The sequence below is a fragment of the Pteronotus mesoamericanus genome, unplaced genomic scaffold (genome assembly GCF_021234165.1).
Source record: "Pteronotus mesoamericanus isolate MK-2021 breed Mesoamerican mustached bat unplaced genomic scaffold, CSHL_Meso_final contig_164, whole genome shotgun sequence".
NCBI classification, from domain to species: domain Eukaryota; kingdom Metazoa; phylum Chordata; class Mammalia; order Chiroptera; family Mormoopidae; genus Pteronotus; species Pteronotus mesoamericanus.
The window spans coordinates 4,295,031-4,524,317 of record NW_026555065.1 but is presented as its reverse complement, the minus strand read 5'-3'; the positions used below and the strand labels follow the sequence as shown (position 1 = coordinate 4,524,317).

At 40.4% G+C, this 229,287-nt stretch overlaps 2 protein-coding genes, 1 non-coding gene and 1 pseudogene across 3 annotated transcripts; 1 reads left to right on the top strand and 3 right to left on the bottom strand.

The window, feature by feature from the left end:
* Positions 1 to 2,051: 2,051 nt before the first annotated feature.
* Positions 2,052 to 193,095, top strand: ZNF609 (zinc finger protein 609). Its single transcript, XM_054565293.1, has 10 exons — positions 2,052 to 2,149; positions 26,528 to 27,401; positions 140,584 to 140,809; positions 181,907 to 181,994; positions 182,909 to 185,249; positions 186,107 to 186,473; positions 187,886 to 188,061; positions 188,310 to 188,526; positions 188,995 to 189,073; positions 189,386 to 193,095. The coding sequence occupies exons 2-9, from the start codon at positions 26,655 to 26,657 to the stop codon at positions 189,066 to 189,068; spliced, it is 4,236 nt and encodes a 1,411-aa protein (XP_054421268.1). The 5' UTR covers positions 2,052 to 2,149; positions 26,528 to 26,654; the 3' UTR covers positions 189,069 to 189,073; positions 189,386 to 193,095.
* LOC129064513 (U6 spliceosomal RNA) lies at positions 57,994 to 58,095 on the bottom strand. Its single transcript, XR_008528491.1, has one exon. It is a non-coding gene; the product is annotated as a U6 spliceosomal RNA (small nuclear RNA).
* A 1,896-nt stretch (positions 193,096 to 194,991) lies between the features above and the next one.
* Positions 194,992 to 207,767, bottom strand: OAZ2 (ornithine decarboxylase antizyme 2). Its single transcript, XM_054565291.1, is given in 6 exon segments — positions 194,992 to 196,208; positions 196,459 to 196,544; positions 197,358 to 197,533; positions 198,733 to 198,813; positions 198,815 to 198,890; positions 207,576 to 207,767. Coding segments are annotated over 6 exon segments (570 nt in total). The 5' UTR covers positions 207,596 to 207,767; the 3' UTR covers positions 194,992 to 196,077.
* Positions 207,768 to 218,687: 10,920 nt separating this feature from the next.
* LOC129063403 (proteasome subunit beta type-5-like) lies at positions 218,688 to 219,456 on the bottom strand (annotated as a pseudogene).
* Between the last annotated feature and the right edge of the window lie 9,831 nt (positions 219,457 to 229,287).

Here is a 229,287-nt window from a genome sequence, read left to right as displayed (position 1 = left end):
AAACAAGTGAATAAGCATGGCTATGAGCTAATGAAACTTCATTTATGGACACTGAAATTTGAATTTTATATAAGTTTCATATCACAAAACTTTTTCTTCTGTTTACTTTTCAGCCATTTAAAAATGTAAAAAACGTTCTTAGTTCATAGGACATACCAAAACAGGTGGTGAGCCTGATTTGACCTATGGGCCATAATTTGTCAGCCCCTCTCTAGAAGAATAGGAAGTCAAAGCTTAAGATTCTTTTACTACACAGGACATCAATCACTGGAAAATTTTTAGTGGTTCCTCCAGACTTGAGAACTTTATCTGGCTAAAAATTGGGGTTCCCTGTAGGAGTGTCTTTCCTTTGTTTCCTAATGTTGCAGTCCAGTCTCTAATAGAGTCATGTTCTTCAGTGATGGCTATTCAAGTGTTAACTTTTAATTGTCATATAAGTCTAAAACAGTAAACCCTACTCTTTCTCTACCTGCTAAAGAGATGAATCATCACTGGTAATATCACCTACTACAGATTGGAAGTTTACTGTCACCTGAGATCAGTTCTGTCCTTGTACTGTCCTAAGCAAGCTGAATATTGGTGGACCAAAGGGAGATTACCATCCTAGGCCAGAAGGCCAGACAGCCTTAGTAACCATCTTTAGTCATCACCCCCACCCCCACACACATACAGACGCACCTTTGTGTGTAGAGATGGAGAGTTAAGGGATTTTACAACCTGGCTGTATCCTCAAGTCACACACTATATTGCCTGGCACTGTTGAAAGATGCCTCAGGATAAACAAAGAAAGGAAAGATAAAAACTGCAGTTGAGCCCTGGCAGGGTTGCTCAGTTGGTTAGAGCATTGTCCCCAAATCTCAAGGTTATGAGTTTGATCCCTGGTCAGGGCACATATTAAGAACCAACCAAGAGAAGCATACATAAGTGGAACAACAAATCAATATTTTCGTCTCTAAAATCAACTTTAAAAAAATTTACAATAAAAACCTGCCGAGTTGACTAAGTTGATCAAGGACACAGGAAGGGACATAACAGTCTAAAAGGTGGGGTGCCTAAGAAATTTCTCTTTCCTATGAAAGGAGGTAGAAGTTTTAGGAAAGGAGGTCCTGAAGAGTATGTTTCACAAGTGAGAGGTGGCGGGTAGGAGGGTTAGCTTAAACAAACGTGGACTGAATGCCTACTGTGTTCTAGATAGTGTGTTGTGCAGTTGGAGATGAATGGCAGGTAAAGGTAAAAGTTACAATCGTTAGGATGGTGGGTTGGAAAAGGACAGAGTAAGACTTTTATATAGTAAAAAAGTAGTAAGATTTGATGACGGGATGGTGAGGAGAAAAGTGAGAGAGGATTAGAAATGGTACTTTTAAAAGGAAAACAAATGGTAATCAGAAAAAAGGAAACCGGAGGACAAAGGATAAAAAAGTAGGGGGTTTATATTTTGCTGAACCAAGGGATAAAATGGATGAAACCATCATGAGCTGTGCTTGCTCTTCGCTTTGTGGATGTTAACGTTCAGGCTCTAGCCCTTTCCCCACAGATGAAGGACACAGACAGAATTGGTGTCTCCTGAATTTAAGTTACCATACTTCCCCCCCAGAGACCTCTCTGCGAGGAAGTCTGGTCCAGTGAGAGTTCTTTCCACGAGGAGAGAGCGTTAGGTTCGAGCTTCCAATCCAGGTTTCTTCGAGTTTATCTCTGTTTTAACCGGCTCGCCGGGTTTTCCAGCATTCCCAGAGCAGACTCTAATCCTGGCTCCTTGTGACCGCGCATTCCGAGACCCAGGATTTGGCTCCTCCATCCAGGTTCCGGGTTTCCCCTGCGCTCCCCCGCTCCAGACTCCACACCAGCCTGGAATCCGGATCCGAGGGCCCGGTAGTCCAGTGTCCGGGCCTTCCGGGCGGCCCTGGTTGTCCCGGATCGCGGCAGCGGCGGCGGTGGCGGCGGCTGAGGGACCCGCGGCCCCGGACACAGCGGCACCGGCCGGGCGGGGCGGAGTGTCGCGGGGAGGGGCGGAGAGCCGGAGCGGAGGCGGGGTGGGGTGGGGGGGAGGGGCCGCGGGAACGGATGGCGGCCTGGGCCCGGTAGCAGCGGCGGCTCTACGGCCCGGGGCTCCGGGCCAGCGGAGGTGGCGGCTCCCGGGACCGGCCGCGCGGTGAGTCTGGAGCTTTGTGTGGAGCTGGGGCTGGGGGAGGAGAGAGGCGGCGGCGCTGAGGGGGGCCGGGGGCAGCGGCTCATGACGGAGGAAGTGGGGGTTGGGGGACCGGGGCGGAGCGTGGGGGAAGGTGTGTATGGGGGCTAGGAGGGGGGTCGTTGCGTGGGTGGGGGAGGGGGCGTCTAGGGACACGGGGTGAAGTTCAAAGCATGGCTGGGGCCGATTCAGGGTGAGGGTAGGGGCACCCTGGAGGGAACTAGGGTCTGGCCAGGTTGTAGGGACAGGCCAGAGAGTTTGAGGCCAGTCTGGTTATCTTGAGGGGGCCCATGGAGACTAGGGCTAGTCAGGGAGTTAGGGGGGCTCAGAGCTAAGGATTGGGAGCAGGACGTGTGCGTGGCCCAGGATGGGGGAACAAGGTAGCTGGGAGTGTGCAGTAAGTAGGTTGTGGGTGTGTGCTCCTTCTAATCTTCAGGTCATATTTACCCCTGCCCTTCAAGATGGAGGGATTCTTGGGCCTGGCCCTTAATGCTCTCCTCGTACCCCCGCCCCCCCGGGAGGGTTTGTGACCCTGTCCTGTTTGGAAAAACCATGCTGCCCTCTTTTCCCTTTATGTGTAATTACGGTTGGATCATCTCTGTGCTTTGCTCAGATTCTCCTTCCTCCCTCTGGGGTTGAGGAGGAGGAGACACATCTGACCAATTAATGTGTGTTTGTGAAACAGGCAGCAGCAAACAGTCATTTCAGCTTCTAGGAATTAGGCTCACACAGGGTGGAGAGATCAGAGCCCTTCAGGGAGAATATTTCTGAACAAATCACAGATGATTGAATTCTCCAAGAAACAGCTTCCTACCTAAATGAGAGTAGGGAAGATGGGGGAAAAAGCCTGTCTGTTTCCAGCCATGTGTCCAGAGCCCCAGGGGTTGAGTAGAGTCCCCAGTCCCCCACAGGCCTCTCTCTTTTCTGTATTAGGCTTTGCTCTGCAGCCTTGAGTTAATTTCACCCCTGCTGCTTTGTCTTGGGGGAGGGAGTGCTGGTTTAGGCCGTTGTGAGGAGATGACTGTTCTGCTGCCACACACAATAGTCGTGTCATTTTATCGGGAGTGCTACCCCAGGGCTGAGAACTGCTGCTGCAGAGATAAACCGGTCCCTCTCACCCGCCTATTGTGTACACAGTGAAGGTCATAGGTTCAAGTCTTGTCTGAGAGCTTTGGATATGCTCCATCTCCCAGGCTTCTCAGTGCCATTTTCTTCCTTTTCCAGACTGGAGCTTGCCATTGGAGGAGGCCAGACAGAAAGGCTCTTCTTTTTGAGTGAGGAACAATGCAGAGCTCATTGGCACACATTTTTCAGAAGAATAGGGGATGCCAGCCATGTCGTGCCTGCCTCTTTAGCTAGCCTGTACTAAGTTGTGAAGGAATAGTGTCCGGGAGACTCAACCCTGGTGTTTATGTCAGACCTCCAAGGGAAGGTTTCTGCTCTTGTTTGAACCATCATATTTAATTCTTTTTATAGAGATGGGACATTCATACATGGCTTTTGTGTATTTGTTTAGGAATACCACTAAAAACCTGTGCAGGGTTAATATAGGGAGTCAAGGACCCAGTACCTTTTTAGGGATGACTTCCTGGTCAGTAGTAATTGCACAAGAAAAAAGCCACAGAATTTGCCTATCTGGTCAAGGGCTGTAGAAACAAAACAGCTTTCCTTTTAATCTTTATTTTAATTCTGATGAAAGGAGGTGATTTGCTTATTGTGCAGAAAGTCCATATCTGCCTCTTTATTACGGAGAAATATGCCAAAGAGATGGACATTTTTAAAAAAAATCATTTGAGAGCTTGGAAGTTATTAGTGAGTGAAAGATGAGAACAAGCTAGAAGGAATCCTATCCTTGTATATGTCTCAGAAATTTCCAAAATACTATTAGGTAAAAAAAAATTTGATGCTAGAAACGAGGTTTTAATTTAAGACATTAAAGAAAACTTTTATTAATAAAGAGATAGGAATGTTGTGAGAGCAGTTGTGCACAATGGCCAACCATTTCATATAGGGTATCATTGAATAGAAACTTTACCTTTGGTTTTGGTAAAGGTCTTTCTGAGGTGCTGAATCTGACTATGTTGCCTTCTTCCTTACTTTATTTCAATGAGTCTTTCAAAGTGATGGCTTGCCAATTAGGTGTTGGGCTCTGTTAGGGAGAAGTTGTTCTGACTTTTGTATTTCCTAATGACAGAACTATCTTAAGGTCTTACTAGAGGTGTTGTCTGTCTTTAGGCTACTTCCAACTAGCATATGTGGTGGGTCTCTGAGTGAAGCCTCAGCTAAACTGAGTTCAAAGCTTTTTGCTCTTGGGCAGTTAGCATTTATATCTGAATACTGTTAGGTGACAGGGAAGGCAGAAGCCTCAGATTAATTTGCCCTGATTAGATATAGTGGTTTCAAATTTGGGCCCTTGCCACAAGGAGCCTCATGAGTCTTCTGATTGTGACTATCCTTCAGACAGCAGTTTGGATTCCACCACTCCCCACCCCAGTATCTTGGTAGAAAATGTTTCCTTGTGAGAGGTCTAGATAGCTGGACAGATTTGTGCTTTTTTTGTGTGAGGATATGGAAGCATAATTTTGGCTCCTGGTAGTAATTATGTTGCAATTAGCATATAGCAACTAAATGACTGGAACAGGATAATTTGTTGAGGGGTTTGCTGATTGCTCTGTCAAGTGGAAGTGCCACTCCTTATTTATTTGACTGGGAACTCCACTGCCTGGGCTCAGCCGTGGAGATTTACAAAGGATAGAGGTGATGTGTGGTGTCCAGAAGTTCTTGCCTGCTCCCTCTCTCCTATTACTGCCACTTTCTCCATCTGGAAAGGTGGTAGCTAAAGAATTGTGGAAAACTGGTCATGGGTGGGAATACTGCCAGACAAATGGGGTCACTCTGAGATAAGGCACCCTTATGTTATGTGGCAAGTTTTCTCTTCAGCAGCTCAATTCTCACTTCTACTTGAATTTTTTAGATTTTATTTTTTAAAAAGATTTTATTTATTTTTAGAGAGAGGGGGAGGGAAGGAGAAAGAGAGGGAGAGAAACATCAATGTGTAATTGCCTCTTGCACACCCCCCACTGGAGACCTGGCCCGCAACCCAGGCATGTGCCCCGACTGGGGATCGAACTAGTGACCCTTTGGTTTGCAGGCTGGCGCACAATCCATTGAACCACATAAGCCAGGGCTAAAAAGATTTTATTTATTTACTTTTAGAGTGAGGGTAAGGGAAGGAGAAAGAGAGGGAGAGAAACACCAGTGTACAAGAGATAAATCGATCAGTTGCCTCTCAAATGCCCCCAACTGGGGACCTGGCCCGCAAGCCAAGCATGTGCCCTGAATGGGAATCAAACCAGTGACCTTTCAGTTTGCAGGCCGGCGCTCAATCCACTCAGCCCCACCAGCCACAGCACTTCTACTTGATTTAAAAAATCCAGTTTTCTTTAAAAAACAAAGAAAAGAACAACAACAAAACCCCACAAAATAAAAAAATTACATAGTATGCTAAATATGCCTTCATGTCATCTCGTAAAAGTTGGCTGTTACAGACAAAATGAAGATAGGTGATGGCTGATTGGCAGATTCTGGGCCCCCTAAGTGTCAGTGAAGGACTCTTTTCACTAGGGAACAGGTAATTCACCAAAGCACCTGCCTAGCTGGGCATGTGAAATTGGCAGCAGCTGTGCAGCTGAAGAGGGATTATTGAGCAGGTGGTTAAAGAATCACATGCCACAGTGACAAGAAAATACTTGGTCTTTCGTGGTTTAGGTTCAGTTCATATGTGTGAAATTGCTCTTTGTTTCACATTTCTTAATGCCTGATACTGGTTTGTTAGTGAGATGATAATAGAATAGAGAAAAGAGATTTCTTTTTTTCTTTGTTTCTTTTAGATTACTCAATAGCTTGCCTTAGACGTGGTCCTATATAGCCCTATTGTATTTCTGTGAGTTCTGGCTTTATGCCCTATGAATGGGAAGGAAATAGTGGTAATTCAATGTTTCTAGTACTTGTTTATTAGAGGGAAATGGGAAGGAGAAAATTCTTTGCTTTCAGTGTGGTGAAAAAGATTTAGCACACTGGAAGGATACCCATCAGGTTTTAGGCAAAGGAGGTAATTGACTTTTTGTGCTAGTTCTGTCTGACATGCCTTACTCAAGAAATATGCATGTGTTTTTACTTTATGAATATAATTCTCTACATGAAATTTGCATCTCTTCAGTTTGTTTTATTTCATTTTTAGTTTCTCCCAACACCTTTATAACTCTTTTCTTTGGCATTGTGATTAACATCACTGTTAGAATCGAATCACCAGAGGGCCGAATCACGTTGAGGAAATATCTCCACTAAGTATTTATCTTTAAAACAAGTGTAGAATTTTCTGTAACTTGGAAGACTTTCTATTTTGATGTTTTCTGCAAATTCCCAGGTTTTTCTTAAAGGTTATCATCTTCTGTTAATACGATTTTCTTTCACATGGTCATACCGCTTATAGTAGGCAGTGCCAGAGCCTAAATTTTATAAGCAAGTAACTTGGTGTTTATTTTCTGACTTTTAGTGCCTTCCAGTCATTTTCTGTATTAGGCCGACAGGTTGTGTTTCTGTTGAAGCGTACACCCACACACACGCACACCTATATATACTGAGTTCATGGGGTATTGATTTACCATTGATTGAAGGAAAAAAGTCATATTAACTGTTGTAGAGTTCAGAAGTCCCGTTTCCAAGTGGAGTGAAGGCTCTTACCTGTATGTCAGAGAGACGGAGATATAGATGGGTAGGTAGGTGGGTGGGTAGGTAGGTAGGTAGATGTGGCGGGAAGGGAGGCAAATGATGTGACTCTGAGGCCAGGACCAGGGACCACTGTAGAGACAGGAACATTTGGAAGAATCTGCTTAAACCTAGTTTGTAATCTAGCTTTAAGTGGGAGCCCAGCCATTTTTTGTTTAGTATTTACTTCTGGGAAAAAATACAAACTTATTTATTTCCCCATATGAAGCCATCACAGTTGTTTGTTTTAAGCAGTTCACAAAGCACCATATACTTTCCTAGCATTCTCTGTAGTTTGCTTTCTCATGCTTATTTCCTCCCCCACCTCCCATCCTGGTTCTCTGCTCTGAAGACTTCTCTCTAGCAGCTTGGAAACACTCTAATTACTGTAGCTATTATAGTCACAACCCAGATCTTCCACCTCCTTCCCACTCACCCCTTTCTATCTTCCTTCCCCCTCCCCTTGCTCTAGCAGCAGGAGTTGAACTGCAGTCTCATGAGCACAGTCAGATCTATGAATGAGCTTTATATCTTGTCAGGGCAGAACTCCAGATCCAACAGGGCTGATTTTTCATGGTTTTCTTGCTGTTTGTTCTTGGATCAGAGTCCCAGAAATAAGAGATGGCAAATACCTATTAGGTCATATCTAGTCCATCACTCAGGAGCAAACCTACGATCTTTCTCTTGTCTCTGTGAGAATTTTTCCCTTCTTTCTTTTGTAGGTGAGAGCTCTCTGATGCCAGCCAGGCAAGCTCTGAAACTGCCTTCTTTTTATTGTGCTCTCTGGTCATTAGTGTCTGGCTAACTTTGCTCTCTTGGATTTTTATTCTTATCCCATTTTCGGGATTACTTGCTCCCAGCAACATCTCTACCCCTTCACCTTCACTCCTTTCTTCTTTGTTGGCACCACTTTTGTGGGTCCCTTTTGTATTATCAGTTTTCTTCTATGTCAGAAAGTGTTACTTTTCAAACCTTTGCCATAAGAAGATGTATTTGATGGAAGCACAAGATACATATCCTTGAAGGTGGTAGGTAATGAAATGGCTTAGAAAAATATGTGTGGGGTTGTGCCCTTAAGAAAGCCCTGTACTCTGTGAACAAAATGCTGCTGCTTTCTGTTTAATTTGAGGTGCTTCCTACTCTAACACTTTTGTTTTCTTTATGTGGATGACTTTTATTTTTGTGTGGCTTAATTACAGTTACAGTTAAGTTATTGTCTGATTTAATAGTGTTATATATTTTCTTTGCTTTTGATAGAATTGGGAATCATAAAACCCGGGTTCTCATCACTACTATCCCTCTAACTAGCATAGTTAGCATGTGACCTTGTGCTGGTTACACCTGTTTTCACTGTCCTTATCTGTAAAATGAGGACATTAGACAAGATCATCTCTAAGGTTTCATTTAACTGTAGAATTTTATAATACCAAGGTTGTGATGAAAGCAGGTTTCCCATTGACTGGAGAGTGATAGAAGTGAGCAGTTTATAATTACTGTGTCAAAAATATAGTCAATATGCAGAAGGGCTTATGAGTTCAGCCTTAGTGTTCTGGAGCGTGACTCTCACTCCTCTTTGATATGTTTGTAAAGCTTATGCTGTGCTTTTTTTTTTTAACTAGGCCATTTTCTTTTGAGGGGTCTTGTACCCTCATTCTGTAGGTTCACCAGCTTGTCAAATGTATCTTTTTATAGTCTACCCAAGCCGTAAAGATGGGAATCAGAAATCTGCAGAAAACCAACCTCCGTTTGTAAGAGGAAATCATACCTGGAAGGATTTGCCAGATGTCAATAAGTAATTTTGGGCACTCAGTCAGGGATCTAAGATCTTAAATCTCTTATATCAAATCTTTGAACCAAATGGCACTGATTGTGGAGGTGGGTTGGGCATTTTTCCATTTTTGACCAGTCAGTGGAAAACCTGCATTCAGTAAACTTCTTGGGGTTGAGTATGTGAGTTGCTCACTGTATTTTGTTTAGAAAATAAAACTGTTATTTTTAATGCTGTAAATCCTAATTGGAGGCATTTGGTGAAGTATGACTACCAAGAGGGATTTCTGAAATACCTGGTAAAAGAGACTAAAAGATTGAAAGCTGGTGACTGTAGGAACTCTGAAGTTGACGGTAATGTAGGAAGTCTTTGTTTTCAAGCAGTTTAAAGGAATAAAATACATAAGCAAGTTAATTCCCCAAGTTAGGACCTTTACCAACATTTATCAGTTAATTCTTGGATTTGGGACTTCCAAAGCAGCTGTTTATTGAATGTTAAGAGGAGGATGACAGTCTTTTAGACTTTTTGTTTGTTAATGTACAATTACATGCTTAATCTACTTTTGAACACTAGAAGAAACATTCACTGTTTTTAAATTTGTACTTGAAACATTCATCAATCTGTAATAGGAAAATTCGGTGGGCAGAACTGTTGCTCATTTCGGACTCACATAAAGTCCTGGGAGTATTTTACTTTATTCCCAGCCATTTTACTAATGGTAGCATGTTACTAATTTTCAGGTAATATAAAGGTTATTGGGAAGTACTGAACTTGAATGTGATATTTTAGAAAGATTTATATTAGAAATATAAGTAGCTTTTGTAGACACATTTTTTTTTAAAGGTAGCAACTATAACATAGGGTATTGAATTGGAAAGTGGCCAGAGTAGGTGCCAATGCAACCTTTGGAGATCAAACCATGCCATGAATGAAATCCAGATCCTGGCAGTTAGGCCACGCTGCATGCTGGTAACTGTAGTTTCTTAGGCTGTAGGTTCAGTATTTGTAGAGGAAGGCAGCAGTGTCTGCTCTTTTTTTTTTTTTTTTTTTTCCATTTATTGATTTGGGGAGAGAGAGAGAGAGAAGGAGGTGTAGGAGAGAATCAGAGAGAAACATCGATTGGTTGTTTCACTTATTTATGCATTCATTGATTGCTGCTTGTGTGTGCTCTGACCAGAGATCAAACCTACAACCTTTGTGTATCGGGACGATGCTCTAACCAACTGAGCTACCCAGCTAAGGTTCTCTATTCTATATATAGAGTACAGCCAGTACGCCAGCAATATTCATAGCAACATTCCCAGGTGAAGCACTTTGGGTTTGGTTGGGGTGAACTTTCATCCACATGAGCACAAGTGAATGTTCAAGAATGTACCTTGTATACTTTAGTTACAGATTCTGAGGTTTGATGTGAAACTCAGCACCTATCTTTGTTCTGGGACTGATACTTTTAGAGCATAGTCTTAAAGAATGATATCAGAAATTGAACTATAGGAGGATAAATGGGAATTTTGGAGCTTATGGGATAAATGAACCTGAAAGGTATGCAGGGACGGGGGAAATTTTTTCTACTTGGCATTTGTTTTCAACGGAACCTCCAGTCCATCATTTCTGAAACCCGCCTACCCTTTTCTCCCCTAAGCATTACAGCTTCTTCCAGTTGCTATGGCACAAAACTTTGACTTATATTTGATTCTTTTTTTGTGCCACACCACCTTACCTAATCATTCATTACATTTGAATTATCCTGGATATCTTGCTACTTTTTCATTTGACTCAGTTTAGGCTTTCATCTATATATTACTGTAGTAACCTCATGGTTATTAACCTCTTTCTTTATTCCATACAACAGTCTGCTGCAATATTACTATAATTTTTATTTATTCACTTATCTACTATTTATTGAGCACTTACGTGCCAGGCCAGACATGGTCCCTCTACTTTCAAGAATTAAAAATCTAGTGGGGGAGACCAGCAATCAAGTAATGAATGTACAATTATGAACTGTAGTGCTCTCAAAGGAAATAATTTGGTTCTAGAAGAGTATGTAACAAGGAACCCCATCTCCTTGAAACCTTTTTAATCCTCCTCTTCCCACCATACTATCTCTAGAATTGATTTCATCTTCCCCTGTATCTTTTAACTCTTTGCTAGGGTCTCTGTTATATAGCACTTTATCACATGTTGTCTTTAATTATAATTAAGTAATTGTAATTAATTTGTGAATATATTTTTCCCTCCCTCGTTCAAAACTCCATAGGAGACCTGTGTCGTCTCTGTTCTCATGGCTTCTGCTGAGTGCTTTGAATATAACTTTATCTTTAATTAATGCTTGCTGAATTGAATTGGAATTTAATATTTGAAAACAGAAACTTCTTGTGATCTTTTTTTCGTGCTTTCTTTTATGCTAAGGTAATTTCTGTTCTACACATTTTATCCCAAGCTGAATAACCTAGGAACAAGGCAGACTATGAAAGCCTTCAGAAATCCTTCAGACTCAAGGACAAATATTTGGTGCCTTTACTGCCTGCATCAGTACTGCGGTTTCATATATTCCACCTGATTGAAGTCTTGGGAGAGGGGGAAGGGTAGTGTGTGGCTGGTAGAGGCAATATAGGTCAGTCACAGGAACCAGACTGATTCTGTTAGAGGGATATATAGTCATTGTTGGGCCTCTGGTGTTGTTGACCTGGGAGGTCTCTTAGTTTTTTGTTTTATTTCTTTTATTCCATAAATATTTATTGGATTCCTACTAAGCGTGAGGTCCTGTTCTAGCTACTTAAAAAAAAATCTATCAGTAAACAAAATAGACAAAAAACGTCCCAACCTCATGGATCTTATCTTTTAACAGAAGGAAACAGAAATAAGCATACTAAATGATTTTATGAGGTCTGTCCAGATAAAGTCCAGTCATTGTTAATATAATGAAAACGGTCTGCACGACATCAGTGTAACCTGGCAGCCAAAGAGAGTGGACTGGAATGAACATGTGTGAACAATGATGACTTCACTGTACTAGCCCGTGGGAGCAGTAAATGCCACTGAGTGAGCATGTGTACTGTGTGGCTGTTACTTTCAAAATGATTGAGCAAGTAAAGCAATGGATCTGCATCAAATTTTGCGTGAAGCTTGAACATTCCTTTGTGGAAACTACTTGGGTGATTCAGAAGGCCGCAGCTGTGGGCTACTGGTGATTGGCAGCTTCATCATGACAAGACTCCCGCTCATTATTCATGTCCTGTGCAGAGATTTTTGGTGAAATATCAAATTGTCCAGGTGACTCAGCCCCACGACAGACCAGATTTGGTGCCCTGCGACTTCTGGCTTTTCCCAAAACCAAAATCACCTTTGAAAGGGAAGAGATTTCAGACTCTTAGTGAGATTCAGGAAAATACGATGGGGCAGTTGATGAAGACTGGGAGAACTGTGTGAGGTTCCAAGGTACCTACTTTGAAGGGGACTGAGGCATCATTGTCCAGTGTACAATGTTTCTTGTATGTTCTTCAATAAATGTCTCTTTTTCATACTACATGGCCGGATACCTTCTGGACAGACCTCATATAATATTTAAAGGGTGATAAATTATGAGGGAAAAATAGAGCAGAGTAGGGGGATTAGGAGTGTGGAGGAGGGATAAAAGGGGAAGTAGGGAGTTTACAGCTTTAAATTAGATGGTCAAAGTAGGCCTCTTGGAGAAATATGGCGCTGGCATATTACTGGGTTGTTAGGCACTTCCCTGAGGTTGCTGAATGCTCTTCTGCCCAGCAGAGAGAAAGAGGCAGAGGCTGCATTTGTTCCAAAGAGCCTATCTGACATTGAGGGGGAAATAGCACTCGTTATGTTCTTTTCTCCTGGGTGCTTCTTTGGCTGGCATTCCTGGAAGTTAATCATGGTGAAAATTGCAGTCGGCCTTGTCTGGAAGACACCAGGGGTGGAACTGGAAGCCTTGTAGCCATTTCCCTGAGGGATGGGATTACCCTACTGTTAACTGGACGTTGGTTACCTAGAGTAATGGGTGAGGTGGGCTCTGGGTTTTACCTTTCTCAATGGGAAAAGCCCAGTGTCCTGACCTTACCTTTTTCTTGTGAGGCCTCAGCAACTGTGTTTGGGTAGCTTTTTAAAAATAAGCTTTTAAGGAGCATGCACTCTGCTCTCAGCTTAAAAACTGAGTTTTCAGGTTTGTGGTATTTTTTTTATTTTCTTTCAACACTCAGTACCTAATTCATTAGCTGGAGGATGAAGATGTCTTAATGATGTCTATGTGCTCTCTTATCTGGCTTGTATATTATAAATTTTCTTATAATTTTCTTGCTTGCCCTTTATTCATCCTTCTAATTCTTCATTATTTTTCCTCTTTCTTCTTCCCTTTTTATCTTATGTGAAGCTGATAGGAAACAGAAATTTCTTAGGCCAGACTGCTGTTTTGGTAATTGACTTCAAGCTAAAATTCCTACCTAATATACAAGCGATGGAATGTCTTATTTCTGTCCTGAGTTATGTAGAATGCAGCTTGTGGACATCAAGCTCACAGCCTGTTAATACTGAATGCTGTTTGATGTCACTGAGGTGCAGGGTACCTGTACACACTGTATTTATTTATCTCATGAGCTTGTGCAGTTGTAGTGCAAAAGGAGACCTATTTCCCATTCTGTAAAAATGTGTTCTCTTTCCTATCTAATTTTAGAATAAGATTCTATTATTATTACTATTGATTTTAGAGAGGGAAAGGGAGAGAGAGGACCATTGATTTGTTGTTCCACTTGCTTATGTATTCATTGGTTGATTCTTATATGTGTCCTGACCAGAGATCGAACTAGCAACCGTGGTCTATTGGGATGATGCTCTAACCAACTGAACTACCCAGCCAGGGCTAGAATAAGGTTCTTAATAAACTCTGGTCCATGCTAAAAGAAATCTTTTACTTTTAGGCAGATGTGATTCTTATGTTAGGTGAGCTTTGAGGCAGATTTCACAGGGCTTTTCTCTGGATTTGCTGTATATCAAATGTGAAGTCTAACATTCTCACCACATGTGCTTAAGTGGTACACTAACATATTACTGATATCGTGAACTTTAAAGCCAGCAGCTGTTAATTCAAGTGTATGTTCCCCCCGCCCCACCCCCAGCAGATTAAAAAGACTTCCACGTTAAAGGATGAGTGATGCTTAATGGGTTTTTTCCCCTGATTAGAACATGGATTAATCTTTTTAGAAGTACAGAAAGTACAGACAGATATAAAGAACTCACAGAAATTATCCCAGGAATGTTAACATTTATTTATTATTTCTAACACATTTTTTTTTCCTAGCTGTCTAGGTTTTTCTTTTTAAGATTTTATTTATTTATTTTTAGAGAGAGGGGAAGAGAGGGAGAGAAACATCTGTCAACTGCCTCTTATAGCCCCAACTGAGGACCTGGCCTGCAACCCAGGCATGTGCCCTGACTGGGAATCGAACCAGCAACCTTTCAGTTTGTGGGGTGACACCCAAACCACAGAACTATACCAGTCAGAGCAGCGTAGGCTTTTCTTGATCAAATGAGTAAACTCAGTGAAGTAAAATTTATTCAAGAATTTAGAAAGAATTCAAGAATAAACTGTGGGATTCTTAGTGAAAATACAGGGTGCAGCAGAAATAACACCTGCTTGAGTGTGGTTGATAGGGTAATAATACGGGTATAATAATTTATAGTTTTAATTTGAACATTACACCTAAAACGTCATATGGTGTGCTTGAATATGATGTTGTTATGTTACAGAATTACATGCTTTTATGATTTTGTAATAAAAAGTGGGCGTTATTCATGCCAGACCCTGTATATCACTTCTAGTTGTAAATAGCATGATCACTACACTCAGAGTGGTATAAATTTCAAGTGTTACTCTCTCAAAAAGAAGGGTTTGGAGGTGGGAGGACTAAAAACTATACTGGAAAATTGGTAAAATGTAAATTAAGGATTGAGATGATTTCGTACCATTCATATAACTTATTGGGGCTAAGGCAGTGGGTTAGTTTACATAAGGAGAAGTCTTATGACAAATTAACAATTTTGTGTGGATAGGGTTGTTACCAGTGAACATTGTTTAGTTTGAAAAGACTTAGAAAAGTCAGGCCAAAGGCTATATAAAAACTTTAGTCATGGAATGGCCAAAATATTTTGTTGTGCATTAACAAAGTGATTTTCTCCAATGAACACTTAATAAATAGTTCTACAGCCCTTTCTCTGCAGTTCTAAAATATAAAAGCTCTGAAAACAAAAACTTCTTGTAACGTAGGCACAACCTGACTTCAACTAATAAGAAACTACTTCTATTCTTTTTTTGGTTCTATTTCAAGTAAATCTTCATTTTGCTGTAGGGTTATTAAATGAGTTTGATGTTAATAGTGCTGCTCCATTTTCTACACTGTATTATGGTATATTAATTATATTAGCTTTTTACAGTTGAAATAACTTAGGTTCAAATAATTGCAATGACTTGCCCTAGATGCAGGAGTGTCCAGCCTGTGGCCTGTGGGCCTCATGCAGCCCAGGATGGCTATGAATGCGGCCCAACACAAAATCGTAAATTTTACTTAAAACATCATGAGATTTTTTTTTTTTGAGTGATTTTGTGATTACATGTCACAATGTATTTAATGTATGGCCCAAGACAACTCTTTTTCTTCCAGTGTGGCCCAGAGATGCCAAAAGATTGGACACCCCTGCTAGAGATTGTTACACATCTGTGGGAATAGGGGAGAGTAAAAAGTAGAATTGAGCATTTCTGCTTCCTCCCTTTGTTTGTTTGTTTGTTTTTTCCCTCACTGCCCTGTGCTGGTTCCTTAGGACATTACCTCCAAAAACCATATTGGTAAATTCCCCTAGGTGCAAGAGTTTAAGCAGTGACACCTTATTTCTTATTTGATACTTTAATAAATGTTTTCCTGTTCTGACTGGTGTGGCTGAGTGGGTTGGGTGTCATCCCCCAAACCAAAAGGTCACCAGTTTGATTCCTGGTCAGGGGACATGCCTGGGTTGCTGCCAGGTCCCTGGTTGGGAGTGTGCAAGAGGCAACTGATAGATGTTTCTCTTGCACGTCGATGTTTCTCTCCCTTTTACACTCTAAAAATAAGTAAATACTTTAAAAAGCATTTTCCATAAGTGACATATTTAAGTTTCCCCATAATATTAAGCCCTTTCAGGTAGTTAGGTTATAAATTGTTTATATTATAGTTTAGGATATCTTGGTTGTTGTGGGTGGATGGAAGAAATATTGTGTGTGGGAGATGAAAAATAGATTAGCTTCAGTGTAGATAGTATTACATTTAAAAAGAAGCAAAAAAGTCCAAACTACTTTCTTAGCGTGATTAACTTCTATCTAACAATTGTAGTCCCCAAAGGAGACTAGGAATCTTGGTAAACTATTCCTAGAAAAATTAGCTCAGTGTGCTGCCAGGGAAATGCTTGGCATCATTAGAAAGAGAATCAGAACCAAATAAAGATAAAAATAACTCCCCTCTATATGAAACCAAACTTTGTCTGTGTGTCTGTGACTGTATTCTGTTCATCCCCAAGAAATACGTATCAGAGCTGGTGACCAAAGGATGTGAAGGATTTAATGAAGACATGTAAAAAAAACTTCAGTTTTTAAAGGCAGAGGAAATATTCCCGAGTCCTATCAAGTGAAGAGAAGAACATAAAGGCTTACTTATCAGTTCTTAGGATTCTGTATTGGATAGAGAGTACCTTTTCAAGTTAAAAATGAATTGAGCTTAATTATTGGATTTTATTTATCAGTAGTAAATAAATGTGCAAACCCTAAAGATAGTAGAAATTAAAAATAAGGTCAAGGGTTTTTAATTAAACTTTTTATTTTGAAATAACTAAAGAGTCTCATGCAGTTTTAAAAATAATACAGAGGGTCCCTTGTACCTTTTCCCCAATTTCCTCCAGTGGTAACATCTTGTAAAACTATAGTTAAATATAACCAGATAATGACATTGGTACAATACACCTATCTCATTCAGATTTCCCCAGCTTTACTTGTACCCATTTATGAATGTGTATACTTAGTTTTATGCAATTTTATTACCATGGTCAAGAAGTAGAACCGTCCCCTTAGCACAGAGGTCCCGCGTGTTGCCCCTGTGTAGCCACACCTGCCTCACTTCTGCCGCCCTTCCTCCCATCCCCCAAAGGTCTTAAAAATTATTGAATTGATACATTTTATAATAACCTATTAAAGGAAACAAGGGATATCTTGAAGTATACAGACAATTCCCCCACTTAACAATGGCTCAACCTACGATTTTTTCAAATTTACGATGGTGTGCAAACAGTAACATTCAGTAAAAACTGTACTTTGAATTTTGATCACTTCATGGGCTAGCACCATACCATATACCATTGTCTTGTGATTCTGGGCAGTGGCAGTGAGGTGATTTTGCCCAAATGTAAGTGGTCTGAGCATGTTTAAGGTAGGCTAAGCTAAAACTGTTATGTTTGGTAGGTTAGATATATTAAATGCATTTTTGACTTTTCAGTGTTTGCAATTTACGATGGGTTTATCAGGATGTAACCTCCATCGTAAGTCAAGGAACATCTTTATATCCTTAACTTTTTATAAAATTATTTAAAAATGTTTTATTTATCAAATTAATATATAACTTTTGTTTTTCTCTTCCCATGAAATTTATATTAAAAGTCAAATAGTACTACAGCTCTCAATGAAACTCAGTGGACTACTATTTATTCCTTCTCACCACCAAGTCTAACTCCCAGCAGTCAACTGCTTTCAACTTTTTAGTCTTTTTTTTGTTTTTACTCCCACATTTTTAAATAATAAATGGTCTCCTATTGCCCATCCCTTATCAAATCCTCCTAATACAGTTATATCACAATTTTTAGTTAGATTAATCAGTGTTCATTATTATGTTAAGGATTATTTCTAAATTGAACTACTTAGTATACGGTAATGTTTTCCTCCACTTTTTTTTTCTCTAATCATCCGAGGACATTTTCTCATTGCCTTTAGAGAAGGAGGAAGGGAGAGAAAGCAACGTCGATGCGAGGGAGAAGCATCAATTGGTTGCCTCCCGTAGGCACCAGTACTGGGGATCATATACACCAGACCAGGGATCAGACCACAACCTTAGGTATGTGGCCTGACTGGGAATCAAACCTGCAGCCTTTTCATTACAGATAACACTCTAACCACCTGAACCACACTGGCCAGGGCTACATTTTTTTTTCCCTAGGATTTACTATCACTAATTACCTTTTTGGTTTTTTTTAGTTTGTTGTTATTGTTTTTATCACTAATTAATTCTTTCAGTCTCCCCAACAGATTTGTAAATCTTACAATATAGTTAAACTTGGGGAAATGTGTAAATAAGTAGTTAGGTTCTTTCTTCCTTTTCTTTCTTTTTTTCCTTTTCTTTTCCTTCTTACCATCCCCCTAAATATTCTAACATAAGAAGATTGATGGCATGATTCCCTTTAACATTTTCACATAAAATAACTACTTTAGAACTAGAACCATGATCCAGTAATGCAGTTCTCTTATTCATAGGTAGTTACTATTGTATTTTATTTTTGGAAGTATAATGTAATAATAAATTGCATTAACTATACTAATAGTAAGTTTACAACTCCATTTTCCCATATTTATGACCACTCTGCAGTTCAAGATAGAAACATTTTCTGCACCTCACAAAGTTCCCTCATGCTTGTTCCCAATTAATAACCCTCTCCCAGACATACCACTTTCCTGACATCTGTCACCTTTAATTCATAAGTGTTTAAAATGTGCGGACTGGATCGTTTAAGTCTGATAGTCTGATGTATAATGCATTTAAGTATATATATGAGGGCTCTCAGGAGTTGATTACATCCAGGCTACCTGATTTGTGAACTAACCCTATTTTGGGAAGCAACTATGCATGGATGAGACTGAAGACTAAGAGAATAGTCAGGAGCAGTTAGGCATTTTAAGAAAAGTGGGGACTGTTTTTGTTGAATTTGCATCCTTTTTTTGTTTGTTTTAAACTATTTATTTATTTATTTATTTATTTATTTATTTTAGAGCAAGGGGAAAAGAGGGAGAAAGAGAGGGAGAGAAACATTGGTGTGAGAGAAACATCTATTGGTTGCCTCTTCTAGGCATGCTGACCAGGGACTGAACCTACAACCCAGGCATGTGCCCTGACTCAGAATTGAACCAGCAACCTTTCACTTTGTTGGGCGATGCCCAGCCAACTAAGCCACACCGGTCAGGGCTGAATCTGCATGCTTTATCCTAGAGAGAGGAATCCACACTCTGTTCTAGTAAGTTTGAGGATCGTTAGGTAATTGAGACAATTTATATTTAGTGACAAATCAAGTCAAAGTAAGAATGGAGAGGAGAAGTCGCAGCCTAGGCACTGTTATGATTCTGTGCATTGACAAGAGCATTGTTCATTCACTTATATACTGAGGGCAGACTGTGAACCAAACACTGTTCTTAGGATACAGTTGTAAGCAGGGTGCTTGCAGTCTACTGGTAGAAACAAATAGTAATCAAATCATCACACATTGAGAGGTAGGATGTGCACAGGGAGTGTCAGGTGAAGGCCATGCGGCAGGAAGGTGGGGGGGGGGGGTGCAGAGGACGAGAGTGTGGCCATGAGGCATGGCTGGAGAAGTGGACGTGGCTTAGATATCCTTAAGGGTGTACATATGGATTCCACCATTTTTTATGGCTAGTCTCACAGTGTAGATGTTATCTTTTGATAGACAATTTTCTTTGCTCTTTAGAGTTACTATAGGATATTAGCTCTTGTGTAAGAAATTTAGGGAGGTATGGTTTAGAATATAAAAAGTGAAGGTAAATCCTGTATTTCCTGAAAAATGCTTAGGTTTTTCTTTTTCCTTTATGCCTATGAACTTGACCCATATTATTCCCTGTTTTAGAGATGAGATTGACATACAGAAAAACTTTGACACAAAAATTCTGTATGGAAGGCCAGTTTCTTAGATCTCCTGATTCCATCTATCGCCACTATTCACTTTTTTTCTGAGAAGTTACCACCTCTTTCTCATTAGCACAGAAAGTTTACCTCTGGGAATGAGAACTAAATTATAAAAGGCTGCCTAACCCTCATTATTAGGGGACAAGGAATGGTGGATTTCTCTATTGTTTACTTGAGACGATATTGACCTTCTGCTTCTTGGCTAACTTACCCATAGATCTTGGTAGGGGTTTTCTCTGTGGACTAGTTCCACCAAATGAATCCTTTATAGAGTTGGGGTTGAATTATTTACATATTCAATATGCTGTTTAGCCTATTGTGAGATGCACGCCTTCAGAAAGCAGTATCAAAAAACACCAAAGCGCTAAACCTGAGCCCTGTTGAATAGCTCTGCCCTGGTGGAAGCATCAGTTCTTATGTGAAATGAAATAGGTCAAGCCTCATAATCTTTGAAAATAGCAGCCTGTGAGGGTTGTAAAACTATTCATGAGATGCAGCGTATAAACACTCAGAGACTGAGAGATGCTACACTTTTACTCTATGTCCTTAGGTGACACATGGTCAGATGAGCCCTGTTGAACTGTATCCCTCTTCTCAAATTGGCACTGTTAGTCTGTTCTTTATCTGATCCCCATTGGAGATATAAGCTGAGAGCTATGGTACTTGAGGAGATGACACAGTTCCTTTGTTACAGTAATTAATGTAATAAATTAAGGGAGAGACCCAAAGGAAAGTTGATTGTTTCTTGTTAGAGCCCTGGGTGGAAATTGAGTTGATTAGCGAGAGCCTACGAAGCATGGCAGGTGGAGAGGGAGATGCCTTTTCTTCTAGCGGGGTAAGCTCAGCATCACTGAGGATGGTTTACATGTACTAGCCTCACCTGAGGTTGGCTAAGTATGAAGTGATTCAAGGTAGCAAGTGGAATTCAGGGAAGATGGTATGATATGGTTTTCTTCTAGCAACCTTGCTGTATCCCATTTATTTATTGACAGTTTCCTGGGGTATCAAACCCTGTGAAACTCACATAATTTAGATTTGAAGGCCTGTCCTGTCAGTGGGTTCAGTATCCTAGTGGATTGGAACAGTTGGTGAAGAGGTATTCCAGATGTTGAAACCATGAGCCTTGAGATTAGTATTTTGTCACTGAGGGATTTTGAAGCAAGATGGAGTCTCTGTCAAACACTGTAGTGGAGAGTTTTATGAGCCATACCTCAATGTAGGAATACCATAAAGGGAAAACCCAGAGCCCTGAATTCATTGAAGAAGAAAGGATTGCCATTTTCTTTCAGAGAACTTAAATGGAGATCAGTGCTACCTGTAATTTAATTTGTAAAAAAACACTTTTACACATTTTTTTCTTTACTTTTAAAAATGCCTTAGATACTTTACACAGGTGTAACTATGAAACAGTCCTCACCAGAACATTGTCAGAATATTTGGGTCATTTTATATTTTTGAGTTGTTTTATATTTTTCAGATTTGTATCCTTATGATATGCTTAGAGTCATGGATTCTCCTTCCATTTTATAATGAAAAAGTTAATATTTAATGAAGCAACTTGGCTAGCAGTCTGGTTAGCATCAATGGATATTTGAGTCCAGAAATCACATCTCTTGATTCTAAGTTCTGAGCTCTTTTGCTACACCATACTACGTTCCTAGAATTCAGTAAAGCATGTTTTTCTTCATCCATACAGCTTTTGGAGGGGACTATCTAGCCAGACAGATCACCCTCACATCCAAATGTGTGTGACTTTTGTTGTGCCAAGCAGATTATACACAACAGTCGCTTGGCTCGGGTCAAAGCCTATGAGAAGATTGATTCAAAATGCATAAGAAGAGGGGATGACAGATAAATTTACAGTAGAATAACATCGGGCAATTTGCTACTTAGATCATATTATCTCTGGGTCATTGGCAATTAAAGAGATCCTTTCTCCGAAGCCCTCTAGGATGGATACAGAGCTCTATCTTATTGTGTTTACACTTAAGTAAGGTCAGTTGCTGCTTATGTCCTCTTGCCAGGGGCAGAGACCTTGTATGCGGACTTTTTTATTTGTCTTCCTGAACCTCTTGAAGAAAGGCCTTGTTCATTTTTGCATGGTGTGATCTGTGGCATGTACCCTAAAAAAGCAATTAATGACCTGAAATGTGTGATCGCAAACCAGCTTGTGGATTGGGAGTCTCAGAGATCAAGTACAGTTCCAGAGAAGAAACTGGAATTTGAACTCCTGTTGTGAAGGTGCTGGGTATGGCTGAATGATTGTTATGACCTAGCTGGTCCCACAGAGAGGAGATCAGGTGCAGGAACAAGGCACAAATGGTACTGACAAGGAATTCCTGAGTCTGGTGAATTGTGGTCCTAAACACAGAAGTGGAATACAGGTGGAGAAAAGAGAGAGGAAAATATTTAAGGAAGCTCTTGCAAGTTGAAAGTGCCTTGTGTTTTCTGTAAGCTATTGGTTCTCCTGATCCTGTACTTTCTCTGCCACGGAAGCACGAGGTCAGTGTGTTTCATTTCCAGATAGCATGTTAGTTGCCCTACCTCCTGGGGTTAAACATCTCTGCAATTACCTGTCAGAGAGTTGATTATTAGCTGTGTAAAGCCAAGGATACTGTAGGGAGCAGATGGGAAGTGGCTTGGCTGTTGCAGCCAGGCTGATTAAAGAATCCTTGGCAATTTTACAGTATGTCTTTGGAAATGTACCACCAAAGTTACTATGAAGCCTGCTGTGTTTGGAAAGCTGAATTTCTGAAAAGTCACCTGGTTGAAAAGTACAACTCATAAAAACTCTTAACACCCTCAAAAATAGGACAGTGGTTCTCTAAAGAACATTATTATTACTAAAGATCAGTCTTTGTAATATGTTCTCTTTGCATTCTAGTCATTCAGAAATTCTGCATAGTTTTCTAGTAGGGAAAATACTTTTTCATAGCTATATTAATAGAATTATAGATTTGAAAAAATACCTTTTTCCCTTTGAAAAAGGAATTCTTTATGTAATTTGATTAACAGATGATTATGCATTTTCTGCTCAATACTTTCAGTGATAAGTATGTGGCATCCATAAAGATATGGATAAAGATTAAGCATTGCAGGCCATTGTTGGAAATCTCAGGTTGTTAATTTTTTTTCACGACTTAAATATCTTTCTGTAACTTATACTCACTGGTCTTGTTTCTTCCCTCAGCATCACAGAATAAATTTCTTCTGCATTACAATAATTATATATTTAAAGCTAATTAGCCTGTCTCCCTTCAGTATTCTCCTTTCCAGACTAAAGAATACTAGTTTATAAGACATTTTGTTTTATGAAATGGCTTCTTGGTCTTAGACTATACTCTTCTGACATCCCTCCATTTAATGAATATCTCACTTAAGGTGTGTAACCTGACCCTGTCTGTTGTGGCTTAGTTGGTTGGAGCCATTGTCCCTTATACCAAAAGGTTGTGGGGTTGATTCCTGATCAGGGCACATGCCTAGGTTACAGGTTCGATACCTGGTTGAGGTGCTTACAGGAGGCAATTGATCGATGTTTCTCTCTCAGCACTGATGTTTCTCTTTCTCTCCCTTCCTGTCTGTCTAAAATCAGTGAAAAATATCTTCAGGTGAGGATTAAAAAAAAGATGTGGAACCTGGAAATGAGCACAGACCATCAGATGTTCTTTTCATGTTCTGAGTGAGAAGAAGCACAATTTTTAAAAAATGTAATGGCACTATTTCATGCCTACTAGGAAAAAAAACAAAACAATTACAAGAATTATTCAAATTTATGCTATACTGAACCGATTTTAGTGCTTCAGATAGGCTTTAACAGGATGGATATATATGTGATCTTGCATAACTGAAATTCTATTGCTTTTACACATGACAACCTGATTCAGTGTGAGTCCTCTGACTAACAGCCTTTTCTCTTGAAAATTTTGTGGATTTTTTTCTTTTCTTTTTTTTTTTTAGTGTTTTTTCTTTTTTAAAATATATTTTATTGATTATGCTATTACAGCGGTCCCAATTTTTCCCCCTTTGCCCCCCTCCACCTGGTACCCCCATTCCCTCTGGCAATTCCCCCTCTTAGTTCATGCAGCTTGAGGTTGGCCCGATTTTTGTCTTTTCATAAAGGAAGATAGGACTTCTTCCTGTTTCCATATGACAGATCAGCCAGTACAGCAGAGAGCTGTCAGAATCTCTCAATGTGCACTAACATTTTTATGTACTTTATAGTCTTTCCTTTATATGAACCTTCAGAGTCTCTCTCTTCCATTACCATTCTGCTCCCTAGAGGAAGGGGTTTTTTTTTTGTTTTGTTTTTTAAGGGGAACATCTTTTGAAAGTTTTACTGTTTTTTCCAAGAATAAACAAACATGGGGTTGTTTTAATGGTTAAATTGGTTAAATCACATACTAATGATAGTGCAGCTCTAGAGGAAAATAGGTAAGCCTTAGTTGAATGTGGATTACACTCTAAGCCTAGCCACATTTGCAAAGCTTGAAGAGGTGGTAAATTATGATGTTGGGGAGAAGCATGTTTTAATAATCCTCTATAATGCAGATTCAGTTAGCACTCCTATTTCTAGAAGTGCTCTCTGCCCTTCATAATAGGATAATTTTCAGTACCATGTTCCCCGTCTTTACTTTCTTAACTTGCAGGTATATTCCCTGCACTTAGTTTAGTGCCTGGCACATAGTAGGAAACTTTGAATGAATGAACAAATATATACTACACTACTTCCATATAGGCCAAGTCTTGTGCAGTGTTGAGAATTCCACACATTTTACTAAAAATTTCTTTAGAATTCTAGATCATTATCAGAGGTATTTCTCTGACTGTTCAATAGTTGTTTTCTTTACCATGTAGGTAGCATTTTTTTTCATAGTTCCTACATCATGCTCCCCTCCCACACATAACTTTTTTTTAATATATATTTTAAAAATTTATTTATTTTTATTTTTTTAGAGAGGAAGGGGGAAAAAGAGAGAAACATCAATTTGTTGTTCCACTTATTTATGAATTTATTGATTGATTCTTGTATGTGCCCTGACCAGGGATCGAACTTGCAACCTTGGCATATCAGGATGGCATTTTAACCAAGTGAGCTATCAGGCCAGGGTCACACAAATTTTTTGCTCATCCTTTTATGAAGTAAGATCTGTATAGACTTGATGCCACCAGTCGTTGCTTGCTGCTGGCATTAAGCTTTACTTGGTGGGGTAAAGGATTATTTCCTTCTCAAATCTCCAGCTAAATGGCAGATTGATATGCACACTATTCTCTCTGAAATCCCAGTTGCCAACAGGCATCCCTTGGTAGGACAGCTTTGCCCTCCTAGGATGACATCTTCCCTTGTAACTGCACCGTGATTCTTTGATGCTGTCTTGAGAGAGGAGGTGAAAAAGTACAATTTGTCTGGTCTCTGTCCTATCTGTAGCATTTACCTGTTAGAAATCCACTTTGTAGGATTCATTGTGCCACCATTGGCTTGCTCTCTCTGCTCTGTTATCTTATGAGTTATTTTCTAAACGGATATAGAAAGATGGTAGATAGGACAGTGAGCAAGAGCAGAACTCTTTGGTTTTGTCATAAAGTAATATCAGGATGGTATATGTAGGCTGCTGGGTTTTCTAGATGGTATACTCCTCAGGTTTCATGAGTAAGGAACTGTAGAGATATAAATGGCCCTTTTCACCACACCACCAACCATTTTAGCCTATCTATTTCATGTGGCGAGGCCAATACAGTGCCATCAATCTTGCACAAGAATGTGGAGAGTTATCCCACATTCTGGTGTTAGGTTTTTCAGTAGTTGTTTTTAGTAGTTCAGTTATTGGTGGGGTAAAACTTTTTTCTTTTCCTTTTTTTTTTTTTTTTTTTTGGTGTACATATGTGTGTTTTCATAGACATTTTAGTGGGAAGTGGGAAAGGCCACATTCAATTCCTCTATTTTGATATAATTTGAAACCTGGAGTTTAATAAGGCTGATTTAACAGAATTTAAATTGATTGGTTGAGTCATCTCTGAGGATGGCTCCTAGTTACAGTTTTTGTCCCCTATCCTGATGTATTTTTCCCAGTTGTGCTTGCTTTTATCCTTTATTTGTATTACCCATAGTTAGACACCCCACCCCCTAATAGTAAAAAAACAATCTTTTTACTATTTTTAGTAGGGACAGGCCATGTTAGTAGAGGGCTTCTTTTTTTAAAATTTTCACTTCTTGCTTTTAGGGAAAGAAACATCAATTTGTTGTTCCATCTATTCATGCATTTACTGGTTACTTCTTGCATGTGCTGTGACCAGAGATCGAACCTGCAACTTTGGCGTATCTGGATGACACTAACCAACTGAGCTACCTGCTCAGGGCAGTAGAGGGCTTTCAAAGCCTTTGCTAATCCCGGTTCTGGGTCTCTGGTAATTTAAGAAGGAACAAGGAGAAAAAGGGGGTATGATTAACAAAGTTGTGCTACAACTTGAATCTAAGATATGCCAGGGCTTGTATTTATTGAGGGAAGATTGCCAGCTGGCAGTGGTAGTAGAAATAAGTCTCTTGGGAATGGGAAATAACTCTAGAAAATTTCTAGTTAAGACTTACCACAGAATCTCTGGGCATTTGGAAATATTGTACTCTTCCTTGGGGAGATGGGGTGGGGATTAACTTTTCTCTGGTCCAATGTGACTTGTTTAGAAATACAATTGAACTTGCTTGTTTTGTCCATTATGATGTGATAGCCCCCTAGGAAAGGGTCTGTTTTGTGTGGGAGTTTATTTCAGGCTGTCTCCTTGCCTGTATTGTTTTCTTTAACAGCTTTTCAAATTTTCTTTTTCCAGCAATGATGTTGTCCACTGGGCATGTACTGACCAATGTGGCAGGTCTGAGAACATAGCTGAAGCTGAAAATAGGAAAGCTGGGGGCAAGGAAGAGCCTTGAATCTTGAGGTGGGACGTTGACTCTAAGATGTCCTTGAGCAGTGGAGCCTCCGGAGGGAAAGGAGTGGATGCAAACCCGGTTGAGACATACGACAGTGGGGATGAATGGGACATTGGAGTAGGGAATCTCATCATTGACCTGGACGCCGATCTGGAAAAGGACCAGCAGAAACTGGAAATGTCAGGCTCAAAGGAGGTGGGGATACCGGCTCCCAATGCTGTGGCCACACTACCAGACAACATCAAGTTTGTGACCCCAGTACCAGGTCCTCAAGGGAAGGAAGGCAAATCAAAATCCAAAAGGAATAAGAGTGGCAAAGACACTAGCAAACCCACTCCAGGGACTTCCCTGTTCACTCCAAGTGAGGGGGCAGCTAGCAAGAAAGAGGTGCAGGGACGCTCAGGAGATGGTGCCAATGCAGGAAGCCTGGTTGCTGCTATTGCTCCCAAGGGCTCAGAGAAGGCGACTAAGGCATCCCGTAGTGTAGCCGGCTCCAAAAAGGAGAAGGAGAACAGCTCATCTAAGAGCAAGAAGGAGAGAAGCGAAGGAGTGGGGACTTGTTCAGAAAAGGATCCTGGGGTCCTCCAGCCAGTCCCCTTGGGAGCACGGGGTGGTCAGTATGATGGAAGTGCAGGGGTGGATACAGGAGCTGTGGAGCCACTTGGGAGTATAGCTATTGAGCCTGGGGCAGCGCTCAATCCTTTGGGAGCTAAACCGGAGCCAGAGGAAGGGGAGAATGAGTGTCGCCCGCTAAAGAAAGTCAAGTCTGAAAAGGTAAGAGGTGGCCAGATCTGGCTGCCCAATGCCAGTCAGAACTGCCCTGGACTAACCACCAAATGTTATGTGCGCTTTGTGGGAGGCTCATTAGTTTGTGGGGAATGACCGATGACAAGGTCAGAGCAGTTGGTAATGATAATGTGGTTTTGTTTTAAATCAGGAGATTCCCTACAGAGTCATTAACGGCAGGCCTGGACATCTTGGAGAAGAATATTTGTTGTTGGGGGCAGTTACTTGTAGAATAAATTTTCTGCAAGTCAAATTGAGAACCTCCCACCTTGTTTTTGTCCTACCTCAGACACTTGTTGCCAGAGGCTAGCATCAACCTTCATGTGGTTCCCAGCTTGACTGGCATTTCATCCTGAGTCATTGACAAACTTAATAAGTTGATAAACTTAATAGTCTTTCTGTTGAATGCTGTTCTTAATGGGATAAGTGGTGCTGCTGGGTCCTAAGAGGAGAAAAGAGTTAAATAAGTCCCTTGGCATGATGTCTACCAGGTATTGTATTGGTGGCTACCAAAGGGCAAAGGGGAACAATGCGGGGCAGGTAAACAAGGGAGCAGGAGGTACTGACTATACCATGAGGTACTTAACCGGGCCTTATGAGTTAGTGTGGTGGCTGTGAAAGTTTAGCCTTGAAAGAGATTCTTTGGCCACAAAAGGTATAGTTCTTGGCCTGGTATCTCATTCAGCTATTGGGAATCAAAGTCTCCTGGTGCTTTAATAGCTGCCAAACAGTGTAATGATGATACCATGCCTCCTCTTTGACTTGGAAGGACAGGTGCCTGCCGCCTCAGGGGGAACTCTCCCCTGGGAAGATGATCTTAGTTCATGTCTCAGGAAATGGATGGAGCTTGCAGGGCTGCAGCGGATTAGGTGTGAGGCCAGGGTCAGCTCAGACTGCCTTGAACTTCAGCAGCTTACAATTTCCTGCAGAGCAGTTGGCCTGGGGATGAGCTGTATGTTGGCTCTTGATTTTCCGCTCTGTGTTCTGTTCACCCTGTGCTTTCAGCTGATCCCAGCAGATGCAGTATAAATTGATTTCTCTGTAATTGCATCAGCTGCAACAGGGAATACATATTTCCATACGTAAGTGTTAATAAATAGAGGGTGGATGTGTATGTTTCAGTGGTGCTGCCCTCTCAGTGCCTTGATTCCAGTGGTAGTTTATGCTTTTTTGCTGTAGATATTTTGGTCTTTGGCTGTGGCACATCTGTAGCTCTTAGCAACATCTGGGCTTCCCTGGCAACAGGGCTGTGAATTTTTTCCTACTAATAACACAGTGGTTTATTCCCTTTTAACAATGGCAGCTGCCAGAGAAGCTGCCTGTGTTTAGGTGGCAGATGCTATAGTCCACCTCAGCAGAGTCAAGTTCCAGCTGGTTACTGGCATGGTTCATCCTGCGCTGGCCGCGATTTACCATTTTCTCTGGGGTGCAGATGGATAATACTGTTTTGAAGAGGCCTAGGAGTACCAGGAGTTCTTGTTTCTGTTCCAGGCCCATTAGACTCTTTCCTACATCTGGCTTCAGTAAACTCCTGCCATATATACCCATGTTCATAATCATTGTTCCTCCTGTGCTGAAAGTGTCCACTTCGGAGAGTGGCCTTCATTTTCCTTTCTGCTTAGAACTCTTACCTCAAATGCTGCAGTCTTCTAAGCCCAGTATTAGTCTGTGGGTGAAAGGATTAATGATGCTTAGCTTCATGTAGGATTTAATTCTAAATGTTCATGAAAGTCTCCAACAGAGAAGCAAATGGAACACGTTTTCTCTTATAGGTACAGAGACTGCCTTCAGATTATAGTTGGGCTGAAAGATGCAGTCCATTTGGCTAAGAATACACCTTGGTGCTGGGGGAGTTTGTCCCTTAATAATGTAGCTGTGTCGTAAGCCTTGTCTCCCAAGGAGATTGAGAGTGGGGCAGTAGAATAAGAGAGAAACTGGGCTTTAGTTTTTGGAAGAAAGATAAAATTGCTGGGAATTACTTTTGGAAGTAGAGAATTTATTATGCACTTTGATGTTAACTGTAAACATGAACCTGCTTTCTCAGGTCCTTTCCCTGTTCCCTCCACCCTTTAGAACAGTCTGGTTTTGAGGGTGCTTTAACATAAAGCCTTTGACCATTGAAATAATTATTTAAATAAATGTTTGAGTGTTGCTAGGAGATGAAAACACTTTGTGCAGGGAGACAGTGATTCTGGAATGGGAGGAGGAAAAGACTCAAGTTAAGGAAAAGAAGGCTAACAATTTTGGAGTGGAGCAGCTTTTGAGAAACAGGGACCCTAGGGTTTGGGGCATAATAGGTGTTTAGTCAGTGTTTGATGATTAGTACAATAGCTTATAAACTAAGTCTCTGAAAACTTCTTTTAAGATTTTCTCTCTGAGCCCTGAGTGGTGTGGCTCAGTCAGTTGGGCATCACAAACTGAAAGGTCACCAATTGGATTCCTGGTGAGGGCACAGGCCTGGATAGTGGGCCAGAGTCCCAGTTGGGGGCATGTGGGAGGCAATCAGTCGCTGTTTCTCACACACATGGACACGATATTTCTCTTCCTTTCTCTTTCTCCCTCACTGCCCCCTTTCTATAAATAAATAAAATCTTTAAAAAAAATTTAAAAAATTTTCTCTCTGAGATATGGGCTTGCCTATGACTTTACTGGTTTGGAACGTTTCTTCCATGTGGAACAGCCAACACATGCATGTGGGACAATCAAAACAGCAAAACAGATGTCTTGATATAATTTAGGAATTACATACTCTGAGCTGGGAATTGTCATGAAGAAAGATAACTCATAATATTTAGAAAGTGTCTTGACAGGAGTCCCCTTGCCCGCCCCTCCTTGGAAATAGGACAGAAGACAGTGGAGTTTGTGGTATAGGGTAGAATTGTCACATGTCTACCACTAGCTAATGAGGGAGATTTGAGTACTCAGATTACCTCAGGACCTTCTCTCTCATCCAGGTAGATATCTTACACTATGACTGAGGGAATTTTCTGTCAGCCAGGGATGTGGATTTCCCTTCATGGGATCCCATTTTTGTTCCACCACACCTCTCTCTGGCAGGGCTCACTGTGCTGTTTCTGAGTCCAGAGGTGGCTCTTAGCAACTGCTGCTGCTCTGAATTGTGTTTGAACACTCCTGCCTCATACTTCCTGCCAGCTGAAGAGATGGGGATGGGGGGCAGGATTGTTGAGGAATAAACAAGACTGAGCCTTCTGGCTCCTGCCTGTTCCCTTGCCTGTGGTTTGATTGATAGGTTGTTAAGTTGGGGACACTGCCTGTCTGAATGTTCCAAGCTTAGCGCTTGCACTGCCACTCTGACAGGCAAGAAAAAAAGAATTTACAAACCACAGAAGGCAGTGATCTATCTGTGGCAACTCTTGTCAGGCAGACAGAGTCAAGGCTGAAACCAGGAGTTTAAGTGAGACATCTTTTTTTTTTTCCAAGTCATATAAAGTAACCTGTAGGCTCTAGTGGCTAAAGGATCTAGAGCTTTGCAGCCAGAAGCCCCTCTTGCCTCTTTAGCTGCTGGTTTTGATCTTGCAAGGTAGAAACACTCTGCTTCTGCTGTTCTCAGAGTGCAGCATATATTACCATTTCTCCCATTACTTTAGGATACAAAGAAAATGATCATGTATGTCCTTAGCTATTTTGCCATCTGATCATGCTTGCTATTATATCCTTTGTTCTAAGAGCATCTTACTTTGCCCTTGGTTTTGTTTTCCTGCCCTGGTTTCTGCCTTCCAACTCAATTCTGTTGTGTTGCAATCCCTCATTGCCCAACCAAGGTCAAGTCTCTCTTATTCCTTCTGATACAAGACTCTCTTTTGACACCTTCTTCCTTTTCTAGCTGTTCTTTCTCAGTTAGTGATTGCTTAGCAGTCAGCCTTGCTTCCTGAAGCCAAGTGACCTCAAGCATTTTCCTTCATGGAAAAAATTTGAAAGTTTATATTTATGTGGAACAGAAATGTATTCTTTAACTACAATGGAGCCTGAGCTTAATTTATTTTTTCTTCAGCAGCTCTGTTTTCTACCTGGGTGTTGTAATTCAAGGAGGGCCCAGGGAAAGATTATCTTGTCAAACCTCCTCGTTTTATAGAAGAGGAAACTAAGACCAGGGAGGTCAGGTGACTTGTCTGGAATCTCCCAGGTAGTCAGTGGCAAAGCCAGACACAGAAGCCAGATATTTTGTTACCACATTCTTATATCATGTTTTTACTCCAAGATTCTTAACAAATCTTTAACTCTTCCAAGAGGTTCTTTCTTTTCCCACTTTAAAGAACACCTCAGAAACATTGGATGTAAATGCCTAGATACTCTCAAGACTGCTTTTTTTTTCTTTAATTTTAATTAAATTTATTGAGGTGACATCAGTTAACAAAATTATATAGGTTTCTAGCGTACAGTTCTATAATACAGCATCTGTATTGCATTGTGTGTTTATCACCCAAAGTCAAACCACCTTCCACCCCCACATATTTTAGCCTCATTACCCTTTACTACTTACCTACTCTTTTCTCCCTCTCATAACCACCATACTGTTGTCCGTGTCTATGAGTTCTTGTTTGTCTTTTTGTTCATTTGTTGCTTTCAGTTTTATAACTTGTATGAGTGAAATCATATGATTCTTGACTTTTTCCATTTGACTTATTTCACTTATCACGATATTCTCAAGGTCCATTCATGCTGTCACAAATGGCAGTCTTTCATCTTTTCCTGTGGCTGAGTATTCCATTGTATGTATATATCACATCTTTATCCCAGTCTGAAATCAAAGGACACTTTGGTTGTTTCCATGTCTTGGCCACCATGAACAGTTCTGCAGTGAACATAGGGATACATATATCTTTATGAATAAACATTTTCAAATTTCTTGGGTAGGTACTCAGAAGAGGGGTTGCTGGGTCATATTGTAGCTTAATTCTTAATTTTAAGGGGAGCCTCCAGACTGTTTTCCTTAGTGGCTGTACCAGGTTACATTACCACCAGCAATGAATGAGGACTCCTTTTTCTCTACAACCTCTCCAATACTTGTTACTACTTGTATTGTTGATAATAGCTACTCTAACTAGGGTGAAGTGGTAGCTCATTGTAGTTTTGATTTGCCTTTCCCTAAAAGCTAGTGAAGTTGAGCATCTTTTCATATACAGGGTGGGGAAAAAGTTAGTTTAGAGCCGTGAGTACGCGAAACACAGAGTTTATTCTTGTATTATTATTTATTAATTATTGTATTTTTAATACAAACAACTATAAACCTACTTTTTCCCCATCCTATATCTGTTGGCCATTTCTATGTCCTCTTCAGAGAAATGTCTATTCTGTTCCTTGTGCCCATTTTTTAACTGGACTGTTTTGTTGTTGAGTTGTACGAATTCTTTATGTATTTTGGATATTAACCCCTTATTGGAGGTATTGTTTGCAAATAACGTTTTCCATTTGATTAGTTGCCTTTTTGTCTTGTTGATAGTTTTTTTTTGCTGCGCAGAAGCTTTTTATTTATTTATTTATTTTAATTTATTGATTTTAGACGGAGAGAAAGGGAGAGAGAGAAACATTTATCCACTCCTCCACTCATCATACAATCATTGGTTGACTCCTTTATGTGCCCTGACTGGGAATCGAAACTGCAGCCCTGGTGTATCAGGATGATGTTCTAACCAACGGAGCTACCTAGCCAGGGGTGCAGAAACTTTTTAGTTTGATATAGTCCCCTTAATTTATTTTTACTTGTACTTCCTTTGTCTTTGAGGTCAAATTTATAAAAAACCTTTTCTTAAGATCAAGGTCTATAAGTATAGTACCTATGTTTTCTCCTATGTACAGTAATTGTTTCATGTCATATATTTAGGTATTTGATCCATTTTGAGTTAAGTTTTGTGTTTGGTTCAATACTGCCTTCATTTGTTTTTCATACTGATTTTAACATTGTCGACAGTTAAAAGGATCTTTGAGTTTAGGTTTTTTTGGTAAGACGATCATGTTCACAAAGAACAACCATTTACACCTGACACCAAACCTACTCTCGCATATAAGGAGGGGAAGATTACTTTTAAACTGCTACTTGAAGATTGACTCTTGAATATTGCATTCAGTCAAATTTTCATTGTAATCATTGAGGTATTGCTAGTTCCCTCTTTATTTGGTAGTTGCAGGTAAGAAAAAAAATAACTCTTCCTTGGTGCTTCTTGGACATATCATTAATTGGTAGACCTTAAATGTATTGTAGATGTTGTTTTCTAAAATGATGATAGACTATTGGATACCATTATTACCTTTCATTCATTCAGTACAGTAATTGAGTGCATTTTAGATTCCACATATTGTGTTTGGTGCTGGGTATATGCTGGCAAATAAAACAGAGGTGGTTCCTGCTCTTTGAGGAGCTTACAGTTTACCATCCAGACCAGAGTTCATAAAAGTGTGGCCCATAAAACCGTGTGCATCACATCACCTGCATGTCAAAAATGAAGATTCTCGGACAGTGCCCCATATCTGCTAAACACAGGGAGGGGCCCAGGATCTACTTCCAGAAGACTCTCCAGATAATTGCTGCATACTTTAATATTTGAGAACCATTGTGAATTTTCTTTATACGGTGGGCATTTGGAGCCATTTCTCACTTAAAACACCAGCCTTCTGAGCTTAAATTTCATATCAACTCATATATAACTTAGTAGTTAAAAGTGTAAAGTCTGGAGCCAGATCACCTGGTGTTTGCATTCCAGCTTTACCATTTATTAACTGAGTGATCTTGAGCAAGTTACTTAAAACTGCTCTACTTCAGTTTTCTCATCTGCAAAATGAGGAAAACAGTAGTTCCTATGCAGTGTTGTTTTAAGATTAAAAGAGTTAATCTATATACAATATTTAGAACAGTGGTTGACACTTGGGAAGCATTCAACAAACACCAGAAAAGAAGAAAAACATGATTTGAGTTAAAATGTCTCTTGTCCACCTTAGGCAAGAATGGGCTGAAGTATAAAAAAATTCTACCTATACAGGAAGCCCAGTATGAGTAGATAAACATGTTGGTTAAGACTCTCAGCACTATGCGCAAAAGAAGTTTCAAATTTGGGTTGGAAAATTTACATGTTGGTGATGTGTTCTAAAGCTTGATATTTATGTTAAAGTTGGAGTTGGGTGGGGGTACCAAAATTGGTTTCAAAGGGTATTGAAGTGGCCTGCTGAATTTCAGATTTCATATGAATTAAGTTTCCTTTCTGGCCATATCCCTGGTATGGGGCTGGGTATGCTGGATAGCTGTTGCTGTGGGTTTGCCAGCATGTGCAGTCTCGTGTACACTGGAAGAGCACTAAATGTTTTTGTTTCCGCACAAGAGTGCATGGAGAATCTAAGTCCCAGTCCTTAATCTTCCTCCCCCAGTGTGAACTTGTGTATTTGCCATTTGGGTATAAGAGCTTTTACCTGCAGAGCTCATCCAGGGAGGCAGCAGGGCTTGGGCTTTTAGGCGGGAGGTGGCAGTAACATACACAGCTGAGATCCTGCCACTGCTGGCTGGCTGAGTCTTCCTCTCTGTGGTTTTCACTCTTCAAGCCATGCTTGAGTAACCCGCCTCCAGAGCTGCTGACAAGGCTGCGTTCAGAGGCCTTGGAAATTACACTGTTCATTTCCTTATCATCCCCTGACCTGCAGTGCAGAGCCTTCTGGTGCAGGAACAAGGCTGAAAAAAATCCAGACGGCTCCCAGCCAGCATGTGTCAAGGGCTACAAAGAAGGAAATTGGACTTGCTCACTTAAAAACCATGGGTTTAGGCTTTGATTTTTGGTTCCTGCTGAGAGTTATTTGTGTGGGAGTGTGTGTGTGTGCATGCGCGCGTGTGCGTGCGTGTGTGTGTGTGTGTGTGTGTGTGTACAAAATGAGTCTGTGCATGGCAAAGCTATAGAGGAGGAGCATCTGAAAGTCAAGAGCAGAGGGAAGATTGCTTTTCTCTTCAGTTAATTTCCCAGTTGTGCTATTGGGATGGGCCTGGAAGGATTAGCATCAGGAAGGTGCCAGGCCATATTAATATTTTAAAATATATTTCTCTTGGTACAGTTTAGTCATGGTTGAGAGCACCCATCCAAGAAAGAAGCTTCCCTGGTTGACTGAGGAGACATTTTTAACAAATCCTATTCCCTGAAGTCGTTTATCCTAGATGACATTGACATAATCAATATTTAAGCGACCTAAGAAAGTATAGACTTTGGGTCTGTCTTGGATAAAAGGAATAGCTTCTTTGAGATTCAGGATAATGTGACGAAAAGGTAAAGAGAGATAGCATTTTGAATTTTCTGTGTATAGGGCAAAATTTTATTATATTTTCAAAGCCTGTCCTCATTTTTTTAAGTATTAAAAAACAACCTACTTCCTTTTTCTGTTGGCATTTATCTCTCTTGCCCTAGTAGAGCCAAAGGAAACACTTTTCAGGTTGAAGATGTAAAATGTGGATGTAAGAGGTTGTTGATGGGAGTTTACAATAATTCTGTCCTTAATTTTCCTTTTTCTGGATTTCCACTGCCTTGGTGACATTAAGAGCTTTGTGAAGTGGGGGTGAAAAAAGTTATCTTTTAGCCTTCAGACTCTGGAGGTGTTTTTAAATCCTAAGTGTCTCTCTTGTTGGAAGTACTCTGTGGAGAAGTGTTTTCACATGAGAAAGTGATAGCTAAGGTGAGAGTGGGTTACTTCCTTTTACCTTCTCATAAAGCAGTGGTCCCTGTACCAGCAGCACCATCAGCAGTACCTGGGAACGTGTTAGAAATTTGATTTCCATCCCAGGCTACCAAATCAGAAACTCTAGGGGTGAGGCCTACCAATTTGTGTTTTTCATTAGCTCTCCCATTGATCATGATATGCACTAAAGTTTGAGGTGCACTATTGTAGAGCACTCTTCCCTCTTTTTTATAGAAATTTTATTTATTGATTTGAGAGAGAGAGAGGTTTGTTGTTCCATTTATTTATTATTCATTCATTGGTTGATTCTTGTATGTGCCCTCAATAAATGTTAGCTGTTGCTGATATTATATTGTAATATTATTAGGTAAGAGGTACAAGGTCATTATGAAATTAAGGAGAAGGGATATACTCAGAGACTTTGAAAAGGTAAGCCCATGAAGGTTTTGGAAACTAATGAGTTTATGATAGCTAATATTCTCACTCCTACTGATTTCCAAGAAGGCTTGAGGAGTGATTGATTCAGAGCCTTTGAAGCCATTGAGATTTGGCGTTTGGAAGGGTTTGTTGGACTTATTTTGTACAAGGCTGATCTCAGATTGAAGATTCATGGTTCCATGATTATTTTAGGTTAGAAACTTCTTATTTTCCTCTTTTAATCCTTTACAAGTGCAGACTTCAACTTTTGAAGGGATTAGAATTTCTACAGGTAGTCTGAACAGTCAGGAGAAGAATGAAGATTGAGATACAGTATTTTGCCATGTATATAATGCAAACCCATGGTTGTTGTGTGCACTATACACGGAATTACTATACCCATGGTACGTAATCATTATAGCCATGTATAATGAGCATCCTTATTTTTCCGTCAGTAATTTGGGCAAAAAGTGCACATTGTACATGGTGGTACTTTTTTTGGGAATTCGTCACTAACTGCTGGAAATAAAAAGACAGTTCTTATATTTTTTTAGACATGGTCAGTTTTCAACTTGAAATGTTCATTGAGAGAGTATAATTTAACCAAATGCCTGCAAAAATTCTCTCATTGCTTTTTAAATTTGAGACCACAAGCATTCCAGCCCTGGTGGCAAATACTATTGATAGCTTGTGTTTGGATGAGCTAGACCTGGCCATTAAATCCTTTCTTGGCCTCTTTTAATTAATTTATTTATTTTTAAGATTTTATTTATTTACTTTTAGAGAAGGGGAAGGGAGGGACAAAGGGAGAGCAATGTCAGTGTTTTATCGATTTATCAATTGATGTCTCTCGTATGCCCTGAAGTGGGGAACTGGACCGCAACTCAGGCATGTGCCCTCACTGGGAATCAGACCAGCGACCTTTTGGTTTTTAGACTGACACTCAGTCCACTGAGCCACCACACAAGCCAGGGCAGTAGCCTCTTTTGGGGGAGAAAAAACTGAGGTATAATTGACATAACATTAATTTCTGGTATACAATACAATGGTTTGATATTTGTATGTAATAAAATGATTACCTCAGTAAGTCTAGTTAACATTTGTCACCATACATGATTAAAAAAACTTTCTCTTGTGATGAGAACTTTCAAGATCCACTTTCCTAGCTATTTTCAAATATGCAGTACAATATTATTGACTATAGTTACAATGTTATATGTTATATGCTCATGACTTACTCATTATATAACTGGAAATTTGTACCTTTTACCCCCTTTCACCCAGTTTGCCCATCCTCCACCCCTCACCTCAAGCAACTGTCAGTCTATTCTCTATATCCATGAGCTTTGTTTGTTTTAGATTCCACATACAAGTGAGACATATAGTATTTATCTCTTTCTGTCTGACTTACTTTGCCTACCCTAATGCCTTCAAGGATTATCCATGTTTTTGCAAATGGCAAGATTCCATTCTTTTTTATGGTTCAGTAGTATTCCATTTTATGTTTATACCACATTTTCTTTATCCATTCATCCATCAGTAGACATATAGGTTGTTTCCATATCTTAGTTATTGTGAATAATGCTGTAATTAACAAATGTATTTTTGAATTAATGTTTTTTTCACGTAAATACCCAAAAGTGAAGTTGCTGGATCATTATGTTAGTTCTGTTTTTAATTCTTTGAGAAACCTTCATACTGTTTGCTATAGTGGCTGTACCAATTTACATTCCCACCAGCAGTGCACAAGGGTTTCCTTTTGCTTTTTTATCCTCACCCAAGGATATGTGTATTGATTTGAGAGAGAAAGGAATGGAGGGGAGGGGAAGAGAGAGAAAACCACTGTGAAAGAGAAGCATCAATCAGTTGCCTATTGTACATGCCCCTACGGGAATTGAACCTGCAAACTAGGTATGTGCCCTGACCAGGGATTTAACTCACAGACTTTTGGCATATAGGACATGTTCCAACCACCAAGCAACCCAGTCAGGGCAGGGCTTCCCTTTCCTTTTACATTCTTACCAACAACTGTTATTTCTTGTCTTTTTGAGAATATCCCTTCTAACAGGTGTGAGGGGACATCTCACTGTGGTTTTGATTTGCATTTCTCTAATGATTAGTATGTTGAGCATCTTTTCATGTATGTGTTGGCCATCTATATGTCTTCTCTTGGCCTCTGTTTTTATTTAGTCACAGGTTCTCTTCACTGTGAAAAGTTCTGCCCTGAATCAAACCTTAGTGAAAGGTACAGAAAATATTATAGAAAGGAGATATACCATATCATACTCACACCAACCAAAGCAGCATGAGGTTAGAGAAATCAATGTTCAGGCTGAAGAGTCTCTTGGTGCTAAGGCTTCTCAACTGGAGGTGCATATCAGAATCACTTCTGGAGCTTCTACAAAGTAAAAGTGCCCTACTGAAGTAAAATCTTTAGGGTAGGGGACCCCAAGCATGCACCTGTATTTTTTTTTTTTTAAACTTCAACACATGCTTTTAAATTCCTCTGTTTAAAATCCACTACTGTGGAAGAGACTTTAGCTTCACTATACAGTCTCTGGGAACCCATTACTCCCTTAACCAGGGAACTCTAAAAGTTGTCCTTGCTTTTTGCCATTCCAAATGGAGCAATACACTGCACTTGTATATCATGTGATCCTCAGTATTTTACAGAATGCACAAGATTCTCCTCCACCTCTCCTTTTTCATTGCTCAATCATGTTAGGCTCAGTCATTTAGAAATAGAGCTATAATGAGTCTGACTTCTTAGTATCCTCTTAATTAGAAGAATTAATTATTTAATTTCTGATAGTTATAGCCTTTAAGGTAGAACAGCCATTTTAGTGTTATTGATTAAATTTTTAATTATTGTTCCAGAATTTTTAAGGCAAATTTGAGCAAAATTCTTACAAGTAGACACATTTGCCACATACAGGCAAGTTGTGATATTTTTCTATATAAGTTAGAGGAGAGCAGAAGACAGGTTTAGATAATCTAAACTTACTGCTAATTTCTTTTCTCATTGATTTGTGAATATATTTCTGAATTTATGTTGGACAATATTATTCTGAATTTTCTGGAAATTTGTGATACGCTAAAATAAAATAAGGCAGCTATCCAATGAAGACCTTGTTCCTGAGAATGCATCTGAATACATTCAAATTAAGAAGAAGGAGCCTCGCCTCAGAGAAATAGAAGTCCCCTGTTTTAAGTTCTTTGCTTTTTTTTTTTTTTTTAATAAACACATATATTTCTTTGAAGTCAAGAGGAGAAATAAAGGTTTTTGAATATAAAGTGTTTCCCTGCTGGGATTTTAAGTCTCATACCTAAGGAAGAGTAATTAGAATGCTAGTTATTATCAGAAATGAACACATACTTGAATATACTGCAAACTTATAGTTAAAAAGTGGAATATCAGCCCTGGCCGGGGCAGCACATCTGTCCTGGTTAGAGCATCATCTCAGTGTGTCAAGGTTGCAGATTCCATCCTTGATCAAGGCACATACAAGAGTCAACCAATAAATGCATAAATATATGGAGCCACAAACTGATGTCTCTGTTTCTCTTCCCATTCCTCTCTTTCTAAACTCAATAAATTAAGCAAAAAGTAGAATGTCATATTTTGACCCAAACTGTAATTATATAACCTTAAATTCTCAAAATAAAATTTAAAATATTGTTTTTATTTCTGGTAGTACATAAATCTATACTTTTGATGGATCTTTTTAGGTTTTGGAGTATTTCAGATACCTATTCCACTGAATAAGAGAAAAAATTGGCAAATGTGGGGAAGACTCATACAAAGTAACTGCACATTTATATATACCATATTAGACTAGATCTTAATTCCATCAGTATGCAGATTCCTAAACATCTGGTAGAGTGTCTGTTTTAGATAAAATATGCTGTAAGGCATTTTTCATTTTGATTATACATATGTGCTTCGATTGAGACCGGGGGGACTTGAAATAAAAAAAGCTAACTGCTTTTTATAGTTTCAGAAAGAGGCTGAGAAATTCTTTCATTTTTGTTTGCCTCTGGTATCTCTCCTGTCCTTTCCCATTTCTTAACAAGGATCAGATTCTAAAGTTAAAGTCAGGGTGTATAAAGCACTTGGTCAGAAAGTACCCTTCAAAATTACTTAGGATGATGCCATGTTGAAGATTGACATATTGGCTTCATAAATTCAACACATTTGTTTTCTCCAGCACTGTAACAAACCATTAGTTCTTCAGCTGAGGTCTCATGTAAAAGCTGGCTTGTGTTTAAGGACTGTATTGACACAATATATGAATTTGTAAATACTAGAATTACCTTAACCCTGGCAAAATGCTCATACCATGAGAAGCACATGAGAATGGAAACAGGTTAAGTGAACAAGCCAGTTCAAGTCTCCCATCTGTGGCTCCCTGCATAGCTTATACAAAATGTATAGAATGACTGTGAGGCCTAAATCACTCAAATTGTTCTTTTTTCTTTCCTTCCTTCATTCCTTCCTTTCTTTCTTGCCAGCTGCATATAGTTTATTTGATTGTGTTAAATATATATATCCAGTTATCTGTTTGCTGTGCAAAGGTATTTTATGACAGTAGAGGAAATCTTGGGGTCCAAATTCTCTCTGTAGTGGAAATTTGCAGGTCCATGGATTCAATCCATCTTAATACAATGTTTATTCTTTTGTAACATTGACTTTTCAATTCTTCCACATTCGCTCACAATACCCACAAATTCCTTCTCTTTAGGTTCCCTTGGTCACTAAAGAAATGAGGGTGTTTCTATATGGTAGCCTCAGGTCTTACCCTTGAGTTAAACAAGAACCATCCTAAGAGCAAACTGAAGCACAGAGATGTTCTTGTCTTAAAACATAAATATCCCTGAGCCTAGTCCCTTTCTTAGGTTCAGTGCCTTTGATACCTTTTTATCCTTTTCTCTGACTTTCAGTGAGAATCTAAACCTGGGATTTTCAACCAGTGTGCTGCAAGAATTTTTAAAAACGCAATACCTTGTCCTGGTGGGGCTGCTCATTTGGTTGGTGCATCGTCCCATATACCAAAAGTTTGCGGGTTCAATGCCCTGTCAGAGCACATACCTAGGTTGTGGGTTCCCCCCTTGGTTGAGGTGGTATGGGAGGCAACTTAACTGATTGATGTTTTCTCCTCCCTCCCTCCCTCCTTCCCTTCCTTCCTCGATTTTACTTACTTACTTACTTACTTACTTACTTATTTATTTTTAGAGTGAGGGGAAGGGAGAACAACAAGGAGAGAAACGTCAATGTGAGAGAGAAGCATCAATCAGTTTTCTCCTATGCATCCAACAGGGAATGTGCCCTGACCAGGAATCAAACCAGTGGCCTTTCGGTATTCAGGAAGAAGCCAACCAGATGAGCCACACAGATTAGGGCAATGTTTCTCTTTCACATCAATGTCTCTCTCTCTCTCTCTCTCTCTCTCTCTCTCTCTCTCTCTCTCTCTCTCTCTCTGCAATGTTTTTCTTTCACATTGATCTGTCTCTTTCTCTCCCCCCAATTCCCTCTCTCTCTCCCTTTCTCTCTCTCTAACAAATAAAAATAATAAAAAAGAAACATACAATACCTGACTTTTTAGTCAAGGGCAATGACCTCTTTTTCCTTAGATTCTCAAATAAAAAATGGTAACAACTAACACAAAAATAGCCATCTGATGTGAATGAATCAAAATTATACCTTCTTTTTTCAAACTGGCAAAATATATATATTTTGGTGTGCTGCAGAATTTTAGTAATTAGTTTATGTGTACCATGAGATGAAATGGGTTAAAAATTGCTGATCTGAATTAAATTTTTAAAAAATCCTATTGTTGTTTTAATTTTTTGTTGTTGTTATTTCTGGGACTCACTTCTACATTTGTTATCGGTCTTGTTTTAACCAGATGGGATTATATTTAGTCCTGCAGATTTAGAGAAGACGTTAGTCCTCTTCCCCAGGTGAACATAATTAACCAGGAAAAAGTGGTCCTTTTTATATGCTCTACCATGGGCATTGGTTGCAGTCTGGGCACAGCATAGGTTTTATCAAGAAAATGATGTACTGTTTGACAGTGAGGTTTTACCCATTTTGAAATTGCTGTTAGCTACTCCTTAGAGATGATGCTGCTGTGAATAATATACCGCATTTGAAGACTTGGTGCCAGTGTTATACTTTCAGCTGGGTTCTAGTGGCAGCTCTTGGACAGAACATTGCAATTGCCCGAAAGGACAGGAGAGACAGAAGTTTTCATCTGAAGAGCTAAATAAAAATGATTCTTGGTGTAGGCCGATACAGTGTCACTGAGGAAGGAGAAAAGTTACAGTTTGTCTTTCCCTGGGAAGCAGTTTGGCCAGGGAAAATATCCCAGAAATGGAAATTCTAAGCTTACTGATTTGGGAAGCCCTGGATTTTTACCCATCGGCCTTTGAAATGTAGCTTCTTTTCAGAGTAGGGGAAAAGATGGGATTGGGCAAATTAAAGGCTTAAAATAAGGCCACTTCCCAACCCTCTAATCACCCTGTTAGAATTAAGCAGGTAGGTGACCTCAAGTATCACACATAGGAAAACATTGACTGTTTAGAAGTCAAGTTAGGTAATTGCTGTTCATAACTTCTGTTGGATTAGTGACCTGAAGTGGCATTCAGAGCAAAGTCTGGGAAGATAGTCGGAAAATAATATGTACCCCAATGACATTTTCATATCTGACTAAAATTTTCAGATATTTCAATTTGTTTTTATCCCCTAGTCACATTTCACCCTCCATTTCATATCAAATAACCGAAAGCGGGAGAAAAGAGCCAGGCAAACCCCACTTTATTTCTTCCTTTTACCTTGTCCCCATCGAGCTTGGATACTGGTGAAAGCTTGTCGACATGAACTGGGAGCAGTGGGGAATGAGTCTTAGATATACACTTCGATGATTTATTTTTATTTTTAACAAAAGCACACAAACCTCAGCACTTTCCCTACCTCCTGTTTACTTGCTGTTGGCAAAAAATAGCAAAAGACTGGCTTATCATTTATGTAGGGATTGTTTTAGCCAGAAATTTAAGATTAGAGCAATTATGGAGTTGATAGCAAGAAATGATGTTTTTGGTCTAAGTAACACCTCCCAAAAAACAAACTGTTTTTAAAGGAAATTTAGTTGTCAGTGTGGTATATTCATTTAGTAAAAATTATCTTAAATGTTCTTGTATTGATCTTATCTTACGACTGGTTCCTTTTCATTGCATTTATTCTGCTTATATGTTTCTATATCTTTCAGAACCATTTCCAAAGTTCATCTTGCAGGCTACTGAATAATAAGTCCAATGAGGCATACAGTCTGGTAAGAGAGACAGAATGGAATCAAGTAACATGCATATCAGTGTCGACATAAGAAACGTCCAAACCTGTAGAAAATTTTTATGAGTTTTTTTGAGCCAAATTGGCAATTGCCAGGAAGCAAAATCTCAATGGATTGAGAAAATGCTCCAGAGAATGTCAGTTTTACACCTTCTTTTATATATTACCATCAAAGGAAGATGTGCAAGGAGTGTTATGTGAAATTCACTGGTGATAGATTAGGGAAGCAGGAGAAAGCAAAGTGGAGGACATCTCTGAGATTATATAAAAAATAAGTGAAGAGACAAATACTTCTTTTATATTAGTGGGTACAGGATGATTAACAGTTAACATTAACAGCACATAGAGATGGTATGGAGGAGAACAAGATAACAGGGAGGAGCTCTGTGTTCTGGTGGGAGCCTGTTTATTGAGGGGCCTATAAAAAGGGGATCACTCTGATGTACAGAAAGATAATAATAGACTGGCTCCATTAAGGTAAAGATTGACCTTTGTCAACAATACCGACCTAGCCCTGGCTTGGTGGCTCAGTTTGTTGGAGCGACATCCCATACACCAAAAGGTTGTGGATTCAATTCCTGGTCAGGGGACATACCTAGGTTGCAATTTCAATCCCCAGATATGGGAGGCAACAGATCGATTTCTTTTTCTCTCTCGCTTGCTCGCGAGACACACACACACCACCACCACCACCACCACCCCTTAAACATATCCAAGGGTGAGGATTTAAAAAAGAAAGAAAGAAAGATATCAGCCTAGGACAAGACTACCTGCCATGACTCCTTCGTTTAGGAAGTTTTAATTTCAGACCATCCTATGTGGTTACTTTCAGTCTCTGAGTTTGTGAGGTTGCCATGCAGGCCTTCCCTGAGCTTGTCAGGGGTAGTATGTGGCCCCTTTTTTGTCCACGTTGGGGTGAGGGTCAGAGGAAATATCCATGAAGAAGTGTGAGTAAATATCTGAAAGATGATTAGTAGTTAATTTAAAGGAGAGAGTTAAATGAATTACCAACCAAGTGGAAATGAAATGTCCCTTAAGGTCTGGAGGTCATGAGAGAGAACTGGAAATCTAAAAATGTAGGCGTTACTATGTGAACAAATAAATGGTCATTGATGTCATAGAAGTGAGTGAACTTACCCAGGGAAAATGTGTCTTTTGAATGAGATGAAAAGAAGGGGGCCCAGGATGGATTCCTGAGGAACACCAAGACGGTAGCCGTTTGAGACGGCATATTAGGAAGTTCTTCCCTATGCAGTGGAGAGCATGAAGAACTACAGTTGGGAACACATGTCTACAAAAGAACATGTGACAATTCCCTGAAAGGGGTTAAAGAACTTTCTTGGTTCTGTAGTTAGATTTGGTTTACTGTATTGGGTCATGCTTTAAGGAAAAGGTATTTCCCATGCTCCCAATGAGCAATGAAAGAGTGAACTTTGCTTTTTACTTCAACCATTTCCTATATATTTTTGCCTTTTCACTCTCCCTTCCAAGACATTCTCAACTTCCATAATGGAATTAAAATGAAAGCATAGACTTTGATTAGACTTGTGTTTGAATCCCAGGACTGCAATTTCATTGATGTGGAATCTTGCAAATTACTTACCTTTCTGAAACTCATTTTCCTTAAATTTTGTATGGATATAAAGTACACTGTAAATGCTAGTATATGGTGGTCTAGTAGTTGTAGGGGAGCAACAAATGTTTGTTCTGTTTCTTTTCTCCTCTGCAGCTTCTCTTGTTTTTCAAGGTAGGTGAGTTTTTTCACCTGTGATCAGTGAGGCTTTCTGTGTCCCACCTCCTCATGGCATTGTGTAACAGCAGCTTTCTGCTAGAGCAAAAGAGTTTTGCGTTTTAGTAGTAGAAGTCCCTTCTGAGGAGGAAGTACTACAAGGAGGGTTTCTGGGCTGTCATAATCCAGGGTTTTTCAACAACAGCACCATTGACATTTGGAGCTAGGTAATTCTTTGTGGTGGGGGCAGTCCCTCTGTATTGTAGGATGTTTAGCGTCATCCTTGCCGTTACCCATTAGATGCCAGTAGAATTCCCCCCACGTTAAGACTACCAAAAATGTCTCCACATATTACCCAATGTCCCCAAAAGGGCAAATCTCTGTTTAAGACTGTTTGGTGAAACAAACAAACAAACAAACAGTTTTTTTATATGGGTGGTATTTACACAGCTGTGTGTATTTATGAAAATGCAGTGAGTTGTACATATATGATATATGCAGTTTTCTGTTTTGAATGTTGTTTCCACAAAAAGTTTTTTTTAATCTTCACCCAAGGATATGTTTATTGATTTTAGGGAGAGAGAGAGGAACGTTGATCGTGTTGCCTCCTGTACGTGCCCCAACTGGGCATTGAACCCACAGCCTAGATATGTACTCTGACCAGGAATCAACCCTGCAGCCTTTTGGAATACTGGCTGATGCTCCAAACCAACTGAGCCACTCGGCCAGGGCTCCACAAAAAAATTAAAAAAAAATTTTTTTTTCACCTAATGCAGTAGAGAATCGGGCTCTAACCTGTAACCATGTCTAAGTATGTCTAGGTTTTCATTCTTCTCCCTCAGTCCCTAAAAAGTTAGGTAAAATTAAGGGGAGAAAGGAGACCTAATAGGGTGGAAAAGAAGCAAAAAATAGTTTGAAAATCTGGCTTCCAAATGTCTCTTTTCAACTTTTTAGCCAACAGGGTGTGCAATTCAACCTAGGAGAATTTCTATTAAAAATTTTCAGAAATAAACTCTTGAGCACATGGCAGTTTAATTATCAGCAAAATAGGTATCTTCCTCCCCACTGTCTCCGCTATACTGTGACAGCTCAGGAGAGAATTGTTGGATTTTGACCCATTTCTTGTGACCCCTTTCTTGATAGCCATTGAAGTAACTTCTGAAAGCGTTTCCTTTTACCTTTAACATAAAATCTTACAGTCTTTTCTCTGCTTTGTATGGGTGGGTAGAATGTCTTTTCATGTTGGATGACATTGCCTGCACCCTGAGAATATTGTCCCCAGTACGAAGCAGGAGGCTACCCACATCAGTGTCTTGAGAGGAGTCCAAGAAAAGATCCCATTTCGAAATTTGTAAGATCCTGTAAAGAGAGGGCAGGCCTTGGGCCAAGCAGCCTTTGAGTTGGTAACCAGCTCATAAACAAGAACTGGCATGTGCCAACAGTGCCTCTCATTCTGGCCCACGAGTTGGCTGAGGAGAGAAATGTGTGGAAAGCTCTGTAAGTGGAAGGATTGTTGTTAGCTTTGGCTGTAGTGTGGCTGGAAATGGAGCAGGAAGGGAGCTTGGACCTGGTCTCTAGGGTCTAGGCAGTGCCCTAACAGGAAGGATTTTGCCCCTCATCTGCCCCCCAGCCCCAGTCTTTTACTTGTTTTCTTTTTCTTTTTTGCCTTTTCCCCGCTTCAAGGTATAGGAAATGATTGGCTATGGAGTGTTTTACAGCTCTTGTAGGGCAGCCTATTAATATTCTGATTTGCCAAGACGAAAGCCAAAGGGATTTAACTAGGTAGAATCAAGGCTTGTAACTTTTATGAAAATGCCCTAAGCAAGGTACCCTCAGTTTATTTGGAAGTGTTTAAGTTTTACTACAATCCCATCATCACCATCATAGTTTTTTAAAGCGTGTAGGTAGACAGCCAGGTGGCTAAACCAAGACGACCAGTAAGACCTGAAATTGGCAGCAGAGAAAGCCATCTGAGGACAAAAGGAGAGCGCTGGTATGGGAAAGAGGTGCAACTGTGGCTCTGAACCCCTGTACTCTCATATTCTGTACTGGCCCTGGCAGCTGCCAAAGCTTGCTCAATTGAGTTGTGGGCAGGGGATTATTTCTTAATGCCTGCATGGGAGTACCAAACTTCAGCTGTGTTATCTAGGCCCTGAGCTTCTGGCACTTGCTGAGGCATCTGGTGACTCTAGACAAAAGCCTGTTTTGTCAGAGAGAAGATTGGGGCAAAGTACAACCATTGTTATCTCTGATGCCCTCAGAGCAAACTGTCTACTTGGCAAATGGGAATGTTTTGACCTTGTGAATTACCCAACTGGTTTACTTGGTCTTATGTTTTTTGAGATTATTTTCTACTAGTGAAGTTTCAGCATTCAGGTGTTGAAAGCCACTATTAATGCTCTTTTTAAAATGTTTTACATGACATAAAAGTAATAAGTGCTTTATTATAAAGAATTCGGAAAATGCAGAAAGGGGAACGAAAGAACAGAAAAATCGTATTAATTATACCATATTCGTTTTCTTAACAGAAGAATTTCTTTAATGTTGTGAAACTGGCTAAGATTATTGGTTTAAGGCTGGCTTGGGCATGATCATGAATCTCAACCCTGTTCCCTTAAACATCTTTAATTTTTCAGTTTGAGAACTGACCTGGTCTGGCTTGTCTAGATTTTACTGCATTTGAGGAACTCTCACCCTGGAGTATGAAACTCTCTCTTCTATATTTAAGTTTTTAAAACTTGTCTTAAGCCTAGTTTTTGTCTTTATCTGTGATTGTCTTTAGAAGTCTGGGTGTTTATTTGTATTTTAAATTGGTGGGGATGAATAAATGTGTGTGGGGAGGATGGTTTTATTATTTTTAAAGGCTAAGTGTTGACCTGCTTTCCTCTTTTTGGAAAGAGATAATCTGTGGTGTCAATTAACATAACAATTTGCTTTCTTTGAAAGTCTTAGAAAGTCTTAGAAGATTTCTTGTTGTAGAAGAAGAAAAGGGGCTGTCTTTCATGGAATCCTGAGACAGACTGAGCCACAGGGACTTTTTCTTTTCCCTTAGAGTAACATTTTAGTTAAGGCAACTGCCCAGAAACAAATCTCCTTTCTCAATATAATTTTCTACTGGGTTTATATTGACTAGTCTGGAACTTTGGCTTATTACATGTTTAGATTTTAATTTAACACTTAGAGGTTTGTAATAAAGAAAATAGAAATCTTGGCCTACTGGAGAACTCTACTTTGGACTTATTTATTGTTCCTCCCTGATGTTAAGGATTGGCAGGGACTACAAGAGACTGGTATCTAAAAGCACTCTTTGGCATTGGCAATATCAGGTGTATCTTATTCCCCAAAGAAACCTTCATTAATACCATGTACCCTTATAACCTTTTGATAGGAAAGAAATGGAGAGAGATGCTACCTGGGTATATTTTAATTTATATTCTCTGAGAGTATACATTCCATACTGATAGGTTATTTTGTAGATTATCTTTTCATTTAACATGGACTCTCCATATAATAGGGGAGGGGTAGCTTCCAGTCAAAATAATTATTCTAGCAGTTCTGAGACTAATCTTTAGAACTGTTGTCAACACTATGGTTTGAATAAATCAAATCAAGATTGACTGCTTAATAGTAGGATTTGACTAAGAGGCTGACTTAAGAATTTAAATAAGTCTAGGAAAATCTTTCATGTGATTAACTTAAGTTTCCTATGAATGGAAGGTTGAGAAATGATGTCTGATAGCCTAAGTTGTGGGTAGAATTTCTGCTTTTTGCTTGTTTATAAGATGGCTTTAATGTTCCTACCTTCTTTATGTATTGTCAAAATGTAGAAAATAACCTTTTTCCAGAACTCATTGAGGAGTGATAGATAGTTGAAGAATTTTGGGGGAAGAGGTAAGCTAGATAGGTTACATATGGGGATTTTTCTTTTTTTGCCTCATACAAGTTTTTAACAATTAAGATATTCACATTTCCTTTTTTAAGTGTATAATTCAGTGATTTTATAGTATATTTTCAAAATTGTGTGACCATCACCACTATTTCATTCCAGAATATTGTCATCACTCCAAAAGAAATCTATGGACTCATTAGCATTCTCTCTCTCTCTCTCTCTCTCTCTCTCTCTCTCTCTCTCTCTCTCTCTGTCATACACACACACACACACACACGCGCGCGTGTCCATGCATGCACACCACATCCTGGTCAATGTTATTGTCCACTTTTTTTATAATAGCCATCCTAGTGAATGTAAAAGGTGTATCTCATTGTGATTTTGATTTTCATTTCCTTAATGATTAATGATTCTGAGCATCTTTTCATGTGTTTATTGGACACTTACATATCTTCTTTAGAGACATGTCTATTTAAATTCTTTGCCCATGTTTTAATTGGGTTGTCTTTTTTATTTTTTAAGATTTTATTTGTTTATTTTTAGAGAAAGGGGAAGGGAGGGAGAAAGAGGGAGAGAAACATCAGTGTGTGGTTGCCTCTTGTGTGTCCCCTACCAGGGACCTGGCCCATAACCCAGGCTTGTGCCCTGACTGGGAATCAAACCAGTGACCCTTTGGTTCTCAGGCTGGTGCTCAGTCCACTGAGCCACACCAGCCAGGGCTGGGTTGTCTTTTTTATTGTTGAGTTGTAGTTGTAGGAGTGTATATATTCTGGATACTACTCTCTTAAGAAATATGTAATTGGCAGATATTTTCTCCCATTTGTGTGGATTGCCTTTTCACTTTCTTGCTAGTGTCACTTTGAAGCACAAAAGTTTTAAATTTTGATGAAGCCTAATCTATGTATTTTTCCTTCAGTTGCTGTTCTTTCAGTGTCATATCTAAAAAAAACCATTGCCTAATCCAGGGTCATGAAGATATACATCTATGCTTTCTTCTAAGAGTTTTATGGTTTTAGCTCTTACATTTAGATCTTTGATCAATTTTGAGTAAATTTTTGTACATAGTATGAGTTAGGGATCCATTTATTCTTTTACATGTAGATAACCAGTTTTCCTAGCACCACTTGTTGAAAGACTGTTCTTTCGCCATTGGATTGTTTTGACATCCTTGTAGAAAATCAATTGACTACATATAAATACACAGGTTTTTGTCTGGTCTCTCAGTTATGTTCCACTGATCTACATGTCTGTCCTTATGCCAGTATTATTGTCTTGATTATTATAGCTTTGTATTAAGTGTTGAAATCAGGAATTGTGAGTTTTCCAACATTGTTTTTCTTTTCAAGGTGATACTGTCTATTCTGAGTCCCTTGAATTTCCATGTGAATTTTAGGATCGGCTTGTCAGTTTCTCAAAAAACCCTAGCAAAGATTTTGATAGAGATTGTTAAATCTGTTACACAATTTGGAGAGTATTGCAATCTGAACAGTTGTAAATTTTTCAGTTCATGCACGTACATGGGTTCTCTTTCAATTTATATATGTCTTTAATTTCTTTCAGTGATGTTTTGTAGTTTTCAGAGTACAAGTCTTGTACTTTCGTTAAATTTATTCTTAACTATTTTATTCTTTTAGATGTTATCATAAGTGGAATTGTTTTCTCATTTTCATATTGGGTTAGTTATTGCCATGTATAAACATATAATTGATTTGTATTTATTGATCTTTATCTTGCATCTTTGCTGTACTTGTTTATAAGCTCTATTGGTTTTTTGTTTATTGTTTAGGATTTTCTATATACAAGATCATGTCATCTGCAAACAGAAATACTTCTACTTCCTTTCCAATGTAGATGTCTTTTTTCTTTTTCTTGCCTAATTGTCTTCAGTACAGTGTTGAATAGAAGTAGCAAGAGCAGACATCCTTGGCTTGTTCCTGATTTTAGGGGAAAATGTTTATTCTTTTACTATTAAGCATGATATCCACTGTGGTTGTTTAGTTTTGTTTTGTTTTGTTTTGTTTCCCCCCAGAGATGCCCTTTATTATATGGAGTTTTGAAGGGAATATTTCCACCCTTTTTGAGATTTAAGAGTATTTTAATTATTTTTCATAACAGTATATAGTGTGTGTGTGAGTGTGTGTGTGTGTGTGTATGGATGGATGGACATGTGTCAGGGAGATGGAGATGGAAAAAAACCTGTGGAATGTAAAGCATACAAGATTCAGAGCACCTAGATACTAGTGTTTACCACTTAAACTGTGTAAGTTTGGGTATTCTGCTTTATTCTCTGTGCCTCCTTCCTTCGTGTTTTCTGTTCATTAGCTATTCTGAACATTCAATTTGCTAGATACGTATTTGAAGATAGAAGAGTAAAAACACTGAGGTCTTTGTCCTCAAATATCAGTTTACACTCTGTAGTAACAAACTCAATTGTTTTAATCTGTGAAGATGGAGGCATTGCACATATAGGGTCCAGCACAAATAATGTCCGTTTTTTACTACAAAATCATAAGCATGTAATTCTGTAACATAACAATATCACACTCAAGCATACCATATGACATTTTAGGTAAAAATTTCAAATTAAAACTATAAATTATAATACCCATATACAAACAAACCACACTGAACCACCCTACCAACCACAGTCAAGCAGGCTTTACTTCTGCCAGACCCTGTATTGGCAGAAGTACATTGTAGGCAGTTTGGCCATTGTGTGAGCATCACAGACTATATGTGCTCAAACCTAGATGGGATAGCCTACTATACACCTAGGCTATATGGTATAGCCTATTGCTCCCAGGCTACGAGCCTGTACATATGTTAATGTACAAAACATCAGGAGGTTAAATCAAGCACAAGAGATAATGATGCAATCAAGAGACATGGTAAACACAAGTTCTGAGGCTGCTGCTGGCATAACATGGCACACTTTAAAGTAAATTTTTTTTTTATAAATAGAAAGATACCACTTTAAACTAATGACATAAAGTGCAGTATAGTATGTATAGTATAATATATACATAAACTAGTAACAGTTTGTTATCATTACCAACTATTATACTATACATAATTGTATTGTATGTGCATAGTAGGTTTGTTTACATCAACATCACCACAAACACATAAGTATATGTGTTGCACTACCACTTTATGATGGCTGTGACATAATTAGCAATAGAAAATATTCAGCTCCATTGTAATCTTATGAGACCACTGTTGTATATGCGGTCTGTCATTGACTGAAACATCGTTCTGCAGCGTTTGCATTAATGTTATGGAAGTATTGAATATTGTACAGTTATTAATAGCATAAGTTGTATAATCATACAGACTTGAATTAGAATCCTGGCTGTTAATAGCTGCATGACCTTAAACATGAAGCTAATAACTACTTCATAGAGCAGAAGTGAAGATTAAGTGCAATTATGAAGGTAGTTATTATAGTAATATGGCCATAATATATTGAACATTTATTATTTGTTAAGCACTAAGCTAAGTGTAATACTTGATACATATTATTCATGTAAAACAGCTCGGTACCAAATAGATAGCAGTTTTTCAGTAAAGATAGTTATTTTGTTGCTGTCTTCATCTGGACAGAGGGTCTCAAGGGCAAGAACTGTGTCTTTGTGATTGACAGTATGGTAGTTCATCAATAAACAGCTGCTGAGTTTGAGTTTATTTAGTGTGACTTGAGACATGCTAGGAGTTCTTCAAGATAACATTCCCTGCTAACTTGACTTCAGTTCCTTTGGGATTTGAAGGTTTTGAGTTTTCTATTCAAGCACACATACCCCTGGAGAGAGATAACCACTTGTGCTATTATCAACAACTACCCCATGGGAATTAGTTGTTTACCACGTGCTTTCGAATCTGAAAAAGACCTTGCAAGGTGAGACTGAGCTAGAAAAAGAAGGAAGAGGAAGAGACTAGAGTACACAGTATCATGGGGAACAAAATTGCCATTTTCCATTTGCCTCAGAATTACTTTTTTCTAATTTGTAATGGACATCACACTACCTAATACACATGGTCAACATTTGGTAGTCTTGGCTCTGCTTTTGAGCCATAAGGTTAGAGCATGTATAATTGAGTCATTTCTGTTACTTGAAAGTCTGAATTAGTTAGTACTTTGTGATATTATGGGCATGACTGTAGACTCATGCCTTGTATAGACAGTTAATAGCTATATATTGAGTTTTGAGAGAATATTTTAGACCTAGTCCCTAATTTTAGCCAGCTCTCTTATAAATGAATGTCAGCTACCACTACCCTGTGAACTGCTAAGAGGATTGTTGAACACAAGATTCAGATGCCAAGCCAGAAGGCACTGAAAAGGCTACACAAATGCAAAGTGGATTATTCCAGACTTTAAATACATGACTTTGGAAAACTCACTTAACTCCCTGAACCTCAGTTTCCTTATTTCTGAAAAAATTATTTCTAAGGCCCCCGTCAGTTCTAAAATTCTGCAAGACTTTTATCACTCCTTACTGGTATCTATTGCTTCTACCCAGTCTCAACACACCAGCCATAGTTACTCTTTTAGAACTTGTCAAATCACTATTACTCCTTTCCTCAGAACCCGCCATTGGCCATTTCATTTCATTCAGAGAAAAAGCCAATGATCTGTAAGTTCCTCCTACATGATCTATACTTCTCCCTGCCATACTTTATTTTTCCCCTCTCAATCCTCTGCTGTTCTTTGATCATCTCAGCCATACTCCCCTTGCTTTAGGGATTATAGAGGGAAGATTCCAGCTTCTAACCTTCTCTTTTTACAGACAGCATCATCAACCCTCTCATCTCCAAGTTATTACTCAAATGTCACCCTGTTTTGAATTTGTAGCTGCTTCCCTACTCACTCCCCCACTCAGTTACTCTGTCCCATTATTATTATTGTTGTTGTTGTTGTTGATTTTAGAGAGGAATGGGGGGAGAGAGAGAACCATCAATCCATTGCTCCACTCATCCATGCACTCATTGGCTGACTCCCGCACGTGCCCTGACCAGGGATCGAACCTGTAACCCTTATGCATCAGTACAATGCTCCAATCAACTGAGCTACCTAGCCAGGGCCCCATTATTTTTTTTCAAAGTGCTAATTTGATTTACTGAGTGTGTGCTTAATTATTGTGTTTATCATTTATTGTCTGGCTTTATCTACTAGAATGTAAGGTCTACAAGGGAAAAGGTTTTGTTTTGGCTTGTTCACCCTTATTTCCCAAGCACCTTTAATAGTATCTGGCCCATTAAATATTTGTTAATCATATGGATAGGCAGTTTGGTGAATACTAATCTCATTTTGTTGCTGATATGAGCCATAGTTAAAACTCATTTATGAGGTGCTGATTTGGATCTGTATCTTTTATGTTAGAGAGAGTCCTTGGTTATCTGCTCATGTTTTAAACATCTTTAAGACGGGACACTGAAAGGTTGTTTGGAAGCTCTGAGTGCAGCAGCAGGGTGTATGTATGGTGAACTTTACAGTGAGATGGTTGTCAATTTGGAGAGCCCTACATGTCAGTATCTTTAGGTCTTTTCTCATGGGTTTACCTTATTCCTTAGAAAATCTCTTCTAACTCTCCTGGAAGGTACGGACTGACTGCCATCTTTCTTTGTGCCAAGTTTAAAAAAAAAAAAAGGTGGGGGGACTTCAGGTCTGGGCCTTTAGCATTCAGTGTACTTAAGCCCACATTTAATCCTCTTATTTTAGGTACTGTCCTCATGCCCCTTCCTATGCCTTCCTAGTCCAGAGATTCTCTATGTGACCCTTGCCAGAAAATAAATCTCTAGTCTCTTGAGTTGGCCAGGGGGCACCTGAGTGAGTAAAGCAATTAAGGATATAAGTGCTTCTTAGACATTTTTCAATCAGACTTAATACTAAATCATCAGTCTCTCCACCTTGAGTTTATCTGGTGTTACCAGTTCTTGAGCTCTTGTGGCACGGGGTGGAGGGTGATTCTGTGGTGTTGATTGGTATATATAGTTGAAAGTTTTCCCTATTGCAGGTATAGTATTCAGCATTCTTATGTTTGCTTAGTCTGGTTCCATTCTTTCTTTTTCTTTCTAGATTGTGAAATATTTCTGTTGTCTCTTCTTCTTCCCTTCCTGTGGGTTACGTTTTTCAGAAAATCCTTTTTTGTAGTTTTAGTGTGGTTTTGTCTATTTATCACAGCTATTTTGCTGTCTTTCTCTTGTCTTTTATTTTTGTTTTGTTTTAAATCGACATTTTTATTGAGATAATTATAGAGTCACATGCAGTTGTAAGAAATATAAAGATCCCTTGTATACTTTACCCAGTTTCCCCCAATGGTAAGTAACATTTTGCAAAATACAGTATAACAGCACAACCAGGATAGTAACATTGATACAATCCACTAATCTTATTCAGCTTTGCCCAGTTTTGTATGTGTGCACGCTCTTGCAAGTATATGTATACGTGTGTATGTGCGTAGTTCTCTACAGTCTTATCACATGTGTATTCATTACCACTCTCAAGATTCTGAACTGTTCCATAACCACAGTGGTCCCTGTTATTGTCCTTTTATACTAAAGCCGCCTCCCTCTATACAACACCCCTTCCCCCATGAATCCCAGGCAACCACTAATCTACGGTTTTGCCATATCAGTAATGTTACATATGATAAGTAACCTTTTGGAATTGGCTTTTTTCAGTCAGAAAGTCCATGTGGCTTTTTCCATACAATAAAAGACACATTTTTCATTTTCACCAAAAACTTTATTGATTTGGATATTTTGAGTATGTCAGCTATTTCCTGCTATTGGCATCTAGTGGGTAGAGGCCAGGGGTGCTGCTAAACCTTCCAATGCATGAGACAGCCTCACAACGAAGAATGATTTGGCCAAAACGTCAATAGTACCAAGAAACTTCGCAAACTACTTTTGACGTGTTCGATCAGTCACAGCACCTTCTCCATACACTGCACAAATCTTTTTTTTCATTTCAGTTGGATTTTTACTTTCTCCTTTCTTTAAGTAATAAAGCATAATACACCTAAAATACTGCTTATTTTCTTCCATCTTCAATATTAAAATGGCTGCACAAAAATTCACCAATTCTGATTTTTTTTTTGATGTATGCTGATATGACAGCTGTCACAATACAATCTAACAAAATTGTTTCAAATGAAGTTAAAGATATAAGCACTACTAGAGCCATCATAGAGAAAAAAACTAAATGAACTTTTTGGCCAACCCAATAATTCATTCCTTTTTATTGCTGAGTTTCGATGGCATGGGTGTGTATGTGCCACAGTTTGTTAAACCAATCACCAATCACGTTTGAACTATTTCCAGTTTTGGACTATTATAAAAGTAAATTGCGGTGAACATTCATATACAGGTTTTGTGCAAACATAGGTTTTCATTTCTTTGGGATAAATACCCAAGAGTACAACTGCTGAGTCATATGGTAATTCTGTGTTGAGTGTTTTAAGAAACTGTCGAGTAATTTTCCAGAGTGGCTGTACCACTTTATAAACCAGCAACGTGTGAGAAACCATTTTCTTTGCATCCATGCCAGTATTTAGTCTTGCCACTTTTTATTTTAGCCATTCTGATAGGTGTATAGTGATATCTCATGGTGGCTTTAATTTTATTTCCCTAATGACTAACATTGTCAAAGGTCTTTTTATGTACTTGTTCGTCATCTGTGTACCTTCTTTAGAAAAATGTCTCTGAATGTCTTTTGCACATTTTCTAATTATTTGTTTACTCTTGTTTTTAGAGTTCTTTATATATTCTAGATCCAGTCCCTTGTGAGATATATGGTTGCATGTATATTTTACATGTAAGCCAGTGATTCTTTTCCTCAGAGGCCAGTCAGTTCTGAGTGAAATTTTATAGAAGGTGTGAAGTTTAGGTTGAGGCTCAGTTTTTGCGTGTCTATGGGTGTCCCAATTGCTCCAGCATCATTTGTTGGAAGGGCCATCCTTCCTCCATTGAATGGCTTTGCACTTTTGTCAAAATCACTTGAGCATACGTGTATATATACCTATTTCTGGGTTTTCTGCTCTATTCCATTGATCCATATGTCTATCTCTCTGCCAGTACTACATTGTCTTGATTATTGTAGCTATTTAATAAGATTTAATATAAGGTAGAGTGATTCTTCCCACTTTATTTTTCTTTGTCAAGATTGTTTTAGTTATTCTTAGGGCAGTGCCTTTCTATATACATTTTAGAATTAGCTTATCTATATCTACAAAAAAATCTTGCTAGAATTGTGATCACTATACATGACAGAAAGAATTCACATCTTTTTTTTTTTTAAGGTTACTTATGTGTGTTTTTAGTCTTTTTTATTCATTCTGGACTGTAAAGCAAGCTATTTTTTTAATTAAACTATAGTTGATGTACAGTATTAGTTTCAGGTGTACAATATAGTGACTTGACATTTATATACTTTACAAAGTGATCACCATGAAAAGTCCAGTATCCATCTGTCACCATACAAAGTTATTGTGATATTATTAACTGTATTCCCTATGTTGTACTTTACATTTGCCAGAATATGGAACACTTATGAGTTTACATGTCATCCTCCTACCAGGACCATGCTAGTCTTCTCTGTGTCATTCCAGTTTTAGTATGTGTGCTGCTGAAGCGGGTGCTATCGTTTTAGTCTTACAGAAGCTTGTATTTAATGAACTCTGTCAATTTTTTAAGTCACTCCTGAATTTCATGTCTAATTTAAAAAGAATTTCCTCACCCCAAGGATATAAAAATATTAACCTGTATTTTTTTTTACTCTAAATATTTTGGTTTTAAATTTATTTTTTAAAAAACCATTTGGTATTTATTTTGACGTGGAGTAGAAACCTCATTTTTTAAAAAAATCCAGTTGGAGAGTCATTGTCCTCTCATCATTTGGTAAATAGTCTTCAAAGTTTTTCATTGATCTGAAATGCCATCTTTATCATAATCTAAATTGTTATATATATTTGGATCTGTTGCTGGTCTTGTCAATCCAATTATCTGTTACATCATCATATCATACTTTAAAAAAATATCCTTACCTGAGGATGTGTTCATTGACTTTAGAGAGAGGAGACGCGCTGGGGAGAGAAAGGGAGAAATGACCCTGTGAGAAATACTGATCAGTTGCCTTCCATGTGTGCCCTGACCGGGAACCGCATCTGCAACTTTTTGGTGTATGGAATGATGCTCCAACCAACTGAGCCATCTGGCCAGGGCATCATATCATACTTTTAATGATCCTTTGGGGGCCTATGAAATATTATGATGTCTAGGAGGAGGCACAGGATGATATAACTAAGTTAAGAGCTTTAACTTGGGGGTTAGACTAGATGAATGCTAGCTCTACCATTTACCAGTTAGATCACTTAGTTTAATGTGAATTATTTAAATTCTATAGACCTCAGTGTTGTCTGTAAAATTAGTGTTATGATATTATATACATTATAGGGTTATTGTGAGGATTAAATGCATTAATGTATGTAAAGCTTTTTTGATGCTACATACAATAACATAGTATGTGCCATGTAGAAGTTAGGCTGTTGTAACTGGGCAAAGTTGTCCTCATGTTTCCTCTTTCTAGATTAGCTTTAAAATGTTTCGTTTGGGGCTGGGTAGGTCAGTTGATTGGAGTGTCATCCCGATACACCAAGGTTGTGGGTCAGGGCACAACAAGAATCAACCAATGAATGCGTAAAATAAGTGGAACAACAAATTGATGTCTCTCTCATTCTCTCTCAAATCAATAAATAAATTTTTTTAAAAAACCTTTTGTTATATTCTTCCCAAAATCCAGTTTAGCTATTGGTTGGAATTACATTGACTTATAATGTAATAAGCTATTGCATTACCATTATATAATACTGGCTTACCATCTAAAAACATGGTATATCTATATCTGTTCATTTTCTCAAGTCTTGGGTCTTGTGTCTGTTCTGGACTTAATAGATGGAGATGTTTTCTATTCTTATCCAATCCAAAACACAAAAGGAAATATAGGAATCTATGTAAACTTTACAGGTGTGACATTACTGGCTTTTTTTTCCCCTTAGGAAAGCAGCATTAGAAAAACATGATGTCATACACCACATCATTAGATGTTGTACATATAGGTGTTTAAACCTACATTGGTGGTTTAAGCAGATCTTCTCAGTGCTCTCATGTTTCTTCACCCCAAAGTACATGAGTGTTTGAGTGAATAAAGAAGAAAAATTGAAGTAATGATAACCTTTGGAACAGTAATAGTAAAACTCAGAATATGTATGAGTGTGTGTGTGAGAATATTGAATGAATATACTTAAATGAAATGTGCAAATGTAGTGGTTCTTTGAATTTGGCCATTGGGATTTTCCTAATGGAGCAACTACCTGCCTCCCTACCCCACCCCAACACCAGATTCCTGCTCTAGGACTGAATGCCTATAATCAGTTTTTTCAATCACTATCCTCTTTCCTCTCCTTGGTGTGTCTTACCATCTGCCTGTGAACTCTAGCTAGAATTTTTGTATTTTTAGATTGTTTATTTTTAAGGAGAAACTACTTTTGGTTGTATATAAAAGAGCTGCTGGAAACCCAGTCTCCAACCTGCATACATCAATTAACTGTTTCAAGAAAATAGCAAGGAGGGCGAAAGATACCCGTGAAGGCTATAGGTAGGAGACTCATATACACATGCACTTAAACTATGCTTGTTCCTGTTTTCCTGATTCTTATTTTGACTAATAAGTGTTGAGCTGAACGATCATTAGAGATGCCAGTCAAAATACAGCAACATATTTACACTACTCTTCTGATTTTGGTGTATGTCCAAATTTTGAATAACATTTTGGGAGTACAATAATACATATAAGTAAATAAATAAATAAAAGTAATAATTATCAATTGTGCAGAATAATATGTACTTAAAAAAAAAAATTTCGGCCCTGGCTGGGTAGCGCAGTTTGTTAGAGTGTTGTCCTGATACGCGAAGGTTGTGGGTTTGATCCCGAGTCAGGACACATACAAGCAGCAACCAGTGAATTCATAAATAAATAAAGCAACAAATCAGTGTTTCTCTTTTTCTTTCCCTCTCTCTCTTCCTCTCCCTCACCCTACTTCCCTCTCTGTCTCCCTCTCTCTCTTTAAAATCAATAAATAAAAATAAAAAAACATTTTATTATACATACAAAAGAACACTATAAGCTTATAGCTTGATACATTTTTACAATTTGAATACACCCATGTAACTAGCACCCAGATCCAGAAACATAACATTACTAGCTCCTATACCACTATGCTGACTCCTAACAGCATACCTTAGTTATACTTGTTTTCAATTTTTATATATACATTTGAGCCATATTATGTGAAAGTCATAAACATAATTGCATATAGTCGTAGTTTGCTCACTCTCATTTCTCTACATTGGTCCATTGTGAAAATATACCACAAGTTACTTAACAGTTCTACTGTTGATGAATATTTGAGTATTTACACTTTTAGATTCTCTCTTACCCATTTTTTAAAAAATATTCTTGGAGCTATGGAAATTAAATATAATGCTGAGGAAATCTGAAAATTTTTACTTATCATTCCTCTACTTTAGAAATTTCATAATGGTGATTTTACATCCTTTATTTTAGAAACGTATTTGTCCATGTATTTTCCAAACCCATTACCTAAATTACTCATTACCTCAGTTAGCTTTTGCTGTATAAAAAGCAATCTAAGTTAGCAGCTTAAAACAATTATTTACCTTTTTTTTAAAAAATTCTGAGGGTTGGTAGTTTAGTCTGTTCTGCTACATGGGTCTGGTGATCTGTGCCAGACTTGGCTTACCTTGGGTATGTCAACTGGACCACCTTCCCCATGTGGTGGTTCATTCTCTAGCATGTTCTGTAAGGGAAGTCTCCCTCCCCAGGAGGAAGTGTAGGATGTGTGCCTGGCCTCTGGAAGCTCAGTCAGAGAATTGGCACTACTTTGCTTCCTCCACTTTGTACTGTCCAAAGCAAGTCACAAAGCTAACACGGGTTCAAGTGGTAAAAAAGTAGAATTCCCTCTCTCTCTTTTTAAAGATTTTTATTTTTTATTGCTAGGGGGTAGGGGGTGATATCAGAAGACTTAAATGGTAATGGAAAAAAAATTCAGTAAAGATTAAATTTTAAACAAGATTGTTATTTATTTTTAGAGAGAGGAAAAGGGAGGGAGAAAGAGAGGGAGAGAGATATTAATGCATGAGAGAAGCATTGATCTGTTGCCTCTCTCCACGCACCAGAACCGGGTACAGGGCCCCAGCCCAGGCATAGGCCCTCACCAGGAATCAAACCTGGGACCTTTCCCTTTGTAGGAAAATGCTCAACCAGCTGAGCCATGCCCATCAGCACAGAATTCCATGTCTTGATGAGAGAATTGCAAATGGGTGGATTCAGGGAGGAGAAGAATTTGTGACTTTTTTTTTTTTTTTTTTTTTTGCAATCTACAGTATCCATATTTGCATTTGCTTTTAGGAAAATAAATCCCAGTGATCCAACTTGACTGGCATCTTTTTGTTTTTGATATGCATTCATATAAACTTTTATTTTCACCTGTTTAAAACTGTTTGGAGTCATAAACGAAATTAGGACTATCTCCTATTAGGATGGTATTTTAATTTTATTTGTTCTTCCTCTCCTTGCCTTTTTTCCTGTGCTATTTATTTTATCATTCCAGATGCTTCAGAACACCTCTTCAACAAAGCCTTTCCTGAATTTGTCATTGCACCCCACCCCTACCCTGGCATCTTTACTTTGAATACCTCATGGTAGTGTTTAGCATCCATAATATTTTATTATATCCATTTGTTTTTATATCTGTCTGTTTTCTCTTATTAGACTCTAAGCTTCTGTATGTATCCCCAGTGTCTGACATGCAGATCTTTTAAAATTAGGAATTGTGAGAGGGCTTCTAGAGTTTTTTTTTTTACTAAATCTAGCTATACTATTTTAGTACAGAATTGTTTATCCCAAAAATTGAGACAACTGTAATAGAATAAACATGATTTAAACACTTAAAAAAAGGAAAAAAAGTATCAAATGCAAACTGTAAACAAAAATAAAAAGTAAAAAAGTCTTTCTCAAAAAACAAACAATAAAAATATAAAAACAAAAAAAAATTGTTTATCCCTGTACTTCTACTGCTACTAATTTAACTAGGTGACAGTTACTATTTAGATTTAAGTTACTGAGAAAGGTTAAATATCACCATCCATATATGCAAATAATTGCTATTCTTTTTGTACTACTTGTTATTCTGATCAAATACATTAGGGGGTTTTTTTCCCCCTAAGATACTGTGCTTTTATTTGGAATGTGGTATTTTATATAGATATGCCCTTAGTACTTTGAAAGATGGAATAATTTAGTATATTTGAGGAACTTTCTTTTTTACTAGCAGTTATCGGAGTCTCTGCCCTTTGGGGCAGTTCCTTGCCTTTTAAGTCCAGTGTCTATAAAATCAAAAAACACTAGATTCTTGTTTTACTAGCTCTCCTAGCAATGAGGGTTTGAGGCTTTGACCCAAATTTCACCACCAGATATGTCATCTCTAATATTTTCAGTTAGTTCCTCAATTCAAGGGACAGTGGAGAACTGTTTACAGTGGCGGTGGCAGCAGCACCATACAATATCAGTGGCCTCTGTGTGGTTCAGTGATGAAGGCAGCAGAGTTATCCTACTGATAGTGTGGCATAATTTTGTTAGTGGTTCTGGTTATACCTCTTTCTGTGCCTGCTTGTTCTCTGAGCCTAATTCATGAGAGTTCCTGGGAGTTTTATGAGTTACCCACTAACCTTTCATCTTTTGCTTAAATCAGCCAGAGTTAGTTTCTGTAAGCAGCCATTAACCATGAGTAGTAATTTACTAAGTAGTTGAATTATGAAAATAGAAACCACAGTACATATTAAATGTTGTACCAGTGCTTGCCTTGTAAAGATTTAAGTAATACAAAAGGTTGTCTTTGTTTTTTTCAGTCTACTGACAAGTTGCTCTAGTAATCCAAAGAAGTGAAGGAGAAAGCAGCTGCCTCACTACCCAGATATTGATTTGTTCAGATGTTTAAATAAATGCCTCATGATACAATAAAATCACAAAAACGTTAACAAAAAATAAAAAAAGCATATCTTATTCAGAGACAAAACTCATGAAATATTAGATTTATAGTACACAGAAATATGATAACATATAACACAGATTATACATGATTTAAAGAAAGGAAGAAATCAGTGGAAGAGTATTTGGATACAGGTTTATTGAAGGAGTATATTGGGCATATTGGGAGTCAAATAATGGGTAGAACTTGGATAGAAAGAAGAAATGTTTGGAAAGGTTCGTGTCAGTCAGGAAAATGTAATTGTTCATTATTGTCACTGAGAACTTTTAATAATATTTAGATATCCCTACTTCATACTGGGCAAAAACAGAAAGGAAAAAAGGAAGGGGGATGTTAGGATTCTATATTTAAGTAGGCCAGAAAACTGTGTGCTTTCACTCTTGATAATTCTCCTGATTGGGTATATAACTGGGAAGGTTACAAGTCTGCCTGTGAAAAATATGTAGACATTTATTTATTTTTATTTTCATTTTTTGTAGACATTTATTTTTGCAGAATTTCTTGTTTTCAAGTTCTCTGAAGGCTATCAACATTTTTTTAGGGGCAGGAAAAATTAGCTGTTCTTTTCCTCTTTCTCATTTTTTTTAACTTTAAAAAATAACTTTTTGATCTGTGAATAAATATTTGAAACTCATGCATCCTAAAATCTGTTGATAACCAGTAATTTATTTTTCTGTCAGCTATCCTAAGCCTCACAAAATATATTGGAGTTTTCTCTCACTTCATTTTGTAAATTTCGTAAATTTTTCCTAATAAAAGTAAATCTTTGCTCCCATGATTATTTTGCAGACTTTACTGTAGCACTGATTTGACTCTATTCTAATTTTTGTTTTTACATCTGATTGCCAACTTTCCCCCATCCTATCTATGAGCTGTTTGATAAAGACAGACTTGCGCATCTCTTCAGCTCCAGTATCTGCCATGTAATTGGGCTCAATTTTTAAAACTATATTAAATGAATTCTTTAAGTGTTCTTTGAAAGGAGTTGAGAGAATTAAGATTTTTCTTTAGCTCAGCTTTATCATGGACATGAAGTATTGTGTAGCTGGTCTGGAATGTATATATGTTTTAATTGTGTGAAAAGACTTAAGATACCTTGGTCCAGATGCGATTTGTTTTGGCATCTAGTGATTTCTGACAGTTCACTAGCTTTGGCCTGGAATTGTGCTGTTATTTTGTTTTTTTAATAGACACTATTTTTTAGAACAGTTTTAGATTTACAGAAAAATTGAGACAATAGTAGAGAGTTCTCATATATCCTATTCCCATATTCCCCCATTATTAACATCTTACTAATTAGTATGGTACATTTGTTACTATTACTTAACCAATATTAAGATGTTATTATTAACTAATTTCCATACTTTATTCAGATTTCCTTAGTTTTTGCCAAATATCCTTCTCTGTTCTAGGATCCCATCCAGGAGATCACATTACATTTAGTTACCTTGTTTCCTGAAACTCCTCTTCACTGTGATAGTTTCTCAGATTTTCCTTGGATGTTTGGGTTTGTTTGTTTTTAGGTTTTTATTTATTTATTTTTAGAGAAAGGTTAAGGAAGGGAGAACAGAGGGAGAGAATCATCCATGTATGAGAGATACATCGATCAGCTGCCCCTCACACGTACCCAACCAGGGGCCCTGCCTGGGAATGGGCCCCGCAACCCCCAGATTCTCAGGTCGGCGCTCAGTCCACTGAGCCACACCAGCCAGGGCAGATTTTCCTTGTTTTAGATGATGCTTACAGTTTTGAGGGGTTGTGGTCAGATATTTTGCAGAATGCCCTTGATTGGTATTTGTCTGATGTTTCCCTCAGGATTAGACGGTAGTTAATGGGTTTTGGGAAGAACCACAGATGTAGAATAACATTTTCACCCATTATATCAGAGGTATATACTATTTTACATGATTTATCATGTTGATGTTGAACTTGATCACCTGGGTAAGATAACATTAGTCAGATTTTTACACTTTTGAGTTACTTGTTCCCCATCTTTCGATACTGCACTCTGTGGAATAAAATCACCATGCGTAGCCCACACTTAAGCGGAGAGGAGTCAAGTGCTCTCTCTCCTTGAGAGCAGAGTACCTACATAAATTATTTGGAATTCTTCTGCATGGATGATTTTGTTTTGCTTTTTAATAACTCATTTTATAACTCAGTGAGGAAAGTGGAAAGCTGCAAGGTGTTTGACAGAACTCCCCAGCTCCAAGGGTTTTGTCCCTATGTTCCTGTTTTTGTAGATAAAGTCACACACATCAAGTGTTCTAAGAAAACACTATTGGGTTGTGATTTATTGGTCTAGATTGCTTTTGTTTCACTACCTTTTGCTGCCTAGACTTTCTTGAAAATGATGTTAGTGAGCTTCTGGAAAACACTAAATGCTTTGTCTATGTACCTAAGGCTCTGGAGGTTTATGAATAGTCAGCTTCAGTTTCAAGGAAGGAGAAGAAGGTTTTATGACTACATACAGCCACATTGCACATTGAAAGAAAATAATCTGTTATACTGATACTGCTTTAGGAGCCAAAGATCAAGACCCACTAGAGTAAATAAAAGAAGGTATATCTTCACTTTTCCTTAAATGTTTATATCTGATATATTTGTACAGTGAATATTCTACTCTAGTCTATTAGTTTAGATCTCTAGTTTTGACTATGTTCTCCAGATCAGCAGCATTGCCATCATATGGAAGTCTGTCAGAAATGCAGGTTTCCATCTCTGTCCCATACCTACCATCTCAGAAATTCTGGGGTTAAGGCCCAGCCATCTCTGAACAATTCCCTTCCTTCCCCCATAATGATTCTGATACATTATAAAGTTTGAGTATCTGATTTAGCGAGTGTGCATAGTAGCCTTTATAGCAATTCTTACAGCATATTGCTTTTCCAAAAGAGTGGCATTTGCTTTTCCTAAAGGGCCATGAAAAATACTTACTCTTTTCATCAGAGTTTCTGACTCCTAAGATGTTAGTTCATATTCTCCTCCCTTTGCTGAACTGATATATCTAGACCAAGGTTCTAGATTAGGGTTACCTCCTGTTTTTGTAGAGTCTGTGAGCTAAGAATGATTTTAACCTTTTTTTTAAAAATGGTTTTACTGAGATATAATTTATATACCATAAATTTTACCCATTTAAAGTGTACATTTCAAAAGTTTTTAGTGTATTCACAGATTTGAAAATTCATCAGTGTCTAATTTTAGAACATTTTTATGGCCCCAGAAAGAACCTTGAATACTTGAGCAGTCAGCCTCCACTTCTCCCAAGCACTGCCCCCTCCACCACTCTAGCTCAAAGTAACCACTAATCTACCTTCTGTCTATATTGATTTCCCTCTTCCACTTGTTTCATATAAATGGAGTTATTCAATATATATGTGGTCTTCTGTGACTAACTTCTTCCACTTAGTATAATGTTTTTAATGGTCATTCATATTATAGCATAATTCGATACTTCATCCTTTTTTACTGCCAAATAATATTCCATCATATGGATATATCATATTTTATATATCTATTTGTTAGTTGATGGATGTTTGGGTTGATATTTACATTTTTAAAGGGTTGAAAATGTTAAAAGAAGAATAATGTTTTATGATAAATTATATGAAGATTAAATTTGGTTGTCCATAAAGTTTTATGGAAACACAGCCACACTTGTTCCTGTATCTATTCATCTGTGACTGTTTTCATGTTACAGTGGCAAAATTGAATAGTGACAAACTGCATAGTCTTTCAGAATGTAAAATATTTACTCTTTGGCCCTTTTCAGAAAAGGTTTCTTGACCTCTAATCTTAAACAGTGTTTCTCGGTCTTTTTTTTTTTTTTTATTGTTTCCTGAGAAGGCTTTTAAGACATTTTCTCCCTAATTGCCTTAGTCCCATGAAATTTTAACACCAGATATACACTGTATATCTCTGTATACTCTTTCCCTATGGTGGAACACAGACCATTGTAATATCTTATAGTTAATTTGCACCCCCCTCAGGTGATGATGCCCTCATTGAAAACATGTATTCTACAGTAGGGTTTTGGTTAGGTTTATTTCCTAACTAAAACTTTTCAAATAGATTAAATTTCTCTCAGGAATTTCTAGTGTTGGAATGTTGTTAGGATCCACTTACTGTTAGATCTCTAAGCTCTAAGATGTTTGACTGTCATCATAAGATAACAAGATATTACGATCTTGTCATTTAAAAATCTGGGGAATCAGACTTCTGCTCCAGTTCACACACTGGTTTACTGTAGAGTTTATTAGTAAATTTGTCTATGCGCAGAAGCCAGAGAGTTTAAATTTTTAAAATTTTGTCTGAGAAGTGAGGATTCTTATTCCCAGCTGGTTTAGGTCTGCATTTCTCTTATGCCTTAAAATACATTTTTAAGAAAGATTATTTTTCTGTCCTCTTCCCCTCATCCTCATCTTCCTCGGAGCATCTGTTCTTGGAGAAGAAGGAGTAGGTAGGACTTGTGAGGATAGAAAGGCTGGGGAGAGGAAGGGCTGATGTAAAGGTGAGACTCTCTTTTTGTAAGTTGTTGATAGCTTTGTGTTTAGTAATCCAGAATTGGTCATTAATCTTGATAAAAATAGACCTGTTTTTTAAATGTAGATAAAAACTTCAAGTCTAGCAGCAAATTGAAGTCCATTTTAGTCCCCTTCCTCTTCTCCATCAAATAGGATACATGGAAAAGGGGAAAAGGATTATTTCCTGGAAGGAAAATAACTGGCAGACTGGCGCATTGTAAATGAATTGCCCTGAGACTATAACTGATTTTATAGAAAGGGAATTGTTGTCCAGGCGGAACCTCTTCTCTTTGCCCTTGCCTTCTGGGTCCTACTGTTTACTGAAAGTAGACTTTTAGTCTTTTCAGTGGGTCCTTCTGAGATAGATGAGTCTAGAACTTACTCCCTAGTATATATGTTTTTATGCTGTGTGAGAGTAGGGAAGAAAATGGTTTAAAATCAATTTTTCTCAAACTTTGAATTTGCCTTATGATATATACAGACCTCTTGGGCAAAATTAAAAATATAATTTTGCCTGAATTTAATAGACTTGTTCTGCAAATAGTCATTTTGAGAGAGTGAGGCAGAAATGATAACCTCTTTCAGGTTCAACTATGAGATTTAGACCATTTCTTTCTGAAATTTCTTAAGATTTCTCTGTGCTGTATTCTCCCATCATCAAAAGGAGCTTCAGCCCTACAATACTGAATTAGGACTTAAATATTGTCACCTTTCAAGGTTCTGTGCACTACAGTCCAGTACTCACTATGTTTTAATCAGAATGTCTAAAATAATTCTTACCTTTCTACCTAAACCTGATTGCCTGTTGACATTCCATATCCTGGTATTGCTTAATGGGTCATCCTCTCAATCGCTGAAGCTGAAACAGAATTGTCCCAGATTCTCTCCTTTTCATTTATTCCAGAAACTATGTCATATCAATGATTTCTCTTAAAGATACTCTCTCTCCTCTCCCTCCCCACTTCTCTGCCTTAGCGGGATCTTACCACTTACTTCCTGCTTCATCCCAGCTACCTCCCAGTTGGTCACCCTGATTCTGATTCAGCATCTCTCCAGACCTTTCTCTACTTTGCTGCTGGATTATCTTTCTAAAATGACAGCATAATATCAGACTCCTACTTAAAATATTTTAATTATTTCCCCTAACCCACAGCCTTCAGAATCCCATTCCAGTCTGCTTTTTCTAGCATTATCTTCAACCACTTCTCTTTTATTTCAGCCATACTAAGGTACTTGCAGTTTCCTAGACATGCCATGGGGTTCCATAACTCCTCTTCTTTTATAGCATTGTGCCTTTGTATATATTTTCTTCTCTGCCTAGAACACCTTTCTCTGCTATAGTTTCATCAAATAACTTCTAGTTCTATTTCAAGAATCAGTAGGAATTATACTCTGGGAATCCCTTATTTCCTAAGAGCTCATCTGTATTTTTCTCATAGCATTTATCACATAATTCTCTATGAATTAATTCTCTCTTTTCCACCTAGACTGTAAGTTTGATGGCAAGTGTTATGTCATTTTTATTTTAGGCGCTGTATTACTTAATACAGGACCTGTTCCAAGTAGCTGTTCCATAAATGCTCATTGCCTGAATGAATCTCATTCATAAAAGAAAAAACATGTAAATGGAGTAGAAAGGTTTTCAACTTGAGCTTTGGACCTATTTATTCCAAGTAATATTCATTAGATCCAGAGTCCAGCAAAATCATATAATTTGAAAGGACTGTGTGGCCTGTTGGAATATAATTGGATGTGCTTTATACTTTATACAGTTCACTGGTTTTTGGTATCCAGATTCATGCAAAAGTAATTAAGGTAATTTTTGTCAACTGGACAAATGATGCTAGATTGGAAGTTCTCTTTTCAGGCTGGATTTTCTTCCTTTGTATTGAAAACAGCAGGCAGCATTCTTTTTTTAATGAAGACTTGGTTTTTTCTATAGCCTTATCTGAACCCCTTTCCAAGGTCATGGGTCACTGTTAGACTTAGCCCAGAGTTTTCTCAACAGCAGTGCCAGGACTAATCCCTTCTAAATCCTCTAAGCTGTCAGCAAACAAACCCCTTTTTACTAGTCTAGCGTGAAAGCCAAGAGTGGGGAATACAGGTCGCGTCCATTGTTTGTTAAAAGGCATTTGGTTTTCAGTTTCCAGATTGCCAGTCAGTGCTGTCTCTTCTGCTGTTGGCCCATCAAGTTGTAGGTGTTGTGCTGCATGTATTAAAGTGGCCCCCAGATGGTGAACAATTACAGAAAGCTGCCATTTTCCTGTATATGAAAGAACTATGTATGTATGGTTTTTGCCATTCTGATTAGCAGGTAAAAGAGGTTAAGACTGGCTACTTATCACGATTAAGTTAGACTAGAAACCCACTTCTTTCTTGACACCTTTATGCCTCTGCTGAAGGTGCTTTCAGCCAGATATACTTAATAAAAGAGAGGGGATAAGGGTTAGTATGGTAAGAATCAAGATTTTAAGAAATCAATTTTTTGCAATATAATATCTATACAATAAAAATCATACATTTTAAATGTCAGATTGATGATTTTTGACAAACGAATTCCTCTGTTTAACCAGTACCCAATCCAAAATGTAGAGTATTTTAATTTCCATAGAAAGTACATTTGTGTCTCTTTGTAATCAGCCTTCTCCTCCCATCCCATTGATACCAACCATGAATCGAATTTCTAGCAAGATATAGTAATTTTGCCCAGTCCAGGATTTTATATAAAAGAAATTATACAGTATGTACTTTTTTGTGTTCAGCTTCTTTTTCTCAGTATGTACTTCAAAGTTGTCCATATTGTTGCATGTATTCGCTGTTTCTTTTTATTATTGAGTACTTGAGTTAATTGTATGGATATACCACAATTTGTTTATTCACCAATGAAGGAAATTTGGGTTATTTCTAGTGTTGGGTTTTTATAAATAAAGCTGTGCATATCTATGTATGCATTTTATTTATGGACATAGGATTTCTTTTGGGGGGGTTGGGAGGGGTGTTAAATACCTAAGAGTGGAATTACTAGGTCATATGGTAAGAGTATATTTAACTTTGTAAGAAATCAGTAAACTATTTTCATAAGTGGTTGCATTCTAAGTACTACACTTCCTTGCCAGAACTGATATTATTTGTCTTTTCATTATAATATCCTAGTGGATTTAAAGTAATATCTCATTGTGATTTTAATTTTTCTCTTTTTTTGATACTTTTATAAATGGTATTTAATAAAATTTCATTTATTTGTTGCCAATATATAGAAATGCAGTTAAATTTTATATACGATCTTATGTTGAAGTCATTTAGTTCTTATTTCTAGCAGGTTTTTTGGTTTCTTTTGTTTTAGATTTCTTAGGATATTTTACATAGACCACCATGGTGTCAATATTGCACTTATCTTATTCAACTTGATGCAGTAAGGGTAGGATCCACATAACCTGGATTTTTGTCTTGTTTAGTGTTCTGGCTGAGTATTTGAAAGACTTATCCTTATAAACCTCTGCAGTCATGTTCGGATGACATAATTGAAGTGTGAACATTGAATATGAAGTGGGTGAATACATTTGCAGTAATAATGATATGTAAAGTTGGTATGGCAGATGGTAAACAAGGCTGTTTTGCCCTCTGGGCTTTTGAAAACTTAGAAAGAAGGCCCTGTGCTCTAAAGAACAATAATATTTGGCTCTGGCCCAAAAGGAGCACTTCTAATACCAGGTTATATCTGAGGATAATGGAATTATCTCTGGCCATTTGTAAGGCTGTTTACTAGTTCATAGATTGGACAAATATTTAGTGAGTGCATGTCCACCAGGTAGCAGACACTGTTGTCATACTTGGGATATACCAGTGAAAAACACTAAAAAAAAACCCCAAAATCCCTGTTCTGACTATATTCTAGTGGGGAAAATACACAATAAATACTAAGCATGAAAATCTATTTAGAGCAAATAGAACTTTGAAGAAAAATGAGGTAGAAAAGGGGAATAGTGGTGTATAGACGCTTATATGTTGATAAGACCCTTATAGACTATAGATTAAAGCTGGAAAATCGTCAGACTCACCTCACAAACCAAGAAGCAGGAAAAAAAGATAATTCATAATTATTCAGTCAATGATAATCCTCTGATGCGGATGATCTCAAGTTTAGATATATATTCCCCATTGATTTTCTTTTCCAACTTAATTGTCCTATTTGCAAGGAAGAGTTTTCAGGAGAAATGGTTCCAAGCAAACTACAGTGACCCCTCACCACAAAACATTCCATTTTCACAGGAAAACATTTGAACTTTTTCAACATCTACAGATAAAGTATAGGGAACAAGGGTAATAGCCTTACACAATTACAGAATTGTTTATTTTACCATCCTGCTTAGAAATGGTTAATATTATATTTGAGATTACTGAAGAAAAGGAAGTAAAGAGGTGCCACTTTTGAGTAATTCTACTTATGGACATTGTAAAACATAAGCTGTCATAGAAACAACACTACACCAGATGGCTGTTAAATCTGATGCTTTTCATTACAGATAGATGAATCAATAGACATTAGTTAACGTGCCCAGTTAATGGTACTGGTTAGAATCCCTGAAAAGAAATTTTTATTTTTTTTTAAGATTTTATTTATTTATATTTAGAGAAGGGAAGGGAGGGAGAGAAACATCAATGTGTGGATGCCTCTCATATGCCCCCTAGTGGGGAGCTGGCCTGCAACCCAGGCATGTGCTCTGACTAGGAATAGAACCAGCAACCCTTTGGTTTGCAAGCCGGCACTCAATCCATTGAGCCACACCAGCCAGGGCTGAAAAGAAATTTTTAGAACATCTGCTAAAACTACTTGAAGTGAAATATTCAAAACTGAAAATGAAGTCTGATTCATGGATAGGAAGAATCTGTATCATTAAAATGTCCATACTACCCACAACAATCTATAGATTCAACACAGTTCCTATCAAGATTCCAATGACATATTTCACAGAACTAGAACAAATATTTCAAAAGTTTGTATGGAACCACAAAAGGCCCTGCATAGCAACAGTGATCCTGAGGAAAAAAACAAAGTTGGGGGAGTCATGCTCCCTAATATGAAACTATACTGTAAGGCCATAGTAATCGTAACAGCATGGTACTGGCATAAAAACAGACACATAGATCAATGGAGCAGAATAGAGAGCCCAGAAATAAACCCACATCTTTATAGTCAATATTTGATAGAGGAAACAAGGACATACAATGAGCTAAAGATAGTTCATTCAATAAGTGGTGTTGGAAAAATTGGACAGATACATGCAGAAAAATGAAACTAGACCGCCTTCTTACACCATGCACAGAATAAAATGGATTAAAGACTTAAACGTTAAAACCAAAACCATGAAAATCACAGAAGAAAACAGGCAGCAAAATCTCAGACATGACTCAGATATTTTATCAGAGATATTTCCCTGGCAAGGGAAACAAGAAAAATAAACAAATGGATTGCATTAAATGAAATGTTTTTGCACAACAAAGGTAATCATCAGCAAAATAAAAAGAGACAACCCACAGAATGGGAGCACATATTCGCCAATACATCTGATAAGGGGTTAATATCCAAAAATCTGTAACTTATAAAACTCAACACCAAAAAAAGCCAAATAACCCAGTTAAAAAATAGGCAAAGGATCTCAACAGACACTTCTTGAGAGAGGACATACATGTGGCCAATAGACTTATGAAAAGATGCTCAACGTCACTAATCATCAGAGAAATGCAAACTAAAACTACAATGAGACGTCATCTCACACCTGTCAGTATGGCTATCATCAGTAAATCAACAAACAACAAGTGCTGGCAAGGATGTCTAGAAAGGGGAACCCTTTTGCACTGCCAGTGGGAATGAAGATTGTGCTGTGAAAGGCAGTATGGAGATATCTCAAAAATCTATACATGGATCTGCCTTTTGACCCAGGAGTCTTACTTCTCGGAATATATCTGAAGGAACCCAAAACACTAATTTGAAAGAACATAATAAGCACCCCTATGTTCATTGCAGAATTATTTACAATTGCCAAGATAGGAAGCAGCCTGAGTGTCGATCAGTAGATGAGTGGATAAAACAACTGCGGGACATTTACACAATGGAATACTACTCGGCTGTAAAAAAAAAAAGAAGAAGAAGAAGAAGAAGAAGAAGAAGAAGAAGAAAATTGTACCCTTTGCAACAGTATGGATGGACCTGGGGAACATTATGCTAAGTGAAATAAGCCAGTCAGAGAAAGACAAATACCATATGATTTAACTCATGTGGAATCTAATGAACAAACTGAACTAACAAGAAAACAGACAAATGCATGGGTGGAGAGCAGGGTGACAGCTAGTAGAGGGAGAGGTGAAGGGGTGGCGGTATTGAGCAAAAAAGGAAAAAGGACTCATGGACATGGACAACAATGTGGTGATTGCTGGGGGGAGGGGGGTGTAAGGAGACTAATGGTAATGGAAAAACTACAGTAAAGATTAAGTTGAAAAAAAAGAAATGAAGTCTTTGAAAAAATAAGATATGGAATCTTTCCTCAGTTTGTGTGTTAGTGCTTCTTTATACCGAGTTTACCTGAAAACCCGCACACATTTGAATACAAGCACACAAATTGTTTTATTCAGTTTTGCATGGCAGAAATCCAGTTTTGTCTGCAGGCCTGAATTTCATATTTAATTATGTTTTCAAAATGGTGAATCTAATAACAACAAATGTTTACAATAGGACTTACAATGTTAATACTGTTGTGAGAAGTTTGCACATATGTACTAATTTAATTATCACAAGTTAATAATATAGGTACTTTTTATGTCATCTCATCTATGGCTGAAGAAATGAGGTACAGACTAGTTACATAGCTAGGAGGTAGCAGAGCCAAGATTCAAAGTAGGTAATCTAATTCCAGAGTCATTTAGGGTTGTTGTTGTTGTTGTTTTTAACTTAAAAAAAAAAAAACTGTGGTAAAACATATATAACAAAAAATTTATCATCTTAACCATTTTTAAATGTACAGGTCTACTGATAAATAGAATATGCTAAGTATCAATATATTCACATTGTTGTGCAACCAATCTCCAGAACTCTTTTCATCTTGCAAAACTGAAACCATATCCATTAAACAATTCCCTATTCCCTTCTTCCCTGCCTTTGGCAACTATCATTCTACTTCAAGTCTCTGTGAATATGACTACTTAGGTACCTCATATAAGTAGAATCATACAGTATTTGTCCTTTTGTAACTGGCCTATTATACTTAGCATAATGTCTTCAGGGTTCATCCATGTTGAACCATGTATCAGAATTACTTCCTTTTTAAGGTTGAATAATATTTTATTGTATGTAGATAACACATTTTGTTTATCCATTCATATTTTTATGAACACTGGGTTGCTTCCCCCTTTTGGCTGCAGTGAACAATGTTGCATTGAATATAAGTGTGCAGGAATTAGCTTGAGTCCCAGCTGGCTCATATGGTAATTCTGTTTAATTTTTTGAGAAATCACCATATTGTTTTTCATAGTGGTTACATAATTTTTTATATTCCTATACCAACAGTACAAAAGGGTTCCAGTTTCTCTATATCCTCACCAACATTTATTGTCTGTTTTTTGTTCTGTTTTATTTGATAATATCTATCCTAATGGCATCCCACTAATTGGGTTTGATTGGCATTTCCCTAATGAGTAGTAATGTTGAACATCTTTTCATATGCCTATGGTCCATTTCTATGTCTCTTTTGGAGAATTATCTATTAAAATCTTTTGCCCATTTTTGAATTGGGTTAGGTTATTTTTGGTTGCTGTTGCTGAATTTTAGGAGTTATTTATATTATGGTTATTAATCCTGTATTAGATCTATGATCTACGAATATTGTCTTCCATTCTGTAGGTTGTCTTTCATCTCGTGATGCATGAAAGTTTTTAAATTTTGATAAAGTCCAATTTATCTCTTATCTTTAGTTGCCTGTGCTTTTAGTGTCATAGCCAAGAAATCATTGCCAAATCCAATGCCCCTTATGTTTTCTTCAAAGAGTTTTATAGTTTTATCTCTTATGTTTAGGTTGATCTGCTTTGTGTTACTTATTGTATATGGTGTAAGGTAAAGTTCCAACTTTTATCCAATGGCTTGGTTTCTGGTCTGTTTTTTACCTCCAAGGATATTTAGCCCTCAATTTAAAGAATTGGCATAAAGGATTTAGAAAAAGTAAGTGGTAAGAAAGTGGCAGTAGCAACTATAGACTGTTCACTTAGAAATTTCAGTAGTTTGCCCTGTCTCGTGGTTTAGCTTGTTGGGGCATTGTCTGGTACACCAAAAGGTTGCGGGTTTGAACCTCAGGGAAGGTACATACCTAGGTCACAGGTTCAATTCCTTGACATAACACATATGGGAGGCATCCAGTCAATGTTTTTCTCGTGTGCGCGCTCTCTCTCTCTCTCCCCCCCTCCCCCCTCCCTTCCTTCCTCTCTCTAAAATCAGTAAACATATCCTTGGGTGAGGATTAAAAAATTAAGAAATTTAAGTAGTTAGAAGGGAGAGAAAAAGAAAAGGTTTGTTGTATTTTAAATAGGGAATATATACCATTACCCAAAGATATGTTTCAGTCATCACCCAAGGATATGTTTTTATTGATTTGAGAGAGAAACAGAGATCTGTTGCTTCTCATACACTCCCCAACTGAGAATCAAACCCACAACCTTTTGGTGTAGGAGAGGACCCTCCAACCAAATGAGCCACTAGGCTAGAGCAATAAATATTTTTTATTTTATTTTTTAAGTATATTTTATTGATTATGCTATTACAGTTGCCCCATTCTTTTTTGTCCCATTTATCCCCCTCTGCCTGGTACCACCATTCGCTCCTGCATTCCACTGTCCCTTAGTTCATGTCCGTGGGTTGTACATAGGAGTTCTTCGGCTTCTCCATTTCCTATATTCTTCTTAACCTCCCCCTGTTTACTTTGTACCTACCAATTATGCCTTTTATTTTCTGTACCTTTTCCCCCATTTGCCCTCCTGCCCCGCCCCTCTGATTACCATCCCTGTGATCTCCATTTCTGTGATTCTTTTCCTGTTCTAGTTGTTTCCTTAGTTTGTTTTTGTTTTAGGTTCAGGTGTTGAGAGTTGTGAGTTTGTTGTCATTTTACTGTTCATAGTTTTGATCTTCTTTTTCTTAGGTAAGTCCCTTTAACATTTTATATAATAAGGGCTTGGTGATGATGAACTCCATTAACTTTGCTTTGTCTGAGAAGCATTTTGTCTGCCTTTCCATTCTAAATCATAGCTTTGCTGGATAGAGTCATCTTGCATGTGGTCCTTGCCTTTCATGATTTTGAATACTTCTTTCCAGTCCCTTCTTGCCCACAAAGTTTCTTTTGAGAAATCAGCTTATAGTCTTATGGGCACTCCTTTGTAAGTAGCTATCTCCTTTTCTCCTGTTGCTTTTCACATTTTCTCCTTATCTTTAATCTTGGGTAATTTAATTATGATGTGTCTTGATGTGTTCCTCCTTGGGTCCAATTTCTTTGGGACTCTCTGTGCTTCCTGGACTTACTGGAAGTCTGTTTCCTTTGCCAGATTGTGCAAGTTTTCCTTCATTATTTTTCAAATAAGTTTTCAATTTCTTGCTGTTCCTCTTCTCCTCTGGCACTGCTGTCATTCAGCTGTGGAAACCTTTAAAGTTGTCCCTAAGCCTCTCCTCAAGTTTTTTGAATTCTTGTTTCTTCATTCTGTTCTGGTTGAATGTTTATTTCTTCCTTCTGTTCCAAATCGTTGATTTGAGTCCCAGTTTCCTTCCCTTCACTGTTGGTTCCCTGTATATTTTTCTTTATTTCTCTTCGTATAGCTTTCATGTCTTCCTCTATTTGGCATCCATACTCAGTCATTTCTGTGAGCTTTCTGACGACCAGTGTTTTGAACTTTGCCTCTGATAAGTTGTGTATTTCCTCATGGCTTAGTTCTTTTTCTGGAGTTTTGATCTCTTCTTTCATTTGGACCATATTTCTTTGTCTCAGTGCACCTGTACATTGTCAGGGGCAGAGCCTTAGGTATTCACCAGGGCAGGGCAACCACCTTTGCTGTGTTGTAGTGCTGTTTGCGGGGGAGAGCCAAAGGAGGAACAATGCCACTTGTTCATCTCTCACCCCACTTTGTCACCTCCCCTGCTACCCACAAGCAAGTTGGGCCCTTTTGGTGCTGATTCTCAGGTAGGTGGACTCTAGAAGCCTGTGGGTCTCTACAACAAACTCTCCTGTGAGGTTGGGAGTTTCTCCTGCTGCTGCAACCCCCACAGGTTTTTACAGCCAGAGATTTTGAGATTTTCTTTTCCCTCGCCGGAACCCTGGGTTGCACAGTCTTTCTTACTCCATACTTGTTCCTCCCAGCTCATCCCCACATGAATGGTGTGATTATCTGGTCCGCCAGCCACCCCCTAGCCCACCTCATCCACTGCCTTGCAATGTCTCTTCACCTGACTGCTCATCTCTGCCATTCCTACAAGTCTGGATGAATGTTTCTTATTTAACTCCTTGATTGTTGGACTTCAATACAGTTTGATTTTCTGGCAGTTCTGGTTGTTTTTTGTTTTAAAATTTCTTGTCCCTCTTTTGGTTGTGCAAGGAAGCAAAGCTGTACCTACCTATGCCTCCATCTTGGCCAGAAATCTTTTTTATTGATTTTAGAAAGAAAGAGGAAGAGGGAAAGAGAGAATAAGAGACCCAGAGAGACATTGATTTGTTGTTCCACTTACTTATGCATTTATCGGTTGATATTTATATGTGCCTTGACCAGGGATTAGACCCACAGCCTTCGTGTATCTGGATGATACTCTAACCAACTGAGCTACCTAGTCAGGGCCCAAATATTGTTTTTAACAGTTAAATAAGTGATCAACTTTTCAAACTTAACTAAAAATTTAACATAGAAATTTTTTACCTTCTCTCCTTACCGCTAATACTTAACACTGCTAGTCTTTGGCATAATAGCAGTGTAGATAATTGAGATATTTTTGTAGTGACTAGATTTAGTACGTATTTAAAGTTACTTACCACTTGAGAGAATTTTTAAATTATTATTTACAGCCTATCTGCTTTGAAAAAAGATTTAATACCACTTACAATAAATGAGTCATGCAGTAGAATTTTTATTTTATTTTATTTTATTTTATTTTATTTTATTTTATTTTATTTTATTTTATCCTCACCATTAAATTTAGTTCTTTTTCCTGACATTTTTGGTAAGAATGAAATGGTGGATTTTGGGGATAATCCAGATTCATTCATTTGAAATTTTGACATTTGGTATGTCAGGTGTTATCCTGAAGGCTAAAATATCTGCCACTTAACAAACCTGAAATGGAGTCCTTTACATACTTTTCATTAAATTTTTTAATAGAGGTCAAAAAATTTTTATGCATTCAAAAAGCATTAAGAAATACTAAGGTACTGTTTCTGTTTGCACTAATTCACTCTTCTCCCTCTGTGTGTACCCACTCAAAATTCTGAAACTGTTTAAGAATGTTAAGTTTATTGTTTCTAGGTGAAAGCATTACACAAAGTGTTAAGTTGAAATATTTCTTCTAAATTTAGAAAATATATATTTAAAATTTTTATTTATTGATTTTAGAGAATGAAGGGAAGGGGTTGGGGGGAAGAGTCATCGATTTATTGATCTACTTATTTATGCATTCATTGGTTGACTCATGTCTGTGTCCTGACAAACCCGTAACCTTGGCATATCAGGACGACACTCTGCTGCACTGAGCTAAGTGGCCAGGGGTCTTCTAAATTTTTATTCAGCAGTGACAAGGGCAAAAAAATAATTTTATATGGGGTTGAAATTTGTAGTTGAGATTGGTGGAAATCCAAAAATAAGGTTCGATAAGAGAGATGGAGGTCATTTTGTGAATACTCAACAATTTTGAATGAATCTTGTAGTCAGCAGAGTAGTACTAAAGGCTTTCTGAGCAGGGTAATGATATCATGGAAATAATATTTGAGGAAGTTGAATTCTGGTAGTGGTATACAGAAAGATTGTCTCAAAGGAAGAGACACCAAGAAATCACTTAAAAGACTACTGCTGCAATACACACACTAATGATTCTTGGCAGTCACCTTAATCTAAGGTGCCCCAGCTCAGTCTGGCTTCTCTTAAATCTCCAGTCTTAACCTTTCCTAAGAGCCCACCATATTGAACTTCCTTCAATTCTTGTTGTATCTTTTTTCAAAGTTTTAAAGCATGTATTTCTGTGCCTATCACACTTTCATTTCTTCTTTTCTTACCATCTTTTTCTACCCTCCCCCTATCACCTATCTTGACATAGAGGCAGAGATAGAGTCAGAGCCTCTAGACTACCTGGGTTCTCATCCTCGTTCTGCTTCTTCTTATATGTGTGACTTTGGCAATTTACTTAATCTCTCAAGCCCTCAATTTCTTCATCTATACAAGGTAGGTAACAATAATAATAGTTCCTACTTCCTGGGGTCATTGGGAGAATTAATGGATAAATATACAGAATACTCTTAAAATGATATTTGGCAATTAAACATTATATAAATGTTGTTGTTGTTGTTGTTGTTGTCTGGTTCATGTTCATTTTTCTGATCTCAGTTTAGATTTTGCTTCTGGGAAGTCTCTGCTGACCCAGAGCTGGATTAGATACTCCTTTGCTGTGTTCCCATAGAGTCCTGCCCTTCCCTTGCCTGTATCATCATTGCCCAGCTGTTTGATACAGGTTATTTTTCTGCTGGCATCATATCATCATATCCTCCTTGACTAGCATGTAGTAACTGCTCAATAAATATTTATTGTCTAGCACACACATGCAGTTCAAATAGAAAACTTAAATTGACTGCTATGTGGAAAAATTTTGGTATTTGAATGAAATTACTGAGGCTTATTTCAGAGTTTTATTTTACAGATTCCTTTGTATAGCTCTGAAACGCTAAAACATTTTCATTATTTTATTTTGTGTTTTGTTTTGTTTTCTGTCACCATTCCCTTTTAGTCAACAAGTCTTTATCTGGACCTTGACCCAGAGAGTTAAGGCTTTTCGATTTCATTCTATTTTCATCCCTGAGTCTGAAATCAAGCAGTTGTACTATGTGACCTTTTTAAGGTCAGAAGGAATTCATGCATTTGCAGTTAAATTCACCACTTTTGCTTTAACCGGAAAATGAAGTGCCCAGAGAAGGAGTAATTCCCAGGGTGGGCCCTAACCTTGTGAACTATTTTAATGTGGAGCCTTAAAGATGTAAAATTTTCATTTAAGTCAAAGGAGTGCTTGTTATTCTGCCTTAATTGCAACATCTGTTTGGAAAGAAAAGATAGCTTAGTTTAGAGAAGGAATCAGAAGGAGATGATGATAGTGAGACTCTAGTCCTGGAGATAAGGAGTCAGCTGGTGATGGGGTGGAGGGAAACCTCAGGGATTAAAAGTGGCTGAGTGGCAACAACCAAGTGGAAAGAACGATTATCTGAGGCGCTAGAATCTGTAGCAAAGAGACCACCGGTGGTCAAGTCAGGGCTTTTAAAAAGGGTCCTGCAGCAGGGCACTAGAAGAGCCTTTTTTATGTGAAGTATTCCTAGTACTGACATTTATTTATCACCTGCTGTGTACCAGGTGCCGTGGCCATTGTTGAGGGGAATGAAAAAATGACACGGCCTTCTGGAGAATTTTGGGGATGACTGTAGTTAAATTCTGGGGGAATCAAAAGGTATATGTGATTTCAGCTGTGCAGGGGTCAACACCCCTAACCCCCACGTTGTTCAAGGATCAACTGTACATTAATAACTGCCAACATTCCCCACCACCTCCAAGGATATAAACATTAGGAGAACACAGACCACATGTTTTTTGTCTGGCACATAGTAATTGTTCAATAGATAGTAACCAAATAAGTGAATTTGTTTAAGTTTTCCTAGTTTACTAAGTATCTTCACAGGTATCTCATTTAGCATTCCACCTTTCTCTTTTGTTTGCCTTCTTTGCGATGTAAGTAAGATGGATAATTGTATCTGTAAGAGTAATGGTGTAACATAAGACAATAAATAGAGCTAAATAGAAGTTCAAATGTGAGACTATAAAGGAGAAAAAAGAGAATTCTGGCTTGATGGGATCACAGAAAGCTTCTATAATGACAGTTTTTTAACCAGGCCTTTTAAGGAGAATAAAATTTTGACGGAGTAGAGGAAGAGAAGAGCATGTGTGGTGCTGCTATACCCTACACCTGGATCTAGAGCAGCCACATATTTTCATTCATCCTTCCTCTTGTCTACCTAGTGGTTTGCTTTATTTTTTTTCAACAAAGGATCCTTTGGCTTTCTACACCCCATCAGATGCTATTCCAGAAGTCTGTTTATTCCTTGTTCATATTACTTTCTTACCCAGTAAATCTCTTATTTTCTATTCCTGGAAATGATATACTCTTTCATATTCATTATGGAGATTCTAACATAGAAAACTCAGGGACCTCTACAGGGTAATCTCTTCAGTTTTATGCCCATCTTGTGCATTCATACACATAAGCACGTGTTACAAAGAAAGGAGAAAGAAAAAAACAAGAGATGGAACAGAGTTTAACGTTGGGTGCTTGACAAAAGGAAAAAATAAATGAAAATTAGAAAGGGGAAATTGGCAGGGCTATCTTAACTGATTTGGATTAGGGGACCAAAGAAGAGAAACAAGTCAAAAACAACTGAATTCCATAGTGTGTGTGTGGGGGGGGGGGGGAGGTTGTTTTTAATCCTCACCCAAAAACTATGTTTATTGATTTTAGGGGGGAGAGAAACATCGGTGTGAGAGAGAAATGTTGATCAGTTGCTTCCTTTACATGCACCCACCAGGGATCGAAAGTGCAGCCTTTTGGTGTATAAGATGATGCTCCTGAGCTACTTGGCCAGGGCTCATAGAATGTGTAATTTAATTTAACTTGTAATCTTCCTCCATACATTTTTCAGGAACTTTGAAAGGTTTTCTCTGAGCCTGTGAACTTTTACAAAAAACATCTTTGGATTTTAATTATAGTCTTAATGTCACTAATTTCTCTGCTTAAAATACTCTAATGACTCACCAAATTAAGATAAAATGCAAATTATTTTACCAAAGCCTAACAGTCCTACTTATCTCACCTGCGTATTATAGCTGCCTATTTAACTGATGTTAATGACTGTTCCATGTTCATATACCAGCCATAGAAGCCTTCCTCTGGTCCTGTCTCAGAGTTTGTGCACTTGTTCCCTTCTCAACCTGGTTCCTACTCCCTAGTTCCTTGCTTATTCATCATTCGGCCATCAGTTCTACTAGACCACTTATCTAATGGTACCTTTATTCACAATCTAACCTATGACCTCGTTTTATCTTTGTAATAGCATGTAAGCTGCCTAAAGTGTCTTATTTGTTTTCTTGTTCTTCAGTCTTTCTCTTCTAGAGAAATCTTTGTGAGAGTGTTCCTTGTCTGTTCACTGATTGTTGTAGTCCCATTGCCCAGCCTTCTTATTGAACAGTCTTTTATTATTATTATTACTATTATTATTGATTTCAGAGCGAGAGAGAGGTCATGTTTGTTGTTCCACTTATTTATGCATTCATCCATTGCTTCTTGTATGTGCCCTGACCAGGGAATTGAACCTTCATCCTTGGTGTATCAGCAAGACACTCTAACCAACTGAGCTACCTGGTCAGGGCCTTACTGAACAGTTTTAAAATAGCAAACCAAAACAGGATACATCTTAACTGCAAAAAAATACTACTGCTACTTGTTAAGATTTAAGACCTTAAATTTATGTATTCTTTAATTCCCTTTTCATTGTGCAAAATGGATTCTGTAGTAACCGTTTTCACTTCAGACTCTCAGAACCCATTTCTAGAGAGAAACTTTTACCAACCAAGGTCTTATGGCCAAAAGGTGTTATTGCCTATTGTAGGCAACGATCAGATGTTAACATTGTTTCTTCTTCTCTGAGGAGCAGGAACCAACAAACATTGTTGTGTTTGGGTATTGTGAGAAGGAAAGTGATTTGGTTCTTTTTCAAGAGCAGGCTTAGTGTGCCATTTTGTTAAGTTTCTTTAAAAAAACAAGCAAACTAGAGTTTGTTTTCAAGCTTCAGTGTGGTAAGGGTGTACCTCCTGTTGCCTGTGAATATTTTGATACTATGTTTAATATTGTATCATCTGACATCTGAATTATCTATCCTTTTGAGTTTTATAAATCTCCAAACCTTGCCCTGGCCAGTCCTCTCATACAACAAAAGGTTGGTGTTTCAATTCCAGGTCAGGACACATACCTAAGAGGTCAGTCTGGGCCTTTTTGTGTACGCGCATTCTCTTTCCCTCTGTCTCACGAATAAACATTTTTTTTAAAAAATGTTTAAAACTCAATTTCTTGCAAAGTTCTGATTTTTAAATCTCATACTCTAGCATAATATCTAGGAATTTCAGTTCAATCTTTTCATTCTCCAAGGTCCACTTTTCACTCTTTCAAATGCAGTCTGTTTCTTATTTGAGCATAGTACCTAGAAGATTGATGAATGTTCGTTGCTAAATAAATATAAAAATTCTGTTCACTGCAAGTAATTGTAATTAGTAATAATAGTGTCATTTATTTTGAGTGCCTTCAAAGTAGACTGTGCTAGGCAACAGTTTATCTTGATAATCTCACAACGACTTTGACAAGTAGGTGGTAACTATTTGCATTTTACATTTGAAGAAACATAGGCTTAGAAGCATTTACTTCCCCAAGATCACACAACTGGAAAGGATCAGAAGTTGATTTATCACCTAGGTCTGTGTGTTACTTCAAAGCTGGTCAATTTACCACAATGCTTGGCTGCCTATATCATTTAATTTGATGGAGGCACTAATGTTACACCCACACCAGGCTCAGATGTTACTAATAATCCCTCTATATCACAGCCACACACATTCTTGGAGTTCCTGGCTGAAATAACTACATAATTCTATTAAATTTCTCAAATTTAACTCACGGTGCTAGACAAATAGGAAGGGGGGGGTAACAGTCTTCATTTATTTGCATTGGTCTTATAATTGTCATAATTAGACAATAACCTGAATTTATGGTTCAGAAGCAGAAGACAGCAAAAACTTTAATATTAGCAGCAGCTTTATGTCTTTGGGGGCAGGTATTTGCTTAAAAGGAGAGAGAACGCAGTCAATATGCAAAGAGATGAGGTCACTTCTGAAGTCTAATTGTCGTCTTGTGTGGGGGAGGGGTGACCTATACTTATAAAATGGATTAAGGAGATAACTGCACCAAACAATATACAAACCAGATGAATGATATTTACAATAATTGCCTCTCGGAGAAGAGAGAACTGTTTGTTGTCTGGAAAGTTGCTTGTGAAATTCTCTGTAGACAAGATAATCATAGAAGAGGAGCTGTAATACTGAATACCGAGTGTTGTATCACTGCATCTCTGGTCTTATTTAAGTTGGGAGATGATTTGAAGGAGAAGTTAACATTCAGAGGTTGAAAGCAAACAGTGAAGGTTTATTTTGACTTTATTTTTACTTTTTACAACACCTCTTTTCAGGTATAATGATATCCGTCCCTTAGTTAGACTTGACTCTTCTTCACTGGTATCTTGTCATATTCACAAAGGAAACCAGGGTCTGTATGTTTTGTTGCAGAGCAAATGAAGAGAAGTACATATACCCGTTTCAGTGTGGCTTCAATCTGTGTGGTCTGAGTTTAGACTGGCTTTATGTCAGAGCATGCCAAACTCAGCCACTTCCATTCAATCCACTTAGATCGCAGTGAATGACAGCATTGTCACTGAGCCATTGGTGTACATATTGCTTACAAAACATCCTTTTATCCACCAATAGTTCCTTAATTTTTGTAAGTGCTTGTCTTTTTACTAGGACTAAGTTCTTTATTGATAATATATAGAAGTGCTCCATAGTTACCTTAATGTTTGCTTAGGCTACTAGGAATGCTCACTAAGTTACATAAGCATTTTAGTAAATGAACTTGTCTTTAATTTTAGAATCATTGAGTGCAAAATGGAAAACTGGCAAAATTAGGTTTGACAAGGGCATTTGAAGTCCTTGTTATGGTGATTTTGATAATCTCTTGAGAAAACCTAGGTAGAATAAGCATTCTTAATGTTGATCTAAGTTTCTTTTGTGTATGTGTGTCCCTTGAAATTCACCATGAGTTTTGGCTAAAGTAAGAACGACAGTCAATACCCACTTGAACACTGATCTGTACATTTATTTAGGCACTTCCTTGTTGACATATTCTTAAAAATATTTATTTTATAGCTAGGGGAAGGGAAGGAGAAAGAGAGGGAGACAAACATCGATAGGTTGCCTCTTGCACATGCCCCAACGGGGGACAAAACCCGCAACCCAATCATGTGCCCTGATCGGGAATCAAACCAGTGAACCTTTCGGTTCACATGCCAACACTCAACCAACTGAGCCACACCAGCTAGGGCTCTGTTGACATATTTTAAATGAGTCTCCTGGACTAGCCATGAAGAAAGAAGTAAGCATAACCAATCAAAGGCTGACATTTGAATTCACTAAAAAGTGGACTTTGTTTTTTAGGAACTTCAGACAAGACTATAGGTGGGCACTTCAGAATGTGTATGTATGTAATATATATATCAGAATTGGTGGCCATGGTGTGATTTGAAGAGGCCACTAAGAGCCAGAAATTCTAACCATTTCTTAAAAGTCCAGTTAGCTAAGCATATTTACTTAGGATTAATTTATTTCATTGACTCTCAGCTTAGAATTAAATGTGAGTAAAGGAACAGATGCAAAAGAGATGGGGAAAGGTTTAGAGTTGGAGGGTCCTGAGCTGTCAGTGGAGGGAGGAGTGGTAGAGACAGTGTTGCCTACTTCCCAGTTTTACCTTGGGTGACCCTAAATATATTAGTTCACTATTTCTGAGCTGCTTTGGAGAGCTAGTGGAGAGAGATTGTATTACAGCCTAGTAATGTGTTACTCAGTTCGGCTGGAGGCCGCTATCCTCTTGCAGATCATGGGTGGTATCTCTTAGTGTCATTCTGAGGTTAGGACTGTTTCATGGTAGTCAGCCTGAAGCTGCTGATAGCAGAGAGGACTTTAGTGGTAAGCATTGGGAAATCTGATTCCCAGAGAGCATGAAACATCATAAACTACATAAAGTGTATAATAGGGAAATAAAGGGCTAAAAAGGATCTGGCTAACATAGAATTGAAAGGAAATGTTTATAAACAGACTTAAAATATTTAGAGTATTTTAAAAGCAGGCTCCTTATATTTGTAATTGGGATAGCATGAACTGGTATCTTTAAAAGCTTGGCATTCGAATTTTAAAAATTACCAAGTCAGCTTTTCAAACACAAGGGACTAACTATATTGTGGCAAGATATTTTCTCTTCTCCAGCCTTTTTTTCTGTACAATTTTAAATATACAAAAAAGTTAAGAGAAGCAAAGTGATCACCTACTACCTAGATTTAATTGTTAAACTTTTGCCATACTCTATAATATGTAGTTTATTAGTTTTGTTGAACAATTTGGAAGTTTGAGATACTATGATGTTTCCTAAACACTTCAACATGCATCTCCAAAAACTGAGGGCATTTGCTTATACAACCAAAATGCCATTCTTATACTACATAATAAGTTCCTAATATCACTTGTTGCTGGTGTGTAGCAAGATTTAACCACTTATTTAAGTTTGTTTTTCCTAATCCTTGTTAGTAACCCTACTTCCCCCAGGACCTTACTTTTTCTTATCACTTTGCGAAGCCCTGCAACAATTGATGAAATTGTTTGAATGTTCAGGCTGGTTATAAGGTTCCTATTTGCTTTCACAATGAGTCACCTTGTGAAATAGCATCAACAGTAATTATGCTATCTTAATACTTCTCCCTCTGAACAGGAATTAGTTGATTAACCTTTGGGTGATACTAGAGAAGTAGAATGTACCGATAAGCCATTCTTTCTTTGTGTATCACTGTCAATCAAGAAGAAGACAGCGTTAGTCAGCTAGCTAACTTTCTTTGCTGTCCTTTCCAGTCCAAAAAAAAAAAAAAAGTAAATGTACACAGGATATTCTTTCTTTTGGGTATAATTTTTTAAGCTTTAATTTATTGATCCCTTTACTATGTGCCAGCCACTAATTTGTGAGGTCTGAGAACCTCACAAGTTCTCAGTCTTTGGAATCACATTAGACCATCACCCTCATTTCCCATCCCAGATTGATTTTCACATACTTGCTTTTTATCACAACTGTTGAAAATCGAGTTTTGCAAAAGATAAGATATCATCAAAATGAATATAGAGTGATCTAATGTTGAAACTGTAAACTACCTGTAGTTTTTGTGGTGCCCTAGAGATGTTGAGCATTACTGTGCTTCCTTCAAAAATTTAAAATATTTATCAGTGTCTTTTGGAGTTTGTTGTGCTGCCGCAGGGTACCTCCGTACACAATTGGTAAATGTGGCCCTATGGGGGAAAAAAAGTCCCTATATAACAAATTTTATTTAGTACTGCTCCCCTGCTGAAATTTTCTACTCTAGTCCCTGTCTACTCCCTCCAAAAAATAAATATTTATCTTTGTTTATGCACAACACACTCGATTCTACCTCTGGTATATGCCATTCCTTCCACTTCACACTCATCTCCTTCCACAATCACCTTTCCCCTTCTTTTCTTCCAAATCATATCTCTACCCTCCTGAACTCTACTTTAAGTCGTATCTCTTTAGACTCTGGATACCACTCTGTTGCCATTTTTCATATTCTACTGTGGTAGAGTGGGGAGGAAAATGGTTCCCCCAAGAAAACCCACATTCTAATCCCTGGATCCTGTGAATGTTACCTTATATGGAAAAAGTGCTTTTGCAGTTGTGATTATGGATTTTTTTTTAACTATAAAATAAAATTTATTTAGAAAGTCACAGAGGTAGAAGAAGTGAGCTGTAGAAGAAATGGGCTCAGGAAACAAGTTACAGAGGGAAAAAAAAAAAACGGTCCTTGTCGTTTAGGAGGGAGGAAGGTAAAGGTAATGATGCCTACGGGGAGCAAAAGGGGTAGGGGAAAGGCTCTGCTGTGCTTACCGAGGAAAGCACGTGATTAAGGATTTTAAGAAGAGAGTATCTTTGATTATCTAGGTGGGCTCTAAGTATAATCTCATGTATGTAACCTTAAAAGAGAGAGGCAGAGGGAGATTTGAATATACAGACGAGAAAGTTATGTGAAGATGGAACAGAGGGAGATTTGAAGATGCTGGCCCTAGCCCTAGCTGGTGATGCTTAGTGGATTGAGTGCTGGCCTGTGAACCAAAGGGTCACCAGTTCGATTCCCAGTGTAGGCTACATGTCTGGGTTGCGGGCCAGGTCCCCAGCAGAGGGCACATGAAATGCAACCACACATTAATGTTTCTCTCCCTCTCTTTCTCCCTCTATTCCCCTTTCAAAAAATAAATAAAATCTTTTTTTTAAAAAAAAAAGAAGAAGAAAAAGATGCTGGCCCTGAAGATTAGAGCAACATAGCCACAAGCCAAAGATTGCTGGCAGTTACAAGAAGCTGGAAGAGTCAAGGAACAGATTCTCTCCTACAGCTTCCAGAGGAAGCCTGGCCCTTCTGACACTTATTTCAAACCAGTGAAACTGATTGTGGGCTCTGGCCTCTGTAGCTGTGATAATAAATTTATGTTGTTTAAGCCACTAAAATTTTGGTAATTTGTCACCGCAGCCCCAGGAAACTAATACATGTGCCTTGTAGGTTAGTTAGCACTTTTGTTTACAGTATATCTGACATATTTCTTCTTTATAGAGCCAAACTCTAAGAGGTTCACTTCCATGCTAACAAAATTTCTCTTTGATCAGACTGACCTACCTAAAGAAATATATCTAATTGCCTAATTCATTTATTCATTTACATATTCATTCAAGAAATTTTTGAGAATTTGCTATGTGCCAAGCACTGCACCTGCTATCATTTCATGATTAAATAGTTCCCAAAAAAGACATCCACTCGTAAGTTAATTGTACTTATTTGTTGTAAATCATAATTAAGCTTCTGTAATTAATCATTCAAGCTGTTGCTTTCTCTGTTTTTCCCCTCGTTTTTCAAACTGAGAGCAAACTGCTCTTGCTGGAGCTTATTTAGAAGGAAAAGCATGTTGCTAATCCTAAAATGATATATTGTTCTGTTCTATATTTGGCTTCAAATCCTAGATCATTAATATTGAAAGTCACCTTAGAAATAATTAGCCTAACCCTCTTGTTTTCCATGTACAGGAACTGAGTTCTAAAGAGGAAAAGTGGTTTGCCTGAAGTCATAAAAATAAAGGCAGAATTAGATATCCCAGTTTACTTTTCTTTCCACTGTGTGCAGAATCAAGTTTACTGTATTAGCCTAATTTTTCCTTCTACTAGTGTTAAAAGCCTAAGGTTTTCCAAAATTAAGAATTTGTATTGGACTGTATCTATTTCTCGGTTTCATCCCTATTAAAATAACAGTATTAGAACAGATTGAGGAGAGACCTCTATGATGAACAAGTTCACTTGACTTATTTTGAAAGTGGCTGCTTTGAACTGGTGTTTCTATGGGGTAATGGGAAAATTGCTGGATTGGGATTTAGCCGATTTAGATTCTGGTTCCAGGTCTATAATGAACTAACTATAAGTAACTGGGCAAGTCGGCAAATAATTTCCTTTCTCTAAACTTCATTTTATTTATATGTAAAATGAGAGATTAATCTGGATAACCTCTAATATTGTGTGAATCAGCGAATCCAGGGATTTTGACCTCCAGTTCCACACTAACTTACTACTTGCTCTCCAGGGACTTCTAAAAGCTTGTGATCCATAAAGACAGTCTTGTGTCTTTTTCTTTTTTAAAGTCCATGCCACTGCCAGGAAAAAGATCACTTTGCAGAGAGAGTGCTGCGATTGATACATACGTTGCTTCTATAGACTGTTAATCTTAGAAGGGAAATAAAGAACTTTTGGACACTTGTCCTTCAGTGGAGCAGAAACTTAGGCAGAGTGCTCAGATACTTCAGTAGTACAGCTCATAATGCTGCCACGGTTGATGATGATAATAAGAATGGCAGTGAACATTTATTTACTGTGTGCTAAATACAGTACTAAGTGCTTTAAATGTATTAAGTGAATGGATTAAATGGGTTAATAAATGTAACACATGGAATAATGCATGGTGTGTCGTGAGAACTATATAAGTAATAGCTGCTATTACCATTTTTATTGTTCTATCATTGTGGTCATGGTTGTAGTTAATCTTCACAGCAACTCTATAAGGTAGGTACTATTTTTATCCATTTTGCTTGTGGGGAAGCTGAATGCCAGAAGTTATGCCAAGAAATAGAATTCCAATCTGTAGTCTATGCACTTAAGACTTCATTTGGTTAGGACTGTGTAGGGAGATTGGGTAGCTATTTCCCTTAAAGTAGCCAGGGAGGGCCCCTTTGAGGAGGTGATATTTAGGGTGAGATTGAAAGATTAAAAATTAGCCGTATAAAAATTGGGGTGGGAGTGTTAGGAGTTCTAGGCAAGAAAGCAAGGCAGGTGCAAAGGCCTGAAGGGGAGAATGGGTTTGGTGAGGTTCTCAACATAAAAATGTCACCTTCTCAGTGAGTCAGTCCTTCCATGAATTCTCTAAAATTACATACTTATACAAACTCACTTTTCCCTCTTTCCTATTTTATTTTCTCCTTAACAGTTATCACATAACTGTCTAATTTATTTTGGTTTTGTCTATCTTCCCCACAATGGAATATAAGCTCCATAAGGACGGGGATTTTTGTCTGATTTGTTTGTCACTGTATCTAGGGCCTCTCTTAAGCCATGGGGCTTCTTATTGCAAATTAGGAAAAAATTCTCCTTTCCAGGAGGTTGCAGCCCTACACAAGGACATGCAGCTTAGCTAACAAAGCATGATCTGGATTTCAGTTCATCCTCCTTCTCAGTCAGGAGCCTCATACAAGACATAATTGAACAACTGTTACATGACAGTCCTGTATGCATCCACAGTGCCTACAACAGAGCTAGCATGTAGCAGTCACTGAACAAATATTTGTAGAATGACAGAATAGTTTAGAGTGAAGGAGGGAGTGGTTATGAGATGAGAAGGTAGCCAAGAATCTAGATCTGGTAGGGACTTCTAAGGAGTTTGATTTTCCCTCCCTAATAGTGGTCAACTGAAAAGTCCGTTGGAATACTTTCCATTGAATAATAATCTTCTATATTTTTAATAAACAGTGTAAGTAGTTCTGTAGTAGGGAAAGGCATGGGCCAAGTTAGTTGAAGTCCAGCTTGCAGTGCTTTTGGACTGTGGCCTCAGGGATCTGTCTCCTGCCTTCTTTACCCTTGCCTATATGTCATTGCATTTGATGAGAGTATGTTGGTTTACCATCTTCTATCAAGCTCTGTGAGGGGCTTTGGAATAAGCTTTATATAAAATAACCTTTTTTTTTTTTTTTTCTTGCAACCTCAGTCCAGCCACGGTGGGGTAGAATTTCTAAATCAGAGTGGCTACAGAAAACCCAGGACCTCTGGTCCTTGTGAGTGAATAGTGACAGTGGGGAATGAGGGCACCCGAACATTATTCTAGTTAGGAACTTCCTGTGTGAATAGTCAAAAACCATCTCATTCATCATCAGTTCCCACCCTCACCCCCCAAAAACCACCAGCCTTCACTGATGTAATTTAGGGTTCTCTGTTCACTGAGGAGATGACAGCTGGGATCTTGGCATTAAGTGACTGAGCTTTTGTTTCCCTTTCATGCTGATGTTTTCTTGGCACCCATGGCCATATTTGAAAGTTCACTTTCTCTGTGAGAGTTTTTGTTGGCAGTTTTTATCTTACTGCCTTTCTCTTCTGTGATAGGATAAGGATACAGCTTGAAAAAGAAGGAAACTGCAGAAGTTTATTGATGGAGTTCCTGCCCCATGGTGCCCTAGGCCTAGTATGTGCAGGCTTCTGATGAATCACTGCTGTTAGTATTTAGTATTTACTGATCCTTATATCCCAGTATTGTGCAAAGCATAGAATCTGCCCAAGGGACTTCATAGCTAAATCACCCACTTGATCTGTTGGCTTTCTCCCTCCCTCATCTTTGTTGGTGGCCACAGAGAGGAAAATGGAAGATATAAAACTGTAAGCAAGAGGAAACCTAGACTATGTCATTTTATTGCTGCCTGGGAAGTAGCCTGGGAGTTCAGATGCAAGGATTTGATGCTGTGTGCAGCTGCCATAAATCACCTGCTCTCATTGGGGTGGGGATGAGGTATTTCCACATGGTTGCTCAAGTCTGTCTTCTCTTTGCCCTGGTGCTCCCTCTCTTTTTCATTAATTGCTTAGCAGTTGCTGAGGCAATTAAAACGAGATGTGTCTGCAGCCTCGGTGGTTTGCTGTCAGGGCCCTCTCTCTAAGGTCTTCATCTTGCTGCTAGGGATGGGTGAACATCTGATTTTGAAGCAGGAGGAGGGAGGGACCTGTGGCAGCCGTTAAATGCATTTTTTTTAAAGCAGCAGCTTGCAGAGCTAGATTTCTCCTGACACTCTAATCATTTTACCAAGCCAAGTCCTAGTCCCTTGTGCTGTTCATTAATGGGGCTTATATCTGGCAGTACAGTATATAGAAGTGAATCCTGCTGAATTGCTCTTGTTGGTGATAAAGAAAGTGCTTTTTACTTTTTAAACAGGCAAGAATAAGACACAGCAGGCTCAAAGTGCAGAAGAGTCAAAACCAAATCTGCATGTTCCCATGGAAAACAAGAACCTGGAGATGTTAAAAGGAATAGATTGCAGCATTTAGTCTCTTTCAGGTCACTGTATAGAATATACACTATACCTGTTATTATGTATGTCTCCCTCCTGGCCAGCATGCTTCTGACTTCTGTTCCTTTTTGCTTGTTTATGGATTTTGAAATTACCACAGAAAGCTCAGAGGATCTAACCATTGTGTTTCTATTCAGCTTCCAATAGAGGAGGGTTGACTGCTTGATCAGTAGTGCTTGGTAATCATGTGGCAGGTGGGTTACTGTGGGACATACATCCTTCATCTGCTTACTTGCACCCCAGACTGCTATATGTGTTTGCCATGTCCACAAAGGGATTTACTGCCCCCAACAGTGATACTCAAACTTTAGCATGCATGACAGTCACCTGGAGAATATGTTAAAACACATAAGCTGAACCCCCATGGATTCTGATTCAGTAAATCTAGGCTAAGGTCCATATGCATTTTTAATAAGTCCCCAGTAAGTGATGATGCTCCCAATCTGGAGACCACACTTTAGTACAGGTCCAGGGATAATCTGTTACAAATAGCTAAGACTCAATATTTGTTGATTTGATTTGATTTTTCTGGTAGGTAGGTCTCTCTTAGGATGTGATAGATTCCAAAGATTTTTATCTGCTTTTACTTTTAAGCAAAGCTAATTATTAAAATTATTATCTGAATTTTTAACTTTCAGCCATTCTCTGCCCCCTGCTCCCCGAGATCTCTTGTCAACATCCATGTTTGTTGCTAGCTCTGTTACTGTTAAGAGTGCTTGATTCTGATAGGCAAAAGTATGCTTCCAAGCTTAAATGTTTTATATTTATAATTAGACAACTGATCTGATATTATGTACCTGGATGACAGGTTTCATTCCCCCCCGCCAAGGTGTATGGGAGGTATTTCTTTATGAACTCTATAATTTACTAAATTCCTTCACCCACCCTGGTTTGGTCAGATCACATTCTGACCTGGCAGTGGGGATAGGCAGTGCTGCTTCTTTTTTAATAGACTTGTTTTTTAGAATAGTTTTAGATTTACAGAGAAGTTGAGAAAATAGTATAGAGAATTCCCTTTTCCCTATTATTAACACCCCCCTATTATTAATTTGGTACATTCATTACAATTAATGGACCAATATTGGTATTATTATTATTAACCAAAGTCTGCATCTTATTTAGTTAATTTAATTACTTTTTTTGTCTTGTTTCAGAATCATATCTAGGATACCACATTCCATTTAGTTGTTGTGTTTCTTTAGACTCCTCTTGTCTGTGGCACTTTCTCAGAATTTCCCTGTTTTCTTGACCTTCACAGTTGTGAGTACTAGTCAGGTACTTTGTAGGCTGCTTCCACTATGGGATCTGGTCTTACGTTTTTCTCATAATAAGACTAGCATAATAGGTTATTGGGAAGATAACCTCAGAGGTAAAGTGCCATTTTCGTCACATCATATTAAACCTACATGCTATTAACGTGATTAACAACTGTTGATGTTGACCTTGATCACCTGGCTGAGCTAGTTTTTGTCAGGTTCCTTACTAAATGTAAAGTTACTCTTTTTTTCCCCTCCCTTTTCCATATTGTACTCTCTGGAGAGAAGTCACCATGCACAGTCCACAGCCTAAGGAGTAGGCAGTTAGCTATGCTACTCCTTCTTAGGGGCAGAGTATCTACAAAAGTTACTTGGAATTCTACCTGGAAGATTTGTCTCTTCTCTTCCATTTATTCATTTATCCATCATTTATATCAGTATGGACTCTATGGATATTTGTTTTACATTTTGTGTTATAATTCAATACTACTTTATTACAATTCAAATTGTTCCAGCTTTGGTCATGGGGAGCCCTTTCAGTCAGTTTTCACATTCCTTTAACATATTATTAAGTGAGTGTATGCACATGCACATTCCCCCATGCATTCGTGCCTGTGTGCTTTGTTGTTGTTTGAGTACTTCCTCGCACTGCAAAATGCAGTAGACTCATCTTGTATACATATTTCCTGCCCTGGTCCAGGAATCAGCCATTTCTCTAAGGAGCCCTGATTTCTTTTATTAGAGAATGCAATTAAAACACAAGAACTGACATCAAACTTATAGCTAAAATATAGAACAGCCATCACTCAGGACCATCAAAATTCCAGTTGAATGGAAGTCTCACCACTACAGAATTAAAGAAACCACATCCATCCAGGCTGGTAGGAGGGGCAGAGACACTGAACCATCTGGTCCTGCAACCACGTGTGGTGGATGAGAATTGGGGAGGGATATCTTGGGAGCAAAGAGTCTCAGTACTACACCAGGCCCCCTAGTTCACAGTTCCAGAGCCGGAAGATAAGTCCCTGTTAAGTTCTAGCTGCAAAAACCAGCAAGGACTGAGTCAGTGGAAGAAACTTCTGGAATCCCAAGCAATTCCCTTTAAAGAACCCACACACAGACTTATTCAGACTCACTCCCTCTGAGTTCTAGTACCAGGGTAGCAGCTTGAATGGCACCGGTGGCTTACAGGGAGGAACTGCAGTGTCTGGCATCAAGGAGGGAGCTGGGGTCAGCCTTCTCTCAGACAGAAAGGAGAGTAGAGGCCATTGTCCCTTTTTTGAGCCCTCACCCCACAGAGCCTCAGAGCAGGCAGGCAGGTACCATATCTGAGATTCCATCAACCTGGCTAACACAGTTTGTCCCATCCTAGAGATCCCCTGAGACTGTTAACCATGATTTTTCCATATGAATGGCTGGAAAAGTTGTAAATCTTCTCACATGAGCAACAGCCAGCCTCAGTAAGTCCCTAACATCCATACATCTTCCTAAGTGGCTCTAGGCCCAGCACTAGCAGCGGCCAGCTTTGAAACACAGCTCAGCTTCACCTGGGAATCTCTAAGCCCAGCACAAGTAGCAGCCATTTCATATTGCTTTATAGCTCAGGCAGAGTGGCCCCAGGCAAAACACAGGTGGGAGCTGACTTTGGCCTGCACCACCCAGGAAACCCCAGAGCCTGCGCACCCAATGGACAGCTGCAGACCATTCAGAGTACCTCCACCCTGTCCCTGCACAACTGATCCTCCATGGAGGGCAGAGGTTGGTGGTCAGTGGTCACAGCCAGTCCTTGCAGCTGACTGGCCTGGGTAAATCCCTCCCATTGATCTGCCAATAGCAACCAAGGCTCAACTACAAGAGGAGGGTATACTCAGCCTACACAAAGAGCACATCTCGAGAACCCAGCTTGGGTGAGAGGGGAGGCTTTGCCACTGTAGCCTACCAGACACCTACTTACAGTAGGCCACAGTACCAAGACAGGGAGTCATAGCAGCTCTACTTAATACATAAAGACAAACACATAGACTGCCAAAATGAGGAGACAAAGAACATGGCCCAAGTGAAAGGACAGATCAAAACTCCAGAGAAAGCCAAACAAAATGGAGATAAGCATTCTATCGGATGCAAAGTTCAAAACACTGGTTATAAGGATACTCAAGGAACTCAGTGAGGACCTCAGAAGAATAAAAAAGACTCAGAAATGAAGCATACACTAATTGAAATAAAGAATAAGTCACAGGGAAACAACAGAGTGGATGAAGCCAAGAATCAAATCAATGATTATAAACATAAGGAAGCAAAAAAACAAAAAACAACCAATCAGAACAACAAGAAGAAAAAAGAATTTTAAAAAAATGAGGATAGGGTAAGGAGACTCTAGAACAACTTCAATAGGTCCAACATTCGCATCATAGTGATGCCAGAAGAAGAAGAGAATGAGCACAAAATTGGAAATCTATTTGAAAAACTAATGAAAGAAGACTTCCCTAATTTGGTGAAGGAAATAGACATGCAAATCCAGGAAGCACAGAGAGTCCCAAACAAGATGGATGCAAGAGGCCAACTTCAAGACACATCATAATTTATATGCCAAAGGTTAAAGAGAAAGAGAGAATCTTAAAAGCAGCAAGAGAAAACCAGTTAGTTACCTACAGGGGAGTTCCCATAAGACTGTTAGCTGATTTCTCTAAAGATGCTTTGCAGGCTAGAAGGGATTGGCAAGAAATATTCAAAGTCATGAAAAGCAGAGACCTACCGCCAAGATTGCTCTATCCTGCAAAGCTATCATTTAGAATGGAAGGACAGATGGTTTTCCAGACAAGAAAACAACTAAATGATTTCATTATCACCGACCCATTATTATATGAAATGTTAAAGGGACTTATTTAAGAAAAAGAAGATCAAAACTGTGAACAATAAAATGGCAATAAATACATATCCATCAACAATTGAATCTAAAAAACAAACTAAGCAAACAAGAACAGAGTCTGAATCATGGATACAGAGAGCATTTTGATGGTTGCCAGATGGGAGGATTGTGTAGAGGAATGGGTGAAGAAGCAAGGGGATTAAGAAATACAAGTAGGTATTTTCAGAATAGCCACAGGGACATAAAGTACAGTATAGGAAATGGAGTAGCCAAAGAACTTAAACACATGACCCATGGACATGAACAATGGAGTGATAATTGCCTGAGGGAGTAGGAGGTGCTGCGGCTGGGTAGAGTGGGTCAAAGAGGGAAAATTGGGACAACCATAATAGCATAATCAATAAAATATAATTTAGGATACTTGTGAAGTTCTGGCCAAGATGAAGATGTAGGTAAATATGTTTCGCTTCTTCACACAACCAAAAGAAAGGTAACAACCAATTTAAAAATAAGAAACAACCAGAACTGCCAGAAAATCAAACTATATGGAAGTCCGACAACCAAGGAGTTAAAGAACAAAATTCATCCAGACTGGTAGGAGGGGTGGAAATGGGAAGCCTGGGCAGAGAGGATGCTCGACAAGGCAGCTGCTGGTGACTGGGTTGGGATGGCAGATGGGGCGGTCCCACACTTGCATGCGGATAAGCTGGGCGGAACAACTGGAAAGCAAGAGAAAACCTTGCACCCCAGGACTGCAGCATGGGCAAAATAAAGCCTCAAAGCCCCTGGATGTAAAGTCCTATGGGGGTTGTGGCAGCTGGAGAAACTCCCAGCCTCACAGGAGAGTCTGTTGGAGAGGCTCACAGGCTCCTAGAATGTACACAAACCCACCCACCTGAGAATCAGCACCTGAAAGGACACAATCCTCTTGTGGGAAGCAGAGAAAATGCCATAACTGCCAATATTTGGAGTTTAATCTACATTTCAATCAAGTAAGCTGGCTTTACCCAATTGAGAAAATATAAATACGGAAGGGTTACTTAATATATTTGAGAAATTAATAAAATTGGAGACTAATCAGGATTAGGCACCTCAAGAAGCCAAAATCCCTAGTTTGGCTCCTTTTAGGTCTATTTTATCTATTTTCTTTATATCAGAACTTGCATATGTAAGTATGGTTTTTGTTATTAATAACTACTGTTTATTCAATGCCTGCTTGATGCCAGTTTCCTGAGGCTTTCTTTAAACACTAACGCTGGCTGCAGGCTAGCTCAAATGTTTTATAAGTTATCATGCAGATCTTTATAGTGACATGCTTCTCAGTTTCTGTGTCAATTAAAAAATCCATCATTAAATTTTTGTTCTAAAAGTTAAAAAGAAAATTAGTACACATCATTGTCAGAATTACATTCAACAACAGGACCTACATTTTTTTTTTCAGCCAAACTATCCATCTAGCCTGAAAAGCTAGAATAAACTTACAATGGCTCAAAAAATTTACTTCCCCTACACCATCTAGAAAGCTATTGGAAAATGTTCTCCACAAAATAAGGGTGAATAAGGAAAAAGCTAAACATGTAATAGAGGAAACAGGAACACCAGTAAACAAGAAAGGCTAGGGGATTCCGTAGAATAGTGGAGATTTCAGGTAACAGTTTGCCAGAAATATTCATGAATACATAGAAAATCTGAGCAAATGAATAACAAATAACATTTATAGGAAAAGAAAAAAGATGTGCAGGTAAGGAAAAAACATCATTTACTGTGTGTGTGGTTTACTGTATGACTCAAGTGTGAATCGGCTTACTAGTCATTGTAATGTATACTGAATATTGAACTAAGCAAAATTATATAGGGTATATAATATAGTGTCATTATATAGGGTAGTGAGGGAGATAGAAAGGATGTATCTGTATGATGGGTACTGAAGGAGAAAACAGATCTAAATCATTGCCTTCCAAAGTGGGAAATTGATAGGTAATTCCCAAAAGTGAAAAATCAAGAAGTAGCAATATAGCAAATCATTTAGAAATATGAAGATCAGTTCCAAGTAGAAGTGGTACAGCAATAGGGCTAGTCCTACTGTTTTTCTTAAAAAACTCAGTAGAACTCTAACTCTTCAAACTCACTTTGATCTTTAAAAAAATAGCTTTGTACCTAGGAGGAAAATGTAAAAGAAAAAAAACACAATTACTTTCTGAACAAATTTTACTTTGGTAAGAATCCTAGTTCAGTGCATATGTCTTTGTCCAAATTTCTGATATCATTTAATGTGCTTTAGCTGCCAGTAACAGAAACACTATTTGTTTTTAAAGGTTTTATTTGGTTATTTTTTTTAGAGAGAGGGAAAGGTAGGGAGAAGGAGAGGGAGAGAAACGTCAATGTGTGCTTGCCTCTCGCGCGCCCCCAACTGGGGACCTGGCCCACAACCCAGGCATGTGCCCTGACTGGGAATCGAACCAGTGACCCTTTTGTTTGCAGGACAGCACTCAGTCCACTGAGCCATGCCACACAGGGCCAGAAACCCTATTTTTAAATGGCTTAATTAAGGAATTAACAATTTCATAACAATTTCAGAGGTAGGTCAGGTTTGGGGGTGTTTGTCTTGGATAATGTGATGACCACAGCTTTATGAGCATTTCATCCAAATCCCATGACATGAGACTAGGAAGGGAAATCTGCTTTATCTCCTAGGTGCAAAAAGCCTTTCCCAGAAGCCCCCAGCAGACTCTGATCCTCACATCTCTTTTACCATAATTGGGTCATAAACCTTCTTTTTAAACTAGTTACTGACAGGGGGGATGGGATTTCTGTGATACCGTAGATTGATTGTCTCAGGTGAAATAGTTGTTCGGTGTCAACCATAATATCTGCTACCCCAATTATTACCTATTAAATACTTACTGGGAACCCACTCATCTTTGAAGAAGCTTTTACTGTTTAGCCCTGGCAGAGTGTCTCGGTTGGAGTGTCCTCCCGGACACCAAAACATTTTGGATTCAATTCCTGGTTGGGACACATACCTAGATTGTGGGTTTGATTCCCTGTCAGGGTGCATATAGGAGACTACCAGTCACTGTTTCTCTCTCATATTAATGTTTCTCTCTCCCTCTCCCCAACTCCTTTTCCCTTTCCCTTTCTTTCTCTGTAAAATCAATAAACATATCCTCGGGTGAGGATTAAAAAAAAAAGAAGCTGTACTGTTTAAAGGAGAAAAGAAAATGAGTGGATAAAACAAATGGTCCTCAATAATATGGACAGTACTGCAGGTACTCAGTAAATATTTATTGAATGAATTAGGTGAATGTAAGTACCGTACTTTGCTGTGTATAGCATACACCCATGTTCCTGTGCACATTATACACAGTATTATGATGCCTTGTGCCCACGATATGTAATCATTATACCCACGTATAATGCACGTCCTTATTTTTCCCTAAAAAATTGAGGCAAAAAGTGTGCATTATACTTGGCAAAATATGGTAAAACTTTTTGACATAGACATACGTGCTTTAGGAGTTCTAAACAGGGTAAAATACGTGAAGTTTAGAGGAGACCAGGAAGCTTCTTGAAGAAGACAATTTAAATTACTGTTTACTCATCAGCTAGTCACAGTGCTGTCCTGCTAGAATAAATACAATTTTTTCCATGGTGTGCTGGTAAATGTTTAACCAGCTTGGAGGAGGGGACAGAGCTTATGCGTAATGTCTGCCAGTTTCCATGGCTTAAATAATCTTACCCTGGCCACTTCAATCTATCAACATGGAGTCAACTAACTGCCTTGCACACCACTGCTTCTCTATAACAACAGCGTTTTTAATATTTCGAATTAACCTACTAAAACTACATATTGATAAAAGCAACATTTAGCTTTTTTAGCCTTGTAAATGATCAATAATAAAACCTAGATTACCAGTATAAGGTAGGTAGTTTTGGTGTTTTAGACAGGGTAAGCTGCAGAATTGTAATTTTAAGTTAATATTACAAAGTACTGGTCTTTGTAGACTTTGAGAAATGAAAAAAAAAATCTTGCTGTTCTAGGTGCTAGACAAGATTTTACTAATTCAGTTTTTATGGAGCACCAACTATGTGCTAAGTGCTATAAAAATAAAAATAAATAAGACTAGTATCTCAAGGGCCTCTCTCAGTCTGTTAGGAAGGCAATTATCAACATATAACTTTCAGTGGAAGAAGAGTGTTAAGAGCTCCTGCATTTTAAAGTGCTATGAGAACACAAAGGAGAGGACAACTGGGGGAATGAATTGGGGGACATCATGGAAGGGCATATTTGAATTAAATTTTGAAAGGAAATGATGACATTTGCCTTGACAAGATAAAAGAAAAGGATCATTCCAGGCAGTAGGAATAACATTCCCTAATTGCTGAGAGATGAAAAATCTGACATGTTCCATGTGTTTTCTTTGTGATTTGCAGGTAAAACTCAGGGCGGGTAGAGTATAGAGAAGAAAAAGGAAAGCATAAGCCAAGGTCAGATGGTGAAAGGCCTTAAGTTATATTAAGAAGCTTGGATTTTGATCTTTCCTTGTGGTCGTGGCGCAAGAGCAGAGTACGAACTGCTGTTGGATCAGGCTCCAAAGGAAAGGGTGGAGAGAGTCAACCAGTTAGCATGAAAGTTGGAAATAAAGTTCTTCTTCCAGAACATGGAGGCACTAAAGTAGGTCTAGACAACAAAGATTATTTCTATAGAGTTGGTGACATTCTTGGAAAGCGTGTAGACTGAAATAAATCACTATTGAAATGGCATCACGTGACACAGCCCATTTTGTTGAAGTACTGAAATCTTTCATCATGTAATTTCCATGTCTCTTTTATAATAAACTAATGACATCCAGTGTCTTTTAAAATTTAGTTTCACTGTACTGATAAACATTTCCAAATAAAAATATATAAATAAATGGTCAAAAAAAGAAGTTTGGGTTTCATTATTATTAAGTGTGAAACTCCTTAATATAAACAAGATTTTAATTTGCAAGTTTCTGTTTCTCCCTATCTTTACCTAAACTGGGTATTTATCATTTTTTACAATTTTGCTAATCTGGTGGGAGAGTTGCTTTGTCATGTTAATTTTTGCCTTTCTAACTATTAGTATGGTTGAATGTAATTTAAAAATATATTAGTCATTTGTATTTTTCAGTATACTGCTTATTCATATTAGTTAACTCATTTTTATATGGGACTGTTTGTTTTTCCGAATGATTTATAGAAACTATAGACATGAATCCTTCATTTTAATGGTTTCTTGTAAGACTATAATTGTAGCGTTTGTGGTGGATGGATTGGAAAAAGGAGAGACTATTGGCAATTTGGCCAGTTGGGAGATATTGCAATAACCAATAGCTGTACACCATAGGTGATGTGGAGTTGAATGTGGCAGTGGGAGAGAAAGAGGCAGATTAGAGATCAAGCTGCCACCCAGTGGCTTTGAAATGGATCTTAGATTAAATGTCAGTACTACTGCCTTTTAATTTAATGCTCTTTCTAGAATACATGTGTCTCCTTGACTCTCATTTCCTTTTGATTATATGAAAGAAAAATGAGAGGTGTTCTTTTTTTAACCCTAACCTGAGGATATGCTTATTGATTTTTGCAGAGAGGAAAGGGGAGAGAGAGAGAAAGAGAGAAACATTGATGTGAGAAACATCACTTGGTTGCCCCAACTAGGGATAGAACCCCAGTCAAACCCACAACATTTCGGTGTATGGGATGATGCTCCAACCAACTGAGCCACACAGCCAATGTGAAAGAAAAATGAGAGTTTTATGTAATAAGCTCAAATAGACTAAGGGCCTAACTTAAGAATTTTGCATATAAAAAGAATGTAGATGAATATTTTTTTATGTGTTCTCAGGATATGAAAAACTTTCTAAGCAAAGCATGAATGCAAAGGAAAGAAACATAAAGTAAAAAAGAGATAGTTTCTACTAAATAAAAATTTAAAATTCCTTTATATCTAAAAAAAGCATAAACATCTCCAAAGGATTCTGCTTCACTGCAGTCCTCTCAAGCAGTATCTGTCCTCTGTGTCACGTTCTTTATACCACTGAACCTAAAAGTAGGGTGTCCTTCATTATTTTTCTTGCCACTTGCAGATCACTTTCTCTCTTTTTTCTCTAAAAGCTCCCAGGATTATAAATCATCATTTGTCTATTTTAGTCACTTTATAGACTCTGGGGTTACTTTCTCCCATTCTTTAATTGGAATGTTTAATTTATTTACATTTAATGTAATTACTGATGGGATTTATGTATAACATTTTCTATTTTTTTATTCAAAAATGCAGAATGTATTTTTTACAATAAATATTGTACAGTTGGGTTTACTCATAGCCAAAAAGCAAATAAAGTAAATTAACATTGTGAACAATAATGTAGCATGTGTCTTCCTTCTTAGCCTGACACAATGTTAGTGGTTAATGTTTGGTGGGTGACTGAAAAAACCATTTACAAATTTATGTTCCACTTTTCCATTACTAAAGTTAGTGTGGACTGGTGTGTTCACGCTGCAGGTTTTAATTTATCCTCAGAGCAGAGCTCACCTGCCATTTTCCTCCCATTTCCAGCCTGGATTTCTTGCCCCAGGCTCTCTATCCTGCTGCCTCTGTAAAATATGACATTAATTGAATTCCAGGTGCATCTCTGCATTATTTTCTATATGTCATGTCATTTTTGTTACTCTGCTCCTCTACAACAGTCTTTTTTGCTAAATAGGTATGTTCTAAAAAAATTAGATATGTTCTAGTGTACCCTTTAATTAATTCCCTTGTTGTTACAATATTTTGAGTTATTTTCTTAGTGGTAGTCCCAGGGATTATAATTAATATCTTAATCTATAATAATCTAGGGTGGATTAATGCCAGTTTAATTTCAGTAGTATGCAAACCCTTTGTTCTTTGTTCCCTCCTCCTTTTTGCTGTTATCATCATATGTATTTAAACATCATGTGCCCATCAACACAGGTTATAATTTTTGCCTTACGCAGCTATCTTTTAAATTAAATAAGGGAAACAAAAAGTTACAGAAAACACATTTACACTGTGTTTTGTATTTACCTACTATAGTAGGCAGAATAATGACCCCCCTAGGCAATCCATGTCTCAATACCTGGAACCTGTGAAGGTTTCCTTAAATAGTAAAAGAGCTTTGATAGATGTGATTAAGTTATGGATTTTGAGATAGAGAAGTTAGCCTGATTTATCCAAGTGGGCCCAATGTAATCACATGGGCCCTTTTTTTTTTTTAAGATTTTATTTATTTATTTTTAGAGAGGGGAAGGGAGGTAGAAAGAGAGGGAGAGAAACACCAATATGTGGTTGCCTCTCACGCGCCCCCTACAGGGGGCCTAGCCTGCAACCCAGGCATGCACCCTGATCAGGAATCGAACCAGCGACCCTTTGGTTCACAGGCCAGCACTCAATCCACTGAGCCACACCAGCCAGGGCAATCACAAGGGTCTTTATAAGGGAAAGAAGTAGAAAGGAATAAAGTTTTAAAGATGCTATACTGCTGGTTTTGAAGATTGGAGGAAGGGGCTATGAGCCAAGGAATGCAGGCTGCCTCTAAAAGCTGGAAAAAGGCAAGAAAACAGATTTTTTCCTAAAGCTTCTACAAAGAAATGAAGCCATGTCAACATCTTCATTTTAGCCCAGTGAGAACCATTTCAGCCTTCCAACCTCCAGAACTGTAATAAATTGTGTTGTTTTAAGCCTCTAAATTTGTGGTGATGTTTCAACAGTGATAGAAAACCAGCACAACTATGGAGTTAGCTTTACTGGTGTTCATTATTTCTTCCTGTATATTCAAGTTACTACCTGCTGTCCTTTCATCTTGAAGGATTCCGTTTAGTATATGTAGAGGGTAGGTCTGCTAGTGTTGAATTTTCTCAGTTTTTGTTCATCTGGAAATATCTTAATTTCTTCTGGTTTTTGAAGAATAGTTTTGCTGGGTGTAGAATTTTAACACTCAGCCAGGCAATTGCCAGTTCTGTTTTAGCCTTTACTTCCTGCTTGTGCAGAACCTCAAGGTCAACAAGAGTTGAGAACTCTAGAGCTTTCTCAGGCCTTTCCTGAATGTGTCCTCAGCCCTGGGCATGCACACAGCCTTGTGTATACTGAGATTCCCAGGAACATATCAGAGCTTTTCAAAGCCCCTATTGACATCTCCTTCCCTAGCTTTCCTTTTTAAGCTTTTGGTTAATCTATTATTTGCCCCCACCATTACCCATTGCCATAGACAGCCACTGAGTTAAATAAACACTTGCGTGCATCTTCAACCAGTGCTCCCACCCCCAGGGAAAAGGCTTTTCACACTGGGCAAGCTCTGGTCGGACAGACAACCTTGTGAGTTTGGTCTTCCAGGAAACCATCAAAAAGGTCAAATAATGACACTTTCTTGGGGAATGAAGCTTTGAAGTCACCCCAAGCCGCCTCTGCCTCCTCTGGTGGTTGTCAGGCTGCTGCTTTTCACTGTGATTGTAAACTGTTGATTTTCAGAACAGGGGAGGGGATTCAGTGCTTCTTGAATAAATGCACCCCAGATTATGCAAGCCTTTGGTTAATTTCCAGAATTCTGAAAAACTTGATTCTGACAATTTTTGCCAGAAAAATTGCTTTTTGCTTTTATGGAGAAATTTTCAGAGATTTCTGCCATTTTTGTTCACATCCCTGTCATTCTTTTAAGGCTTTAGTTTCTGGCTCAGTCACTCTCTCTAACACTACTCCTGGCTTAATTCTCGATAAATTCAATGTCCATATTAATGATCTTACAGTGATTTTGACCCCCATCCTGTCTCAGCTACTACTTTAATAGTTATACCCTAGACTAGTGCCTCTGGGCCAAACTATCCACTTTTGTAAGTAAAATTTATTTAAATACATCCTTGCTCCTTTGTTTATGTATTGTCTACAGCTTTTCCCCCCACAATACCACAGCAAAGATCAGTATTGCAGCAGAGACCAAAAAGCCTAAAACATTTGTTATCTAGCCCTTGACTGCTGACTCCTGCCCTAGACCTAGTCAGTTAGAGCTGCATCTCTATGAATTATCGGTCAGGCATCCTGTTCTTAATTAAAGAACAGGATGCTTGTTCCCTCCTTTTCTTTTTTTTTTTCTTTTCCCCCCCTCAGTATCCTTCCTCTGCAGGGGTGTTCAGTGTAAAGATGCAGCTCAGGATGGCTGTGAGTATGGCCCAACACAAAGTTGTAAATTTACTTAAAACATTATGAGATTTTTTTTGTGATTACGTGTCATAATATATTTAATGTGTGGCCCAAGACAACTCTTCTTCCAGTGAGGCCCAGAGATGCCAAAATGTTAGACACCCCCGCTACAGTCTCAGTCCTTTGACCTCACCAACTTTTGCACTGTGCATCTCCCTTTTTTTCCCCCAAATCTTTACTTCCCTCCTTACCCCTACCTCCTTACCTTATAATTACTTGCGTCTATACTTTCTTAAATTGCTCATTGACAAAACCCCAACCATAGCTAAATCCAACTTTTGGCTTACTCTAAGCCTACACCTATACACTTAATGTTGCTAGGCAACACCATACAATTAATCTGCCACTCCTCACTTTAAGTTCATGATCATAAGCCATAAGTGGGCTTTTAATACTTCACAGCAATCCTGCTGTACATTTCCCTATCTATTTACTCTTTGTACCTTCTTAACTCTTCAAACTTTCTGTACCCCTCTCCCATCTTCATTCTCACTTTGCTTACTGTTTCACTAAAAAAAAATAGAAGAGTTTTGACCCATTCTACACACATCTTCCCGTTTATTTTTATTCATATGTACGCATTTATCTATGTCTTTGCCAATGAGCTGTTTGTATACCTATGTAGAGCTAACATCTCCTTATACATAAGATCTCTTCCTCATGCCCACTCAAGGACTTCACTCCAGCATTTTTCCATTCTCTCTATTGCCGAATTCTTTTCCCTCTATATAGGATCATTCCCATTGGCAGCAAAAATGCACGAAATATCTTTAATCTTTTAAAAACAACCCTGGCTGGTGTAGCTTAGTGGATTGAGTGCCAGCCGGCGAACCAAAGGGTCACTGGTTCGCTTCCCAGTTAGGGCATACGCTTGGGTTGCGGGCCAGGTCCCCAGCTGCGCAGGCGGGGGCATGTGGGAGGCAACCACATATTAATGTTTCTCTCCCTCTCTTTCTCCCTCCCTTCCCTTCTCTCTAAAAAAATAAATAAAATCTTTCTTTTTTTAGAAGTTAAAAAATAAAAACAACCTCCCCTGACCCCACATTATCATTCAGAAAGTACCCTATTTCTCTGCTCCCTTTACAAAACTTCTCAAAAAGCAGTTTGTACTCCAATTATAATGTAGACCCAATCATAGTCTACACAACGATCTCCATTTCTCTCCTCCCCTTCTCTCCTAAACCAGCTCTAATCTGGCTTTTCCCTCCAGCATTCTACAGAAACTGCCCTCGTCAAGAGTCACCAGTGACCTCTTCATGGGTAAATCCAGTGGTCAATTCTCAGTATTTTTTTTTCAAGTAGTAGCTTCCTTGAGGTATAAAAATTCGTCTTTTGAAAGTATAAAATTCAGGAGATTTTAGTATATTCAGAGCCATGAGTCACTACTGTCTAACTTTAGAACATTGTTACCACTCCAAAAGGAAACCCTGTGCCCATCAGTAGTCACTCCCCATTTCTGTCTTCCCTTAGCCCTTAGAAACCATGCTACTTTCTGACTGAATTTGCCTGTTCTAGACATTTCATATAAATGGAACCATACAAAATATAGTCTTGTGCCTGGCTTCTTTCACTTTGCATGATGTTTGTATGGATCATCCACATTATACTTTGTTCCATTTTATGGCCAAATATTTCAGTGTAAGGATATACACTACATCTTGATTATTCATTCATCAGTTGAAGGATGCATTTGAGTTGTTTCCACTTTTTGGCTACTATGAATAATGCTGCTGTGAACATTCATGTATAAGTTTGATGTGGACATACGTATTCAGGTCGCTTGGATATAGACCTAAGAGAATAGCTGAGTCATTTGGTAAATGTTTCATGTTTTGAGGAACTCAAAAACTTTTTCCAAAGGGGCTGCACCAGTTTATAATTCCACTAATAACTTTAAAAGGTTCCAATTTCTCCATATCCTCACTGGCACTTGTTACTTTTTTATCTTAGCCATCATAGTTGCCGTAAGGTAGTATCACATTGTGATTTTATTGTGCATTTTCCTAATGACTAATGATTCTGAGCATCTTTTCATGTGCTCATTGGCTATTTGTATATTTTCTTTGGAAATTTTTAATTGGGTTGATTGTCTTCTCAGTGTTGAGTTGCAAGAATTTCATTTTTGTTCTTTTTTTTTTTAACATTCTGGATACATACTCTCTCAACAGATACGTGATTTGCAAATATTTTGCCCCATTTTCTAATGGGTTGTCTTTTTACTTTCTTGATAGTCCTCAGTTCTCCGTCTTTATCTTGACTTTTCAGAAGATTTGAAAGTATCTAAAAAAGATACTCTCTTCACTTGATTTCTATAATCACAGTCAGCTGACTTTTTTCCTCACCTTATTGTATGCTTCACCTTACTCTCCTTTGCTGCTTATTTATAATTTCTCCCACTTCTAAACATTGAACTGCCCCCTAGCTCGGGCCTCAGACTGCTTATTCTGTCACACCACTCTTTTTGTTATGTCCTCTTCTGTCATTTATATGGTGACAACTTTAAATTTACTATTGGTGTCGTATATTTATATGCCCACTTGACATTTTGACTTAGATACTTGTTAGGCATTTTAAACTTAGTATGTCCAAAACTAGACTCGATTTTTTTTTTTTTCTATCCAAACCCTGATCCTCAGTCTTCCTACTCTCAATGAATAGCAATTCCATTTTTCTCATTGCTTGGGCCAAGGAGTCTTTTTTTTTTTTTTTTTTTTTTTAAGATTTTTTGTATTTAGTTTTAGAGAGGGGGAAGGAAGGGAGAAAGAGAAAGAGAAAAACATCGATGTGCGAGAGAAACATCCATCTGTTTCCTCATATGCACCCCAACCAGGGACCACACCTGCAACTCAGGCATGTGCCCTTGACCAGATATCAAACTGGTGAATTTCACTTTGTGAGTCAACACCCAAACAAGCCATGCCAGTCATTGCTAAGCTGTCATTCTTGACTGCTCGTTCTCTCTCTTCACATATACAATCCACCCACAAATCCTAATGGCTTTATCTTTAATATATTTAAAATTCAACCTCTTCTCACCACCTCCACTTCTGCCACACCTGGATTATTTTAACAGGACTCAACTAGACTCCATGACTTTAATGCCCTATAATCTTTCTCCACATAGCAGTCAGAATGATTCTTTTAAAGCATGTCAGCCCCAGACAGGTAGCTCAGTTGGTTAGAGCATCGTTCTAATACACCAAGGTTTCAGGTTTGATCCCCAGTCAGGGCACATACAAGAATCAACAAACCAATGAATGCATAAATAAGTGGAACAATCTCTCTCTCTCTCTCTCTCTCTCTCTCTGTCTCTGTCTCTATCTCTCTTACAGACACACTGTCAAATCAATTAAAAAAAAAATAAGGCATGTCAGATTATTTCACTCCTCTACTTAAAACCATGTAGTAATGGCTTCCTATATCATTCAAAAAAACTCAGTTTTGACAGTCACTTACATAATCTAGCCCCTATTTTCATTCTGACCGAACTCTTTGTCATACTAACTTGGCTAATGGTTAATGTCTCTCAGATGTTCCAGGCACATCCCTACCGTACAGCCTCAGCGGGTGCTGCGCCCGCTCTGCCTGCAGTGCCCACCTTTCTGCTATCCTCAGGGCTTCAATCGCAGCACCATACATAGCCATGCTGGAGCCAAAGGGAAAAGTAAAAACCAATAATACCGATCCACTTTTTATTTAAATTTTGATATCTGCTACAGGTTCATTCATTATTTAGTTTAGACTCAGAGGATTTTTTGAAAATCAAATATCTTATCATTCTTGATTATCCACTTGTGTTTAAATATGAAACACTGTAGTCCTTTTTTAGAAGCTCCTTTTTCATGGGTGGGGCTTGTCATGTGGTAGGTTTTACTGTAGAGGTGATTGACCGCTTGGGTGGGATCACCCAATGGCCAGCATCTGTCGGTCTTTTGTCTTAGGCAAGTCATTTTTCCCACAAAAGAATCACCCAATCTTTTGCCTGTTTTCACAGAACCCAGTGGAGGGAAAAGGGTTTTATGTTTCACTGTTGCTCTTAGTATTCCACTTTTATCTCTGTTTTCAGTTGAGCTTGATGTGGTTGAGTAGAGCCTGTCTGTTTAACATATCCAGAGAGTAAACCTTCAGACTTTAGCTTGAGCTGTGAGGGGGCAGGCAGTCGGGAGATAGGGAGTGTGCGCTGGGTGGTGGAGATGGTTGAGGGGCGTCCAAACTTTTGTCGTCTCTGGGACACACTGAAGAAGAGTTGTCTTAGGCCACACATGAAATACATTGTGACACGTAATCAAAAAAAAATCTTAATGTTTCAAGTAAACTTACGGTTTTGTGTTCGACTGTATTCATAGCCATCCTGAGCCATCTGCAGCCCAGGGGTCGCAGATTGGATACCCCTGGTAGAGGTCTGATTGTATCTTTTATTTTTATTTATTTTTTATTTTTAATTATACTTTATTGATTATGCTATTACAGCTGTCTTGATTTTTCCCTCTTTTCCCCCTCCACCCAGCACCCCCCACTCCCTCAGGCAGTCCCCTCACCATTGTTCATGTCCATGGATCAGGCATGCATATAATAAGTTCTTTGGCTCCTCCATTTCCTATCCTGTACTTTACATCCCCATGGCTATGCCGTTACTACCTATTTGTCCTTCTTAATCCCCTCACCTCTTCACCCGTTCCCCCTCATCCACTTCCCATCTGGCAACTGTCAAAAACTCTCTGTATCCATGATTCTGACTCTGTTCTTCTTGTTTGCTTAGTTTGTTTTTCAGATTCAATTGTTGATAGATACGTATTTTTGCCATTTTATTGTTCATAGGCTTGATCTTTTTTTTCTTAGATGAGTCCCTTTAACATTCCATATAATAATGGTTTGGTAAGGATGAACTCCTCTCTTCTCTGGGAAGCTCTTTATCTACCCTTCCATTCTAATTGATAGCTTTGCTGAGGTAGAGCAGTCTTGGCTGTAGGTCCATGCTTTGCATGACTGAATATTTCTTGCCAGTTCCTTCTAGCCTGCAAAGTTTCTTTAGAGAAATCAGCTGACAGTCTTGTGGGAACTCCCCTGTAGGTAACTAACTGGTTTTCTCTTGCTGCTTTTAAGATTCTCTCTTTCTCTTTAACCCTTGGCATTTTAATTATGATGTGTCTTAGAGTGGGCCTTGTTGCATCCATCTTGTTTGGGACTCTCTGTACTTCCTGGACTTGCATTTCTATTTCCTTCATCAAATTAGGAAAGTTTTCTTTCATTAGCTTTTCGAACAGATTTCCAATTTCTTGCTCTTTCTCTTCTTCTGGCATCCCTATAATTCAAATGTTGGTACATTTGAAGTTGTCCCAGAGGCTGCTTATAGTATCCTCATTTTTTTTCCTTGTTGTTCTGATTGGTTGCATTTTGATTCCTTATGTTCATAATCATTGATTTGATTCTCGGCTCCATCCACTTTACTGTTGTTTCCCTGTGAATTGTTCTTTATTTCAATGAGTGTGTCCTTCATTTCTGACTGGATCTTTTCTATGCTGCTGAGGTCCTCACTAAATTTCTTGAGCATCCTTATAACCAGTGATTTGAACTCTGTATCTAATAGATTGCTTATCTCCATTTCATTTAGCTCTTTCTCTGGAGTTTTGGTCTGTTCTTTCATTTGGGCCATGTGTTTTTGTCTCCTCATGTTGGCATCCTCCCTGTGTTTGTTTCTATGTATTAGGTAGAGCTGCTGCATCTACCAGGTTTGGTAGAGTGGCCTAATATAGTAGATGTCCAGTAGGGTCCAGTGGCACAGCCTCTACTCTCACCCCATCTGGGTACTTGTGCCCTTCTTGTGGGCTGAAGTACACCCTCCTCTTGTAGTTGAGCCTTAGTTGCTGTTGGCAGATCAATGGGAGGGATTTACCTAGGCCAGTCAGCTGCAAGGATTTTATGTAACCACTGACTGCCAACCTCTTCCCTCCATGGAGAATCAGCTGTGCAGAGGCAGGGTGGTGGTGCTTCAACGTGGTCTGGAGCTAACCCTGGGGTTTCCTGGGGGGTGCAGGCCAAGGTCAGCCCCCACCTGTATTTTACCATGGGCCACCCTGCCTGAACTATAAAGTAATCTGAGATGGCTGCTACTTGTGCTGGGATAGAAAATCCCAGGTGAAACCAAGCTGTGAATCCTGGCTGGCTGCTGCTAGTGCTGGGCCTGGGACTCACTGAGGCCAGCTGTTGGGTTTTTTTTTGAGAGGATTTAAGAAGCTGTAAAGCATGCCCCAAGACCAGTCATTCATATGGAAAAGCACCTTGGGTGGGCCTATAAGTTGGGTGGGGCAGAGTCTCTGGGGATCTCCAAGGCAGGTCAAACTGTGTTAGCCAGGTTGATGGAGTCTCAGATATGGCACCAGCTTGCTGGCCCTGTGGCTCTGTGTGGGGGAGGGTTTAGAAAGGGACAATGGCTTCTGCCCCCGTTGATGCCAGACACTTCAGTTTCTCCTAGTATGCCACTGGTACCTTTAAAGCTGCTACCGCAGTCCTGGAGCTCAAAGGCAGTGAGTCTTAGTAGGTGAGTCCATGTGTGGGTTCTTCAGGAGGGACTGCTTGAGCTCCAGAAGTTTCTTTCACCTCAATCCCTGCTGGTTTTTGCAGCCAGATGTGGGGGCTTATATTCCTGGCACTGGAACCCTAGGCTGGGGGGCCTGGCATGGGGCTGGGACTCCTCGCTCCTGGGATACCCCTCCTGAATTTTTATCCACCACATGTGGGTATAGGACCAGCCCATTCCGTGTTTCTGCCCCTCCTACCAGTCTGGAGGGATATGGTTTCTTTAATTCCATAGTTGTCAGACTTCCATTGAGCTCAATTTGCTGATAGTTCCAAGTGCTGGTGGTTCTATATTTTAGTTCTAATTTTGATGTGTTGAGTGAAGAGTTGAGCCATGTCCGCATATGCTGCCATCTTGACTGGAAGCTGATTGTTTCTTTTAAACACTCTGCGCTGATCTTCCTATTTTGAGCCCTACCCTCTTTTCAGAAGTACCTGATGCCACTAAGCTTTTCCTTGGTTTTCAATGTTTCCTAGCATACATAGTTCCTTCATTTTTATTTCACAGGCTTAAGATCTCCTACAGGCTTGGGTGTCAGCTTCTTTTGATCTATTAATGTTAGTATTTGTCCATCTGCATTCTAGTTTCCAAAATGTTTTTGTCATGTCTGCTGTAATCTCTCTTGTTGTCTTTGTCCTCAAGAATTTGTCTCTTTGTTTACCTGTTTTCACTTTAATGAGGTTTTGGAATAGAGAAGAGAGAAAGAAACAAGTATGTAGGGGAAGTTACTCTCAGTTATACAGGGCAGACCCTTCAGGGGGTTCACCTCCTGAGCAGTTGTTGAATAAAAGGTTGAAATCCAGCCCAGGGTTGGCTCCCAGTACCTTTAACTTGGTCAGCCTTGAGGAAGGCAGCTTCTCTCTTAATTCATAAAGGCCTTATGCTGGTGGTAGATCCTGTGTGTCTGTTTGTTGCCATAATCTTTCAGTAATAACTTGAATCTGACATAGAGTTCTACTTTATTTTTTTAGTTCTGTAACAAATTATGAACACTTTTTACTTGGGTAAGTTACCCAGTTGGGTTGTTTTTTGGGGGTTTTTTCCCCAATTTTTTAAAAGATTTTATTTGTTTATTTGTTTGTTTATTTATTTTTAGTGAGGGGGGAGAGAGGAAGAAAAACATCAGTGTGTGGTTGCCTCTCACGTGCACCCCCCACTGGGGATCTGGCCCGCAACCCAGGCATGTGCCCTGACTGGGAATCAAACTGGTGACCCTTCGATTTGCAGGCTGGCATTCAATCCACTGAGCCACACCAGCCAAGGCTAAGCTACCCAGTTTTTTTGCTAAGTATTCCTAACAGTCCCTTTGAGTATAGGAATAAGTAAGTTTTATTTCTTAATCTTCTCAATAGTTTACAGTGTAACTACCTAACGATTAATTGGGTACTCAGTATCCTTAGTTAAGGCTCATTTGCCTTTGGCTTCAGTGACCCTTGTGTGAACCATACTCAGTGAATTCAGGCATGACTGAATTATTTCAACATTCTGCATGTTAAATTCTTGCGGTATAAACAGTGATTCACAGAAAAGGAGGCTTAATCTAAGAAATTTTGAAGTGCTTATTTTTAATTGAGATAATGTACAAAAGGAAATATGCCTTGTGAAGTAAAATTACTGAAGACCTTGTTAAATTTTTAGGAAGCAGTTAATTTCCCAAGAAGACAATAGGAGCAAAGTTTATTTTGAGGAGCACTGGTTGTCCCCTTCATGTCCTACCTAATTACACTACTCACCATCTTTGATTTCTTAACTTTCAGGCCGGCGTAAGGAAAAGGGAGGAGGGAGAAGGGAGTCAGGAATAACTTGAGCTGATAGTAAGTGTCAGCAGCATTTTCTAGGGCGCTCTTAAAGGAATGCTGGGTAGGTAGAATGATGACTATTAAAACAGAATGAAAGGCAGCCAAAGGCTTAAGTTTAGTGATATGAAATAGTTTTCAGGTTTATTACAACCACCATTTAATGTTTTTTTATTAGTTGTCTCTAATTTTAACCTTTCCCACAAAGTGTAGGCAGAGAGGCAGCTGTAATGTGGCCACCTATGGCTCTTCTCTTTTATCCCCAGAATAGAGGATATTTGTCTTCAAGGTAATTTTTTCTTTCCTTGTAGCTTTTCCTCCTAGGAATGATTGTTTCTGCCTGCTGCTTTCTAGAAGAGGCTCTGGAAGGACTGTGCTTTGCTGTTCAAAATTTTAGGAGAGGTTACTCTGTAGAACAAAGATTTCACTCACAAGAATGGCAAAGACTAAAGGAATTAGTTCAATGTTTAGAGCAGCTGAAGGAAATAACAGCCCATTGTTTTCCAAAGTGAATCTTGCCATCCACCAGTTGTTGAAAGCTCAGCTTGTCTTTATACACATTTCAATGTCCTAAGCAGTCAGTGGGAAAATCCTGTCTTACCATCATCTTTTATACATGGAGTGACTATTTTGTAGATAAATGAGACTTACCCTATCAGTGCCATATTTATAGCCAGTGATTAAGGACATTGTGAGTACCTATCAGTATGTTGTGTACTGAAGCCTGTCTTTTCGTTCTCTCACCTTCTTTCTTTAAAAGAAACAAACCTAAAAAGAATGGAGGAATGGAAGTTTAAAAGTTCTCCAGGCTAACACCAAGATTTATGAGATACAAAGTATCACCTCCTCAGAGTACTATGAAAGGAGGACAGTACACTAAGATAACATCCTTCTAAATATATGTGAATATAGACTTTCCCTCTGAATGGAATGTCTGGTCTTATTAGGATGGTAAGGAAATAACTTGTTACTTTTGCACATGGCTTGAAATACTGTATATGAAATGAGAGCTTCTTAGAATGTGACTTCATTTTTTTTTTTCTTTCTGCAGGAGATTAGAGAAGAAATTCTTTGTTTTACTATAAGCAGAATCTTAGCTTTGAGGGAAAACAGAAACACCTACTTTGGGTTTGTTGTTTTCATAATGTGGCACAGAATGGTGCACACAGTGAAGTTTTACTAGGAGTTTCTCTATAAACTGGTGGAATAATTGAATGTTGACTGAAGACATGAGATAAACAATGAAGTTGAAAAGCATGTACTTTGGGCACATGTACTTGTTAGCAATATAAAAGTAACATTCCTCTTCTGTACAGGTGTCTTCCTTATGCCAGTTGTGACTTAATTTATTTAGTTTCTTGCTAGTTCTTGAATGTGTGTGTCTGCTCTTTTAGTCTAATCTTTTACTTAATCAGATCAGTCCAGCTTTGAGTTTAGAAATTCTTAGAATCTCTTCTAGCAACCTGAGCAAAACCTATAAAGGAAAAAAAAAAAAAGAGTATCTTTAGAACTGGAGTGTGGAACACTGGAGATGTGAAAATCATACCAAAAGAGGCTATTTTAATATTTCATAGATTGAAAGAAAACATCTCTTTGCCCAAGAGATGAATGTATCGAACTATTTCACCACTTATTACACTTGAAATACACATGTGTCTATGGAGCTCAAAAAATTGTGATTCTTCCAACACCTGTCATGCTTGGACCCTACTAAGCCTGTTGTCATTCCAGAGCCACTGTGGTTTAGGCACTACCTTTATCTCATTCGTATCATTTTGAAGAGGTTCCTGGTTGGCAGTGTTTTATTTGTGTACTGAAAATGCTGTCTGAATGTAGAGGTTTTCATTTTGATGGATACCCTTGTAATAAAGCTCCAGTTAACAGCAGTGCTATTAAGGATAGCTGCCCCCTGACAGTCATACCAGTTTGGATTTAGGCAAGATTAGAATTTAGAAGAGAGACTAAAATCCTACCATTTTATTAATCTCATAAGGAAACTGAAGCCAAGAGAACCTAAGTGACTGCAGCTAATGTCTGGAAATGTGTTTAGGGCAATAGAAACTGAGGAATAGGAGGCAGGAAAACTTCCTTTGCAGACAATGCCTGCTTGTTACAGAGGGCAGGGGAGGAGCAGACTGAGGAGGCCTCTCCAGTCACTTTAAAGACCCCTCAAGTATTTGTGCTGTGGGGTTTTTTTTGTTTTTGTTTTTTATTTTGGTGTTTTCCCCTTATTAGAAGCTCTCCCACCCAGTTGTTTTTCCAAAGGTTTCTTCTCAAGCTGGTGATTAGCCACATGTCTCATTGAAGTGGAGATTAAGTGCTTGCTCTCTAACTCCTTAGAGAATTATTGGATTATTACCAATTTGTCACCCGCTGACCAGTTTTATCTGCTTGGGGAGACTGGGTTATGCAGTCTGTTCTGCAAGAAGATCGTACAGACTACTGATGTTACTGGCGATCTATTTCCTGGTCTTAATTTTGCAACAAGGACAATGTGACAGCTACCCAAATAGGGCAAGCAGTTTAACTACACATCAGAATGTTATTTAGGGACTTTATCCCCTGGGTTTGTTCCTGGCTTGCTCAGAAGAACACTAGCAAGTTCCATTTCAACTAGAATTATGGAAGGTGTACTCACCTTATGTGCACATGTTCCAACCTGAAATAAGGATGGGCTTGCAAAGCTACACAGGATACTCCTTTGATATTTTAAATTGATGATTTAGTATCCCACTCCTGACCTGCTGTTAGCCTGTGAAGAGTTGCTGATATCTGGCTTGTGAACCTTCTAACCTTTGTTCTGAAGGGAAAGGTCAGTGGATGAAGTCCCTTTGGAGAGTCCCTAGGGCACATTTAATAATAACAGAAACTGCAGCAGGAGCATTTGTAACATTTATTGGGGTATGTGCCAGGCAACAATGCTAACTGCTTTTTGTCTATTTCATTTAATTCTCACAATAGTTCTGTGAGATACATACTAACATGATTTCCACTTTACTAATTGGATGACTGTCTTAAAGAAGTTAAATGACTTGCCTGAAACTGCCAGCCAGTAGTGGTGGATCTAATCTGAACCCAAGTTGTCTATCTTTAACATCCATTTCTCTTAATTATCTCCTCCTACTTATCTTTACCCTTTACTTCCATTTGAAGAAGTCTCTCCCCTTATCTTATCCATTCTTAAACCGAAACCTTCCTCTGCTAGTTCTTAAAATAGTCCACATCTATGAAATTTTTCAGGGATTTTTTTTCGTAATGTGAGATTTTATTTTCTACAAGGTTAAAATCATAAATAAAATGGTAAAGAATTTTTATGTATTGGAAACAGATCCAGAAACATAAGAGGTCTGTTCGTTATAGAGGTTTGGCAGGAAAACTCTGTCCTTTTGAAAAGCTCTTGGTGGTATTCACAGATAAGTGACTGAAAACTGAGACTAATCGATACTGGTAAATAATTAGATGTAAATAATTAGATGGTATGGTTGACTATACTGCTTCTGGTAAAAGCTAAAACATTCTAGTTTACTAGAAGGTCGAAGAGCTGCCAGGAAAAGTTGGAGAGGAGAAGAAAAAACACATACTGTCCGTGGCCCCCATTTACTTTACAAACATAAATACTTCCTGTCTGCTTACTACTTGCTGATTAGAAATCTCAACCCCTAACCTGTACTCTGAAAAATCTAGGCTTTTACTGTCCTCATTTAAGAGGGATGCAGACTCTTCCCAGAATTCAAGATCTTGGACCTGAACCAATTAACTGTTATCTATGGATAAATACAAGGTCATGCATATTGGGGGATGGAGCATGAGATAAGCCAAACTCCACACATGTATATATAGTGCATATTGTAATGTTGCATGTTAAATATCGTATATATACAAGTTAACTCTAAAAAGCCTGAAAATTGAAGTAGCATATATCAAAGTCTTAAAATATATATACATACCCTTTCACAGAGTGTTAGCCTGTGAAAATAGTGAAACAGGTGCAAGAAATTTAGCCCTTAAGATATTCCTCTCATCTTGTTTATGTAAGTGAATATTGGGACATCCTAAATATATACTTGCAGGACATTGGTCAAATAAATTATGGTTTATTTCTTCAAAAGAATACTGTTCAAACATTTAAAGTTGTGTTTTAAAGTAATAGCTAATTGACACAGAAATGTTTATGATGCAGTGAAATTCTGATAATTTGGCTTTTTGCAATCTGAGAATTCCAGTTGGTCTTCAAGAAAGTTCCCATATTCAAGAATAATCCAGAATGTTTTGATGATCTAACCGTAACTCATTTCTGTAGTAGAACTGAGTGGATAAGAATAGAATTGTAGGTTCAATTAGAGCAGAATTGAATTAGATAAGAAGAATTGGTGTCTCCTCGTTGCCATATCTATACTTTTGCGGTAGAACTCCTTGGCTGTCGTTCAAGTATTTTGTTTAAAGAAGATGCAAAAATGTAATACTTTAAAGAGCAGGAGAAGTTCAAAGCATTTTATATCATGAACAGGCATATTAATAATGATGAAACATGGCTTCACCTCCAAAAATAACAAAATTAATATTTTTTTATCAGTAGCTTATTTGAGGAGAAATAAATAGATTGAGGCTGAACCCACTCCAGAGCCAGGTGCCTGGAGGGGCACTGTGATTACCCATCTTACTAGGAACACAGGACTAAAGGGGCAGTTTTCCTTCAGGAAAGAGGCAGATAAAAATTATATGTACACTGCTTAAAAAACAACAACAACAACAACAAAAACCCAAAACAACAGCCTGAAAAGGGAAAAGGCTTGGAGGGAACATGTTCGAATATTTATAAAACATATAATTTTTAAGCATTTTAAGGATTAGTGACTCTTAAACTCCAGAAGCTGGGTCAGTCAGAATGACTTTCAGGAATTTTGTTAGAATGGTCAGAAAAGAATTTGTTTTTCCACTGGGCTGGAGTTTGTTACAAGCTTGTAAGCCTGAACTGGTACAGCTACCTTGGTACCCAGGGAGAGAGCCTGTCTAAAAGTGAAGCTGGACCAGGGAAAACAGCACCAAGAGAGGGCGGGTTAGAAACTGGGCCTCCATGACATTGGATGAGCCCCTGAATCAGTCCATGCCTGACGTGGACTTCTTTCACTGTATGAGAGCCACTAAATTCCATTTTTGTCTAAAGCAGTTTGGCTGTGGTTTTCTGTCACTTGTAATTGAAAAAGGCCTAATGCAATCTTCTTAAAGATCGTAAGGTCCAACCACTTCATTTCATAAGGTTGAAGTTTTCAGAAGGTAAGTGACTTACCTAAGGTTGTACAGCTAAGTAGTAGAAAACTGGGACTAAAACCTGGCCCTGCTACCTCCTATGCAAGCTCATTACTCCAACATAAATCAGCTTACGTAGGTTTGGGGTAAAGTCTGTGATAGGTATGAGGATGCCATTTAAAATAAACTAATGGACATTAGTTTAGTGGGGTACTAAATAATTCTTTGTTAAATGATTGAATTTTATATATTAAGGGCTTAAAGAAAAACTATAAAAAGCACTAAGTATTTGGGTCTTTCTCCTAGCCTGTCCCAAGTATTTTAATTGCCCTCTAACCTCTACTGATGAAACATATGGCACAAATCATGAAAAGAGGAAACTAAAAACTGTACTTTACTGTACTGATCATTGTCTCAGGCGTTTTTGAGTTAATATTTTATTACCTCTGTTCTTCAGCTTGTCATGCCTTGCTTTTTCTCTCCTCGGTGACTTCTCACCTACCCACTTGACTCTGACTGAGATTCCTCACACTAAAAGGGTGTGTCAGAGAAGTGGGGTTGCCCTGAGAGCAGCGGGGGGAAGGATGGAATGACAAGGGCCACCGGAAACCTCTTTCAGGACTCTAATTGCTCTAAGGTCACCATTTAGAGTCTAGAATGAGAGAGACTTTGAGTGCCTTTTTTCCTGCTCAGTGCCCTCTACTTGAGTGCTTAGCTGGCAGGAAGGCACCTTTTCCTCCTCAGTTACTGTCAGAGCAACGTGAAGGTCAGACAGAGAGAGACAAATGAGAGCAGCTCAGGGAAGGGAGGTTACCACGGTAACAAGCAGACAGGACTGCTATTTGGAAACCAGCCTAATCTTTCTCCTCCTCCCTCCTTCTCAGAGCAAGAAGATGGGTATTGTTTAGCTGACCTGCATCCTTGGGGTGGGAACCATAATCCCTTTCTGACAGTTCCCAGTGACACTGGAGTGAGCTGCTTTGCATTTTAATTTGATAAGCAGCAGCAGCGGTTTTCTCACAAGTGCTGGAAACAGGGCTTTTTCTGGCCCTCTTCCAGGTAGGATTCTGGTTACCTCAGATGGGGTTTGGGATTGCTGTTTATTTCTCAACAAAGGTTTTGCGTATTTGCACATGCGTGGAAGATGCCACATAGTTTTCAGTGAGAATCAAATGAATACAGGCAGTCCCTAGGTTATAATTATCTGCCTCATGAAGGTCATAGAAATGTTCATGTAGTACTGCCTCTATCCCCAGCTCTTAGGAACCACCCAGCTATCTGGGGCCACTCCTATTGCCAGTAACCTGTGCCATGGATATACTGACTCAATGGCCTTACTCTTCTCCCCCTCCCCCACCCCCGCCCCACACTTACATGCCCCACTCTTCCTACTTTCATCACCTACCTGCTCATTTTCTCATCAGCCTAGGTCCCTTTTCTTATAGTATACCTAAACCTTCACGTATGTAAACATCTTTCCCCTTTCCTTTAAAATAAAAATAACTTTTTAAAAACTAGAACAATACATTCTCAATAATCATACTTATATAGAGAACGATTTAACATTAGTGGCGTAATCTAGTACCTGCTCTAGAGTGACCTTTTTATTCACTCAAAAATATGCTGTGGATATTTGTCCTTGATCGTAGATAGAGATTTATGCTATTATGGTCATTTAGATTGTTTCTGGGTTTTTTCGTTTGTTTGGCTATTAAAAACAACACTGAATAGCCCTGACTGGTTTGGCTCAGTGGTTTTGGGCGTCACCCCACAAACCGGAAAGGACACCAGTTTGATTCCCAGTCAGGGTACCTGCCTGCGTTGTAGGCCAGGTCCCCAGCTGGGGGGTGTGCAAGAAGCACCCGACAGATGTTTCTCTCCTTTTCTTTCTCCCTCCCTTTGCCTCTTTCTAAAAATAAATAAAATCTTTTTAAAAAATAAAATAAAAGCAGCTCCAAATCAGATAGCACATCATACATCTTTGTGCACTTGTCTTGTTAACTTCGTAATATAAATTCTAGAAATGGAATTTGAACAAAAGAGGACGTGCATTTTACATATTGATACATAGTGCCAAATTGCCGCCTCCAGAGTTCCTACCACTTTATATTGCCACCAGCTAATACTGCATAAGGGTGCCAGTTTTTTCCATACCCTTGCCAACTTGGATATTGTTCAACTCTTTCATCTTTGCCAGTCAGATAGGTGGAAAGTTATATTATGTATTCATTTGTATTCATATATTATTCTGAAGTCCTAATTGTGCTTTTGAAGACCTACCTACCTACTTTTAGTCTTCTTATCCTTGAGTACTGGCAAGTAAGCAAAGTATTGGGTTGGCCAAGAAGTCTGTATGGTTTTTTTTCCATAAAAATAAGAGACACATTTTTCATTTTCACCAATAACTTTATTGATTTGATAATTTTGAGTATATCAGCTGTCTCCCAGTGGTATTACGTTGATTGTTCTCAATTAATGTCTCGATTTGATCACTATCAACCTCAACTGGTCTACCCAACCATGAACCATTGTCCAGCAAGAAATCTCCAGCACAAAACTTTGCAAACCTCTTTTGACACATTTGATCAGTCACAGCACCTTCTCCATACGCTGCACAAGTCTTTTTTGTGTTTCAGTTGCATTTTTACCTTTCTCAAAATAATAAAGCATAATATGCTAAAAACGTTGCTTATTTTCTTCTACTTCAATATTAAAATGGCTACACAAAAATTCACCAATTTAATTTTTTTATAATGCACTTTGATATGACAGCTGTCACAATAAAATTAACAAAATTGTTTTGTATGAAGTTAAAGATAGCTAAGCACTACTACGGTAATCTTATGGGAAAAAACCAAACGAACTTTTTTGGCTTGCCCAATCAAAACAAAACAAAACACAAAAACTAATCAAGTCCTCTTACTTTAGCCCCTCTCCAAATCAAAATTAAAACCTCTTTCCCCTTCTTTCTTTTTCTGTCAGTAATGAAATATCACTTGAATTTTAGCTCCGGAGACTGGGATTTTGGTCTGTTTTGTTCACAGTATATCCTTATCACCTAGAATAGTGCCTGGCATGTCTTAGGTGCTCAGTAAATATCTGTGGAATGAAATCATCTCCCAGCCATCTGAATCAGACATTATATTCATACCTCACTCCTTTTTTTATTACATATATTTCTGATATCTCATGAAGTCAAATTGCCTATATATCCTGAATATCTCTTGAGTCCTATTATTCCCCTACTTCTGACTTACTGATTTTATGACAACAGGCATTCTTTCAATCTCTTAGTCTACTGCCTTCTATTAATTTCATCTTTAAATATACAAATCTGAGGCCCTGGACAGGTAGTTCAGTTGGTTAGAGAGTCGTCCTAATACACCAAGGTTGTGGGTTCAACCCCCCAGTCAGGGCACATATAGGAGTCAACCCATGAATACATAGATCAGTGGAACGAGAAATTGATGTTTCTCTCTCTCTCTCTCCCTTTCTCCCTCTCCCCCTGCCACACACATACTCCCTCTTTCCCACCCCCTCTTTCTCATCCTTTCTTTCTCTAAAATCAAATTAAAAAATAATAAATATACAAATCTGATAATATCACTTTTTTATTTTAATTCCTCAGTAGTTTCTTAATACTTGCAAAGTTAAGTTCAAATTCAACTCTCCTGTACTCTTTACTCCAGCCAAACCAAACGTCTTGCAGTTTTGAATATATTGTTTGTTCTTGCCTGAGTACCTTTGAACAGACTGTTGCTTTCTTCCTTCTTCTCTTGAGAGACTCTTACCTTTTCAGTTAGATCCACTCCAGTATGAAGTCTTCCTTATTCTCTCAAGCAGTTACTCCCTCACCGAAAATGTCATATGGTTTGCTTGAGTGTGATATTGTTGTTACAAAATTACACCCTTATGGTTTTGTAATAAAAAAGGGACGTTATTTGTGCCAGACCCTGTGTTACCTACTGCCCTGACCTTTCTCCTGAGTTCCAGTTCTCTAGCTCCAGCTACATATTTAGAATTCATGTCCAAAGTTTTCTGCTTTAGTTTTAGCTGTTTTCTGACTCTGCCCACCAACAATTTGTTATTGTTGCTGGTTGTTGTTGGCTTTTATCTCCTGTCTGAGATAATGGCCCAGAAACCTTGAATTCAACCCAGATATTTCTTACCTCTTTAATATTGAGTCAACCACCAAGTCCTATTGATTTTACCTCTAACTCATTCCTTTCCATTAAAACTACCAGTGCCTTGGTTCAAGCCATTATTACATACTATTAGGACTGTTATAGTGGGCTTCTAACTGGTGTTTTTGCCTTCTGATTAATCTCTTTCAGAGCCAAAGTGAAAATTTAAAAGGATATTGAATCATATCACTTTCCTGCTAAAAACTCCATAGTTACTCTCTTTAAAATGACATGTAATCTCCTACCACACCCTTCTCCTTCTCCATGCCAAACTGGGTGGTTCCCTCTCAGGCCTGTATTTGGTCTTGCAGCTGACGAAAATAACCTAATTTTCCTTATCTTTCTGTTGAACTTACATTCCTCAGGACTCAGGCAAAGTGTCACTTGCCTTTCTCCCAGGTACACACAAGTTATTTTGTCCCCTTTGTACTTACCTCATTTGCATGCTTTATTACATTGCTTTCATTATCTGTTCACTTTTGTTTATCCCACCAGACCTAGGAGCAGGCTATTTAAAAAACACTAGCTATAAACAAGGTATAGGCTTTCAGCTGATATTTTTAAGTTTCTGTATATATACCATAAAAAGAGATAATTTAATTTTATGTGCATAACTATTTATCTTGTGTTTATTTTCATATTAGGATTCACCACATAGTATAATGCTTAGGCCATGGTAAGTATTTAATGTTTATGAATGAAGAAAGGATACAGAAAAAGAATGCTTATTAGAAATCAAATTAAGTTATAAAGCTAGACATTCTAAACTTTCTTTCTCTTTCTTCCCAATAGAGTTGTTGGGTAGGTAAAATAGAATGCTTTGATTTCTTCAAGGTGTTTGAAAAAGCCTTATATGATATTCCTGATGACGTATCAATGAGATGTGGACTGGACGGTGATACAGTTGGGTGACTTTACAGCTGACTGAGAGCTATATTTAAAGAATATTGATTACTAGATGTTTGTCAGCTAGGTGGTGTACCACAGGACTCTGCCTTTGGTCCAGTCTTGTTCAACATTTTTATTATAACTTTTATGATTAAATAGAAAGTAAGCCTACAAATTTGTGGGTGATGAATAGTGGTCCGGGATTTTTCAGTTGTAATGGAAACCTGGCTCAAGCTAGTTTAAGCAAACGAGGAACCTGTAGGTCCCCACAAATGGAGTTTATTGGTTTCATACAGAGGCTTAAATAATTTCATCCAGATTCTGTGTTTAATCATCTCCCTATTCTGCTTTCCTTGAATTGGCTTTATTCTTAGACAAGCCTTCTTCATGTGTAAGGAGAAATGAGCACTGGGCAGCTCCAGATTTAATTAGTCCTTTTATCATAAGGGACCAGAAAAAGAAGGAGTCTCCATAGCCTGATTCCATACAGTTTGGGTAGAGTTGGGCTACTCCTGTAGTGGAAAGAGGTTGAGGGAGTGGATTTCCCACATGAAAGAAAAAATTCCTCTACCAGAAGAAGAAGGAAGGGAAAGCATGAGGAAAAGTCAAAACTGACTGTCATGAGCAACTACAGACAGACAGCTCAAGCACTGAATGTCTGAATAGAGAGTAACAGTGGCATAAGAAAGTGAAAGATGAAATAAAATTATTATGGTATTATTACTGTCATCATTATTATTACTAGCTAATATGTATTGAACTTTTACTATGTCTTGGGCACTGTACACAAGCACTTTACATGCAGTTAATTGCTAGACAGCGACTGTATGAAATATTGATGCCTTCCATGTTTCTATTTTACAGAGGAGAAAACTGAGGCTCAGAAAGATTGTATAATGTGTCTGTGATCACCCAGCTATTAAATTATTAGAGTTGAGATTTCACCCTATCTGGTTGAAATGAACCCTTAAAGTTTAAAACAGTTACCTACATTTTTATTACATGAATAAGTAAGGTACAGCACAGCATATTGAGTGCACTTTGTGAAAAAAATAAAGGAAAGGTACATATAAACAAGCAAATACATATGAATTGCATTGGTTGCTTCTGGGAAAGAAAACTGGGGGTCAAGGATGGAAGAGAATCTTTTCAAAATTTGATTAGGGAGTTTTAATGGTTATGAAATTCAATACGAGCTTTCAAAAGTGGCTTGACTCTCAGAATGGTTGGTAATGGCTGTCATTTGAGATTGCCCGAATATTGTAGGCACACTGCTAGGCACTTGATAGATGTGAAGGAATTTAATCTTTTTTTATTAATTATGATTTTCATTGAATTTATTGGGACAACAAAATTAAACAGGTTTTAGATGCATAATTCTACAACACATCATATGTACACTGTATTGTGTGTTTACCACTCCAAGTGAAGCCGCTGTCCATCACCATTTATCCCCCCATACCTTCCTTCCCCTCTCCTCGCAGCCCTCCCTCCGGCAATCACAGCACTTCTGTGCACGTCCATGAGTTTTTTTCTTTTTTTTCTTTTTTTTCTTTTATTGCTCAATCCCTCCAGCACCCCCGACTCCACAATCAGTGCCTCCCCTTCCCTGACAGCTGTCAGCCTGCTCTCTGTAAGTGTGTTTCTATTTGGCCTGTTAGTTCATTTTGTTCATTAGATTCCATATATGAGTGAAATCATATGGTACTTGTGTTTCCCTGACTGGCTTATTTTACTTAGCATAATGCTCACCAGATCCATCCATGCTGTCATAAAGGGTAAGATTTCCTTCTTTACAGCCAAGCAGTATTCCATTGTGTTAATGCACCACAGCTTTTTTTTTATCTACTCATCTACTGATGGATATTGAGGCTGCTTCCAAATCTTGGCTATTGTAAATACTGCAGTGAACATAGGGGTGCTTATGTTCTTTCGAATTAGTGTTTTGGGTTCCTTTGTATATATTCCCAAAAGTGGGATCACTGGGTCAAAAGGCAGGTCTATTTTTAATTTTTTGAGGTATCCATACTGTTTTCCACAGTGGCTATACCAATCTGCATTCCTACCAATAATGCAAAAGCATCCCCCTTTCTCTACAACCTCGCCAGCACTTGTTGTTTTTTCTAAAAATACAGTTTATTGATTATGCTATTACAGTTGTCCCAATTTTCCCCCTTTGTCCCCTCTACCCACTACCCCCCATTCTCACCAGCAATCCCACCCATTAGTTCATGTCCATGGGTCATGCATACAAGTTCTTTGGCTACTCCACTTCCTCTACTGTTCTTAACATCCTCCCGCCTATTCTGTGCCTTCGAATTTGTACCTATTAATCCTTGCACTTTTTCCTCCATTCTCCCGCTTCCCCCACCAAACTGGTAACCATCCAAATGAGCTCCATATTTGATTCTGTTTCTGTTCTGCTTCTTTGCTTAGTTTATTTTCTGGATTTAATTGTTGATAATTGTGAATTTATTGCTATTTTAATGTTCATGGTTTTGATTTTCTTTTTCTTAAGTAAGTCCCTTTAACATTTCATGTAATAATGGCTTGGTGATGATTAACTCCTTTAGCTTTATCTTGTCTGGAGAGCACTTTATCTGCCCTTTGATTCTAAATGATAGCTTTGCCGGCTAGAGTAATTTAGGTTGTAGGTCCCTTCTTTTCATTACTTTGCATACTTCTTGCCAGTCCCCTCTAGCCTGCAAAGTTTCTTTTGAGAAATCAATTGATAGTCTTACAGGAACTCCTTTGTAGGTAACTCTCTCCTTTTCTCTTGCTGCTTTTAAGATTCTCTCTTTCTCTTTAACCTTTGGCATATTAATTATGATGCATCTTGGAGTTGGCCTCTCGCATCCATCTTGACCCCCCTACCTATCTGAATGAATGTGACTTCTTTAATTCCTTGGTTGTAACACTTCCATACAGCTTGATTTTCTGACGATTCTGAGTGATAGTATTTTGTAGTTGTAATTTTTGCTGTGGTGTGCAAGTAGGCAAGATGTGTTTACCTACGCTTCCGTCTTAACTATAAGTCTGTTGTTTGTTGATTTATTGATGACAGCCATTCTGACAGGTGTGAGATGATATCTCATAGTGGTTTTAATTTGCATTTCTCTGATGATTAGTGATGTTGAGCATCTTTTCATATATCTATTGGCCATCTGTATGTTCTCTTTGGAGAAGTTTCTGTTCAGTTGTCAGTTGTTTTCCTTGGGGTAACAAGTTCACTTCATTTCATTCACTTTCAAGAAAATGCCTGCCAAATACCCAGTCTGAATAGCTGATTTTTCAGTTGTTCTTTCAAGTAAAGAATATTCCAACATAGAAGTCCTAGCCACAGCAATTTGACAAGAAGAAGAAATAAAAGGAATCCAAACTGGAATGGAAGAAGTAAAAATGTCTTTGCCCATTTTTTAATTGGGTTGTTTGTTTTTTTGGTCTTGAGTTTTGTAAGTTCTTTATGAACTTTGGATATTAACACATTATCAGTTGTATCAGCAAATATGTTATTCCATTCTGTGGGTTGTCTTTTTATTTTATTGATGTTTTCCTTCACTGTGTAAAAATTTTTTAGTTTGATGTAGTCTTATTTGTTTATTTTTTCTTTTGTTTCCCTTGTCTGGGGAGATATAACAGGAAAAAATATTGCTACGACCAATATCCAAGATTTTGCTGCCTATGTTTTCTCTATGATTTTTATGATTTTGGATCTAACATTTAAATCTTTAATCCATTTTTAATTTATTCTTGTGTGTGGTGTAAGGAGATGGTCTAGTTTCATTTTTCTTCATGTATCTGTCCAATTTTTCCAACACCATTTATTCAATAAACTATCTTTAGCCCATTGTATGTGCTTGCTTCCCCTGTCAAATATTAATTGATTATGAAGGTATGGTTTTATTTCTGGACTCTCTATTCTGTTCATTGATATATGTGTCTGTTTTTATGCTAGTACCAAGCTGTTTTGATTACTAAGGCCTTATAACATAGTTCAATATTAGGTAGCATGATTCCTCCAACTTTGTTCTTCTTTCTCAGGAACACTGTAGCTTTGTGGGGCTTTTTATAGTTCCATATAAATTTTTGAAATATTTGTTCTAGTTCTGTGAAATATGTCATTGGAATCTTGGTAGTAATTGAGTTGAATCTGTAGATTTATTTGGGTAACATGGACATTTTAACGATGTTAATTCTTCCTACCCATAAACATGGTATGTGCTTCCATTTATTTGTATCTTCTTCAGTTTCTTTCTTCAGTGTCTTATAATTTTCCAAGCATGTGTCTTTTACATCCTTGGTTAGGTTTATTGCTGGGTATTTTATTCTTTTTGAAGCAATCATGAATAGGATTGTTTTCTTAATTTCCCTTTCTGTTAGTTCATTATTGATATATAAAAATGCAACCGATTTCTGGATATTAATTTTGTATCCTGCTACTTTGCTGAATTCATTTATCAGTTTTAATAGTTTCTTGGTGGACCCTTTGGGGTTCTCTATTCACAGTGTCATGTCATCTGCAAATAAAGACATTTTTACTTCTTCCATTCCAGTTTGGATTCCTTTTATTTCTTCTTCTTGTCAAATTGCTGTGGCTAGGACTTCTATGTTGGAATATTCTTTACTTGAAAGAACAACTGAAAAATCAGCTATTCAGACTGGGTATTTGGCAGGCATTTTCTTGAAAGTGAATGAAATGAAGTGAACTTGCTACCCCAAGGAAAACAACTGACAATATTTGTTATTAATGATAAAATTTGAGCTTTCAGGCAAACTTTTGGGAAAATTTGTTCATGCCTCCCTATGAGTTTCACAGTTTATCAATACTTAAAGAATTTTTTGTTGAGCCCAGAGACAATATTGATAGATAAGACTTTTTTATATATCAATGAAATGTGTCAAAACAAGGTGGGGCTAAAATAGATTTACAGTTGCTTGTATGGAAACTAAATAATAATACAAGAATAAACTTTGTTTTATGTACTCACAACTGTAAACCTACTTTTGCCCCACCCTGTATTTGAAAGAGCTGTATAGCTCAATGAATTAATATTTTCTAAATGACTAATACATGATATTAAAAATCATGCATAGGTAAAAGAAACATTCAAAGTGCAGGATGGACTAATGAAATATAATGTAACAGAATAGAGAAAGTTCATTGTTAATGGTTCCAGATTCCACATTGCCACTAACCTGTAAAAAACTATTTCTTGTTGAGTTTTGGTGTCATATCAAAGAAAAGCATTCACACTTATCAGAAAAGACTATATATGTAACCTGTGGGAGGCCAGGTGGTTTTTTTTAATAAACTTTAAAGATTTTATTTTTATTTATTTTTATAGAGAGCAGAAGGGAGGGGGAGAGAGAGGGAGAGAAACATTGATTGGTTGCCTCTTGCACATCCCCAACTGGGGACCTGGCCCACAACCCAACAGTTCATATTGCTTACGCTCAGCCCACTGAGCCACACCAGCCAGGGCTTTTTAGATAAACTAACCAAAACATTTAACCAACATATTGAATGCAGAAGCAGACATGATAATCTAGCTGTCTTCTATGAAACCAGACACTGAAGAAATTTGCAAAATGTGAATCATTCCCATTCTTTTTCTTTCCTTTCGAAAAATTATAGCTATTTTTATTTAAAATGTTATATATGTTACTATGTAATAGGTTTTTAAGTGTAATGTAAACAAGTTAATGCATATTAATATTTCTCTTATTAAATTTTAGTATGGTGACTATCAATATATATGGGTTTGCCAAAAAGTCTGTATGGTTTTTTCCATACAATGAAAGACACATTTTTCATTTTTACCAATAACTTTATTGATTTGGATATTTCGAGTATGTTGGCTATCGCCCACATGGTATGACATTGACTGTTCTCGATTAATGTCTCGATTTGATCACTATCAACTTCAGCTGGTCTACTCAACCATGGAGCACCGTCCAGCGAGAAATCTCCAGCACAAAACGTCACAAACCTCTTTTGACATTCAATCATTCACAGCACCTTCTCTATACACTGCACAAATCTTTTTTTGCGTTTCAGTTGCGTTTTTACCTTTCTTGAAATGAGAAAGCATAACATGCAGAAATTGCTGCTTATTTTCTTCCATCTTCAATATTAAAATGGCTACACAAAAATTCACCAGTTCGGATAAGGTTTCTTAAGTGCACACTGATATGACAGCTATCACAATATAATCTAACAAAATTATTTTGAATGAAGTTAAAGACAACTAAGTGCTACTAGAGCCATCTTATGGAAAAAAACAAATGAACTTTCTGGACAACCCAGTATGTTCCTCATAAATAAAAGTTCTTTGGAGTTCTCCATTTTTTTATTGATCTATTTTGAGATCATCATAGTCTTGATAATTCAGAGAGATCTCATGTACCCTTTACCTAATTCCCACCAATGGTAACACCTTGCCTTGTCACCTTGTGTGAGTTTAGTAGTCTCACAGCAGAGACTACATTGATGCAATCCACCTCTTATTCAGATTTCTCCCATTTTACTTATACTAGAGTTTGTATGTGTGTTCTATACAATTTTATCACATGTGTAGGTTTGGGTATTTACACATAGTCAAGATACAGAACAGTTCCATCATTACCAGGATCCCTTGTGTTGCCCTTGCCTAACCGCATCCGCGTCCCGTACCCCTGGCCACTACTAATTTGTTTTGTCTCTAATTTTATCATTTCAAAATTGTTAGTTGTTTTAAATAAGTTAATTATAAATATTAAAATCTTTGTTTTGGTTTATAATTGTAAACACCAATAGATACAGCCTGCATAAATAATAGCTCTGTAAAATGTTCTCGGTTTTTTTAAGACAGTAAAGATTTCCCAAGACCAGAAAGTTGAAGAACAGCTGCTTAAAGCAGGGAGCATCATTCCCATTTCTCCTTCCCAAGGTGCTGGCGAGCAAGATGTGGTTGCGATGTCTCAATTTAGAAGTCTTACGTTTTCTCATAGGATTGTCAATATGAATGATGATTAAGTTTTTTAGTACAGTTTAGTCCATTCATATTATAAGTAAATTGAGACTTTTCTTCTAATATCAGTGATTCTGAATAATTCAAAAATAGGCCTCAGTTTTCTGTTGAGTTTACCTTATTTGATTTGTGGGTTATTTTTTATGAGTTTGTTTTTGTATCCTCTGGGATAAGAGAATGGAAAAGCAATGAAAACCTCCAGCCCTGGCTTTTTAGGAAATGAATATGTGAAAGGAGGTAAAAAGTATGTTCAGCAGAGGAAGTAATTGCAACCAGGGAGTGAATTTTTCTCAGACTCTTTATTCTTGAGAAGCTAATTCCATCACTTTCCTGGGAATAATACAGGAATGGTAGGGATTATCAGCCTTCTGTGGGGAAAAAAAATAATTAGTTGCAGAGGTCCCTATCATCTTCATCATAACTCATCAGCTGCAAAGTTAGTAGTTATGCTGAAGGAAAATGTGGTGAATTTCAAGCAGGCGGGAGATTGTTGAGTGAGAAGACCTTAGACAAACAGAATAGACGCTTCATTTAGCAAAACCTTTCCACAGTAATGGATACTGCAGTGTGACTTTTGTTGTGCATTGATTTTGTTTATGAGATTTTTTTTTCCTTTGTTAAATTTCCTGCATAATTAATCCATTCTCATGCAATGGAAATGTAGACAGGCCTAAATATTTGGGATCCTTTGATTCACTGTGTCCCCTTTAACAGAAGAGGGCGTTAGGGTCTAAGCCTGAAACTGTGTAGAGAGCATTGCAGAACGCCCTATGGTTAGTCTGTAGTCTTCAGATAATATGTTCACTGTACTTAAATTTTCTGGTACACACTTAGCCTTTACTGCTGATCTTGACCAGGTGCAGATTGGTTACAATGGAGTGCTAAAGTAAATTTTCTGTGAATAGAATACATAACTTTTAAGAACTGTTTGATGTCTTGTTATGGTACCAGCTACCATGTCTTTTCTTCTTCCTTTTCCTCTTTGCCTTCTGCTACAAGATATCTTGGAAATTAACCAGAGTTGAAATCAAATTCTTTTTCCAAGCAGCCTAAAGTGAAATATGTAAGCTCAGCAGACCAGCAGCTTTCTTTCTTCGTTTCCTTCCCTTTCTCCCCTCCCTCCCTCCTTTCTTTTCTTTTTTGTCTCTCTCTCTCTCTCTCTCTCTCTCTCTCTCTCTTTCTCTTTCTATCTCTACCTGACAACTCCCTGAGACCTCATCCCACCACAAAGGTAAACCCTGGGACATTTGCTGAGCGGCCTCAGACCCAGCACTGGCACCAAGACTGATCCATTATCGATCTTGTGAGCACTACTTGTCACTACCTGGTGACTCACTTTGAACCGACCTTATGCAACTCAAGTACTGCCCAAGTCTCTTTCAGTGGCTGAGCCTAACAGGCAGCCAGCAGGCAGAGGCAGGTGGAGGCAGATCTCAGGGTACCTTAGGACTTTTGCTAAACTGCCCCCGTCCCGGTGCTGGTGAAAGCCAGCCATCATGCATGCAGCTTGGTCAAAAAGTACTTTGTGTTTGAAAGGGACTGATTTCCTCTACTGATAGTTCAGTGTGTGTTGTTTTAGGATTTACTTCAAATATTTTATTGCATTCTGACCAGAGCTTTGTGGAAAAGAGGAATTTAGATTTCTCCCTTTACTTCAGGTATTTCATGATTTCTACCTGCCAGCCTCTCAAAACAAGGAATTGTTGATATTTCAGAATAAGCAAAAATAATCTTTAATTATTCTAAAAAATATGGTAAACTTATTTTGTTTCAAAATCCCAGTCAACATGAGGATATTTTCCTGTATTTTAATTTCAAAGACAAAAATAGTAATTTAATAAATGTGATTTTTAAAATACTGTTCTTTTTAATAGTCCACAATGAAAACTTTGTGAGCAAGTCAAGTTTTATATAATGTGTCAGAGGGAGTACTTACGCATTTGTTCATGAATCAAGAATCTATATACTGTTGGTATTGTTGATGATGAGTCACTGTAAAATCTTGAAGGACCTTTGCAATTATTGAAGAAAGACAACATCTTATTAATATAGTTTTTAGTATATTGATGACTTTCTACTTTCCACATGATCTTATCTGATAATTCTGAATAAATATGAACACAAATTTAATCATTGTCCCCAATTATCTTTCCTTCTTGGATGAAAGGGGAGTTTCTTAGAGCTACTACAGTTATCAGTAGAACCAGCTTCCTTTCTACCATTTGACTGTGTATAGAGGAAAGGGGGGGCTGTGGACCAAATATTCCTTCACTGCATTTTCTATCCCCAAATTCTGTTGCAGCCTTGAAATTTTTCCTCCATCAGCGCCTCTCATGTGTGGGAAGCAGCTGAAGTTGGTGTATAATTACTTCTTGTGGGGAGAGTAATGACCCTGGTCTGTCTTTAGTCTCTCTAGTCCTTATTTCTGTGTCACCTGCCTATCAGCACTCACATCCCTAATAGGTGCTGATATCTAAAGATGAATTGAAAAGAAATATCATTAAAAGATAAAGGACATATATTGTTGGGAAACTGAAGAGATTTCCACTTTTAAATTCTCTCTCTTTTCAGGTTTTTGTTTTGTTTTGTCGTTTACCTCCCCATTCAAAGAGCCCCAGATGCCATGATGGCACTTAGCATCTGAGTGAGAATTGGCCCAGCTTTTGTTGCCCTTGTTGTTAAGGTATTTAATTACCTTAACTTTTTATGTTCCTGTTTCTTGTTTTCCCTGCTAGCATCAATCTGCTGACAATCCCTGCTCTTATATCCTAAGTATATGGCAAAGATGGCAAAATGAGCCCTTTTCTGATTTTTATTCTTTCCTGGAGAGTGATAAATGAAGCTTTGTTTGTTCCAATGAATAGTAGAATATGAAATCCCATAAAGCCACCTAGGTTATTAGATAAATTATCGCAGGGCTGCTTATTATGCACTGTGGCTTAATGTAGATTATGGATGTGACCAAACGGTAATTATCAGAGCTGGAGCTCTAATTAAACATTATTGTGCTGCACAGTGATTTCTCCTTAGATTTCTGTTGCAAAGTGGAAGGAAACTGACTAGTTCAAAACCCATAGGTAGATTTCTTCACTTCTTTCCCCCTGCCCCCAGAAAAATCTTTTAATTAACTAAATAATTAAATAAAGTCATCCTCACACAGAAATTCTGAGCTCTACTTAATAACTCTGATCAGTAAGGTAGTTTGATGCATATACATGTTAATCAGCTCCTCATGAGTATCAGTTCTTGTTATTCTTAGTGATCATTTCAGCTAAGCTTCTCTTTAGGTTTCTGTAGAGGGGTTTAATTTGGCAAAGTGTTTGACTGCAATATTGGTGTCTCCTACTAAATAGCGTAGATGTTGTTTTTGGATCTATCAGTAGGAAACAAGGGGCTTGGCTTTACCTAGAATGTTAGTAGCTTCTCTTCTCTCTGGACTCCTGCAGCACTGAATTAACTCAGCAGGAAATGAAACCACTTCCAGAAAGAGCTGTCCTTGATTCCTGAGAGAGTATATAGGTGATTCCCTGGGGACTTACCTCCTTCTGTGCTCGGGATTGCTGTCTAAGCAGTGGAACAGATTGGCAATGGAACATGTTCAAACAAGGCAGTCAGAAAATTCACAGGAGTGACCTAGAAGGTTTAGGTCAGTCTCTGTGTCCCAGAAAGAGGACTTTGTAAGACTGTCTCTTGAGAGTAAAAGAAAGGTATAGAAAAGAGAATAAACTCTAAGCAAAGGAAATGCATGTCCTGACTTCGAAATTGCTTTTGTCTCAGTTCTTCTCCAAGAGAAAGAACAGAGAAACAGGTAAGACCAAAAGTAAAGATGATCTGTATACTCTGTCTCTAATTTCCCCTTTCTAGTAACTCTCAAGGGTACACTCTCCAGGAAGCTTTCTTTCCAAAGAGTTATGATCCACTTTTTTGTAGCATTCCTGAAAGGGTTTAATGATTAGAGCCAAATTCCAGCACTATACAGGAATAGTACGGAGTCTAGTTTACTTTTTCTGTGTTATTTCTATCTTCAGGTCTGTGCATCGAAATGTTAAAGGGTCTTTCAAGAATGTACCACTCCCAAGAGGGTTGCCAAATTAAATTATAAATGTCTGATTTTCAAGAGAGTAAAAATGCCTTTCGGCATTTACCATCATGCATAAGATTCATTATACAGGCTTCCACTTTCATTTCATTTTATGAAAAAGGCGGAGTTAGGGAGTACAGAGTGGGTGTATATGACAACAAGCAGATAAGGATAATGTTTTGGCAGCCTTTCAGGGACCAGAATTACTCAGAATCGGTGTTTTAGCAGTCTGTGGACTCTGACAGTGATGATCCACAAATAGCAGTGACTTAGAAGCCAAGATGTCAGAGCTAACTACAGAGAATGGATGCAATACCCAGATGTCAGTGTTAAGAGGAAGTAGATGGATTATAGGTATAGAGTGGTGATCATGCATGCAGTAAACTGTTCCAGAACCAGAGTTCAGTTGTAGAGCTGTCCAGCAGCTTGGATTATGGGTTCATTGTGTAGCTCTCTCTGAATGTATGTCTGTAGAAGGAATATATTCAAACTGAACTAAAAAGTCTTTGACAGAGGAAGATGGTCCCGATCATTTTCTAAGTGTGCTGATTGGTATCATACCAAATCAGTCAATGTGTATTGAGTGCCTTTGCATATGCAAGACACTATGTTCAGTTAGGATTTGGACACTGTAGACTCAGAGTTTGTACTTTGTCAGCCTGATAAATGCTAGGATTTAACTCGTTAAGGGATTGTTACCCTCTTTACTGTAACTTTAACTCTAAATGTGTTGCATTTTTCTTGGAGTCTAAGAAATTGTGTTTTTGTGAGAAGTCCTAGATTTGGAGGTAGATCGTTGGTCCTTATGTTCAACTATTTCTGTCTGTGTATGTGTGTAATCAACTTCATCAGCAGACTGCTATGGATTGGCTTCTGGGTCGTAACAACACCTGTTTCTGGCAGATAAATTTGATGTTAGATTCACATTCCAAAATGCCATTCTCGTTAACTAATTGCCATTATAATAGAAACTATCATCAGGTTGCTCCCAGCTCTTTTATAAAACTTTTAAGAAGATTTTTTTTTTCCTAGCCAAAAATGAATTAAAAGTACCAGTGGTCTTGAAGTGGCATTCTGAGGATCTGGATATTTCTCCCCCTTTTTATCCCCACCTTTATTCTTGGATTTTTTTTTTTATTTTTAAGCATATTTTATTGATTATGCTATTACAGTTGTCCCATTTTTTTTCTCCCCTTTATTCGCCTCCACCCTGCACCCACTCCACCAACATACCCCCCCCCCCGTTAGTTCATGCCCATGGTTGTACATGTAATTTCTTTGGTTTTTCCATTTCCTATACTGTTCTTAACCTCCCCCATCTATTTTGTACCTACCATTTATCCTTCTGATTCCCTGTTCCCTTTTCTCCCTTTCTCCCCACTCCCTCTCTCCACTGATAACCCTCCATGGGATCTCCATTTCTGTGATTCTTTTCCTGTGCTAGTTGTTTCCTTAGTTTGTTTTTGTTTTTAGGTTCAGTTGTTGATAGTTGTGAGTTTGTTGTCATTTCACTGTTCATAGTTTTGATCATCTTTTTCTTACATAAGTCCCTTTAACATTTAATATAATAAGGGCTTGGTGATGATGAACTCCTTTAACTTTACCTTATCGGTGAAACACTTTATCTGCCCTTCCATTCTAAATGATAGCTGTGGTGGATGCAGTAATCTTGGGTGTAGGTCCTTGCTTTTCGTGACTTTGAAAACTTCTTTCCAGCCCTTCTTGCCTGCAAGGTTTCTCTTGAAATCTGCTAATAATCTTATGGGAACTCCTTTGTAGGTAACTATCTCCTTTTCTCTTGCTGCTTTTAAGAGTCTCTCCTTATCTTAAATCTTGAGTAATGTAATTTTGATGTGCCTTGGTATGTGCTTCCTTGGGTCCAACTTCTTTGGGACTCTCTGAGCTTCCTGGACTTCCTGGAAATCTATTTCCTTTGCCAGATCGGGGAAGTTCTCCTTCATTATTTTTTGAAATAAGTTTTCAATTTCTTGCTCTTCCTCTTCTCCTTCTGGCACCCCTATGATTCAAATGTTGGAAAGTTTAAAGTTGCCTCAGAGGTTCCTAAGCCTCTTCTCATTTTTTTGAATTCTTATTTATTCATTCTGTTCCGGTTGAATGTTTTCATCCTTTTGCTCCAAATTACTGATTTGAGTCCTGGTTTCCTTCCCTTCATTGTTGGTTTCCTATATATTTTTCTTTATTTCACTTTGCGTAGCCTTCATTTTTTCCTCTATTTTGTGACCATACTCAATCATTTCTGTGAGCATCCCAATTACCAACATTTTGAACCCTGCATCCGATAGGTTGGCTATCTCTTCATTGCTTTATTGTATTTTGTCTGGTGTTTTGAGCTCTTTTTTCATTTAGACCATATTTCTTTGTCTCGGTGCTCTTGTTATGTTATAAGGGACAGAGCCTTAGGTATTCACCACAGTGAGGCAACCCACAGTGCCACTTTGTGGCCCTATATGTGAGGGAGAGGTCAGAGAGGGTCCTGTGCCGCTTGCTCAGCTCTTGCCCCACTTTCAGTCTCCTCCCCCGCTACCCACAAGCAAATTAGGCCCTTCTGGTGCTGATTCCTGAGTGGGTGGCTTTGTGTATGTTCTAGGAGCCTGTGGGTCTCTGCAATGAACTCCCCTATGAGCCTGGGAGTATCTCCTGCCACCACAACCCCCACAGATTTTTACAACCAGAAGTTTTGAGACTTTCTTTTCCCACACTGGAACCTGGGCTTGCGAGGTCTGTCTCACTCCCCAGTTGTTCCTTCTGGTTTATCCACACGCAAATGTGGGCCTGCCCGGTCCTCCAGCCAATGCCTTGCCATGTGGCCCCTCCACCCCAGCTGCCTGTGTCTCCACCTCCTGCTGGTCTGGATGAATGTTTCTTTAATTCCTTGGTTGTTAGACTTCCATACAGTTCGATTTTCAGGCAGTTTTGTTTGCTTTTTGTTTTTAAATTTGTTGTTGTCCTACTTTTGGTTGTACAAGGAGGCAAAGTATTATCTACCTACACCTCCATCTTGGCTGGAAATCTGTCTGTTCTTGGATTTTAAACCTGGTTAGTATATGACTTATTGAATGATAGACTGTTGGGGAACATAGTGGCAGCAACAGCAGAACAAGGCCCAGAAACTGGTCGTTTTCTTTCTCATCAATCTATGTGCTTTCTTTCTCATCAATCTATGTGCTTTGTTACTACTGAAAATTGGCCCTGATATTCTTTCACTAGAGATTTTTTTATGAGACAAGATTTCTTTTATACTTTTAGCCAAGCACAGTGTATGAAGAAAATTGTTATTAAGAAATAGAGCTTCTCCTAGCACATGGTGCACACATCTAAACTGCTAGGTTTGTAGTGTCATGAGGTAGAACTTGAAAGGAAAGACCAAAGACTTATATTTAGAGCCCTCTGAACTCTGGCAGGAAAGGATGTAGGACTCAATTAAATACAGAAAAGGTATTTCCTCTGAATGTTCTTCCTGCAGCTCAGCTACTACTTTCTCTTCCCCCACAGATGGAGTCCCCTGTCTCTACACCAGCAGTGCTGCCGCTGCACCTTTTGGTACCAGTGGTCAGTAACGACATCTCATCTCCCTGTGAGCAGATTATGGTTCGCACCCGATCAGTCGGGGTCAACACATGTGATGTGGCTCTAGCCACTGAGCCTGAATGCCTGGGCCCCTGCGAACCTGGGACAAGCGTCAACCTCGAGGGCATTGTGTGGCAGGAAACAGAAGACGGTAAGTGCTACATGAGGCTTTCCCATCCCTTCTCAGCCTGCTTCTGCCAGCAGAATTGTATTGTTGTAAATAATACCAATTATTTATTAGGAGTCTCAAGTGACCATAGTCTGCTGGTGATACCAACCCAGAGGATTATAATAAACTTCTTAGTAAAATCTCCCAGCTTCTAGAGACTGCCAGTGTTTTAAAAAAAGATTTTATTTATTTATTTTTAGAGAGAGGGAGAGGGAGGAAGAAAGAGAGGGAGAGAAACGTCAATGTGTAGTTGCCTCTTGAATGCCCCCAGCTGGGTACCTGGCCCGCAACCCAGGCATGTACCCTGACTGGGAGTCGAACCAGCAACCCTTTAGTTCGATAGCCAGCACTCAGTCCACTGAGCCACACCAGCCAGGGCAAGATTGCCAGTTTTAATTATCTCCCCTTCGTAGCAATTCAAGTGTTGGCCCTGGTTCTTAAGTGGTCACTTGATAGGTGCTGGCCAGGTAATTCACACTGTGTCTATACTCTCAACACCCCTATCTATCATTTTATATGGGAGAATTCAAGTAAATGAACTTTGGGTCAGGCTTGAAGAGAAAATGTAGTAAAAGGGCAGCTGTGGGAGTCGGGGAAATGGAAAACAGTCACTCTTCAATTGACTTAGTGTTGGCTCATTGAATGTGCAACTCTTGCCTTTTTTTAACACCTGGAGGTGCAGCCAGCTCCTTCCCACTGGTTGCCTCATTGCCCAGCCACCCACGCCACTTCATGCATCTGTCGGTACAGATTTTATAGGCCTAGGCAACAGGGAAATGTTTACATGGTCTTGTTTTCAGGTATCCACTAAGCAGTTGGATCACTGTAGGGTGCTGCTGCCCGAGGCTACAATCCAGACTTCTTATATGTTCCATTTGTCCCTGAGAACAGAATCTCTTCTGTTTTAGAACTTCTTAACCCTGAGAAAATAGGAGTGCAAAGGGACTTACCAGGTATTTCAGATCCCTTCATACCATCTGTGGCAATTTGATTTCAGCAAATATATTTTTTTTTTTATTAAAAACCCCAAGTCCTTGTCAAAGTATGTGTGGTTAAAAAGGCTGGGCCTCAGAGTCCCCTCAGGTCTCTGCATCAATAACCAGACTTTCAAAGCACCCCCACCCTGAGGAACTGAGAGGCCCAGAGGAGCGCAGCTCATTATCTCTGGTTATCATAAGCTATCCTGTCGGGCTGCCTGTGGAAATTCAGGCCTTTCGTTCTCGTCGTTCTGATAGAAGTATGTTCCTCTGAATTCTTGTTGTGATTCAGTATTTATTTAAAGTCTACCATGCAGTTGGCGATGAATGTAATACAGGTTAAGAATTCTGTGCTCTTGGCTCTCGTCATTAGTTACATAGTAGAGGTTCAGCTTTTTGAATAATTGCTGATGAGGTTTTTACTCTGTGCCTGAGACAATAATGAAAAAATCCTATTGTGCTAGAAACTGATACAGAGAAACTAGACAGAGAGCTTGACTCTAGAGATTGACTCTGGATGTGTGTACACAATATATAGTCTAGAAGTCACAAGTGGCTCTCTCTGAATTTTAAAATACCCTCTGCCTATGGCCAAACATCTCAACATCCAGAATCTGATGGAATGACAGACATATCCAGACCACAGCTCTGTGCCATCAAGCAACCATCGGGGACTGCTGCCTCAATATATTGAAGATAAAAGACATCAATTTCCTGCCTATTTATTCCATCCATCTTTATGATGGTGATTTTCTCCAACAGCGAGATGCTTTGCATGTATGTGAACCTGATGAAAACTGCAAGAGAGTGAAACTCACCTATTACTCTCCTGAGACTAATGGATATCTTTTTATCTGAGGACCCCTGTTCTCCCTCCCTGCCGATTTTTTCAAATAAATTTTTTGCTTTGAAGGGATCTCTGGTTGTCTCTGGCAGCCTATTACTGAGTTTCCCTATTAATACAGTTTTAATGCACTCTACACTTTATTTCACAACACTCATTGCAGTTTGCAATGTTGCTTGTATAGAAAGATGCTCCTCGACTTTCAGGAGGCTTGCATCCTGATAAACCCATCAGAAGTCACAAAAATATCGTAAGTGGGAAATGCATTTAACACCTACCCTACCAAACATCATAGCTTACCCTAGCCTACCTTCAACATGCTCAGAACACTGACATTAGCCTATAGTTGGGCAACATCATCTTACTCCTGCTTTTCAGCATCACAAGAGTATCATACAACGTCTCACTAGCCTGAGAAAAGGTCAAAATTTGAAGTTTGGTTTCTACTGAATGCATTTGGTTTTCACACCTGTCATGAAGCTGAGAAATCCTAAGTGAGACTATTGTTAATCAGGAGCCACCTGTAATTATATTTTTCTATTGATGTGTATTTCTTCTTCTGCGTGAGAAGTTCTATGCTCTCAGAGACTGTTTTGCACACCAGTGTATCCCCAACACTTAACACCTGACACCTGGGGTAGGGCCTCAAAAATATTTATTTGAATGAATGAATGCTTACATCTCTATCATTGTCACTTCTGGATCTATATTAATATATACCTGATAGATATTATAATATTATTTGAACTTAGGAGCCATGTCAGATACTTTCCAAAATTCTTTTCCTTCTCTGAAACCCAGAATAAACACTTCTTGAATCAGGTTTAAAATCACTTTTACTCATTTAATTAAATCTTTAAGATTTTTAATTCTCCTACTCTTAATATCATATTTTTTCCCACATAATCATATTGTGTTTCAGGATTTAGTACTTTTCTTGTTTCCTTCTTCTTCTCCCCGCCCCCCACCCTGGCCCCATCCCAAGGGAAAGAGAACTATTCTGCAATTACATACTCTACTTTGCTTTCTTGCCGTTCCATAGGACATTCACCTGAGCTGTCCATTGGCACCAAGTCTGAATTCAGATCAGAGTTGGTTCACATTCCTTTTCATCTTCAGGTAACAGAGATTTCCTGCAAAGATCATTCTCTGTAGATCTGTAAGATCTAGCTAGTATACTGAGCTAGTCCTCAAGTTAATAATAAGAACTATATACAGATACTTTTTTAAAAAACTCTTTCAGCCTTCTAAGCTTTTTGTTTTGCTACCATACTCTTTGTGCTTCTGCCTTTTTGCCCAGCAATCTACTCCCTTCAAGTGGAAAAACCCTTAGAGGGAAGCTGTGAATGCTTGGCCTCTGAGGGGAACAGAGGACCCTCAGGTCCCCATATATCTGAGCCACCTTGCTGAGAACAGGTGTAGGGATCATGGCCTCGATTCTTTCTTGTTTCTTTGCTTACCTGTACTGCAGTGTTGCTTCTTTCTTCCCTACATCTCATTGAACACCTTGCCTTAGAGGCTTTTGGAATTTCCTGCAAGTCCCATCTCTTTTTAGGCTGCTCATAATTAAGCCAGCACTGCAAAGATCCTCAACTAGGCTCAATCTTAGGACTATTAAGAAGACCCGAATGTAATCTAGAATGATTTGAGACGTATTTTTAGCACTTCTGCAGAGCAGAGGTCTGATTCCCCCGGATTTCTTTTTGTCCCCCCATACTTCAAATCAAAATAACATGTCCCAAGGCTATTTCTGGTTCACAAGGCTTACCTTAACCCAGGATCTTGGAAACAATGTATAAGAAGAAGCCTTAAGGCAGCTGGTATACTTTCGCTGAGGCAAAATTGCTTACTGGCTTCTATAGTTTTTTAAAGAAACGCAAGGCTGACTTTAAATAAGAATTCCAGGGGATGCTGTAGGTTTTCTTTTTTAGATCACAACACTTAAGTGGGAGGTCGCCACTAGTGGTGATTTATTTTACTTTGGCAGGTGTGCTTTGTGGAAGAATTTGAGGTATAGTGCAAAGAGCACTGATGTGACATCAGGAGACCACTACCACTGTCATTGTGACCTTGGGCAAGTTTCTTAAGTTGTTTGGGCCTTAGTTACCTCATCTCGAACTAGTAACCAGTAAGGACCTATCCAGCTTTTAAGTTATGAGAACTTGTGACTTAACCCTTGGAATCAGCATGGATTCTCTACTAGTTGACTGTGGCATCTTGAAAATGGACAGTTTTGTATACCAGTCGTGAGAATAAAAAGTGAAAACCATGAATACCAATGAAATGTAATTATATACTTGTTATATAGATTTGTTTCATCAGACAAATGAATCAATTCACCTTCCCAGTCTCAAATTCAGGAAGTTTTTACCTCCTGTTTTTCAACTCCTGATCCTAGACTGAGAAGTGGAAGAATTCACAAAACCCAGCTCTTTATCAGCTGACATAAGTTGAGCTCACAGTACTGCTTAGCAATCCCTTCATCTCCCTGTGACATTCACATTCCCCTACTTCACCGTCAAGACTCTTAGCCCAATTCATGCTCATAAACTAAGATCAAAGATATCCACCTTAATATTCCAGCTTCCCTCCTGTCTTTCCTAAAATGCATTTTTCTTATCCTATTTTATTTTTCTCTCCTTGTTCTGAAGATTCTTTGAGACTCCACCATGAATTTTTTCTGTTCTTTCATCATCATTCTTTCCCTTTCTATTAACCCTTTCCTCTCTACACTTTCTTACTATGAAGATATTTTCCTCGTCCTCGCTACCACCCCTTGGAACTACTGATCTCTCTCCTTTTCTTCACTACTTGCTATTGCTGTTTTCAGTCTCTTTACTTGCCCAGTATCACATAACATCTTGCCATAAGATTTCTTCTGCCACTCTTTGATTGACACATTTCTCATACCAATGATCTTCTATTTTCCAAAGGTCTTCTCAGTCCATTTTAGACTTTTAGAAGCTCTACTATTTTACTCTTTTTTGTTTTTTAATCCTCATCCTAGGACATGCTCATTGATTTTAGGGAGGGGGGGAGAGGGAGAGAGACATCAATGAAGAAAGAAACATCAATTGGTTGCCTCTTGCATGTGCCCTGACCAGGGGCTGAACCCGCAATCCAGGCATGTGCTCTGACCGAGAATCAACCTGCAATCCCCTCAGTAAATGGGGTGGCACTCCGACCCACTGAACCACACTTGCAAGGGCTATTTCTTCATTCCTGAAACTCTTCTCTCTTGCTTTTGTCATACTGCACTTCCCTAAGTCTCATTTCCCAAAATTCCGTATGGGTTTCAGGATGCTGAAATATGGTCAGTTCTGTACTGTTGGCCTCTAGGTGGAGCTTATAGCAGTTGGTGCCACAATCTCTTTCCCCTGAGACAGGCAGCCTAATCCACAACATATTTTCATTTACTATGTGTGCCATAATGGGGAAAGTTGAGGAAATATTGAGGTAACGGGACTTCACTGCTAGGAAAGAAGATAAAGTAATGATGATTTAATGTAAGAGAATTCTGAAGGTAGGCAGTCTAGGGCAGGTATGGTGGCTTCACAGTGTAATCAGTGTTCCAGGTTCCTTAAAGTTAATTTCTTATTGCAAAATTGCTAATATAGCTCTAGCCATCACATTTACTTTCCAGGCCAGAGAAGAATAAAATAGCATTTGCCTCCCCCATGCAAAATAGAGGCTCACACTAAGGAAAAAGAGTAAACAATTAGCCACTTTTCTCTGCATAAACTTCATCCATTATAACTCCAAAAGTTGTTACCTTGGTGGCTTTCTTTTAGTAAATAGTCTTACATATTCATAGCTTCAGCTGTCTCCCTTATATGACAGTCCCCAAAACTTTATCTCTAGATCTTACCTTTTGCCAAATCCAATTTCATACTGCTGACTTGAACATCACCAGAAGCTGATTTCTTAAATTTAAAATGTCTAAAAAAGGATAATCATCTTTTCCCTGAAATTGCAGTTCTCTTTTATTCTTCCCTATTTTTCTTCATTACAGCTACCTTCATCACCAACATTACCATCCTACCAGTTTTCTAGGCTCAAACCTCCCTAGTTATCTCTGACTCTTAATTCATCATCTCTTGGTATAGTTAGTTTTTCAGTGGAATGTAGACATCTTACCACCGTCTAAGTCCTTTTACCCTCCCTTCTTTATGTTGTTATTGTTTTATGCCCATTGCATGCTTTTATATGGCCTATAGGATGTACAAAAACAAGCAGTGTTTTTTAATGTTTGGGGGAAATTTCAAAACAAGAATAGTGTGTGAGATTGTCTAACCACTATGCTGTAAACCTGAAACTAACACAAAGTAATATTGAAAGTAAACTGTAATTGAAAAACATTTTTTAAAAAGAATATTGTGACATGAAAAGTATATGAAATCCAAAATTCAGTGTCCATATGCAAAGTTTTATTGGAACTCAACCACACTCATTTCATGTATTTTCAGCCCCTTCTGCACTCAAGAGACAGTGTAGACAGAAACCATATGACCTGCAAAGCCAAAAATATTTACTATCTGGTCTTTTGCCGAAAAAGTTTGCAAACACCTGATCTTGTGTATTATATCAAATACATTGAAAATGTCATCAGACAACTTTTTAATTTTTATTTTTAATCATCGTATACATTTTGAAGAACTCAGGATAATAGTTTATTATATTTATGCATATACTTAACATTTTTGTTGCTCTTTCTTCATTCCTATTGTTTCCCTTCTGCCTAAAGAATCATTTTTACTAATTCTTTTAGACCACATTAATCTCTTAAATTGTTCTGCCAGAAGTAATATGTGATTTTCCCTTGGTTGGTTTCTGTCATTTTTAGTATTTTGATTATGATGTATGATCTGTCTTATATGGATCTTGAGGGGTTATCCTATTTGCAGGTTCAGTTAGCTTTTGACTCTGTAAATTTGTAAATTTTTTCAGATTTTGGGAGTCTTCAGCCATTATTTCTTCAAACATTTTTTTCAGTGCACCCTCTTTTTTGACATAAATAAAAGTTACTCCTTACTTGTTTCCACTTGGGATTCCTATGTTTTCTCCTTTATTAGACTATAAGATAGCTGAGTCAGGAATTGCATTTTATATATCATTTTATTTCCCCAAGGACTAGTTGTCTTTACACAAAAATAATTACTAAATATTTGATTAATAAAATTGACTGCCTTGTGGGTACATATTTCAAGCATATAGGTAAAAATGGTAATTTTTTATAACCTCTCTAAAACATTTGCTATGATTTGACTAAAAACAATGAGGGATTTTTTATTGTACTTGCTTTTTTTTTTTTTTAAACAGTGGCTTCCACCATCAATCTTTTGAGATTATGAAAGCCAGAGGTAGAACCTTCGGATCTTTTCAAAGAAAATGACTTGAAGTTATACTTTGAGGAACCTGAACATAGAAGAACCTCAGAAGCAGTCATAGGGAGTGAGGGGTACTAAGTGAGCAGGCCCCAGCTCCCACCTCTGCTCCCGCACCAGCTGCGGCTCAGAGCATCTTTCTGCTTTTGGGTGATTTGTATGTCAGGCTCGTTTGTAAAACTATTTGAAGAGGATTCCTCTGCCCCCAAAAAGTTTAATAATCTTTTATCTAGGTTCGCCCTCCCACTCCATATAGAAATCCTTCTTATAACATCTCTGAAATTAGTCTGGTCTTTTTTTACCAGAAGATCAGAAAGACGGAGGTTGTAGTGCTAAACCATGTTTTTGAAACTGAAGTGTAACTCCCTTATATGCCAGAGGGTATGAAAAGCAATGTGATAAGCTTGGCCTGTCTTCTGAAGTTGAATTCTAGCTTAATGGTTTAGTAGAGAGGAGGGAGTTTTCAATTTTTGCTCTTGGTAAAGGTTTTATCATAATCATGCACAAGCAAACATATAAAAGTTATTCATCCCCATCAGGGCATACATGTTTATTCCAACAGCTAGGAGCATCTGGAACTATTTGAGAAGAACTGTGTTGAGGAATAATAGTGCCTTAAAGGCATAGCAGTGCAGAACAACTATCTCTGAACTAGAGGCAGGAGAGTTGGATTCTAAAACAGACAGCACCTTTAGCTAGCTGTGTAATCTTAGGTAAGTCTCTTAACTTCTCTTGGTCTTAGATGTCTTATTTGGGTAGGGGTGAGGGGTTTTGGCTGGATCTGCAGTAGAACTTCTTAAGTTAGAAATATGCTGTCCAAATGGTAATCTAGTCACATGTGATACTGAGCACCTGAAATGTGGCATGTGGAACTAAGAGATTGAATTTTTAATTTTATTTAAATAGAAACATAGAGCAAGTGGTTTACCATTTTGGACAGCATAGGGGTTGGATGATGTTTAATTTTTGTAGAATGTAGAATTGTATATATACTCTGAGATGAGAAAGAAGAGTAATTGTGTGGAAGAACAAAGAGGTGGAGTAAATAGCTGACATCTACACAGACCCAGGGTACTATCTGTGTATTGGCTCCTTTTACCTGAGAAAACATTTGGCCCTGCTTCAAACTCTGTGGTTGAGCCCTGTGCTTTGGTCTGTGGGTTGCAGTTTTCTCATTATCAGAGTAAAAGGCAGTGGTTTTGCTTAGCAGGAAGTTAGCTTGCCTGTTGGTAGCGCCACTGAGAAACTGCCTCAGCTGTTCTTCATCCTCATCTGATTGCAGATCCCAGCTGTGCTTCTTTACATTTCTCACTAAAAGGAAGGGGCTGTCCACTCATCTTCCGCACAGCAGTAGTAACCTTGGGAGTTACCCTTGGTTTCTTCTGCATAATGATGATGTAGGAAAATATGTATGTGAACTGTGAAATATCTAACTTTATTTATACTGGAAAGTTAAGTTGGTATGCAGCTACTGCTTTTGTTTTTCCTTGGCTATAATTAACACTCCTGCACCTTCAGGCTTGCCTCAGGCAGCACTTACCTGAAGAGCGATGGTTCACAGTGACCAGGCTTTCTCCACTGCTTAGCCAGGTGCTTACTAGCCTGACTCCCACAGAAACCCCTCTTCCAATAGCGCAGTCATAAAGAGCCCAGCAGCCATTGTCTGGCACCACAAATCTTCATAGCAACAGACCACCACATGGCAACAGCAACCACACAAAGGAAACATTAGGGAAATCAATACTTACATTCTCCCACCCTTCCCCCACCCCAAACAACAGCCAACACATTCCTTCCACCTAGCACCTTACTCCTAGGGGATGCTTTAGGGCAGTTATGTGCTTATATACCCTGTGGATTATGGTATCCGTCCACTGTCATATACCCCGAAGCCCTGAGGAAATTTTTCAGTGACAGACTTTTTTAAGTTTCATTTTACAAATTGCAAAATAAACTAATCTCAAAGGGAAGCAGTTTGGAAAGAGAGTGAGGTCCTTTTGTGCATTCTCACCCATCTCCTCCCTGTAAAGCAGTCAGGCAGCTCAGTTAGGCTGCAGGGTTGCCAGCTAGGTAATAAGGTTGTTTCAGATGAGATTCTTCTGGTATTTCAGTAACAAAACCATCTGAGATGGGCTCTAACAGACCTATTTTGTTCCTGATACTTATGTATGAACTCAGGTTAGTGATACCTAGGCAGTAAATATAGCTCTGGTGTCATCTGGGGCTAATCACTAGCCCTAGCTAATTTGGCTTCACTGTCTGATTCCAAGAGAAAAAGGTCCCATTTGTGAGCCTTGATGTTTCTTTTGTTTTTTGGTTTTTTTGTTTTTTATTGCTCTGCTGTTAAGGTCATTTAACTGGTCTGGGCCTTAGTTTCTTCATTTGTAAAATGAGGAAGTTCAATTACATATTTCTGTGGTCCTTTCGGCTTTGATAGTTACAATTCTGTGATCATTTGAGTGGGACAGAAGAGGGAACTGCCTTTGTTAATCATTGGTTTTGGCGAGGTCTGGTGGAAGCTGTTGTTGAACCCTCTGGTCTCAGTGCTTACGCTACTAAAAGCAAGGCCTGGCCTGGCCCTGATTGATAAAGCTGCTGTAACAGTGATGAGCAGAAGCTATTAACAACCTTGGCAACTAGCCTTTTCGCCCACAGCAGTAGTTTCAGACCAGATCAGGCAGAGCTTTGCTCCCAGGTCATTGCTGCCTCTTAATAATACCAGTGAGATATCTCATTCTCTCTCTCTCTTTCTCTCTCTCTCTCTCTCTCTCTCTCTCTCTCTCTCACACACACACACACACACGCACGCAGAGTCTCTTTCTTCTCCTTTCTCTTCTCTGTCTCTGACTACTCTGTGAAACAAGAGGCTGTTCTCCATCTCTTCTGATACATTATCCCAGCTTCCTCAGGCTGTATAGAACAAAGAAATCATAGGGTATCAACTTTATAATGTAGGCAGCTGGAGATAATTTCCCCAGGATAGGGTGAGTAGGTAGCTGCTTCCCCGGGGCGTGAGACTTCATTGCTAAATGGCCTTGTGTTTTATCTGCCAGGTTTAGGCTTTGTTAGACCCATTCAGGCTTCTCTGTATTTGAGTTAAATTACAGTGGCAAACCAGGGCCCTGTACTTTTAGAGGGGTAGGGGTTAGGCAAAAATGGAAAGTGTGTCATTTATAGGCCCTGCTACTTGATAAATGTGCAAGAAATTTTTGTTTAATCCACTGTCCTGTGCTTACTCCTGCCAGATCCTTTATTTCCCTTAGTTGCTGCCTTCGTGGCCTTCTCCATAGCAACAAGCTCTGTGACCAAAAAGCTGTGGTGAGAAATTGAGTAGTGTCCCCTCCCACAAGTTGTACTCTATTTTCTCTTTAGGATATCTTTAAAAAGCCTTAAAGACTGCTATCAAATAATTTTCTACCCCCATTGAACTCATAATCAGATGAAACTTTTAACCCTGAACTAATTCAGTGAACAACCTGCCTTCCCCTTATTTGACTCTAATTATCCTCATCTTTTGAAAAATTTCCCCTTTCATTCAATACACTTGAAATACTGTGCATCTCCCATTTACCAAATTCCCCTCTGCTTTTGGCTTTTAGCCTGCTCCTTAGAATTATTATATTTAAAAAAAAAAAGAAAAGAAAAGAAACCTTCCAGAATTAAGAATCAGTGTGGAGAAAGAACAGAAGGAAAAAAGTGGGAAACAGCCTCCACCCCATCCGCCATGTGCTGTTGCATTAGATACAAGACTGGTCTCCTACCCTGGAGATTGGGCTGAGTGCCTGCGGCACTAGCCTACGTCTCTGCTGATCCTGGCACAGACCTCCGGGAGTCACAGACCCAAAGGTTTTGTTTTTGTTTTTATAGTAGTACATCTTATTGAACAATAATATAAGTATAAATATGTACCCAAATTATAAACATGAAGAGCATTGAATTTTCAAAGTGAACACACTTAGGGGTACCAGCACCCAAATGAAGAAATGCAATATTACCAAAAGTCTAGAAGCCCCTTCATCCCTCCCCTCCAATAGCTAATTCCCCCCCCAAAATTCAATTCTGACTGCTAACATCATAGATTGTTATCCATTTTGAACATTACATAAATAGAATCATTATATTATGTACTTTTTAATGTCTCTAGCTGTTCAACATATGCCAGTAAAATCCATCCATATCGTTGCATGTAGATGTACCTTGTTTAATCTCATTATTTTATAGTATTTCATTATGTGACTACAGTAGCCCACCCTCATCTACAGTTTCACTTTCTATGGCTAACTGCTCCCACTCCTTAACTACAGTTTTGTTTTCCATGGTTAACTGCTGTCTGAAAATATTAAATGGAAAATTCCAGAACTAAACAATTCATAAGTTTTAAATTGCACGCCATTCTTAGTAGCATGATGAAATTTCGTGCCATCCAGCTCAGTCCTGCCCAGGTTGAGAATCATCACTTTTTCCAGCATATTTATGCTGTGTACATTATCGTCCTATTAGTCACTTAGTAGTCGTCTCAGTTACCAGATCAACTACGGCGGTATAGCAGTGCTTGTTCAAGTCACCCTTATTTTACTTAATAATGGCCCCAAAGCATGAGAGTAGTAATGCTAGCAGTTCAGATATACCAAAGAGAAGCCATAAAGTGTTTCCTTTAAGTGAACAGGCAGATACTCTTGATGTAATAAGAAAGAAAAAATTGTATGCTGAGGTTGCTGAGATTTACAGTAAGAATGAATCTTCTGTGAAATAAGAAAGGTATTTTGAGAAAGAGACCGCATTCACATAACTTTCATAACAGCATATTGTTATAATTGTTCTACTTTAGTATTAGTTCTTGTTATTAATCTTTTACTATACCTAACTTATAAACTAAACTTTATCATAGGTATATGTGTATAGGAAAAAATATAGTATATATAGGGATTGGTACTATCCACAGTTTCTGACATCCACTGGGGGCCTTGGGACATATCCCTGGTGGATAAGGGGAGACTACTGTGTAATGGTACTCCTTAAGTTGTTTATGGGTTTTTGGTTATATTTCTAATCTATATATGCTTAAGAATGGAATTCTTAGGTCATAAGGTATGCATATGATCTGCTTTAGTAGATACTGCCAGTTTCCCAAAGTGTCTGAATCAATTAATACTCCTACTGCCAATTAGAATCCTGGTTGCTCTTCAGCCTTAGCAACACTTGACCTTATTTGTCTTTTTTTATTTGTGCCATTCTGGTTGGTGTGTGGTGGTATCTCACTGTGGTATTTATTGCATTTCCATAATAAGTCATGAAATTGAGCATCTTTTCATGGGCTTATTCTTATTGGGAAATCTTTTATGAAGTGCGTTTTCCCCATTTTTGGATTAGGTTGAATGTTTTTTTCTTACTGATTTGTAGGAGTTCTTTATATATTCTAAGTCCTATATCAGATATGTGTATTATAAATATTTTTTTATTCCATATCTTGCTTTTTCTCTTAGTGGTACCTTTTCATGAATGGAATTTCTTCATTTTTGTAAAGTCTAGTTTACTGTTTTTTTAAAGATTTTATTTATTTACTTATTATAGAAAGGGGAAGGGAGGGAGAAAGAAAGGAAGAGAAACATTGATGTATGAAACACCAATCAGTTGCCTCTTACACAAGCCCCAACCAGGGACCAGGCTGCAACCCAGACATGTGCCCTGACTGGGAATTGAACCAGTGACTGTTAGCTTTGCAGGATGAAGCCCAACTAACTTAGCCGCACCAGTCATGGCCAGTTACTGTTTTTCTTTTACAGTTAATGCTTTTTGTGTCCTGCCTGTTTAAGGAAACTTTGCCTTTCCCAGGATAATAAGGATTGTTTTCTGTTTTTTCTGAGAATTTCATTGTTTTCTCTATTTGTATCTATAATCTGTCTGAAATTGGTTTTTGTTAAGGATGTGAGTTGAGAGTCAAGATTCTGTTTTGTTTTGTTTTAGATTTTATTTATTTTATTTTTAGACAAAGGAGAAAGGAGGGAGAAAGAGAGGGAGAGGAACATCAATGTGTGATTACCACTCCTGCGCCCACTACTGGGGACCTGGCCCACAACCCAGGCATGTGCCCTTGACTGGGAATTGAACCAGCAACCCTTTGGTTCTCAGGCTGGTGCTCAATCCCCTGAGCCACACCAGCCAGGGCAAGATTACGTTTTTTTTCATATGGATACCTGATTGACCCAGTATCTTATTGAAAAGACCATGCTCCCCGCCTTGTCCTGCACTACAGTGTCACATTTGTCATAAATCAAGTGATGTGTATGGATTTATTTCTAGGCTCTTTCTCTCTTCGGTTCCATTCATGCACTTGTGTAGTCTTGTATCAATACTACACTGTCTTAATAACTATAGCTTTATAAGTCTTGATATCTAGTAGTGTGAGCCCTTCAGCTTTATTGTACTAACAGATTGCTTTGAATATTCTTGGCCTTTTGTATTTCCATATAAATTTTAGGATCAGGTTGTGAATTTTTATTTTAAAAACCTGTTGAGACTTTGATTGTGATTACATTGAACCTACAGATCAATTTGGGGAAGACCCAAAGTTTTATCCTTTTTATTTAAGCTAACATTACTCAGTTTGGGAGAGAGATGGAGGGTCAGAGCAAGTCAGTGATATCACTTGGGAAGCTTGTTTAAAATACATGTTAGCTATCTCCCATTCCTCATATTCTGAATCAGTAGGTTCACGATGGAGCTTGGGCATGTTTATTATGATAAAGTTCCCCTAGAAATTGTTTTGCTGCCATTAACCACTGTTATCCACCACTCTACTTGAGACCCACTGACCTAGACTGTAATCTCTTTGGCTAGCAGAGTAATTCACTCAAGCTAGTTAAGGTAATATCTGACTGATTTAGTCAACACCAAGTCTGCTTTGGGGCTGAATTAATTTTATAGGGCTGCTATAACAAAGTATGAAACTCTGGGTGACTTAAAACAACAAATATATTGTCTCAGGTTTGGAGGCCAGAAGTGAGAAATCAAAGTGTTGGCAGGGCTCCGCTGTCTGTGATGGTTCCAGGGGAGAAGTCTTCCTTGCCTCGTCTAGCTTCTGGTGTTTGCCAGCAATCCTGGCGTCCCTCGGCTTGTAGGTGCCATCATCCCAGTCACATGGTTGTCTTCTCCCTGTGTGCCTTCACATCTTCTTCCCTGTGTGTGTGCATCTGTCATTGTGTCCAAATTTTCCCATTTTAATAGGACACTAGTCATATTGGATTAGAGCCCACTTAAGTGATCTCATTTTAACTTAATGCTTCTGTAAAGGCCCTACCTCTAAATAAAGTCACAGTCTGAGGTACTGGGGGTTAGGAGTTCAAGATGCAGAGTCCGGCACAAATAACGCCCCTGCTTTATTACAGAATCTTTTATTACAAAATCATAAACATGTAATTCTGTAACATAACAATATCACACTCAAGCACACCGTATGACATTTTAGATGAAATATTCAAATTAAAACTTAATTATTACACCCATATTATTACCCTACCAACCACACTCAAGCAGGTGTTACTTCTGCTAGACCCTATATCTTTTGGCGGGGGCACAATTCAACCCATAACAGAGACCAGCAAAAATTTTTAAATAATTGTCACAAGTTAGAGAGAGGAAGGAAATCTAGACCAGTATGTAATAATGAGGCATTGCTTGCTGAAGCCAGTCTGGGCAGAATATCCACCTTCTGATTCCAATTATTCCTCTCCCTACATTACTCTTTCCCCTCTGCTTGGCACTGAGAGCCACAGTGTCTTCAGTTTTGCTCTGTTAACAAATCCTGAAAATGCCAAGTGGAGTTTACCAGAAAGAAAAAGAGGTTTCAGCAGTTAGCTGCCTCTGTCAGCCTCTTGCTGAAGAGAAGGCTGAAAAGAAAAGTGCCTCCTGGAGGGCAGGCCCTGGCCGTGTTCTTCTCCAGGTTCTTCCTGCTCGGTCAGAGGGCAGTGGGACTGAGGACAAGTGTGATTCCATCTCAGCCCCAGGCCAAGTATTTCCTCACAGCTGTCTCACTGAGATAACACCATCCTTCTTACTTGCAGTGGTTTTCAGACAAGGACTCCAAAGGGCAAAATGACCTCTGCTAAGCCACCGCTGCTGTGGGTGCAGCGTGTGGTTACCTCAGCAAGAGAAAAGGGGAATGTGTGATTTAAGGGAGTGGTGAACCAGGTTTTGTTGCGCTTACGAAGTGTCCATGGTACGGGAACTTGTAGATGGGAGGAGGAACTGTGTCAGATCCTTAGTGTTTCTCCCCACAGCCTGCGGTGGAGTGGTTTACATTTGGTGGACTTTCCATCTCGGTCTTACATCTCTACCCTTTACCAGTTCTTTCCCTGCTTATAGTTTTAGCAGTAACAGATCTACCTAAGCATTCCCCGCATTGGTATTTGCTTGATAATCTCGTAGGCTGGCTCTCTATTATACTGAAATTCTGTTTAAATACATGGTCATGTAGAAGTGGTTTTAGGGGAATGTGTGTCACCTTTGTGCTTTCTTTGGCTTATTCAGCCCCGAAAGACCTCTGAAATAAGGGCTCAGGATTTTTGTTGCCTGTCAATCCCAGAACTGAAGGCAGAAAATTTTGAAGACACCGTTTTCTATAAGAGTGGTTCCCAGATTTTGCTGTACATTAAAACATAGGGGCAGGGATTTTAAAAATCCAGATGCCCGTGTCCTACCCAGTTAAATTAGAATGGCTGTAGGTGGCAACCAGGTGTTGTTAATAGTCTTTAAAGACCTCCAGGTGCATACAGTGCGCAGCAAAGCTTGTAAACCACTGCTCTATCGGTTTCAAACATTTCTGCAGAAGACCTTATCCCAAATTGCTTTATTGTGTAATCTCATAGATTTATACTTAGAATGTCAATAAATGGCTCCTGGGAAATACAGATCCTCTCTCGAACTATCCTCTCTAAAGGAATAACACCCACATTTCTCCCTTTGGTTTTCTGGTTTTGGAAGACCCTGTGCATGATTTAATACTTCCTTAGAGTCAAATCCATGACTTTTAAATGAATGGATCGCTGGATAAGTGACATTAAAATGTGGAGATGTTGCTGTTAGCTGATTTGAGGTTCTGCCTACATGAGGTTTGGTTAGACATAAGAATTTATAACATAGCAGAGCATTCTCTAGTAATTTTCACTGTAGTAGACAAATTTGGGGCTAGGGTATTTTTCCCCTGAAATAAGACACTCTTTGCCAAAATTTCCTGACATTACTTACATGACCATCCCATTTAAAAAAAAAAAAAAAAGAATGGTTCTCAGATTAACAACTAATTTGCTGGGGAAAAAGCTTACAGGTAGATGAACCACAGATGGTCTTCATTTCTTCTAGCCTTTTTCATTTCTGAAGGCTAGTCACCTACGTTGTTACCTACATCTCTGGTTTGAACTTTTGTCCTGGAAGAAACAGTGCTCAGGAATTGGCATACTCTATAATCACATGGCAAGATTAAATATTAGATAATAACACAACAGAGATCAGCTGTGGGAAGTAAACAAATACTACATTCCCCGTTGGTGCTTCCACAGTAGTGATACCCAGAGTTCCAAACCAGCCTTCCTCACAGACTTCCTCTTGCAACTCTCCCTTCTTCTCTCAGCTCCCGTCAGTTTCCTGCAGATACTGCTCTAGGCCAAGATGCAGCTATGTTTGTAGGTTTCCAGAAGCTGTGATTTATTTACTTTAGTTTGATCCCTTCCTCCATCCCATCTCTAGAGGACTAGAAAACCTGAAACTACTATTGACTGGGAGTGGAGATATTTGTTACAGATGCATCCTCCTTCTTGCCCTCCACTTTTAACATTAGTAGACAAACGTGTGTTACTCTACTTTAGAAAGGAATTGGAACTACGCAGAGCCCATTAATAGGCTCTTCATCATTTAGTGGTAATTAAAAAGACCTTTCGCCCATATAAGAAATTTGGGTGAGTAAAAAGGACTTGACGAGAAAAGCAGAGAACACAGCTAAAGGCATATTCAACTTCTAGAGAACAAGACTACATTGAACAGAGTGGCACCGGTGTAAAGAATGTCAGCAACAACCATTAGTGTTTATTATTAACCACTCCCATTAACACTGGACATTAGGCTTAGCACTTTTCAGTTCTTTAATCAAGGTAAGGAAATACAGCTTCCAAGGGAAACTTTCTCTTTTTTTAAGGCAACAAGCTTTTTAAAAAGAAGAAAAGAACAAAGAAAAAGAAACATGGGTCTTTAAAAAATAACAAATGATAAAACTGGTGTTTACACACCCAGGAATAAATCCCTTAACCAGAGCTTTGAGATATGAGTCTGGGGGTGGGGGTGGGGGTGTCAATTATAAATTGCGTAAAATATTTAAAATAATTTGGTACCAAAGGGCTGTTGCTAAGTCTGTTAATTTTAAGTCCAATGTGGACACTGTACAAATGATCTGACATGCCATCTGTTGATGGTGGGCAAAATTGATGAGGTCTTGATCCAGTTGGTAGCTTTGATTTTAGTTGGTGTGGCTCAGTGGATTGAGCACCGGCCTGCAAACCAAGCAGTTGCTGGTTTGATTCCCAGTCAGGGCATGTGCCTGGGTTGTGGCCAGGTCCCCAGTAGTGGGCACATGAGAGACAACCACACATTGATGTTTCTTTCCATCTCTTTCTCCCTCCTTTCCCCTCTCTAAAGATAAATAAATAAATCTTTTTTAAAAAAATTGATAAGTTGAAAGTTTGAAGTAGAGAAGTTTTATATGTATTTTTGGACCAAGAGATCATCTACTAGGTCACATTGTAGTAAGAGGAGGAATGGGTATGCTTAAAAGTCTTTGTTTTAAGATGTGTTATACTGTACTTTGAATTCAGAATGAGAGGCTATAAACTATATATTCTACATTTTCTACCTCACCAGTAGCAACTAGTTTTTCTTCTGTTTTTTTAATTACCTTTTTTTCTTATTTAAAAAGTGACACCAAAAGCTCAGAAAACAAGAGAAAAAATAGATACATTTGATATCATCAAAATTTAAAACTTTTTTCATCAAAAGACACTATCAAGAAAGTAAAAAAAAAAAAAAGAACTCACAGAATGGGAGAAAAGTTTTGCAAACCATATATCTGATAAGGGATTAATATCCAGAATATATAAAGAACTCCTACAACTCAACGAGAGAGAGAGAGAGAGAGAGAGAGAGCCCAATTGAAAACTGAGCAAATAGACATTTTGCCAAAGAGGATACACAAATGACCAATAGGTACATGAAAAGATGCTCAGCATTATTGATCATAAGGAAAATTCTAATCAAAACCATGATAAGATAACCACTTCACACCTACTAGGATGGCATTATCAAAAAAAATGGAAAATAAGTTGTTGGAGAGGATGTAGAGAAATTGGAACCCTTGTGGATTGCAGGTGGGAACATAAAATGTTACAGCCATTGTGGAAAACAGTTTGGTGGTTTCTCAAAAAGTAAACATAGAATTAACAGCCCTGGCCAGCGCTCAGTTGGTTGGAGGGTCCTCCGGTACACAAAAAGGTTGCAGGCTCAATCCTGGGTCAGGGCACATGCCTAGCTTGTGAGTTCAGTCCCAGGTTGGGGCACATTACAGGAGGCAGCCGATCAATGTTTCTCCCTGACATCAATGTTTCTTTCTCTCTCTATCCTTCCTCTCTCTCAGAAATCAATAAATATATCCTTGGGTGAGGATTTTTTAAAAACCAGAATTAACATGGTCTAGCAATTCCACTCCTAGGTATGTGTCCCGAAGAATTGAAAACAGGTGCTCAAACAAAACTTGTACATGAATATTCATAGCAATATTATACCCAATAACCAAAAGATGGAAACAACCCAGTGTCCTTCAACATGAATGGGTAAACAAAATGTGGTATATGCTTACAATGGAATACTACTCAGAAATAAAAAAAGAATAAAATTCTGATATATTCTACTTGTGGATAAACCTTGAAAAAAATATGCTAAGTGAAATAAGCCAGGCACAATAGAACAAGTATTGTATGATTCCACTTTGTGAGGTATCTAGAATAGGCAAATTTGTGAAGACAGAAAGTAGAATAGTTAGGAGACAGAGGGCATAGGAAATAGGGAGGTATTGCTTACTGGTTACAGAGTTTCCTCTTCAGGTGATGAAAACATTTTGGAACTGTCTTAGGAGTGATGGTTCCAAAAAAAAAAAGTAACTTTTTTTTAGTATTGAAAATTCAGGGAACAAAGCAAAAGGAGAACTCATAAGCCACAAAGAATAACATCACAAATCACCCAGAGATAGCCACTGTTGTTATTATTTTGTTATATTCTACATACATTTTTGTTGTTTTATTTTTAACAAATTGGAACCCGTCTCCATATATTGTAATCTTCTTTGTTGGTAGAGGAATAAATACCTCATGAACATTCTGCTTTAACATTAAATGGTCTTCTATAATATTTTAAATAACCACACATTATTCCACGTTAAGTATGTATTATGATTGATTTAGTCAAGTTACATTTTGGTTTTTTTATGATTTAAAGAAACCTACTTCTCGCCCTGGCTGGTGTGGCTCAGTGGGCTGAGCGCCGGCCTGCGAACCCAAGGGTCACAGTTTCAGTTCCCAGTCAGGGCACATGCCAGCTGGGGACGCATGAGAGGCAACCACATATTGATGTTTCTCTCCCTCTCTCTGTGCCCCTCTTTCCCTCTCTCTAAAAATAAATAAATAAAATCTTTTTCAAAAAAGATACTTCTCACCCAGCCTGGTGGCTCAGTGAATTGAGCACTGGCCTGCAAACCAAAGGATCCCAAGTTCAGCTCCCAGTCAGGGCACATGCCTGGATTGCAGGCTAGGTTCCCCAGTTGAGGGCATGTAAGAGGCAACCAATTGATGTATTCTCTCACATATTGATGTTTCTCTCCCTTTCTCCTTCCCTTCCTTTCTCCTTAAGAAGTAGATAAATAGTCTTTTTTAAAAAGATACTTCTGAACATTTCCAGCTCTTCAAGAACTGAGCTTTATTTCTCATATTATCAATAAAATACAGATAAAGAAAATACCTTTTATGTTTCATAATAACCATGCAGCTTTGGAATTTTGAGTTTCTGTCTTCTTGGTGCCTTTTGCTTGTTTTGACATTTTCTTTTTGCTTCTTGCCTCTTCTGCTCTATGTATCTTTCCCTTTGCCACCAGTATGCAGCTTTATTGCTGCTTCTATTTCTTTTCTGGTAGAGAGAGAGGTCAAACATAAAATCAATAACCTGCATCTCTGCCAAAAATAAACCTACAAGTATTGATGTCTTTCACTCTAATCTACAATTGTATTCTCAAGTGTGGTACATGGACCGTTTAGTCTTTCACACTTGGAAATTTGAGCTTCTGAGAACCAAGAAAGTATATCTCCATCTTGCAAAGAAAGTGTAGTTAAAAGTATAGGCTTTAGTTTAGAGTTAGACTGACTTGGATTCAGATTCTGGCTTTGTATCTTACTTAGCTAGCTGTGTAACACTGGAGCAGATTGGAGCATTTTTTCACCTGTAAAATGAGAATGATAATTCTTTGGGGGTTGTGGAGAGGATTAAATATCATATAATATATGGAAGACTCTGAAGCACAATAAATGGCAACTATTATCTTGAAAGCCGTCAAGGCATCACAGAAATACTACATACTCCCCCCTCCAAAAAAGTCAGAGAAAGCAACTAAGGATTTAACCCATTGTGTCTGGGACTAAGCATCTTTACTTTTTCTATCATTAGGACTTGAGAAACCTCTTCCACACTCTAGTGGGAGTACATTGGAGTCTAAATCTTAACCGAGTGGGCAGATTCAGTGTGTGATAACAGCTAAAGTCTGGGGTGCTACTGATAGTTCATCCGACAGGTGGAAGGGGAAGATAGATGCTTATTGAAAAATCTACAAATTTTGTCTGGCAGTAAGATGTAAATAAAAGGTAAGAGTTTGAATTGACATCAGCTTTGAACAAATTCAGAAATTTACTTTTAAATGTGAACCCAATGAAATAAAATATGTATGGTGGATTTGGTTTTTACAGTCATTTAAACCCTTAGATGAACTTTGGAAAAGTGGAATTGTTGAATTTAAAGTGGAACTTTAAATGAAGTATCAGAAATATAGGACTCAGTTTAGTTGTATTTGTGGTTTTAAAAACAAATTCAAAATCTTTGCACTACATTTTAATATCGGAAACTTATTGCTGTGTAGAATTGTGTCACTTAGGTTTGATAACGCTATCCTTCCCTGAATCCCAGCGAGTGTGCGCACACACTCACACACACACTATTCTACTAGAAATTTGGTGAACCACACTGGGATGAGACCCACAAAGTAACCGAGATTCTTTGAAAGAAGGAAGAGTAAGTACTTGCTGTCAGCTCACCAGCCAGAGATGACATCTGGTAGCTATCCACACCCTGCCTGAAGGCTTATGCCAGTAATGGGGGCTGTTTATTATGTTTGTTACTTACTGAGTATCTGCTGAGTGTGTAAGAAAAAAATGTAGGTGTTATCTCTTCTCATATGGTATCATTGGGGTTTTGGGAAGGAGCAGGTGTTAACTTTTTATTTTTTATATGCATACATGAAGTGGCGTAACATTCAAATAATACAAAAAGAGTGGACAGTAGAAACTAAATTTTCCCCTGTCTACTAGCCAACGTATCTTGAAGCAACACAGTTACAATTTCAAAGTACAGTTATTAATATTGAGTGGACCAAGAAGTCTGTTTAGTTTTTTTCCATAAAATAAAAGACATTTTTCATTTTCACCAGTAACTGTATTGATTTGGCTATCTTGAGTATGCTGGCTATCTTCCGATACTGGCTTCTAGTAGGTAGAGGCCAGGGGTGCTGCTAAATATCCTCCAATGCATAAGACAGCCCCACAGCAAAGAATTATTTGGCAAAAATGTCAGTAGAACCAAGAAATTTCACAAACCACTTTTGGCAAGTGTGATCAGTCACAGCACCTTCTCCATACACTGCAAAAATCTCTCTTTGCATTTCAGTTGCATTTTTACTCTTCTGGAAATAATAAAGCATAATACACCAAAAATGTTGTGTATTTTCTTCCATCTTCAATATTAAAATGACTACACAAAAAATTCACCAATTTTGATTTTTTTAAATGCATGCTGATATGACAGCTGTCACAATACAATCTAACAAAATTGTTTCAAATGAAGTTAAAGACAAGCACTACTAGAGCCATTGTATGGAAGAAACTAAACAAACTTTTTGACCAAGCCAGTATCATTTTTAAAATTAGAATATATATCTGGACATAGAAACATAGCAGACATAGGGATACATTTTGGGATATCAGGTAAGAAATTAGATAAAATAAGCCATTAATTTCTAAATCAGTAAGTCACAATAGACAACATAAAATTTGTATCTGGAAGTCTTGGGGCTTAAATGACTGAAGACAGATTAAGTCTAGAGGAGGTATACAGAAATGTTGGTGGAAGATGGCGTACCTGTAAGGCACGACAACCAGTGAATCAGAAATGTTTTAAAGGGAAGGGGTCCTCTCTCCCCAACTCCAGTGACTTGTCTTTAGCATCCCAGTGTCTTAAAAGTGGGAAGCCGAGGAGGTGGACTTAGGTAGAGGGAGAGACCATTACACAGGGGTGTCCAACCCATGGCCCATGGGCTACATGCGACCCAGGAGGGCTATGAATGCAGCCCAACGCAGCTTTCTTTTGCTCCTCAGTTTTTGTTAGTGTTTGTGTATTTAGCATGTGGCCTAAAACACTCTTCTTCCAGGGTGGCCCAGAGATGCCAAAAGCTGGACACCCCTCCTAGAACTTTGAGGACAAACCTTGCAGAGTTTATGTCTTACCTAAGACTGAGAATAGCTAATATTGTGAAATAAAATATTCATTTATTATACAGTATGTGTTTTGAGGAATAACTGGGGAGATCCTTTGCCATTTAATTAAAACTAATAAAAAACTATGAAAATACTGTTTGGTAATGGCCTAGTAGAACCAATTTGGTAGAGCAGAAACAGACCCCAATTTATAAGCAAACCAATGGAAATGGGAAGGATTTTTTTTGTTAGTTTTGAGGAAAACCTCTGTGATGGGAAAAAAAGTTGACTTAGAAACCCATTTAAAACTATTTCTACATCTGTTTTATATAAGTTTATGTAAGTGTACACGTATCTCAAATTATCATGTACACTTTAAGAATCTTACAATTTTGTCATTAATTTTAAAAAATTGTTTTAAATAATAAAAATAGTTTCCAAAAAAGAACCAATTAAATATTGATTATTAAATTATAGTACAGATATTACAAATAACCTCTCAGGTTAGATATAATATAGCAATATGGATGATTATCAACTACATAGTGCCAAGATGAAAAAAACAGAATGAGCTCTATAACTTAATAATATATATGTAAATTAAAATACATAGACTCAAGCCCTGGCCAGTGTGACTCACTTGGTTGGGTGTCATTCCACAAAGCTAAAGGTCACCACTTCAATGATTCCCAGTGGGGGCGCATGCAAGAGGCAGCCAATTGATGTTTCTGTCTCACAGCAATGATTCTCTCCCTCTCCTTCTCCCTCCCTTACCCTCTCTCTAGAATCAATAAAAGGAAAAGAATTAAATATATAAAATCAAAAAAATAATATAAATGTTATGTAAATTTGTGCCAACAAAAATGTATACATTAAATACAAAGAAGACTGTGGGGGAAGAGGCATGGAAATTGTGTAAAATGCATCAAGTAACTAAATAATAAAAAAGAAACTGAAAACCATACCTTGATTCTTAACGTAGGAGATGAGCAACAGCTGTTGGAGGAGAGTGAATTAAGCAACCCAGCCCACCAATCAAGATGTCTTGTCTTATTTTCTATCTATAATTTATTTTAATGCACCAGTCAGTAACAATTAACAAGTATTTATTTAGCATCAAGTATTAAAGTACCTTCTTCAAGGTCTTCTTCCTGTTTTCTAACAGCCTCAGCTCATCATCACATGGTTTCAGTCAGTCTTATGTGTGTCATGCTCATCCTAGGTCCCTTATGACTTACAAAATTCTACCTATTCTTCCTTCTCTGCTCTGTCACACTCCATGGCTATGCCACCATAGGTAGCATGTGTATTTTTTTAACTAATGATTTTATGTATCTTCACTTCCCTCCCCCAAATAGAGTAAAATTTTTAGTTCAATGTAAGTTTTGACTCTCCAGTAGCACTTGGCACAATGATGGGGCCTAATAAGTAATATATGGCTTTTGTTTATTTTTTTCTGGCTTTATTTTTTTTAATTTATAAATCATGTTTATTCTATTACAGTTGTCTCAGTTTTTGCCCCTTTACCTTTCTCTACCCATCCCACCCCCACCCGCCACTCCCACAGTCAATTCCCGCTCTGTTGTCCCTGTCCATGGGTCATTCAAACATGTTGTCTAGTCCCTTCTCCTTTCCACCATTGTCCTCCTTCCCCATCCCCTCTGGTCACTTTCAGTCTGCTCCATGTTTCCATGCCTGTGGTTTATTTTGTTCATTAGTTTATTTTGTTGAATAGAATCCACTTACAGGTGAGATCATATGGTATTTGTCTTTGATCAGCTGGCTTGTTTCACTTAGCTTAATATTCTCCAGTTCCATCCATGTTGTCGCAAAAGGTAGGAATTTCATCTCCCTCCCTTCCTCCCTCCTTCCTTCCTTCCTTTCTTTCTTTTCTTTCTTTAATGCAGATTGGTTTTATTTATTTTTTTAAATGTCAAAGTTAATTATAAAATATTAAAAAATTGAAAACCATTATAAATTCTCAGCAATTAAACCAACATGGCACCAGAATAGAAATAATCAAGTAGACCAATGAAATATAATGAGCATTTTAGAGACAAACGTATATATCTGTCTAACAATGTAATATATGATTAAGTTGATACTTCAAATCAATGGGTAAAATAGGACTTATTCAACAAATAAGGTGCATGGACCACTATTACTTGAAATAAAACAAATATAGAGCCTTATTTCACACATTATACAAGAAATATTCAGGTGAGTTAAAAATCAATATGTAGAATCTAAGTTTTAGGAGAAAATACAAACTAATATTTTTCTTACCCTGAAGTAAAATATTCAAACCCAGAAGCTATAAAGTAAAATATTGACAGTATGACTATATTAAACATTTAAGACTGTACAGTAATATACATATAAAAAAAGTTAAAGGACAAGTAATAGAATAGGAAAGTATTTGCAACACATCTATAAACGGGTTAATGGGTTTTGGGCGTTTTGTGTTTTTCGGGGTTTTTTTAGGGAAAAAATTCTACAAACATTTAATCAAAAAATGGATAAAGAATACCAAAAAGTCATTTAAAACTTTTTAAAAATAATAGAAATAGACAAGAAATATACAAAAACAGGTTTAGTTTCAACAAATAATAAAGTAACAATTAAAATAACACATCATAGTCACAACCAGATTAATATGTATTAAAAAATATTGGTAATATCAAGTATTGGCAAATGTGAAAGGAACTGGGTATTCATAGACTCTTTTTCTTCATCTTAAAGCAGCCCCTTTAGCATATTTTACAGTGCTGGTTTGGTGGAGATGTATTCTTTTAGCCATCTTTTGTCTGGGAAACTCCTTATTTCGCCTTCCATTTTAATTGAGAGCCTTGCTGGGTAGAGCAGTCTTGGTTGCAGGCCTTTGCTTTTCATGACTTGGACTATTTCTTGCCACTCCCTCTGGCTTGCAGTGTTTCTGTTGAGAAGTCAGCTGCTAGCCGTATCGGGGATCCCTTATATGTTACTACCTCTTTCCCCCTTGCTGCCTTTAGGAGTCTCTGTCTTTGATATTTGTCATCTTAATGATGATGTGTCTTGGAGTGGGCCTCGTTGGGTTCCTCTTTAGTGGGACCCTCTGTACTCCCTGGACTTGTGTGACTTTTTCTCTCCTCCAATTGGGGAAGTTTTCCATCATGACTTTTTCAAACGGGTTCTCTATCCCTTCCTCATCCTCCTCTCCTTCTGCTATCCCTATTATACGGATATTAGTATGTTTCAGGTTGTCCTGCATTTCCCTAAAAGCCTCTTCATTCTTTTTGAGTCTTTTTTTCATTTTCTTGCTCTTTCTGGGAGCTTTTTTCTACCTTGTCCTCCAGCTCGCTAAGTCGAACCTCTGCTTCATCTAACCTGCTTTTGATTCCTTCTACTGTGTTCTTCAATTCAGAAATTGTATTCTTCATTTCCTCTTGTCTCTTATTGATAGTTTCTATGTCCTTTTTCATGCTGATATAGTTTGCAGTAAGTTCCTCATGGTTTCCCTGTAGTTTTTTGTAATTCTCTCTGAGCTCACTCAACTCATTGAGCTTTCTTAGAACCGTTGTTTTGAACTCAATATCTGATAGTTTACTTGCCTCTATTTCATTTAGTTCTCTTTCTGGGGGTTCCTCCTTTTCCTTTGAGTGGGTGGTATTTCTTTGCCTTCCATTATTTGTGAGACTCTTCTTTTTTGCTTCTGCTTCTTAAGTTGACCTACCTTGATTTCCTGACTTTGTGGTGTGAACTTCTGTGGTAGGAGGCCACCGTCTTTACTTCCTGGATCTACCTCTGATAATGTCAGATGTTGTCCCTGTCTGACCTTAGGCAGTCTGTTCAAGACTTCTAGGAATCCACTGTCTGTGGCTGTCTCCTTCAGCTATTAATCTAGTCACTCTGCTCTTAGCAGGCAGCCTTAGACAGCTCAGGGTGGGCAGAGTCCCTCCTGGGGCGGGATTATTGGGTCCTCTCACACTGCTGCCATATGAGGGAGGAGTCAGCACTGGGATCCCGCCGGCTACTTTCCCCAAAGCCTCCATCCACAGTCTCTCCTCAAGTGTCTCCAGATCTCTCTGCACCCTCTTTAGCCAGGGATCTACTATCTGTGGCAGCCACTCTGCACTCAGCAGGTAGCTTAGACAGCACAGGGCAGAATGGGATCCCAGCTGGGGGCGGGGCTTTTGGGTCCTCTGATGCTTCTGCCGCTCAAGGGGAGTGGTCTCTGCCTGAGCAACATGGCTGCTGCCACATGGGGAATGAGTCAGCACTGTGATCTTGCCGGCTACTCTCTCAGTTCTCTCCCCAGTCTCCTTCCCCAGTCTCTTCTCAGGTGTCTCTAGCCCACTCTGCCCCCACCTTTGCCGGAGACCAAGGTAAGTGGCTGCAAATAAAAATTTACACATTGGCCCTTTAAACGGTTCTTTGCATCTCCAGCCGCCAGTCTCTCACAGAGAGCAACCCTATCGCTTTTCACAGCTGGCTGTTTTCTCTATACTTTTTGGACTCTGGTGCTGTAGGATAGAGACCCCTGCTTTTGGTTCAGACCCCGCTCTTCTCAGGGGGATCCAATTGGCTGTTTCAATATCCTTCTGGTGCTGCTGCCCGTGGGCGCCACCCGCCCGCCACCTTCTCAGGTCTGTACTACACTCCTTACCAGTTAGATTGCGCTGAAGCCAATTCTTCTGTCTCCGAGGTTACAAGGCTCCTCTCTCACTATTGTTTAGTTGTTTGTTCCACGTGATGTCTCCACAATTTAGTTGTAATTCCAGGTTGGTCCTGGGAGGAGTCAGTGTGACTTCCACTCACTCCTCCACCATCTTGATTCCTCTCTTTGTTGATATTGGATCTACTGTATTTACAATAATAGGAATTAAGACTTAGAAACTCTTAAATGCGTATTTATTAACCCATTTAAAAATAAAAATAATAAACCTATTACATGTTAACATATTTATCAAAATTATAGTTTCTAAAACAAAAATATTTAGTGAGAAGAATAGCACTGTTTTACATTTTTACTAATCTTTTGATGTCTGGCTTAATAGATGACAAGCTAGATTCTCATATATACAGGGTCCAGCATGAATAGTGCCCGATCTTTATTACAAAATCTCTTATTACAAAATCATAAGAATGTAATTCTGTAACATAACAATATCCCATTCAAGCACACCATATAACATTTTAGGTGAAATGTTCAAATTAAAACTATAAATTATTATACCCATATTACTTACTTCTGTTGCACCCTGTATTTCTGTACTCGCTGTTGAAATATCACATGTCATGCAGCCTCTGGAAAATTCATGTACTCTCATGAGAGAATGAAAATAAAAAGACAAATTTGTTTTAGTATTACTGTGAAAATAGTTTTGACTTTGTAGACTCCTTAAAACTGTCTTTGGGACTTCTGGGGTCCCTGAACCACACTTTGAGAACCACTGTCTTAAGCAATTCTTTTTCATTTTTTTCTCTCTAGGAGAACCTTAAAGATGCATATTTCATTTTGTAACAGTGTCTAGGCATTCTTTGTACCCGTACTGAAACCTTAATTACTCATTTTTAGAAATAATACACTTAAAAGAGGAGTAAAAACAAGTCTTCAGTTTTAAAAATTGTGCTTATTGGACTTTAACCACATATACCCACATACTGCTTTCAAAGCTGACAGACTAATTAAAAGGAGTTATCAAAAATGTTTTTGTCAGACTAATGATTCCTCTGGTTACTAGCTGTAGAATTTTGTGCCAGGGACTTTGAGCTCCAAATTTAACTCTTAAGAGAATCATGTAATTAATGGATGTGGAATATGTATGGCCATGAACGCAGATGAGAGGGACCTGTAGGGCCTGACAGCACAGCTACATTCGTGTTGACGCCCTGACTTCCTCATCCAGAGCAGGTTACGAGAAGGAAGTTGGATGTGATACAGAGGTTGGCAATAGGGGCGAGAGTACTACTGCAAAAAGTTTAGATGTATTAATGACGAGAAAAAGTACAGGAACTGCTGATAACCAGAGAGGAGACTAAAAAGCACAACACAGAAACCTCAACAGAGTAATTTGGCCCAATTAATAAAAGGCTGTTAACCTGTAACACCGTAGTATTCTTTAAAGAGATGTCCATACCATACCATAGAATAATCTTATCTAGAATAATGTCCCTGAGTTATCGAGACAAAGATTAAAATATCCTCTGTATGTAGAGAGTCGTCGACTTACGGATGACCTGTATTTCAAAGTTAATTTAATTTTCAGAACATTTTTTTGAAACTCAGAATATTTTTCTATGAAAACAGTGAATTAAACAGTTATTATTTTGTGTCCCAAACTGATTTTTCATTTTTATCTGTTCAGGAAACAACTTGTAGTGTCTCATATTAATGTAAGTATTTCAGTTAGCTCTCATTCATAACTAACCTCTCCTTTATCCAGAGAGTAGTTTGATCCTGGAAACATCAACCAGGATCAAAAATTCAGATTGAAACAAGAGTTAAAAGCAACATAAAAGAAAATGCTGATGTTTCCATTTGAAAAGTCAAAGTTGCTGTAGTATTCAGTCACACACGACCTCTTACCCCTGCCCTCTCTCTTTTTGTGTCCCTTATGTTGAAAGGAGGCAGCTGGCCATATTTATCTTTGTTCTCTAGTACCTTAGTCCATTGACTTCCACAAAGTAGGCTCTCTATAAATATTTGCTCCTAGCACAGGAATGGACCTTCCTATCTTCTTACCTGTTTTATGTAACTTTAGTACTTAGCACAATATCTGGAAAATAATAGAAGCTCAGTACATCCTAGGTCCAGGAAGGAATAAATAAGTTAAAATGAATTCTTTGCCTACGCAGGATAAGACACTGCTTCAGGTTATCCATTGTTATGTAACCAATTACCCCCAGAATATAGCAGACTAAAACAATACGTATTATCTGATACAGTTTCTGTGAGTCAGGAATTCAGGAGTGCCTTAGTAGCTGGTTCTGTCTCAAGGTCTTTCATGAGTCCACAGTCAAGATGTCAGCTGGGGCTGCCATCATCCACAATCTCATCTGAAGCTGGAGGATTCACTCCAAGTTGGCTTATCCCATGGCTATTAGCAGGATGCCTCCATTTCTAGCCTCGTGGACCTCTCTGTAGAGCGCACTGCTTGAGTGTCCCCACCACACAGCAGCTGTCTTCCCCAAGAGAAGTAATCCAAGAGCAAAAGCAAGGAGCAACCCTCAGTGCCTTTTATTACTTAGTCTGAAAAGTCATGCACATCGCTTCCACCACATTCTGTTTATTAGAAGTTGCTAAGTGCAACCCACATTCAAGGTGAGGGGAATTAGGCCTCACCTTTTTAAAGGAAGGAATGTCAAAGAATTTGTGGACATATTTTTAAACTACCACAATCACTCTGATACTCTGAATTGAATAGAGAAGTTACCCATTTAAGGAAGTAAGACAAGGTTTCAGAGATAGTGTCTGTCCTGCCACTTGAATGCCCTTTTCAAGTTCAATATTGCCTGCACTCTTTCCTAAGAGGAAATTTTTTTAAATATTTCTACCAAAACTAATAACGATTTCTATCTTTATTTTCTGAATATGTAATACATGCATATGGTACAAAATTTATAGGTAAAATGAGCATGGAATGAAAAACAAGTTTCCCTAGCCTGGAGAAAGACCACTATTAATATCCTTCCAGAAACCTACTATACACTTATAAATACTTATTCATACACTTATTTTTTTTACACAGATGGTGGCATACTATAGTAACAATTCTGTACCTCACTTTTTCTTTACTCACTTGCATACTTAAGTGTTCATTCTATATCAGCTTACTTATAGTTCTTTCACTCTTTTTAACAGCTGCATAGTATTCCATTATGTGGATGTACAAAAATGTATTTAATGGGTCCCTCATTGAAGGGCATGTAGTTTGTCTCCCATCTTTTGTTATTAATCACTATTGCAACAAATGCGTTGTTTTTTACACTGACAATATTTATGAGTAAATACAGGTATTTGAGGTTGAACCAGTTTCATATACCCACCAGCAATAGATAAATGTGGTAATTTCTCTCCTTAGGCATAGTAAGAGTGTAGAAAACTCTAGAGATTTCACAATTTAAATATCTTGAGCCTAATCATTAAAACTAACTGGAAAAAACTGTGTGGACCAGTGTTAATTAATAAAGCATTATATACATTTTTTACTCTTGGTTCCCAGCACAATCCCCTGGCTCATATTCATGCCCAATAATTGTTTGTTGATTAGTCAGGGGAGTTGGACTTTCCATGTGGAAGTTAACTAACTGAGTGGGACACTTTATTCCAGAAAGTTTTTAAACTCTCAATAGAGTAGGATGCTGCTGAGAGAGAACCCACTGCCTGTTGTAGATCATTTACTATTCTACTGAAGTATAACATAAATAAAATGCACAAAGGTTAAGTACATGGTTTGATGAATGTCTACATGCATATATAGCTGTGTGACCACGACCTAGATCCAGAATTAGAATGTTACCAGTACCCCTAGAAGGTTCCCTCATGCCCTCTCCAGTCAATACCACACCAAGAGGTAACCACTATTTTGATTTTTTTATCACCATAGATGAGTTTTCTTTCTTGGAATGTGATCACATGGTACGTACTTTTTTCCCCATTTGCTTTCACTTAATGTTGCCTGTGAAATTCGCCCACGCTGTAGCATATGACCGTAGTTCATTCTTCAGTGCTGTATAGTATTGCATTATAAATATGCCACAATTTATTTACCTGTTCTACTTTTTATGGACATTTGAGTTGTTTCCAGTTTTGAGCTGTTATGAGTGGAGCTGCTATAAACATTCTTTCACATGTCTCTTGTTGAGTATAAACTCTTATTTCTAAGAATTGCTGGATCATAGGGTAAATGTATGTTTAGCGTTAGAAGATCTGTTTAGAAATACATCAGCTTTAGTAGAAATAAAATAGTTTTCCAGAGTGCTTTTACCAACTTATATTCCCACTCAAGTAAAATTTTTTTTTCCTACCAACTAAATAATGCCTGAAATGACATGTCTTATACTTCATGCCTTGTGTTCTCTTTACCTTAAGTCTTTGATCATTGTTTAAACTTCATGGGAAATGGAGTTTTATACTTTTTTTAAAAAGTCATTTATATGTTTATCTGCTTGAATTTCATAGCCTCTCATAGAATCACAGAATTTTAGAGTTGGAAGGAGACTTAAAGGTCATCTAGCCCAACCCTCTCATTTTACAGATGAGGAGATTGAAACCCAGGAGGATAAAGTAGATTGCTCAGTTATACAGCTCGTTACCTTCTCAGTTGGTTGAAGGAGATGGTTACTTAGCCCACAAAATAAATCATTATTCATTTCAAACACTAGTAAGACTCCTTCACCTTATTATGTATAAGAATGAAACTCTTTGTGAGGTTTGATTTCCTTGAACAGAATTTCTGGAAGGGAATGAGGAATATTCATTTATTCAGTATACACTGTGGGGTTTTTTCCCCAGTAGTATGATTTTTATTTTTTTATTTTTATTTTATTGATTATGCTATTACAGTTATCCCATTTTTTTCTCCCCTTTATTCCCCTCCACCTGCACCACCTCCCAGTATTCCCCCCTCCCCTTAGTTCATATCCATGGGACATACATATAAGTTCTTTGGCTTTTCCATTTCCTGTACTATTCTTAACCTCCCCCCGTCTATTCTGTACCTACCAATTATGCTTCTTAACCCCTTACCTTTTCCCTCATTCCTGCCTTCCCCCTCCCCACTGATAACCCTCCATGTGATCCCCATTTCTGTGATTCTGTTCCTGTTCTAGTTGTTTGCTTAGTTTGTTTTTGTTTTAGATTCTGTTGTTGATAGTTGTGAGTTTGTTGTCATTTTACTGTTCATAGTTTTGATCGTCTTTTTCTTTCCTAAGTCCCTTTAACGTTTAATATAATAAGGGCTTGGTGATGATGAACTCCTTTAACTTTACCTTATTGGGGAAGCACTTTATCTGCCCTTCCATTCTAAATGATAGCTTTGCTGAATAGAGTAATCTTGGATGTAGGTCCTTGCCTTTCGTAACTTTGAATACTTCTTTCCAGCCCCTTCTTCCCTACAAGGTTTCTTTTGAGAAGCAGATGATAGTCTTACGGGCACTCTTTTGTACGTAACTGTCTCCTTTTCTCTTGTTGCTTTTAAGATTCTCTCCTTATCTTTAATAGTGGGTAATATAATTATGATGTGCCTTATGATGTGGTGTGTGCTTCCTTGGGACTCTCTGAGCTTCCTGGACTTCCTGGAAGTCTGTTTCCTTGGCCAGATTGGGGAAGTTCTCCTTCATTATTTTTCCAAATAAATTTTCGATTTCTTGCTCTTCTTCTTCTCCTTCTGGCACCCCTATGATTCAGATGTGGGAACGTTTAAAGTTGTCCTGGAGGTGCCTAAGCCTCTCCTCATTTTTTTGAATTCTTGTTTTTTCCATTCCATTCTGGTTGAATGTTTACTTCTTCCTTCTGCTCCAAATCATTGATTTGAGTCCCGGTTTCCTTCCCTTCACTGTTGGATTCCTGTATATTTTTATTTCACTTTGCATAGCCTTCACTTTTTCCTGTGTTTGTGACCATGCTTCACCATTTCTGAGAGCATCCTCATTACCAGTGTTTTGAACTCTGCATCTGATGGGTTGGCTATCTCTTCCTCTCTTAGTTCTTTTTTTTTTTTTCTTTTTCTTTTTTTTTTTTTTTTTTTTAGTTTTGATCTGTTCTTTCCTTTGGGCCATATTTCTTTGTCTCTACATACCTGTTACATTGTAAGGGGCAGAGCCTTAGGTATTTGCCAGGGAAGGGCAACTCATGTTGCTGCTTTGTGGCACTGTCGGGGGGCAGGGGGCGGTCAGAGAGGGAACAATGCTACTTGCTTGGCTCTTGGCCAGGTTTCAGTGTCTTCCCCCATTGCCCACAAGCAAACTGGGCCCTTCTGGTGCCGATTCCCAGGTTAGGTGGGTTTATGTACGTTATAGGACTGTGTAGTCCTCCCCAACAAACACTCCTGTGAGGCTGGGAATTTCTCCCTCTGCCGCAAGCCCCACAGGTTTTTACAGCCAGAGGTTTTGAGGCTTTCTTTTCCTGCACCGGAACCCTGGGTTGCACAGTCTGTCTTGCTCCTATGCTATTCCTCCCAGTTTATCCACACACAAATGGACTGCCAGGCACCGTCTTGCCTGCCCAGTCTTCCAGCTGCTGCCTTGCCACACACCCTCTCTGCCCCAGCTGCCTGTCTCTGCTCCTCCTACCAGTTTGGATGAATGTTTCTTCTTTAACTCCTCATTGTTGGACTCCCATACAGTTCAGTTTTGGGACAATTCTGGTTATTTTTTGTTTTTTGTCCTTTTGGTTGTGCAAGGAGGCAAATCTACCTAAGCCTCCATCTTGGCTGGAAGTCTCAGCATATACTATGTTTATTGAGCACCTACTAATATACCAAACATGTTTTTAGTAGTTACAGATTCAGCAGTGAAAATACTGATAAAAATCCTTGCCTTCACGGAGCTTACATTCTAACAGGACTGAACAGACAATAACCAAGATATATAAATAAAAGTTCTTCTATGTCACATACTGATAAATACTATGGGGGGAGTAGGAAAAGGAACTAGGTAGCCATATAAGTGGGAATTAGGGATAACCTCCCTGAGATGACTTTCAAGAAAGGATTTGAAAGAAGTGAAGGGAGAGTAAGCTTTGAGAATATGTTGCACGTAAATGAAATGGCAAGTTCAAAAGCCATGAGGTGGGAACATGTCTGTTGTGTTCAAAGAGCAAGTAGAGCACTGCGCTGGAGCAGAGTGAGGAGCAGAGTAGTAGAAGACATTGATCAGAGAGGTAATGCAGGACAAGATCATGTGAGTCCTTTAAGGTCACAATTAGAATTTAGGCCTTTCATCTGGATGAAATAGAAAGAAGCTTTTGGAAGGTTTTGAGCAGAGGAATCACACGACATGATTTAGGTTTTAACAGGATCTCTGTGGCTCCTGTGTTATGAATAGATCAGAGAGGGATAAGGACTGATGTAAGTTAGGAGTCTGTTGCAATAATTCAAGGAGTTTCTGGAGCTAGAGAAGTGCAGGTAGTGAGATTTGGTCAAAATCTGGGTATATTTTAAAGGTTGAGCCAACAAGAATTGCTTGTCAGAGGAAGAGAATAGTCAAGTAGAACTCTGAAGGTCTGAACCTAGCACCTGAAAGGATGAAGGTGCCATTACCAGAAATAGGGAAAAGACTCAGAGCCAGTTGTTGGTTGACTGGGAAGGGGGTACGTCGAGGGAGAGTGGATATCAGAAGCTCAGTTTGGGGTCATTTAGACATCAAATGGAAATGTCAAATTTGTAATTAGATGTATGAATCTGGAGTTCAGGGGAAAGGATAGAGCTGGAGATAGAAGTTCAAGAGTCATCACTTAGACATAAGGAAGGAAAAAAGATGCTAAGGAATGACCAGAAAAATGAGGGGAAACCAGGCGAGTGTGGTGTCCTTGTCCTGGAAGCTAAGAGAAGGAAATGTTTCAAGGAGAGTGGTCCACGCAGCATGAAGGTGGACCACTCAGGCAGAACCCTGAGAGAAAGTGTGTACTAGCAGAAATGGTAAAAATGAGGACCTGGAGATCCGCTGCTGTGCTTGGATCAGTTGTGAATACACAACTGTTTTTGAGGTTTTGAATTGTCCTCTGAAGCAAAGCAGTGCTGTTTTGGGATTACGTTTTGTCTCAACATTGCACTTTCTCTGAGACCTGGGGGAACTGGACCGCTGCCGCACGCCTAAGTCTTTCCCTGTTGCTTCACTCCGGTGTTGATCGCCCTTAAGAAGGGAGAGTACTCCACACTCCAAAACTTAATGTTTAATGAGATTTTGTCTGTAAGACCCTTAGTAAATATGAACCTAACCACTGGAGAAACACAAGGCACAATTTATTACTACTATTTTTAGTATTATTATCATCTTCAAACAAGCCAAGTCTTTCCCTATTTCATGAACACTTATTCAAAATAGGAAACTTTATAAAATGAAAATCAATTTTTCTTTCTCTTCAGCCTACTTACTGCCTTAAAGCTAGCCCCTAATAGAGAAACTAGGTCTGTTAAGTGTTATTTTTCTGCTTTTTCTTTCCTGTCCTCTTTTTTTCCCAGCTGTCTCAACTCAGAACCTTGTAGGAAGAGTTACACTTCTGAAAAAATGTGTTTGCTTTGACATTTAAACAAGGCTCCATTTTGTTTTTCCATACAGAATTTTTCCTCTTCCCCTCTCCCATTTCCAGCACTCTTTCTGACCTGTCTTCTTTTCAGCTCATTCATTATTGCTAAGGTTTGCAGATTATACCAGAGGAAGAAGGCAGATTTAGAAATGTGTTCCTGCCCAGCTGTTTCAAGAGTAGGACTAACATTCGTCTTCTAATTGTATGCCTGCTCTTTATACACAGCTGTGCTTATCTGCCCTTATTAATGAGGTGCCTATCTCTAAGTCTTACCTTGTCTAGAAATAACTAGACTCTATTGCTGTTCAAATTGGTTATACAGTAATCAGAGCAGCCCATCACTGGGAGGAGACATCCATTTGAATTCACTTGTTACTAGCCAGAGAGAATTTTGCCTGATAGCCTTCTTAGGTTTGTCATGTCCAGTAAGATGCCAGGGCCCTAGAAAAGGATAGATGGGATAGGAGTCCTGTCCTTTCCCCTCTGGATCTCCCCCCGCCCCCAGACCCCCCTGCAATTCTGTATGTGTTTTTTTACCTAAGATGAAGATAAAGGGACATTTTGAGGAAATTGTGTAAAAAGAATCAGAATCCACTAGAGATAGCTGTGTAATGCCTTAAAGATCTGACCCCTAATAAATAAAGACTTTTGGTAAATTACTTAACCTTTCTTGTCTTTTATTTCCTGATTTGTCAAGTAGCTTTAACAATCCTTATATGGCAGGAATGTTGGGAGGACTAAGCTTTTTCTTGACATGCCCTGTTCAAAAAGTGACCTAAAGCTGTAAATATTTGATAAGCTAATAAGTATGAAAACACCTAGCACATAATAGATGTTCAGTAAATGCTTAAATTGGAATCTAATAGACTAAACCAAAATTCTTTCCTACCCTAGTTTTATTACATTGAGACTTTCTAGTAGGATAATCCTTTCCCCCAACCCCACCCCCGCCCAGCTTCCTTCTCTGGTCTGGTTTTATGACACAGCATCCTAAAATCTGATCCCAAAGAGAACAGAGGCTAAATAAGGTCTTATTTAAAGGCATGCCCAAAAGTTGAGGGCCCAATTCCTGACACTCCATGATTTTGTCTGAGCACTTCCTTTATATTGACATATTAAAATCCTACTATGGGCTAGTTATTTAATTTAAATTCTTATTTATTTGTTTTATTTCTATAGTATTGATTAAAAATTTGAGACTCATAGAGTTTAAGTGTCTTTTCCAAGGTTACCCTATAGCAGAGCAAGGATTTGGACTAAGGTTGTCTAACTGCAAGTCCAGTGATCTTTAGACAGCATTCTACATTAAAGTAAGAAAATGAATATAAGTGAGTTACTACAGATAGGCCTAGGAATGGGGTGATGAATCAAATAGTATTATGTGAGTATATGACCAAGACAAAGGGCTAATTCAGAGTCCCAGACTTATTCTGTGGATACATTGAAAATATGCCTTGGGACTTCCAATCAAAGTGACTGTGTTCAAACTTTTGACACATCCCCTCTGGTCCAAACACACAGCAAGGAGTAAAATATATGAAGTGAAAATCAGAGAACATATTTGGGCTCAAAAACAAAATAACTGTCTCCAGGCATCAAAAATAGGAGAGATGTAAGTCACTGAGGCCGAAGCTGTGGGCCTGCTAACCTCCAGGTCTAGGAACAGAGATTGGTACCTGAGAGATGAATTTCTGAGCAATAACTGGATACTGAAAATGCCCCCTAAAGAGATAGAACTTGAGGCCAGGGGAGTGAAATGCCAACCCCCAACCAGCCTCATGAAAGGAGGCTTTAAACAGTTAATTGAGTTGGGGAGGAAGCAAGCCTAAGGAGCTGTGAAGAAGTTCATCAAGCTGCCTGCTGGTTCAGTGATTAGAACTATGATATCCTAAATTTCTTCTAATGGCCATTTGAAGACCTGTTCAGACTAGATCCTTAGGAGACTAAATGGAACCAACTGCAAAAGTATGAAACAGAGAAGGGGGAAATCAGTAATGAAAACATCTCTCTCAGAAGGAGCCTTCAAACCAAAATTTTGTATAATAGAAATCTACCACTAAGAAAAATAACCAGTGTGGTTCAGTTGGTTGGGCATCGTTCTGCAAAGCCAAAGGTCACAGGTTGGATTGCCAGGCAGAGCACATGCCTAAGTTGGAGGTTTGGTCCTGGTCGGGCTCCTCAATGTTTTTCTCACCTCTTCACCTCCTCAGTGTTCTCACCTCCTCATGTTTTTCTCCCTCCCTTTCTCCCCTTCATTCCCCTCTCTCTTAAAAAAATTAAAATAAAAATAACCAATAAAATTTAACTAGGTCTTCCACTTTGGGAAAGATGAAGTAGAAATAAACAAAGGCAGAGCAGCCCTAGCTGGTGTGGCTCAGTGGTTTGAGCACTGGCCTGTGAACCAAAGGGTTGCTGGTTCAATTCCTAGTCAGAGCCCATACCTGGGTTGCAGGCCAGGTATCCGATAGGTTGGAGATATCTCTCCCTCTATCCCTCCCTTCCCATAATGGTAGTGAGTTCCATGGGTATTCTTTTCACCTCATATATCCCAGACATGGAGTTGAACATTATATTTAAGCGTGAAAAACTGAATACTTCCCCCTTAAGAGCAGGAACAAGGAAAGGATACCAGTTTTCACTATTATTTAACATAGTGCTGTAAGGTCTAGCTGTTGCAATAACACATGTGCGCGTGCGCGCACACACACACGGAAATAATAGGCGTACAAATCAGAAAGGAAGAAGTACAACTGTACTTATTTGCACATTACGTGATTATCTACATAGAAAATCCCAATGACTATTAAATAAAAAACTCCTAGAACTAAAAAGTGAGTTTAGCTAGGCCATAGAATATAAGATAAACAAAACCAATTGTATGTCTACTATACACTAGCTATGATAACACATGGGCACTGAATTTTAAAATATTCCATTTACAGTAGCTCAAAATAATTAAATACTTAGGAGTAAATTTATTTTTTAAATCCTCACCCAAGGACATATTCACTGGTTTTAGGGTGGGGATAGATAGACATCACTGTTAGAGAAAAACATCAGTTGGTTGCTTCCATATGCTCCCTGGCCAGGGATTGAACCCAAAACCCAAGTACGTGTGCCCTGACTGGGAATCAAATCTGCAACCTTTTGGTGTACAGGACAATGCTCCAACCAACTGAGCCACCCAGCCAAGCGCAGGAGTAAATTTTTTTATTTTTACTTACTAATTTTAAAGAGAGGTAGGAACAGGGGTGGGGGGAAACAGAGAGAGACATTGATTTGTTGTTCCACTTATTTATGTACTTATTGGTTGCTTCTTGTATGTGCCCTGACCGGGGATCTAACTCACAATCTTGGCACATCAGGACGATTCTCTAACCAACTGAGCTACCTGGTCAGGGCTACTCAGGAGTAGATTTGACAAAACATATAAGATTTGTATGCTGAAACTACACAGTGCTGGTGGAAGGAATCAAAGAAGATCTAAATAAATAGGGAGCACATAATAGTGATGTCAGTTTTTCCCAAATTGATATTATATAGGTTAATGCGATTTCTGTCAAAATTCCAGCAAGGTATTTTGTATATATAGATAAGATTATTCTAAAATTTCTTTGTCAAGGCCAAAGGAACTAAAATAGCTAAAACAGTTTTGAAAAAGAATAAAGTGAGAAGAATCAGATTATTATATAGCCACAGTAACCGGTGAGACTGTGATATTGGCAGAGGGATAGACACGGAAACCAAGCAATGGAACAGAGCGGAGAACCCAGAAATAGACACAATGATACACCCAACTGATTTTGGCAAAGGTGCAAAAGCAATTCTTGGGATGAAAGGTAGCTTTTTCGACAAGTGGTTTTGGAATAAATGGACATCATAGGCAAAACAACAACAACAACAACAAAAATGAATCTCATACAAAAATCAACTCCAAATGAATCAAGAACGAAAACAGAAAACTGTAAGACTTTTAGGAAAAAATCCTAAAAGAAAATCAGTGGGCAAAGAGTTCAGACTTGACACCAACATGATTCAGAAATGGCCAAAAACCTTATAAATCATTGAGTGGTGGGTACATGAGATATTTTTAGGTTATTCTTTGTATTTTTTTATTTTTTAAGTTTTTTATTTATTTATTTTTTGGAGGGTGGGAAAGGGAGGGAGAAAAATAGGGAGAGAAACATCAATGTGTGGATGCCTCTTGCATGTCCTGCCACTGGGGGCCCAGCCCACAGCCCAGGCGTGTGTCCCCATCAGGAATCAAACCAGTGACCCTTCAGTTCACAGGCCGATATTCAATCCACTGAGCCACACCACACCAGCCAGGGCTGTATTTTTTTAATACATTTGAAATACACAATTTTTTTAAGGATATGTGTTTTTGTTTTTTATTGATTTGAGAGAGAGAGAAAGAGGGAGAGAGAAAAAAACATCAGTTTGTTGTTTCACTTCTTAATGCATTCATTGGTTGCTTCCTATTTGTGCCCTTACTGGGGATTGAACCCGCAACGTTGGTGTATTGGGATGATGCTCTAATCAACTGAGTTACCCCCCAGAACATGCATAATTCTTTAAAATTATAAAAATATACTTTAACTGAACCACAAAGTCTTTGCCACTATTGCCCATGCTAGGGGCCTTGGTGGTTTTGTAGGCAGTTCCCATAGAACTATTCCAGCCCAATTCTGTTTGTCCCATTGGGACTCATAGCGCCCCTAAACCCTCCTAAAGGAGCCAGAATGCTACTCAAATGGAAAATACTCTTCTCAGTGGCCAAAAGGGTTTCTCTTGTCTATATCTGAGTCTTCTTGTCTTTCAGGTATGTTGGTGGTAAATGTAACATGGAGGAACAAGACATATGTAGGTACACTTCTTGACTGCACACGGCATGATTGGGCACCCCCCAGGTAAGCACTTGCAGCTTTTTAGTTTATGTTAGTCTCAGCCATCCTAATCAGCGATCCCTTTACCTTCATCCTGCTAGGGTTGGATAGTTTTTAAAAGACACCCAGCTTTGGGTTGTACACCTGAAACTAATATAATATTGTACATCAACTGTAATTGAAAAATAAAAATGACCTATTTAAAAAAGGAGGAATTTTAAAAATTAACAGCATCTCATAATGGTAATTTTCACCTTACATATCATAGATGTGTTTATATAAAATAAAAGTACTTGCCATACGGGGGGGAAAAAGACACCCAGCTTTTAAAGAACGTTACGGTATTGAGATAAGGGGAGGCACCATATTCATCTGGCATTTAAGAAAAATAAATGAATTACGTATTGATAAGTTGGGTAGAAACAGGGAGGAGGTCCTATTTAAACCTTTGTCTGGATTTATTGACTTCTGACTGATACCCATAGTCACCTTGAGACCAAAGCCATAGAGTCTGATTCCTGGTGAAGAAACTTTCATTGATGATCCTTTTTGATGGTAGCTGTCTCCTAGAAGTTTAAACTCAAGAATATTTCAGTTTTTTAAACTCTACTAAGGTTTCACAAGGATGTTTGCAAATTGCAATTTGATCTTAAGATTGACATTTGAGTGAATGGCACCTTAGAGCTTATTCCTAATATTAGTTTGCAGTTTACCAGGTTTTGTGGAACCCAAATGTTGGGAAGTAATTCACAGCTAGTATGCTGGTAGCATTCTAGGGGCTCACCACTTAGAGTTCCCACTCTTCCCGAAGTTCCTTTAACAAATCATATTCATTGAAAATGATAGTTACCATCTGGACAGTTCTAAAGACTGCAGCTAAACTGGTTTAAAGATGTTTTCTCCTTATAATAATATCCTGTTGTGTGTCCTTTGCCAAGGTTCTGTGACTCCCCCACCAGTGACTTGGAAATGCGAAACGGTCGGGGTAGAGGCAAACGCATGCGTCCCAACAGTAACACACCTGTCAATGAGACAGCCACAGCCTCTGACAACAAAGGGACCAGCAGCAGCAGCAAAACCCGAGCAGGAGCCAATAGCAAAGGCCGTCGGGGCAGCCAGAATTCTTCAGAGCATCGCCCACCTGCCAGTAGCACCTCTGAGGATGTCAAGGCCAGCCCTTCCTCAGTGAATAAGCGGAAAAACAAACCCCTTTCAGACATGGAGCTGAATTCTAGCTCAGAGGACTCCAAAGGGAGCAAACGTGTCCGTACGAATTCCATGGGCTCAGCCACTGGCCCACTCCCTGGGACCAAAGTGGAAACCACTGTTCTAGACAGAAATTGTCCCTCTCCAGTCCTGATTGACTGTCCCCACCCGAACTGCAACAAAAAGTACAAGCACATCAATGGACTTAAGTACCATCAAGCTCATGCCCATACAGATGATGACAGCAAGCCAGAAGCAGATGGGGACAGCGAGTACGGAGAGGAGCCCGCCCTCCATGCAGACCTCGGGGGCTGCAATGGTGCATCTGTCTCCCAGAAAGGTTCCTTGTCCCCTGCCCGCTCAGCTACCCCCAAAGTTCGACTCGTAGAGCCCCATAGCCCTTCTCCTTCAAGCAAATTCAGCACAAAAGGCCTCTGTAAGAAAAAGCTGGGTGGGGAAGGGGAAACGGACCTCGGAGCATTATCCAATGATGGCTCCGATGATGGACCCTCAGTAATGGATGAAACAAGCAATGATGCCTTTGATTCTTTGGAACGGAAGTGTATAGAGAAAGAGAAATGTAAAAAACCCTCTAGTTTGAAACCTGAAAAGATGCCTTCCAAGAGCTTAAAGTCAGCCCGGCCCATTGCCCCGGCCATCCCCCCACAACAAATCTACACCTTCCAGACAGCCACCTTCACAGCAGCCAGCCCGGGCTCCTCCTCAGGCTTGACCACCACAGTGGTCCAAGCCATGCCCAACAGCCCCCAACTCAAGCCCATTCAGCCCAAGCCCACTGTGATGGGAGAGCCTTTCACAATCAACCCTGCCTTGACTCCAGCCAAGGACAAGAAAAAGAAAGACAAAAAAAAGAAGGAGTCTTCCAAGGAACTTGAAAATCCTCTGACTCCTGGGAAGGTGTGTCGAGCAGAAGAAGGCAAAAGTCCATTCAGGGAATCCTCAGGAGATGGGATGAAAATGGAGGGGCTCCTAAATGGCTCATCAGACCCCCACCAAAGCCGACTGGCTAGCATCAAGGCTGAAGCCGATAAGATCTACAGCTTCACGGACAATGCTCCCAGCCCATCCATTGGAGGCGGTAGCCGCCTAGATAGCACCACCCCTACCCAGCCTATGACTCCCTTACATGTAGTGACGCAGAATGGAGCTGAAGCCAGCTCCGTCAAAACCAACAGCCCTGCCTACTCCGACATCTCTGATGCTGGGGAGGACGGGGAGGGCAAAGTGGACAGTGTCAAATCCAAGGATCCTGAACAGTTGGTTAAAGAAGGGGCTAAGAAAACTCTTTTCCCCCCTCAGCCACAGAGCAAAGACTCGCCGTATTACCAAGGCTTTGAGAGCTACTACTCTCCAAATTATGCACAGTCCAGCCCAGGGGCGCTGAACCCCAGCAGCCAGGCAGGAGTGGAAAGCCAGACCCTGAAGGCAAAAAAGGATGAGGAGCCTGAGAGCATAGAGGGGAAAGTGAAGAACGATGTCTGTGAGGAAAAGAAGCCAGAGATGAGCAGTTCCAGTCAGCAGCCCTCAGTCATCCAGCAACGTCCCAATATGTACATGCAGTCCCTGTACTACAACCAGTATGCCTATGTGCCCCCCTATGGCTACAGCGACCAGAGTTACCACACCCACCTCCTAAGCACTAACACAGCTTACCGGCAGCAGTATGAGGAACAGCAGAAGCGGCAGAGCTTGGAGCAGCAGCAGCGGGGACTGGACAAGAAGGCAGAGATGGGCCTGAAGGAGCGGGAGGCAGCGCTCAAGGAAGAATGGAAGCAAAAGCCGTCAATTCCACCAACTCTCACCAAGGCCCCCAGCCTGACAGACCTGGTGAAGTCAGGACCCGGCAAGGCCAAGGAGCCGGGGGCTGACCCTGCCAAATCAGTCATTATTCCCAAGTTAGATGACCCTTCCAAACTCCCCAGCCAGGCCCCAGAAACACTTAAAGTGAAGCTGAGTGAGGCCAGCCACCTAGGCAAGGAGGCTTCTGAGGCTAAGACAGGAGCCGAGTGTGGCCGCCAGGCAGAGGTGGATCCGATCCTCTGGTACCGACAGGTAACTGCTCTGGGAAGAAATAGAAATGCTATCGGATCGTCTTTCTCTTTTCCTCACAATTAAGGTGGTCCTGATGTAGGAGGTCAACAGAATACAGATTAGCAGGAGAAATCTATAGTTATAGGGACTTTTTTATCTTTGTAGATGATTTTGGTGGTTTTTAAAGAGCACTTTTACATCTGTAACAGCTGTCTTCTCATATGACAAAAGAGGCCCAAGGACCTCAGCTTGATCTGCCCGGGGTTACAGGACTCTACTAGCAGAGCCAAAACGGGAACCTGGGTATCTTGATTCCTAGTCCAGTATTTCTTCCACTCTTTGGTTCCTAGGGAATGAGCTAATGGTGATCTGTCCATATGTTAGATTGGACCAGAAGTACACTACTCAGACCAAGTTACTTTCAAAAAGATTTTGTAGGAAGAGTTAGAACCAAGAACTTGCCATCACGTCTTGCTCTGCTCAAGAGACTTAGAAAGTCTTCCCTTCCCTCTTGGTGCCACAGTTAGACCTTCCACCTCTGAGCTTGCCCTAGAGAAGTGAAACCACCTGAATATCCTTGGAAGGGGAGCAGACTCTTCTGTTCAAAGAGTCATTTCCCCAGAGTGCTTGTTCTGTCTTAGAGACCAACTGATGGATTTTCCTTTTCTTTCCCCACATCTTGTTTCCCTTTGGTCAGGGAAGGACCAGAGTTCCTTATAAATGAAAAGTAGAGGCCACGATCATGCTCTGCCCGAGGTGTCTGGTATTATCTGCTTTGGTGTTTCTGCTGGGACCCTGGGCTTAAATCTTTCCCTTCTTCCTCCCTTCCCCCTCTCTCTTTTGTGCAACACACGGTGCTTATTCTGTGATTGTTGTAGGAAGCAGAGCCCCGGATGTGGACGTATGTTTATCCTGCCAAGTATTCAGACATCAAGTCAGAAGATGAGCGGTGGAAAGAGGAGCGGGACCGCAAATTGAAGGAGGAAAGGAGTCGGAGTAAGGACTCTGTCCCCAAGGAGGATGGGAAGGAAAGCACAACTAGTGACTGCAAGCTGCCCACGTCTGAGGAATCCCGCCTTGGGAGCAAGGAGCCCCGACCAAGTGTCCATGTGCCTGTGTCCTCCCCCCTCACCCAGCACCAGTCCTATATCCCCTACATGCACGGCTACTCCTACAGCCAGTCCTATGACCCCAACCACCCCAGCTACCGGGGCATGCCTGCGGTGATGATGCAGAACTACCCAGGTACAGCACCCCCTTCCAGCTGGTGTCCCATTAACCGAGACGGGAAATGAAGCAGAGATCGCAAACCCAGTGTTCTAGCTTAGTCCTGACACTTTTGGAGGTTCAGGTTGATGATAGCCCTTTTTTGAATGTGACATTCTATGAAGTGGCCACTCTAAACCCAAACTCCTTGAATGACCGCTAATTACAATCTGTGGGACCTCTTCTCCCTCCCTTGCTCCAGCTAGAGGGTTGCCTCTGCAGTCATTTTTAGTGAGTAATTAAAGGTAAAACTCACTCTTTACCACTGCCATTTTCTCCGCTGGGATTTTTTTAACACATATTCTACATTTTGCAATGTACTCAGCACTGCGGAGAATACAAAAGAAATAGGGAAGACTGTTCCTCTCCTCAGGGTGCTTACAACTTCATTGTAGCAGGAGAGACGGGTGGAACAATAACATTCAAACAGGACAATGCATGTGTTCATTGGCAAGATCACGTTGGGCTGTAAGGTTGGAGCGCAGCAGCAGGGAGCAGTTGGAAATCAGGTTGTGGGGCAGTCCAGCTAGAAAAGGTTCAGCTTGGGAGAGACAAGCTTTTTATACTACCATCTATGAATTCTTGGGAAGGGGGACACAAAGTAGGAGTTAGTGTTTCTTAACTTGTTAGAAGAAGATCTTATTCAACTCTACTCACTGATTTCTGTTGCTTGAAGAGCCATGTGTGAGGCTTCTGGGGGAGGGGGGAGAGAATTTCAGTCTTTAAAGCTGCCACCTCCCTACAGAAGAACAGCCTAAATAATCTTGATATTCTGGCATAACATTATAAGGCAAACTCTAGGACAAGTAGGCTTTGAAACAAACAGGAAGTTGTCTCACCCTATGGTATTCCTTTCTCCTGTTACCCCTATTTATCTATGTAAAAATAATAGTTCCATTCGATGAGTGCCCGCCCTGGCTGGGCACTGTGCTAGGCATTTATGGACATTATCTTATTTAATCCTCCCTGTCACCCTGTGAAGTAAGTTTTGGTACCTTCCTTTTGGTGGTAAGGAAACTGAAGCTCAGAAAGGTGGTTAATTTGCTTGAGGCTACCCAACTTGTAAGTCTTAACAGTAGGATTTGAGCCCAAGGCCGTCTGCCTCCATTTCTTATGACCTCTCCACTCATGACCCCCTCTCCAAGGTGAATCTTTGAGCCTGGGACTCTAGGGAAGCTGATTCCCAGAGACTGAGGGTCACCTTCCTATAATATCCCTAAGCTAGTTTTGCCTCTAGAGCTCAGCAAAGGACAAGCTACTAGTCTCAGCCCAGACACCTGTGTAGAAACTATCCCGTGCCTACGGAAGCTGATGCCCTCCTATCCACAGCCACTAAAGCAGTTTCTTTGACCTCTCCCATCTCTTTGACTGATTTGTTTCTCCTTTCCCAGGTTCCTACCTGCCTTCTAGCTACTCTTTCTCCCCATATGGCAGCAAGGTCTCAGGGGGTGAAGATGCTGACAAGGCACGAGCCAGCCCCAGTGTCGGTTGTAAATCCAGCTCAGAGTCCAAAGCCCTGGACATCTTGCAGCAGCATGCCAGCCACTACAAGAGCAAGTCTCCCACGGTAAGGGAAGCGCAGTTACACTGGCTGTTCGCAAACACCAGTAGGGCCAGAATCAGGGCCTGCCAGAAGGTGGGCCAGTTCAGGTCCTAACCACAGTACAGTTTGGCTGACTTGACCTTGGCTCCCCCAGGCATCGCCTTGATTCTTAGGGGCCCTGCATGTTTAAGGGGCCGTGATTTGGGCCATGGATATCTTGCTCTCATGTGTGTGTCTCTCAGTAGTGCTTTTGTATCTGCCTTCTTTTCCAGATCAGTGATAAAACTCCTCAGGAGAGAGATCGGGGAGGCTGTGGGGTGGTTGGGGGTGGTGGCAGCTGTAGCAGCATCGGGGGAGCAGGCGCCAGTGAAAGGGGCGTAGACCGGCCCCGCACCTCCCCGTCCCAGCGCCTGATGTCCACACACCACCACCACCACCACTTGGGGTACTCACTGCTCCCAGCACAGTACAACTTACCCTATGCAGCAGGTAAGCCTTGTTTCCCACTGCCTGTCTCTTTAACTCCATCCCAATAGCATTGCCCACAGCAGGAGGCCCCTATCAAGTTTTTGGGATTTTTTGTTTGTTTGAGCTTCTAATCTGTCAGCATCCTAGCCTCCTGCAGACCATCATTAAAGCACATGACATTTATTTCCTCCCTTGGAGCTTGGGGATTCTCAAACTCCTCCAGAAAATTGGCTTTCATATTCAGAAGAATAAGGAACAGGTGTTCTCACAGTCAAAGAGAAACAAAGCTGAAAAATGGAGCCCTCCTGTCTATGCCCAGCAACTATATCTGACCAAGTACCATATTTTTTCATGTCAGTGCCCCAAAATTCAGTGAAGTTAGGAATTTAAGGAGAAACTCCTCCCAGTCCCCACCCAGCTGGTAAAGACGAAGTGCTTAACTCAAAGGTTCCTAGAGTGCTACCCTAACCTGTCTTCCTACTCACACAGGGCTTTCTTCTACAGCCATTGTTGCCAGCCAGCAAGGCTCAACTCCCTCACTCTACCCACCCCCCCGGAGGTGAGAATGGTAAGTAATTTTGTAATTTGGGGCAACACATAGAGTAGGGAGAGTTGATACTTGGATCACAGAGGATCTGTGGAGCCTGGGTGAGGGACAGCTGTGTGGGGTCAGCCATCTGGAAATGGTGGAACCTGGGCCAAGCCTCCTCCTGTGCAAGTCCCCCATGAAGCCACGTGCATCTGAGAGGAGCTGGGGAATACCTGTCCTCTAGGGGGACCCGTAGCGGCCTCCCCTACAGTTCATTTTCTTGGAGCGCCACCTTGTGGTTGTTATGCCAGCCGGCTGAGTGCCCGGTTATCTGTCATGTTTCCCTTGCAGAACACCAAGTGCCCGGATAAAGTCAGCTTCACGGGCCGGAACTGGCTCACCCAAGGAGGTGATGGAGGTGCCATTTAGACATCAGTTAAATGGTGTTGATCATCCTGTTTGCCGTGTTCCCACCATGACCGAAGGCAGACCCTTGGCTATCTCGCCTCCGCCAGGCCCCCGGACTCCCCCCACCCTCCCTCTTCCTCAGGAGCTGGAGAGCTGGTACCTAGCAAAAATATTTATTCTCTCGGCCACAGTCATGACTATTGCGGCCTTTGTGGAGATGAAGGCATGGGGAGCAACCAGGGGAATGCGGCCTCAGCCCAGAGAAGTCGCTGCTCTGTTCCCCAAACCCGAGTCACCTGCCGGAGGAGTACCAACCCCCGCAGGGAGGGCCCCTCCCCCCCAGGCACTGGGTAAGGTCTGAAGACAGCACAGCAGCCATACCCCGTTCACCATCATGACCACCACAACCAGACCCTGCATCTCCCCAGCGGTTTGGGCCCTGGGAATTGGCAGCACGTGGAGGAATGAGAATCTCAGGAAAGAAATTGGGGGCTGTTTTCTCTATAATTGTGAAAACAAGGTCTTCAAACATGAAGGCTTTCCCCCTCTCACATGAGCACATATAAATGCTCAGAGCCCAGCCTGGAAAGGAAGAACAAGATGTTTGCCCCACCAAGGCCTCGGGCTGCCTGTCAGGCAGAGGGCCGGGGTCCCACCCCAGCACAGGGCTCCCCAGGGATACTGGGAGGGAGCTGGAGCTGGAGCATGAATGGAGTCTGTGAAATAGAACCTGCATCCCCACTAAGTCCTGCTGCTTCTTAGCCAACACCTTGCCCTTTTTTCTCTTCCCCCCTGACCCCTTGGTGCCTTTCCCAGGGGGATCCCCACACTGATCTCTCCTCTTCTTTTCCACTGCTTGGTTCTTAAGACTCAGGCAGGTAAAATAGTTTTCCCCAGCTGGGTAGCTTTGGAGTCTGCCAGGTCACCTGAGCGCAAGCCCAGGAGGTAGTTCTTAAGAGATGTCCTGTCCATTCAGCCATCTGAGTGTCCTTCTCATTTAGGGCCACAAACCTACACAGCCCAGTTCCTCTGTATACAGTACATGATTTTATATAAGCTCGATCTATAACCCCGTGTGTGCCAATATGAGCCTTGTTTCTTGTAACACAGATTTTTTTTGTTTTAGGAGCCACTGACCATGGGAGGTTATTTGTTCCTTAGACCCTGGGATGACACATCCAAGCCGTTACTCCTCTGAGCCACAGCGTGTACTCAGTGGGAGCTGTGCTTTGAGGCAGCAGACATTTCTCTGCTCTCCTTAGAAATGCAGGCTCCCGGCCCAAGCCCTATGCTCTTTATACTGGGAATGGACGATGATTTGGTAGCTTTATTGGAGTCACTTCTTCCCCAAGGTGTGGGGAGCTTTAGCTCTTACTTTGCTTTTGAGGTATCATCCCTTTGTTCTCCTCCTCTCCTGTCCTTGACCTTCTGGATTGAGAGAAAGATAAAGACTGACAGACACCAGCCTATGCTACAGAGAGGTATTTGTGACCAGAGTGCCAAAAGTGACCGTTAAAAGCAGGGTCTTGGCTCTGACAGTGTGGAAGTCACAGTGTGGGGCGCGGAAGTGGAGGGCAGTGAGCACAATGCCTGGCAGAGGCTGCTTTCCACGATACCCAGAGCTCTTCTCCAGGGAGGCGTAGGGTCATTTGCCCAAGAGGAACCCCCCCAGACCTGTAGACCTTTCCTCTAGGTTTTATGTTCTTGTTCAAGTTGGGTTCTGAGCCCACCCTCAGACTCACTGTTCAGGCCTCTTAGCAGGCCCCAAGCAGCCTCCCCTCTCCCTGCATCTGCAGTCGTAGTCGGTGTGGACACCTCGCCCCACTTCGTCTGAGTCTCCTCCACCAAGAGGATGACTCTGAATTTCAGCCTGAGTATGCCCTCCCACACTGCTGTGGGGTGAAGCCAAGGGCCTGTCTCTTTTCCTGTTTGTTTTTTAAGTATCGTTGTGTTTTGTATCTGTGGCGCTGGCTTACAGCGTGCTCTGTACATATTGTAAAGAAATCGTTTGGAGTAATTTTTTCCCGTTGGGTGGGTATGGTCTGCATTCCTGCCCTTTCCACTTTGTTCTATAACACAGAGACGAGGAAATTCCATATTAGCAGGGCAGCCTTGGGTTCTACAGAAGGGAACAGTGTTTTCTTTTTTTTTCCTCCCTTAAAAAACATTTGGCTCTTGGATCCTGCCCAGAAGAGCAGGTAAAAGCCAATAATGGCAGGATGGCACTGCCTTTTCCTGATCCCTGCCAGGTCCAATCTCCCTTCCCTGAAACAGCACGAAGCAGCAGCAGCAGCAATGGAGGAAAACAGATCCCTGCCACGTGCTGCGTGAAGGATTTACTGTCCCCTTCCAGCTTCTCTCCATGGGGAAGAGGAACACAGGTGATGGTACCTGTGGCACCCAAGACCTGGTCAGAGGGCAGAGACACGCAGCAAGGATTTCCACTCCACCCCACCCCACGAGCAAAGGCTAGGAAAGCTTGCTGCTAAGGCCCCCGATCACCAGACCAAGGCTCCCTAGGAGCCGTCCCTGCCCAGGCCTCTGCTGGGCACCACTCATCGGGCTCTCCCCAGCGTAGCCGGAGGGAGAGCGCCCCATCCCCAGGTAGGACAGCCAAGGCTCAGAGCTGCTGCTCAGGATGCACATCCTCTTCTTCCCCACTTAGGCATGTCCCTACCCTTCATCCCCCCTTTTCCTATCTGTACATGTATGTGTACATGTATGAAATTTCCTTGTTATCTCACCCTCTCCACACATCTCAAGGTCAAAGGACCACATGCGGAAGGGGTAGGAGGGCACACCCCATGAAATGAAGTGGTGATTCTTGAATCTCTTCTCTCCAGGCTCCAAGGTGGGGGTGAGGTGACTTGGCCTCAGCAGTGGGAGGGTGAGGCTGCAGAAGGGCTAAGAGTCGTATACAGGCTCTGAGGTCACCCATGTCAGTAATTGTCCCATATACCCTATTATCACCCTCCCAATGTCTGATGCTCCCAAGATTCCACTGGGCAGCTAGCTGGCCCCATAATTCTGGGCCTTTGTTATTTGTTTTATTACTAGGGCATCCCAGGAAGCTTTCTGATGATCCTCTGCCACGGGCCCCTCCTGGGATCGAGCCCCTCCCAAGCCCCATCCCAGCCCCTCCGGCCCCAGCCCACCCGCTTGCCTTGGTGCTCAGCCCCCCTTAGGGAGCAGGTTGGGGCAAGCTGGAGGCCCGGGCTGGAGGGGCAGTGTTGCTGTTCATAGCTTTTGTTCCATTGGCGTTGCTTTGTTGGATTTAATTTCAGTCTTCCTGATTCTTCCCTTCTGTAAAGTGTACATTACCAAGTTCCTTGTTTTTTTATATATATATATAAATATATATATATACAAACTGTACTCTTTTTGCCTTTGTACATTCAGGCAAGAAGAGAAAAATAAATCTTTTTAAGAGACAATCACAAATCTGTGAGGGCTGCTGGTTATTTCTCCTGGAGTTTGCTGCTGAGCTGCCACCTCCTCCCTCCCCACTTTCCCGTTCTCTCAGCTTTCCCCATCTTCCTTGGTCCTGCTCCGTGCGCATCCTCGGCTCCACCTTCCCTGGCTGATGGCAGGCTGTTGAATCCAGTGTCCAGACTACCTGCCCTGCAGTCCTTCCCTGCCCAGCAGTGCTTTCCAGCTTGGCCGCTGGCTTCCCAGGAGCTTGAACCTGTGTCCTGGCCTCTCCTCCTTCCCCTTAGATCCCATTCACCAAAGTGGCTTTGGACCCCTGGGTACTCTGGCACCTCCCAGAGACCCTGGTTTTGGACATCCACCTGTAAATCTATGCAGCTAGCTTTCTGCCTGAGGGTTTGCACTATTTCAACCTGCCTGGGAGGTAGAACAGATGGTTTTCTAGAAAACGAGTGGGAAACTCCCCCTAGATTTCCAGCCTCCAGAGTGCTCTGACCCAGAGACCAGAGAATCATCCCTGGCTGGTGGGCTCCTATGGCTGTCCCATCAGAACACGCGCTGAGGGTTTATGGGTCAAGAGCATTTGATCAGAATTTCAAAGGGTGGTACATACTGAAACAGCCCAACCAAATCATTGTCCCACCTCTTGAACTTTATCCTTTCCCTGATTTTCTCCTCCCCCTTTCTCACTATTCCCTTTTCTTAATTGGCTCTGGAACTGAAGTATTTTTTTAAATTATTTGTTGTATTTATTGAATAAAGTTTTTAATGTCCCTGTTCTTAAAATTAGACTTAGTTTGCCTTTCACATTTCCACTCTCCCACTCCATCATCCCCCCAAAATATTCTACCTTGCAAGTTGCTTTTTTAATTCGAGTGCAGATTTTGGATACCTACCGTGTTTCTTTGCTGTCAGTGGTCTTCTCTAGCAAAGGCTTTGCTTTTGGAAAGGGAAATCTTACCTGGGTTTCCAATTGACCTAATTTTGGCTCTATTAAAGAGAGTGCACCAGTAGGTGGCAGCAGAATCTCAGGCGTGCTTCCTGTCCACTCTGCTAGCTTTGGGGACAATAAAGAACTGAGTTTTGTCTTGGTTCTTCAAATGTCTTGTAAGTTCCTTGGGTTTGAGTTTAACATCTGAAATCTAAACTGCCTACATTAACTTGGCCATTGTGAGCATTCACATGGATATGCTATAAAGGTCATGTTTTTCAGTCACTGCTTTTATGCTGCCCCTAGGGGTTACCTGCTCAGTGGAGGACACCTTCAGGCCCTTCTTATTTCAACTCCTAATGTCTCTAGGCCCAGACCTTCTACTAATACTGTGGAGGGGCCACGGTGCTGCGCTCAGTTCTTGTAATGAATACCAGGTAGGTTCCAAGGTTAATGGCTTAGCCAGTATGAAAACACAAATAAGTTCCAGAAAGAACAATGTGAAAATGGGCCAAAGACAGAAAAAGTAAAAAGAACGACAGTGAATAGTTCCAAAGCTACAGGAGGTAGAAGAGCAGGCCCAGCACTTCACTTAGAAAAATTGAAAAGGACAGAAATGCTAATGAGCCCTTGAGGAATTAAATTAAGAGACCACACGTGACGTGGATCCTAACCCCCTCCAGCGACACTGAGAGCTTACTCAGGCTGGTGGTGTATGGGGAATGGCAGCCCTGCCGCAGGCACAGGCTCTGGAAGCAGAAAACGATCTTCCTAAGGTGAGTGTGTGCGCTGCTTCCTTCAGACATCTCCAGGAATGTCTGCTGCATGCGAAAGCCAGAACCCCGAGTCAGGACCCAGCCTTTTATACAGAAGACCTAAGAATGACTTGGCTCCTGGATATACAGCCTCTATTCTGGATGCAGCTGCTGTGTACACAACGGACTCTCTAGGGACTTCTGTCAGTGTGCCCCAGACTCCTAGCAACCCCACACTGCTGTGTAATGTGGCCCCAGAGACCTCAACCAGTTTATCTGTCCTGCTGCACTGCAGCTTTTTTCCTGAGAAGCATGCATCACACCCCCACTAGGTCAGGCTCTAGATTCAAAAGACAGGAGTGGTAGGAAGCTGGTCTTGGAACAGGAATAAAGAACAGACCAACCACAACTTTAAATCAGTTTATTGACACAGAAACACAACACACTTGCCTCCCTGACACCCCCACCCCCCTCACCCAGACTAGATCTTCCCGCTTCCTCCCCACTTAGAACAAGCTGTTCCTTGAAAACAGAAAAGGGCAGGCCACTTCTATAGCCCCAGCCCCACCTCTAGGCCCTGTGAAGCCGGGTCTCGGGCACTATTCAGAGCCTGTCAGAGGGGTGGGGGCAGGGGTGTGCCGTTAGCACTCTACGCAGCCAGGCAGCGGCATCCAGTTCTTAGAATTCCCCCCTCAAGCTTCAGGCCCTGAGTCGATATTCCTCTTCCTTTCTGCTCTGTGACACTAGGAAGGAGACATGCTGGGGCCTGGGCCTGTAGCCAGGAACAAGAAATCCCGGCCATGAGTTGAGAATTGGAGTTTGGCTATGTTTTTTAAGGCCCAGGCACCCCAAAAGAACTCCTGGTGGTGGGAGTAAACTGCAATGCCCCTATTAAAAATGCACTGACAACATTAAACAGATTAAGCCAGCTTAACCAAATGCCAGAGTAACAGTAAGCTGTAAAGAAGGAGGGGGTCAGACCTGCTTTCTCCAGGCCAGACACAAATGCACAGAGAAGCCCAGCTGGAGTGTCAAAACACAACTCAAGGACACTGCTGCACAGGGGCCAAAAAGCTGATACTCGGGAGCCCCTGGGATGACAGGAGGCAAGGAAAGAAAACGCACAAGTCTTAAAAACCAAAAAGGCCCAACAGCTGGGGAGCCTGGGCCTGACAGTGCTGCCCACTGGCCCTCCAGGCCTTGCCCTGGACCCAGACAGTCCCTCCCCCTCTAGGCAATGTCCTCCCCTACACATCACACAGCGCAGTTTAAAAAGCTTCTAATGCCAGTTCATAAACATCTTCATTTACTATTGGTGATTACATGTGAATAATATGTTTATACTGTTCTTTATGGAAAACAATTTCAACAAGTCAACTCCAAGAACACAATAGGCAACCCTTACCCTGAGCCCCTCAGCACCCTTCCCCAGACAGCAAGGAGCCCCCAGCTCTGTCCCAGGGCTGCCTAACGTCCCCTCCTTCCCCTCTGTGGCTCTTGGGCAAAGCATCCTCTGACCATTAGTCCTCATCGGACAAGTTCTGGTCCAGGGAGTAAACCATGAACATCACATCTGGCCGAGAGGGGACACAGGGATGGCCTGGACGTACAATCTCAAAGCCCAAGAAGCTGAAGGTCTTCAGGAGCGGAGCTGCAGAAGATAATGTAAAAAGGATTCTTACGGGAAATACAGGAGTAGGGTCAAATCAGGGGAAAACCCAAAACAGAAACAGAATACGAAAGTGCTAGGCCTTGACTAACAACCCTCCAGGCACTACCCCCAGGACCGCCCAGTTTTGTCAGGAAACTCAAGGGCCCCAGCTCACTGTATAGGATCCTCTTTTCCCCTCCTCAGACCCCATTTTCCAGGAAGTAGATGCCAGGCTGTTTTGACTCCTCACCTCTGTCTTCTCGGCCCTTCCTGAAGCAAATGAAAACGTAGTTTACTTTCATCTTCTCTTCAGCAAACTCTAGCAGTGCTAACAATCTGCAAGAAGGAAAGAAAACTTAGGCCCACCACCACCTCTCTAGACTTCCCACCCACCTGCTCCCAAAAACGTCTTTTCAGGCTAGCAGCCACATTATCAATAGAGAAACTTCAGGGAGGTTCCTATTTCAAGACCCCGAGAGCCCTGAGTTCAGAAAAGGACAAGCCATAATCTTCAAGAAAAATGTCGCTGAATGATCTTTTCCTGGAACAGTGGTTCTTCCTCTGAAATGAACACTGACCAACTTAACTAATGTAGTTCACAAGGCAGCACGGGGCCTAGGAAGGGAACCCAGGTTTTCGGGGGCCTTCCAAAGTTACCAAGTTGGAGGATGACTGCCTGCCACTGAGAGGAACTCGTGGGCCGTAACACTGCCAAAAAGGATGTCCTCAAGAGGCTGGAGCCACTCAAGAGGACTCCGTCCTCAAGACTTTCTCACACACCTGATTGCTTGGAAGGCCTTGCCCAACCCAGTGAAATCCCACCAGATCTGAGCTTCCTGGCCTTTTGAACTGCACCATTGTATGGTGGCTCAAGGATTTAATGTCTGCTGGGAAGAGTGAAACATGGGGTGATTCATCACAGGGATTTGGTTAATGTGATAATGACCTGCTTTAATGGTAACCTAGAGCAGGCCTGTTTTACTGGCTAAAAAATAACATGTTTCAAAATATATCTGCTTGGGAGGCCTGGTGCTAGGGAAGAATGCAGACCCTCTGCGCCTCTGTTCTCCCCAGAAGCATACGCCTTTCTCTGGAATGGGACCCCTTTCCCCATCTGCTCTTTCCCTTTCCCTAGCCCTTGCTCCTTACCCTTCTTTGCTCCCATCAGCTAATAATCCATCTGGGATTTCTACAAACAGGCTCTGGCTGGACAGGACTGCATCCCAGGAAGAGACCGTCACCTCGGTGACCTCATACTGGAAGTGGACGATGTGAGGTTTTCCATCATTCACAGGGAGGTCCTGGGTCACAGTGAGCTTCTCGTCCTGGGAGGAGATGTCGGCGGACTGTGTCACTCGGGCTTCTAGCCACATTGTAGGCTCCCTAACCTGGGTGGTGATGACGCGTCCCCTACGGTCATTCCCAGGGTAGCACAGGGTAGAGGGCACAATGAAAATGGAGAGCTGCATGCTGGCTAAATAGAACCAGCACTCATCGGGCACTAAGGCTAGTTGGCGCTAAAAGCCAGCGTGATGGGTAGGGAAATATTTACCAAGCGTCCACTAGAAGCCAAATATTGTGCGAGGTGCTTTCCCATTTTTCACTTACCACAAGCACCTGAGGTTGGCATTAGCACTACGTTTTGAATCTGAGATACTAGGGGCCCAGACAAGCAACTGACCCAAGGCTCCACAACTAGTAAACGTCACAGATGAGACTCAAACCAGGTATCCCTAACTCAAAGCCCATGCTTGTCCCCCAACACCATACTCTTTTCCTTCCATCTGAAAGAGAAACGTTAGAAACAATAAAGGTATGCGTGAGGCTTCGCTGGGGCCCAGATCAACCAGTCTGCTTCCAGGTGGGCTGCAGGGTCCATGTTGTGTCTCCTGGCCACAATCTCAAGGAATCAGACCTCAATGTCCTGCTACCCTTCAATGCCAGTCTTAGGAAGAAGCTACACCAGAACTCAGATTAAAAGCCAGCAAAGGGCTGGCTGCCCTAGCCCAGATCATCCCCAGGCAGATTCTCAGGGCTCTCTAAAGCCCCTGAGCTGCGCTGTATGCAACCAGGGTGAGAGGTGATTGTGATGCAAGGGCATCCTCTCTTTACTGCTTCCCTCCACAATACCCGCCCCCCCCCCCCCCAATCAGGCTGGTAAGGAATAAAAGTCAGGATGCAAAAGGGCAAGGACAATGGGAACACTGCCCTTGGTATTTCTCAAGAGAAACTGAGGAAGGAGTAGCACCAGAAAGAGCTCTTGCACTGCTCCCACTCCAGATCCTCAACAGGCACTAAAGCACTGACTACTGAGCTGAGAAGCTGGCAGGGTGTTCGGTGCTGATACTCTTCTAGTACTCCCCAAAAGCCCCACAGCACCCACAGTGGAAAGAGTCCTCCCTCCCAGTCCTACTGGCTGGCCTGAGTTGGAAGACTGAGGGAAGGAATAACTGCCCTTAAACAGCAGCGCTGTGGAGTCTGAGAAGGCTCTGCCCCACACCTTCTGCCCCACGGTCCTCCTTACCTTATATATTAGAGCTGAGAGAGAAGGATCCCTGCTGCCCCCTCGCCCACCGGGGATCTTCGACAGTGGGTGAGGGGCATCAGGAGCACCACAGAGGCCCTGGAACAATGTGCCTGCAGCACTGGAGCTGGGGACAGTTACTCAAAGGCAAAATACTACTGCAAGAGACGGAGAAGATGAGACAGTGAACACCAAAACTTGAAGATTTAATTCATCATCCCATCCCAACCCCTGCCCTGGCTTTCCTTAAACAAGCGCTCTAAGGCTACACCACTGGGCCAGTCTTTCTAGCTGCAGCTTTCAGAACTACTACTGCTCCAAAAGGACAGAACCCCATCGTCCTGCAGAAGCACAGGCAGTCCCAGAAGGGCTGAGGGAGTCCAGCAGAGTATCTGACCAGAGGAGGACCTTTCAAACAACAAACCAACCTCTTTGGTGCTGGCAGACCTTGGGAGGAACAAGACCCTGGCTCGCCTGCTAGGCCTAGAACCCTGTACCCTCCAGCAGCCCCCTTCCTTACCCCAACAGTGTCTCAACCTAGGTGGCAAAACCACAAAGCCTACACAATCACTTCAGGCTGGAGAGGCATAAGGGCCTCAGGAAGTCACGTGGGCTGAGTAACATGTCCCTGAGGAGCTCCCAAGACTACCTTTCCAATGCTGGCCTCCCCCCGATCTAAACAGTAACTGGACAGAAATCACTTACTCAAATCCATCTAGGGTTAAGAACAGAATTAAATCCAGAGATTTGGCTCCCAAAGAGGAGATGCACTATAGTACAGAGCATTATGGTATCTTGAGTTTGTCCTGGTGTGCCACCAAACGCTGGACTTCCTTGCCCTTCTTTGCTAGAACCTGACCTGGGCATGGGAGTTTAGGTAATGTTGACATGGTCAGAATGGGCAGTCAAGAACTGGGGGGTGGGGATCGCTGGGAGGAGATAAACATGCTGGAAGCCAATAATCATCTCCAGGTATGTGCCCTTACTGGCCACTGTAATTTTTAGGTGGATCCAACAGGGCTCCAAATCTGCCGCACTGCCTTCTTTGAATCCAATTTAACAGCTCCTTAGGCTCACTCCACAGGCCAAGGGCAAGTGAAGCAATGAAAGAGGAAATTGTCTGAGCATGTAAGCCATGACTCAGTCAGCTCACCCAACGGTGCAGCGTCTCCTCCCAAATGGGTGCTTAATGATACTATATTGGTAGCTTGCATCAGCTATAGGGGAGGTATTTACACCCCAGAAATCAGAAAATACTATAAATCAGGGCTTTTTCCCCCTGAAAACCAGTTGTAAAGTAACGTGAGGCACTATTCTTCGTCCTGACCTTTGCTTTGTATGGCACTGAATGTCAGACTGGGGTTTTTCACATAGGCTCAGAGTGACAGAACTGAACTCACACCTGACCTGGCAATGGTACAATAACCACAGGGGCAACCCACCAAGGCCCTCGCTACTAAGAGACCTGTATAAGCATTCCAGCCGAGACAGGGAAGTCCAAAGCCATCACTACTCTAGCTTGTTTTCAAGGATTTCATCAGGGGTCCTAAAATTATACCTGTAAATTTCACTGGGGATGGCATTCCCAGCAGTGTCAGCAGGCCTACCGCAACATCAGCACCAGAGGGTGACAACCACATGCACCGCCACCTGCTGCCTCTGGGAAGCCTCAGGGCATCCTCATCTCCCCCACTCCTGGCCTCACCAAGAGACACTAGAAGAAGAGGCATGACCCAGGACTATGCTATTGTTTTCAAGGATTCAATTTACTTTCTACAAGGGACACTGAGTTGTTATAATCCCCCCTTTTCAGTGTGTTAAGGAATAGAATAGAGTTTCCAGGTTGGAAAAAAAAGACAAGGATGGGCATTTCCCCAAACAAAGGCACACACAGACATCCCACATCATATGGTTCCCTTCCCATTCCCTAGTGACCGCTTCAGGCCTCTGGAGAAAGCAGGCTTGCTTGTACTGGTCAGTGAAGCTACCAAGGACTGGGCAAACTTCCTCTGGGGTCAACAGGTGAGATGCAGCCTCATATGCCAGAACTGCGTGGGTTCACAAAACCACCAGATCACCAAGGAAGGCCCTTGCAATTCTAGAACTCCGGTGCTAGCTCACTTAACTTCAGACTCCTACTTCGAGAGAAATTACCCCTCAGCAGTCTTTAGGTGGGAGAGCTACATTCAACTCTTCACCTGCATTCGAACCACCATCTTGATTCTGAGCTAATTTTTACTTGCAAATAGTAGAGACACTGGGGCCAAGAGCTGAAGAAATCAGAGTAAGGTGGGTTTTCCTTTTTTTAAGATCCAGACTCCCCTTTGTCTTCCTAGAAAAAATCCCTAGGGTCTGTGCCCAGCACTAAGGTATGAGCTCATGGTATGTCTGGTGTCCTGATCTCACTCCTCTTCAATTAAATGCAAGAAGTCTATCCCACGATAACAAGTCATTCACTTCCCCTATCACACACAAGGATCCTGGGAACTCGTTCCTCCTCCCCCACAAAGTCTACATAGAAAGCAAGTGTGCATGTGAGTAGGGGTGGAGGGGGTTTCAGGCTCCCATGCAGGTATCCAGTTCCAGTTCCCAAAACAGCTGGGGTTTGGCATAAGCTTAGTAGATAGTAGATCACAATAATTACCTTCACTGTCCACTATAATGGATCTGTTTTAGTTACTTGCTGTAAATGTCAAACTGCTTCTCACAAAAAAACCTGATCCTCAATTCTAAAGTGAGGAGGGAAGGGATATGGGTACAAATGTAGTAGTTAAAGAAATTAAGGGATATCGCCGTGGCTGGTGCAGCTCAGTGGATTGAGTGCCAGACTATGGAATGTGGAAGCAAAGGGTCGCCAGTTCAATTCCCGGTTGGGGCCCCAGGTCCCCAGTGGGGGGTGCACAAGAATAGCCACACACTCCTCTCTCCTTTCTCCCTTCTCCTCTCTAAAAATAAACAAACAAAATATTTAAAAAAGAAAAGAAATTAAGGGGCATAAAAGAAATGGCCTTCTCTTCTTGGGTTAACTTTAGTGTTCAAATGGTATTGTGGCAAAATATGCCACCAACCTCAATAGGAAAAGAGGATCCTGGAGGAACTTAAGCACAAGAGAAAGTGGCTTCTAAACACAATTTTTCCTGTCACAAGATCCAAACCTGGTTAGATTACATATTCAGTTTAGTCATGTTTCTACTGGTTCCAGCGCTCAGCTTGCTCCACTCTTTCCTCACATCCTGCTCACTCCACTGGGCAACAGGACTGGTTTAATCTCTACCACCGAAAGGATTTAAGCTCAGTCTAGAGGTGGAAAAGATCATGACTGATGGAAGAGAATCAAATGTATCAGAATGAACCCAAACATCCAGTGGGGCTGGTCCTACTTTTGGAGAAGCAAAAAAACATACCATGCTGGGAAAGAGGATGTGAGGTATCCAAGTCAATTCGGAAAAGAGATGGGAGATTAGAGTCTATCTGTTAGTGCCCTTCATTTGCTCAGATGTTACTGGACATGCTCTTGGAAACACTCTTCAGGATACACGAGTGCTACCAACATATCACATCCTCCCGCCTCCAATATAAAGCATTCTGTGGCTGTTGTCTGAAATGTCCTTAGGAGGTTCTAATTTCATACGCTGGCTGCAGACAGGCAGTACATGAAGCAGATGTATTTCAGGGGAATGTTGCTGGCCAATCAAACTTTTGTAATTCAAATCCTTTTTTTAAATCTGTAGGGTGCTTACCATTTAAAGAAAGTCACCTTAAGTTTCTTGATAAAGGATCTCTGTCAAAAATCACTTCCAGTTGACTGTGTCAGTTTTGATTTTTATATTAACTTTGCTCAAAGCAGGTGGCCTATTACATAGGGACTTACTATAAAAGTTACTTCTGTGGCTAACTTCCATTCAACTAAATCTAACAAATAACTTGAATTCATATTCTCCTTCATATACTTTTGATCATGTTTAACTTTAATCAGTGACCTGAGCTTAAGTCTGCACCCTTTCTCTCTGGTTTCCATACATGACAGTGGAAGGTCAGAGGGCCTGGTATAACCCACTGTGTGGAATCAAGTTAAAAGACATAAAACCCACATTCCCAAACATTCTGCATTCACTCCTCCCTTTCATCTTCTTTTGACCCATTTCTGGCTCCGGCTCTGGCCCTGCTTCTTAGAACACCACGGTGTCCTGACTTCCCTCACACAGGCTGCTCTTACTCTGACAACCAGGAAGGTCTCTGATGACGGGCCCCCACGCAAAGAGGGACCAATCTAGGGCTGCCGTCACACTTAGCTAGAAAGAAACACGAAGAAAGGTGGGAGGTGATGGCCACCTCCAGTCTAGTGTGTGCAAGGCTGATTTCCAGCTGCCAGTTCCCTTTCCGTTTGAGAAAGGGCTCTGGTCAGATGCCAGGAATAAGTCATTTCACTAGGGCTCTTCTGTGTGCCAAAGGGAGTCTACTTGCTAAGCATGATTATAAAGAAAATTACATCACCACTCTGAATCAGATTGAAATCAAAACTGGCTTTTGGTTTATTCTCCACAAGAAACACACAGTGGCAGCTAGAATAGCTGTGCCTCTGAGGTTTGCTTACCTTAATTACACATATGATACTGCTATGCCTTTGGCCAAAGGTGGGCACAACTACATATGCTATCAGAGGTCGGTGGATAGCTAGGTAATCATGGTTTAAAATCAGACCTTAAGTGTACATTTTAAGTACCTCAATCTAGTTTTTAGAGTAAAATCATCACCCAGTTCTAGCCTCTTCCCAGGACTGAATCACTTCATTGTTTATATAGTGTCGAAGGCCTAAAACATTTTCTTAAGGCTTATCTTATGCAAAACATTTTATTCTGCTGCTATCGGAGCTAGCTACCTGTTTTGTTCAAGTAACAAAATTCTTGCTCACCTACTTGGCCATATCTCGTCTATAGCTTTCAATTAGGCTTCATAGCCTTTCAAATCATGGCACCAATCTGAATCAACACTGCTCAAAACGGGCTAAATTGCTTTTTTCCCCTCTAGAAATGCACATACCCCAATCCTCAGTCCTATTTTTCATATTTCTGAGCAGCTCTAAGGCTAAAATTGGATTTCTTGGCAGAGTGAGGAATTATTAGTTTGCACTGCTTTCTGAAGCATACCTCCAATTTGGGGGAATTCCTGAGTATAGTAGGAGTCTCTCTCTTTCTCTCTCTCCCTCTCTGAGATGACCTTGAGGGCACCCAACAGGAAAACTTCCTCTCCCTACCACCCCAGATCCAACAAACCACAATGCCAACAAATAAGGAATAAGTAAAACCAAATTCTTTGGGTCGGAGAGACAGAAATTTCATTCCCCAGGGAACCATGCAGGGAAGATGCTCAAGGTAGCTCTGATGTGCTCTTGTGCCCTGTTCCCCACCCCCCAGGAAAACCACCTGTAGAACCAAATGCTTCTCCTCAAAGCCCCTCAGACACAGACTGATTTTAATATAGATCTCAAGCCACAGTGAGCTCTTCTCCACACCCTGTCCTGTCACAGGTACTAAGCCAGAACCAAACAGAGACTATCTTCCTGCCCCCACAAATCCAGGAAGAGAAAGGCCATGAAGCTTCATTTCCTTGGATTCAAACCTTAAGTTCAAAAACTATAATAATAAAAGTGCTTGTACGTGTGTCTTCTTCCTTCCCCCACCATCAGGAATTTTGACATTCTGGAGGTACTAATCAGAACAAAACTGGAAAGGAAGAGCCTGTTTTCAAAACATACTGCCGGCTCCCCTGCAACTATTTCTTCCAGGAAACCAAGCCTCCACCTCTTGAGTATTTCACTGGAGCCAGGGAAGCTGGAAAGCCCATCCCCCACCCAATGGGAGTTAAAACTCTCAGCCAGCTCTCCCCTCTGGGGATACAAAACACCAAGAACACTGAAGGGGAAGAACATCCGGCTCTTATCAGAATCCCTAGTTAAGGCTCTACCAGGATTCTGTTTAGAAAAGTTAGAAGCAGCCCAGAGGAGGCTGGGAAACATGCTAGGGAAACAGGATTGCCATAACTCAAAGAAACCAGACACCCTGCACACACCACCCCACCCCCAGGCCACAGTGGAGGAGGCTGATCCAAGGCCTTGCTCCTGCCCAGGCCCTGGCAGGCTGGCTGGCTCCTCCCTCCACCTGCCTGTCACACAGCCAAGCCCCTCAAATTACCAACACACGAAGCAAGGGCCCTGGAGAAAAGCAAGCCTGTTTTGCCACTTAGGAAGCTGGAAGGAATCTCCAAGTTAAGCCAACCCAACCCCCTCTTTTTACATGTAAGCACACGGGTTAAGCCAGAACTAAAACTCAGGTCTCAACCTCAGTCAGTGAAGACCCTTATGTGTTGTCCCCAAGGACCTCAGAGAATGCCTGCTGAGACCACACCACCTTCCAAACCTACTGTGGAGACAAAAACACAAAAACTAGAAGGTTTTCCTGCAGGTTCCTCTGCTTCCCTCCACCTCTGCACTTCATTCTGCCCTCTCTCATACCTGCCGTCTATCCTCAGAACACACAGAGCCTTCTCTACCACAATACCTTTTGCACCCAGCACCTCCATCTACCTCCACCTCCTCAGCTCCAGAAAGGCTGGGTTAGAGAAGATGGAATAAAAGACAGGACTGCAGAGGGCAACGGACATGGACAGTCTCAGAAAATAAAAATGTAACAGCAGAATGGGACTGTGGGTAAAGGGCTTGAGAGGTGGGGTAATGGGTCAAATTGGACCATAAAAAACAGAAAATGAGGAGTGAATTTTCTTTCTGCATGTAGGGAAGGAGCAGAAGTGTGGGGGCTCGCTCACAGTCTGAGAATAATGTCTATTGGCTGAGAACTGAGTAACTAGAGGTAGGAGAATTTAAAAGGTTGTTGCAGGTACGTTGGGTATTTCTGGTTGGCACCTGGGAAAGAAAGACTAAGGAAATCCCTGAAGACAAGGCCCTTTTCAGTAAAGAGCTGACACTCACAAAGGGAATATGATGGGAAGGGTCTTCTGTGGGCAGGGGTGGGGAGGCAGTGTTTTCGAACCTCGCTGCTGCTGCACATTAGAATTGTCAGGGAGCTTTAAAAATATACACTAATAGCCAGGCCACACCCTATGCCAATTACAGCAGATATCTGAGGCAGGGCCCAGTTGATTGATTTCTCAAATGTGCAGCCAGAGTTAAGAAACACTGAGGTACAAGAAAAGCCGAAGACCCAGCTGGACTGTTTGAGGATGGTGTTTGCTGTAAAGGAGTGGGAAATGGCAAGTTAAGAGGCCATTTTAGTGATAAAGGAGCCCAAGCTTGAGAGGGAACCTTGAGTGGTAGTAAGAGCTTTATGTAAAGAAAAGCAGTAAGAAAGGCCATGTTTATAAGAGCAGCTAAAGTCTAGTTTTGGACAAACCAAGGCACAATTTATGGAAGATTTGCAGGAAATGGATCTGCTTGCAAAATGAGGCCCAAGTGAGGGACAGAGGCCATAAGCCCAAATATGGGGACAAAGGGGCCAGTGTGGGGAACTGAGCTTCAGACGCATTTTGGAGGGGGCAGCACAAGTCTAGGGAAAATAGGAGGAAGACAGACCCAAACTGTAAATGGAAGCCATTCTATTGTAGAAGCAATTGGTGTTAAAAGTTGTGGGAAATCAGGAAATTATGGAACAGTTTCAAAGAAGGGTTTGGAGCAGAAACATGGAGTACATTTAAGGGAGAGATGGAGGACAAGGGCTGCCTTGGAGAAAAAAAAAGGAGAGGTAGAGAGGAAAACTTAATGATGAATTCTCCCTAGTTTGAGCAGGGTAAAGTATCTATGATGTAAGTTGAGAAAACCACTGGTGCTGTTTGAGAAAGATGTGCAGCCTTTCTCCCCAATTAACAGGGGCCAGGATTTGAGGGAGGAAACTTGCAAAGAACCAGTGTCCAGAGTATGGAGGCACTGGAGGTGGGGAAAGAGGGTCAGCCCTCAATGGAAGCCAGGGTGGGCTGCGTTCTGTGACCTATTCATTTACAGATGGGGTTCAGTTAAGATGGGGGAAGTAAAAGTAAAGTTCCAGTTGAGAGTGTTTAAAGGGCAGGAGTATTCAGAAGAGTGTTTGGGGGAACCCCATTTAGGGCAATAGGATGGAAGATAGGGGTCAAGTCCAAGTGTTGAAGAAATAAATGAAATGAGGTTGGAAGACAGGAAAAATGGGGCCTAACTGGGAAAGGGGTGTTGAGGGAGGAAAAAAGGGAAAAGATGAAGCTGGAGTGAAGGACTAAAGAGAGGGCTAGGCTTTCTAGTAAAGACTATTAGGCCTGGAAGGGGGATGGGTGACGATAGGTCCAACCGAGAACTTACGGGGCCTGACTTGGGGGGTCGGGCGGGGAGGCGACAGTGATTAAGAGAGAGGTCTGGTTGGGGTGCGTGGTTTGAATGAGGGAAGGTACTCAAAGGGTAGGGTTAAGTGACTTAAAGAGGGAGGAGGAAAGATTTGAGGAAGATGGGAAACAATTTGGAGAATCTGTAAGAAGAAAAAACCCACTGTGGGGAGTGGGGCACCGTTCGGCGGAGCTGAAGGAAAATGGGGACTCGATTGGAGGACTGGGCCCCCGTTTCTGGGGGCCTTCCAGGAGGAGGTCCGGAGGAGGGGGATGGGCAGGGCTGGCGGGAGTGGGGCTAAAGGACGGAAGGAGGCCCCGTGGCGGGACTGGGGCTCGGGCTGGGGTGGCTGAAGTGGGGAAGGGTCCAAGTGCGGAACGAATGGGGCCCCGCTGCGGCGGCGGCCGGCTGGTTGGTGGAGGAGGAGGGCCTCTAGAGCCGATGAGGGGAGGATGGGGGCGGGGAGCCTGGGCCGGGCCGTTACCTGTCCTGGGTGTTTATCATCCTCGGCGGCTCTGCTCAGGGTGGGAGGAGGCGGCGCAGGGAGTGGGTAGGTGGATGAGTGGGTGGGTGTGGGGTCGCGCGCGCGGGGCCGATCTCTGCGGGCTAAGTCCCTGTCAGGCCGCGGGCCCACAGCCCTCCTCCTGCCTCAGCGAGCGCCTGCCTCCAACTGACCCTCCCCGGCCGCCGCCGACGCCGCCGCAACCGCCCCGCCCCCAAGTTCCTCATCTGCATAGCCCCACCTCAGCGCCGCGCGGTGGCCTGGGAAACTGGGGCCCACAACAAAGGGCAATGCACGGCCCCGCCTCTGCGCAGGCGCACCAGGGGCCGGGAGCGGGAGAGGGGGAGGTGGGGTGCTGGTCCGGCTGAGAAGTTTGCGGGGGGGATGGCTGTGGTCCTGACTGTGGCTGCGCTGCCTGAAAGTTACGTTGTATTTCAAGTAGAGTTTTTTGAGGTTTGACCTGACCTAGACTGCTTGTTTGAGCGGATCAAGCAGGGCTGTGTCATTTGTAGGTTCTGGGAGGATACTTATAAAACAAAACAAAATTTGAATTCTAAGAGTACTAGATACATGTTAGTACCATTACCAGGCTAAGCCCAGGCCCACAAATCTCAGGTGCCTCATAATGCAGATCAAGAGCCTCAGCTGTCAGCTGAGATCAACAATCTCTGCACCTTGAAGACATATCTCAGGTCAATGGTCAAGGCCAGACACTGGCTGGTGGTCACATGAAGCCAGTGGTATCTGTGGGACAAGATCACAGTTACCTGACAGCAGTGCTGGAAGGCACTGTCATAAACTAGTTCACAGTCACTCTAGATCACAATCACACCAGGTTACTCGTTCACAGTCCCTTCCATTTACTATCCCTGTCGGCCTTATCACAGACCAGTGACAAGAGGTCACACTCACTGGTGCAGAGACCTCTCAGGTCACAATCATTACAGGCCACAATCACATGCACTTCAACACAATCATCAAAACTTTCGACTCCGTTCATAGTCAATCCAGATTCCAAACAAGAGAGGTCACGTTATCTTAGATCACAGTAGAACATTGTCACTTCACATCCCATTTATTTATTCAACATATAATTATTGAGCAGCTACTTACTGTGTGCTCCAGATATGTGCTAGATTCCAGGAACACTCAGTGATCAACTAGGCAAAGTTGCTGCCTCAGATGTCATAATCTGGCCAGAGGGAGAAACAGAGAAAGGCCATCACAATGTGAGGTAAATTCTTCATCTGAGGGAGATTACAGGGCAAGTAACTAGAAATTAGGAATCGTTTATTCAAAGGGTGATCACAATCACTCCAGATTAGCGGTCACTATGACCCCCAGTTCATAATAGCCCCAAATCACAAATGTCCCACATTAGAACCATCTCAGGACACCATTACTCTACTTGATAAACAACATTCTTTTGGTTTTCAGATGATGGGGATGCGGGGATGGAAGAAAGTTTGGAGCTGACAAACTAAGGCTTTTCCAGCAAAAATGGGTAGTGGTAAATGATACCAGAACTGCCCAAATTATCACTAGATATTTAAGCAAGGCTGATCCCGTACTCTGGCTCACTTTAGCTCCTCCACCTTGTTTCCTTGGCTATCCCTACCTGCTCTTCCAAGTTCAAGGTAAGAATGTTCTTACATTAGTATATAGCAGAATTAAACAGTTAAACCCAGCCCTGATGCACCTTGGCACTTTTCCTGGCCCTCAAAGGCAGCTGGGATGGCTCATTTCTGCCATCCCACCCCTGAACAAATAATCTTTTGACCTGAAGAAGAGTTTTTAACCAATCAATCAGCAAATACTGAGAACTAAACTATGTCAATAATAGTGACCACTTATTGAGCATCACGCTAAAGCACTAATTTTTACAAAGGCTCGCCACTCCCGTTTTACAGATGAAAAGAATGAAAATTCAGGGAGATTTTGCTAACAAGTTAGTTTATTTGCTCTGATTCAAAAAGCTAGTGAGGGGGAGAATTAGAATTTGGACTTAGAGTTGCCTGATCCTGCGCTTTGTCTGGACTTGCATGGCGAGGGCGCGAGAAGGTCCTGCCACAGCCTGCTGTCGGAAGCAGTGACCACCCTGATGGCTGCCTGGCCAGTAAGTGAAAAGGAAAATAGGGAGCCACCTTCCTATAACCTGTGCTGCCCAATATGATAGCCACGAGTCACATGTGGATATTTAAATCTAAATTAAAAATTTAGTTCCTTGATCCCATTAGCCACACTTCATGTGGTTAATGGCCACATGTGGCCACTAGTTATAGTATTGAACAGTGAGATTTTTCCATCAACACAGAAGGTTCTGGACAGTGCTATAGCCCATCATTCCCCTACCCCTATTTACTTCATTCATCTCCACAGGTTTGAGCTCTGTCTAGTCTGTGATCACCTCCGTCTTTGTCCTCACACTGGCAATATGCCTGCCCCTCTCCCAGCTCTCTGCCCCCAGCCACATACTTCCCCTGTGCCCTCAGCAACCTGTGATCAGCAAACTCTTCCAATGTCCTCATTGGGGTTGACAGGGATCCCCAGGGAAGACAGGGATCGAACCTGAGACCTTTTCTCAGGATGCTGCCTTCCCCTCTTTGCCTGACCTGAAACCTGGCTATCCCCTGTGGACACTGCTTCTTTAGCTGCTCTCTTAGGGGAATGCTATTTTCCTCTCATTCTCATGTACCTCAGGGTCAAGAAGTGGGTAAGCATGTTCCTCTCCCATCCCCAGTGCCATTTCTAAACCCCTCCCTCCTACAGAGCTTCCCCTCTTTCCTGTGAAACCCCTGTCTTGACTCGGCCCACTGCCTCTCTCTCCATCCTAAACTTTACTTGGTGAGGTCAGCATCTACGTGATAGGCTCTCCAACATCCTCTTCTCACTTCCTTGACCTCCTCATCTCCAGTGACATTTTCCAAACCACAGCAGCTGCCCTGACCTACTCCTGTAGTCACACCCTCAACTTTGTTTCCACCAAAAACCATATCTCTCCCAATATGTAGACTCTCTGACCACAGCCTGCTTTTTTTCACAATCTTTTTCTTAACTGAGCCGCCCTCAGTCATTCTTTGACGCTTCTCATGAGCTCCAATCCCTTGACCTCACTAATTTCTCACTCTTCATTGGCCTTAGTTTTTATGTTCCTTTCAGCTTCATTTCCATCATCCATCACTATAACCACTCTCTTGGCCCCTCTCCTCCCTCGGTGCTTGCCTGACAAAATCCCTAATCTGAATAAACCCACCACCTGCCTTCTCAATGCTTTTGCTAAAGCAAAATCACACCACCAGGCAAGATTATCTTCGCTCTATGTTCACGATCCTACCCTCACCGGGGTTCTCAAGAGTGCCTGGGAATTCCTACTACATTTTTCCGATGTTTGCTTTTCTACTCTCCAAATGATTTTTATACCTATTCCCTCTCTGCAAAACCTCTACACCTTTCATTTTAGCTGGTGACGTAGCCTCTTACTTTTTTTTAAAGCGACGTGACCTGCATTTGTATTTTCTTTTTTATTAAAGATTTTATTTATTTTTAAAGAGAGGGAAGGGAGGGAAAAAGACAGGGAGAGAAACATTGATCAGTTGTCCCTTGGACTTGCCCTGACCAGGGATCGAACCTGAGACCTTTCGTTTTGTTGGATGATGCCCAACCAACTGAGCCACACTGGTCAGAGTGCCTCTTACTTTATTTTCTCCCCGTTTTACTGAGATATAATTGACACGTAATGTTGAGCTTTAGATGTACAACATGACAATTGAATGAATATATATCCCTAGCCTCTCATGTTACTGAGGAAATAGAAGCAAAGGGGAGCTTTCTCTTATTCCTAACACAACCTGCAAACCTCTCTGCCTCTCCACCCGCCTGTACCTCTCCCTGCCCGGTACTCTGAGAAGTGCCCCGCTCCCTTACAAAAGAGCAGCTAGTCCCTCTGCAGGCGCTAGGGAACCATCCCCTTTCTCCTTTCAAGAACCTGGTTCCTACAATCTAATCTCTCCCTTCAGCACACAAACATGCTCTCCCATCCTTAGAAAATAGCACAACCATTCTGAAAAAACAAGTTGGCAGTTTCTTAGAAAACTAACCATGCAACCACTAGATGCCCCAGGAATTGCACTCCTGGACATTAGTCCCAGAGAAATGAAAACTATGCTCACATTAAAAACAAAAAACAAAAAACCCACCTCATGCATGTATGTTCATAGCACCTATATTCATAACAGCCAAAAATCAGAATCAGCCCAGATGTCCTTCAGCAGGTGAAGGGTTAAACACACTGTGCCACATCCATACCATGGAACTCAACTCAGCAATTTTCAATTTAAGAATAATATATATAATGTGATAAGTCTGCATTGAGGTAAAAATCATATGTAAATACAATAAAAATGTACTTCGCAGGAACAACAACAAAAATATGAGCTAGGTTACGGGGCAGAAGCTTACTGTAGGCCCTAGGAACTGCTCTTGCAAGTAGAGAGTAACACCAGGGAACAAAGACAGATAAGTATGATGGGAACACATGGTAAGAGGTAAGATAGAGGCTGGAAGGGGAATCAGCAGACCTATTTAGGTACTTGGTGTCTGCAGGATTTCATTCAAAAGGCTTTATGGCGCCATGTGGTTCTGACGAACCTGAGCCTGGCCACTGGCTGGCTATATGGCTTTGGACTAGTCAAGTGGCTACTAAGGGCCTGTCTCCTCCTCAGTGAAAAACAGGGACCATGGCAACCGCCCTCCAAGACTGTCATGAGCATTAAATAAAATAGTGTATGTCAAAGCACCCAGCCCAGCGCCTAGGACATGTTCCACAAATGTAAATTCAGTTCCACTTCTCTCTGTATAAAAATCTGCTCTCCAGACAAGAACTGATTTTAAAATAACTAATTAATAGTGATAAAATTCAAGAGTACCTACTGAAGCTCAAGAGGAAAGAAAAAGAGAAAGGGGGGGGGGGAGAAAAGTAAAAAAAAAAAAAAATCCATCATTTACCACCTTTAGAGAATTGGAAGGAACCAACTCATTCTTCTGAAAACTGGTAAATAAAGGGAGAGAAGTAAAAGCATTTAACTTGCCTTTCTAATGTGAACTGTACTACTGGTTAACAAAATTGTTGATATGAGATAATTATTCTGAAAACTGGTAAGAGTAATAAACAGACATCCAACCTGATTTTCTTATAAACATGCCTCAAGGTAACCAATTAGGTAAGAAATGAAGAAAGAATAATAGGATATCAACATTTTACAAATTCTTAATGCGATTGATATCAACAATGGTTTACAAATGAGTGAGACACAGGGTGGTAAATGCCTCCTGATGAAAAGATAGTTTATGACTATTCTAGACAAAAACTTATAGCCCGAATCAGAGTAAGACTTTCTATTGAACTACAGTTTACAGAAAATAAAAGGAGACAAAGGAATGCAATAGGCAAAATCCAGAATATAAGAAATTTCTAAAAGACAAAATCTCTTTACTAAAACGCATGGGATGAGTAGGATCTGTAGATTCAAAGAGATTTACGAGACTTATCCACCAAATGTAACCAGTGACCCTTTTTAGATGGTGATTCAAAGAAACCAGCTGTAAAATGTGTATTAGGGAAATTTGAACACCGATTTGAAATTAAGAAATAATTATTATGAGAGGGGTAAAATGGGTGAAGTAGTCAAAAGGTACAAACTTCCAGTTATAAGATAAATAGGTCCTGAGGATATAACATATAGCATGGTGACTGTAGTTGACAATTCTCTGTTGCATATTTGCAAGCTGCTAAGAGAGTATATCTTAAAAGCTCTGGTGATAAGAAAAAAATTGTGCCTTGGCTAGTGTGGCTTGGAGGATTGAGGGCCAGACTGTGAACCAACAGGTTACTGGTTCAACTCCCAGTCAGGGCACATGCCTGGGTTGCAGGCCAGGTCCCCAGTAAGAAGTGTGGGAAAAGCAACCACACATTGATATTTCTCTCCCTCTCTCCCTCCCTTCCCCTCTGTCTAAAGATAAATACACAAAATCTAAAAAAGAAAAAAAAATAAAAACAATTGTAACTATGTATGATGATGAATGTTAACTAAACTTATTGTGGTAATCATTTTGCAATATAGGTGTATCAAAGCATTATGTTATACATCTAAAACTAATACAATGTTGTATATCTATTGTACCTCAATTTTAAAAAAGGAAATAATTATTCCTTTTTAGGTCTGATTGTTTAAAAAGGGTCGTTATCTTTTAGTGACACACATTGAAATATTTATAAACAAAATAATATGCCTGAGGTTAGCTCCAAAAGAACCAAATGGGAACAGGTGTGGAGGAAACCAGTAGCTATGAGTTGATGATTGTTGGGTTGTACTTTTTAAATTTTATGTAGGTTTGACATTTTCCACAATAAAAATTTAAAAAACAAATAATGATAGCCACAACTACAACAAATCTCCAACCACGGCAGTCTGACGTCCACCCTGCCACGGCACACAGGCTGCTCTGGTCCGGAGTTGGCTTTCTGTCCTACTGCCTGACGTCAGGAACTTCTAACAGAGCTGACCACTGCTTTCCTCTTGGGACACTGTCCTCTCTTTCCATGACACTGTCTTCTCCTGAGCTGCTCTCTGGCTGCTTCTTCTCTATGGCCTTTTCCACTTGCACCAACTCAACCTGCCCTCTAAATGTTGGATTTCCCGAGGTTCTAGTTCTGGAGCCTCTTCTCTATATCCCTGGATGATCTCTTTCATTCCCATGAATATATATATTGTCCAAGGTCTGATGGTCCCCAAATCTGTGTCTCTAGCCGAGAATCCTCCTGTAAGCTATAGACATATAGGCCATGTGACATGACATATGACAAGGCCGGCCTGGCATCTCTGTTAAATGGCTCTAACCTCACACACCCAAACCCTCGAACCACCTGCCACCTCAAACCCAGCCCCTCCCCAGGCTTCCCCTCCTTCCCCATCTCCATGAACGGTCCTACCGCCATCTGCTGCTCAGACAGGTGCCCAGGTGTTGTTAGAATTCCTCTCTTTCCCTCACCCCTCTTCCCTTCTCATACAAGCCGTCATAGCAAGTCCTGTCATTTCCGTCTCTGAAATGGTTACATTTATTCTGCATCTCTTTCTCCCTGATCCCATCTGCTACCATCTTTTTTGCTCAGAGGCTGCAGCCTCCTAGTGGTCTCTTTGTCTCCTTTCTTGCCTTCTTCCAATCCATTCCCCACAAAACTGCCAGGGTAATTAATATTTTAAGCACTTAAAAAACAGAGATGGTAACGTATTATACTTTGAACCCTCCAATGGTTCCCTACCTCACGTGCAGTAAAATCCAGTTCCTCACCTCTGCTGTATATGAGACCCTGCAGGGCCTGAGCCCTCCTACCCTCCAGCTACAGTGGCTTCTGGAGCAACTCTGCCTCCTTTTCAGGGTTTCGGCCTTGACAAGCTGCTTTTTGATTGAGGGCATTTATTCCTACTGTGTTCCCTTGGCCTGGGCTGTGCTCCCCGCAGACCTGCACGAGGCTGGCTCACCGTCCTTGAGACCTCACCTTCCGGCCTCCTCCTCAGGGGACGCTCGGGGGCCGCACTACAGCCCGGGCACCCCCTCATGACAACAGTCACATCCGTAATCCTTTGGCCTGTTGTTTCCTTGTGCACAGGGCCTTTTGCCCTTTAGACTGAGAGCTCCGTGAGGGTGAGAAGCAAAGAGCCTGGCCATAGCAAGCATTTCATCGTGGTACAATTGAGTGAATATTTTGGAAAGCTGGAGAATTCCCAGCAAAGTTGGAGAGACATTAGTTGCAGGTATGACACAAGTAGGAAGCAAAGGCAGACAGCAGTTAGTGCTGAAGTGCGTTGCTCCGCCTGTGAGAGCAGGAGTGCGGAACAAGGAGCGTCAGCTTCTCTGCTAAGAACAAAGACAACGCAAATACCACATTTTCAAGGTGCAAATGGAGCCCAAGGCACTAAAAAAAGAGATAAAAGTAAATGTTCTAAAAGGCCCAAGCCAGAAGATCAGGAAGCCGAGAGACAGGGCATTTCTTCTTCTGTTCCCTCCCTGGGCTGTGCCCAAGCTGCCTTTGGAAATTGTGGAAGGTTACAGAAAGGCAACTCTCCCTCCCCCTTTTGCTGGCTGTTGATCTTGAGCTCAGCACGGGTCCTCTTTCGGCTTCAGCTTCTCACCTAAATTTTGAGTTTGTTGAGGTCTCTTTCCCCGCTCTGAAGCAACTGCTTTTATGTGGTCAAGCTACATAGGGGCAGAAGTCACTTAAGGGATGAAACCCAGTATCAGGGCAAAGTGACTGGTTTTCAGCACCCAGGCCGCGTCCTGGAACTGCATTGGGTGTGGCAGGTGGCAGGAGACAGGGACGAGGACCAGCCCACGTCCCCTTGCAGGGTCTAGCTTCCATCCCACTGCTCAGCACCCCGTCAGGCCCGGGGGAGGAGAGGGGAGACTGGATTTCAGAGGTGGCGAGGGTTTGAGGGGGGCCCTGCCTTGGAGCAGGAAATGCCTGGCGGAAGGCAAGGCAGTCAGGAGCATTACAACCAAGAGGGAGCAAGGAGCAGGGCGTTTATTTTAGACCAACAAGAAAAACAAAAGTAGTGGTTGCCACCAACTTCCCAGCCCCAGGAAACTGGAGATGACCAGCGAGTCTTTTCTGTTCCTCTAAGAACCCGGGGGGCCTACAAGGACTCCCATCCCTGCCCTCCCAGGCCCCGGGGGCGCGATTCAGAAGGGAGAATGAGACCTCAGGACTGGTGCTCTGTTCCAGCATTGTCTCTGTTCCTTTCACCTCTGGAGAAAAACTTCAGGAAAAAAACGACCCTTTTTTCCCACCCACTTTCACTGGCCAAAATCTCCATCGAAGCCTGGCTTCAGCTACTCGTGTTAGGAATTATACCCAAGCGGGAGTGTGGACACCACTGGCTCCCACACAAAGGGGAAGAGGCAAACCTAAGAAATGGGAAGAGTTGTGTCAGCCATCTGAAGCCTCACAGGGATGGTGAGAAGGTAGGGGAGAAAGGTCTGAGGAAGGCCAGGCTTCAAGGGAAACCAACTGGGAGGGAGGGTGTGCGGCTGGAGTAGGGCAGCCAGGGGGGAGTAGGGCAGCCAGGGGTCGGCGCCCGGGGCCTGCCAAGGACCAGTGCTGGGCCCTGGGCTTCATGCCCGGTCTCTGATGTGCCGCATTGTTCAGCTATTTCCTTCCCTGGAAGTAGTAAGGGGGTGGAGGGGGCCGGGGATTGCGCGGCCCGCCCCCGCCGGGAGTAAATGGAGCAGGGTGGAGCTTCCATGGGGGGAGGGGACCGCGGGTCCATTCCCATGACCCATGACTGGCTGCCCTTCCGGCCACCCCGGGACTGCGTGGGAAAAGGTCTTGGAAGTGCTGGGGACAGTGTGTGTATGTGTGTTTTCATTTGTGTCCAACTGCCTTGCTTGGCTTTAGTCACAGAACAAAGCCCTTTGAGAAATAGTCACCAGTCTCTGTTCCCACTGGACTCTGCCCTGGGAGAGGCAAATGAACTCGCCCCAACGCCTGAGAGAAAGACACTTGGGGCTATAGGTCCAACTCCCTGGAGGAGCCTTGGCTTCTAGTAAATCTAGGCTGGCTGAATTCCTGGATTAATGAGGATGCTTCTGGAACCTTCTGCTAAGCTCCCAGCTTCCTGGCAGACCTCTATTGCTAGCTGGGTGTTGGAAAGTGGGTGGGAACTGGACGTGAGGAGTGGAGCCAACCATTCCCAGAGCATCTCTCTAAGAAGCCCAGAATCCTTCCGAACCACGTAGACCTCAGAGCCAAGCACCATGCCAGAGAGTATGTGCCAGTCCAGTATTCTGCCTTCAGGCAAGAAGCCTTAAAACGAAAATCACAAACTAGCTGCCCACAGGCCACATGCATCCTGCAGACACACGCCTTGTTTGGCCAACAATGCTTAAGAAATTTTTAAGACAACATTGAAAGATTTCACACAAAAATCCCAATTTCTATAGTCTCTTGAAAAGTCAGAAGATATGGCAAATACTGATACTTTATCATCTCAAGACAACAGGTGACTGGGCTGAGTAAGGCCGCTCCTTTAGAAGCAGCTTGTCCTCCCGCTGAGGCTAAGTGTCAGCTGCTGCTGCTTCTCACACTTCTACGATGATTACAGACTCCCTGTGTCCTTACCTCCATCAAAAATGATGACATAAAAGAAAGAGGGCACCCTGTTTCTAGAGAGAATATTTCTACTCAGCCAGGTATATCCGTGAGCAAATAAAGGTGGGATTTAGTGTTTTCCCACCACTTTTCCCTCACATCCCCTCCACCTTCCAGTGACATAGAGCTTAATGCCACCTCCTGACAATACTATGTCACGGGCTTTGTGCCAAAATTCCCCGCTATGCTGTCGCTCACCCCAAAATCACAACTGTCATTTTTTTTCGGCGAGGAAATCCCAGTTGCAGGCATAAAGGGGTGATGTCTTGGAGCATTCTCCAGCTCATACCCCAGCCCCAGGCTGCTGGTGATAAAGCTGACCCCCGCCAGCAGGGGGTGTTCTCTTATGCAGAGGCCTGCGACATGTGCGTGTGAATACATGGAAACACATCTGATGGCGCTAACACCGAAAACCAGGGTCACCTCTGGGGAGGTGGGAGGGGACCAGAATTGGGGGTGAGGGTCCCAAGCCTATCCATAAAGTTTTACATTTTTACAAGGAGGCTGTATCATGTATAAAGTGCATAATTAAAATGAATATGACACAGAAATGCTGTAGCCTAGTGACTGTTAGTCTTGCCCTAACTTACCTTTCCAGCTTATCTTAGGTTACTGCCTGCCTTGAACTGGTCCACTGAGTTCACTGAACATGCCCTATTTCTTTTTCTTTTCTTTTTTTTTTTTTTTAAGGTCGAGTAGTATAATGTTAACATCCAAGGAAATAAAACAAAACATCACCTCTGCAGCAGTTCATGAACAACTGGTAACACATAGAGGTCAATGCATCAGAGCTTAAGAAAAACAATCAATCTAATTGGGGATCCTTCCACTATAGAACGTGGTGGAGCTGTACCCATATTACCAGCAAATCACCCCAAGAAACACCTCCTTCAGGGGGCAGATCCGCTGTACTTGTCATGTAGATCAGCTACATTATCACTGAAGATTCTCATCCAGCCATCCTCACAGACATGGTGGAGGTTGGCTGCACCTCCTGAATACGCATCTCTATAGGTAGCTTGGTAGATGGCTCTATGGGCCAGATCATAGGCCTCTTCCACCTCTAGGTCATCGGAGTAACCCTGTACACATACACAGAGCCAGAACCGACGGAGAAGGTGGCCCCCGAGATTCGGTTTCCTTCACTGTCCATGTAGTAGAGACCAGGGCCTCTCTTATCCCAGCCACAGATCATGGTACCCATGGACAACCCCATGCTTTTATACTGATACGCTATGTTGGTGAGCAGCTTGGAGACAGCTGCTAGTGAGATGCATTCCTTGTTTTGAAGCTCATAGATTCGACATTGCCAAGCCAACATTCGCTCCCAAAAGCTGCAATCTGCTGCACCTCTAGCCATGGTGCGCAGCAGATAGGGGTTGATCTCTAACACCTTCTTTACTGTCTGGGAGGCAATGTAGGCACCACTGTGGCCCGCGAGTCCGCTGCAACATGTTGAAACTTGAAGGCCAGGGTGGCGGTCCCATGAAGTATTTCAATTCTTGGCTCCTGTGGGGCACCCCATCTGGGCACAGCCAGGTTGAACCCATCACTGGGACTACGTGGACCCAGGTCCAACAGATCCGCAAGACCTCCGAGTCCAAAAAAACCGTGCCAGTTCACCAGTAGCGAGCTCTCCAACACACTGGCCAGCGCCATGTCTGAACATGCCCTATTTCTGCTTCCAAACCTTTGCTCTCTCTTCTTCCTACCCAGAATGCCTTTCTCCTCCTCCTTGAGCAAGTTAAATCCTGCCCATCCCCCAAGACAACAATTGTCTTTCAACAATTTAGCTTATGCACACCCTAAACAAAATTTTTTAATGATGTACCCTTTGATAAAGATGTTTTTTTAAAACTCTATTCTCTTGAAAGTTTTAAGTTAAAATTTTTTTCCAACTTAAACAGTTGCAAAGAATTAGATTTCTAGTATATTGGAAATATTGACTTAAAAAATTTATATTACATGTATCCAGGGGAGTCACACATATTTGATACCTATTATCGACTATTTGCAAAATATATAATAAGCAAACTCATCTTCAACAGAGGAAAATTTACATTATTGTGTTTGCTCCTTAAACTCATATTTTCTATTTCCCTCACATAATGCTACCTTAATGTAATATGAAGGTTATGCTTAGAAATATCTTATTGATCATCAAATCTAGAGTTTAATATTTTCTTCTGGATTGACTAACATTAAAATTATTATTAGTTCACTGTAAGAACAATATAAGCATATTACAAATATTGATAGAGAATTATTAAACATTAAAAGTAAAATTTTATAGGAAATACAACTCACTGAAAAAATGTGTGCATGCTGGAATGAGACAGTGATCAGCATTAATTAATTTTATTTACACACTTAATTTTTATATATATTACTGCTGAGAAATCTTATTCATATAAACAAGAGCACAGAAATGGCAGAAGTTCTGGCAGGGCCACTCAATGCCACCAGCAGGTGACAACTGAATTTGTTTCACCCTCTTCAATTGCTGAAAGCAAAATATTGGGAAATCTTTGACTTGCTTTTGTGTCATTCAGTTTCTCAATATTGAAATCAGTATTTTAAGTTGCCTGGAGCCCCAGAGATTTTTACACACCAAGACAACATGGCAGTCAGATTTAGGATGGGTGAGATAAGTCCTTTGTATATAGTATAGGCTAAGTTATGCTGTACTAACCAGCAAACTCAAAACCTTAGTTGCTTAAACCAACAAAGGTTTTTTTCTCTCCCCTACCCTCAGCTCCAACTCACAATTCACGTGTCAGTTGGAGGTCTGTTTGTTTTTTCTTTAATTGGCATATATAGCTAGAAGTTCTGATCCATGCCATTGTCACTCAGGGATTCAGATTCCACCATCTGAAATGTCATCAGTCACGATGGCGGAGAGAAAGGAAGAAGGAGAATCATACATGGGCTCTGAAATGCTTCCACCCACAAGAGACACATTTCTCCTCACATGTCATTGGCCAGAACAAGTCACATGGCCATACCTATCTTCTAAAAGGTGGGAAAGTACCTGGAAAGAGAACAGGGAAAATGGTTGAACAGCACCCATGGATACCACACCTTTGTTTTGTAAAGTGGGAGACAAGCAATTGTGAAAATGAAGGGAGGTGAGGCATTCTCAGGCACAGAGCGGCGCTTATTGTGCATGGGTTCTAGAAATTGACTCCTTTCCTCATAACACTGCCACCAACCCTTAGAAAGGTATTTTTTGGCCCTGGCTGCTGTGGCTCAGTGGATTGAGTGCCGGCCTGCAAACCAAAGGGTTGCTGGTTCGATTCCCAGTTTAGGGCACATGCCTGTGTTCCCGGCCAGGAGGCAACCACACATTGATGTTTCTCTCTCTCTCTTTCTCCCTCCCTTCCCCTCTCTAAAAAATAAACAAATAAAATCAGAAAGAAAGAAAGAAAGAAAAAAGAAAGAAAGAAAGAAAGAAAGAAAGAAAGAAAGAAAAGAAAAAGAAAGAAAGAAAGAAAGGCCTTTTTGTATCTCTATGTGTATCTGTAGTATCTGTATGGGTATCTATGCCCAAATGTAAAGTCAGCCCACTGCTGCCTTCCTTTGCTAAGCCTTCCCTGACTCTGTCGATTGTCGATTCAGGGGCCTCTCTTGGGTTCCTACTGTCATTATTGCTTACTGGACAGTATCCATTTGTAAGCTACTGGGAGTTAGTTACTTCTTATACGTGTGTATCATGTTTTCTTAACAATCTGTAGTCTCTTTGAGGATGGGAACCATATCTGCAAGTTTTTATGCCCCTCATATTGTCGAGCAAGGGAGTCAGAAAATACATGAGTTCTGCTTGGTGGCTGAATTGGTCGCTCTTTGTGTGCTTCGTTCTCCTCTTCTGTGAAGCTGGAATAACAAGGTTGTCCTGACGATTACAACTAAGATGACAGAAAAGCTCTTCCCATCCTGCTCTGCTTCACCTGCCAGGGATCAGCGTCTTGACTCCACGCTTCTGAAAAGCTGTATTTGAGGATGAGCCGTTGAAGGGTCTTGAAAAGGTCTGTGGAAACTGACTTCAGGCAGATCATCGGTGACTGTGGAGTGGTTGGGGGACATGGGAGGGGGTTTGGGGGACTAAGGGCAGGAAGTCCAGGTAGAAAGTTGATCCTCTGATCCAGAGGTGAGGCAAAGGGTACCCACTGGGAGGTGAGGCAAGAAGTGGTGAGCCACACTGCACCCTCAGGGAACGATCTCCGGTGCCTTCCTGAACCCCCAAACCTGGGTTCATGACGGATCTGTAACCTTGGTGGAGAGAGGGTGATCACAAACAAGCCTAACTCCTGCCGGCCAACATCAATCATTTCCTGTACCTACCCTGCCCCCTTGTGGCTTCTGAGAGCATTGTCAATACATTCTGTTTCCTTATGGGAAGATCGGAGATGGATAAGGGTGAAGGGAATATGGACAAAGCTGTAGAAAAATAAGGGAACAAAAGAGGGAGAGGACCAAGATGTACACATGGATTGGGGGTAACTGAGCACTTGGGGTCTGTCTTTGTCCCCAGGCTCACTGCAAAAAGTGAGAAACTAGAAGAAATGTTTGAGTTGCCAACCAACATCACATGGACATGGTTTATTTAGCCCATGCAATGGTTTTTAATTTTTTGGTTAGTTGTCAACATCAATATCAGAAACTTTCACATTAAAATCTGAATGTCCAGTTCCTCTTGAAAAGTCAAAACAGCAAGTCATATGGGTCCCGCATCCTGCTGATCAGCAGCTGCCCAGGGCCGAAGACAAGTGGTTCCCCTTTCAGTGGGATATGAGGTCTCCTGCCACCCAGGCTGCCTCCCTCAGTCCCACCAACCCCTGCCTCTGCACTAAGGCCAGCATTTCATGATGGAGAGCACGGTCAAAAAATATCAGCTTGGGGCTAACCCGTCACCCACGTTTGACTGACCTCCAGAACATCCCCAGTAACAACCCAAACAGGCCACAACAGCCAGCATATCCTTGAAGACCTTTGGGGACAAGAAAGTCACTGCCTATTAAGGCATTCCACCATACTTTCAGATAGTTCTGACTGCTTTCACAAGGGGGGAACCTCAGTTGAGGCTGTGTTCCCGCAGACACCTGCCCAGAAAGGAAAGGAGCCTTGTGTGCAATGTGTCTCAAAAGTGAAGTAGCCAGTTAGCAGATACGGGTCAGGTAACACCAAGTGCCCTAGACACATTGGTGAGTGATGATGGTAGCACCTGCACCCTACAGGAACTTCCAGTCTAGGCAGGGACCAGCAAGGTGTACGCAGGTGCGATCAACCAATGCTGGCCTCACAGTGCCAACTGGTATCATGACACCTGGGAATAGTGCACTGAACAGGAACAGTCCAAACCTGAGCTCCCAGGGAGCTGTATTCTTGACATTCCAATGGGTAAAAAGTCTCTCACACGTGAGAAACTAGGCGTGTAAGCTCTGAAAATATCAGCTGTGGTTGTTAAGCTCTGTGCCATTCCTAGCACATTACTATGGCCTTCTAGGAGTTTAATTTGTAAGACAGAAGGGGATTCAGGGAATTGACTTCATCTTTTATGACGCCATGAATCAGGACACTTGAGTTTTATTTGAGTTCTGCTTATGAACTTGGGCACATGTCTTTGCCTCTTAGAGCCAGGCTTCTTCATCTGTGAACAGGGGGTTGAATCAACTTCTCGGGGCCTCATATTCACTTTGTATCCCCAGTGCCAGCATAGGGACTGGCTATCTAGAATATTAACTACGTACAAATCCAGTAGGTGCGCCATAAATGTTTGTGAATGACTGCCGACTCTGCCTCTGAGAGCACTCGCTAAAACAGAGGCACCCACACAGTCCAGAACAAATGGACTGTCCCTGAAGTAGCTCCAGGCAGATCGGTCCTCCTGGAAGATTAAAAGGAAAAAAAAATCTCTGCGTGAAGCTCCTGAGCATTTTTTACCATAAGAGGGCGCCCCTGCCTCACTCCTTCCACCAGAACCCCAGGGAGAGGGAAGCTCTACCAGCTGTGTGCTGTCTTAGGTGAGCAGGAACCTCACCGTGGGCACCACTGGGCCAAGACAAGACATCTGAGATGTAAACACAGATGAACATAGGAGCTATGGAGGATGAAAAGAGGCAGGACCAGGTGCCTGAGAGAGGGGCTGAGGTCTCAGAGCATGCCCAGCGATCCATTAGGAAGTGAGAGCTGGGGTGAGGTCACCCAGAGGTCCCCCGTGTTATCTTGAGCATGAAAGCGATGCCAAACTTCCTAGGAAAAAGTTTCTCCCTGTGAGAATCTCAGAGCCTGCACAATGGCCATCAAATGTTTTGACTTGAATACACAGGGAAGAAGGGGCCAGAAGCCAGATTGGGGTGGGTCTTGAATGCTGCCTGAATCTGGCTGTCAGCCCACAGGCTCTAGAGAACCTTGAAAGAAAGGTCTTTGAAACTGTGGAGATGTATTTTGTCGCAATTCGTCAGGTAAATGTAGATAAGAGAAATTTGAACATATGCATCTATGGAAAGTATATGCAAAGAAATAGTTGGGCTATGATCTTTGGGGAAAACCCTAGCAGAGGTGATTGTTCTGGGGGCTGTGGCTCCCTCCTTGTTCCCCTTTTATGGAGCTTCTCCCTCCCTCTCTTCCGTGAGACCTGAGCTAGTTTCCAGGAGGCTCGCTCCTTTGGTCCCAGGAGTAAGAACCTGGGTCTGGAGAAACAGGCACAGCTAAAAAGCCCCTATTGTGAGAGACCCCTTACTAGAAGCTGGAATCTGCACATCCTGTTCTGGAAGCTGCAGAGGGACCTTTTGGTTAGAAATGGAGCCTCTCCTTATGTGCCCACCTCCTGAGTCACCCACGTAGTGGCTCTGAGAAGCCAAGCGCAGAACCACAATGACAGGGGCCCACAGTGGGTCTGGACTCTTGCAGGGAGGAGGGCAGTCAGGACATCCTGGGGGAAGCTGAGCCCTTTGGAACCACTAATGTCTAAAATGGCCCCTTCCTGCTTACTACCCACTTAGGTGGCTCCACAGCTCAGACTCCCAGACCCCGGCTGTGCCCAGAGAGCAACTATTCCTCACTCTCCCCCTTGCACCAAGCGCAGGCTCCAGCAGAAAGCAGACGCTCAACAAGTGTTTGCTCACAGGAAGAATGACTGAAGAGAGTGAATGGGTAAGTGGGTGTGGTTGTTCCCCTGGGGTGACAAGAACCCAAAGCTCAGGGCCTTGGCTTGGCTCCTCAAGGCCAAACATGACTTTGGCCCATCTCCAAACTTGAACATCTTGTTCATGAAATGCAGATGGTGGGTCCCCAGACCACATTCCAGGGCAACCATGAAGACCAGAGACAGGAGTGCTTTGTGGTAACAGCTGTAACTCAGCTCCTTCCTTCTCTCCTAGCCCCATAATGTTAAGAGACTCATCCATCTTGGCCTTGGCCAGTGTGGCTCAGTGGATTGAGCACCAGCCTGTGAACCAAAAGATCGTGGGTTCAATTCCCAGACAAGGCACATGCCTGAGTTGCAGACCAGGTCCTCAGAGTTGAAGGCATGTGAGAGGCAGCCGATCAAAATTTCTCTCCCACACTGACGTTTCTTTCCTTCTCTTCTCTCTCCCTCCCCCTCTCTCTAAAAATAGTCTTTTAAAAAAATATTTCATCTGGAGTAAAATTTACTCATTCAGGCATTGTAAAGATTCAGTTGTTCACAAACTCTAAGGAAATAATCCAACTCGGATAAAGGCACGTGTATAATCCTGCTCTGGCCAAATTAGGAAACAAGTCTACCTCAGAGACTTCTGAACTCTGATCGCCCTCGTCCAGGTTTTCTCCCTCCCACATACTCCAATGGTTTTAGCCTGTTTTTTTGCTGGGAGCCTATTTTGTAACTAGGGAGGCTTGGGTCACTGCTGGCTCTCCTTCCTGTCCAAGCTCCTCTGGTCCCAGCGAGACTCTCCCAGTCTCCCAGGAGTCCTAGCCTTTGTGGGACCCTATGACCCAGAATTCCAGAGCATCATTTCACTCCGGATGGGGACACCAGAAAACTTGGGTCTTGAGCCTTCTGCTTTCTGTGACACTTTTTGAACTTTGGTTTCCATAGCTACAAAAAGTGGATACCTTTCTTGCTTATCTCCTAGGACTTTCATGTGGATCACCAGAGGTGGCATATGTGAACTTGTAAACTATAAAGCAGTATATGAATATATTGCTAGTACTGTTATCAGAACTCTGAAATCCTAAATGATTTGATCAAACGGCTGGCGTTAGAGCCAAAGATGCCAAAGTGCCAGAAGCTAGCTCTGGGGGCTTGCACGTTCCCAATTCCTGGGTCCCTGCCCTCTACTCCTCCATCTCCCTCCAGGTAGACTGAGGGGTCAGAACCTTTTGAGGACTATTGATCCATTGGACTGCCTAGAATCAACTCAACCTCATTGTTCAAAGATGAAATATGAAACTTGTTTTTAAGATAACTATAACATTTACTGAGTACCTACTATGTATTAGGCACATTCCTGTACTATCATTAACCCTCACAATAACCCTGTGAGAGAAGGGCACGGGTTCACAGAGAAATATATACACATTTTCCCTGGCTGGCGTAGCTCAGTTGGTTGGACTGTCATCCCCTAACTGAAGGGTTGCAGGTTCAATTCCTGGTCAGGGCACATACCTAGGCTGAGGGTCCAATTCCTAGTTCAGATGTGTACAAGGGATGTTTCTCTCACATTGATGTTTTTCTCTCTCCCTTTTCTTTAAAAAGCAATGATAGGAAAAAAATGTCCTCAGCTAAGGATAAAAATAAAAAAGAAAGAAATATATACACATTTAGCCCTGACTCGTGTGGCTCAGTGGATTGAGCCGCCAGCCAGCTTGTGAACCAAAGGGTTGCTGGTTTGATTCCCAGTCAGAGCACATGCCTGGGTTGTGGATTGGGGCCCCAGCAGGGGGTGCTAGAGAGGTAACCACACATTGATGTTTCTCTCCCTCTCTTCCTCCCTTCCCCCCTCTCTAAAAATGAGTAAACAAAATCTTTAAAAAATCTTTTTAAAAAATATCAGAAGCACACACATTTACAGGAGAAAAGGTGGGCTTTCGTGAAATGATATAGCCATTCCTTAGCTCTTAGACTCCTTCTAAATAGTGTTGCCTTTTCTCTACCACAGGCAGAAAGGGAAATACACTGCCTTGGTTCTTGCATGAACTGAGCGCCCTATGGGTCCTGCAAGTCCAAAGACCCTACCCTGTAGGTTAAAAGGCCAGAGAGACTGCAGGGGCTAGGCTGAAGCTAGATAGGTCACTGAAGGCCTTCTCTTTGTCCCTTAATCAAGGAGCAGCACCCAGTAGCTCAGGAAGATGTTACGCCAGAGTATGGTCTAATAGGAAACCTGAGCTGTCACCCTGGCTCCTGGAACTGCAGGGAGACGCTTCCAAGCCCATGGCCACCCTGGGTCTGTTGTCGTCTGCTTTCCCGCTGCATGTGTGCTGGAGAGGGAAGGTGTGGTTCTAGAATGGCCAGGTGGGGTGACGGAAGGAGCAAGACTGGGAATCAGGAGAGTGGAGCACATCTTGGCCACTGTCTTTATGACAGAGCAAAGCTCTTCCCTTCTCTGTGTTCCACCTTCCTCAGCTGTAAAATGGGAGAGGGGACTGGACTAAATACGCTCCACGCTGACACAGGGGCCCCTGCAGAAAACCAGGCAAAGCGATTTGCTCCAAGGCCATGAAGACGATGGCTGAGGGACACCTGGCTTCACCCACTACCTCCCTCCAAACTCCTACTCATCCAACCCAAACAGAAGCCAGGGGGCGAGGGAGCCCAGGGATGCTGTCCACACTGATCAGAGAGTGTGGGTGGGCTGGGTGATGGTCAAGGAGGCCCATGGGAGCCCTGGCCAGGTAGCTCAGTTGGTTAGAGCGTGGTCCCAACACACCTATGTTGCAGGTTCAATCTCCAATCAAGGCACATACAAGAACCGATCAATGAATGAATAAGTGGAACAACAGATCGATGTTTCTCTCTCTCTAAAAATCAATTAAAAATTTTTTTTAAATAATAAAAAAGGCAGCCCAGGGGAGACGCCTCAGCAGCTCATGCCCCTCTCCTGTCAGGCCTGGAACAGTCCCAGGGCAGCGATCTGCCCGTCCTCCTTTCCCTGACAAGGCTGGGCCCTCGGCTCCTGCAGCCCCTCCTCTGCTGCTGAGGGAGCAGCTGGGGCGGTCGGGCAGGGTGCGGAGCAGGGCCTGCTGCCCGGGAGGCGGCCCGCTGGGCGGAGGCCTTGTGTGGGTGGACAGAGGCAGGTGGGCTGCAGCTGCAGTGGCTCCCTCCTCCTACTTTGCAGGAAAGCCTTTCTTCCATTTTTACTTTTCCCATCCAGGGTCCTCTTCTGGCACTTTCCTTAATCCTCTTCTGAGGGATACTTACCGAGGGCTCCATATCAAAAAGGCTTTAAGGCCTCAGACAGTGGGGCTCCGCAGGGCACACGCATGACAGGCAGGGCAGGGTGGAACGGCAGAGAGGCAAGTGTCTGTTTCTTCCTGAGGCCTCCAGGTCCCCATGAAGCCCGAGCCTTCACCTTGCACTGATTCCCAGGAAAGCTTAACATTGGGCCACACAGCCTGGAAGTTCCAAAGGAGGCCTGGAAATGTGCTTCCCTGGGAAGGCTCCAAGGTAAGTCATGCCCCGACAAAGACTGGCAGCACCCAAGAATGGGTGAGCTGGGGTGCCGTGCGTCCCAGTAGGTAGAGCTGGCTTCAGGCCAGGCCTGGTCCCTGATGCCTCCTCAACAAGCATCCACTTAGCACCAGCCTTATGTGCATGTGAAGTAGGTGGGAGGTGTGTGCGCTTGCAAAGAGGCCTCCTCAGCCAAGAGGGGAGTTTCAGTGCTGTGGGAAGGGACCCCTGAGCAAAAGAGCCCCGGGTCTTCCCGGGTGCCCAAAGTCCCTTCCGAGAGGAAACAGCCTTCCACCTACAGATCAGGAGGAAGCACGTCTGGAAAGTATTGGGTTGGCCAAAAAGTCTGTTTCATTTTTTTCTGTAAAATAAAACACATTTTTCATTTTCACCAGTAACTTTATTGATTTGGATGTTTTGAGTATGTTGGCTATCTCCCGCGTGGTGTGATGTAGATTGTTGCCAATATCTCAATTTGATCGCTATCAACTTTAACTGATCTACCCACCCACAGAGCATTGTCCAGTGCGAAATCTCCAGTGTGAAACTTTGCAAACCACTTTTGACATGTTCAATCAGTCACAGCACCTTCTCTGTACACTGCACAAATCTTTTTGTTTCAGTTGTGTTTTTATCTTTTTTGAAATAAAAAAGCATATCATACTGAAAATGTTGCGTATTTTCTCTCATCTTCAATATTAAAATGGTTCCACAAAAATTCACCAATTTGGTTACGTATTTTTTAAAAATGCACTGATACAATATCCATCACAATACAATCTAACAGAATTGTTTTGAATGAAGTTAAAGACAACTAAGTGCTACTAGAGTCATCGCAGGGA

Excerpts from the sequence above, each read along its gene's own strand:
- ZNF609 (XM_054565293.1), top strand. The coding sequence starts at position 26,655 with ATGTCCTTGAGCAGTGGAGCCTCCGGAGGGAAAGGAGTGGATGCAAAC. Across the intron at positions 27,402-140,583 it reads AGAAAGTCAAGTCTGAAAAG|ATGGAGTCCCCTGTCTCTAC; the intron begins GTAAGAGGTGGC and ends CTTCCCCCACAG. Across the intron at positions 188,527-188,994 it reads CAACTTACCCTATGCAGCAG|GGCTTTCTTCTACAGCCATT; the intron begins GTAAGCCTTGTT and ends CTACTCACACAG.